This window comes from Exophiala aquamarina, assembly GCF_000709125.1.
Source record: "Exophiala aquamarina CBS 119918 chromosome Unknown aczIA-supercont1.8, whole genome shotgun sequence".
In the NCBI taxonomy this organism is placed as follows: Eukaryota; Fungi; Ascomycota; class Eurotiomycetes; order Chaetothyriales; family Herpotrichiellaceae; genus Exophiala; species Exophiala aquamarina.
Genome location: NW_013550580.1, coordinates 200,170 through 470,526, shown reverse-complemented (window position 1 = coordinate 470,526; position 270,357 = coordinate 200,170). Strand labels below are relative to the sequence as shown.

At 51.1% G+C, this 270,357-nt stretch overlaps 85 protein-coding genes across 85 annotated transcripts; 46 read left to right on the top strand and 39 right to left on the bottom strand.

The window, feature by feature from the left end:
- Nucleotides 1-908: 908 nt before the first annotated feature.
- On the top strand, nucleotides 909-2,762 carry A1O9_08737 (uncharacterized protein; the record flags this gene model as incomplete). The annotated part of the gene is made up of 3 exons (XM_013402220.1): nucleotides 909-1,037; nucleotides 1,096-1,230; nucleotides 1,284-2,762. The coding sequence occupies 3 exons, from the start codon at nucleotides 909-911 to the stop codon at nucleotides 2,760-2,762; spliced, it is 1,743 nt and encodes a 580-aa protein (XP_013257674.1).
- A 919-nt stretch (nucleotides 2,763-3,681) lies between these two features.
- On the bottom strand, nucleotides 3,682-5,811 carry A1O9_08736 (ATP-binding cassette, subfamily D (ALD), member 2; the record flags this gene model as incomplete). Its single annotated transcript, XM_013402219.1, has 1 exon — nucleotides 3,682-5,811. The coding sequence occupies one exon, from the start codon at nucleotides 5,809-5,811 to the stop codon at nucleotides 3,682-3,684; it is 2,130 nt and encodes a 709-aa protein (XP_013257673.1).
- A 403-nt stretch (nucleotides 5,812-6,214) lies between these two features.
- On the bottom strand, nucleotides 6,215-8,186 carry A1O9_08735 (uncharacterized protein; the record flags this gene model as incomplete). Its single annotated transcript, XM_013402218.1, has 2 exons — nucleotides 6,215-7,324; nucleotides 7,401-8,186. 2 exons carry the CDS (start codon nucleotides 8,184-8,186, stop codon nucleotides 6,215-6,217), a joined length of 1,896 nt encoding a protein of 631 aa, XP_013257672.1.
- An 813-nt stretch (nucleotides 8,187-8,999) lies between these two features.
- Nucleotides 9,000-10,727, bottom strand: A1O9_08734 (3-hydroxyphenylacetate 6-hydroxylase; the record flags this gene model as incomplete). Its single annotated transcript, XM_013402217.1, has 4 exons — nucleotides 9,000-9,313; nucleotides 9,376-9,494; nucleotides 9,553-10,307; nucleotides 10,374-10,727. The coding sequence occupies 4 exons, from the start codon at nucleotides 10,725-10,727 to the stop codon at nucleotides 9,000-9,002; spliced, it is 1,542 nt and encodes a 513-aa protein (XP_013257671.1).
- Nucleotides 10,728-11,435: 708 nt separating this feature from the next.
- A1O9_08733 (uncharacterized protein) lies at nucleotides 11,436-12,245 on the top strand (the record flags this gene model as incomplete). The annotated part of the gene is made up of 1 exon (XM_013402216.1): nucleotides 11,436-12,245. The coding sequence occupies one exon, from the start codon at nucleotides 11,436-11,438 to the stop codon at nucleotides 12,243-12,245; it is 810 nt and encodes a 269-aa protein (XP_013257670.1).
- A 382-nt stretch (nucleotides 12,246-12,627) lies between these two features.
- A1O9_08732 (fumarylacetoacetase) lies at nucleotides 12,628-13,947 on the top strand (the record flags this gene model as incomplete). Its single annotated transcript, XM_013402215.1, has 1 exon — nucleotides 12,628-13,947. The coding sequence occupies one exon, from the start codon at nucleotides 12,628-12,630 to the stop codon at nucleotides 13,945-13,947; it is 1,320 nt and encodes a 439-aa protein (XP_013257669.1).
- A 548-nt stretch (nucleotides 13,948-14,495) lies between these two features.
- A1O9_08731 (homogentisate 1,2-dioxygenase) lies at nucleotides 14,496-15,964 on the top strand (the record flags this gene model as incomplete). The annotated part of the gene is made up of 2 exons (XM_013402214.1): nucleotides 14,496-14,563; nucleotides 14,629-15,964. 2 exons carry the CDS (start codon nucleotides 14,496-14,498, stop codon nucleotides 15,962-15,964), a joined length of 1,404 nt encoding a protein of 467 aa, XP_013257668.1.
- Nucleotides 15,965-16,505: 541 nt separating this feature from the next.
- Nucleotides 16,506-18,404, bottom strand: A1O9_08730 (uncharacterized protein; the record flags this gene model as incomplete). Its single annotated transcript, XM_013402213.1, has 7 exons — nucleotides 16,506-16,763; nucleotides 16,827-17,211; nucleotides 17,264-17,459; nucleotides 17,508-17,662; nucleotides 17,709-17,937; nucleotides 18,082-18,152; nucleotides 18,202-18,404. 7 exons carry the CDS (start codon nucleotides 18,402-18,404, stop codon nucleotides 16,506-16,508), a joined length of 1,497 nt encoding a protein of 498 aa, XP_013257667.1.
- A 1,062-nt stretch (nucleotides 18,405-19,466) lies between these two features.
- Nucleotides 19,467-22,405, bottom strand: A1O9_08729 (uncharacterized protein; the record flags this gene model as incomplete). The annotated part of the gene is made up of 2 exons (XM_013402212.1): nucleotides 19,467-19,899; nucleotides 19,953-22,405. 2 exons carry the CDS (start codon nucleotides 22,403-22,405, stop codon nucleotides 19,467-19,469), a joined length of 2,886 nt encoding a protein of 961 aa, XP_013257666.1.
- Nucleotides 22,406-23,165: 760 nt separating this feature from the next.
- A1O9_08728 (uncharacterized protein) lies at nucleotides 23,166-23,971 on the top strand (the record flags this gene model as incomplete). Its single annotated transcript, XM_013402211.1, has 2 exons — nucleotides 23,166-23,212; nucleotides 23,293-23,971. 2 exons carry the CDS (start codon nucleotides 23,166-23,168, stop codon nucleotides 23,969-23,971), a joined length of 726 nt encoding a protein of 241 aa, XP_013257665.1.
- A 1,068-nt stretch (nucleotides 23,972-25,039) lies between these two features.
- Nucleotides 25,040-27,901, bottom strand: A1O9_08727 (uncharacterized protein; the record flags this gene model as incomplete). The annotated part of the gene is made up of 5 exons (XM_013402210.1): nucleotides 25,040-26,811; nucleotides 26,864-27,504; nucleotides 27,565-27,650; nucleotides 27,710-27,802; nucleotides 27,866-27,901. 5 exons carry the CDS (start codon nucleotides 27,899-27,901, stop codon nucleotides 25,040-25,042), a joined length of 2,628 nt encoding a protein of 875 aa, XP_013257664.1.
- Nucleotides 27,902-28,887: 986 nt separating this feature from the next.
- A1O9_08726 (CMGC/CDK protein kinase) lies at nucleotides 28,888-30,106 on the top strand (the record flags this gene model as incomplete). Its single annotated transcript, XM_013402209.1, has 2 exons — nucleotides 28,888-29,865; nucleotides 29,915-30,106. The coding sequence occupies 2 exons, from the start codon at nucleotides 28,888-28,890 to the stop codon at nucleotides 30,104-30,106; spliced, it is 1,170 nt and encodes a 389-aa protein (XP_013257663.1).
- A 2,351-nt stretch (nucleotides 30,107-32,457) lies between these two features.
- A1O9_08725 (uncharacterized protein) lies at nucleotides 32,458-34,350 on the top strand (the record flags this gene model as incomplete). Its single annotated transcript, XM_013402208.1, has 2 exons — nucleotides 32,458-33,684; nucleotides 33,745-34,350. The coding sequence occupies 2 exons, from the start codon at nucleotides 32,458-32,460 to the stop codon at nucleotides 34,348-34,350; spliced, it is 1,833 nt and encodes a 610-aa protein (XP_013257662.1).
- A 4,185-nt stretch (nucleotides 34,351-38,535) lies between these two features.
- Nucleotides 38,536-39,178, top strand: A1O9_08724 (cytosine deaminase; the record flags this gene model as incomplete). Its single annotated transcript, XM_013402207.1, has 3 exons — nucleotides 38,536-38,614; nucleotides 38,674-38,756; nucleotides 38,858-39,178. 3 exons carry the CDS (start codon nucleotides 38,536-38,538, stop codon nucleotides 39,176-39,178), a joined length of 483 nt encoding a protein of 160 aa, XP_013257661.1.
- Nucleotides 39,179-39,266: 88 nt separating this feature from the next.
- On the bottom strand, nucleotides 39,267-40,472 carry A1O9_08723 (uroporphyrinogen decarboxylase; the record flags this gene model as incomplete). The annotated part of the gene is made up of 3 exons (XM_013402206.1): nucleotides 39,267-40,261; nucleotides 40,325-40,366; nucleotides 40,421-40,472. The coding sequence occupies 3 exons, from the start codon at nucleotides 40,470-40,472 to the stop codon at nucleotides 39,267-39,269; spliced, it is 1,089 nt and encodes a 362-aa protein (XP_013257660.1).
- A 233-nt stretch (nucleotides 40,473-40,705) lies between these two features.
- Nucleotides 40,706-42,495, bottom strand: A1O9_08722 (uncharacterized protein; the record flags this gene model as incomplete). The annotated part of the gene is made up of 3 exons (XM_013402205.1): nucleotides 40,706-41,219; nucleotides 41,268-41,990; nucleotides 42,041-42,495. The coding sequence occupies 3 exons, from the start codon at nucleotides 42,493-42,495 to the stop codon at nucleotides 40,706-40,708; spliced, it is 1,692 nt and encodes a 563-aa protein (XP_013257659.1).
- A 417-nt stretch (nucleotides 42,496-42,912) lies between these two features.
- A1O9_08721 (large subunit ribosomal protein LP0) lies at nucleotides 42,913-44,017 on the top strand (the record flags this gene model as incomplete). Its single annotated transcript, XM_013402204.1, has 4 exons — nucleotides 42,913-43,022; nucleotides 43,052-43,209; nucleotides 43,265-43,942; nucleotides 43,995-44,017. The coding sequence occupies 4 exons, from the start codon at nucleotides 42,913-42,915 to the stop codon at nucleotides 44,015-44,017; spliced, it is 969 nt and encodes a 322-aa protein (XP_013257658.1).
- Nucleotides 44,018-44,813: 796 nt separating this feature from the next.
- Nucleotides 44,814-45,554, bottom strand: A1O9_08720 (uncharacterized protein; the record flags this gene model as incomplete). Its single annotated transcript, XM_013402203.1, has 1 exon — nucleotides 44,814-45,554. One exon carries the CDS (start codon nucleotides 45,552-45,554, stop codon nucleotides 44,814-44,816), a length of 741 nt encoding a protein of 246 aa, XP_013257657.1.
- Nucleotides 45,555-46,500: 946 nt separating this feature from the next.
- A1O9_08719 (uncharacterized protein) lies at nucleotides 46,501-49,422 on the top strand (the record flags this gene model as incomplete). The annotated part of the gene is made up of 1 exon (XM_013402202.1): nucleotides 46,501-49,422. One exon carries the CDS (start codon nucleotides 46,501-46,503, stop codon nucleotides 49,420-49,422), a length of 2,922 nt encoding a protein of 973 aa, XP_013257656.1.
- Nucleotides 49,423-52,562: 3,140 nt separating this feature from the next.
- A1O9_08718 (uncharacterized protein) lies at nucleotides 52,563-56,479 on the top strand (the record flags this gene model as incomplete). Its single annotated transcript, XM_013402201.1, has 5 exons — nucleotides 52,563-52,640; nucleotides 52,698-52,728; nucleotides 52,778-55,777; nucleotides 55,828-55,923; nucleotides 55,983-56,479. 5 exons carry the CDS (start codon nucleotides 52,563-52,565, stop codon nucleotides 56,477-56,479), a joined length of 3,702 nt encoding a protein of 1,233 aa, XP_013257655.1.
- An 823-nt stretch (nucleotides 56,480-57,302) lies between these two features.
- A1O9_08717 (uncharacterized protein) lies at nucleotides 57,303-61,808 on the top strand (the record flags this gene model as incomplete). The annotated part of the gene is made up of 1 exon (XM_013402200.1): nucleotides 57,303-61,808. One exon carries the CDS (start codon nucleotides 57,303-57,305, stop codon nucleotides 61,806-61,808), a length of 4,506 nt encoding a protein of 1,501 aa, XP_013257654.1.
- Nucleotides 61,809-63,366: 1,558 nt separating this feature from the next.
- A1O9_08716 (uncharacterized protein) lies at nucleotides 63,367-64,638 on the top strand (the record flags this gene model as incomplete). Its single annotated transcript, XM_013402199.1, has 2 exons — nucleotides 63,367-63,985; nucleotides 64,088-64,638. The coding sequence occupies 2 exons, from the start codon at nucleotides 63,367-63,369 to the stop codon at nucleotides 64,636-64,638; spliced, it is 1,170 nt and encodes a 389-aa protein (XP_013257653.1).
- A 1,088-nt stretch (nucleotides 64,639-65,726) lies between these two features.
- On the top strand, nucleotides 65,727-67,727 carry A1O9_08715 (uncharacterized protein; the record flags this gene model as incomplete). Its single annotated transcript, XM_013402198.1, has 1 exon — nucleotides 65,727-67,727. One exon carries the CDS (start codon nucleotides 65,727-65,729, stop codon nucleotides 67,725-67,727), a length of 2,001 nt encoding a protein of 666 aa, XP_013257652.1.
- A 1,127-nt stretch (nucleotides 67,728-68,854) lies between these two features.
- On the top strand, nucleotides 68,855-70,279 carry A1O9_08714 (aspartate aminotransferase; the record flags this gene model as incomplete). The annotated part of the gene is made up of 3 exons (XM_013402197.1): nucleotides 68,855-69,044; nucleotides 69,120-70,048; nucleotides 70,118-70,279. 3 exons carry the CDS (start codon nucleotides 68,855-68,857, stop codon nucleotides 70,277-70,279), a joined length of 1,281 nt encoding a protein of 426 aa, XP_013257651.1.
- Nucleotides 70,280-74,527: 4,248 nt separating this feature from the next.
- A1O9_08713 (osomolarity two-component system, phosphorelay intermediate protein YPD1) lies at nucleotides 74,528-74,932 on the top strand (the record flags this gene model as incomplete). The annotated part of the gene is made up of 2 exons (XM_013402196.1): nucleotides 74,528-74,622; nucleotides 74,680-74,932. The coding sequence occupies 2 exons, from the start codon at nucleotides 74,528-74,530 to the stop codon at nucleotides 74,930-74,932; spliced, it is 348 nt and encodes a 115-aa protein (XP_013257650.1).
- Nucleotides 74,933-80,398: 5,466 nt separating this feature from the next.
- On the bottom strand, nucleotides 80,399-81,974 carry A1O9_08712 (KRAB and SCAN domains-containing zinc finger protein; the record flags this gene model as incomplete). Its single annotated transcript, XM_013402195.1, has 3 exons — nucleotides 80,399-81,223; nucleotides 81,281-81,420; nucleotides 81,470-81,974. 3 exons carry the CDS (start codon nucleotides 81,972-81,974, stop codon nucleotides 80,399-80,401), a joined length of 1,470 nt encoding a protein of 489 aa, XP_013257649.1.
- Nucleotides 81,975-85,426: 3,452 nt separating this feature from the next.
- On the bottom strand, nucleotides 85,427-87,242 carry A1O9_08711 (uncharacterized protein; the record flags this gene model as incomplete). Its single annotated transcript, XM_013402194.1, has 2 exons — nucleotides 85,427-86,771; nucleotides 86,908-87,242. 2 exons carry the CDS (start codon nucleotides 87,240-87,242, stop codon nucleotides 85,427-85,429), a joined length of 1,680 nt encoding a protein of 559 aa, XP_013257648.1.
- A 485-nt stretch (nucleotides 87,243-87,727) lies between these two features.
- Nucleotides 87,728-88,753, bottom strand: A1O9_08710 (uncharacterized protein; the record flags this gene model as incomplete). Its single annotated transcript, XM_013402193.1, has 1 exon — nucleotides 87,728-88,753. One exon carries the CDS (start codon nucleotides 88,751-88,753, stop codon nucleotides 87,728-87,730), a length of 1,026 nt encoding a protein of 341 aa, XP_013257647.1.
- A 1,086-nt stretch (nucleotides 88,754-89,839) lies between these two features.
- A1O9_08709 (uncharacterized protein) lies at nucleotides 89,840-94,174 on the top strand (the record flags this gene model as incomplete). Its single annotated transcript, XM_013402192.1, has 1 exon — nucleotides 89,840-94,174. The coding sequence occupies one exon, from the start codon at nucleotides 89,840-89,842 to the stop codon at nucleotides 94,172-94,174; it is 4,335 nt and encodes a 1,444-aa protein (XP_013257646.1).
- A 1,544-nt stretch (nucleotides 94,175-95,718) lies between these two features.
- On the top strand, nucleotides 95,719-97,143 carry A1O9_08708 (DnaJ like subfamily A member 2; the record flags this gene model as incomplete). The annotated part of the gene is made up of 4 exons (XM_013402191.1): nucleotides 95,719-95,754; nucleotides 95,810-95,879; nucleotides 95,940-96,764; nucleotides 96,833-97,143. The coding sequence occupies 4 exons, from the start codon at nucleotides 95,719-95,721 to the stop codon at nucleotides 97,141-97,143; spliced, it is 1,242 nt and encodes a 413-aa protein (XP_013257645.1).
- A 3,394-nt stretch (nucleotides 97,144-100,537) lies between these two features.
- A1O9_08707 (SulP family sulfate permease) lies at nucleotides 100,538-103,057 on the top strand (the record flags this gene model as incomplete). Its single annotated transcript, XM_013402190.1, has 1 exon — nucleotides 100,538-103,057. The coding sequence occupies one exon, from the start codon at nucleotides 100,538-100,540 to the stop codon at nucleotides 103,055-103,057; it is 2,520 nt and encodes an 839-aa protein (XP_013257644.1).
- Nucleotides 103,058-104,342: 1,285 nt separating this feature from the next.
- A1O9_08706 (uncharacterized protein) lies at nucleotides 104,343-106,459 on the top strand (the record flags this gene model as incomplete). The annotated part of the gene is made up of 2 exons (XM_013402189.1): nucleotides 104,343-104,619; nucleotides 104,823-106,459. The coding sequence occupies 2 exons, from the start codon at nucleotides 104,343-104,345 to the stop codon at nucleotides 106,457-106,459; spliced, it is 1,914 nt and encodes a 637-aa protein (XP_013257643.1).
- A 257-nt stretch (nucleotides 106,460-106,716) lies between these two features.
- A1O9_08705 (uncharacterized protein) lies at nucleotides 106,717-109,003 on the bottom strand (the record flags this gene model as incomplete). Its single annotated transcript, XM_013402188.1, has 6 exons — nucleotides 106,717-107,445; nucleotides 107,592-107,745; nucleotides 107,830-108,019; nucleotides 108,107-108,372; nucleotides 108,458-108,626; nucleotides 108,718-109,003. 6 exons carry the CDS (start codon nucleotides 109,001-109,003, stop codon nucleotides 106,717-106,719), a joined length of 1,794 nt encoding a protein of 597 aa, XP_013257642.1.
- Nucleotides 109,004-109,675: 672 nt separating this feature from the next.
- On the bottom strand, nucleotides 109,676-110,902 carry A1O9_08704 (uncharacterized protein; the record flags this gene model as incomplete). The annotated part of the gene is made up of 1 exon (XM_013402187.1): nucleotides 109,676-110,902. The coding sequence occupies one exon, from the start codon at nucleotides 110,900-110,902 to the stop codon at nucleotides 109,676-109,678; it is 1,227 nt and encodes a 408-aa protein (XP_013257641.1).
- A 567-nt stretch (nucleotides 110,903-111,469) lies between these two features.
- On the bottom strand, nucleotides 111,470-113,319 carry A1O9_08703 (uncharacterized protein; the record flags this gene model as incomplete). Its single annotated transcript, XM_013402186.1, has 6 exons — nucleotides 111,470-111,496; nucleotides 111,551-111,759; nucleotides 111,810-112,525; nucleotides 112,575-112,705; nucleotides 112,755-112,947; nucleotides 113,072-113,319. The coding sequence occupies 6 exons, from the start codon at nucleotides 113,317-113,319 to the stop codon at nucleotides 111,470-111,472; spliced, it is 1,524 nt and encodes a 507-aa protein (XP_013257640.1).
- Nucleotides 113,320-114,035: 716 nt separating this feature from the next.
- On the top strand, nucleotides 114,036-115,623 carry A1O9_08702 (sterol carrier protein 2; the record flags this gene model as incomplete). Its single annotated transcript, XM_013402185.1, has 3 exons — nucleotides 114,036-114,114; nucleotides 114,279-115,235; nucleotides 115,289-115,623. The coding sequence occupies 3 exons, from the start codon at nucleotides 114,036-114,038 to the stop codon at nucleotides 115,621-115,623; spliced, it is 1,371 nt and encodes a 456-aa protein (XP_013257639.1).
- Nucleotides 115,624-116,448: 825 nt separating this feature from the next.
- A1O9_08701 (uncharacterized protein) lies at nucleotides 116,449-118,818 on the top strand (the record flags this gene model as incomplete). The annotated part of the gene is made up of 3 exons (XM_013402184.1): nucleotides 116,449-116,803; nucleotides 116,877-117,385; nucleotides 117,439-118,818. 3 exons carry the CDS (start codon nucleotides 116,449-116,451, stop codon nucleotides 118,816-118,818), a joined length of 2,244 nt encoding a protein of 747 aa, XP_013257638.1.
- Nucleotides 118,819-118,906: 88 nt separating this feature from the next.
- Nucleotides 118,907-120,973, bottom strand: A1O9_08700 (uncharacterized protein; the record flags this gene model as incomplete). Its single annotated transcript, XM_013402183.1, has 2 exons — nucleotides 118,907-120,882; nucleotides 120,961-120,973. 2 exons carry the CDS (start codon nucleotides 120,971-120,973, stop codon nucleotides 118,907-118,909), a joined length of 1,989 nt encoding a protein of 662 aa, XP_013257637.1.
- Nucleotides 120,974-122,096: 1,123 nt separating this feature from the next.
- Nucleotides 122,097-124,305, bottom strand: A1O9_08699 (uncharacterized protein; the record flags this gene model as incomplete). Its single annotated transcript, XM_013402182.1, has 2 exons — nucleotides 122,097-122,247; nucleotides 122,303-124,305. 2 exons carry the CDS (start codon nucleotides 124,303-124,305, stop codon nucleotides 122,097-122,099), a joined length of 2,154 nt encoding a protein of 717 aa, XP_013257636.1.
- Nucleotides 124,306-126,650: 2,345 nt separating this feature from the next.
- Nucleotides 126,651-127,534, top strand: A1O9_08698 (uncharacterized protein; the record flags this gene model as incomplete). Its single annotated transcript, XM_013402181.1, has 2 exons — nucleotides 126,651-127,100; nucleotides 127,157-127,534. 2 exons carry the CDS (start codon nucleotides 126,651-126,653, stop codon nucleotides 127,532-127,534), a joined length of 828 nt encoding a protein of 275 aa, XP_013257635.1.
- Nucleotides 127,535-127,797: 263 nt separating this feature from the next.
- Nucleotides 127,798-129,003, bottom strand: A1O9_08697 (uncharacterized protein; the record flags this gene model as incomplete). The annotated part of the gene is made up of 1 exon (XM_013402180.1): nucleotides 127,798-129,003. One exon carries the CDS (start codon nucleotides 129,001-129,003, stop codon nucleotides 127,798-127,800), a length of 1,206 nt encoding a protein of 401 aa, XP_013257634.1.
- Nucleotides 129,004-129,778: 775 nt separating this feature from the next.
- A1O9_08696 (uncharacterized protein) lies at nucleotides 129,779-131,326 on the top strand (the record flags this gene model as incomplete). The annotated part of the gene is made up of 1 exon (XM_013402179.1): nucleotides 129,779-131,326. The coding sequence occupies one exon, from the start codon at nucleotides 129,779-129,781 to the stop codon at nucleotides 131,324-131,326; it is 1,548 nt and encodes a 515-aa protein (XP_013257633.1).
- An 849-nt stretch (nucleotides 131,327-132,175) lies between these two features.
- On the bottom strand, nucleotides 132,176-133,417 carry A1O9_08695 (uncharacterized protein; the record flags this gene model as incomplete). The annotated part of the gene is made up of 1 exon (XM_013402178.1): nucleotides 132,176-133,417. One exon carries the CDS (start codon nucleotides 133,415-133,417, stop codon nucleotides 132,176-132,178), a length of 1,242 nt encoding a protein of 413 aa, XP_013257632.1.
- Nucleotides 133,418-135,199: 1,782 nt separating this feature from the next.
- Nucleotides 135,200-138,286, bottom strand: A1O9_08694 (uncharacterized protein; the record flags this gene model as incomplete). The annotated part of the gene is made up of 1 exon (XM_013402177.1): nucleotides 135,200-138,286. The coding sequence occupies one exon, from the start codon at nucleotides 138,284-138,286 to the stop codon at nucleotides 135,200-135,202; it is 3,087 nt and encodes a 1,028-aa protein (XP_013257631.1).
- A 724-nt stretch (nucleotides 138,287-139,010) lies between these two features.
- A1O9_08693 (alcohol dehydrogenase) lies at nucleotides 139,011-140,000 on the bottom strand (the record flags this gene model as incomplete). The annotated part of the gene is made up of 1 exon (XM_013402176.1): nucleotides 139,011-140,000. The coding sequence occupies one exon, from the start codon at nucleotides 139,998-140,000 to the stop codon at nucleotides 139,011-139,013; it is 990 nt and encodes a 329-aa protein (XP_013257630.1).
- Nucleotides 140,001-141,891: 1,891 nt separating this feature from the next.
- On the bottom strand, nucleotides 141,892-145,302 carry A1O9_08692 (uncharacterized protein; the record flags this gene model as incomplete). Its single annotated transcript, XM_013402175.1, has 4 exons — nucleotides 141,892-143,571; nucleotides 143,621-144,312; nucleotides 144,366-144,547; nucleotides 144,593-145,302. 4 exons carry the CDS (start codon nucleotides 145,300-145,302, stop codon nucleotides 141,892-141,894), a joined length of 3,264 nt encoding a protein of 1,087 aa, XP_013257629.1.
- Nucleotides 145,303-146,441: 1,139 nt separating this feature from the next.
- A1O9_08691 (uncharacterized protein) lies at nucleotides 146,442-147,724 on the bottom strand (the record flags this gene model as incomplete). The annotated part of the gene is made up of 2 exons (XM_013402174.1): nucleotides 146,442-146,711; nucleotides 146,762-147,724. The coding sequence occupies 2 exons, from the start codon at nucleotides 147,722-147,724 to the stop codon at nucleotides 146,442-146,444; spliced, it is 1,233 nt and encodes a 410-aa protein (XP_013257628.1).
- Nucleotides 147,725-149,137: 1,413 nt separating this feature from the next.
- Nucleotides 149,138-151,351, bottom strand: A1O9_08690 (uncharacterized protein; the record flags this gene model as incomplete). The annotated part of the gene is made up of 1 exon (XM_013402173.1): nucleotides 149,138-151,351. The coding sequence occupies one exon, from the start codon at nucleotides 151,349-151,351 to the stop codon at nucleotides 149,138-149,140; it is 2,214 nt and encodes a 737-aa protein (XP_013257627.1).
- Nucleotides 151,352-155,159: 3,808 nt separating this feature from the next.
- Nucleotides 155,160-155,805, bottom strand: A1O9_08689 (uncharacterized protein; the record flags this gene model as incomplete). Its single annotated transcript, XM_013402172.1, has 3 exons — nucleotides 155,160-155,247; nucleotides 155,295-155,521; nucleotides 155,572-155,805. Coding segments are annotated over 3 exons (549 nt in total), but the record flags the coding sequence as incomplete, so codon positions are not given.
- Nucleotides 155,806-157,383: 1,578 nt separating this feature from the next.
- A1O9_08688 (F-box and WD-40 domain-containing protein CDC4) lies at nucleotides 157,384-160,743 on the top strand (the record flags this gene model as incomplete). Its single annotated transcript, XM_013402171.1, has 3 exons — nucleotides 157,384-157,761; nucleotides 157,811-160,546; nucleotides 160,606-160,743. The coding sequence occupies 3 exons, from the start codon at nucleotides 157,384-157,386 to the stop codon at nucleotides 160,741-160,743; spliced, it is 3,252 nt and encodes a 1,083-aa protein (XP_013257625.1).
- Nucleotides 160,744-162,320: 1,577 nt separating this feature from the next.
- Nucleotides 162,321-164,036, bottom strand: A1O9_08687 (uncharacterized protein; the record flags this gene model as incomplete). Its single annotated transcript, XM_013402170.1, has 1 exon — nucleotides 162,321-164,036. The coding sequence occupies one exon, from the start codon at nucleotides 164,034-164,036 to the stop codon at nucleotides 162,321-162,323; it is 1,716 nt and encodes a 571-aa protein (XP_013257624.1).
- A 322-nt stretch (nucleotides 164,037-164,358) lies between these two features.
- Nucleotides 164,359-164,984, top strand: A1O9_08686 (uncharacterized protein; the record flags this gene model as incomplete). Its single annotated transcript, XM_013402169.1, has 2 exons — nucleotides 164,359-164,427; nucleotides 164,478-164,984. 2 exons carry the CDS (start codon nucleotides 164,359-164,361, stop codon nucleotides 164,982-164,984), a joined length of 576 nt encoding a protein of 191 aa, XP_013257623.1.
- Nucleotides 164,985-166,641: 1,657 nt separating this feature from the next.
- On the top strand, nucleotides 166,642-168,090 carry A1O9_08685 (uncharacterized protein; the record flags this gene model as incomplete). The annotated part of the gene is made up of 1 exon (XM_013402168.1): nucleotides 166,642-168,090. The coding sequence occupies one exon, from the start codon at nucleotides 166,642-166,644 to the stop codon at nucleotides 168,088-168,090; it is 1,449 nt and encodes a 482-aa protein (XP_013257622.1).
- A 480-nt stretch (nucleotides 168,091-168,570) lies between these two features.
- A1O9_08684 (uncharacterized protein) lies at nucleotides 168,571-171,303 on the bottom strand (the record flags this gene model as incomplete). Its single annotated transcript, XM_013402167.1, has 1 exon — nucleotides 168,571-171,303. One exon carries the CDS (start codon nucleotides 171,301-171,303, stop codon nucleotides 168,571-168,573), a length of 2,733 nt encoding a protein of 910 aa, XP_013257621.1.
- Nucleotides 171,304-172,671: 1,368 nt separating this feature from the next.
- A1O9_08683 (uncharacterized protein) lies at nucleotides 172,672-175,204 on the top strand (the record flags this gene model as incomplete). The annotated part of the gene is made up of 15 exons (XM_013402166.1): nucleotides 172,672-172,884; nucleotides 172,935-173,028; nucleotides 173,085-173,107; nucleotides 173,156-173,193; nucleotides 173,252-173,312; nucleotides 173,362-173,403; nucleotides 173,474-173,517; nucleotides 173,572-173,649; nucleotides 173,713-174,179; nucleotides 174,240-174,294; nucleotides 174,356-174,524; nucleotides 174,581-174,674; nucleotides 174,725-174,779; nucleotides 174,834-174,947; nucleotides 175,018-175,204. The coding sequence occupies 15 exons, from the start codon at nucleotides 172,672-172,674 to the stop codon at nucleotides 175,202-175,204; spliced, it is 1,734 nt and encodes a 577-aa protein (XP_013257620.1).
- A 1,432-nt stretch (nucleotides 175,205-176,636) lies between these two features.
- Nucleotides 176,637-177,974, top strand: A1O9_08682 (uncharacterized protein; the record flags this gene model as incomplete). The annotated part of the gene is made up of 1 exon (XM_013402165.1): nucleotides 176,637-177,974. One exon carries the CDS (start codon nucleotides 176,637-176,639, stop codon nucleotides 177,972-177,974), a length of 1,338 nt encoding a protein of 445 aa, XP_013257619.1.
- Nucleotides 177,975-179,251: 1,277 nt separating this feature from the next.
- On the top strand, nucleotides 179,252-180,950 carry A1O9_08681 (uncharacterized protein; the record flags this gene model as incomplete). The annotated part of the gene is made up of 2 exons (XM_013402164.1): nucleotides 179,252-180,777; nucleotides 180,833-180,950. 2 exons carry the CDS (start codon nucleotides 179,252-179,254, stop codon nucleotides 180,948-180,950), a joined length of 1,644 nt encoding a protein of 547 aa, XP_013257618.1.
- A 484-nt stretch (nucleotides 180,951-181,434) lies between these two features.
- A1O9_08680 (leucyl-tRNA synthetase) lies at nucleotides 181,435-184,935 on the top strand (the record flags this gene model as incomplete). Its single annotated transcript, XM_013402163.1, has 3 exons — nucleotides 181,435-181,497; nucleotides 181,551-184,075; nucleotides 184,152-184,935. The coding sequence occupies 3 exons, from the start codon at nucleotides 181,435-181,437 to the stop codon at nucleotides 184,933-184,935; spliced, it is 3,372 nt and encodes a 1,123-aa protein (XP_013257617.1).
- Nucleotides 184,936-186,056: 1,121 nt separating this feature from the next.
- On the bottom strand, nucleotides 186,057-187,489 carry A1O9_08679 (CMGC/CDK protein kinase; the record flags this gene model as incomplete). The annotated part of the gene is made up of 2 exons (XM_013402162.1): nucleotides 186,057-186,909; nucleotides 186,996-187,489. 2 exons carry the CDS (start codon nucleotides 187,487-187,489, stop codon nucleotides 186,057-186,059), a joined length of 1,347 nt encoding a protein of 448 aa, XP_013257616.1.
- A 559-nt stretch (nucleotides 187,490-188,048) lies between these two features.
- A1O9_08678 (uncharacterized protein) lies at nucleotides 188,049-188,865 on the top strand (the record flags this gene model as incomplete). Its single annotated transcript, XM_013402161.1, has 2 exons — nucleotides 188,049-188,151; nucleotides 188,225-188,865. 2 exons carry the CDS (start codon nucleotides 188,049-188,051, stop codon nucleotides 188,863-188,865), a joined length of 744 nt encoding a protein of 247 aa, XP_013257615.1.
- A 1,737-nt stretch (nucleotides 188,866-190,602) lies between these two features.
- A1O9_08677 (oxidoreductase) lies at nucleotides 190,603-192,506 on the top strand (the record flags this gene model as incomplete). Its single annotated transcript, XM_013402160.1, has 5 exons — nucleotides 190,603-190,617; nucleotides 190,681-190,830; nucleotides 190,888-191,223; nucleotides 191,273-191,292; nucleotides 191,354-192,506. The coding sequence occupies 5 exons, from the start codon at nucleotides 190,603-190,605 to the stop codon at nucleotides 192,504-192,506; spliced, it is 1,674 nt and encodes a 557-aa protein (XP_013257614.1).
- Nucleotides 192,507-193,595: 1,089 nt separating this feature from the next.
- On the top strand, nucleotides 193,596-194,520 carry A1O9_08676 (uncharacterized protein; the record flags this gene model as incomplete). The annotated part of the gene is made up of 2 exons (XM_013402159.1): nucleotides 193,596-194,305; nucleotides 194,367-194,520. The coding sequence occupies 2 exons, from the start codon at nucleotides 193,596-193,598 to the stop codon at nucleotides 194,518-194,520; spliced, it is 864 nt and encodes a 287-aa protein (XP_013257613.1).
- Nucleotides 194,521-196,388: 1,868 nt separating this feature from the next.
- On the top strand, nucleotides 196,389-196,586 carry A1O9_08675 (uncharacterized protein; the record flags this gene model as incomplete). Its single annotated transcript, XM_013402158.1, has 1 exon — nucleotides 196,389-196,586. One exon carries the CDS (start codon nucleotides 196,389-196,391, stop codon nucleotides 196,584-196,586), a length of 198 nt encoding a protein of 65 aa, XP_013257612.1.
- A 1,925-nt stretch (nucleotides 196,587-198,511) lies between these two features.
- A1O9_08674 (uncharacterized protein) lies at nucleotides 198,512-199,308 on the bottom strand (the record flags this gene model as incomplete). The annotated part of the gene is made up of 2 exons (XM_013402157.1): nucleotides 198,721-199,308; nucleotides 198,512-198,670 (listed from the first exon to the last, which is right to left on the bottom strand). Exons 1-2 carry the CDS (start codon nucleotides 199,114-199,116, stop codon nucleotides 198,512-198,514), a joined length of 555 nt encoding a protein of 184 aa, XP_013257611.1. The 5' UTR covers nucleotides 199,117-199,308.
- Nucleotides 199,309-203,599: 4,291 nt separating this feature from the next.
- On the top strand, nucleotides 203,600-204,829 carry A1O9_08673 (uncharacterized protein; the record flags this gene model as incomplete). The annotated part of the gene is made up of 1 exon (XM_013402156.1): nucleotides 203,600-204,829. One exon carries the CDS (start codon nucleotides 203,600-203,602, stop codon nucleotides 204,827-204,829), a length of 1,230 nt encoding a protein of 409 aa, XP_013257610.1.
- Nucleotides 204,830-209,854: 5,025 nt separating this feature from the next.
- Nucleotides 209,855-211,233, bottom strand: A1O9_08672 (aminoglycoside phosphotransferase; the record flags this gene model as incomplete). The annotated part of the gene is made up of 3 exons (XM_013402155.1): nucleotides 209,855-210,590; nucleotides 210,703-210,998; nucleotides 211,135-211,233. The coding sequence occupies 3 exons, from the start codon at nucleotides 211,231-211,233 to the stop codon at nucleotides 209,855-209,857; spliced, it is 1,131 nt and encodes a 376-aa protein (XP_013257609.1).
- A 763-nt stretch (nucleotides 211,234-211,996) lies between these two features.
- A1O9_08671 (deoxyuridine 5'-triphosphate nucleotidohydrolase) lies at nucleotides 211,997-212,482 on the top strand (the record flags this gene model as incomplete). The annotated part of the gene is made up of 1 exon (XM_013402154.1): nucleotides 211,997-212,482. The coding sequence occupies one exon, from the start codon at nucleotides 211,997-211,999 to the stop codon at nucleotides 212,480-212,482; it is 486 nt and encodes a 161-aa protein (XP_013257608.1).
- Nucleotides 212,483-212,714: 232 nt separating this feature from the next.
- On the bottom strand, nucleotides 212,715-213,897 carry A1O9_08670 (pyridoxine kinase; the record flags this gene model as incomplete). The annotated part of the gene is made up of 2 exons (XM_013402153.1): nucleotides 212,715-213,649; nucleotides 213,834-213,897. The coding sequence occupies 2 exons, from the start codon at nucleotides 213,895-213,897 to the stop codon at nucleotides 212,715-212,717; spliced, it is 999 nt and encodes a 332-aa protein (XP_013257607.1).
- A 746-nt stretch (nucleotides 213,898-214,643) lies between these two features.
- Nucleotides 214,644-215,411, bottom strand: A1O9_08669 (proliferating cell nuclear antigen; the record flags this gene model as incomplete). Its single annotated transcript, XM_013402152.1, has 3 exons — nucleotides 214,644-214,661; nucleotides 214,716-215,008; nucleotides 215,057-215,411. 3 exons carry the CDS (start codon nucleotides 215,409-215,411, stop codon nucleotides 214,644-214,646), a joined length of 666 nt encoding a protein of 221 aa, XP_013257606.1.
- A 4,978-nt stretch (nucleotides 215,412-220,389) lies between these two features.
- Nucleotides 220,390-222,205, bottom strand: A1O9_08668 (uncharacterized protein; the record flags this gene model as incomplete). The annotated part of the gene is made up of 2 exons (XM_013402151.1): nucleotides 220,390-221,530; nucleotides 221,577-222,205. 2 exons carry the CDS (start codon nucleotides 222,203-222,205, stop codon nucleotides 220,390-220,392), a joined length of 1,770 nt encoding a protein of 589 aa, XP_013257605.1.
- A 1,007-nt stretch (nucleotides 222,206-223,212) lies between these two features.
- Nucleotides 223,213-224,931, top strand: A1O9_08667 (uncharacterized protein; the record flags this gene model as incomplete). The annotated part of the gene is made up of 3 exons (XM_013402150.1): nucleotides 223,213-223,577; nucleotides 223,644-224,722; nucleotides 224,768-224,931. The coding sequence occupies exons 2-3, from the start codon at nucleotides 223,678-223,680 to the stop codon at nucleotides 224,929-224,931; spliced, it is 1,209 nt and encodes a 402-aa protein (XP_013257604.1). The 5' UTR covers nucleotides 223,213-223,577; nucleotides 223,644-223,677.
- Nucleotides 224,932-226,199: 1,268 nt separating this feature from the next.
- On the bottom strand, nucleotides 226,200-227,452 carry A1O9_08666 (uncharacterized protein; the record flags this gene model as incomplete). The annotated part of the gene is made up of 2 exons (XM_013402149.1): nucleotides 226,200-227,344; nucleotides 227,401-227,452. 2 exons carry the CDS (start codon nucleotides 227,450-227,452, stop codon nucleotides 226,200-226,202), a joined length of 1,197 nt encoding a protein of 398 aa, XP_013257603.1.
- A 2,125-nt stretch (nucleotides 227,453-229,577) lies between these two features.
- Nucleotides 229,578-230,256, bottom strand: A1O9_08665 (ADP-ribosylation factor 6; the record flags this gene model as incomplete). The annotated part of the gene is made up of 3 exons (XM_013402148.1): nucleotides 229,578-229,631; nucleotides 229,686-230,101; nucleotides 230,163-230,256. 3 exons carry the CDS (start codon nucleotides 230,254-230,256, stop codon nucleotides 229,578-229,580), a joined length of 564 nt encoding a protein of 187 aa, XP_013257602.1.
- Nucleotides 230,257-230,953: 697 nt separating this feature from the next.
- A1O9_08664 (uncharacterized protein) lies at nucleotides 230,954-232,867 on the bottom strand (the record flags this gene model as incomplete). Its single annotated transcript, XM_013402147.1, has 1 exon — nucleotides 230,954-232,867. The coding sequence occupies one exon, from the start codon at nucleotides 232,865-232,867 to the stop codon at nucleotides 230,954-230,956; it is 1,914 nt and encodes a 637-aa protein (XP_013257601.1).
- A 977-nt stretch (nucleotides 232,868-233,844) lies between these two features.
- A1O9_08663 (uncharacterized protein) lies at nucleotides 233,845-235,451 on the top strand (the record flags this gene model as incomplete). The annotated part of the gene is made up of 4 exons (XM_013402146.1): nucleotides 233,845-233,921; nucleotides 233,980-233,995; nucleotides 234,050-234,138; nucleotides 234,236-235,451. 4 exons carry the CDS (start codon nucleotides 233,845-233,847, stop codon nucleotides 235,449-235,451), a joined length of 1,398 nt encoding a protein of 465 aa, XP_013257600.1.
- A 3,251-nt stretch (nucleotides 235,452-238,702) lies between these two features.
- Nucleotides 238,703-240,147, top strand: A1O9_08661 (uncharacterized protein; the record flags this gene model as incomplete). Its single annotated transcript, XM_013402145.1, has 2 exons — nucleotides 238,703-239,121; nucleotides 239,178-240,147. The coding sequence occupies 2 exons, from the start codon at nucleotides 238,703-238,705 to the stop codon at nucleotides 240,145-240,147; spliced, it is 1,389 nt and encodes a 462-aa protein (XP_013257599.1).
- A 2,360-nt stretch (nucleotides 240,148-242,507) lies between these two features.
- On the top strand, nucleotides 242,508-245,170 carry A1O9_08660 (uncharacterized protein; the record flags this gene model as incomplete). The annotated part of the gene is made up of 3 exons (XM_013402144.1): nucleotides 242,508-242,679; nucleotides 242,763-242,918; nucleotides 242,979-245,170. 3 exons carry the CDS (start codon nucleotides 242,508-242,510, stop codon nucleotides 245,168-245,170), a joined length of 2,520 nt encoding a protein of 839 aa, XP_013257598.1.
- Nucleotides 245,171-245,913: 743 nt separating this feature from the next.
- Nucleotides 245,914-246,768, top strand: A1O9_08659 (H/ACA ribonucleoprotein complex subunit 2; the record flags this gene model as incomplete). The annotated part of the gene is made up of 2 exons (XM_013402143.1): nucleotides 245,914-246,298; nucleotides 246,392-246,768. 2 exons carry the CDS (start codon nucleotides 245,914-245,916, stop codon nucleotides 246,766-246,768), a joined length of 762 nt encoding a protein of 253 aa, XP_013257597.1.
- A 1,551-nt stretch (nucleotides 246,769-248,319) lies between these two features.
- A1O9_08658 (uncharacterized protein) lies at nucleotides 248,320-251,070 on the top strand (the record flags this gene model as incomplete). The annotated part of the gene is made up of 1 exon (XM_013402142.1): nucleotides 248,320-251,070. One exon carries the CDS (start codon nucleotides 248,320-248,322, stop codon nucleotides 251,068-251,070), a length of 2,751 nt encoding a protein of 916 aa, XP_013257596.1.
- Nucleotides 251,071-251,739: 669 nt separating this feature from the next.
- Nucleotides 251,740-252,909, bottom strand: A1O9_08657 (uncharacterized protein; the record flags this gene model as incomplete). Its single annotated transcript, XM_013402141.1, has 1 exon — nucleotides 251,740-252,909. The coding sequence occupies one exon, from the start codon at nucleotides 252,907-252,909 to the stop codon at nucleotides 251,740-251,742; it is 1,170 nt and encodes a 389-aa protein (XP_013257595.1).
- A 1,236-nt stretch (nucleotides 252,910-254,145) lies between these two features.
- A1O9_08656 (uncharacterized protein) lies at nucleotides 254,146-256,427 on the top strand (the record flags this gene model as incomplete). Its single annotated transcript, XM_013402140.1, has 3 exons — nucleotides 254,146-255,065; nucleotides 255,118-255,792; nucleotides 255,845-256,427. 3 exons carry the CDS (start codon nucleotides 254,146-254,148, stop codon nucleotides 256,425-256,427), a joined length of 2,178 nt encoding a protein of 725 aa, XP_013257594.1.
- A 262-nt stretch (nucleotides 256,428-256,689) lies between these two features.
- A1O9_08655 (uncharacterized protein) lies at nucleotides 256,690-257,623 on the bottom strand (the record flags this gene model as incomplete). The annotated part of the gene is made up of 2 exons (XM_013402139.1): nucleotides 256,690-257,121; nucleotides 257,225-257,623. 2 exons carry the CDS (start codon nucleotides 257,621-257,623, stop codon nucleotides 256,690-256,692), a joined length of 831 nt encoding a protein of 276 aa, XP_013257593.1.
- Nucleotides 257,624-260,874: 3,251 nt separating this feature from the next.
- A1O9_08654 (uncharacterized protein) lies at nucleotides 260,875-261,903 on the top strand (the record flags this gene model as incomplete). Its single annotated transcript, XM_013402138.1, has 1 exon — nucleotides 260,875-261,903. One exon carries the CDS (start codon nucleotides 260,875-260,877, stop codon nucleotides 261,901-261,903), a length of 1,029 nt encoding a protein of 342 aa, XP_013257592.1.
- A 1,295-nt stretch (nucleotides 261,904-263,198) lies between these two features.
- A1O9_08653 (uncharacterized protein) lies at nucleotides 263,199-265,360 on the bottom strand (the record flags this gene model as incomplete). The annotated part of the gene is made up of 3 exons (XM_013402137.1): nucleotides 263,199-264,091; nucleotides 264,147-264,880; nucleotides 265,005-265,360. The coding sequence occupies 3 exons, from the start codon at nucleotides 265,358-265,360 to the stop codon at nucleotides 263,199-263,201; spliced, it is 1,983 nt and encodes a 660-aa protein (XP_013257591.1).
- Nucleotides 265,361-266,024: 664 nt separating this feature from the next.
- On the top strand, nucleotides 266,025-266,741 carry A1O9_08652 (glutathione S-transferase; the record flags this gene model as incomplete). Its single annotated transcript, XM_013402136.1, has 1 exon — nucleotides 266,025-266,741. The coding sequence occupies one exon, from the start codon at nucleotides 266,025-266,027 to the stop codon at nucleotides 266,739-266,741; it is 717 nt and encodes a 238-aa protein (XP_013257590.1).
- Between the last annotated feature and the right edge of the window lie 3,616 nt (nucleotides 266,742-270,357).

Below are 270,357 nucleotides of genomic sequence, written 5' to 3'. Positions count from 1 at the left end.
CTGTACTCCGTAACCTTCATGCCCGCATCTCAGCGCGGAGCGCTTTGCATCGGACCGGCGATGATACTGGATTTAGACTTTCTTTGAGGATAAGGGAAGATCCGCTGCAACCTCAAGGTGCGTACTATTCCAGAGACGCTGTAGCAGGGCGGTGACAGGTATTTCTGAGAGGTTGAGAAGAACATCTACCTGCCTTTGTTGGTAGCCAAGGGCATAATGCCGAGCATCCAAGATATTGAAGTTACCAGGGACAAAACTTTTGCCTCTTGATCTGGAGAAGTCGCGGAGAAGTTGGCAATATGTTCTAAGCGGAATACTGACAAGTGAACTCGACTAGTGTGCATATCGCTTGGCGCATCTTGGCTTTTCGCCCTATCAAACCAGGAGCAACATTGAGGTTGCTTAGGGATATTTGTGATCTTCAGAACGCGCAAAGCCTGACTCAAGCGAGAAAAGGTTGAGATCCAAGTTGCTCGTCACATATTATAAAGGTACTTCGAGATTACTGTTTCAGGCGCTGCAAATTGAGGCCTTAAGGCCCTGCGGGTCCTTCTTGTGTGCCTCGGAAGTCAACAACGCCAAGGTGATCACCCTCTTTGCCTATGCTCTGCTATCTTCTCAGGTTTCATCGGCCAAGCATCTGCTGTAGTATTAGTCGTCATAAACCTGGTACCAAGCCTTGCTGCCTCCACCCAGATATCTGCACTGAGGAACTGCACATACGAGGATGCCTGAGATGCCGTACGGCAGATAGATCAAGGTGAGTAAAGATCATGTACTTAAATGGATCGGCCACTCTCTTTCGAAAAGACTGTCGTGTCATCTGCAGCCATTCGGGGAATCGCGAGGCAAGTATTTCATGCATTAAGTGTTCTTGCTTGTTGCGTTGACTTAGTTGACTCTCCACCATGGTTCATATCAGTTCTCTCGTCCCTCTCTGCTCAGCCTTGATAGGCATGAGCAGAGCAGCTGCTCTGGGGTCTGCCGAGCGATATGCTTCTGGCGAAGTCCACGCCTATATCATGGGCATAAAGATGGTAAACTCCCTAGATGTCCTGCCTTCCATCTTGGCACAAGGCTGACACGTCTTTGCAGGCACAATGGGACGCCGAGATCGCGGCCGGTCAAATGGACAGCTCTCAATATCCCGAGCTTGGTTATACCAAGTGTGAGAATGGATTTGCTGCGGCAATCCCTGGAGATAAGAATAACACCTTCAGGTGTAACAATGTAGGCTCTCCCTAAGGCAATGTGTCAATGACCGAAACAGCTGACATACCAAGATTGACCTCTATCACTTCTTGTCACACGCAGATCTGGGTAGCTCTGCTGCTCGAGGCTCATCCTCGTGGGGATGGACCTCTGATGACGGCAGAGAGTTTGTTGCCATTGGACAATACGACGGAACAGCTTTCGCGGAAATCAGTAGTGAGGGCAAGCTAGTGTATCTCGGTCGGGTGCCTCAATACGATCCCATTGGCTCAAACTGGAGAGAAATTCGAGTGCTCCGAGGGTATGCTGTTATCGGATCCGAGGCTATTAATCACGGTGTCCAGATCTTCGATATGCGCAAGCTCCTCGATCTCGACCCAGAGAACCCCACCAACTTTACCCAGGAAGATCTGACAGGCCATTGGGATGAGCTCCCCGTCGGACGAACGCACAATATCGTCATCAACGAGGAGCTCAACTATGCCATTGCTTCCGGCTCGGTTGGCGGCAACGAAACCATCAGAGTTAGAGGCGACCTTCCTTGTCGTGGTGGCTTGATCTTTATCGACATGACTGACCCATCCAATCCAACTAGCCCAGGCTGTGCAGCTGGTGACGGATATGTCCATGATGCACAGTGCTTAGTTTATCGTGGGCCAGACAAGAGATACGAGGGCCGCGATATCTGTTACGGCTACAACGAGGATACGCTCACGATCTACGACGTGACTAATAAAGTCGGCAACACTACAAGCATCATCTCGATTACTACCTTCCCTGGTGCGGAATACGTTCATCAAGGTGTTGTCAACGACGAGATGAACCAAGAATATATTATTCTTGATGATGAATTTGACGAGCGTGATGCAGAAGTCGGCCCCATGACTCGGGGTCTCCCGACAACGCATATCTTTGACATCCGTGACCTCGAGAATCCACACTATACCGGATACTACGCTGGCAAAACCCGTTCTATTGACCATAATCAATATGTCGTTGACGGCTACAGCTACCAGTCTAACTACGGCAATGGACTGAATGTCTTGGATATCCGCTCGTTGCCTGAAGACCCAAGTGGCGGCAGCATCTGCGAAGCTGGATTCTTTGATATCTATCCGGAAGACGACGAACTAGAGGGTGGCGGCACGGTCGCGTTCTTAGGGTCTTGGTCTTCATACGCTTATTTCAAGTCTGGATTCATCCTCGTACACACCATCGAGCGTGGAACCTTCGTCGTCAAGATGACCAGCAAGCAATGCCCCGTTCCCAAGACCTGTGAACCCAGTGAGTGTCTCACGTCGCTGCGCGCCAGTAGTATTGAGGGCCGCCTTGAAGAGGGCCAGGAGTTCTGCCATAATTTCACCATTCGACAGGTTGATGACCAGCGTGAGATTCCCAAATTCGCTGTTCAGGCTTGTGCGGGAGAAGGCGGGGAAGAGGCTCTAATTGCTCAAGTCAGCAGTGCCTGTGCCTGTGTCCCAACAATCGCGGTTCCCGAGCTTCCCAGGACAACCAGTCGGCCACCTGTGCTGACAGTGTTGCCACCTTAAGGAGTCCAAAGAGTGATCTCTGATGATGTGGCAAGGACGAAAATTGAATGAGTAGATGACAAATGGCCATTTAGCAGGCCATGCGGAAGTTGGTAGCAAGCATAAATGAACACCATTCATATCTTACAACTGTCATTTAAGTGAATAGACCACGACACACGCTGTAACTACTAGTAATGAAGACTGAGCGTTGAAATGCCGCGAGGCTTTATTGTCATGTGATGTTCCGATGACGGCCCAGAATAAGGGGTAATATCTGTTCTAACCTTGGGACACTGAGGCAGATCTTGGAGAGAACAACAATCATGAACCCTGGCAATTGATCTGGTAGATTTGGCTTGCTCATTTCTACGAGCATTTCGAACCTCATCCTCACCTATGTACTTCACAATACGTCTCCTTTGCACACGTTCGATAGCTATTCTTTTCAGTTGTTCTCTTCCGGCTTCTTTAGCTCCTAGTTTGTATTGCCCACTGACGCCGAGCCCATCATCATCAATATTCGTTACCATTTCATGTGAAACACACTAGCATTGCATAAATGGCCTCGATAATTCTGCTCGTTACTCCGCTCGTTCGAGCACCATAGTCAGCAGTAGTTCATTCCAAGAAATGCGACAACAGACCGCGCGAGAAGTTTACTGGTGTAGCTTTGAACCATAAGTCGACACATATAGCCGTCGCCATCTCGTGATCAAAGTATCTTCGACCGCAAGATATGCATGCAGGAACAAGTCGAGCCAAACGTGAAGAGTTGGCTTGACTTCGGTGGAGACACCGAGACCCCAGTAGATGTGACAGCAATAGCTGCTTGTATGTGTGTATGCTGCAAGCTGTTGTCGAATGGTCCGGCGTGAGAGCTAGTGAAGCATGCGCTCCGGTTTAGTGACTGGAGCTTCGGTATGATGCTAGATGGCGATCAACTCTCCAACTCCTTCAGTCTAGCTTCCCAGCCCTCCACACCACGCAGCATTGTTTCCAATTCTTCCTTCTCGTCCTCCAGCTTGATTCTCCGCTCGGCATCAAGCTCGCTGAAGACATAACCTCCCTGACCATCGAATTGAAGTATCACACTGTGGTACTTCCACAAGCTTCTGCGGTGGCTCACAGTCATGAGCGTGGTGCCCAGGCCTTTGGCTGTTTCATACATGGTCCTTTCCATCTCTAATGTAACCGAGCTTGTGCACTCGTCGAGAATGGCGTATTTCGGTTTGTGATAGAACAGTCTGGCCATGGCAATGCGTTGCTGTAGGCCACCGGAGAAGACATCCCTCCATTCTTCGATGGCGTCCCATCCATTGGGTCGGTCAATGATTGACTCAATTTCCAGGATGGTGAGGATTTCTCTTAGAAACTCTTCTGAGCCGTTCTTGGCTCGAAATTCGTACAGAGAATCCGGGTAGATAATTTGATCTCGCAAAGTACCTCTGCTAAGGTACGGTCGCTGGGGAATATAAAATATATCTTCAAAACTGGGCTTTTTGACACTCCCACCATACACGGGCCACAGTCCACCAAGGATCCTGAACAAGCTCGACTTGCCACATCCGTTGGGGCCAACAATTAGCAGGTGGTCTCCAGGCTTGATATGAAATGTCAACTTCTTCACGAGAACATCACCATTCGGACTGACGATGGGCACATCCGTGAATTCAATGTTCTCACATTCTTCGATTGTACCACGTCCCTGCAGAACAAGTGCATTTTCTTCGATGCTTGCTGAGCTCACGAGCTTTTTCTGGAATCGGCCAGCCGATACTTCATCCATGACGTCCAGGAGCCCAGAGACTCTAGAAGTATATCCCGCTAGCTCCGTGATCTCCTTATAAGAGAACATCAGGCGTCCAAAGGCATCTGAACTGCTAAGCAGCATTCTTCTGTTTGTGACAAAGCTTTCAGTGTGATCACCGGTGTTTTGCAACGATTGGCCAGGAATCTTGAAGAATACTGGAAGTGAGCATAAGAGCAGGCCAAGAGCGCCCCAGAAATATTTGATAACGAAATCCTCCATAAACCCATGGTAAAACCTCCTCCGAAGAATGCGATTGACGTGCTTGATCAGGGTAAAGTAGCCTTTGTCCAACCCATCCTTCTCAGCTTCGTGTCCCGCGTAAAGCGCAATCTCTTCGCTATAGTCGATAAGTCTGGTGTGCTGGAACCTGAATTCTCCTTCTAATCTGGCTTCATCGGCAACATATTTTCCAAAGGGAGGTGTAAGAGCTCGCATCACGTTTGCAGAAACCTGAACAAGCAATGCCATTGCAAACAGGCCTTCTCCGCCGACAGACTTGGATAGGGAGTAATTGTAGATTACCATGTCGAGTATTGGTTTTGCAAGGTTCGAGTACAATTCTGCCAGTGAATTGCTGAATCGTGAGACGTCCACAGTAATGAGCTGATCTGCATTCTTTATCCGGTCATCCAGTGCCGAGAGTGTATAGAAGGTCATGTTGTCCAGGTACTTCTCATGAACATGGTTGGTCAGGCGGGTGCGATAACAGAGAGCGAGTTTCGTCTGGTGGTACTGTAACATCGAATTGGTAAACGTCGCAGGCACTGCAACCAACATCCACCATACAAGGCCCAATATAAAATCCCGACCGCGGCCTTTGACCAAGGCAGAGACGACTTTGCCATCCAGCTCAGCAACATATAATGAGAGGAGTGTTCGCAGAACCAGGAACACGCTGTGGCTGATCAGGAGACGTAGTTCCTTACTCCGAAGACCCGGGATCACAATCTTGAGTAGGCGCAGAAGGCTGCGGAAGAATTCTCTGTTTATCTCCACCCTCTTCTTCTTGTGCTCTGTATTCGCGGCGTCCGCATCTCCAATAGTTGCGGTTTGGTGGGCTCGCAATTCGGCTTGCCTTCGAAGCGCGGCCTTCTGTTCGGAGATGGCATTATAGACTCGGTGAATGAGCGCGATGACCAAGGTTATGTAGACGGTTCGCGAAATCTTTGTTCGATGTTTTAGGTAGAGAGAGGTCATCTCAAAGATCAATTGCCTAACCGTCCGTGCCGGGGGTAGTAGCTTGGATTGCACCGCCATGATACACCGTCTCTGTGCAGTGTCAGAGATGAGATAGATATCTAGAGGATTATTAGGACGGCATTATCATTTGAGCCTGGAGGAAGCACATGTTGTTCGCACAGCAGTCAATCTGCAAGGACATGTCACGTTGTGTAGTGTGTTCAAGTTGCCTCGGATCAACCCATGTGAAAGTCAGAGCTCCGACGTCACCACAATATCTCCGACGAAGTCACGTGTATGAGGCTTGGCATTTTTGTCGAGCTAATGTTTAGGGCGCGTTGATGCGAACTACATAAGACCAGGGAAGTTGCAGCTCCCTTGGACACCCTGACAGCATTTCGGTTTCAGAGAACAGCTATCTCGAAGGTAGCCATTGTTGGAATTCTTAGATGGTCAATCAAACCCTATTGATATTACAGAGCTAAGGGAACTCGTAGAAATCCGCAAGGTTATACGATGGATCAAACAATCCAGCGAACTCGTCGCATATCTGCGAGTCGAACAGCATAAAGCTTTCGCCAATTTCCAAGTCCCCTAATTCGCAATTGTTGTCCAGACTGGCAGATTCCTCACTTGGTCTCACGCCCATCCCCGCAAAGTCATTCAAGTTCTGCTGTTGCGTCTCAGCCTTGCGTCGGCCTGTGTTCAAAATTTTGGCCTGCAAGTCCTCCAGCCCTTTGAGCCTGTCCCAAGCCCGCAGTATCGGACCAGATCTGGTGCTCAGTTTTCTCAAGAGCGTCGAAGCTGCGTGGAATGTGTCTTGTATCTCGGTCCAGTACTCGGTTGTGGCGTGCACCACAATCAGTAAGAGGTTTCCCAGACTCGAGACAATGAAGTGCTTGAAGAAGGTGGCGTGGATTTGTAGTAGGTTTGTGGTTGCATCGAGGTCGACAAATGCCTTGATAGATTCTTTGGCGATATGGAGGGCAGCGAGGCTGTGCTCTGGGTCGTTTTTGATACGGGATGCTGATTGTAGGAGGGGTCGGTAAATGACATTGCGGAGCTGGTTGGCGCGGACAAAGAGGGCAACGCTGAGATACAATCGTCGCAGGCCGTCAACCTCGCCGCTCGTCATTTGGGGAATTTCAGACGACCCGTAGCAATAGCGGAGCGAAGTTGGGATCTGTTTCTGCCATTGTAGAACTTGGTAATCGAGGTAGTCAATCTCTTCGCGAACCACGTCGGGTTCCTTGCTGGAAAATTCATTACTCATCTGCCAGGCTCTCCCAGAGATCTTCGCAAATGTGATCATGCTGCGCAAGTAAAGATGGTCAAACTCAAGGGAAGCTAAGGCCGGATCCACCAGAGTATCTTGAATGACAAACGGAACTCCCAGGCCGAGGCTGGATCGGCGATCGAGTGTAAACACTGACCAAAATATCCTCAAGGCCGCTTTACGCGCCTCTTCCACTGGATAGTGTTTCACAATTGTATCGCGACGATGAAGGCCCATTTCTAAGCATCGCCTTGACGCGAGGCAAGAGTACCGGCTAGCTCTGAGCTCTTCGTCCAGGTTGTAGTAGAACAGTGCCTTTGGGAAGGGGGATAGCAAAGTCAGACTTGCGGCGAAAGAAGGGGGTGCAAAAGTGGAATATGTAGGTACTTACGATCGAGACAAGAACTTGGACACCGTGAAGTCCCTCCAGATTCATCAGGGAGTCATCCGATGAGTCAATCACACTTTGCACAAGCTCCCTAGCAATGTCTGTCCCCGCTACGCCCAGCTCGGTAATCATTCCAATCGCAACCTGGATCTTTATAATCTCTGTGTCGACGCTGAACATCATCTCCACGAGGCTGCCAACTCCGTCGTTGTATCGTTGTGCTTTGGCAATATCCAAAGAGTCAAATAGGAGTTGTAGCTTAGAAGCAAGGCGGGGACCATCGGTAACAGGATACATTGCCCCTACTGTATTGTAGTACAGCTCGAGATATCTCAACGCATCTGATCGGGCAACCGTCCACAATGGGTTCCGGCCCAAAAGCCTTCGGACAAGTGTTTTATCCGCCGTAGGATTCTGGGGAATTCTAGGAATAGGAAAACATTCGACAGGCTGATTTGAATTGCTGGCTGTGCATCCAACCCTCAACTCAGTCAAGCTCTCATTTGCCACTTCGAATGTGAACTCTGAGCTAGTAGGCCCATGGTATTCTGGGACCATCGTCTCTGGCTCATGCATCGCACTGGGCTGCATCGACTGCTCGCGTGGCCTTGGGCTGGTCAGCTGTAGGGCATTTCCTGGCGAACACTGTTGGATCGCTCGCTCTTGGAGCACATTGACACCAGCGACGGACTGTTGAGCCTGCTGATATTGGCCGGGAGGGGATACCGAACTTAGTCGCTCGTTTAAGTTATCCACTTTCGCCATCACCGTCCGTAACTGTTCGGACATTTGACGCAATTCTCTATCCAGCACATTTTGTGTCTGCTCTGGAATTGAGAAACTATCTGTGGCAGGCGATTGCCCAGATCTACCGTCCTTATTTCGGGATGGACGTTGATAGCTGCACAGCGTCATGCTCTTCATACATCTCTGACAGGGTTTTTCTCCGTCACATTTAATTTTGCGCCGCTTGCACTCATTGCTAATGGAACGAAATTTAATGCCACTCTAATGGCAAGAGTGGTAAAACGCGGACTTACCAGGCGTTTGAGACATAGTGATGTCGTTTAGATCTGGGCGCATGCTCCGGGCTGTCTGGGGTTTTTCGTTTACGTCCAGATTGAGCGGCATCTTCAGGATCTGCATGGACTGTCATAATCATTATGAGGTGGCCATGCAGGCCATACACAGTGTCAGAGGACAGAAAGAGGGGAGGTAAAAAGTTGAGTTGCCTATGCACACGAATATTGGGTGGTGGGGGGGTGTAGCTAATAAAGGCGTGGATGGGATCTTCCTAGAAGTGCGGAGTCTCTGGCGGGGGGCCGCAGCGGGGCCCCTAGCGTCTAAACGCCTAGTCTATGGTAACGAGGGCTGGCCCGCCCTCGCCCTCGCTGCAAAGCTGTTAACCAGATCCCAACCAAGCGTCTCCGTATCGAGATACGCAGTACCTGAGCCTTACGCCCTATCAAAACCTTTAGATACGTACTTATGATGTTCTTCACCTAACTAGACACTGTATAAAATGCTCCATTTGCTATCTGCGTTAGCTCTCTCTTCCCCCCGTCTCAACCTTAGGCGCTGGGAGCCTGCTCATCCTTATGGCTAATGCTTCTGTTGCAAGGCTTTCTCCAAGAGTGGCAACTTGTGTGGAATGAAGCGAACCTTGTATTCCTTTGGTTGCGTTGTCAGGGATGCAGGGTTTGCGACCCCTTCAATCGGACGAGTCTCGATGAACCCGTCTGGAACAATCTTGAAACTGTTCAGGACTCGCAAGAAAAGAACATACAACTCTCGATATGCCAGCTGCATGCCCACACACATTCTAGATCCTGTACCGAATGTGAAAATGGGGCTCTCTGGCCGCTCTAGCCAACGGTCAGGACGGAAAACCTCCGGATCGTCCCAAAGCTTTGGATCTGTTGGGCGACAAATTGTTAGACAAGTTAACATGGGGAGACCTTAAGCATCAATATCTTACCCATGTTGCAAGCCCAGACATTCAAGAATATAACTGTCCCCTTTGGAACGACCTTGTTGTCATACACAAAATCCTGTATGGTACACCGGGGCAACGAGAGCCTCGTCACCGAGAAATATCTAGAGGTTAAAGCTCAGTATAACGGGGCATCTTGATGTAAGAAAGGATGTCTCTAACCTGAGGATCTCTTTGATGACTGCCACAAGATATGCGCAGCTTTGGTCGTCGGCCGCGTCACAAAGAGGGCTGTCAATAGGATAGGTCTCACGAATGGCTGCAAGTGCTCTATCCTGGATATCCTGTCGCTCTGCCAATTTAGCAATACCCCATGAGACAGCAGAATTCATGGTATCTAGGCCTGCAGCCAACAGCGTGAGATTCAGAGAACTCAACTCCAGTGCGTTAAGCCGTGCCACCTCGTCAACAAGCACATTCGCTCTGATGCATGGTTTATGAGTCCCAGCCTTAATGCGATTGTCCAGGTCCTGGTCCAGGTGCTGCATATACCTGTCTCGGCGGACTTTCATATCCTTGGCCATTGCGGACTGAGTATTCCAAGGATTCAGACGGACAAGCGGGATATAATCCTGCAAGTTACCCGTTGTACTTCGAAAGTTGCTGATCATATCTTCGACGTGGACAATCTCATGAAAGAGGTCGTTTTGCGACTCCATCCTGGTTCCCCAGTGGAGAGTGAGACCGATACTCATGTTCATGCGGAGGAACAACGGCATCGGATTGATGCCTGTCTTGCCACAGTTGCCGTCATTGAGCGCCTGTGAAAGGAACACCCGAGTCTCTCGATCAAGATGAGGAATATAAGTCGCCACAGCCGGTCGGTTGACGGCTGTTGCTATCGCCTTCCTTCTCCTCTTCGTAGACTCTGACCATGGGCTTGTGCCCAAGGTTGTCCCAGCCGTGTCTGAAATGATCTTGGCACGGTGTTAGTTATTCCGGCATAAACAGGTTCAGCGTTAAAGAGGAGGAACTAGGCTCACTTTGTGAAAGGTATAAAACTCTGGCCTCGAACTTGTCGCATGCGAGTTCTGATTGAAGATCGTCTTCGCTGAAGCTGCCGAATTGACAACGAGAACTGGAATATTTCCCAGCTGAATCTGGTATACAGGTCCGTATTTCTTAGCCCACTTCCGATATTGTTCTGGTGCGTCCTTCTGGCGAATCTGCCATAAGTTGCCTACAATCGGCCTGCCAGGTGGACCTTGAAAGCCAGGCAAGCGTGCCGATAGGCGCACGATCTCATAGACGGCAAACACGAGAACGGTCGCTGTGAGGAGGAGAATAGGTATGATCCGTCGATCCTCAGCGAGGCTGGCAACAGTTGACATCGCCATCTTCACGGGTAACGTTTTCAGATTCTACCAGCTGCCAATTCTCAAGTGAAAACAGATAGTGCCCTTGCTCACAAGATAACATGGATCTTTGCAATGATCACTCGTTATTGTACATACCTGGCATTCCGAATCCAATATATCAACCAATGGCATAATCAACAAATTGTCGACTGTGAAGCGTTCGATTTCATTGCGTTTTCATTGCGTGCTAATAGGGAAGGGCGGAGGATCCTCCGAGATTCCGCTTTCCTCGGTAGGGCTTTACAGGATTGATTCCGTCCCGGACCCTGCAGTCGCGGCTTCCATGCTATGATTTTAAGTCTCTTGTTGGGTTACCACACTTGAACTACACAGTAGACATATGTGGCGACTTGTGGAAACGATCATTCAACTTCAAGACACGCACATTCAATTGCACTCAGTTGAACGGAGCACCAGCGGATGGGAAGCCTACTAGATACTCAAGTACTCCGTACAAGGTTCTGTCAATGCCACAGCCTAGTCAACGCCGAGGGACATCACGGCCAACCCATGCCTATGTATAGATAGAGTACGTCTGTTTAGTTGGTCCTACCCTGTCCCTAAAAGACTACGCTCCAGGGACCACTTGGGAACCCCGCAGATCTACAAGCTCTCTGTGATAGACATTTTTTGAACCAATTACCTAGAGGTTGTCTTCGGCAATAGACCTTGACCAGGGATACAAGCATGGTCCGAGCCAGGAGATCTTTCACAGAGGTCGAGTCGACCCGTTCAGACTTTGACCATTCTGCCAATTTCACCTTATCGAAGACCGCACGACCTGATTGGAAATGGGGCGACGCTGCTAACGATCATGGCGCGGGCCTCGCGAAGAGACACGTCGAAATCAATCCCAATGCCGCTGGGCGATCAGCCATGAGCAACTACAAGTTACTGATCTCAGGCATAATCCCCCGACCGATCGGATTTCTGAGCACTCGAAATGAAGATGGAAACTCACAAAATCTGGCCCCATTCAGCTACACTCAAGTGGTAAATCATGATCCTCCTATATTTGTGGTCGGATTTGCCGGTTCGAATGACAAAGACACGCTGAAGAACTTGAAGGCTACTGGCGAGTGTGTAATAAACATCATCAGTGAGCATTTTATTGAGGCTGCCAACGCGGCTGCCATTGACGTCCCATATGGCATGAGCGAATGGCAGTTGACAGGATTGACCCCTGCGCGTTGCGGGCAAGTGAAGGTAGATCGAGTAGCAGAGAGCATTTTCAGCATAGAAGGAAACGTACTCGAGATCAAGGATTTTGAAAGCAAGTTTGAAAAAGGCGTCAAGTCCGGCTCCATGGCTATTATCGAAGGAGTTCGCTTCTGGGTCCGGGAAGACGCTCTCAGTGAAGACCAAGCGACCATTGATCCAGCTGTGCTGCGTCCGGTTGCGAGGCTGGGAGGAATAATGTACGGCCGAGTCACGCAGGCTTTCGAAATACCCAGGCCTAGATATGCGGACTGCAAAGAGCAGATATCAAAACGATAACATGTGATAGTGGAGAAATTCTGGCAGGCAGTACACTAGATGCGAGAACTCGAGGATACATCATATATCCAGTCTAAGCAACCCCATAGTTTTCAAGTCTTCCCAAATTCTGAGCTCGCTGCCATGTCATCGCGCTCTCAAATTAAATCTCAGAGGGCTCGAGGCTAGAGAAGCGGTCCATGTTCAAGCGGCAGCCTTTCCGAGACATTCGGAAGACCAGAATCCAAGTGCGGATACGTCCAGCTAAATGCAATGGAGCTGGTCAAGTAGATAACAATAGATCGTTCTTGATCTTTGAGCTTCTCAATACATACCTCAAGTATCGTTTGACAAGACAAATACTACTATAGACCAATCTGAAAAAGCAAGAGGAATTCACACAATGGCACCAGAATCATGGCTGGACATCGCACCTGATTCTCGATTTTCCCTCGCGAACATACCTTTTGGCATCGCTACTTTCCCAAGCTCAGACAAAGAGGCAATTGCCGTAGCCATAGGAGAGCATGCCCTTAATCTAGCAGTCTTCGCCTCAAACGATGGGTTCTCCAAGATGCCACTGATCCAAAAGCATATTCACGTCTTTCAACAACCAACGCTCAACGCCTTTGCAGCCCTGGGACGACCACTCTCCGGAGCAGTGCGCCGCTACTTGCAAGATATCCTCAAGGCGGAGACGCCGTACCCTCAGCTGCTCAAAGAAGATAAAGACCTACAAAACCAGTGTCTCGTCCCACTGAGTCAAATTCAAATGCATCTCCCGTTCGACATCGGAGGTTTCAGCGATTTCTATGGAGGTATCAACCACGCATACAATGCAGGAGCCCTCTTCAGGGGCCAGAATGGGGCACTACTACCAAACTACTTGCATCTCCCCATGGCGTACCATGGTAGATCATCTTCGATATTCGTGTCTGGAACCCCGGTACGAAGGCCATGGGGCCAGATAGTAGAAGATCTCACCGCGACCGAGAAGCGACCAATCTTTGTTCCATGTCGCACCATGGATTTCGAACTTGAACTCGGCTGCTTCGTATGTGGTGGTAACGCGCCGTTTGAGATCATCTCCATCGAAAACGCCGAAAACAACATATTCGGCTTTGTCTTGCTAAATGACTGGTCGGCGCGAGACGTACAGCGCTGGGAATATGTGCCCCTTGGTCCATTCAATGGCAAAAACTTTGCGACCACAATCAGTGCTTGGGTAGTATTGGCGGACGCTTTAGAACCCTTTCGGAAGGCCGGAGTAAAACATCCTGGGCCGCTGTTGCCATATCTACAGGAACAGCGCGAAGACTTCACCTATGATTTGAACCTAGAGGTGGAGCTTGTGAGTGGCAGCTCAAAGAGCACAACGAGGATTTGTTCGACGAATGCTTGCGACGGCCTCGTTTGGTCGTTTCCTCAGATGCTCGCCCATCATACGATTACGGGCTGTCTCATTAAGCCAGGTGATCTTCTCGGATCTGGGACGATTAGTGGTGAAACCACCTCTTCTCTAGGCTGTCTTCTAGAACAAACCCTTAATGGGAAGCAGCCGATCCACTTAGAAGGGGGCGAGAAACGATTCTGGCTGGAAGACGGCGATGAGGTGATCCTGAAGGCTTGGGCAGGAAATGAGCAAGACGGACTCGTGGGATTTGGCGATGCGGCTGGTGTGCTGCTTCCAGCTCACATACAGATTGGACTAGATACGCTTTAACATAGGTTTTACGACTAAATTCCTGTCGAGAGACCGATCTTGGAATCTTGACTCTATAACAACTGTGCCCTGCTCCACAAATCTTGGCATCATTCTGAAGTCTACAAGTTATATATTAAAAATTCCGAGTTCGTAAGTCTTGCCCTTTTGCAAAGTGTTCTCCAATGACACCTAGTCCATCGAAGGAAACACTCTCTGCGTTCACTCTTTGACTGGGAAATTGATCGTCCTCGGTAAGAGTCAAATTGTTGTATGGAAAGTGAGGGGGCGGGGTAACCCTCGGAGACGGAGAAGAAATAGGGGAAGCCAATGCTCGGAGGTCCTCGGAAATTTCCGAGCCTTGTCACAGAGGGTGCTGGCGGGAGAGCAATCTGCTATAGCATAAGGTGTAGTTGCCAATATTGAGAATTGGCCCATTCGATACCATAGTCTAGTGATATTAGATTTCCCGTTGAATGCCTGTAACGGTTAAAAGAACGCTCGCAGATGCGACCGGGTCATAGCATACCGCCCCCCTCAGAATCTCTCTAAATCCACTGACGAGGACAATGCCAGACTCAAAGTTCACAACACCTGAAAAGTACAGGTACAGCACAGGCATCGGATCTTACCAAGAGTAAGTAATTAGCTTTGTTGATTTCATAATCGAACGTTTCAAACTGATCTGAGAAACTATGAAAGGTCTGAAGCTATCGAGGGTGCTCTACCAATTGGGCAAAATACGCCACAACGTCCACCACTAGGCCTATATACAGAAAGAATCTCAGGTAGTGCTTTCCAAGCAGCCCGACCTGAAAACCAACAGACTTGGCTGTATCGCATCATCCCGTCAGCAGCGCATGAGCCGTTTGAACCAGAACCATTGAACGACGGTGAGCATGTCGCCAACTACAATGCCTATCACGATCTTGTACACATCCCGACCCAGGTCCGTTGGGACCCGTTCGATATCGATGAGAAGCTGGACTGGGTGCATTCAATGCGCCTGCTGTGTGCTGCCGGAGACGTATCGACCAAGTCCGGGATGGGTTATTTCATTTTCACAGCGGGACAGTCCATGGATCCTAAGTCCGCCTTCTCCTCCGCCGATGGAGAGCTTCTGATCATTCTCCAGACTGGTGTTCTCGACCTTAAGACCGAGCTGGGACATCTTCTGGTGAGACCTTTAGAGATTTGTGTTATTCCACGAGGCATCAAGTACCACGTCTCGCTGCCTGAAGGCCCTGTCCGGGGATACGCACTGGAGTTGCATCAAGGAGTTTTCACGCTCCCAAGTCTTGGACCGATTGGATCCTTTGGCTGTGCCAATACAAGGGACTTCAATATCCCCGTTGCGGCATATGAGCATAAAATAGAGACCGAACACCGGATCATCACCAAATTCAACGGCCGACTCTTCGAAGCGAAGCAGGACCATTCGCCCTTCGACGTCGTCGCATGGCACGGCACATATTTCCCATATAAATACGATCTTGGCCGCTTTATGACGGTTGGAAGCATCTCCTACGACCATCCAGACCCGTCGATTTTCACCCTGCTTGCTTCTTCCGAAGGTGTGGCGGAGATCGCCATCTTCCCGCCACGCTGGCTGGTCATGGAAAATACGTTTCGTCCTCCGTGGTATCACCGCAATACCATGAGCGAGTTCATGGGTCTAATTCATGGCGAGTACGACGCTAGAACGGACGGGGGGTTCCGTCCTGGCGGAGCCAGTCTCCACAATGTGATGGTTGGCCATGGCCCGGACAGCGCGACGCATGCCCGCGCGTCGGAGATGGAGCTTGTGCCGCAAAGGGTTGGCGAAGGCAGCATGGCGTTTGTGCTCGAATCGAATATGATTCTTGGTTTGAGTGACTGGGCCTGGTCGAAGTCGAGTAAGAAGCAATTGAACTATAATGCTGAGACGTGGTTGGGGCTTAAGAGTCATTTCAAGAAGCCGGAGGGCGCAATTGAGAACTTACCATTCCTGAACAGAGGCTCAGACTCGAATGGACATGCGAATGTGAATGGCCATTGATGCTTGAATAACATTCTCTCTGAACTACCAAGTCAAATGATGAAAACTTTTATCAGAACGTTAGTATCTTTCTCCTCTCGTTTTGAAAGTGATCATCTTCCGCGGGCATAGTAATTACGCGTAGAATACCGCGCTCATGAAATATGGCAATGGAGGCCGACATATCATTAATCGCGATTCGACGGCTTCACGGTATTTGACAACATTTTGATCACTACTTGGGACGACTGACCATGTCATATCACAATGGCGCTGCGGTGGTCCTCTGTTGCGATATCGGATGTCCAATTTGTTAGTCTAAACATTTCCTGTCTTGCTAGCCATTTTTACGTGTGTGGGTATCCTATACTACATCACATAAGGGGCAGATAACCGGGCCATCCAACTAATGACACCTTCGCGCTCTGACAAGCCTTTAGCTCTCGTGTATTAGACTCTGGGCTTTCTGAACTCCATAGTGACTCCAAATTTCCTTGCTCACAAAGAGTCAAAGACCCTTTGACTCCACAGCCGCCAGCTCTCTAACGAAGCTCTTCAGGTCCTACAGAATGAACCGGAATTTTGGGTCATCGTCGCCCAGGTTATCCAATTCATCGGCTGGCAGGGTATGTCTCCAGTCTCTCCTACCCGCGTCGCGCGCTGCGTTTTCCCTTCGAAGGTATATGAAGTAGCCCGTAGCCGCGAGGATTCCCGCAAATAGCATACCAAGACCGGTGCCAAATCCAGTGTGGTATGTGGGCGCTTCGGATTGGAGATAGATAAAGCTGGCAATGATGCCCGCGATGTTGCCGAATCCGATCTGAGACAGGAGTCAGACAAAAATTAAATCAATGATGGATGAACAGGGCAAAGGAGCCTTTACCTGCATTGCCACTCCTATTGCACGCTTATAATGACCTCCCATGTTATTACTCAGCCAGACGATGCTGATTGTTTGTGCGGCAAATCCACCCCCGGTCATAAGATATACAGCAAAGTATCTCGCACCTACTGGGACGCTGTGCATAGCGAAGAGAATCGCATAGCCGATTATTGTCAGGAGGCAACTCGCCATGAGTATCTCGTACCTCCTTTTCAGATGGTCGGAGAGCACAGCCGCGCTCAGCGTGAGAACAGCCGCCACTATAAAGACTGGGATCGACATGACCTGGGCCCGGATGGAGGTCCATCCTAGCTGTTTGAGAATCGTAGGCAAAAAGAAGACCAAGCTGTAGGTGGTGACCGTGATTCCGCCGAACATGATGATGCTTGAAGACCTATTAGCTACGATAATCAGAATATGAAGAGGATGGAACATACCCAAAATAGATCTTGGGATCACCGAACGATCGTTTGGCTGCCTTCTTGTCTAGCCTGTTCATTGTCACCCCTTCTACATCGGCACGAAGGCGGTTGGCTAGAAGAGTCCGTTCTTGGAAGCTTAGGAACTTGGCTGTGTTTGGCCAATCCGGTACAATGAAGACTCCCGCCAATGCAATGAGTACGGTGGCGGCCCCTAAAACTTTTCAGGAGTCGACTCTTCGGAGAAACAGGACGCACTAACCTTCGATAATGAATATCCATCTCCATCCACTGTATCCTGCGCGGCCATCGAGATGAGCGATGCTATACGCTAGCAGGCCTGAGAAAGCCCCGGCGAGAATAGATGCACAAAAGAAAAGATTGATCCTGAGCTGAAGCTCAAGTCGTCTGTAATACCTGTACAAGATCAGCTGTAAACGCCAATATCTTCTGGTCTACTCACATAGAAATTAAGTATGCACAGCCAGGAAAGAAGCCCGCTTCAAATATGCCCAGCAGGAAACGACAAGCGACGAGACCGCCAAAGGAGTGCGTCACCCCCATTCCGATGGTGCAGACACCCCATGCTGACATGATACCGGAGAGGTACCACGATGGCCGCATGTTTTTGAGTAGAAGGTTTGACGGCACCTCACACAGGATATAAGGTATAAAGAAGACGAACAAGGCGACTATGAACTGCATTAGTGATCGTGTGCCTGAACATTCGCTGTGCAAGCGTCTGGATAAGCAGAAGAAATCATGAAGACCCTCACTCCCGGAATCAAGGGAATCACTTTCAAGGTGACTTAATGGCAAGGGGGACGTAATCATACTATTGTAATCCTGGCCAGTCATGTTTAAATCTGCTTCAAGGCCCTGAATCCGCGCATTACCAATGTTAACTCTTCACGGCGTCAGCAAGAATCTCTGCAAACAGTGGTGTGAAAACATACCGGTCAATGAAAGCGCAGAGATAAAGTGTAAATAATATTGGAATCAAATGGAGATCGATCTTGCGGACCAATCGCTTCTCGACAGCAGGATCAAGCATCCCTGAGATGTCCTCAATGGTTTCAGTAAGATCTTTCACATCCCTGTGGTCTTCAGCTTTGGCATTCTCGAGTGCTGCCATGTCGAGCTCAATCTTGGTCGCCATTGCAAGAGGCTTTACAGATATGGTTTAGAAAATGCTTAGCTGAGAACAGCATGATACATCAAGTCGTGGCCGTGGCCGCAGGAGGCCCGGGGTGTAGATGAACTTCAGAAGCGGAATGTCGAGCGGAACCTTTACGGCGCTTGTTCTCCCTCGGATCTAGTTAGAGGCCTTGCCAGTACTTCAGGATTTGAGCCGGAGATGAGATGAGACGAGAAACTATTATTGCGTATTTGCAATGAGTCAAAGATAGAATCGATTGGGCTGAAGGAATTCACGTATCTCGCCGATCGATCTGGCGGTTGTCTAGACCTGGACACAGCGGGTATTGGAACTGGACCTCGATATTCCGTTATAGTCGACGATTCGACAACAAGCCTGCATTCATTGGCAAGGCCAAAATTTAGACAGCCTCGCAAATCTTTCCATGATCGCACCGATTCGCAAGACAAGCAGGTCCTCCGCCGAGGTCTTCGGCTGAGATTCGACGGAATGGCCTCCGAGCGCCAGATAGTCGGACCACGAGTAGTCATTCGTAAAATGCAATACATCCGGATGTACGGAGCACGGCACATTCGAAGTGCCTAGATAGTAAACTAGTCCAATGGTACAGATCCTCAAGTTGTTGCCTCATTTGTGTATTACGGCGGGATTGCTCCTCTACGACGTAGGCGAGACAGCTTTGGCTCAGGGGCCTCGATACGCAGATAGACCAAGTCCCTGGCCCAGATCGATTCGGACCAAGGTGGAAGGTATCCTTGGTGCATGAAGGCCTTAAACCAGGCTAGATTGTATGTGGTTGGGCGTCAAATCCAAGCCCCAGTACACTCAGGATAGGTTCTTGAATCTAATCCACTGAAGAAATACCTGCGGCGATGAATAATTTCTTTCCCCTCAGCTTTGGACATTCTGTGTTTGAACGAAAGTATCGGACTTGGCAATGTGAATCGTGGTAACATTGTCTTCCACATGAATCATTATCTACACTGTCGCCACGAACTACTCGTTGGGATCATGACTGCGCTCCATTGCCTCTCACCTTGGCCGTTGAGGTCGTTCGGCGTCTCATTGTGCAAAGCTATCAATAAGCTCCTTCAATGTGATCGGTTTCCTGACAGCATTTGAGAATCCCTCATGGAATGAAAGCCACACACGACCATTGTCCTCCTTTCTCGATGCGTTGACATTGGCAGTGTTCTTTCCAGAGGATGTTGGTCTAGCCTCATTAATGATACGACCAAAGAAATCGCGTTTCATACCAGCGTCTCTAGAGAATGAGGTTGCCGCTTTCTTGAGTGAGTCCGAATTCTCCTTATTCTCATCAGCGTCGAGATCTTTGAGGATCCCGGTGGACTTTCGAGCATGCCGCGCGAGGCTGTTCTGTAGCAGTCTCTCTTTTCTGGATTCCTGGTCGAGAACCTGACGAACTGCATATCGTATTGGTGCCACCGGGCGAGTCGATTTCTCAAGCCGAAGATTAAGCAAGTTATCCAGTGGACTGCTGCCTTATTAGTACAGTTCTGGTAGATCGAGGCAAGAGAGGTAACTTACGGTTCCATCCTGTATATATACCCGCCATTCGAATGCGCACCACCGCCTTCGATCTCCACTCTCACCTTTTCGAACGAGACGTCGAGAGCGAGCATTGTCTTGACAGCATTGCTAACGCATTGCTTTTCCGTCTCTTTTCTCACGCTTGCAACACTTGCAGACCCAGCAGAGCCGCCAATTACAACAGGCTTTACATCTGGAGCAAGCATTCTTCCGATGTTTGGAAGCAGCTCTGTCGCGATTGCGTCCACGGAGCTAAAGAGTCTCAACATCGAACCCGAAAATTTCGATTGGAGCTCTGTCAAGAGTGTTCGATTCTGTTTTTCGGCTTCATAGGCGGTAAAATCGGCCTTGAGCCCACTAAAGGGGTGCAAATCCTCTGATTCATCTTCCAGCTTGCTGTCTTCGTGCCACGCTTTATTGTCCTTATCCATTGCTGCGAACAAATGGTGGAATCCGCAAGCACTCGTGCTCAGATATGGAGTCAATTCCCACTCCTGTCCAGAGAAAACGCGACTTGAGAGACGATCATGGAAATGAAGCCATTCGTAGCTGGTATTAGGTTTCGAGAGTTGGACGTCATCTTGAAAGACTCGGGTCGGATATGTCGCGAAACAGTCAGTCATCAATCGGTCATGGTCTCCACAAGTATCGACCATTTCCCGCAGAGCAGCTATGGCGGCACGCTTGCGGAGGTCTGAGACACCTGTTGGGCTTGACTTGGACTCTGCGATAAGTCTTGCATCATCGGCTGAAACAGAGGTTGGGAGGTTCGGCAAACCAGCGCCTTCCACAAATATTCTTTCCACAACTTCGCGAACGCCACCCCGTCCAAGTCCTTTCTGCCCTTGCTGAGAATTGTCCAGATGAGCTTCAAGCCACTTTCGCGTTAGTTTGCCATTTTCTCCTCCCATTCGTAACTTATGTGCGATCCATTCTGCTTGAACAAGGACACCACGAATATCGCCTTCACCGGATCCTCGAGATCCCTGGCCTCTTTGCTTTCGCATTGCTAGGCCCCAGGCATTTTCACAAAGTCGGCGTGCAGCATCGTTGTCACACGCAATGCGTTCTTTTTCGAAAACAAATTTGATGCGAGAAATCACCTTGTCGATAGGAGCCTTTCGAACATGGACGATTTCAGCGATTGAGGATGTTCGCAACGGCCGTAGTGAAGGGGCGTACACATCATTGCAAACCAGGATCAAAGGCCTAAGCATCCGGAACTTGTCGCGATTTCTCTGCCCTCCTTTGCTATTCTGGGAATTTCCTTCCTTCGAGGAATTCCGCTGATCCAGTTGGACAAGATCAATCAATGCCTTCACGAACCCGCCTTCTCCGCCAGAGGAGCTGTTACCGGTTGTGACACCGTCGACTTCATCCACGACGACACAGACAGGCCGCCCAGCTTTTCGGGCTTTGCCCGGCTCCTTAATCCCGCGGACAGTTTCGGTACCAAGCACATCTTTTATCCTTCCTTTGACAACATCTCTGCTTCGATCATCACTCGCGTTGATTTCCAAGACTTCGTAGCCAGCTTGTTTGGCGCATACATGAGCTAGGGTTGTTTTACCAAGGCCCGGCGGCCCAGTAAGAAGAAGTATTTTCTTCTGTTGATTCTGGAATTGATCTTTCTCGTCATATACTTTGATGCGTTTCGTCCGACTACTCCCAGGAAATACCAAATCATCCCAGGACTTCAACCAGCGAAGGACAGATCTGTGAGTTCGTTCATCACCAACTAGTTCTGTGAACTTCTTCGCACGATATTTTTCGGTCCACATTTGGGTGTAAGTCGACTTTCCAGCAGACACTGGAGTCTCGTCTGCCACTTCCACAGTTGGCATCAGGTCAAGCTTTTGCTGTTCACTCTCCTTTGCAAATTTATCCAGTTGTCGTTGAGTCTCGGCATCATCCATAAGAGTGTGAATGTCAACTCCATAGTAGGCTTTCTTCGCGAGTCCCGGAGCAGTCATCGAGCGTTGAGCTATCAACTGCTCATACGATGAAGGAGCAGATTTCTGTCGGATCGGAATTTCTATCGCACCACCGCTGGCCAATTGCATACGGACTGTTTTTGCCGGCAGTTTTCTCAACAGTAGACGAGTGGGAGGCAGCGGCGGATTAGGGAATTCCACCTGGTGCCCATGTTTGGTCGGGGGTGCTTTATCGGGTTTCTGCAGGTCCTCCTGTCGTAGGTTATTGATTCGCCCATTTGTATGTAGTGTTTCAACAAAAAATGTTTCCGCGATAGGAGCATCCTCTTCATCATCATCATCATCATCATCCTCATCATCACTGTCTTGCAAGAAGCCTCCCACGATCTTTACTTTCTTCGGTAGAGGTTGAGGCGCTGTAGGGAATGGTTGGAATAGTCGGCGCTTCTTAGTAGGAGCAACTGCTGGTGGCGATGAACTTGCCGGGTACAGTACCGGAGAAGATGAGAACGTCATATCGGTAGAGAAATAATCGAGCTCTAGGTCGGTCAGACTAGAAGGGAGGTCGAGAGGGTCTTTCCTCGCTTGCTCGTTGTGTCTAAATTTGCTTTGGCATTGGACTCGTCGAGTTGATAGGCAGATTCAAGGTCGACGTCGTTAGATTCGGATAGAATGAATTATATATCTCCGTAGTTAGTCATCGATATCGTTCATGAATAAACGCAGTTGCAGCCTTGTCAAGCATGCACATCGAGATGGAAATCCGGCGCATGGAGGTGTATACGAGGTAGTGCTCCTTCCTGGTCAATCACTTAAGCAAAACGCGACGCGTATTCCCCACCTACGCGACCGCGTCAATCGAGCAATGGTCCACCGTTGTAGGTGGGTCGGCACACCTCCCTCGCTCGCTTGGGGGCTTGGAACGAATGACAGATGACGGGTTTGCCCCTCTTTGACGTTGCAGGAAGCATCAACAAGCAATGCAAGGTCACCAACCAACTACATAGTGCCAGCACCGAGGGTCGACCCGTATGGGACTGCAACTGCAGAAGCAAAGGTCAGCTTCGGATCAATGTGTCGAGGACCAGGTCGCATTTGAAAACATCCCCAGAAATGTCGCATGGGAAATGTCCTTGGCCTATGCAACTGCTCGCAGGCGAGAACAAAATCCAAAGGCAAGGAGCGCATTGATGCGAATGCGATATCCCTCCCACCCTCAGCTTCAACTTTAATCATCTCGTCCCTTACGCCGCTGCTCTGCTCCCCTCGAAGAGACATGCCCCGAGAGAACATCGGCGATTCATCTGCGAAGACCTTTGCGGAGTAAGTTTCCGCATTTCATCATCTACAAACCATTTCAATCTGGATTCGTGCGCGGGGTGCGCTGACAATGCGCCTGAAAGGTTACTCTCCGGCCCTCTGCTCGACATCTACGTCGGCGCCGACGGGCGCAAGTGGACTCTGCATCAAAACCTCCTCATTCACCATGCGCAATTCTTCGACGAGTCCTTCACGATCAACGGCGAGCAAAAGGGGATAAAAGACGGGAAACTCGAGCTGCGCAACGAGGATCCCGCTGCATTCGAGCTCCTCATCAAATGGCTGTACCAGGGCAAGATCGACGATGTGTCGTGGATGCCCAAGGATGTCAAGTGGGACTACGCCTTCACGTGCCAGAAGCTTTACATCCTGTGCGACACTCTGGGTCTACATGACCTGAAGAATCTCGCCATTGACCAATTCCGCCGCGGCTGCCACGAAGCCGGATTGGTGCCGGGCCCAGACGAGATGAAACCCATCTACGAGAAAACCCACATCAACTCGCCCTTTCGGAAGCTCGTGAGTAGGATCGCCGCAAGACAAATCATGGACCCCGGCTCGGAAAAGAACGCAACATCTTACAGGGAATGCTTCGCTGTTTCGCCCGATTTTGCCGTTGACGTGATCAACGCGATCAAGCAAGGCTCTGGAGGTTCACTGTTTGACGACCCGACCGAGGGCAACTCATGCAGGTACCACGAACATGCAGAGGGCGAGACATGCCAGAAGAAGACGGTCAAATTCAAGGACATCCCATCATGATCCTGGTCACGAATATAGTCACGCGCCACGGCATGGTCCTCAGATACATTAAATACGCCATCAGTTCCAATCCTTATTTACTATGTACTCCTCACCTATATCTTACACCTCCAACCACGCAACCACTCTCCAACTCATTAGCTCCCGCCGACCATTTCCACGCCAATACAACATCACATCCGATCTTTCTCCTTGGCTCTACGTTCCTCCTCCTGAATACTATACCCCACATGGTTCAACTACGTGCGACTACTCACCAGAGCAACACCCCTCCCCCACACGCACAATGCAATACCCTCCGGGCATGAAATAATGGGACAGAGGAGGATGCGACAATGACTGACTGCTTGCCTGCCGATGTCGACGAGGATGATATACGTGTACAAGTAATTCCATCTAGCTCAATCCGCCCGGGCCCCGTGTTCCGGTCTGGATCTCGGGTCTAGCTTTGGTTTTTGTTTGTTTTTGCTCATCTGGTTCATTTATTTGATGTACGCGGCTTTTGACGATGTGCTGCAGGATACTATAAATATCTCGGGGGTGCTATATTCCGATATTCCGACATTTCGATATTTCTGGCCCTCCAGCAAAAATATATAAACATTAATTGTATGTCTTCTCGTACAGGTATCTCACTGACTCGGTACCCACCTTGGTATCTGAGATCGTCTTGGTGGGCAAGCTGCCCAAGTCGCCGCACATCGTGCAATTGGTTCACCATGTCATTTTCCCGAGGTCATGTTTTCTCTCTTCGACTCAAAGAATACCTAGTATGTAAATTTCGCTGAAAGACAGGCTAAATAAGCAAATGATAATGGAATGTGGCAACGCCTGCCTAGTTGAACCCAGTAGTAAAAGGTTCAAGAATGACCAGTGCTCCCTATGTGCAACTCTCACCCTCCTCATCCTCTGCTACGCTTCCTACCAAAGACAAATAAATCAGGTCTTTTCTTTCTGTCTCACTTCCTTTTCCAAATATACCAAGTCTTAGATTAGCCAGCCACCATATTCCTTGCGACGACACATATCATGGTCAGCTTCATCGTGGGTATCAAGCAGAAATGATGCTCAGCTAGCGGTATAACGGCCACTGACAAGCCTTTTACGTGTGGAGAGCAACTCCCATCTCTTTTCATCAGCGCTACCTCGGGCGCTGCTGCCTTCACCTCCATCATCTGCGAAAGGGTCGGCTTCTCTCTCTTTACCATTTGGCGGGAGGATCTTCTCCACGCCAATTGATGAGGCGACCCGTCCCGGGATCTCGAATTTCATTTCGACAGTTCCCTTCTTGGCTAGACCGCCTTGGGTAACGAACCGTACTAGAAGTCGCTCTTGCTCGGCTTTGACAGTAAGGTCATTGAGTTTCCAAACCACTGCAGACGTTTTCCGTTTGAAAGTGGCACCAGCGGTTGGGGACATCATAGCTGAAACTGGCTTTCCAGTCCCTTCCCCCGAAATATCAAGGTTGACGCTTATGACAACGTTCTTGAGGTTCACTGAATCGCTGCCGAAGAGGGGGTTTAGACTATACAACACGATCACACTGACCTGACCCTCAACGATTTGCCATGCTGGAGTAATCAAGACTGGGCTGTATTGCGCCAGATTCGCATCTTCAAGGTGGAGTTGATACTTCAGTCCAACTAGAGGTGAAGATCGCCGAATGGGTGAGGTCGCAATTGTGTACGTCCCTGCTTGCTCCTCTGACAAGGCTGTGCCACCAGACTTTGCTTGTGTCAGGTATATAGGATTAGCAGCCACTTTGTCAAGCAGTTCAAAATGTTGCAGACGAATTGTTTCGTGTTCTGGGTCAGTGCTACCTGTAAGGTTGTATGCAAACGCGATTTCCCCAAGGACAAATGATTTGCTAACACCAGAATCTGTGAACCAAGAGTGGACTGTCTCAAGGATAGAGACGTTAAGACCAGGCTCGTGCAAATCTGCATGATTACTAGGCGCGCCCAAACTTCGGGAGGAATATATTGAAGTGGTGTCAGATCCAACGCCATGGTCCTCATGTAGAGCCGGCGCAACGGGGAGTCGTTGCATTGGTGATGCGAGAACATTCTCATTGGACATTGAGGCCGCAGGAATACTAGTGGCCAGGGCAGGTCCACCCTGCGGAATTGCAGGGATTGAGTCTAGCGCATCATTAGGAATGAACATAGTGTTTCGCACATCTCGTCGACCTCTCATGCTGCCCTGGACACGATTAATACCGGAGCTTTGTGCCTGAGTCCGTAATTGATTTGCGATGTTGCTCAAGGCAAGCTGAGCTTCACTTTCGTCTTCTTGAATTGGTTGATCACGGATCTGAAAATTGCGGGATGATTCATCCCCAGCCAGGGCTGCAGCAGCGGCATCTCGTTGCGCTTGAGTTATAGGATCCTTTGCAGGTGTTGCAGGAGCCGGAGGTTCTTGAAATGCAGGTTCTAATGGCGGAGGAAGGTGAGTTTCAGGTGGTGATTGCTGTGACGTCGCCATTTCCATCTGAGAGTCCTGTGTAGGTTGCGGCGGAGTAGTGCCGTTCGTGAGGGCAGCAGGTACAGGGTCCTCAGCTGGCACGTGTGCAGGTGGTTCGTACCTTCCCTCGGATGGTGCGACGGGATAGTCCTGAGAGGCGCTGGGTGTCAAATCCGGACCTGAAGCTTCCAGGTCCTGGAAACTACGGGACGAGTCTCCTCGCCTGAATGGTACGAACGACCGTGTCTTTCTCTTCTCCTCGTTGGAGGTCTGGTGCGGTACGGGCGGTGCTGTGCTCTTCCTTCTGCTCATGACGGTGCCGAGGCGCTTCAGTCCACCCAATTTACTTTTCTCTTTCTGTGGAGTAGCATCCGGTACTAACGTCCGAGGTCAGAGGCGCAAGATGTAGAGTGACGCCGCTACACTTACATGGAGTTAATCTATCCTGGCCAGCCGTTGAAATTGACCGCTGGCTTCTTCTGTCATCAGCATGACGAGGCGGCGGAGGTGTTGGTGGTGGACGTAAATGAGAGCTTGCAGGTCTTGCGCTCGGAGTGGCAGAACTGCGCCTTGTAGTTAGGCTGGGGCGCTGGGTGGTTGCCCTTTCCGCCCATGTCTTGATCTCGTCTGCTGTTTCGACATTGAGGAGAGCGTTCAGTATGGATTCGGCACTCGCGCGACTCTTCTCAATTGCGTCCAACTCATGGGTCTGGAATTGAGTGAGGACGTCCCGCAAGTGATTGACCCTCGTTTCGTCCAGGGCTTGAAGCTGCTCAAAGATGTAAGGAGCTTGTGCCTCCCATTGACGGGTCGTCTCTGCGACTACCGAGTTAGCACTTGCGGCATTTTTACCTCCTTTTGCGGCCTTTCTTTGAGCGTTGGCAATGTCCTTAGCAAGCAAAGCCAGGTTTCCCTGGGTCGAACTCAAAGCTTGTGAATCTCTGTTCCGGGTTGCGAAAGACCTGAGCGGGCTTTCGACGTCGGTTTCGAGCTTGTTGGCGAGAATCTCATGGGATGCGGCTAGATTCTCGGTTCCAGAAACAATGCGCTGCCAGGATGTCTGGAAAACTCTGAAGTAGAACTATGATTAGTGGAAAGGCAAGCAGCACAGTCAAGGTCCTAGAACATACCCGAGGATTGCCGATGCGTCCTGTTGAGGCTTTCGCGCAAGTTTCCGAAGCCCTGCGACGTATGCTTCCTCGACCTTTCTGCGCTCCTATACTACTGTTTAACATGGCTTTCCCAAGGAAAGGTAGGTTAGGTTGTTGGACTGACCTGCAACCAATCGGCTATGTCGTTGTTTATTTTAGCGATTAAGGAGACGCGGTCTTGAAGCAGTGTAATGGCCTGCTCGGGTTGGACCGAAGCCTGCGCGAGGGATAGTCAGTGATGGAGGTCGAGGCCAGCGGAGGGTTGGTGGTGGAAGTTTACCAGGAGAGTGGGATACTCAGTTCGCTGAGAGTCCATGTCGGGTTCCCGCAGGCTTCATTCGAATTCGGAGTATATGACGGTAGGACTTCAAGTGTAGGAGGATATGGGTGCGACGAGGAAGAGTGAGGTAGGCCAGCAGAGTCCAGTCGAGAGGAATTATACGTGTGGTGCAGAAAAGATTACTCGATATCCGTACACGATAACGACAAGCAGGCAATTAGTAGGAGACGGGTATTTAGAGCTCCAAACAAGTCGTAGACTCGTAGTACTGTAGTAGCCGCACTAGTATTGCGTCTGTACTGTGCTGGTATTACCCGGACCAGCAAGAAGCGGTCGCTGGGACATCCAAGCGGTTGGTCTCGGATCAAAATTACGCAGCATTTCTAGTTGGGTACGGAGTCGTTAGGAAAGTGCCCGTGGTGCTGCGGATTACGCGGTACATGGCTCGTACGCAGGGCTCCGTCTACTCGTGGCTATGTACTCCACACAGAAGTATGTACATACAGTATGTAATCGTATGTACAGATACATCTATACTCCATATTACTATCCGGTTACAATTCCAGAATCTTTGTCAGGGAAAAGAGCCTTTCCTTCGCCATCCCTTCCAAGCCTCCCGTTTGTTCCATGGGGCACACAAACCCCCGGTCATCCCCTCCTAAGCCGCTCGGGGGGCTAACTGCTACCGAGGATCCCTACCTCGAACGCTCAGATCCTCAGAATTGCTATCCACAACAGTGCTGCACAACACCACTTCAAATACTCTCAGCCTGTGGGCAGCCAAAGCCTGATATTGCTAACGCTCTTGGAAGAAATAAACACCAGCAACATATTACGCCATGTATTTGGATCCCAATCGGACGACTAATCTATCAGCCTCGTGTAATGCTGCAGAGAGTCTGACACAGATATGACTGCTTGATCGTCCAACGCCAACAATTCTCCTAACTCAACACACCAGCGACTATCTGACTAATTCCGTATCGGATGTTATTTAACGTTTTCATGCGTAAACGCTGAACATGCCTCTCGATGTCAGCTTCTCTACGAGGCTGACTAATATTTTGTGGTTTACAAACGCTTTCATCACAGCTGGAAAGGATGCAGTCGCGGCTCGAAATGCGGCCAAAGAGCTTGAAGAAGAGATCTTGCACAACGCTGGATCCCTGGATGAATATGAGGAAATATGCAGCTCCACACTTGCGGAGGTGGGCGTGTCTGGCTCACTACCTGAAGAGCCAGCAGATCATCCAGAAGAAGCGCAGATCTTGAATGTGGAGGGTCCAAGCTATGGCGGGTATCAGTATGCGACATATCATGCAGACGGGCAATTTTCAACCATCTTCAAGGCCCAGGCCAAGGACGAGAGCGCTGCCGTGCAGATAGTTGCTTTGAAGGTTACGCGGCCAGCGATGACAAGTCCTCCGCACAATCCTGAAAGGGAGGCACGACTTCTGACGGAGGCAAAACACCAACATGTCCTTCCGCTTATCGAAACAATCCGCGAATCTGGTGGTGTCTTTGTGCTCGTCTTACCGTTCCTCACTCAGGACCTGGAGAATTTGCTTCGATCGGGACGCTTGGACAAAGGTCAGGTGCGGATGGTATTCTTGGGCCTGTTCCGTGCTCTCACTCATATACACAGCCTGGGCATAATACATCGAGATGTAAAACCAGCAAATATCCTCCTCAAAACCATGAATGGACCAGTTTACCTAGCAGATTTTGGTATCGCTTGGTCGCCTCAAGACAGAGATTCTGAACCTGCCAATTTGAAAATCACTGATGTTGGTACGGCCTGCTACCGCCCACCAGAGCTATTATTCGGTCATAAGGCATATGACACATCCTTGGATATGTGGGCAGCAGGCTGCGTGGTCGCAGAACTACTCAAAGACGGTCACCATCCCTTGTTTGATGCCGGGCCTTTGGGGAGCGAGCTGAGCTTGATTAAATCAATATTCTCGACACTCGGGACACCGAATGATGATTCCTGGCCTGTGAGCGTGCTTCATCCTCTTTACTTGCGCCGCAGCTAATCCCTTTTAGTCAGCACACACGTATCCGGACTGGGGCAAGATGCGGTTCAAGGACTTCCCGCCGCAGCCATGGCAAGATCTGCTTCCTGGCGTCTCTGACGCAGGAATATCGTTTGTGGAAAGCACCGTCTGCTATGAGAGTAGTCACCGGTTGACGGCTGGAGAGGTACTGCATTCTAAGAAGCCTGTGAGAACATACTAACCAGTCACAGGCACTTGAACATGTCTTGGCTTCAGAGATCCAGTCATAATGCAAAGCCCAAGAATATGATATTTCCTTCAGTGTTCAAGGAAGAGAAATAGCGAGATCTGTCTTGGCGATATCTGCACTCGGCAAGTCCAGGCCGCACTTGCGAAACAAGATGCAACAATCGATAGAGTGGTACAGTACAGAGCAACGAAGGCAACACTGAAGATTGGAAAGGAAGCACCATACTGGGCGACTCCCCAGAGTGCCTCACAGACCGAGCAAGGGACGACGGCCACACCATTGAAACTATTGTACTATCAAACTCGTTCCTCGCTCTAGAGCTGGGAAGTTAAGATTGGTTCGCAAGCCTATGGTTAGACAAATCTAGTCCAACATCAGTCAAGCTCAGGGCAATCTTACGGTGGCAGCAGTGATATCTGATATCAAGGCAAGATACGCCTTGACGATATAGCCCTGCTACGAGTTCTCGACAAAATGCTTGTCCAAGTAATTAGTTGCAGGGGTCGGATTCAAGCGTCCGCTAAGCACAATTGTGACAGCTCGGTTTGACAGAGATTGGCAGTTGGCTAGCTGTGTTGTGTACTCGGTACGACCAGCACCCTGTCCTGTCAACTACGGTCATCATCACTGTTGGCATGCAGCCTCAGGGCAGGTAGGACAGAGGTCGGAGTAACCTGGTCAAGCCCGTGTGACATGCCAATTAAGGATGATATCATATCAACGGCGCTTTGCTAACAACTAATCTTGCATGGAGCCTCTATATGGAGAAATGGCGTCTGCCACCAGAACCCTACCAAGAGCAACGGTCCAAAGATCTAAAACGGCCGTGTGCTTCAGCCTTGGGTAGGATGATGGGCACACATAGATAGAGGTAGTTGGCGATTGAACAGTAGATCGGTTATGGGAGATAAGAATACGCGGCATGTAGAAACCATGTGGTTGGACATGTGAGCAATTGTTGCCTAACGAATCACCATGGCTTGTGGGCGGTGGTCTAAGAAGGGCAAATCAATAGCACAGATTGGCATCGTTCAAAGTGGGACATGTGAAAGAGGGTGGGCAGTGGGCACCGGAGCAAGTGATTTGTGCAGAGTACGCAGTAGCAGAGGCCAATTTGTTGGATGACAGCGAGACGGTTGTTTGATGGATCACGGAGTATCACGAGCAGACTGATCGAAGCATGACGACTTTGCAGCTGAAGGGTGCACGAGTATACGGATACTATGAGTACTTGTGCTCGTTCTTCAGGGTCATGGCACGCCGCCTGGAGATAGTCGGTGCAGCCCCTGAATGCTACCTGAGCCTGGTACCGCTGGCTTCTGGGGGGTTTCATGCAGCCCACTCGTTTAACAACAACGCCCCCAGCCATTTGAACTCCCCATCTGTACGAGTATTCCGCACTCCGTACTACTTCTCATCAATTCAACTGTTACACAGCCACGACACAGTGTGCATATGCCGTCCACGTCTCAATTACGAGTACAGTACAATTCTCCTCGTGCGACCCATCGGGCATAAAACCCAGGTTGTGCGGTGTGTGTGTCCAAAGCGTCATCTTATCAAGGCCTTGCTCTGGACTGCGTTTTTTCACTCATTGCAATCTCGCAGGTGGAGGCCCCGGCGCCGGTCAGGGTGATTAGGGCCAGTGGTGACCGCTGCAGGTACTTGTAGGCTAAACAACTTCTGGGGTTGGGCCCGTGTGGCGCCCCGGGTCTAAATTCAGGTACACCAATAACGGCGATCCTGGGCCTGCGCAACCCCTGCCATCAAAAGCCTAATCTTGCTCCACCGGACGCCCTCGACGTCCCCGATCGAGAAGAACAATCATCTATCCGCTCCACCTTCGATCCATCGATCCCATCATCCCATCATTCCATCTCTGCTCGTGCAGTCCACGCAGTCCATATTGGCGCTGCCCACAGCCTCAATCCCTACCCACAATTATCTCCCCGTTAACAGTAACCGCGTCAGTCCATCCTACAATCCTTTTCCTCACCTTCACCTGCTCTCGCAGCTTGTTGTTGACGCCTCTTTCCCAACCTTTGCTCGTCGACCGCGCGCCTCTCCTTACCTTCGTTTCTTCAACCCGATTTCGCCTGTTTCTACGTTCAAGAGTTGATTGTCGCCCTTCTTTTATCGACAATCACTCGATCACTCCTTTGACACCCACCAAGTCGCTCTTTTGGTCCCTTCCAGACTTAATCTACTCCCAAACCCGAACCCTGTTTAGTCGAGCGTGCTGGATTCCAGAAATCGCACATCGAAACTCCTCTCCTTAATACACCTGGTTGTGCAAAGTCCTATCTCACTACTCTTTGGCAAATTGATCCTCGACAGCCAGAATGGATCACTCACATCAACATTTCCATAACCAAATGGCCAACCTCGCCAAGCGTCAGGACGTCAGTACGGATGGAGGCACCGTCTACTCAGTCGTGTATGTGACTGCTGAACCGACCTTTACTGGCGTTATTGGCGGGTTTACTACTCTCACTGATGAGACCGCTGCCCCTACCGATACCCAGACCTCAGTACCCATCGATTTTACCACTGCCCCTACTGAAACCGTTGTCGGACCAGCAACTACGTCAACACCAGAACCAACTTTGTCCAGTCCCACGAATTTCTCCAATGCAAATACTAGTGTCGATACTTCTGTGGCCCCTGCTGCTGCTACGGGCGGTTCTTCTGCCAACTCTGCTGCTTCTTCGAGCTCCTCGAGTGAAGGCATGTCAACAGCGGCCAAAGCCGGCATTGCTATTGGTGTTATTGGTGTCGTGGGAGTAGTTGCAATCATCCTCCTATGGCTTCTCGGCAAGAAGAAGAAGCAGCGTCAAGCACTCGACAACAAAGACAATGAGAAATCTGGCTATGGTACTGGTGCCGCTGCTGGCACTCCTCCTACAGAGATGCTTAACAGGAGCCCAACCAATGCAACAGCCCCTCGCCTGAGTCTCCGCCCTGTTTCACGAATGCTCCCTGAATTCATGGCTCCTGCTAAAGGTCGATTGAGCAGTGGAAATATGCTCAACACCATTGGTGAGGGACCTGCTCAGAAGAGGAACCTGTCCCCATCGCCTCAGCCTCGTGATCCCAGTCCTTCTCACCAACGTCCTCGAGAGAATCCCTTTGCAGATCCTCAAAACCCCTTTGCGGATCCTGAGAAGCCGGTTCAAGCACCAACGCCTTTGTCCCTCTCTTCTGCTGTCACAAAACCCGCGCCACTTCTTCCCATGGCTGCCACCATTGTACCTGCTGCCACCGCGATTTCTTCGCCCGCTGCGGTCACCGCTTCTCCTCAAATGGCCCAAGTCGAGACTCCCACACCCCTTCGCTCTCAGGCTCCAGCTCCAGCTCCAGAACCCATTGCCATGCAATCTGCCGTCCCTGCTTCAATTCCTTCGACACCTGTTACTCCTGGTCCAGTAATTGCGACGGGTCCGGGTCCCGAATCCGCTCAAGGCAATGTATATCGCGTTATGATGGATTTCAAGCCTTCGATGGAAGACGAGCTCGAATTGGTTGTCGGACAATTGGTTCGTATGCTTCATGAGTATGATGATGGATGGGTAAGTTTAAAAGAACAAACTTCAGTCATTGAAAGAAACTCCTGTTGACACTGATCATAGGCTTTGTGCATTAAACTCGACCGATCTCAACAGGGCGTTGTTCCACGAACCTGTTTGGCTGCTAAGCCATCCAAACCCAAGCCAGCTCATTTGAATCAGTATGCTCGTGGTAACGGCGCCAATAGCCCTCAACCAAACCGTCCAATCCAAGGCCCTGGAAGTCCTATGTCTCGTCCCATGTCCCCTGCCAACGGTGGACCGCGTTCCGGTATGCCTCCATCACGCCCAATGAGTCCTGCAGGTCGTCCCGGTCAACGCCCAATGAGCCCCGCCGGTAGACCAGGCCAACGCCCCATGAGTCCGGCTGGCAGACCAGGTCAACGTTCCATGAGCCCAGCTGGAATGAACTCCCCGCGAGCCATGAGCCCCGGCCCCTACAACCAAGCACCTCGACCTCTTTCACCAGGGCCTCGACAGTCAAACCGAAGTATGTCACCGGGTCCATATGGAGGTCGTGGCGGTCCACCTCCAATGGGTGGGACCAACTCTCGACGACGAAGCAACTCCGCCAGCGCTGCGAACGTTAGAGACCGCCGAAACACTCCCCCAGGCCCTTCGAACCTGAGGCAGGGCACAAGCTCACAAGGACCAGGGATTGCGCTGTAAAGGCAAAGCATAATACAAATGTTTAAACCCGATGACAAATCTCCTGGAATGACCTGACAAACAATCTCTCTTAACAATGAAAACGATATCAGATGCTTCTTTTTCTCGCGGAAATGATTCCACGATCAATCAGTTCAAATTTCTAGCTTCAATCAATTGTGATACCTTTCGTGCTGCGTGCTTGGACCTTTGATGGTGTCTCTCGGAGACACTTGCTTGAGCTATCTCTGTTCCTTTTCGGCACGTCTCTCGGTGTATTCTGCAGACTGTCACACCAGTCGTAGATCCGCTGAGGTGTGGCACCGATATAGCGGGACGAGCTGAGCTTTTATTTGTAAGAACCTTTACTCTGCTAGGTTAGGATTTGACAGCAAGGGTCGGGGGTCAACCGAGAAACAAACCAGTTCAGGCATATGAATATGGGTATGGGTGTGTGTGTATGCCGAATAGATAGATAATGTCAGTCCATACCTTATTCATCCAATTTTCTGATCTGTGGCTGGGTGTGTCACGCTCGATCCGCCCCTAATACAGTACACTCCGCATACTATGGATCTTCCACATCTCGGGACCCGGACCCGGACCCCCGTTTATGTAACTTTCTGACGAGAATCTTGCCTCGCACCCAAGCTAAGTCACAACAGCACTTGGGGTCAACAACACTATCATTGTTATTGTCATTGTTTATCTTTGACGCACATCTTCCATTCCAGTTGGCGTTTCCAGTTTTCTTTGGGGTGTTGCTGGCTCGGCGCCTCCACTCACAGTGAAAGAGACATAAGGGAGGCTGGTAGATAGGGATACGGCGAACCAGAGAGAGGGGGATCGAGAGCGAGGCATCCTTTGTCTTTGTGCAAAGCCTGACGATGAAGGGATGGGATGGGATGAGGTCTCTCACATGAAGCAAAAAGAAAAGAAAAAGATTGACTATTCCGGCCTGTTGGTGGCTTCTTTGGTTTCAGTTCATGGCGTCGGTTTTGTTCGTGTGTCTGGCTCTGTTTCACATGCTCCCTCTGTGTATGTGTGTGTATGGCGAATTTTTCTGCTTTGCACTGCTGGCCCAGACTGCTGGGCTGGGACGGGTGAAGGATGCGAGGCAGTCCGTCGACCTGCGACTAACAACTGCCTTTCATTAGCGTACGGTAGAGGCAGGCAAGGTGAGTGAGTGCTGAAAGATAAATATCTCTGTGTGTGCTGGAGCCTTCAATGCAAGTGCGTTCTCTATCCTCTCGATCAACTGACCCTTGTTACTCTAGATCCCTATATCTCGCCATTTCAGGACGCTGACATAAACACCTAGCCTCGAATCAAGCAGACCAGGAGAGATACAAGAGCGCGATATCAAAAACCTATTTGTTCAACGAATGCGAAGATATAGCACCACCACATCTTCTCTCAACCAGAAACCAACTTAATGGCGACTGGCGGCGACTCAAACTCCGGCGGCGATTATTCAGGTTGGTCTCGATGGGGAGAGGACGATCCAGACTCCGGAAGCGATCATCATGAAGTGGCGCCTCCTCCACGAGAATGGGAAGCACCGCCGGCACATCTGGTAGGAAACAGGGCCCCGGTGCCTTTCTGGGATGAGATTCGAGAGTTCCTGGATTGGCCAACTGCGTTTGACGACAGTTACTTCTCATCGAAGGGTTTCCGTCGCCATACTGCTATCTGTGCGGGCAAGCCCTGGGAAACCCCTGGATCTCGACCTCGTGCAGTTTCCCTGGACAACTTCGGCTCCACACCAGCAGTCCATTTCCATCAGAAAATATCATAGAGTATGCAGTCGGCCCTGCTATCCTTGGAATAGCCGGCAAGAGTCGCCAACCAAAGACTGTCCCGAAGTCACAAACTGGCTCGGCTCCATCTGACATGGCTCAGGCATCCAAATTTGACTCGAACCCAGAAGAATATCATTCCAACATCTTGGGTGAGGCGGCGTGGATGAGCCAAGGCCATCAGGCTGTCTTGGGGCCTAGTCTCATACCAACAAATGAGAACGCCAAGTCAAATGCGCCGACCAGCCCCAAGGGCAAGAAGAACTGCAAACAGCAATTCGAACGACATCAAGCTCTCAAACAACCCATCGCGCAGCTCACGGTCAACGACCTGATTACGAACCTCTCCAAACACGATCTGCAGATCACAGGTCCCTCAGACTGCCCTTGTGAAGTTGATAGATGGCTTAGCCAGCGGAGCCACGAGAATGCCTGCTGCTGCCTGTGCCATCTAGGCGAAGGCGTCCGGGCTCCCCCCTCTTGGAAAAATCTTTCTTACACCCACTACTGTGAAGCCTATCTTGAATGGGTCGAGCTGCGTGACCGATATGACTCCATGCCTTGCAGATCTCTCTTTGTTGACGGTGAATATGTTGTTGACTTTGCAGGACATCATGGCAGTGATAAGGATACAGGAATGGGATGCTCATATGATTATATCTCTTTCGATGATGTTGTTTCATGGGTTGAATCCGAAAGTGTTGCAGAATCTCAAGACGATAATGATGATCATGAATTTGAGGGTGGTTCCAAAGCTAGCCTGTACGGCACTTCAGACTTGCCGAACCCATCCTCAGGAGATCGTCTGCGAGAGTCCACACTTACTAAAGATCACAGTGCAGAGAATATAGGAGTGGAAGCACTTCACCATACCGATCCTATCGTGACTCAAGCTGCAACACCCTCTGAGGTCGCAAACGGCAATGCAAACGAGTCCTCAACTTCCTCTGTTGTCTCCGCAGCTGTCACTCAGACCCAGGCTGAGACTCATGCTCACCAAGCCGATCAGAATACTCTCGTGAGTGGGAATATCTTCGGTCCCGTATCGGTCGCCTGGCACACCGTGGTAGCCACCAGTATGGATAAAGTTATTGCAGCAGCACGCCCAGGTTCGGTGGTGTCACTCTTTCGACGAATGATCAACTTTATCTTCTCCTGCCTGGTCGCTATGGCCGCTCAGCCTTCAATAATAGCGAAGAAGATCAACGGCTCGGTGCTTGAATTTGAAGTCCGGCTGCGACGGGAGTTGGTGGAATTGCGGCAATGGCAGAAAATATCCAAGCAAGCGGCAATCAAGGCAGCTGCTCTCGACAGAGCTATTATTCGCGGGTACTCCACCGTTGCCAATTTGCTTGAGCATTATCAAACATTCACAGATGCTGCCGATACTACTGATGGGGTCCGGGAGCTTTCCGATGTGGATGAATTCGTCCTCTGGTGTGTCCTGCTTCAGATCTATACGGTCTTGCTGTTTTCTTCCATCACCGTTGTCGAGGTTGTGTTAACATTCCTCGGGCTTGAGCTAATAGCTTCGTGGGAGGTCCTCATAGAGTGGCTCTGGATATTTGAACTTCTTCGTGCTATCCAGCATACCTAGGTAGCGGGAATGAGCACAAACAAAATGCGGGAGGAGCAGTTGTTGCGTTTGAGAGCGTTTGGGTGGGAACCGCCATCGATGATAGAAGGATGGTCTCTTAAAGGAAGGTTTTGGTTTCGCCCTCTGTCGAATGCAACCAGTTGCACCATCGCTGAGGAATCTATTGTGTGACATAGTTCTTTGACACTGTCCTTGGGATTGCCGGAATGGTCGGTTTGGACGGAGGCGTTTGAGGAGTCTGTTTTTTTTGGTTGTTGTTTTTCCGCCTTCGTTCAAAGGCAAGGTTTGGATACGCTCTCATGCAGCGTCCATTGAATCAAATACATCAAACGTAAACATCGCAAGCGAGACTTTCATTCGACGAGGTTGGTCATCGTGATTTGGGGTATTGATTGACGATGTAATGTGCCATAATGTGTCGAAGTCACTACCCAAAAGAATAACATCTTATCGTGGGTGAAATGAAGGGAGGTGCGGTGTACCACTACCCAGTACTGCTTCGACTTTGGTATATAAGCCAATCTCGGTGCATTGCTGTGTAGACTCCTTCAGTTTTCTTTGACACATGAGAAATTGACAACCGCGATGATAAGTAGCCGAATGTGATTTTAAATTTGATTATTTTATTTGGGCTTCAATCCGTGTCGGACATCAGCGGGTAGCGCTGCGGAGTACCCAGCTCAACATTTTATATTTGTTCTCCCACGAACCCAACTTGTACTGTAATGCTCTCTAGGTTGTGCAATCACTACTTCTATTCTTTAGGCCAACTATTTTAGAATCCCTGTGAAACCAGGAGACACAAGGACGATGTCAGAAACGGATCCGGGCTTCATAGCGGCCCTCGAAGAAGCGAAGAAAGGATACGCGGAGGGAGGTGTTCCTATCGGTTGATATGCCCACTCACGCCTAGAGCAAATGTTCGAAGTCTAAATTATAATCTGGTAGGAGCATGCCTGGTCAGCAAGGACGGGAAGATCCTAGGTCAAGGGCATAATATGCGGGTGCAGAAAGGCAGTGCGACTTTACATGTAAGTCGCAACGCCTCCAAAGGCGAATGAGGGGAGTTTATCAAGGCTGGTAAGACCGGATTGAGGAGAACATGCTAATTGACATGGAAAATTACTGGTAGGGAGAGATATCAGCACTGGAGAATTCAGGTCGGCTTCCAGCCTCGGCGTACAAGGGCGCAACGATGTATACTTCCCTCAGTCCATGTGATATGTGCACGGGAGCTTGCATTCTATATAAAGTTGAGCGGGTGGTGATAGCCGAGAATAAGACATTCTTGGGAGGTGAGGATCATCTCAGATCGAAGGGAATTGACGTTGTGGTGTTGGATAATGAAGAGTGCAAAGAACTGATGAGGAAGTTCATCGAGGAGAAGCCTCATATTTGGTACGTGTTATTTTCATTCCCCGGCTGGAGCAAGTGGCGCGAGTTGACTGAATGATATATTGTAGGAATGAGGACATTGGTGAGCCGTAAATACATCTATAGAACTTTTAGATACCTCTGTCTAGGGCATACACACACCTTGCTCAAGCGGTGAGTCTGTGAATTTCTTCGAAGAAGAATTTCAGATCATCAGGGTTGACTCCTGGTGTGATCCCATGCCCAAGATTGACGATCCAACGTTCTTTCCCTCCACCGAATCCTTGGACCATGCGTTCAGCGACCGCGGTGATAGACTCATGGCTGCCATAGAGCACCCCAGGATCGGCATTGCCTTGCAAGGTGACCCGTCCCCTTGCCGTCTTGACCGCCTCTTTCGGATCATGCAACCAGTCGAGACCGACCACATCGTAAGGAGTATCAGCCAATTCGTCCAGAGCATACCATGCTCCTTTGGCAAAGACAACCATAGGGACGACGTCTTCGCCCATCTCTTGAAGACGCTTGGGCAGTTGCTCGGCGATATATCGTAGCCACGGCAGGGCGAATTCCTTGAACGAGGACGGTGAAAGCTCACCGGCCCATGAATCGAAGACCTGGACAATCTGTGCTCCCGCGGCCACTTGCAACGCAAGATGTTCGATGCAGACTTCGGAGATCTTCTTCAACAGTATCTGACTCTCCTTGCCATGTTTGAAAACCCAGGTCTTCGCTTCCCTGAAAAGCTTCGTGCCTCCGCCTTCTACCATGTAGCAAAGTAAAGTCCACGGCGCTCCGCAGAACCCAAACAAAGGGACCCGACCGGCAAGTTTCGTTCTTGTCAACGTTATTGCTTTGTATACGTAGCCGAGCTCTTTAGCTACATCTACCTCACGCTTGACTATCTCTTCATACTGCGGATCCGAAGGTGAGCGCAGGGGGTTCGGGAATTTGGGACCAATCCCGTCCACCATCTTGACGTCCATTCCCAAAGCCTGTGGGATGACCAGAATGTCAGAAAAGATGATAGCGGCGTCTATAAGACCGGCGTATCGATCGATCGGTTGCAGGGTCAGAGTTGATGCGATCTCCGGAGACCGGCAGCATTCGAAGAAGTCATGTTTTCCTTTTGCTTCATGGTATTCCGGTAGATAGCGGCCAGCTGGTCGAGGTTAGAATGTGCTATCACAGACATACCGACAGTGAGGCACTGACCGCCGCATACCTTGTCGCATTACCCATATTGGTGGTCTGTCGACTTTCTCGCCTAGGTCATTTCAGTACGCTGCTGGACTGAGTCGGAGGTTAGATTTGAACGAACCACGAGCAGCTCGAAGGAGCCTGTCATTTTTGAGAGGTGCGAACTCCTTCATGTTGACCTCCAAGGGATATGGAGCAGATTGAACAGGGAGAAGTCGTAGGTTTGGAGGGGCTCGGGGAGGACATGCCCACATTGTGTCAGAAAATTAGTTGGAGGGGAATTCAGCGATATAACCGAGGATTATCCGTGTCACGAGGCTGGACTTTGGAGGGCAGTGTAGCCAACTGCGTAGAGACCTAGACGTACTGGGAACCCTTCTTTTGCTAATTACTATCGCATTACGTTTCATACATTAACTTGTTCAGGTTGTACGTGAGCTTCTGCTTCGACGATGGCTTCCTCTAGGGGCTCTTCTTCGTCAACGTTCGTCAACTCTTGCCACCGTTTCTTTCGCAAGTTCTCTAATCCATATAACATCTCTCCAAGCGCGCTGTATGTACCTGCGACCTCTGTAGCATGCTCGGCTGGGATCTCGGCTCTCTCAATCTTTGATGCTGCATCATTTAACTGCATCGCAAAGCTTGAAGACTCCCATTGCAATTCGACTTGATCTTTCAGCTGCGCAGTCGAGCCGGAAATATAGGGAAACTTAAAACTTTCGAACATTTTTAGCGCGGGAGTTTCCCGCGGAGCAAATGTCTTGAGAGAGCCAAGACAATGCACCGTGTCGAGACTGACGATGACCTCCCATTGAGCTGGCCGAATTCCTACATCCAAGACATTTCCTGATAGGGCCAAGGTTTGATGGTGCAGTAGCTTTCCACCATCATCAAGCATGTAACTCAGAAGTATTGGTAGACTAGAGAGTTCGTCAGAGTTGCACACCTCATTTGGAATAGAGACTTACCCTTCTAGAGCCACCAGGAGAATGTGTGGAGGCTGACTGGCACACGAAGAGTTTTGGATGACGTTATGGTGGATAGGCCAGATTCCAGAGACAACAAGGCGATTGATGGTACGCCCTTCATGATTGTGGGCCAACGCCGTGGTGATATCATCTTGGACGTCTCTTTGTAATAATCCATCATCCAACAACCGACCACTCTGCCAGTCGAAAACCTTCAAAGATGGCTCCCCACTGCCGGCCACCAACAATTTCGGATCCCAAGGCAATATGGACAAGCAACTGACAAAATCTTGGTGACCCAGGCAATAGCCTTCTATGATATAAGCCTGGGAGACGCCTCGGGAGACTCGAATATGCTCATCTCGGTCAGATGTTAATATGTATTGTTTTCGTCTCGGGCCGTCTTGTATCTCAGCGATTACAACATCCGTCAACAGAGAAACGTGGCCTAACAGGAGCTTATGTTCGAACTCAAGACCTTCTTTCTTCGGATTGTGAATTCGCTGCTCGCGTTGCTGTCGTAGCGCGTGAAGATTACCTTTAGTATGGACTGTGAGTTCCGTCGCGGATGGAGTCCACGTTGCCGGTTCCTCAGATTTTCGAGGTACCCAATCGGCTAGAGGATATAATGGCAATGTGTAGACATCTCCGAATTTATCTCCGACCAGAATGGTCTTCTCGTCAGGTGTTAAGACCACTGCACACATTCGTTTTGGCATACATCTGTAATTTGGATCAGCCTCGCGTAGCCTGATCAAAGAACCAGTACGAACCTCTTGGATTGTAATTTGAGGGTACCTTCAGACTGCACTTCGAATACATTGACCGACTTGTCCTCAGCCATCACGGCGATGACCGTAGTTCCATCGCTCGTGGCAAGCAGATGTGAAATATTGGGTTGCTGTGCACTTTCAACTTTCGGCTTTATCCGCGTTTCTTTCTTCCGCTCAGAGATGATCTCAATTGAATCTTCAGATGTCTGGCGAGACAGACAGGTCGAGTCCTCTGTGTCCAACTTCCGGCGTTTATTCAAGCGATTCCCGTCCCCTGTCGCTTCTTCAGAGCTCTCTTCTCGGGCTGTGCTGTCTTGGTTCGGCCACCGGCTTAAAACTGACCCATCTTTGAGATCAAAAGAGGAGATGAGTGGTCCTGATGCTGCAAACAAGAACGGCTGCGGATTATTGACTGGGTGTACACAGCATAACTTTTGAAACGGATAGCTAGGCATAATAGCAAGCTTTGATATGGTACTTTTGGCAGACTCATAAATTTGTGGATTACTGTACTTGCTGACTTGATGCTGCTTATGTCAACGTGAAATAACTAGCCTGGTTATAGCGCCTGTCTTCCAAGTCCAGAATTTCTGTGAGTCTTACCCCAATTCTTTAAACACTCATCTAAAACGAAGAGTAATTCACCAGAGAAATGCTTTTACTTACTACGGGAAGGGTCTACTTGCCCGACCCTAGTCTCGCGCGCCCGGCCAATGGGGTGGGTAGCGCCAAGGCCACACAGAGGTGGTTCTTGCTTGCTCCTCAATATCGTCAAGTTTTTGCCCGAAGTTCAATTGGTACAACAACAACCACCTTCAAATACAATTATTATCATTTGCCCTTAAACATCCTAACTTCATCCCTAAGAAGTCATGGGGGGCAAATCAGGCACAAAAGCAGTCTACTTCGACAAGCTCAAGGCCTTGCTCGACGAGTACAAGTCGATCTTCATCGCAAGTTCCCTTCCGAACCGAACCCTTTTGTGCAACTGCTAATTTTCCCGCAGGTCAGTGTCGATAATGTCTCCTCCCAGCAGATGCACGAAATTCGGTCCTCGCTACGAGGTGAAGCTGTTGTTCTGATGGGCAAGAACACCATGGTGCGCCGTGCTCTCAAGGGATTCATCACCGATAACCCAGAGTACGAACGCCTTCTTCCGCATGTGAAAGGTGAGACGCAGGACTCCAGAGATACAATAAGTAAAATCGTGCTGACTCGGCCTAGGAAATGTTGGTTTCATCTTCACCAACAGTGACCTCAAGACCATCCGTGACAAGATTCTTGACAACAAAGTCGCGGCCCCTGCGCGTGCTGGAGCTGTCGCACCTCTCGATGTCTATGTCCCTGCCGGAAACACTGGTATGGAACCTGGAAAGACCTCTTTCTTCCAGGCTCTCGGTGTCCCCACCAAGATTGCTCGTGGTACCATTGAAATCACAACTGATCTCAAATTGGTCGAGGCTGGCGCAAAGGTCGGTGCCTCCGAGGCTACTCTTCTCAACATGTTGAACATCTCTCCCTTCACATACGGCATGAAGGTTCAACAAGTCTATGAGGAGGGCAATACGTTCCACCCAAGTGTTTTGGACATTGAGGAGAGCCAATTGCTCAAGACATTGTCTTCTGCCATTACCACCATCACAACCATCTCCCTTGCCGCCAACTACCCAACTCTTCCTTCGGTCATTCACAGCTTGCTCAACGGCTACAAGAACGTCATTTCGGTTGCAATTGAGACAGACTACAGCTGGGACTCCATTGATGAGCTCAAGGACCGCATCGCCAACCCTGAGGCTTATGCTGCTGCGGCCCCCGCTGCGGCTGCCACTACCTCTGAGGCTGCCCCTGCAGCTGCCAAGGAAGAAGAAAAGGAAGAGGAGAAGGAAGAGAGTGATGATGAAGGTGAGATAGTGATGACATTTCCCCGAACAGACACATGCTAATATCGCCCTAGGATTCGGTGGCCTCTTTGACTAGGCACGATGATTGTTACAATGAAACAGATCTTCTTAATCCGTTTCTCGCCGCGAAATCAACTAGAGAGATAGTAGCCCAAACGGGTGCAATAACACGAAATTTTCAGCCTTTTTTCGGGGTTGCCCAAAATACTTGTGATCCCAACTTTTTGCGCCTTCGCCACGTCACTATTTTCTAACTACTGGTAAGTACCCAGCGTCTTCCTCCACTTTACCCTCGGCGTGATGAACAATTTTTAACACTTAGAACCCATGTTCTTTGAGGAAGAAAACTACGCAACAACACTCTAATTTTTTACTGACCCCTTATCTCCTCAAATATCTTTACTCGTCTCGACTTCTCGAACTCGTGCTGACCAGTGCCGAAGATATGATACAGATTCAAGTGATACTATTGCTGCCAAAGAGTTGCCCACCTTCCAATGTGCCAAACGCTCAAGCAGATACAGAAAGTCCCATTTTGCGGCGCACGCGGTGAGCAAAGTCTCCGAAGTTATTCCTTCTTTGAGACTTTGCGGGTTCTTTGCCTGTTGATTCATCGTCGCGTGTTTAAGCTTTGACGTTTTGTTTTCTTGTTGGAAGTTCCCGAGCCCCAAATTCGACCAAGGAAGATGAGATGCCCTGTCCAGGCATCTGTCCACAATTTCCCAAAACGAGCAGAGGTCCTCAACAAACTGCTTCCCACATCGAGAGCACAGCCAAATAATCCTGCATGGTTTTCCAAGGTGTTCCTTCTGAATGGCTCCATCACATTGATTCTGACCGGTTCGATCTACTTTCGAATAGTGTCTGAGCGATCATGAGGCTCGATTTACTTCACCTCCTGCTTTGCCACAGTCCCACTTGGGCTTCTGCTCTTCCCAAGTCTCCTTGTACTGACTCCATAGCTTCTCGACGGAGACGCCAACCAGGTTTTTCCAAAACTTCTCCTCGTCGTATTTCTCTGTCTTCAGTGTAGCATTTAGCCTGCTCACAGTGCCTGCACCTTTCTTGTCCTCCAGCCATTCCAGAAACCATGCTGTCTTCTGATATCCTTCGTCCCATCTCTCACCCCTTGTCTCTGGGGACTTTTTCCAATGTGGTGGTGCCAATCCGGCCTTTAGCCGAACAAAGTCTGCAACTCCTTCAATTAGCCCCCCCGGGCAAGTACCATGCCCATTGTGCTGGAAACAGTGAACCATCTCATGTGTAACGACTCCAGCGATTTCATGGCGGATCCCCGTTGAGTTTCGAGATTGAACAGCTTGAACATAGTCCAATGATAGATGGATCTCCTTATGGAGATCGTCTAGCGGCAAGCCAGTAGTATATGCCACTCCGCCCATTGATCGCAAGACAACAGTCACAGATCTAACCTTAGGTATTTCGCTCAATCCATGGGGTTTGTAGAGGTGGGTCAAAACATGGTCAATGGCTCGTGCAAGGTAGAGCCCTCCATCAAGAGAAGCGTTCGTGATTTGTGTTGCAGAGTGAGTAATGTCATCCAGATGAAGACGCAGAGTGGGTTTATGCTGGGTTGACGGAGGGATCGGAGACATGTTTTGAGAATGTTGTGCAGATCTTTGGTTGATGGAAGGGGCTTTCCAACAATTGCAAATTTGTTTGTAGGGACGTCTGGCGAGTTAGGCAGCAGTCGGGAAGTCCCAGGTGGATTGTGGCTGATCGTAAGCGTTATTACTTTGTAGGCCTCTCCGATCAGGCCAGGGTTATGGGACTTATAGAGTTGATAGTGTCTAACGTTAAGTCACGAGCGAGAAACAACAGAAGACGTTCAGCATAAGCCAATCACTGATGCAGCCAATGTGAGTCTGTTGCCAAGTCTAAATTCCACCTTTCCATTTTGGGTATAGTGGGCAGGGGGCAAAAACATCAACACCATGGTCCAACAACATCCTGTTCACAACAACTCCAAAGTTTCTTCTCTCTACGGCTTTAGAACCACTTTATGATCCTCTTTCAAGGCAACCGTTCTCTATCAAGAACAAAACAAAGCGAGTCTCTATTGAACAGGTACGATGACTTTTCGTCTATATAACTTGAGTTCGCCTGTGTCCTTCCCTTGTCTGCCTTCCACCTTTCGATTCATCTCTCCATCACGTGATAGCTTTACTCAGTTACCACCATTGATACTCTTTGTACCCATTCACACCATTCCTCTGTTATTTTTGCTTCAATGCTCTTTAGCATTGTTGTAAGACTCAGTCGGCGCGTGCTCCGCACCACTGCAAGTCTCAATTGGTGGTTGCTCTGCACCATTACGAGTCTCTACTGGTGCATGCTCAAAGCATCCTGCCGTGTTGTCATCAAGAAACCCTTGGAATTAACCTTGGCTATATTGTCCAACATGGAGTTGTGTATGAGATGCTACAAATTTCTCTACTCGTGCGATGCTGACGTTTTTCTTTTGCAGTCAAGACAATCGACAGCTATATTCCCGCTGCCGGAAAGTCTATCTACCTCACTATCATTGGTTTTAGAGCCAAGATGCTCGGCCATAGCTATGTAGATGTGCTCACGTTACTTCACAATGAACTCAATCAAACGGAAACCGAGGAGAATTGGAAGAAACGCCAAGATCTCCTCGCCAAGCTCTCCGACATCCTGGAGAAACGAAAAGAAGACAGTACTCTCCCAAGAGACTTTGTCGAAAAGTCCAAAACCGTTTTACCAGCAATCGTCAAGGCCACGGCTTCAGAGAGAACCACTCTGTCTGGACAAGCATGCCGTACCGCCAAAATTGTCATCGAAAATCTGAAAACAGAGGTTCAACCTCAACTCGACATTATCATGTCCGAGCTTATCACTCTCTGTGGCTCCACCAAAGGTGTCAACCAGAAGAATGCAAATGAAGCAATCCTCGCCATTTGCAAACATGCTGGGTACAATCACCGCCTCTTCTACCATGTCTGTGCTGCGTCTAGGGACAAACGTATCCCCCCTCGCACGTATGCACCTGAGTGGCTTTGTCTTCTCATCAAAACCTATCGTGGTCAGATGGATGACAACAAGGACGGCGATGCCGCCAGAAAGGCCATTTATGAAGGTCTCACGGATGGTCAAGTCAAAGTCAGAGAGAATTCACGTGCAACATTCTGGGAGTACCACAAATACGATGCCCAGGGAGCTCGTATGATCATGGGTGGTCTCAACACTTTCGCCGCAAATGCGTTGCGTGATGATCCAAACAACCCTGACAAACCCCAAAAGCCTACCAAGGCCCCAAGCAGACCAGGATCTGCCCTTGCTCAAATCAGAGCACAAAGCAAGCAACGTATACATCAGCAGCAGCAACATCGTGGCTTTACACCTGCTTCAGTCAAACCAGACGACTTTTTCTTTGGATCTCTTGAAGACGTCAACCCAGAGCCGCAAAAGACGTCCAAGAAACCGGCTGCAGATCCAACAAGAGAAAAGCACGAGAAGTCCCAGTCCAGTCATTATAGCGAGGCTTCCGCCTATTCACGTCATGGAGTATCAACCCAATCTCGTCCCACTCACCAAAAGGTACCTTCCAGAGACAACAAAGTTGACTCCAAAGATACCAAATCTGAAAGTTCACAAGTTGACGCTCGACCACTTCTATCTGCTCCAGTCCGCAGAGGTCGTATCGTTGCCACACCCATGGCACCCACCACCAGCCACCGTCCTGGCTCGCGAGGTGAACCCACCAAGAAGCCGACAGAAACCAAAGATAAGATCTCTGGCCGCCAAACACCAGTCCTTAATACCGAAAAGGACGCTCCTTCCTCTGTACCTAGCCATCACCGCAAGACAGCGAGTAGGCAGGAAGCGATCATAGCTCAAGAGAAAGGTACAACTGTTCAAACCCAGAACAGGAAGAATGGAAGACAGACACCAGCCAGTGCTGAAGACGAGCCCCAGGTTCCTCCATCAGCACAGAGCAGCAAGAAGAGTGGACGTCAGACTCCAGTCATTTTGGAAGACAGGTCAGCTTCTGCTCCGACGACATCCAAGACGGCAAAGGAATCAGACCTGACTTCAGAATATGTCGCACCCACCCAGTCGCTCCCTCTCCGCCCTGTGCGGCCGACTGCACAAGAGCAACAGAACGTTTCATCTGCTGAACGCCCAGTCGACAAGACCCGTCAACAAGTTGCTGAGGGCAAAGAGCACACCAGTACTGCAGGTCAACACGTTGCTGTGGGCAAAGAGAACACCAACGTCATGAGGCCGCGTAAGAAGAAATCACCAGCGCGATCACCTCAACACTCTCCCGATCGATCAGAGCAACGATCACCCCGCCGTCGAACTAGTATTTCGTCTGCCAAGAGGACACTTGGAATAACAATCGAGTCCCTCCGACATGGTACACTTGACGCACTGGGTTTTCGCAGGCTTAGAAAGCTAATTGAAAGTCATCCACATGTTCTCATCACTCGTCAAGTACAATTTGATGAGCTTTTCGAGTTACTCATAAAAAATCTGGGCTCTTTTGATGAGATCACCGAATCTCGAGACAAAAGACAAAATCTCAACCACCCTGCCTACAACCGACACACCATGCTGGTCGCTTTGATCGATCTCTTCCAGCAGTATCCACAGTGGCCTGAACCACAACCGGGTATGACTCTCTGTGCCCTTCTCATCGCCAGATGTAATCATAGCTCAGGCTACGTTGCAGTCTTGCAGGCGATTGACGATTCCGCGTACCTCCTCTGTACGCACTCCCAGAACCCCTTACCAACTATTGACGCAGTCCTAGACACTCTGGAACAAATCGAATACATTATTACCACCAATGACCCTATTGTTACACCTAAATCTACCACCACTGTGTTCCACAACAGCCTTCAGAGCTTTGTCTCTGATTTTGGGCCAGAACGACCTAAGTTTGCAACCCGACTACCTATTGTTATGTCCTTTGGACTGAAAGTCCTCAACGCTCTCCTACAACGCCTCAGCGTCTGTGGTCAGAGCCTCTACACAATTCAAGAGGACCGCCTGGCTTCATATGCTGAGCATCTCCTTGGAGCGTACACGTCCCTCATCAAAAGACAAGTGATGGAATACTGCACTGCACTGCATGCGGTTATCAAGCCAGAAAAAAGATTTTACAACTACTTCAGCAAGGAGTCGGACAAGAACCTCATCCACTACTACGTGGCTGGCGCGTCAGGTGGTCTCTATGGCTCCTTAGGAAACACAGGTCGAGTTGTCATGCCTGACACAGGCGTCGACTACATGGAACCAGAACCTTCCACCTTCGATCCAGGTTCGGAGGTTTCTGCCAATTGGAAAATGGTTGGAAGTGACAGCAAGCACAGTGATGTCACACCGGGATTTGAGCACTCGACCTCCAGTGCTCTCGACTCCATGGGCAGTGAGGTGGTCGCCTCGGAGGGCTCAAGCAATTGGCAAGTTCTCGGCACCACAGCAGATGTCTAGAGACAACACAACACAACACAACACAACACAACACAACACAACACAACACAACACAACACATTGATATTGAAATTGAAGTCGAGGAATTCAGCATTGTGTATTTTTATCGTTATCAACATGTTCGTCGGTGTGAAAGCTGGACCATGGTTCACGATGTGATGAAGACGTTTCTTTTCACAAGGACACCAGCACACTGCAGAGGGGAAATCGAGTTATTGTTTTTGTACTCACCCATTGGGAAACATTCATTTGGAAAGTGTCTTGATTGCAATTGGAAAGTTCTTTCGGACAAGAAGGGTATGGTAGAGATTGATTCTTCACAAGGCCAGTCCAAAAGGTTTATTGATTTTTATTGTTAGAGATTAGGGCCTACAGAACAGAGTCAATGAAGATTCATTTGAACAATTCTCTTCCCTCTTGCTTCTCGTGCAGTGACCGTGTTCCGGAACAAAGTGATAAGCGTGATCGACTACCGTGCAGTGTCGGTGTTCTATGCACCAGTTAGTGGTGGAGAAATCCAGATTATACTACGTTTCAAGAAGTCGGAAGAGTCGCGGGAGCCATTTCAATCCAGGCGGAGGATGGCGTGTTTCGGAAAATTGACAGGGGTTTTCTCTCATTCACGACTACTTTCTTCAAGTCAAGTCGACTCTTCAAGCACTATTGATCTACCGGGTACGGGGGTACAGGTTACATTCGGCTCATGGTAAACGAATTCTTATACTTCGTTATGGAGACTGGATAGTGCTCTGCGTCAGATTTAGTGGGTTGATTGTTGCTCAGGCTATCGGATAGGCACTACTACGATGGAGATTCCGTGGTCGTTGGCGTGGAGCTCGACCGCAGGCCATTGCTCACTTGGGCCTGTGCCAGGACCATTGCTGCGAGGTGCACTCTGGTGCTGAGTTTTGAATTCCGAAATCCCGATGAGTAACGTACTTTGATCTTTACGAGGAATTATCTAGACGTTCCGCTTCGCTTCGGGTCGCGGACTCAGGGATGGTCTCCCCTGCTCAGAGGTATTCAGCACATGGGCTGTACCTAATTAGAGCCACCACATTATTGCATGGGCATATCTGATGCGGTTAGCTAAAGTTGTGCTCCGCACTCGGTACCTCGTGTAAATGTTGACTACAACAGAGACGCAAGCACAGTGTCCGTGCTTGAAAGAGGAAATATGTGTTGATCCAAGGGGACAGATGAAACGACGAAAAGTGAACCTTCCTCAGGAAACCAACGTATGCAGACGCCCAGCTCCAATTTCTAACCTACGAGTTGAGTTCCGATTGAAGTCAAGTGATGGACCTTTAAAAGCTGTGCCCTCTTGTCCTCCAAATGATGGACGGACCACGTGGATTCGACATGGTGAGGCACAGCATGTGTACGAGGTACGTGTGACGTGTGACGAAAAGGGGAAGCCAGCAAAGTGTGGTGACACGCGGACAAGGGGACACGGCTGTCGGCAGACGTGCTTCAGATGTCCATCAAGTCCCACAACTGGCGGAAGATCATAACCAAGCCACAGGAGGAGTAGCAAACTGGTCCGGGAAACCTAGAAGCAGAAAAGCGATGGGTCGGGAAAACGTATTCCTGAGTGCAAACTACGCACTACCCATGCCGTTCAGCAATTTCCTGGAGGAGGAATCTTGCGTATGTTGCACGAACCAGCTCTGCACTCAAGGGCCTGGAGTAAAGACGGATTGGGTACCTGCTGCAGCCAAAATAAGGAGTCAACTCTCTGCAGCCAGGCCGAGGGGGCCCTAAGCCCGTCCGGGTAAAGTAGTAGCCCCTTAAAAATGCCCTTCTCCATCCTCTTAGGCTTGCGACACACGCTAGCATCGAGCAGCACAATTGCAAGGCGATGGGCGATGCGTGTGATTCGAGGCGAATAGGCGTGACTAGTTGACTAGAATGAACCAGGAAAGCCACTTCTCTACAACTAGAGCCGTCCCCTGTCCAAACCAGCACGTCAGCCAATCCACTGTGGAATGGGCTGCCCATTAACAAACACATCCAAGTGGGCGGTGGGCTGGACCCTAGAACTGGTCCCAAAAGCGACGACCAAGACTCACGCCTCCAAAACTCAGCGTCTTCGGTGGCATTTACGAGTAAGTGTCTGGAGACTCAAGAGTCGAGACTGACCACTGTCGATTTCAACGGAGCCCACCCCGGCTGCCCATACCTGGGAGAAATAGCTAGCCTAGCCGCACATGTCATTGGGGGTTAGCCTGAGCCTGTACTCCGTAGTGCCCTATATCTGTGCCCTAGACCCTCGCTGCTCTAAGCTTGGTTAGGGTTAGTTAGTACTGCTCGGGGGCAAGGGAGTTTAGGTGTCTCCTGCGGCTGCGGCTGCCAGTGCCACTGTATCTTTGTCCCCCAGTGGGTGCCGGTCCAACTCAAGTCCAAAGTCAATCAGGCTCTCAGCACAGAAACCCATCCATCACTAAACACTCGCTATTGCATACCACCACCACCAACACCACCAACACCACCAACACCACCAACACCACCACCATCTCCTTTACGTCTCTCTCTTCACCACCCTGCAAGAGCCACATTAACAACCCTCTCGCGCGCCTGCTTTTCTCTTGCACAATCGTTTGCACATTGTCTGTCTTTAGCCTTCTCACCATCCCCCGTTGACGCGATCACGAACCATTCGCTGTGCTGGGCCTGCGCTGCGCACTTCGTCTTTGAGACAACCCTCGAGACTCCATTTCACCACCAGCTGACAACCACGCGCTCTACACTTGTCCGGCCTCATATCACATAGAAGCACATATAGACAGTACCCCCGAACCTCTCTTAATTTATCTGGACTTCCCTCCGTTGGGGCTGACTATTCACCACCAAGTCCCACCCTTGACCGCAGCCATCGCCGCAGCTGAGGCCGCGCGACCGTCATTCTCACTCGATTACCAAACATATTGTGTATGCTGCAGGCCAGCACATTTTTGATCAAACCTGGAGTGATACATGTCCCAGATTCAACACATTTTCTCTCCTGCGAGATCCATTTATGAATTGGACGCCCATTGGTACAAACAGAGCCTGGGTGAGAAAAAATCTCGCATCAGCATTGCTTGAACTGGCAGGTCCACATCATACAGACAACACCAGGAAACAATATGGCAACCGCAATGGAATCTCCTATGGCATTTCCAGAGTCTCCCATGGATGGTGACGACATTGCCTATCCGTGCAAAGGTTGTGGACAGGTGAGTGACCCCAGTGGTCGCGCGACCGTTCACAATTGCTAACGATTTCGACGAAAGATCCTCGAGGAAGGAAAGGCTTTTGAACTAGGTATGTCGTCGTCGCTTCTGAATCAGGACTCTTCACTAACTCATCTCAGCCGGAAACAGATGGCACATCGACTGCTTCCGCTGCAATACCTGCGGCACTCTCCTTGACTCAGACGCCAACCTCCTTCTACTCGGCGATGGCTCCCTGATTTGCAACAACTGTACATACAGCTGCAGCAACTGTAACAACAAGATCGAAGATTTGGCAATCTTGACCGGAGACCAGGCTTTCTGTGCCAATTGCTTCAAATGCCGGAACTGCAAACGGAAAATTGAGAACTTGCGTTATGCGCGCACCTCACAAGGCATCTTTTGCATGGACTGCCATGAAGCTCTGATGGCTCGGAGGAGAAAGAAATCCAAAGCGTCGTCAAGATCTAAAGCTGCTGGGAACAGCGGTGTTCAACTCGACAAATCCTTACCTGCCATACCACCCCCTGAAGCTAGGAAGGCCGCCTATGGGCACGAACCTGATCCAGTGTACGAAGAGGTATACCACGAGTTGCCAACGCCTGATATCCCATCTGTTGGGAAAACTATGAGCGAATTGCAAAAAGATGTGGATTCGAGACCATCCTCTGCAGACCCCAATCCCCCTCGTGGTCAGCAACTTGACTCTCGCTCAATGGCTCGTCCACCGGCTGACACTTTGCCTACAGACATGCTCACTCTCCCTTCCACCACATATCGGAATAATAGACACTCTATGATGTCGCAGCGGTCAGATTTCTCGGGAGGTGGTGAAGAGTTCCTGATCCCCCTGGCCTTTGATCCTACACCTCAACCACAATCACAATCTCCTAGCATCTCGAGTCAGGCTACTCCGCGAGGGGTGGAAGAAAAAACGAAAGACTACTTTACAACACGACCGACACCACCTCAGGCTCAAGCACCAGCTCCCAAACCCCTCACTTCGAGCCCTCACATTGCCTATCAAGAGAAAGGTCGTCAAACCTCACGTGAAGTCATAGACTCCGTACGCAAGAGGGCAGACGGCAGCTCAGGTGGTGGCTCTGTAAATGCATCACCCTATTTACAATCCGAGCTTCCTCGCCGTTCTGAAGATTCCTCGCGCCCTGCGCAGACTTCACGTGGTAATAGTGATCTCCCGTCAAGTGAGAAGTTCCAACTACAAGAGGCGCCCAAGAGCAAGAAAACTGAACGCGCAACCACAAGTTTGCGGCCTGACCTCGCCTCCCCGCGGGGTGAACCTGTCGAACAATTCACAACAAGTACCAGGACGATATCTGTTACCGATAATGATACGCCTTCGGACAATGGGTTTTCAACACCAAAACTCTCGAATCATTCCAGTCCTGCTCAGAGCACCAATAATGATTCCCCCAAACCCAACAACCTTGCATCGCAATTACAAAGCTTGCCCAAACGAGGGGACTCATTAGATAGTGCAAAGCGGAATCAAACTATTGCAAGGAAAGAAGTCAATGCTTCAGCGAATATTCCATCAACCCTCAGCTCCGCTGTCAACGGCACCTCTTCGCCTCCCAAATCTTCTGCCACCACGCCTGCCAACTTGGCGAGGGCAAATGGAGGAAAGGTCATTTCCGGTCCCATCGGGTCGCCAAATTCGAAGAGTATCTTTGACACAGCAGACGACCCTCTAGAATCATCAGACAGTCTATCAGGCCAAAAGGGGCTCACCTCTTTCCAGGATCCTCGAGCACCGCCTCTACCACCATCGGACCATTCCCGGTCTCAGTCTGTTAGTACCTTGCAGCAGAAACACCCAGACGGAGAAAAATCACCCGGCCTCCCAAGGTATTCAACGGGCGGAGACTTTACCATGGACGAGGACATGGCGCGTATCATGGGTGCGGACGAAGCTATTGCACACGAGTCCTTCTTGAAGAGAGTCTCCAACTCTGTCCGGCATGGGAGGAGTTACAGTGACAAAACTGGAAGGCTCTCAAGAGATCGTTGGCCTCGTTCTCCCGCAGTGCCTCCCTCATCAATCGCACAAGAGATTAGTAGTCCGAGCACGGCCTCTCCAGAAAACCGTGATGAGTTAGCATGGTTCAAGAATGAACTTCGGCGAGAACGTCAAAAGACAATTGAGCGAGAAAAGAGAATAGCTGAGCTGCAATCTCAACTAGAGTCGACAGCCAGTATCAAGCAGGTTAACTCCGAGTTAAAAGAGAAACGATCTACCATGGTCGTGCTTGATACGCAGAAAGAGATTGTCGTCCGTGAACTTGAGATCCTGACTGAGCATCTTGCCGCCGCTAAACGCAGTGGTGAACCATTTGATGTCGGCAAAATGAGCAATACAGTTCTACGCGATTTTGCAGAAGCTTTGGAGAAGCTCAAGAACTCTTTTGCCCCGCAAATCGAGGATTCGATACAAAGGCGCAATGATCTTGTGGATGAAATTGCGAATCTAACACAAATGAAAGATAAGAGCTTTATGGAATTTGAGCAGCTTTCATCCAAGAATGCGCAATTGGCAGAGCTCAATAATCAACTTGTACATCAGATCCAAGGTTTGTACAAGGCCAATTCAGGAAGTGTGCAACCCGAACCGACCAAAGCTCCGGTTAATGGACTGGGAATCTACTCTCATCATAAGGATAAATCAAACGTCTCGTTTGAAGCCAAAGACATGCGAAGCTTTTCAGCAGACAACACCAATATTGACTCTTCGAGTACTTTGTTAGCTGGGGAGGCAGAGCCGGTGACGGTAATACAAGGACCACACGTTGTCAATATCAAGAAGGGCCAGGTCAAGAAGTTCGACTGGAGAAAAGGACAGAAGGTTGCTAAGGGCGTGACCAAGGGATTGAAAGGCGCATTCTCTTCCACACAACAGAGTTACAGCCGTGATCTACAGTTTGCTGAAACTGGTGCGTATGGCAATAGCCCGGTTGGTCAAGAGTATTCGAGTCTGCCCAAGAACAATCCGGAGCCGATTACCAATAAACAGAGTGGCTTTGGCTTCTTTGGTGGCAACCAGAAAACAACCACTAAAATGAATGGACTCTATGGTACGCAGAGCAACAACAGCAACCCATCGCTGGGCGTGGATGCATCTCGTAAGAATTTGATAATGCTGGGGCTCGAGATCGACGCTAACTGTTGATAGAAGTATTTGGATCGGACCTCGAGCAACGCACCGAGTACGAGAAAGCGCCCATTCCAACAATCGTGAGGAGATGTGTTGAGGAAGTTGAAACACGAGGTGAGTGGAGAACCGTTCGATGGCTTCTCGTGTGCCTTTGTCTAACCATTGGCTATTAGGAATGGATGTCGAGGGCATCTACCGAAAATCCGGAGGCAACTCACAGGTTCAGCAAGTCAAAGACTACTTCGAAAACCCGACAGGAGACTTCGACATATCCGATCCTGATCTGGATATTCATGCGGTGACGTCGGGGTTGAAGCAGTACTTCCGCCGGCTGCCTATGCCTCTGATCACGTATGATGTGTACGATCGACTCTTGGACACCACTACCATCCAAGATCGTGATGCACGTGTGGAGTCGATGGCGATAGCCCTGGAAACACTTCCTCGGGCCCACTACGAGGTTCTCGACTACTTAATTCAGCACCTGGCCCGAGTGGTTCTACAGGAGAAGGAAAATCTCATGACAAGTATGAACATTGCAGTGGTGTTTGCGCCAACCATTATGAGACCGGAGAGCTTGAACCGGGAATTGAGCGATACTAAAATGAAGAACGAGGTGGTGATGTGGATGGTGGAGAACTGTGAAACGATATTTCAAGTCGGAAGATGAACAAGGGACTTGGATAGCAATGTCTACTCAGGTCGGATAGGTGGGATTTGAATGAGTGAACCGGGCTGGGGGGTTGGCTGAAGGGGGCAAAAAGCATTGCTTCCATCTTCACGACCATGATAATACTTCGATGTAACTAATTTCAGCCAGGCGCCATGGGGATTAGGGGGAGAGCTAGCATGCAGGAATCTGGTCTCAGCCTGGGATTTATCTGAGCCCTGTGCATTGTTTTCTAGTTGGAGCTACTATTGTGTCTGAGTGAAAGCGAGACTGGAAGGCGGCGATCTAGTACCACCTTGCAGCGATTGTGTGCTTATCTGCGTTGGACATGGAAAGACAGTGTGTCCCAGCGATGTGTTAGTCACCTTGAAGACCAGGGGACTACTCCGTACCACTGCCGACATTATGCAGCGAGTTGACGGTCTCAAAACAAATTGTGATGTGAGAACAACTCCGCTACGCGTACGCAGTACGCAGTACGCAGTATGTACGAGTATCTCCTTTTCCAGGCTATGTGTCCATTCTGGGTTTAGATCCCCCCGTGACCCAACGGGACTACCGGTCGACGTCTCATCCCCCATTGGCCCTGCCTCCAGACAATTGACGGCCTCTCCCACTGCACTGCAAACTGGCACTGGCAGCCATTGACCGGGCTCGAGTCGGGACGATACACGATACCATTGCATGAACATACGCACGTTACTAGCTCATATCTCCTGTCAATGGTATAGCTATCCTGCACTTCATTCAGTCGAACCATGACTCGACCCACCTGATCATTTCTTGTAGAAGATGATGCCGTCTCCCGCTGTCTCCATCCAAGATGAATCAACAACCGTTGTATGCTGGCAATCGTCAGCCTGCGTCCTTCTCCAATGGCGAGCGCAACGGCTCGCTCAGCGTCCCCGGTGCACGACCTCCCGAACAACCTGAATCCATCCAGTCCCGTGCGGCGCGTTTCGAAGATGAGAAGAGACGGATCATCGAAAGTTGCTTCAACAAGAGAGACCCCGATGGCATGCAGCTCGAGTCTTATATTACCCATGTCAAGATCTACGAAGATGCTTCTTATCCCTCGTCGCCCCCTCCCCCCGACTCCCCTGCTGGAAATAAAAAGAGCAGAGTCATCCTCGTCGCCGTTCGTAGATCAGGCAAAGTAAGAGTCCACAAAGCTCGCGAGAATGCCAACGGTACATTCTCCATTGGCAAGACATGGCCCTTGGAAGACTTGACTCATATTCTGTCCTATGCCTCTCTCGTCCCCGCGACCCGACAGCAGGAGATGGAGAAACAGTGGGCCACGAACACCGGCTTCACCATCACTCTTGGGAAGCCTTATTTCTGGCAGGCACCCACTGCAAAAGAGAAGGATTTCTTTATAGCAAGCCTCATCAAGATCTTTCGGAAATACACTGGAGGGAAAATGCCCGAAATGTTGGGCTTCTCTGCACAAGAAGTCACCCAGCTGATCGGTGCCTCGTCGGCGCCTACTCCGACACCCATACAGAAAGCAACCTTCTCTCCAGTCGTACCACAAGACCGCACATCGCCTCCGCCTCAGCTCTCACCCCAGCCCCCGGTTCCTGCGATTAGTGCAGCCCGCCCACAATCACCATACGTTGCTCATCAACCCCCACCAAGCAGGGACGGTAACAGGTTTGTTTCTCAAGAACAAGATCGTGCAAACAGTGGCCAATATCGTCCATACCCTCGAGAGAGCCAGCGGCCACCATCCGCCGGCGTTCAGGACCAACCTCCACTCAGATCCGAGCGGGGAACACCTGTTCGCGAGAATCCTCGACCGCAACAACCTTATGGCGCTCATTTAGCTGCGAGAGACGATACCCGTACCCCATCATTATCCAGTATTCAGCAAACACCCAGACCCTCGCTCAGCCCTCAGCCCTCAGTAAACTCACTACGGCCTTCTGAACCAACCCCAGAGCCACCAAGTCACAAGCCCAATGGATATGGAGCACCCCGACCTCTCGGCCAGGGCTTGCCAGGGAAAAGACTCGGACCAGCCCCGAGCCAGGAATCATTCCGCAATGCTGGGGCCAGCGAGTCATTTGCAAGCTCACGCCCTAGCACGGCGAATACTGATCGTAGGACACCAGAACCGGCGCCCAGCCTTCCTGCCCTTAGCTTTGATCAGCCCTTACCCAACCGCAAGATTTCTGTACCCTCAGTAGACCTCAAACCACCGCAGGCAGCCACCACAAACAGCCAAAGCAACAGCACTTTCGTGACGCCATTGGGCACACCAACTGGATTGAATGAAGAGACCGAGAAGGTACCAGGCGCAGCCTATTTTCCTACAAATCCAAATGCTCAACCACTCAAACAGCAGACAAACGAGCAGGCTCTGCCCAAGGCCGTAGCTAGCGAGCCCCCTGTGCCACAGCAAACCGTACAACAAAGCATAACAAACGCACCAGTCACTGCCGAGCCATCGGAGACTGCATCTACAAAAACCGAGGAAGAGCACCGCCCTGGTCTCGGTCCAATGGTGAAGAAAAAGTCTTCAAAGGATATTGCAGGACAATTCCGAAGGGCTGCCCTCGCAGCAGCTGCATTCCAACCTCGACAGGGCGGAGCAGGTGCCAGATTAAAGGCTTTGCAAGATAAGAACTCCAATGAGCCTGATGGCATTACAAGCGTTGTTCCGGCACCATTGCTAAGAGGCATGAGCGGCGATAGTGCGCGAAGCGGAACTCCGGAGGTTGCGACGCCCACCACTGAGAAGGAACAACCTCTGACTCCCAAACCCACCCCTGCTGAGCCAGTCCCTCGTGTGCAGATTGAAAGGACTGCAACCACTGACAGCGTTACGCGGCCCAGTACTCCCGTAGCCGCTCCGGCGGCGCCGAAGCTGAAAGAGAAACGAGAAGAGTCTCCCGACAAGGCTCGGTCAGGCTCTCCCCAGAGAAAGCGTCGACAAAGGCTGGAGGCAGAAGTCGAGAAGCATTGTGCGGCATTGGGTATTGATCCGCGGATACTGGATGGTCGTGGAGCAGACTTCAACGAACTTTTGACCGAGTTTGGTTGGGATGGAAGACTGTCCAATCACAGAAAGGTCGAAGACTTCGAAACCGAAATTCGTAGAGAAATTGGCCGTGCACAAGCAAGCGGTTGGTTGGGGCATGTTGAACAACAAGAAAGCAAGGTGCAGGAGCTCGCCAAATCGTTTGATAAAGCCATTGCCGAGTGCGAAGAGCTTGATGGTTTGCTCACTCTCTATGCCCATGAATTGGACACTCTCCATGACGATATTGAGTACATTGAAGCTCAGGGACAGGGTCTCCAGGTGCAAACCGCGAATCAGAAGCTCCTTCAAAAGGAGATGGAGAGTCTTCTGACAACACTGACAATTTCCTCTGGCGATCTGCGTCCCCTTCAATCTGCTCCCATCGACAGTCATGATGGTGTTCAAGCAATCGAACAATCTCTGACTCTGCTATACCGAGCAATGTTAACAATCGATCCTGACATCCGTCAGAATAAAATTCGTCAAGCGTCTTCAGCGAACAGGAGTGGAGTGGGTGTCTATGCCGATACTGAGATCGGACAGATGCGCGCAGTTCGGCAAAAGAAAGAGGAGTACAAGGAAGAGTCACTGATGTTTATGAATCGGTACAACCAATTCATGAAGTCAATGTTCTCGAATGCGAAGCGACGCGTCAGTGAAGAAAATATCTCAACCAACAGCTCTGTATCGTTGGTGTCTATGAATCTCAAGGCGAATACTACTTCGAGGCAGGAGCTCTGGTCATACAATCCGATCATGTTATTCGTACGCGAAGTCAATCAGTATGAGTGGTCTTTATTGATCCGCAACTACGAAATTGTTTTCAAGGAAAATTATTCTGATCAATTCCGTGATTATGCAATGGCAATGCGGAAGAATGCCAGAAGGCCAGCGGGTGAAGAACAGGAGATTCTCTTTACTCATCAGGAGAAGGATAAAGCTGAAGAATCATTGACCTCTACAGCTGCACGCAAACTGACGGTCAAGCGAAACAGGACGGTCAAAACCAGTGCCTTGCGGCAATCCATTGGTGGTAAGCAGGATGGCAGACCTGAAGCATGGAATGTTTTCAATACTGTGCTTGAGCAACAAGCCGCTGCGATCTCGGAGGAACAGAACTTCATTGTGCAATTCTTCCACCTTGATTCACAGTCAAACGCAGATTTTGCTGAGGTTGTACAGTCTCGGTCTCCCAGTCAGAGAAAGCTGCCCAATCTGCAATCCAAGCAATCTTACGATCCGGATAGAGAGATGGCGAAGATTGTTCAAAATACCACCGAGGGAATTTATTCTTTCTGGCCCATGGAGATGCAGAGTCTGGTGGAATGGGTCCTGAAATTGGATCAAATGCAGGGGGTTGGTGTCCTTCTGGCACTCGAGCAATGTTTGACCAAGTATGAGGAAACCAATCAAGAGTTCATCAGTCGAACAGTGAGAACACTGCACGAGCGACTTACTGGACTGTTCCACAAGTTTGTGGAGGAGCAGGTTAAAGCAATCGAAGAGACGAAGGTCAAGGTCAAGAAGAGGAAAGGCCTGATTTCTTTCATGAGAGTCTTCCCTGAGTTCAGCGCAGCGGTTGAGGATATGCTCCCTCAAGAATCTGCGGGCCACCCTGCATCGATGGAAGTACGATTCATCGTTAATGACGCCTACATCAAGCTTCTCAAAGCTATGTGGGAGTCGCTCAATTTCATCGCAAAGGATAACCCAGCCAGCTCGGGAGGAGCGGTCCATTCAAGTGGGCCCTCAAGTGGTGATCCTGAGGACAAGGAGGCACTGAATTATCATATCCTTCTCATCGAGAATATGAATTATTTCGTGGAAGAAGTCAAAACACATCACAATGTTGTGCTTGAGGAGTGGAGCGAGAAAGCTAGCCATGATCAATTCATGCACTTGACACAGTATACTGATGCCGTCATGCGAAGACCACTGGGCAAATGGTTAGATTTCCTGGAAAGTACAGAAGCATTGATGAAGTCCACCGAGTCGTATGCCAGCATTGCCAGCAAGCCTAGTCACTCGAGAAGCTCAGCCAAGAAGGTGTTATCGGCTTATGATGCGAAGGAGATTCGCAAGGGTATCGAGACATTGAAAAAGAGAGTCGAGAAACACTTCACGGATGCCGATGATCCGTCCAACTCAAGCAAGACTCTCATCGCAAGGGTGTTGGAGGAGTGCAATACACGATATACACTTGCGTACGATCGGATGAAGGCGGTGGTTGAGAAAGTTTACGATTCGACACTGGAAATAGATTGGCGAAAGGAGGATGTCGCAGCTATGTTTAAGAGATGAACCACCCCATGATGACGCTCATGAAATCTTTGCTTTCTTGAATCGAGCCACCAAGCACCAGTGACATATTCATCATCGTTAAAGGGAGCATGCGGTTTTCAATGTCCGATTCCTTTTCATGTCACCGCGATCATGGCGCGTGTATGTATGTGGGTGATGATATCCACCACGATACGATGCACAGGACCTAGAAATCAATCAGTCACAGATGGAAATTTCGGTGCACAGGTGTTTCGATTTGGATTTTGCTGACGGACATGCGCTGCAAGAACTCGTTTTAGTTCGTGCGATTCGAGTCTGCGATGTGGAAACTAGCGAATTATGACGGTGAAAGCAAAGCGATTGGGGACGAAGACTCTGTACAAAACTACCTAAATTGTGTCGAAATGCATCTTTACGGACATTTACTTAACTTGCCCTATCTTAGTAGGACTGTATCCGTACGTTGTGATGTTGTATCTCACCAAACTGTTAGCCATCGATGGGGGAGTGACTACCACCATCAACCAAACCTGCATATGGAGGAATCTAACCTGGTGTCTCATAACCACGACAGCCAACAACCCACACTCAGAGGCGTCAGCAACATTAGTGGCTGGAGCCTTTGGCCAAATGATCCTGGGTAGGCACTTCGGAGGGATCCTCCTCTGCTCGCTCGTATCGAGTACAAGTTCATTCAACCTCGATCGCCGAAACGGCCGATAGGGCCGAGATCTAGCCTCGATTCGCATTTTCTTTGTTGACTGCTCAGCCTGGGTCGGAATAGGGAGACGCACGCACGCCAGGCAGCCAGATTTAAATAAATGGAATCTAGAATATCCTGCTACAAGTTCCTTTTCTTTTCGGGAGATTCTTGCCCTTTTCACGTTTTACTGTGTGTTCCTTACCTCGGGAGGAATTCGATATCTTCGTGCCCAGACGCTGCCCGCCACCCGACGCAAAGAAACTCAACAGGTGCCTTGAGGCATCGAGAACAAGACAACAAGAAGACCATTGTGGGACGAAGTACGGCCCTAACCGTTCTGGAGTCGACACCGCAGTTACTCCTCGTTAGTTACAGAGTACGACAAAGGCCTACCAGAGCCCGGGCTGCGTACAACTCGCTCTCCGGCCTCCCATTTGCAAATCATCGAGATTGGGCGGTGGAGGTTCCGCAATTGATTGATAAGATTATCGGCACCCTGGAGGAGTGATCCACGTTCCCGCCTAGCTTAGTCTACGCTCTCGATCCAACCATATCACCCCATCATTACCATTTGCCCCCTGTGGAGCACCTCACCCTGCGCCTGAGCTTGCCGTGCGCCTCGGAATACTCCAAAGAAACGAAGCCAAAAAATTCAAAGTACGGAGGCCTAGGAAATCAACGGTAGGAAGTGGGAAGGATAACTCCGGCCCGCTTTTGTTCCAAACAAATATGTCATTATCAACATCTGCTTCGCGCGATCATGATTCGAAATCCAAGAACTCTTCCAACCTCAACGGTCACCACCAAAACCAACACCACAGCAGCAGCAAACCGCCTAAACTACCCGGCCGGCCCAAAGCCATCACGGCGAGCATGTCACTGCTGCGGAGCGTCAGGACGTTCCTGACGCCCAGTGGATCCCAGGCGCAACTGGGCGGCGATCAAGGCTCGTTGGGGTTTCGCAAAGCGAAGATCGAGACGGATTTGTTCCCGGCGACGAACCCGGAAGTCGACGGCGAGGATTGCCTGCACGATTGCAACGACTGCACGGTGCACTATCCAGCAAAATTCAAGATCGACGAGCACGACACGCTCTACGGGCACGTTAAAGGCTGGGAAACACATTTGATTGTTGGAACGGGCAAGACCGATTGGGTGCGCGATGTCACGGATGAGAAGGCCTCTGTCATGCAGGCCGTCGGCAGGGTGGGTGTCGACAGGAGGAATGGCAAGGTCATGCTGAGTGCCAGTAACATGCCGGTTAGCAGTGAGGGCTGCGATGGGGTGGAGGATGGGGTGGAGGAAGGCGCGGATTGTCTCCTCCTGCCGGCGTGGACGCTCGTAGAGAATGTCAAGCCCAGTCAGGTTGACGTGTTGATGAAGGAGGTGGTGGAGACGAGTGTCACGAATTCGACGCCCCTCGGTGGGAAGACGAATGTGGTTGTTGGGAATGGCCAGGCCAATGGACGTGCGGCAACATCAGAAACCACGAGTGATCAAGACGATACGCCTGATGTCTCTGTCCTACAGATCGGAGGCGCCAATGTGGCAGAAGCGCCCTCGACACCATCAGAAGGTACTCAAACACCCCAAGGAGAACCACAACAGCAACAGCAACAGCAGCCGCAAGAAGGGGGAGCCGGCCCCCAAAACACCAAAACCCTCACATCGACGCCCCTTCCACCCTCAATATCCAACACATTCAAGACCCGCCCCATCCCACACTCCTATCTGATCCTCATGTGCAGCCACAAGACGCGCGATGCCCGCTGCGGGCAATCCGCGCCGCTCCTGCGCAAGGAGTTCGAACGCATTCTGCGCCCCATGGGCCTGTACCGCGATCTGCACGACGACCGGCCCGGCGGCGTGGGGCTTTATTTTATCAATCATGTGGGCGGGCATAAGTACTCGGCCAATGTTATGATCTATAGACGGGAGGGAAGTACGAGAACGAAGGACGGGCGGGAGGTCGATGGGCATGAGGCTCAGCATGGAGAGGCGGTACAGTTGATCTGGCTGGCGAGGGTCACGCCAGAGGATTGCGAGAATATCGTGCGGTTCACCATCCTGCAGGGCAAATTGGTCAAGCCGCAGAGGCAGTTGAGAGGTGGGTTTGATCGGCAGAGGGGCTTGTTGAGTTGGTGAGACTCTTCGAAAATGAAATATGCAATGTTGATGGAGAAATATCATGAGCGCGTAACTAAGCTTGCATTTCTACGGATAGAAACATAAACGGCAGAGCGACACTGCGCAGATGTCACCGGACTAGGTGGTTAGATTCAATAGAGAAAGAATGACTATGAGGCGAGATAAGATGATATGAATGAAGAGAGTGGTACAGTGCACATAGGTAGATGAATTCCGGCTGGGAAATTCGATTCGATTCGATTTGATTCGTCAGCCTTGACTTCCACAGTGCTGGTGAGTTCACGTTCCACATCTGAACTCAGCATTGCTCTGTACAATAAGGTGCATATGTTTGTTTGTTTTGTTCCCCGAGGCAAAAGAACGACAACGAAAAGAGAGCAGACATTGTAGGCATGGGATTACATAGAATGGGGGAGGAGGGTATGGGTCCTGGGATGAGTTCTCTGGAGAAGGAATGTAGACAATAGTCTTGGTTTTGCTCAATGATCATTCCTCGACGAGGATCAAACACCAAGCTTGGGAATAAGACGTCTCCCTACTTCAGCTCTTTCAGCCAGCCGAGCGCAAAGACAGAACAAACTGTCTGCGCTGCAGACCAGACCGGTCCTGTTTCCAAGACGCAAGAAGCCTTTTCGGGTTACTCTGAGTTCTGCTCGACCTAAGGGATAAACATTAATGGAGGCGCTTAATGTGCTTAATAAAGTTGTCGAGAGCGCCAGCTGCAAGATAACAACCGACCGAGAGAGATCTTCCGGAGAAGAAATCACTGGAAGGGATCAAGCGTGACTCAGAACTGGTTGGTAAAGAAGGAAAGGAAGAGGAAGAAGCAAGGGAGAAAGAAATTTGTTTGATGGTATTTGATGCCAAGCTTTATCTTGCACTAGAACAAAAGCGGCCTAGGATTGTTTTCACGTGTTGCTGGCGGGCGGGACGTTGTGCATGCAGGATACCTGCCTAGGTACAAGTGCGTGTTCCTCATTTTCTACAATTTGCAAAGAACCATTTTAGAGTCTGCTGCCAACAATTTCTCTCCCTTCCTCTTCGGCCAAGTCATAGTGTTCTTTTAAGCACTCACTAACGCCACGATGTCGGCCGCGGACATTGAACAGATGAACAAGCTCCGCAAGAGCCTGGGCTTACCATTATTGAACGTAAGTGGACAACCGCCACCTACATCTGAAGGGCCAACATTCAAATCACATTCTGCAAGCGATGGCGAGGGCGAGGACAACGATGATGGCGAACCTGCATCCACCCTAGAGACTCGTGAAGCTGCCGGCTTCGACAATTGGAAGGCCCTGCAAGAGGAAGAGAAGCGGAAGGCTTTGAGAGAACGGAGGAAGAAGGAAATCCAGAGAGCAAGAGATGTTGCGGCCAGGGCGGCCAAGCTTGAGGGGAAGGGCCTAGGAGAACTCGACGACGATGCCGGCGACCTCGACGCGAAGGCTTGGTTGAAGGGCCAGAAGAAGCGGCAGAACAAGATCGAACGAGAACGCGCGGAGCGCCTGGTTCGAGAGCTCGCTGAGCGAGAGGCCCAAGCTGCCATCGAATATTCCTCCAAAGACCTTGCTGGCGTCCAGGTCGCGCATGAGCTCGAGGATTTCGACAATGGAGAGTCGGAGCATATTCTCACGTTGAAGGATCAGGAAATCGGAAACGATGATGACAGCGACCAAGACGATATTCTTGAAAACAGTGAGATTTTGGCCAGAGAGAACTTGAAGGAGAAGCTCGATCTCAAGAAGCGGAAGGTGTACGACGTCAATGATGACTCTGAAAAGGGTCTGCTCTCGCAATACGATGATAAGAAGCGGAAAGCCTTCACACTGGATGGCCAAGGTGCTACGATGGAAGAGCGGGAAGCCAAGCGTCAACAGATTGGAGAAAAATTGAAGAACACATTCAGCCTGGACATTCTCAAGCCTGATGTGGTTTCGGACTATATGGAGATCAAAATTAAGAAGCCCAAAACGGAGAAGAAGAAATCCAAACGGCAGAAGGCCGAGGACGAAGACGAGATCTTTCCTGTACATCAAGCCTCTAATGGTGATGCTATGGAAATTGATTTCGGATCGGCTGCACCAGTTCGCCCTCCTGGGAAGCCTCGCTATTCAGAGGACAATTTTAATGACGACGATGACCTGGCGAATGCTCTGTCGAGAAGTAGGCGCGTGGCCCTGAAGAAGCAGAAGCGAAAACCAGAAGATATTATCAAGCAGTTGAAGGAAGAAGAAAGCCAAGCAACTCCAGATGTGGAAGCTGAAGCCGGCCTTGTTCTTGATGACACCAAAGTCTTCCTTGACAATCTCTCCTCACGGCCAAGGGAAGAATTCATTGAACGGTCGATACAGAAGTCTGTGGAACAACCAGAAGCGGAAAGTACCCCTGAAGTGAGAGTCGAGCAAGACCAGCAAATGGGCGAAGCGTACGGTGGTATTGAGAATGAAGAGGAGCTTTTGGATCGCTTACGTCGGGAACAATCAACGCATACTCCAGATGTTCCACATGCGGGTTTGGAGGAAGAGAAAACACTGGATCAAGGCATGGCAGCCGCTCTGACTCTGCTCAAACAGCGAGGACTTGTCAAGGAGAGTGACTCTGGTGACAGAAACAAATTGTACAAGGACCGTCAACAGTTCATTATCGAGGCACGGCTGCGCGAGAACGAGGCGGAACAGCGAGCTCGAATGCAGCGTGAGCGAGATCGACAGTCAGGTAAACATACAGGCATGTCCGTCAAGGAGCGGGAGGAACACGCTCGTTGGCAAAACACACAACGCGAACATCAAACGTCGATCCAAGCTGCGGCTGCTTTCAACCGCGAATACAAGCCGGACGTGAACCTCAAATACATCGATGATGATGGGCGCTCAATGAACCAAAAGGAGGCGTTCAAGCATCTAAGTCATCAGTTCCATGGCAAAGGTAGTGGGAAGATGAAGACGGAAAAGCATCTCAAGAAAATTGCGGATGAGAAGAAGAGAGAGGCCACGAGTGTTCTGGATAGTAGCAAAGCCACAGGTATGAGCAATGCTCAAGGCGCCATGGGGAAGAAGAACAAGGCAGCTGGTGTTCGACTGGGTTGAGGCTAGAAGACCTGTGACGGAGTGAGAATACTGCGAAGTGCGTACCCATTGCTCGTGACTGGGCAGTTCATATACAGAGTATGTACGGATACAATATGGAACTTTGAGGACACCGCCTTATGGATATTCGCGGTGCAAGGCTTCCGACCGAACCTGACAGACCACCTTAGCTCGTACCGTGCCGGGACTGAACCAGGGGCATACCAGGTATTTTGGCGAATCTATCCTAAAAATGAAACGTAGAAGGCGGTCGGAACGTCGAAGGAGGAGACAAGGCCATTGGGCGGCTGAACGGATCTGCAAGGGCCCTTCTGGGTGGGTGGAGGAAGGAAGGAAGGGCGGAAGGGCCCAAGTGCCCAGGACGTGGGTGGGCATGAGGCAAAGGCAGAGCCAGAGCCACAGGCAAAGGCACGGCTAGGCACAGGCACAACGCATGGACGTGGGCGTGTAGGGGTGATGGCGTGGGCGGGCCCAATTACGCTTGAAGGGAGATTCGAAGAAGCATGTTTAAGGAGGGAGGACAACTGGGTTGGGGGAGCTTGGATACGTATTGTATGTACGAGTACTACAGAGTAGCTGGGCGCTAAAACAGTCCGTCTCTCCCTAACGACAGTACAGAAGTCACTCCCGGTAGCGGCCGGTGGTCTTAGGCGGTATGTAAGGGTGTGGGCACAGGCGTGGGTGAACACTGAACAGGCGGTGTCGGAGTTGGCCACCCCTTGGACCCGTTCTCCCTTCCCTCCCTCCTTGGGCCCCTGGGCTCCCCTTCCACGGCTTGTGGCTGTTGCTGGGGAGCTGCCAGTGGTGTCATTCCGACCCATGAGTCAAAGTTGGAGAAGCAAAAAACCGTTTCGCCTATACTGCAGTTGGGGATCGCATCCCACGATCCTTGACAGCTCCAGCACCAAGAAAGGTCCCTCCCCAAGCTGGCGAGTGCGATGTGAAGTGGACAGCTTTGAAACCCGCATCTCTCAGCTCCTGTCCCATTACCATTGACAATAATTTTTTTTTTCATTGACTCACTGTTCTCCTAGTCATCATCTCTCTTGTGTCCTATTTCATCTCCATTGCGCACTCTTGCTTGCTCTCTCTTGTACACTATTTCCTCATCTAAGCCTTTCGTCATCATGCTCTCCACACTTCGTCCTGTCGCCCGGACTGCGATCCGTCAACAACAGGTCCTTCGCATTGCTAGTGTCAACGCGTCCACATGGGCCAGCGTTAAGGAGGGTCCTCCTGATGCCATCCTGGGTATCACCGAGGCTTTCAAGAAGGATAGCTTCAAGGAGAAGATCAACTTGGGCGTTGGTGCATACCGTAAGCGACTGACACCACCACTCAATTGTGTACCCATCTGAGTTTCTTGCCAGCTAACCCTCTGTCATCCTGCAGGCGACGACAAGGGTAAACCCTACGTCCTCCCCTCCGTGCGGACCGCCGAACAGAAGCTCGTGCAGCAAAACCTCGACCACGAATATGCCGGCATCACTGGTGTCCCCAGCTTCACCAAACATGCGGCCGTCCTCGCCTACGGGCCCAACAGCAAGCCTATCAAGGAAGACCGCGTCGCCATCACACAGTCCATTTCTGGCACGGGTGCCCTGAGAATAGGTGGCGCTTTCTTCGAGCGATTCTATCCGCACGCAAAGACCATCTATATCCCGACGCCGTCGTGGGCCAACCACAAGGCCGTCTTCAGTGACTCCGGCCTCGAGGTCAAGCAGTACAAGTACTATAACAAGGACACCATCGGCCTCGACTTCGACGGCTTGATCGCCGACCTCAAGGCAGCCCCAAACAACTCCCTCTTCCTCCTGCACGCCTGCGCCCACAACCCGACCGGAATCGACCCAACACAAGAGCAATGGCAACAAATCAGCAACGTCTTCAAGGAGAAGGAGCACTACCCGTTCTTCGATATGGCATACCAGGGCTTCGCCAGCGGTGACACCGATCGCGACGCCTACCCGGTCCGTCTGTTCATCGAGCAAGGGCATGGTCTCGCCCTCGCGCAGTCGTTCGCCAAGAACATGGGCCTGTACGGCGAGAGAGTCGGCGCCTTCAGCATCGTAGCAGACAGCGCCGAGGAGAAGAAACGCATCGACTCCCAGGTCAAGATCCTCGTCCGCCCACTGTACTCCAACCCGCCCGTCAACGGTGCCCGCATCGCGAGCGAGATCCTCGGTAGCCCGGAGCTGAACAAGCAGTGGCTGGGCGAGGTCAAGGGCATGGCCGACCGCATCATCGAGATGAGAGCCCTGTTGAAGCAGAATCTCAAGGACTTGGGTTCCAAGCATAACTGGGATCATATCACGAACCAGGTGAGTCTTGATGTATATTGGGGTTTTCGTTTCAGTCGTGCGGTCCATACTGACATTGGATCTTGACAGATCGGCATGTTCGCATACACCGGGCTGACCGCCGAGCAGATGGACAAGCTGGCCAAGGAGCACTCGGTCTACGCCACCAAGGACGGCCGGATCTCTGTCTCAGGCATCACCACCGGAAACGTCAAGAGGCTTGCTGAGGCTATCCACAAGGTCACCAGCTAGATTGCCCAGTCAAAGACGCGGTGCATGTAAGCAGGGAAGCTGAGCCGCCGCGGTCAATGTATCACAATTGGGAAAGCAGGTACCAACTCTGGGGACCTAGTTATGTGGGGGGAGCATTTTGTGATGAAATTCGAACCCTTTTTCTGCATCTCACATATCTGATACCCCTTGTTCTGGCGGATTAACTTGTTCGAGAAAGAAGAAAGAAGCAAAACAAAAGCAGTTACGAGGAGCTAGTGGCTGTCATTTTCTCATCCGGTCCTGCGATTTGCATAGAATGAACCCATAGATAAAATGGCGAGATTCTGTTCACTGGTCTACAAACACTTGCCCCGGGAGAAGAGCCTTGTCTGAAGAGCCTGCGCACATTCGGATTGGGTGTGATGCAGCGTTAGGTCGCATAGCTGAGCCCTAGATAAAGATGGCGTGTGGCGTGATGCTATCCATCTACTACGAAGTACATGCGCGAGCGGCTCGTGACGTTTGAGAGCTCGAATCTTACCACGTCTCATAGTTGGAGTTCACAGAGAGAGAGTGGGGGAGAGAGGCTGCTCATACAGAGAGGTCGATGTGCACAGGATGGGCGACAGGCGTTGCCATGTTGTAGGTGGTGTGCTGGGTGGCATGGCATCGCATGTGAAAGGAATGAGAGCTTGCGATGTAGTGGTACATACACGGACCAAAACGGCGGGCATATTTTGAGGGGTGGCCTTAGTATCGGATACCGTGAACGAGGCACTCCGTGCCCCAGACTCATCCCAGAACCGTGGTTCTCAGGTTCGAATCGCACTTGGCGTTTTGCTGCCTCCTGCTTTGTTGGGGGCGGAGTATCTCGTACAGGAGCTGCGGGCTAATTTGCATTGGCACGGGTGGTGCTGTACGGAGTACCAGGTGCAGTGTCTGGTAGTTCTACTTCGTACCAAGATGCCGATTCGCATGGGCCCCGCGTATTGAATCAGCATAGGTTGAGCGTACGATGTTAGGAGGAGGACTAAGGGAACTGGGCGTGTGCATCCGTGTTCCGTAGTCTGTCCTGCTGGCTGAAAAGATCCAAGTTAGGTAGGCAGCTAAGGCCAGGTCCCTGCCGGATAGGCTGTAGGCTGGAGTGAAACCATCTTTAGCCATCTGCAAGGGATCTCTGTATTCCCTTCCTGATTCATGGGTACGTGCTGGCATTCCCGATGGGTGCATATCGAGCAACGCAATATCTCCCTCTGATCAAACTCAAATCGTAGCTTTTGCTTATTTTCGCTCAAGCGTTAGGTTTAGCCGCCACGGATGACAGTTGCAGACGGAGGGCAGAAGACATTCGCAACCAGGGGTAGACATGCATTGGAGGTATAGCGTTTTTTTAATACCTGGAGCCACGCCCAAACATGTGGTTGTAAGGCAGTCTAGGGACTGGAATCCATCGTTACCGTTCAGGACGAACCACCTGCTGAGCAGCCTGCCACCCAGCCTGCTCTAAGTGTCTAGGGCTTTTAGTTTTGTGATACGGATTGAGACGTAGTGGCTTTGCCTTTCGGGGAACATCTCAGCTAAGCCTTCATTCAGCCAGAGTCCCTTTTCTTTTTATCGATTGCTCTGTTGCTGGTAGTCGGCAGGCGGTAGTCCGTCCTCCGTATGAAGTACTCAGCATCCGAGGCTCGAAAGAAGGGACCTTCAAGGGAAAGCTTAGACTAGTCAGGTGTTCGTCCCCAGGCTCGTAGTTCTCGGGTCATGTGCATTCATGTCTTCCTACCGTCGTCCGATCAAACCCGGTAACTACAGTCCTCGTGTCTGGGAAAGGTGGCAATCGGCTCTGTCGGCGAAACTGCGTGACTCGTAGGCAGACTGGGCCGCCAGCTTCTGGGTAAGGTGACAGCTGGGTGCGCTGGGGTGGGGAAGGCTCGGACGAAGATGGAGCTGGTGTCGCCATGCTCTCAGATCCCAGTCCCAACCCGTCAGGATTGGGCCTAGTGGTAGTGCGCAAACCAATGCTAGAGAGACGCCATCTGCTTGTTGACATCATCTCCCCTTCGCTTGTGTTGGTGCTTTGTGCTCTTTCGTGCACTCCCACGACCTGGTGCCTTTTACGAAGCACTCCATTCCCCGGTGATCTTGCTTCGAGGGTGGTCTGCTGGTCGAATACTCTTTTACATCGACACTTGGTTCGACATATCAGACCAGCAATCCTCCCTTCTCACTGATGGTAGACTATGAGCAACTCAATCAATCCTGTGTCCAGCGCCAAAGAATGTGACTTGCCCAACGACGTCATTCCGCAGGCCAAAGCCAGGCGAAAATTTGACGTCGACAAACAAAACTCAGGTGTCTCTGGCGGCTGAATTTGGCAGTTGTTGGCACCTCGCAGTTCTCTAAAATAGAGAGTCGCCCATTGAAAATTCGATGCCACGCGCAGTAGAAGATGCGTCCCGCGATGGAAGAATACAACATGTAGTGACTCGTGAGCTGGTGGTACAAGAATGCTGTCAGCCCCCCCATTCCCTGCAATTTTGATGGCGATTTGCCGTATTCCCTACCTTCTAAATCATTTCATGGAGGGGCAGGAATTTGCCGGCTAGCGATATGGAGGGGTAGGTTCATTTTCTCCTGCACATTCGTCAATCAGAGTACGAGAAATGCGGCTGTGCCAGGGTCAACTTGAAGTAGCAAAGAGATGGCAGTGCCTGGTCCATAATTCGGTATGGGTATGGGTACGGCCACAGAGGGCAATAATGAGCCCGCGTCCTCTGTGAACATGGCCCTGGGTGAGCCTGAGCCTGTATCCGTAAGCTTACCGACCAAGAAGGCTGATGTGATAGAGTTGACAACCCCGGTCAGCGGCCCCCAGCCATACCAAGACGGCCGTCCGTAATAATATCTTTCGTGGTACTCCGTACTTTTTACCACTTGTCGCACACATTTTTATCCCTTCTTTGCCATTAGCTGATCCGGTATCAGCGTCGATCGTCCACTTCAATTTCCCATCAGCCTGGTGCGTACAACGTTCGTCCCACGGCAGCATTGACGTGTTGAAAGACAAACCCACCCTTACTTTCCAGATCCCTGGGACTCTGGCTTTGTGTGTTGGGCACTCGCTCTCGTCTGTATTCTGAGCCCCGCCTCTCTCCGGGAGCCGACACTTTCCACCGGCTGCTGTCCTCTCGTCGCACTGCGAGCTCGAGTCTTGAGATTGGCCAAGAATCACCGCTGCTGGTCGTAAGGAAGCTGAAGACTTCTGGAGTCTGCCTGGGAAGCTGGTGCAGCCAGATCATCAGAGTAAGTGTGAGAACTGCCCCGCTCCGGAAAGATATCTGATACAGAGGGTGCAGCAATTCAGCCTCAAAGCCTCGGGTAGTCCTATATTCTTCTTAGGTACACAGTTTTTGTCTTGTCGCCAGTTGTCTTGAGCCAATTGAGGGGTCTTAGCGGTCAAGCTTCGACGATCAGCAAGCCAGCAGGTCGTGTTTCCTCTCCTTGGAAGTACTTGGACGTCCCCGTACGTCACTTCCTTGCTGAGCACCTCCGACTCGCACTCGCGACTGCCAGTTTGGCAAAACTCATCACTGGCAACTGCCATTTTGTCCACTCACTCACTCACTCACTCCTGCTGTCCTTTGCACCTGCCTTTTGCCGATACTTCCCTCGTGCTCCTTCCTACGCACTGTTCACCTTTTTTTTATTTGTCGCAGACACGACGCAGATACACAAGACTTCGACTCTTGCAACTTCCATCCCCATTATCCACCAGCACAATCTCTTTCGTTCCACTTTTCCCCTCCAAGGTGTGGCAATGTCTATGCTCTGTTGATCCGTCATATGGTAATGTCATTTCTTCTCTGTTGCTGACTCTCATTCTCAGGCCAAGTTCCGCTTTCCAACCATCACTCAACCAGTTTATCCTCCGGCACTTTCATACGCTCTGGCCTTCGTAACCGGCCGCTGAGATCGATCAACCTCACTCGTTTCTCCCCAGGAAAACTCTCTTCCTCCCAGTTACGCCCGGATTCGAAGAACTGACCTTCGATCAAGGCCTGGCACTCTGCTATCCTAATTAGCGAACTGGTTGTGCCTTAACTATGGCTGAAGAAGTGAGTGCAATCGTTGCCACAGAGCGCAGATTCCTTCCCACGGCTTGGGGTACATCTTGGGCCGGAGCAGGACCCGCCGTACAAGACTGAGATTGCTCACACTTTGATATCGCCACAGGCAGAGATCGACTTCGGCGACCATGTCGACAGAGCAGCATTCGAACAGATCCTCGATATGGATGAAGAAGACGATCGAGAATTTAGCAGATCGATAGTGTTCGGTTTCCTCGAACAGGCCGAACAAACCTTTATCAAGATGGAAACAGCCCTGTTAGCATGACCATTCATCCCCGCAAGCCTTCATACCCTAATATCTTTTTGTCACAGTAAAGAAGAGGACCTCCCAGAACTTGCCAGTCTAGGCCACTTCCTGAAAGGGTCATCCGCCACATTGGGCTTCACCTTGGTCAAAGATGAGTGCGAGAAAATTCAACATTATGGCCACCAAAAGAACGAAACCGGCGAGCTCGATGAGCCAGATAAAGACATATGCCTGCAACTCAGCAAAGAAAGCATTACCAAGGCCAAGGCCGCATATCTGGCAATCGAGGCCCTGATGAAGAAATATTATGCCGACTGACTTCTCATCTTGGACTTTTTTTGTTATGTTCCCACTAACCTCTATCGAAAAGTGTTTCGACCACGCGATTTTGATCTTGTTGCCGAACCTCTGCAAATCCAGCAAGCGACTGCGTCAATCAATGTGCTTTAAGCACCTCACGAATTTTAGCCAGACTGTGATGCATGTGTGCTCGTTGGGGTTGATAAGATTATCTATCACAAGAGAGGAGTCCCTTTCTTTCTGATATCTGTGCTTAGACTTTTGGGTCCGCTTGATATGGTGTTTCTGGACCCTCGGACCTGGGTTCATCAAGAGAAGCAGAGATTTTACGGTATGACGAGCCGCTCCTTAAATAATGGATGATGGGCTTACAGCACAGAAGAAAGGAAAGAGAAACTTTGATGCTTTAAGGACCAACAAATTTCGTCCATCTCTAATCCTACATCTTCTTTTGAGCTGCCTTTGAGTCGGTCGTCGCATAAGATCTGCCGCTCCGCGCCCCCAATCCAAAGGATCATCATCTGAATACAAGCTCCGCCCAGTGTCAACCAGTTTCCGCCAACGGAACAACCACTCTCCCCAATTAGCGTCCCCATGTTGAGACCCTCCCCTTCCCCTTTTTAGCTTCCAAACGGCTCCATTCTTCATTTCATGGTCCTCTGAATTAAGATTCTCCGGGTGAAATCTCTCACCCTGAAGCACCTCCCAATTGTCCTCATGTTCCCCAGGTTTCCCGGACTTTCCCTTGAGCGTGAAACCATTGCTAGGCCATCGAGCTCTGCATTGCATTGACCCTGTTGAGCACAAGGATGCCGCTGACTATTTCTGATCATCACAGTCGGAGACCCCGTCCTGTCCAGCAGACCGTTGATGGCGAGAACGGCCTTGTGGCGACGATCCCACTGTGGAAGGACGTACATTTGGATTCAAGTATTCAACAAGCGGCTGTTACTGCAACCGGGAGGTATTGTTTGGGAGCGATGTATGTCTGGGTTCACAGGTTGGCTTGGGCTGGAATTGGCATTGTTGGATCGCGATCGCCCTCGTCCCTCGTCACCAACGTTATGATAGCCAACCAGAGCGCCTTCTCTGGCGGTCGAAGGAAGGCGCGCCTGGTCCACAAGCGCTTGATTTGAGAATGGAGGCCTCTCTCCTACACCGCGTGGCTGTCGGTGAGGCTGGACAGCTGGAGGCGCCGTGGCAGCACGTACAACCGGCACGGCAGGCAAGGTCAGACTTAGAACCCGAGGCGGCGTTCTCGCTATGGGCTGTATAGCATAAGCATTGCTCCGAACCGGCTCCTGGGACGGGTTATCACTGACCCTACTTGTATGATTGTGGCGCACCTGCGACGGATGCACGTAGGCATGCCCGTGCCCGGCTTCCTGCCCGATCGCGCCGTACGGGTTGACGTAGAGACCTCTGGCTTCCAGCTCCTGCTGGCGTTCTCTCGAGCGACCGCCGGAGGCCGCGGTGGTAGTGTTGCTGCAGCCGCCATCATCACTGGCATTTCGGCGTCGCCGTCGCAATGCACAGCCCCAACCCCTCGTCTGCACGGGGCTGCTGCTCCGGTCTCGCTGGCTCGCCGTGAAGAGTGGTCTTGGTGACGTCGTTGACCGGCAGAAGGAGCCAAACCAGCGGTGGTCGTCACGGCTGGGACGAGAAGTCCCCGTTATGGATGCGGTTGTCGTTCTGGTGGTGATGCTGGTGCTGGTGCTAGTTTTGGTGTTCCGGGTTCCCCCTGAGCGACCTTGGTCTGGAGACGGAGTCGCCGGGACTGCTTGCTCATTGCTAGTAGACGAGATTTGGATTTGCCGTTGTATGGGTGATGGTGCATTTGAATGTGGCGGAGACAGTGGTCGTGGGGGAGGTAGCGGATAAAGTCCTTGCCGTCGAGGTTCACAGTCATTGCAATTTCCATTCCCATCTGCTTGAGCGCTGGTGCCGGCATCAGACCTCGAATCAGAGGGTTCGCTTCCTCCTCCACCACCTCCGCGGGGCCTGCTGCTACCATGCTCGGGGATGGCTCGCTGTTCAGATTGATCTGCCCACGTGTTGCCGCGGATTGGTTGGCCTGTTGTCGTCAATAATGGTGGCTGCTGTTGCTGTCTTGTCTGCGCCCCGGTCTGAATTTGACCCGGAAGGACAGGCCACTCCTCAGCGTTCAATGATGACGCTTGTGCTACGCAACTATACACCGGTGGTGCGTCTGAGCGAGTATAAGTTGGTGGCGGTCGAGGTGGAGCTGGAGGATCTCGCACGGGTGTGAATCGTTGACGTCGGCGCTGCTGTCCCCGGCCTGGTACTCTTATAGTTGTCAGTAAATCCCCAGACAGCAAAGTGGCTACTGGCGGGACTGGGGCGTTCGAGCGGGCTCCCTGATCCGAGGTCGAGGTCTCTGTTCTACGGACGCCGGGACTGGCATTGAGTCGGCGTGGCTGTTGCGGTTGCTGTTGTCGTCCTCTGCGTGATGCTTGGAATGTTGGGATGACAGTTCTGGATCGAGGGGCTGCTACCGCCACCGGTGCTAAAGATGAGCGGGCTCGGTCTCTAACATGCGAGGCTAGTGTCGATGTCTCTGCTCTGCGGGCGTTGGGAACTACATGCAGGTTATGATCACCGAGTCCAGATGCTACTTCGCTGGTGCTGGTGCAGGCACGCTGCTGCTCGGGTGGATTGTCTGCATTGGGGTTTGAGGATGCTGAATGATAGCTTGCCGAGGATGGGTTTGTTCTCGATGTAACGAATGTTCCTGTTGAGTCGTCGCTGTCGGATCCTGGCTGACGGCCTTCAGCAGTGTTTCCGTGTTCCCCGGATTCAGGGGTGATAGTTGTTCTTGTTGGTGGTGACCTGGTTTGTCATTGCCTTCTGCTGCCCTCGATTCAGTGCATGGCTGTTGTTGAATTGAGTTGTGGCTCTCCTCTCCATGAAGTCCTGTCACTGTTCTAGTGGTAGATTCTCCCCCCCTGGGCGTGGGATGTCAAGGGAAGTGACATGCTTTCTGGAACAGCAACAAGAAGTACTGTAATGCTAGCAAGACTTGGAAGAGAAGACAATACACGATGAGAGCGCCCGATCGGAAAGTCCGTTTTCAACCTTTCAACGAACGAGAGAAACGCTGGAGATGAACAGGGATCAGACTTACGATTATATGCCGATATGGAATATGCAGGAAGTAGCCGGTGGGGCAATCAGCCATGACGATATAGATGACCACAGTCCTAAGCGGAGGAGTTTATGCTGCGGTCGAACAACCCATCCAACGAGAACCCACGGAGGCTTATTGCTTGTCTAAAAGGGATTATGAGCAGGAGAGATATAGGTACAAAGCAGGAGCAGTTATAATACGGACGATGATGCGTAACGAGGAAGCAAGCAGTGCTGCGCGCGAAGGGGCGCTTTCATTGTTGGAAAACAAAAACACTTTCATGGTGCGAGGATGAAAACATGCGCGAGATGCCCCAGGGCAGAACGACAGAGAGCTTTCCTTCTTGATCTGCGCGACCACACTGTCTCACAGGCGGCCAGATAGGAACAGGGTTTAGGTGAAGCCATGAAAGAAAGGCTGGGCAAGACAATCTTGCTCGTGACGCTTGGGAAGGAGACGGGAAGGAGAAGACGCAAATCCATATTCCTTTGTACTGGAGCTCTGCAGAAAAATACCCCGGTTTGCGTGCGTGGTGCGTGGTGCGTGCATGTATGCATGCATAGTACCCACCACGACAAGGCTGGAACATGCAGGGGCGGACCAATAACAACCAGAATGGAGAAAAGGTTTGCCCCCTCAGGATGGTGCAGTGCAGTACAGTACAGTTGATGGCACCATGGCCCAGAATTTGGGTCTGGAGATGTTAAATATAGAAAGGTGTGGAATGCATATTGGCCTTCTGATGGATGGACAAGCTGAGTGCCAGGGAGAAAAGCGCCTTGATTGACTCAAGCTGAGACGGCGCCAGAGTCTTCTCAAGCGGATCGTGGAAGGAAAGGGGAGCGTGTGAAGTGCGTAAGTATATGCCGGCAATGAGTAGTGTCAAGGCTCTCGAGACTCAGTAAGTTGGTCTACAACGTTGCAGACTCCCGGATCTGCTTTCCCACAATACTGCGACTGAGCGGTGCAGCTGCGGCCGAGCAGGGTTGCTCTGGAAAGCGTCTGCTGCATGCGTATCCCCAGCAGAGGTGTGATCGAAATGAGGCCATGTCGAAGAAAGCAGATGTTCCGAGGCGTCTGGCTCAGGACCGAAACCGCATTTAGCAACTCAATAGTCATACATAAGAAAGAAAGCAAGAAGGCGACGAGGGTGACAAGACTTGGGGACCCTTAGCATAGCCTGCTCCTGCCTACCTGGAAACTCATGTGAGAGAAAGATTCAGCTGCCCGTTGCGATCCATCAGCCCAGGCTGCAATCGACCGCATCCATCGCCGCCACCAACCTCAGCTGAGCACCAAATCGTCACGGCTAGAGAGCCAGGAAAGGCTATTCTTGACATACCGTAATAGATTCGCCGAAGAGACCCGTCCAGTCAAAAAGAGCGTAGGGGTCGTTTGGGCGGGGGCGGTGATCCACCACACATCCCCATCCCCATCCATGTCCACGTCCACGTTGGGGGAGGAGCTCGCTAATTGTGACATGCATGCGGAAGTCTAGAATAGTTCGTAGGTATCGCATCTGGAGTGAATCGCATCTGGAGTGACCTGCAGTGTTCGGCTAGCATCTTCCGTGAGCGCTCCTGCAGATACGAATATCCGAATGCGAAGACAGCGTCCACCCCTCAAGCCCGCATCACGCCATCCGTAATAGAAACGAAGGATTCCTCTGCGGTCGCGAGGATCTTTTCGGATGGACAGGAGGGGACGACCAAGAGGGATGACCAGACCTGAACAAGGAATGGTAGAATTTGGATTGAGTGTGGCAAGCGATGGAAACTAGTAAAATGCGCTCGTGAGAAAGTCTCTGATTCGATAGTAATCCATTATCGCTATTAATGAAGAACCTATCATGTTAAACGATAAATCCACCTAGAACTCCAGGTCCTCATAGAAGCATTGTTTCCGTTCTGACCATCGACACGCCTTGACCACCAATGTGTCTGTGCGTCGTGCGCTAGCGGTTTACCATCCGTTATTCTCCCAGACACAAGTCTAGAAACCTTAAATGACTGTGACCGTCAGACCGCAGTTGTACAGACCTTTTCGCAACCAGGAAGGGCCCTTCCGTCCTTAGATTCTGGCACACCGGACTCGTGATCCTCATACAAGAGAGAAATTGAAGGTGTAACACAAATGCGAAAATTGAGGAAAATGACAATGTTAGACAGGGTATATAAGGAGTTTGCACCAATTGTTTGAGCACCTCGACTGCTCCCGGAGGCTTCTGTAGGGCCGGTCGTGGAAGAGCACCGGGGCCCCATAGGCTGAACTGCCAGGGTGTGGCAACTCTTTTCGATAAAGAAGAGAGTTTTGCCATTCTAGTCGACTAGAGTTTCTTACATGACATATCTCTCTTGCCGGTTATCCTGGACCGCCAATGGCATGTTCCAGTCGGCCGTGATGGGCACATGGTGGGCCATGTGTGGATGGCGAGATCGTATTCCATACTCCTCCGGCTCGGTGCTTTGAGGTCGACGAATGTTGCTACCAGAGTAGTACATAGGATGTCCACCATATGCAGGCTCGGGATAAGCAAAATTGTCCATGGACGACGATCCAGGCAGGTTGCCATTGCTTGGCGAAACCCATCCCAGAGCTCCCAAGTGAGGGGAAGCGTGCCCGCTGCCTGTTCCGGTCGTAGGAGGCTCTAAAGGCTGAGGTGGGCCAAAGCTAGGAGGATGAGATGTGGTTGGAGGCCTCTGCTGAGGCGCACTTGTGAAGTGCTGAAGCGAGTGGCCAGCCATGGATGGGGTGGCACGAGGGGCAGCCTGTGGATAGTCAGACCGCATGTGGGGCGGCAAAGAGTGGGTTTGAGGAATGTAGCCATAGTCAGAGCCTTGACGCTGCATTCCACTGGTCATGGGTGGTAGTTCGGAGTTGGGAGAGACAGATAGTGTTCTATCTGCGGGCGACGCCGTCGAGTTCCTTGACGATCCGGAGGTAGAGCCATAGATCGACTGAGACTGAGGCTGTGTGGTGGATAGTTTGGCGCTGGTTTCAGCGGCAGCTTGCTCGATGGTGCCCGTATGGTGATTTTGGTGTCTGGTCAATGTCGTGCGTCTTGTAAAAGTTTTCTGGCAGTTGGCGTAGGGACATTTATATGGTCGCTTGCCCGAATGAATCCGTCGGTGTCTCGCAAGCGAGCTGGAATCAGAAAAAGGCTGTAGACAGATTAGAAAACAGTAACGGGGCCATGTGTTCTCTGGCCCGAGGCTTACCTTGCCGCAACGCTCGCACATGTGTGGCTTTTCGCCTGTGTGAACTCTTGCATGTACCGTCAGTGCCGAACGCTGTATAAATTGCTTTCCACAACCAGGATGCTCGCATGCATGAGGTCTGATACCGCTGTGTATACGCTCTGTACACGAGTCAGTAGACTTCACCACTGGATTCCCAAAGTTTCCTACCGTGCCGGGCGAGGTCACTGCGTCGGGCAAAACCTTTGGAACAAGTGCTGCAAGCGAATGCTTTCGGCGCTCCGTCATTCTTGGGTCGCATAGCACCAAAATTGTCCTCAGCCATGGACTGGTGGCTGTCATGCCTGGGGATGAAATTGTTGCTGTACAGCTGAGCACTATGCTGAGCGTGGCCCATCGGAGGGTAGCCCAGGCTAGTAGCTTGGTGCAGTTGATGCTGCTGGTGATGAAGCATTGGCGGGCCTTGACCGTGACTCATTGCGTAGGCCACTCCTCCGTCCATTTGCATTGATTGCTGTAGTTGACGACGTAAGTGAGCGTCAGCAGCGGCAGCGTTTCTCGCGTTGAGAAGGCCTCCAATTTCCATTCCTACCTTGGTAGGGAATGCTGGAGTTGGTAGGGGCGGCGGTGGTGGTCTCACAGGTCGCTGATAGACAGCCACTCCTTGAGGCTCTTGTAATGGACTGTAGCCGTACCGGTAGTTTGGTGCCTGCATTTTTGGGCGTTAGCATGGGAGACGAGAATGAACAGCGATGGTGGTTGTGATGGTGACTGAAGAGACGGGAGTTGTGGTATTCTAAGCACTCTGGCCCGCCAGGGATCAGCGCCAAAAGTGGAGAGGGTCAACGCTCTCTCCCGCCGAGGGAAGTAGATCTCGTTGGCCCAGCCCCCATGGGACCTGATATGATCAAGCACAGTCCTTTATTGCTTGGAGAATATTGAAACTATACATACCTAGAAGTGGAAAGAAGGTGGATAGAAAGTGCGCAAAAGAAGTAGGAAGAGATGTGGCTAATGAAGTGAGGACATTCAAGGCCGGAATGTCAGAGGACAACAAGGGCGGGCGAGATCGAGACTGGTATGCTGATTCTTGGCAACGAACAGTCCCAATACCGCGAGGTTCCTGCGAAAGAATTGGAGATGGTGAGGATGACGCAGCGGGGGTTCAGCCGTTCAGGTTCAGGCCAGGATTGACTTGGTGAGCCGGATATGGTTTGCCAACGCTACTGAGTCGGGTAGATCTGGTGATCCCGTACTATTGAAAACGGGCAAATAAATCTCTGGACTTTTGTCGGCGTTGATTTCGTCTTGAACTCGATGTTGCTGGTATGAGTGAGACTAGTATCTTTGGCTGGTGATAGTCTCTCCCTGTGCACTCGATAGATGGATTGGCCGACTGCTATCGCCTATTGGTGCCACGCTTGCCCTCACGCGGACTACTGGCGCAGACTGAATTCAATGTAACGTGGTTTCTCCTGCTCGACGAAGCCCCTCGTTCCAAGGTTTGTCAGGTACAATTGCTCTCCGCCTGTGCAGCAGTAGAAGTCCCCCGTTTGGATCCGAGCGTGTGTCCGGTGGAGGAATGATGAAGGACAGAACGACACCAGAACACGGGCTCTAGGTGGTCTTTGTACTGAGTATCTGAGCGGCCGGTCCGTGGCGAGACTGGGAGACGGGCGAGGGGTGGGATGTTTTGCAATCTTGAATAGAAGGACGTCGCTGTGGTGGTTGACGGCAGTGACCGTGGTGATGGGTTGTGACGGCCACGTTGACGGCACTGCACCGTGTGTAGGGGCTCAGGCACAGACTCAGGCACAGGCACTATAGAGAGATTGAGATCCAGGTGGTCAAGGCAAAGGTAGGTTACCTGGCCTCCACCCCGTGCAGTCATGGAGACGGAGAGGAGTAGAGTCTTGAATCTTGACGGGCACTGGCACTGGCAGCCGCTCTTAGACTCGAGTCTGAGTGTGCACTGGCTTTGGCCTTGGGTCGATAGCGTTTAGGTATATGCATGGAGCATATTTGGAAAGGCGTGAGGTGTGTGAGGTGTGTCTAATGCGAATCGGCGTCCCTTGCACCTCCAGAGTCAGTCGTCACCGAGGGTGCATGAGGGTCAGTACTCAGTGAGGGTGAGGCCATTTTGGAACTGGAAGTGTACGGGGCTTTGCAAGCGACCGGGATGCAGGCACAGGCGGACGAATTGGAAGGTGCACTCGAAACGCAACTGAAGGCTTGGCACCGCTTAGGCGGGTCTACCAAACTAAACACCTTCAGGTTCATGCCCAGATAGCAGATACTGTACCACTGCGCCGTACACACGCTTTGGTTCCACGACCTTAACCCACCCCCTGGCTTCGTCGAGTTTCTGCCATATTCAGTGTGCAAGATGACACTCTCTCCTAACCACTTCAGGCATCGTCTACCTGTTTGGACGGTTCCATAACATCATCAGTCTAGTCTCTGCATCACCAGCGCCATCCCACTGCGGGCTCCCGAGTATCGCCATCCGCCATCGCTTCTACCACCAGAAACCCCATCATGCTTCAGAAACCCACCGTTCCCTCCGCCTTCCCTGTGTATCTAAATCTGGCTCGCTAATGAGCTTTGAGTTAATCGCGCAACAGCCCCCGTCTGCTCCGGAAGCCGCATCTTGATGTCAGATCCAAGAGAGTCCATCACCCCTGCACGAATTAGCACCTGTCAGTTCCAAACTAGGTAGGCAAGACACTATTCAACGGCCGTGACAGAACAAACGCTGTCGTTGCTGCTGTCGCCTTCATCTTTCGCTTCGCACTGACTCCTGATCGTTCTATCCATCCCACCCATTCTCGCCACTTTTGATTGCCCCAGCATCCTACTTGGGCCTGTCATTTTCATCTTGATCCATGGACTAGATCCTGTGAAGAAACCAAAGGGGGAAATCTCGCACCACCAAGGGGGAGAAATGCCGAGGAAGCCATCTCGAGATTCTCTCTCCAGCAGGATCCATGACCATCCCTTTCCTCGTCTAACTATCTCTGGCACATCCAGGGCAGATGCCGTGTGCCGGGTTTCGAAAGAGGGTACAACTGCCCAGCACATCTTATAGTATTCGGCACCTCTTTCCCACATGACTCGGCCGTGGTGCCGAGGCCTTCGCATGGCATTTATCGTTTCATGAATACACATAGGGGATCGGGGTCATTTTCGGGTGCGCTCTATAGGCTGTCAAGCAGCCCGGCTCGCCTCGATGTGAGTTCTCACAAAAGCAGTATCAGGTGCTATTTGGGACACTCCGAGCCTTATTCGAATTGTTCTATACTCTGGCATGGGTCGCGAAGTAACGCATGGACGGTGTCAACCCACACGACTCAACCCTATCTCGATATGCTCATATGTGCTTATTTACCAGACACACGTCTCTTTTGCCGCACTGGCCTCAGACCGAAGTGGCAATCTCTCCGTGCCTTGCTCCAGGTTGTGATGGCCAAATAAGGACACAAAGACTGATTTTCAAACAGATGAACCAATCTTCCTCGACAACCAGTGTACGCCGCCAGCAATCTGGGTGGCGGACTCAGCTGACATTGCCTGATTAGCCTGGCCAAGGGGGAGGGTAGAGTGGCGATGAGCACAAGATTGTACATTTGTTTACAAGTAAACAACGTGGCATGGACACTGAGTGAACGGTGCTGAAGCGATAGTCACTACTGATCGATGTTTACAGCCTGTGCGTCCTTTATTTGGTGTGAAGCATTTGCGGTTGTTGAACTAAATACGTCACTCTACGAGAGGACCGAAGCAACAAGCAGCATCGCTGCAGGAATGTTTGTTTGCATGGCATGGCCATTCTATTTGCAGGACAGCATCAGTAAACAAGTGGCGTCGTCCTTCAATACAGGAACCTGGCGTGTAACGCAAAGTAGGTCCTAGACGCTTCACATCTCCCAAGAAGGCGGCGGCGATAACGGTGAACTATTCCTGAAAAGATACCGGATCAATAGCACCAGCAAAGACATGAGTGTTACAGATGTACCTATGTCCTCATGTAGCTTTTATATCGTCTATCGTCCTTGACGTGCACGATCGAGTCGAGGGAGAGTCACAGGCACAGAGACATCACTTCATCATCTCCTGTTCTTCCTCCTCCTCCCACTCCTCTCCCACTCGTCCCCCTTCCCTCCATATTCACACCCTCACAAACCTCAACATGCAGCGATTCGCCCTGGGCCGCGTGGTATACGCATCAATCTCCTCGATGCCGTCATCATCGACGATCTCCGTGGTCCAGTTCGAATAAATCGCCGCGACCAGCAATTTGATCTCATGAGTCGCGAGATGACTCCCGATACACATGCGCCCGCCGGACCCGAACGCCCAGAACCAGCGGTGCATCTCCTTGAGCTGTTCCTCGTCGGTGTGACTGGGTAGCCAGCGGTGCGGGTTGAAGGCGTCCGGGTCCGGGAACACGTCGCGGTTGCGGTGCAGCGTGTATGGCATGCTGGAGACGCGCACGCCGCCCGGGATGTTCGCGTACGCGCCCAGTGTGTTCCCGCCGGCAGTGTGCGGTGAGATCCGCGGCTCGATGCCAGGGATGGGCGTGTGCACGCGTAGGGTTTCCATTACGATTGCGTTGAGGAGAGAGAGGGCGTCCAGCTGTTTCGGCTCCGGGAGGCGGAAGTCCTTCAGCCCTGTCCCTGGCGGGAGCGGCCAGTGGATCGGCGGGGTGAGCGTGAGCAGCTCGGTGCGCAGCGCCGCCGTTAGTTGTGGGCGCTTGCTCAGCTCCCAGTATAGGTATGTCAGCGCGATGGCCGACGTCTCGTGCCCCGCGCCCAGCTGGTCCAGCATGTCGCTGTAGATCTCCGCCTGGGTCGTGTCCTCGCGAGCAGCGGCACTGTCGTGCGGCTCGGCGTGTCGAGTCGTAGGTAAGATCAATCGTTCACTTGACAACTCTTTTCCCGCACTCCCGTCCTTCTCTCGTAGCTTCAACATCCCGGATTTGAACTGGCTGTACACGAGTGGCTCATCCCCAGCGAAAGGCGCTGCGAGGCCGTCCCGCACAGCTGCATACCCGTCTGCCTCGTCGCACATCTCAGCATTCCATTTCTCAAGTAAGTCGTTCGCTTCATCAACAAACCGCGGCACGACCGGGAAGCCGAGTTTCTTGGTCAGAGACTTGATCCAGGGCATCTCGGCGGAGAAGAACTCGAATTCGCGCCGGCAGTGGTACAGGTGCATGATCTCATTGCGCTTAGCCACGTCTTGCGTGAAGTTGGTAGATGAGCGGAGCCCGAACTGGAACGCGGACATAAAGTCCATGGCCATGGCGTTGTTCAAGTCGTGCACATCGACGGCTTGTGAAGTTGTGGCGAAGTGATCGAGTAAAGGGAGGAAGCGGGTAGATAATAGAGCTACGCTGTTGGCGGCAACTTGGGGTGATGAGGCTATATATGATTTGCTGTAGACGTGGGCGATGGTGCGCTTCTTCTGCGAGTGTGGTAGGTGGTGGATCGTGGAGAACATATTGATGACCCTTGATCATGAGAAGAGATAGTTAGCAGATGTTGAATCATGCATCTCTATACTGGTCGTGTCTTGCTGGTCACGTTGGCTTCGCGACACCATGCATGACCACAAGGGACAAGGCGGTTGCAAAGGGGAAGCCTTACCCGTAGCTCGCAAACCGCTGAGGATACCAGGCATGTTTCTCCCATCCTCCGGCATAGATGGTGCGGATGCCATTTTCCACGCAGTTCACGCTCAACTCATTGGCACCCATCCGGACAACGGTGCCATGCTTGAGATGTGCCGCGTAGGTGACCGCGTTATTGCGTTCCTTGTACCGCTGCCAGGTGATCCAGCTGTCACCAAAGATCGGGATAGACCAGTGAGCTGATGGTATGTGTCTGAGCGGGTGGAAGAGCAATGGTTGAAGGATGAACTTGTATACGATGAAGATCCCCAACCAGCCAGCCGCCAGCATGGAAAATGGTACGGCCGCCATGGCCTCGTTCAGTGCCTGGGGAGCTGGACCAGTTCTGTGCCTTCTGAACAGCCTTCTTTGTCGGCCGTCCCTGAATACCTGCTGCAACTAATCTTTGTGGTTGAGGTGCCTTCCTTCTCGTGCGAAGGAGAGGAAGGGCAGGGGGAGATGGAACAGGCGGACCCCAGCTATTTAAGAGTGAATTTCAACGTTTGGTGTTCGCACACTCTTCTGTCATCTTTTGACCCTTATGTTAAGTGTACTCGACGGCGATAGCTCCAGTCGCCTCCGCCTTCCCTTAGGAATCATGGACAAGCAAGCCACGCCGCTCAAATCCGTTTTGGAGACAGAACTTGTGATGGACGGTGGAGTAGTCCGAATGGCCGACCTCAATCAGCATTGTGCGCCTTGCATATAGCAATATTAGAAACCGAGAAACAAGGACAAGATCATATGCAAGGGCGCCAACTTAGGAAGTTTGTAGTATCTTCCTTTCATTTGTAAAGCTATCGCGTGCTGTCAACCTTTTGCTTGCCCTTACCTGCTAGTTGGGCAGAGGGCTCCTCATCTTCACTGCTGGACAAATCATCCTCATCGTCGTCAAAACCTGCGAATCTCCGGCGGAGTATTGGCTTCGCCTTAGGCAGGAGCTCCGATGGGATCTTAAGGCGGTTCTGAAGCACCCAAATCGCATCGGCATCTCCTGTCTCGGCTTCGCTTTTCAGTCTGGACATGCCATCTTCATCAAGCTCCATCAGATCATCTGCGTCGCTATCCTCGTCGCTAGGCGGTAAGGATCCTCCACTTCCACTACTCTCGCCTTGTTGTGGTGAGACCCTTTTGGCCTTGTCCTTGCCCATGTCCTCGTTTGCAAGCATAGCAAGCTTGACGGCGTTTCTGACGTTCTCACCTACCTCTTCCTTTTGATCGACCCACTCGTCACTGATGCCTTTACGACGACCATCTGCTGTCTTTCCGGACTTCATGTCTGCCTCTCTCTGCTCAGCCAATTCGATGACTTGTTCCCATCTCTTGCGTCTCTCTTCCTTCTCTTTCCTGTCCACTTCCGGCTTGGTAGCCAAATATGCTGCTAGATTCTTGGCCTCGGTAATGGTCCTGAGTCTTCTACCATCTAGGTTGCGGGCACTTCCTGTAGCAAGCTCGGCATTCTGACGCTTCTTGCGCGAGGACATACGACCACCTGCGGCCCTAAGTTGAGACCCAAAACCACCTTTGCCACCAACGAGCGGGGCAGATAGACGCAGGGGCAGGAACGAGCCTGTAGGAACGTCCTGACATGGCGCAAAACGGCATAATTCGGCTATCGTGGTGGATGGGGAGTCGTAGATAGGAGTGTTTGAGGTGGATGTTAGAATGAGCCGGGTGTTCGCCGGCAGGCTCGCCGGGAGCACATGTCGGATGGAAGAAAATAGGTCTGCAAGGGTCGCTGACGCAGGCAGAGGCATACACAGCGTTGGAGGGAGCGACAAGCCGGGGAAGGAGTCCAACAAGATATTGACCACGGGTTCCATGGTGCAACAGCCGGCGGATGGGCCACTCGATCTGTATCTGGCGCGAAGATCCCCAAGTAGTGCCCCGTAGTCGATGCTCAATGTGGACCGTCACTCACGGACAAGCACTCCGTCGAGCGAGGTTGAGGACGGTGCTCGGTGGTTGGAGAAGGGTTCAGGAATTTGCGTATGAAACAAAATATGAAGAGAGAATGTGTTTTGTGGCTTGACGAAGGCGACCTAGAACGGAGGGATGGGAGTGCCTGCAGATGATTGATATTGGGCTAGCCGAATAAGAATGAATGGCCAGGGTTCGTATTAGGTTAGGTAGGAGCGGATGGTATGAGTGACATTATTGAGCCTCTTTCCAAGTTCCAAGTTTCTAGGCTTGGCGAGTTAGTTAGCCTCTCGGGGGGTTAGGGGGTTCGTTAGGCAGTCTTCCAAGGAGCAGGGCAGGCCAGGAAGAAGCTTCAAGGGTCGCTTAGGCTAAATTAGCAGCAGGCCAAAGAACCCTTGGGCGTGGTTAGAACTTAATAGAGCGCCCCCGGTGCTTCGTCCAGGGCATTTTCGGAGCCCCCACGGGCCTGGGGCCCTGAGCCCTAAGTTCAGACAAGCTTGGGCCTCAGCCTAACCGCTTTAGGGTGTTAGCCGCTAGCCAAATCGAGCTAGAGCGCAATCGGCCAAGCGGCCTAGGGAGGTCGCAACCCGCGAGGTCGTCGGTCAGGTCGAACGGGGGGATTTTTGCTAATTCCATTAGGGAGTACGGAGTACGTCTGCATCGAAAATAACGCCCTTTCAAGGCACGCGTTACATGAATCACATCAAAATTCAAGGGACTTTCAATATCGGGTTCTGCAACAACCACGCATCGCTATCTCAACTTTGATCCCCAGTCTCATCCGCCCGCCCCTTCTCTATATCTCCAGTGGTCTCTTTCTCCCATAGCCCATGAAGTCAATGTGGATGATTGCCGCACAGGCCCCCGGACTCAATCCACCGTTCTGGTCAGGGCCAGTCTCGACACTCTGACCACATTTGCGACCCTTAACCACAAAATCACTAATAGACCGTTGAATATCATCAGGCTATCTTTGTCCAGCCTCTAATATGCCCTGGCAGCCGCTGCCTCTGTCGTATGCGGTGGCCATCTACCCCTTTCAACCTTCTTCCTCCCCAGCTGAACTCCCCCTTCAGATTGGTGATCAACTTTATGTCATTGAACAAGGTGGTAAAGATGGCTCTTGGTGTCGGGGCTATCTGGTTGCACCACCCACGTTACTGTCATCTCTAAACTCCGCTGGACGAACCGCTTCAGAGGCTCGTGTCTTTTCTGGCATTTTTCCAAAATGCTGTATCGAAATTCGAGAACAACTCGGCTCTGCCCCACCTTTTTTGAGGCAGCCTGATCAGCCAAAACCTCCAGCACCTGTTCCAATGTTGAAAATTGGTGACGAATCACCAACTTCATCAGCTGAGCCCCTGGTGGATGAAATCTCAAGCTGCCTCCGGGAATGGTATATTCTCCATCTTCCAGACCTGGTTCTGAGGCGAGAGTATCACACTTTGGACCAAATGTCGCAGATCACGACGCGCCTGGATTACGCCCGGCGCGAGCTTTTAAACGATGTTCTGACTACCCAAGAGAGGTTGGGTGTCCGCGAGCAAGCCGTCTGGGATCTGGTTCGCGGCAACAGAATGCTGAGCGGCGAGGTCATTGTGAGGGATCCCAGGCAACTTGGCAGATTGTTGACTTCGCAAGACTCGGCCATCGAAATGGCAAAGCTACAGTCTATAATGAGTGTTCTAGATGGCACTCCTGCGGAGAAGTCCAAAGCAACCTCATTACACCATTGCCTCTTGGAGGTTACGTCAGTCACCGGTTCGGACCTCGATCAGGCGACCCTTAGCCTGGCTCTCTATCAGAAAGATGTTGACGGGAACCTGAACTCGTTCTCGGAGACTTTTAGCTCCGTTGGCTCCGCCAAAATGAAGACGCTATTTTCAGATCTAAGCACCCGAGATATAAGCAGTGATGAGCGCTTATATCTCACTATCAAGGTCGTGGTGCCTGAGGCGCCTCGAAGAGGCAGAAAACACTTACCAGATCGTCCTCCGTCGAGGAATGGGACACTTCGGAGCCAAAGGCAGTTGTCTTTGACTCGTCGAAGATCAAGCCTAATGTTTGGGAAAAAGAAGAATGCTGAGAAACCCCAACCCGGCGGCGATGGCCGATCGACCCCTCAACGCAAAGAAAGATCTTCTACTCCCAGCATCCGAGAAGAGGAAGAAGAGGGTCCAAGCAAGACACCTGCGGCTCCCGTTCCTCGAACAATTGGCATTGGAGTGGTGGACGTCGCCAGAGTTATGAGAAATGGCCAGCCAAGCGAAGAAACCGTGACCATCTGGACAACGTCGCATCGAGAAGAGGAAAAGCTACGAGACGAGGATCACATCATATCCAAGCTGCTTGACCCCTCAGAGAAAGCACACGTCGTTTCAAACAGAGTGTCCAGCATCAGCTTGAGACTCACCCCATACATCGCTCTAGAGGCAGATACGCTGATCAAGAATAACCCAACCTCTATGCACTTAGTGTCCAAGACACAAAAGATGGGTTTTTCCGAGGCGCCTTCGAAAGCCCGGTTGGACATCTACTTGAGGCTCAATAAAGCCGTCATCACTCAGGGATGTCATCTGTCTCACCCGGAAGTGGGTTCTGCGCCAATCAAGGCCCTGGGTTTGCAAAACTTGCAACTGACTATGGAAGTTCGCGACTCCAACGGTCGGCGCGTCGAGCATTGCATATTCCCTTCTTCCAATGGGGCAGGCGTTACAGCATTTCGCACCAACGCTGTTGAGCATGACATCTGTTGGGATCAAACACTCTGTCTTCGAATACCCACTCAGAAGGTGCCCGACAGCCATCTAGTTCTAAGCATCGCTGACGCTCCTGAGTTCCCTTTTGCATTAGCATGGATGCCACTCTGGGATCGTCAAGCATTTGTCAGTGATGGAAAGCACTCTTTGATCTTGCATGCGTATGATAAAGTCACTTCAAGTATTGTCCAAGGTCGCGGGGCATACTTGTCATTACCATGGGACAATGTGACGAATCGCGCCCTGTATGATGGCGTGACAGCACCTATTGCTTCGTTGGAAGTCGAGACACTTCTCTCGAGCACCGAATTTTCGCAAGATCGGACTCTGGTCAGTCTCATCAATTGGAAGCACCAAACCTCTGTTCAACTACTGGACATCCTCCAGAAATTGACCTTCGTGCCGGAAATCGAAATTGTCAAGCAAGTCAAGGATGTCTTGGATGCGCTATTTGGTGTCTTGGTGCATAAATCCGGTGAATCCAAGTTCGAAGATTTGATATTCAACGATATCGTATTCGTCCTTGGTATTGTTCACGATCGACGCTATAATCTTGGTCCACTGGTTGACCAATACACTGAGAATCATTTTCGCTCTCCGTACGCGGCATCCTGCTTAATACGCAGCTTCACACGGTTGCTGCAAAGCGTTTCCGATCCGCAAAGTGCACGGGACATGAGAGCACTATTCAAAGTCGGAAGTCAATTCATGAAAATTGTCATTTCCTCGTATCAGCAGAGACGCTTCGGGTCACAAGCCAAAGAAAATGATGAGAAGCACTCCACCTTTAAGGAAGACATGCAGGCAATCCTCTTTGGTCTTCAGATGATGATGCGAAGCGAAACAGCTGCCTTAGTAGGTAGCAAAACTCTCCTGGTCCAAAAATTCCAGACCTGGCTTCCGGAATTGCTGCCAGCGTTTAGCGCAGAAGAGGTGATGAAAGTGGCAATCGATTTTATCGACTCGTGTGACGACGTGTCAGGCAAACTGGTTCTTTACAGACTCGTTTTGATTCTGAACTATACCAAGCTCGATCAGATCTGGGTTGAGGAGAAAGATAAGAAGCTATTGGTCAAGAGCTGCATTGGGTGGCTAGAGCCATATTGGACACCAAACAATCTCTCAGACGATTGGCATGACCAGGTGAGACTTTGCTGCTCAATTGTAGCAGAGCTGACTCGATTTTCCACACACTACCTGCACGAGTTCACACCCAAGCTGATTTCAGCCTATGGCACCATTGCAAATGAATCCGGGAGTAAGAGACGATCCTTATCCCTGCTTTTCTCGGAGCAGTATCCCTTTGTTGTCAAATCGGCGGAGAATAACGACCAGTACGATGAGAGTCTACTTGAACTCTCCTCGCTGATTTCAACCATTGCGAGGATGAAGCCACCCACAAGTCCAAAGCTCCATGGACAAGACTTGTCTGATTATATCTTATCTAGCCTGACGGTGCTACGCTCCTTGCTGAGAAATGATGCTTTCCCGGCCACGTGGCTCACGCTCCATATCTACCACCATTCGTCTGCGCTCACAATTCTCGATTACCTATCTTCCCTGCTCATCTCTTCTTATCTTCCCGCGCCTGAAGGTGCCGAGACATTCGACATGCAACTCTGGAAGTCCTTCCTTGACACTCTTCTCGCTCTAGTGTCCTCTCCTGCACTTACACTTGAGCTATTTCCGGAACAAAAACGTCGAGCTGTGTGGAAGATTTCTGGAGATGTGCGACAATCCGGAGCAGATCTATTGCGTAAAAGCTGGGAAAGCTTGGGCTGGGAAGCCGAAAATGACGACCAACGACGATACAATGTGCGCAAGCTTGGCGGCTTCCAAGTCCAGTACGTCCCTAGTTTGGTGGGCCCCATCATCAGCCTGTGTCTCAGCATGCATGAAGGTCTGCGCAAGGTTGCTGTAGAGATCCTTCAGACCATGATTGTCAGCGAATGGGCGCTCAGTGAAGATCTGGAGCTTATTGAGACAGAGATTATAGGTGCTCTGAATTCGTTACTGAAAGCCAAGCCTCTGAGTGGGAACGAAGCGATGAGCAGGAAGTTATTCATCACCGAATTGTTGGAGTTGTTCCATACAATTGCCAACCAACCGGATGATGCTCTATGGACAGCATTGGAAGAGCTCGTTGGCACCGTTGAGGAACTGGTGGACTTGCTCACCACCACAGATCCAGAGGATGAAATGAGCAGCCCGGTGGGTGGGCAGCACGGCAATGGATTATTAAGCAATGGGAATGGGCGTGGAAAGGACACGGATTCCCAGAATTCCGAGGCGAAAGAGCTTGACCGAGCGCGTCGAAGCATTGATGGACTCAGCCCCAGCTCACAGCAGCAAGGGCGTGAGAGAGAGTATGGGGTGCATGCGCTCGAGTGCTATAAGCAGCTTGCAGAGGAGTACGAAAGAAATGGTGACTATAAGCGTCTCGCAAAAACTCACCGAGCCATTGCGAGAATCCACGAAGCAAGAGCAACAAATCGATTTGCCGGCGCTAAGGACACGATCAATGGTCGAGGAAGGCTAGATGAGTACGCAGAGGACGATGAGTGATTGGCGAGGCAGGAATTTGGCAGTTGGAATTGACGGCTGACCGGCAGCGGCTTCAGGAAACCCAAGATACCCCCTCGGAGTCCAGGAAGAGCCTGGCGGCACCAAAGGAAGGACAGGGAGCAGCAAACATCGTACGTTGGAGGGAGAGACAAAACGTGGAAATTTATTTTCGGATTCTAGTCTACGTTTCCGTTGCGCACTTGGTCTTAGCTCTTGAGCGTTTTCGCGACGATTCTTAGGTGTCTAGAGCCTTGTTCACAGACGTGGAGCGATCCAGAAGAGAAAAATTCAACTTCAATTTCTTTTACAATGACAGGGATGAGTATAACCTAGATTGTTCCAGTGGATATTCCCCATGTTGATCCAGATAGACTGAGAGAGTACGTTGCCGAGCCAGGTGCAATGGAGGCAAACACGGTACCCGCTTTCATTGTGTGAACGCTGTTTTTCGACTCGTGTTTTCTAGAAGTTATATTCAGCGAAGAGGGTGTCGCAGGAGCACATGCACAAATTTGATATAGTTGCAGTAACACAGGTCCCTGATCTTGTCTCACCGCGTCATACAGGGACTCAGACTCGCCATCTTCTTCTGGACCTGGCTATGTAATCATCCGATTGTTTGTCAAGCAACAATGCACACCTACCAGGTCGCCTAAAGGATGAGATGAAGTGTGAATGATTGGGGTGCCACCGAGGGATCAGCCACGCGGCCTTGGCAGCTGCAGGTTTCTACAAAGCCATTTGGTCCTGCTACAAGGTACTGAGTGCTCTGTACGGAGTGAGGCAGGGCATTCACTTGGAGGCAGAACTGCAATTGCCGGATCCATGCCTTTGCTCGGAATACATTGCTTTCAACACACGTCCGAAAGTATCACCATCGGTATTATTCCAAAGAACCACCATGTGCATAAATGCATGCCTAGGGATATCTTGATTATCCTCCGTAAGGCGCTCTGTGCTTGAGTAAGTTACCCCCTGGGTGAGGCGGGGTCGGGGATCGGAGTAAACAATACTCCCCTAGAGGCAGGCAGTCGCAATGCAAAGAGTCGCAAAGAGTCGCAAAGAATCCCATCGAAATCGGGAGATGGCTTGGCATTTTCAGCCTCCTGGCCACACGCCAACCAGAAGGCCGCCTCAGGGCCTGACTACGGAGAATGTAAATTCTGACTGGCAAACTGCGGTCACTCTGAGTTCTAATCCATCCACCCACCACTCAGGCAAAGGCCCCATCTCATCAGAGATCCTTCCAACAAATGCGCCTGTTCTGGCCGAACACCGCATCTCCAGATTTCCAATTTTTAAGTCCGTTCGCCAATTCTCTCTTCTGCAACTCCCCAAGTCACACCCACTTCTGCATTCACGGTCCTAGGTCCTAATCACGACTGTCAATCCTTCTCACACGACTCTCCCCTCTCGTCCAGTCCCCTCCGGAAGCCGTCCCTGCAGGTCTTTCTACTTACACCCTCCGTCCTTTATCCGATAAGCCTTGTCACCCCGTACTCGTCCACTTTCGATACCGGCAACTGAGTGACCACTGTCTCAAGATGGTCAAAGACACCAAATACTACGAAATCCTAGGGGTGAGTTTCTCAATGTGTCTATTGTACTTCAACAGCTTCTCACACACGACCTTAGGTGGAGATTACTGCTACTGAGGCTCAACTAAAGACTGCGTACAAAAAGGGCGCTCTCAAACACCATCCTGGTAAGCGTCCTTGACAAGTGCCCAGCCCCTGGTCCTGTTCAGCTGTCTAACTCGCCCCAGACAAGAATGCACACAACCCCGATGCTGCTGAAAAATTCAAAGACCTCTCCAAAGCCTACGAAGTTCTTTCAGACCCTCAAAAAAGACAATTGTACGATCAATATGGCGAGGAGGGTCTAGAACAGGGCGGAATGGGGGGTGGTGGTATGGCCGCTGAAGACCTGTTTGCACAGTTCTTTGGTGGCGGCTCTGGCTTCGGTGGCATGTTCGGTGGCGGCGGCATGCGCGACCAAGGCCCCAAGAAAGCACGACTCATCCACCACGTCCACAAAGTCTCGCTTGAAGATATCTACCGCGGGAAAGTGTCCAAACTTGCCCTGCAAAAATCCGTCATCTGCTCTGCCTGCGAAGGCCGTGGAGGCAAAGAAGGTGCGGTCAAGACCTGCGCGGGCTGCAATGGTGCTGGTATGAAAACCATGATGCGTCAGATGGGTCCCATGATCCAGCGCTTCCAGACCATCTGTCCCGACTGCCAGGGTGAGGGAGAAAACATCCGGGACCGCGACAAGTGTAAACGATGCGCGGGCAAGAAGACCGTTGTTGAGCGCAAGGTCCTCCACGTACATGTTGACCGTGGCGTCAAGAGTGGGCACAAGATTGAATTCCGTGGAGAGGGTGACCAGGTCCCTGGAGTCCTTCCTGGTGACGTCGTGTTCGAGATTGAGCAGAAGCCGCACGCTCGATTTCAGCGCAAAGATGACGACCTGTTTTACCATGCGGAGATCGATCTCCTGACAGCTTTGGCCGGCGGACAGATATACATTGAACATCTTGATGAGAGGTGGTTGACGGTCAACATCTTCCCCGGCGAACCCATCACTCCTGGTAAGTCTTGCCCGAGTCGGGAGCCGAGACTCGAGAAACAGCTCAGATACTAATATCTCTCTCAACAGGTGCCATCAAAGTGATCAAGGGCCAGGGAATGCCCTCATTCCGACACCACGACTTTGGCAATCTCTATATTCAATTCGATGTCAAGTTCCCAGACAAGGCACAAATACAAAATGTTGAACTTCTAGAGCAGGTTCTTCCTCCACGAATGCAGCAAAAGCTGCCTCCTCAGGACGGAATGGTTGACGACTTTGATCTGGAAGATGTTGATCCTCGTCAGCATGCACGTGCGCGGGGTGCCACTGGAATGGATGAAGATGACGAAGATGGCATCCCGGCGGGTGCCGAGAGAGTTCAATGCGCATCGCAGTAAACCAGCAGTGACCGATGAGATTATGAGACCAGGCAGACGGATGATGATTCAAGCAAACGAAGAGAAGGTGGCGGGCACCAGTCGTGCTTGGCTTCGAGCATTAGCGAGCGTGGGGTTTCCAAAGCATCCGAAGTTCCGAACTTGTCGATCAAGCATTCGCATCTCGTTGGCGTCTGGATAAAGCAAGACCGCACAGGGATTCGAAATGGCGTTTTTCTACGGTGGGAGCCCATATTTCACACGGCCAGGCCAAGGCAATCCGGCTCATGCCGGGTGAGGTGCATGCCAGCTTTGGGTCTGCCAGGATGTGTCTCGAGGCGGTGTGTGGATGGTTAGATAGCCTTGCTTTCGCGCATCATAGACGGATATTCAGGATTATGCTATTGCAAAGGACAGAGGACGTTGTGCTGGACCCGGAAGGGTCACTGGACAGCCCCGGTTGTCTTTCGAGGAGAGACTCGAGTGGGAGATACTCAGCACTGGCACGACGAATACAAACCAAGATGGGATTGACGACCATCGCAGCATGCTTGTCCACTACGTACTGATTAACCACGAGATTTTGAGATGAATGACATCCATTGTGCACAAGACGTCACCGGAGGTTGAGGCTTGATCTGATAAGACCTCCCCCGTACAATCCCTTCAGCCTGTATTCCAGACCTTGGCTCCCAAGGCACCCAAGGTATCCTGTCAAGATCATGCAGTGTGAATCTGACACTTCGGGTCATTATTACTTTGGTGCTTGCGGAAGGCGTCTGCCAAGGATGCTTGATCTCCAAGTACTACAGTAGGAGCTCGGGATGGCCTACCAAGTGCCTGCCTACTCGTAACATTTCACCTTCAGCCATTACTCCGTCTGTGCCTGGCCAAGCAACAGAGTTGGACAAAGATCAAGGAGGTTTCCCGGCGCTATTGCATCAGTCCGAGATGTATCACGCTTCCAATCACAGCCTTTACGAGATATCTCATGTCCAAGGTCGAACTAATTACCTAGGTCGTGTCTCGAATATATGGGGCCCTCAGAAGCGTACAGGAGGAATACGAGGTAGGAACGGGGAGGAGGGCAGAGTGCAAAAGCAAATGGCTGTGGCTCTTTTGATGATGGCACCGTACTCGTAGGTGAGGTGAGATTCGGGCGGGCCTTTGTCGTGCCATCTGCCTACGAGGTGCTGATTAATTACAGGATTCAGTCGAACTGGAATGTGCTTGGCTGTTTGGGTCTTAGGCGGAATCACGTCAACAGCAACACCGAAGAGTGAGAGAGGGCAAGATGTCTGATTGGTAGGGAATCAAGGTGCAGAGAGAGGGGGGTGGCGGTGTTGTCACCGCCTTTGCCTTGCGGTTTGGCTGCATATGAGGTTGGGGTATGAGGTATGAGGTGTGTACGGTATGTATGAGGTGTGTACAGTATGTATGAAGTGTGAGGTGTGAGGTGTGTACAGTATGTATGAGGTATGAGGTATGGGCGGCGTCCACACACACGGAGTCTTTACCCTTGTTGGGCGCTGGGATGGAGCCACGCTGCGGCGGCACTGGCACTCAGCGGGTCCCCTGGCTCCAGACAAACTCACCGACCCAGGAGACGACACTTGTGACCCTGTAAGAATAATTATTTAACTGGAGCCGACCCCTCCCGACCTACGCATTGATTAAAAATACTACAAGAGCACGTCATATTGCTCCTGTGAGAACCTGGCTTCGTGAAACGCCTCGTGGTCTTTCAGCTTTCAAAAAGGGTGTGTTGCAAGTGGCAACCCATCCACTGCCACCGGGTGTCAGGTTCAAGTTGGGCTCACTACCGACCATCCCAGGTCTCCCCCGTATTGCTGAAGAGAGGTGTAGCGGTCTGGCGGTCTGGCGGTCTGGCGGCCCGGCTGTGCACAGTACTCTGGACGAAATGTGCTGATGCCCCTTGAGGCAGGGCGTGGGACCTGCGCCCATCCTTAATCGCCTAACCTCAGGTGGGCGTGTTTAGCGCACTGCATGTCCCTGGGACATGTAAGCACGGTGTATTCGGTAGTCAGTTACCTCAAAGCTACCTTAAAGGTACCCGAGACACTCCTGACGGGGTACAGCATTTTCCATGCCCCTAGAATGGCCACATGGCAAGCTTCAATTCTGGACCCGGTGCAAGATACAGATACATGCTCTTGGAAAGCAAACTCGCGCACGGTAGTGCTGTGCTTGTTTTTCGCAGCCTGGCATCTGGCATGTTGACTCTCAAGCTCCCAGCTCAACTTCCCCCCCCCCAGATTGCCTCCTTCCACTGCCAAGAATGGTGTCATACAATTTTACCCTAATACAAGGTTTCTTCCGAATCTGGATGCCTTAATTCCCACCCACAATCGCATCAGCCGCAATTGTGATGAGCAACGAGCATGGCTTTCTCCTACAGCTACTCGTACCTTCTCCCACGCGTGCTACCGGCGCCCGCATCTCCGACCTTGGAGCTTGATCGCTCAAGGCTAGTTAGTCGCATGTGCAGTCCCTACATTGATCTATCTCAAATCTCCCCCCGATTCGTCAAACAACCGATTGCACCATCGCCCTCGCCCTCGCCCTCGCCCTCGCCCTCGCCCCATCACCATCCCATCCTGCCCGTCTCAGTGCCTTTTCTTCATTTCGCTGGCGTCCGAAGTGCCTTGTAAGAGTCGTACTGCTTCCATGGACATGGAAAGTCTGTGAGATCCTTGGGCTTCACCTCGGCGGGGTCCAGATCTCGTATTTCGTCAATCAGCATCCTTCCGATATCCAGCCAAGTTGAGCATCTCGCTTGGCCCCAGGGATCTACAAGGTGTTGCCATCCTCACCCGGGGGCGAACATATAAACCTTAGACCCCTTCCAACAATCACATCATAACGAGGTCATCATCTCCATTCTTGCGAGGAAAACTCTGAGCCGACTATACCAGCACCTCTCAACCCCCGTGCTTTGGGATTCCCATCGCGTCGTCAGAGTACTACACCTTCATCACCCGTTTCCGAAGGACCAACGGGCTCCGATCAGCCTTTATCTACCCTAATCACAGTCTTACCGCTCGACAAGCTCTTCTCCGGACCTCGAGCTGCTTTTCACGTCTCGACTAGCTTGCTCCTTCAGGACTTTACACGGGCCTAAGGCGTACCCTGGTCCCATCCCGCCAATCCAATCCGCAGCCCTGCTGATTCCTCGCCTTGGCAATCACCACTTCTCCCTACACGGCAGCCACCGTACGGTACCACCAACCACGCTGCGAAGGCCCTAAATAACAACAAAGATCTGCCCTGTCAGCCCCCTTTCTTGTTATCATTCTTGAACTCGGTACCACCACTTGCAACCCAGACGCAAAGCTGCTGCTTGAGTGTTGAAGCACATATTCAGGTCTTTCTAGACCACCCGAGTCGACCAGCCATGGCCTCAACCTCAACCAAGGTTGGCCACTCTTTGGCCAGAGTGCTTGGTATTGATATCAACCAGAACCAAGAAAAGGACGATGCCATCACACGAGGCGAATCCACCTATTCCGTCAACACCGCCGATACCTATGTCGAGGAGGAACCTCATACCATTGACTGGCTGAAGGACCTTGTCCCTGACAGAAAACAAGTCGTCAGCTACATCTGGAGCCTGTTCCCTTTCACTCACTGGATCTTGCGGTACAATCTTCAATGGTTTTTCGGAGATCTGGTCGCCGGTATCACGGTCGGCTGCGTTGTTGTACCCCAGGGCATGGCTTATGCCAAGCTGGCCGAATTGCCTGTTGAGTTTGGACTGTACTCCTCCTTCATGGGTGTCCTCATCTATTGGTTTTTTGCGACGTCCAAGGATATCACGATCGGTCCCGTTGCCGTCATGTCGACCATTGTGGGCAATGTTGTCAACAAAGTTGCCATTGAGCACCCCGAAATCCCCGGCTACGTTGTGGCCTCTGCACTTGCCATTATCTGTGGTGCGATTGTCGCCTTCATTGGCCTGATTCGCGCGGGATGGATTGTTGACTTCATCCCCTTGACCGCCATTTCAGCCTTCATGACTGGCTCCGCCATCAGCATTGCTTCGGGTCAAGTCCCCACCATGATGGGTATCAAGGTCACAGGATTCAACACTCGCGACCATACTTATATGGTCATCATCAACACGTTGAAATATCTCGGACACACCAAGATTGATGCTGCTATGGGCTTAACCGCCTTGTTCCTCCTATATCTGATCCGATATGGCTGCGCATTTTTGGCCCGGAAGAACCCCAGCAGAGCAAAGACTTTCTTCTTCATCTCCACCCTCCGGACAGCTTTCGTCATCCTTCTCTATACCATGATCAGCTGGTTGGTCAACCGACACCATCGTGAGAAGCCTATTTTCGCAATCCTGGGCAAGGTGCCACGAGGTTTCCAACATGCAGCAGTGCCAACCGTTAATACAGAGATCATCAGCTACTTTGCTCGCGAACTTCCTGCCTCCGTCATTGTCTTGTTAATTGAACACATCGCTATCTCGAAGTCCTTCGGTCGAATCAACAATTATACCATCAATCCTTCCCAGGAACTTGTTGCTATTGGTGTCACCAACCTCTTGGGTCCTTTCCTTGGTGCCTACCCGGCGACAGGTTCTTTCTCCAGGACTGCTATCAAATCCAAAGCTGGCGTCAGAACTCCATTTGCTGGTGTCATTACTGCGGTTGTGGTTCTTTTGGCCATCTACGCTCTTCCCGCCGTTTTCTTCTACATACCGAGTGCCTCGCTGTCAGGCGTCATTATTCACGCTGTGCTTGACCTGATCACTCCACCCAAGACAGTCTACCAATTCTACCGCGTCAACCCTCTAGAGGTCATCGTGTTCTTCGCCGGAGTTTTCGTCACTATTTTCTCTTCCATCGAGAATGGTATTTACACTACTATTTGCGTCAGTGTGGCTATTTATCTCTTCCGCGTCGTCAAGGCTCGAGGACACTTTGTTGGTAAAGTCAAGATTCACTCCGTCATTGGTGACCATTTGTTGGAAGATAAATTCCACGATGGACGCCGAGCGTCGGATGAACGTGACGAGCGCAACATCTTCTTGCCACTGGACCATGGCGATGGCTCAAACCCAGACATCAATGTTGAATCGCCCTACCCTGGTATCTTTATCTATCGTTTCAGTGAAGGCCTCAACTATCCAAACGCAAACCACTACACAGACTACTTGGTCGAATACATCTTCAAGCATACCCGTCGAACGAACCCCGACTCCTGGCCACGTCCTGGTGATCGACCCTGGAATAATCCCGGCCCTCGCCGAGGTCAAGTGGAACAAGTCAATGACGGCCTTCCCACATTGAAGGCCATCATTCTAGATTTCTCCACCGTCAACAATGTTGACGTGACAAGTGTTCAGACCCTGATTGATGTCCGCAATCAACTTGATCGCTACACCACTCCAGACGTGGTTCAATGGCATCTTGCCTCCGTCAACAACCGCTGGACCAAGCGTGCACTTGCTTCAGCTGGCTTTGGCTATCCCACCCTTCCAACTGAGGAGTATGCCCGATGGAAACCGATTTTCAATATTACAGAAATCGGGGGTAGCAGTTCTGCTGCTGCTGCGGCAGAAGCGGAAACGAACAGAAGGCTGTCGCATGCGCGTGACGAGGAAATTGGCCGACCTTTGAGCAAGTCCGAGAATATCGCGGCCAGCAAGCTTCGTGATGACTCCAGCTCTGGCAGTAACCACGACATTCAACGGCAACTCAGCAATAGCAAGGCATATCACAGGACCAACGTGTCGAAGAAGGCCGTCGTTCACAGCCTCAACCGCCCTCTCTTCCATATTGACCTGACAAGTGCGCTGGAATCTGCCATCGCCAATGTCCAGGCACAGGAGAGAAGTCGAGGCGAGCAATTCCTGTCTAGGAACAGGGAAGTCGAAACTGACATCCCCATCGAAAAATAGAGTATTCGGCAGCGTGTATGGTGTTCGGTTTGACAGCATGATATCGGTCCTTTTCCGGATTTGACGACATTTGAGCCCCCCCTCCAAGAACTAGAACTTTTTTTACCGGATGGGATATGATTATTGGCGATACACCAAAGATGGTGCTACCATGAAAGCACTATAATACAGGAGGCGAGACATTCTTAGAAGAAACCCATTTGTGTGGGATATAGGAGACGAATTCTACGAATTGATCGTGGAGTGTCATTGGCTGTAGGACCCAGCTATATATGAACTGAGACAGCAACAATTCGTTGCATTATACCGTCTTACGAGATTAGACTCGTGGCAGTAAGAAATATTGACCACTGATGTACCGTATATGTCTTACAAGGTCACAGATAGGTGGGCCAGAATGAATGTGGCTTCAACCATTCTCTGACCTACCACGTGGGTGTCATTCTACTTTCCCATGTCGATCAACAATGTGGGTATTCATGCAGCATCGCATCGAGTACTGAGTTGTCCGTACTGGCACCCCTGGTGCCTGGTATGTACAAAATCACTGACTAATGCTCCATCCCACATACTGAGGTCACGTGTGTCGTACACTCCACTCCCTTTCTGCCTAACAAACAATCAGTTGATTAGTAGTTCATTAGCGTTTCCCCGTTCGGCAGGAGCCATCATCCCGTTATCAAGGCTTTTATCTTTCGACTTCATTCAATCTGTGCATCCCCACAAACCTCACCACTGAACCATTGTCTGCCACTAAAAGAAGGCAAGCGGCCTACTCTATCGGATAGCCCTGCTAGCGAGATACTATGACTCCTCGTTTTACATCATGGTGTCGCATGCGGCTCTCCATGCGTGGAGCTATCGCACAAGCGCCCCGGGAGACGGAGTCATTCTTAACGCGTACCTATGGACGTCAACCCTGGTTCAGCTTCTGCTCCACGCACTATCCATGCAAAGAAGCACCCACAGCTCGTTCTAACCAGGAGTTCCATGAGCTAGCCAGTATGAATTCTCTGCAATAGCACACTTGGAGATAAGAGATTCTCTGAATTGCCTAAACACAATCAGAGACATCAGTCACCATCATCCACCATGCTTCCGTGCTCGACCGAGTCTTTCGGCTTCGACGTCCATGTCCGCTCACCCTGCAGATCTGTTGTGTTACCCTGCCGTGATGGCTAGCATAAAGCTCCCCAGCTAGGGACATGGTTTCACCTTCCACTCCATGTTGATTTGATTCCCCCGGCCGAGACCTCCTTTCCTGTGTGTGATCGCCTCTACCAAGATGCTATTTAACGCCAGGTATCATTGGGCGGCTCTTGTCAGCCTGGTCACTCTTTGGTGGCTTTGCGCTGGAGGAGAAGCACAACTCGTCTCGACGGGCTTTTCGGTCTCCTTCAACGATGTCTACTATTATATCTCTCCATATTCTGTTGGCAATGTCTCGGTAGACCCTGCCGTGCTCAGTACTGCGTCTGCTGTACATGGCTTCTATCCTGTCACCGTAATCCAAGCGGATATTGGGGTTAGCGGAATCAGCTCGGTGGTCGAGAACTTTACGAGTATGGACGATGTGTTTCAGGAGGCATTCTTGCAAGGCAAGTGGACTCTTTCATGCGTTACACTCGATTCAAAACAGATACACATGATGTGTTCTGTGATAGCCTTGCCGAATACTCAGGAAGACAAGCATGGAGAAGCTTCAGATAATGCATCCCGCACATCCAGCTGACCCCTCCCTTAGCCGTACTACTACCAAATGCAGTGACAGGACAACTCACATCTCCAGAGAACATCACATTCAACATCTTAGCTCTTGATTCAACTACCATTCCGAGTGGACCGTATTTTCTAGAATCATCCACTGGGTCCCTTTACCCGACCTATCGACTGTACTCCGACTTTACGGGTTCATTCTCTGAGCCGTTGTTGCAGACTCCCGACGGCACATTCACAAGTCTCAGTGCACAGATCCCTGGTACGGCATCTGTGACCATTGGTGTTCCATCACGCCTCTACTACACTCGCACAGAGGATCAACCACTGGCTGGCGTTCGCATCGCCGTCAAGGATATCTTCGACCTCGCGGGTGTGAGGACATCCAATGGAAACCGAGCATGGTGGAGTCTCTACCCTCCTGCCAATGTTACAGCACCGTCGATGCAACGCCTGGTCGATGCGGGTGCCATCATCGTGGGAAAGCAGAAACCTTCACAGTTCGCAAATGGTGAGCAAGCCACGGCGGACTGGGTTGACTATCATTCCCCCTTCAACCCTCGAGGAGACGGATACCAGGATCCATCCTCCTCATCCTCTGGCGCTGGTGCTTCAATTGCCGCCTACGAATGGCTAGACATTGCTGTGGGCTCTGACACAGGAGGATCTATCCGTGGACCGGCGGCAGTTCAAGGACTCTTCGGGAATCGACCTTCGCATGGTCTGGTCGAACTGACGCATGTTATGCCCTTGTCGCCGACTCTTGACACCGCAGGCTTCCTCGTTCGAGATCCATACCTCTGGGACATTGCCCAAGCCGTCCTCTACGACACTAACTACACCTCCACTGACCTCGCGGTACCGATAGCGTGGCCTACCAAGATCTACACATGGAGCTATCCCAGCAACGCCTCCGAGTCCAACTCATCAGCGCTCCTTGTTTCATTCGCATCCAAACTCGCGACCTCCATCAACGCAACCATTTCACCAGTCAACATCACGAGCCTGTGGAGCAACTATACCCCTCCGACCATATCTAACATCGACATCCCCATCGCCGGCCCGCTCTCCTCCTTCCTCAACCTAACATACGCGATCCTCATCTCAAAGCAACAAACCGCACTCGTCCGCGACCACTTCTACGCCGACTATGCCGCACAGCACCAAGGACGCACGCCATTCGTCGATCCCGCCCCCCTAGCCCGCTGGGCCTTCGGGGACTCCTACCCGGCCAGCGCCGTGACAGACGCCATCGCCAATAAAACCGTGTTTATGGACTGGTTCAACTCCGAGATCCTACCACGTGGTGGCCCTAGCGGGCCATGCAGCGACGCAATCTTCCTATACGTAGGCAGCACGGGCGGCGATGAAGACGTCAACACTCGCAACGAATACATCAAGCCGCCGCGCCCGCCCGTTGGGTTCAGTGCAGGACGTCTTAGCGTCTTCTCCGAGGCGCCGGACAGCGTATTTCCGCTCGGCGAGACACCGTACTACTCGAACGTGACGCACCATGAGGAGTTCCTGCCTGTTGCGGTTGACGTTATGGTGGCGAAAGGCTGTGATGCGCTGCTGCCACGGTTGGCGCAGAAGTTGGTCCAAGAGGGGATTATTGAGGTACCGAAGACGGGCAGGTCGGGGGTTGATGGCGGGGAGGTCTTGTTGAAGAGGAGGGTTGGTGTCTAAGGGGGGTTAAAAACACTCCAGTTAAAGCAATAGTTAAGGCGGTTAGATCAAGATGATAGATGTCGACCTGGATGTGCTCATTGAATACTGTTCTCATACTGGCCGGATGGGCGATCAGGAAGTTCTAAGAAATCCTGGTGAAACAATTCGAGAAAAGCTAAATCACATGAAAGAACCAATCAATTGAGCAACAGGGCTCGAATGCCAAATCCCAAAGGCCTCTCGCAATCCAGCATTTTTAGATCCGCCAGAAGTTCTCAGATGTCAATCAAAGGAACAACCAAGGCACTGGGGGTGTCCGGCCCAAAGTGCAGAACATGCCTCCCTTTATTCTGGGACAACTCGGCTCCTCTCAGAGGCGGGAACTCGGCGAGCGTCATGGGATGCCCGCTGACCTTGAGGAGGAGCGACTCGCCGGGCTCGAATGCCATGCCCGTCTGCCACAGTCCGATGTCCAGCTCGACGATCTGGCCCGGCAAGATGGGGTCGCGGCGCGTGTAGTCGTGTTCGGGGAACTCGGGCGTGGATTCTGGTGCGGACAGGGCGCGGTGGCTTGCGCGCAACGCGCCGCTGGGGCCGAGGTAGCGCAGCGGGTTCACCACCGGGACCTCGGAGTCGGGGATGGGCGAGTCCTGTGCTGGGATGGTCAGTTGTTGGAGGACGGCGCCGGACCGGTCCACTTTGCGCAGCTGCAGCCAGATGTCCATGTCGTCGTGGCCTGAGTCGGGCGGCGTCGACATGAAGAGCTTGGCGCGCGCCGAGCCGACCAGGTACGCGGAGGAGGCGAATATGTGTTGGAAGCCGAGTTCTTCGTCGTCGTCGTCCATCTGTAGGAACGGCACGTCGGATTGGTAGGACAGTGTCGTGTCGGCGCTGCTGTCGCTCGGGAGTTGGTGTTGGAGGCTGCCGTCGGCACGCAGGTAGAGCGTCTTGTACTCGGTCGAGGGGATGGGCCAGTCTGGGACGATGTGGTTCAAGATGGGTTCCTAGGAACAAGTGAGGCGGTTACTATGTATATCTCTCATCATGATTCACCAGTCATTTGGCCGGATATGCAGGTGCAACCTAGACACGGCGCGGCGCCGTCTTCCAGGACAAAAGAGAAATTGAAGGGGATGTCTTCCTGACTGACCTTGTTATATCGGTAGATGGAAACTCGGACTTTGGGAGTTTCCTCCCATCCGTTATCGATGCCTTTGGTGTATCGATCGAGGAACTTCTGTAACTCGTCGTTGGTCTCTTTCTGGTAGAGATCGTGCCATTCTTGCGTCGCGTGGACTCGGAGCCTAAGCGACATGGCACGCGCGGTGCCCAGATTAATGTCTGTTCCTGACTAGGCACCAAGACGTATTGTCTTATGGCTGGCTTACCATTTGTGCTGACTCTGCGCTTCTGTGAAGCCCCGGAAGGAGCCGAACGTGTGGAGTCCCGTTGAGAAGGAGGCCAGAGCGTAGATGGGAACATTGATATTGCTGACATTGGCGCGTTTGTCGGCCCAGTAGTCGTTCATCGATGGGTACTTCTCAATCATCGACGCCACGTCCTCCTGAGTCCCATTACCTGATGCTTGTCAGTGAGGCGCTGACTACTTAACAGTATGTAGATGATACATGTCCATTGCTTCGAGTAAAGACTGGTGTTGAAAACACTCACCGAAAAGCATACTGCCAACAAACCTGAGAAATGCTTTGGATGGAACTCCTCCGCGACAGACAAGCTCACGATAGACGTCCGAAGCACCTTCAAACGGAGCGATGCATTTCAAGTGTGGAGGCCGCTCAGCCGCGATGAACCACTGTGCCATTCCAAGCCACGAGTTTCCCACAAACGCAATGCTTCCATTGCACCATTCCATCTTGGCCAACTCCTCCGTCACATCGTAGCCGTCTCTTCCCTCCTGGGTTCCCCACCAGCTGTTTGGACCCTCTAAGTCAGTCTTGTTGGATCTCTTGCTATGGGACACACTCAGTGTTTGAGTGACGGAGATCCAAAACGTACGGGAGACTGCCTCCTTCCGAGTCCCATGAGCCTCGCACGTCAACATTGACAATGGCGTAGCCGCGTGCTGTCCATTCCGCTGGATCGGGGGCTTCGAACTTTTCATACTTGGAAAGCTTGGACTGAGGAATGCCCACTCGTCCCGGCACGAGATCTAAGTGGAAGAATCCTACAGACGGCGCAAAAGGTCAATCGAGTTCAAACCCAATTCAGCTGTCATACAGTGGGGTTTCTTTGTTAGTGTAGAGCAGCGTTTGTACCTCTGCCAGACTTCCCATAGGGGCTCCACGCGACGAGAGCAGGGACTTTCTCGTCGGAATCAGCAGGGCGGAAGATATCTGCTCTGATTCGAGCCCCATCACGCAGAGAAATCTTCACATCTTTCTCGAAAATGGTGTTTGCTTGGAATGAAGCGTAGCCCGGGCCTTTACTATGGCCCTTGGGTAGCGTCGTCGTCCTCGAATCGGCATTGTCGTAGTTTGGATCCTCTGGACAGGGCCGAAGGCTGATTTGGATGACGTCGATTGACCCTACCTTTAGTGGCATTCTGGATGAGAGAGCGATGGTTTCGATGCTGCTACATAAGAGAGCGAGTATTTATTGCCCTTTTCCAAGGCAGAGCGCGTGTCGTCCTCCCCTCAACTTCTTATGTCCTGTCCCAAAGCTCAGGCGAGCTGCGGCGAGACGCATTGCATGGCGCCAGGAGTTTGTGGGGAAAGTGTTCACGTTGTGCGGGACCTAACTTGGACGACCTCAAGTGTCCGGGCCTGAGGGGTTGAGGGGCCGCGATTTCAGCGGGCGAACTCCCCCTCCCCCGGGAGAAGAACGATTACAAGTTTCAATCGGGCTGGCCTCTTGAGATGTCCGAGTATTATTGTTTGGCGCGGAAGTAGATTAAATGCCGAACACATTAAGGTTCGCGTTCAAACAAAGTGTTCCCCGCCTGCCCACCTGGTGGGACGTCCGAGGAAATCTGCTACGGTGTACCAACACTTGCACCAGTAATAGCATTGTGCGAAGCAAGAAGTCTGAAGGTGAAGGAACCTGATGGATGCGATGGGTCTCGAAACCTCGTCTATGTTCGACGATATCTAGCTATCGAAGACATGGACTATTAAAGGCAGCTAAGCAGACCGCGCACGTTTTTCTAGCCCCCTGTACATCTTCTCTCTCATGTTTCCTTACAGCTGGACCATGTCAATCTCATCTCGTTCGTTTTCACTTACTTGCAAGTAACAATGCACGAAGATCGATCTCCAACCAAGCAACCTTCCACTTGGGGACACCGCCCAGTTTCTCCATAACCCTGCGACTCCCGATATTAGACTGCGCTGAGTCCGCATGTCCATAGTAGACGCCTTGCTTGCTTTGTGAGATCATCCTGCCTCTACATAGTAGTCCCTTGCCTACCGCCACAGCTAGGTTCCTACCCCGGTGCTCCGCTTCTGTGTGGAGGCTGGAGATGCTGCCGTCCTTGGAGAGAAACCCCCAGCCGATTGGGGTAGGATTGTCCACAAAAAACAGGCCAAGGGACTCCATCTGATAGAGCAAGGCAAGTGTACGCGGGATCGGTGTCCGATCGAGCACCATCTGGAGATGCTCGCGCCGCATGTCCGCGAGATAGTACCCCTCGGGCAGGCTGACTTCGCGATTGATGGTCGCGTCTTGAGTATCCTGTGGTCCCAAAGTAGGGAGACTGAAAACATACTTGAGATAACTGGGATCGATCCTGGTTCTGGCAGTATTATCAAAATATCGCCATAGAACTTCGTGGACCGTTCCGAAGAGCACCTTGTCCCGTGAGTATGGGATAGAGAGGTATTTCCCCGTGCGTTGGAGTTCGAGCCAGTCTTCATTTGGAGTGGTTGGCTGGCAAGGAACGAGATCTGTGTATATGTAGCGGAAAAGTGTGTTAAACAACTCCTCATGAATTTGTGCGTGTGGATCGCCCTCACCATCGAGTGATGCAGCAGGTGCGATTGAGGACGTCTCTGAAACCGTGGCTGATGCTTCTTCTGACACGGAAGGTAGGTCTGTCACAGACGAAGAGAAATAGCCAACTCCGGGATGCTCCCAGCTTGCGTATACCCAGACTTGTGTTTGGCCTTGTGTGCTCAGGTCGATGTGCGCCGCAAGCCATGGCAAGGCTGTTCCTGGAGATGAATCTTCATGGAGCCACGAGTCAAGCCAACCACGGACATGAGCATCCTCCGCAGCAGACTCGGCGTCATTCAACGCGGCGGGTTCATGATTTTGCCCGGGAACAACGGCAGCAACGAAGATTCTTGATGTTTCCGAAAGCGGATGATTGAGGTGGAATTCTATCCTCCTTGCCAGTGGGAGAGTATAAGGAAGTTCTGCCACCAGTCTTGCTTGGAGGAGCACCACCTGAGACGGCGAGAGGGTGCTATGTCGGTTGATATCTGGGGAAAGCCGCCCAGTCATTGTGATTGAAGAGCACTACCAAAGTCCTCTGTAACAAGACAAGTTTGATTGGCGAACTCGCACTTAAGTTTGATCCCAGCAAATAAATACCTAGTTAGATACATCAAGCTCTACATCAACCAAACGCTCAAGCCAATCTGTTATTATTGAACAACATTACACCTAAAGTACCTTGGGGCACCGAGTGATATGTCGGAGATAGGATAATGGTATACGGAGTACTCCGTATAGTGTGATGGACTAAATTAAGGTTGGTAGCGAACGGGTTCTTGGCGAGGCTACTTAATCTAAACAACACATTATTGAGTTCTTTATTGCCATACAAATTTGTCCACACACCTTAGCGAGCTGGTCACCATCATGCAGCGCTCTCTTTATGGCTGGTTTCCAAAACTGAAGAAATGCTGAGGTATGACTGGACCTACGAGGACCTAGTGCTCACTCTATGCAAGGGGCCATCGAGTTTAGGCTTCCAAGTAGAGGCCATTTTCCAACACTGCCGTATCCGGCTCACCGTTGAGCTATCAAAGCCTTCCTCGCTTGCAGGTGGGCCTTTAGACGTGAATGCTAGTATACGTACCGGAATTGAGGATTCTATGAAGCGCTGTATCAGTGTTGAAACTCATCATGTTGATCTCGAGCTCGTACCTTTTTGTCAGTCACATCGTCATCGTAGGCATGCTCATATGCCTCGCTGATACCTGCTTCATCACGACGCTTATTTTCCCAGACGCAAATGGATCGGTACACTAGGGATAAAACTGCAGATGCAACTGCAGTACCCACGACAGCCTGAAAGCCAGGACCATATCGAGGCGCGTCTTTGTCTTTGTAGAGGAGAGGTCCAGTGAATTGGCCTAGAGAGAGTCAGAACCATTAAGTGAGCTTTTCCTGACGGCACGAATACCTAGGCAGTATCCCAAGTGGATTCCGGACGAGCTGATGACTCGCTTAGTATAACCAGCGGCATTGGCAATCGAAAGACCCATCAACAAACCCCATGCACAAGTGAAACCAGGCAGAATGTAGCAGGCAAAGAGAAGGCCGCCCAGGTTACTAGTTGGCAGCTTCCATAAAAGGCTTGCTGCTACAACTGTGACCAACTGAGCAACAAAAATTATGTAGCACCTCGCATTCTTCACCTTATAGGCCAAAAAGGTGGTACCAACGATGCAGATACCAATAAAGATTCCTCCAGGTGAAAGATAGAGGAGAGTCTTGAATACGCCAACTTGGAAACCGACAGCTACAATGAGAGGAACAAAGGCATTCACAGGGCCAGCGGCGATCATACTGAGGTAACCCATGGCCATGACAAGCCAAAACTTCTCATCTCTCACCAATTCTAGGGCATGTGCTTTCTTGAAATGAAGGTTTCGGACGCCTGCGTTATTGACTCGTAACCGTGCGACAGCGATATATCTTTCTCTGTCAGTCAAACCTTTGGCTCGGATTGGATCCGGTGGCATGAAAAAGAAGATGACGAACGCCCACGATATGGTCATGGCACCACCAACCAGGTACATGTATTTCCAGGGCTTGAGAGATCCATTGATATGGCCTAAGCCCCAGTTTATTGGGAAACCAATAAACGAGACGAAAGACGAGGCCGAAAACCAAATCCTAAACACCTTAGGTCCTGTTTAGACATGAAGTTAGTGGCAAGACTGACCCGATCTTGAGAGCTTGCTCGTCCTTCTTGTAAAATTGGCCGACGACAAGCATAAAAATTGGACTAATGCCAGCCTCGAGAGCACCCAAAAAAAATCGCTGAGCGTATAGGCCTTTATAGCTCGTGCATACCTAAAATGTCATCACAATCAATATTCTCTTCGGAGGTTTCTACTCATACTGGCGTGAGAATGAAACAGGTACCCCAGACGAAGACCAAGCCTCCGGCAACTCGCTCGACAGGATATCTCTGTGCCAATCGAGAAGCTGGGTATGCACCGGCGATAAACCCCAGGAAGAATATGGCGGCCGCAAATGAGTAGCGGTTTCCTGTCAACTGCAGGTCCTCACGGAGTCCGAAAATGGCCTGTTCACTTACACTGAGCCATGACTTTCGATATAGAAATTGCCCTGAACACTCACCGCCAAAGATATCATCGCTACCGTTGTGTTACTGGAAAGAAAACACCATCATGGATGACTGCGCATAGTATGGACCGACTCATACCTTTGTCATAGTACTGCATAGCGTATGTTACGCAGAGAATGGGCAGCAGACGCCTGTCGATCTTCCTCCGCAGCTTCTTCTCCTCCAGAGGCTCCCAAGTTGATGGACCACCATAAGCAGCGATAACTTTCAATGCTTCATCGTTGCGGACATTGTCGACCTCGAACTTCTCCGCCTCGGGAGTATTACTCGAAATCTGTTCCTCATGAACTTCCTCAGCCTTGTCAATATTCGCCATGATAGGGTGCAGGATTTGGGTACGTTTAGTAATCAACCTAAAGAAGCGGGTTTGACCTCTTCACCGGTGGAACCCATCACGATTTCTTTGAACAATCTTTTGAAGATGGATCGGCTTCTTGGCCGGCTATGCAAACGACCTCGGGGCGGAGTCTCCACTATTCCATACCACAGACCCCCGGAATCAAATTCGATAGACCCTTCACGAGGCTATGCCAGGAAAAGCGACCGCCAATCTATGTCGCTAGGCCTAGCCCAATATACTCCGCACTATGGTGGTTGTTCGTGGATCTAACCAAGCATAGCTAACTAGCAACTGGGTGGTAATATTCCGACATCCACCAAATCACCTTTCTTGTAGATCACGTTGTTGAACAGGTTGATGTGCATAAAGGTGGTAAGAGAGTTGCAAATGGAATGGAAGCCTCGGCCGCGCACGGCAATGCAAATTCATAACATTCTCGCCACGTTGAAAAGTGTGCGGTGATATGAAGCATGCAAGAAGCCGATGATGGCCGAGGGACGTAGTTCATTTGTGCCGATACAGAGCATGCGTGTTCATTATTATTTCCGCCTCAAATCGAGAGGTTGCATTTAGCAATCATTCAAAACCGCCAGTTCTCTCCAAATAGTATGAACCACTTGATCAGTCTCGTGTTCTCGGAAATCCCTGTCTCACTCTACCCTCAGAAAATTTAGTATTCAAGCGCCGCCACAATGGTCAAGAATCCGGGTCCAGTATACGTTCTCGGGGTGGGAATGACCAAGTTCATCAAGCCCAGGGGCAAGGTTGACTGTAAGTTCCTGATCTCGATGGCCAGGTTGGATCATTGCTAACTACCTATTCTGTCGACAGACACAGAAGGTAAATCTCCCGCAGCTGGCCACTAATGGTCTCGAGGGCCCATTGAAGTGCATGTGTCTTTGAATGCGTGGTCCTTTGCACTAACAACAATCCAGTTGGCTTTGAAGCCGGTATCAAGGCAATGCTTGATGCTCAAATCTCGTATGATGAGGTCGACCAGGGCATTGGCTGCTACGTATACGGCGACTCTACCTGTGGTCAGCGAGTCTTTTATCAATTCGGGATGACTCAAATACCTATCTACAATGTCAATAGCAACTGTTCCACGGGGAGTAGTGGTTTGAACATGGCTAGACAAAGCATCGCTTACGGTGCAGCTGATTGTATTCTTGTCGTTGGCTTCGAGAAAATGGCCCCCGGCAGTCTGAAGGGCCATTTCGAAGACCATGCGAGTCCTATGGAGACTACCCTTCACGTCGTGCAAGAGACAAAAGGTATTACAAATTCTCCTTTCGCCGCACAAATGTTCGGCAATGCGGCCCAAGAATATATCGAGAAATACGGCGCGGACGCGAAAGATTTCGCAGAAATCAGTCGTGTCAACCATGAACACAGTACACGAAATCCTTACGCACAATTCCAGCAAGAGTACACGCTAGATGAGGTCCTTAAGTCACCTATGATCCACCCACCCATGACAAAGCTTCAGTGCTGCCCGACTTCTGATGGTGGGGCAGCTGTCGTTCTCGTTTCCGAAGCTTTCTTGAATAAGAGACCCGGACTCAAGGCTCAAGCAGTTCAAATCATTGGCCAGCAGCTGGGTACAGACTCTCCCGAGCTATTTAGCAAATCTGCGATTGATCTTTGTGGATACCATATGACAGAATATGCTGCGAAGGAGGCTTTCGGGCAAGCTAAGATTACGCCAGACGATGTGAGCGTGGTTGAACTGCACGACTGCTTTAGTGCCAACGAGATGATTTTGCTCAACTCGCTCGGGTTGGCACCCAAGGGAAAAGCGCACGAGCTTGTCCGTGCGGGTGGAATTACGTACGGCGGTAAATACGTGGTTAATCCATCAGGAGGCTTGATCTCGAAGGGCCATCCTCTCGGTACATCTCTTTCTTCGTTACTACCGTGAACATGAGCTGACGAAGCATTTTAGGCGCGACTGGACTTGCCCAATGCGCGGAGCTGGTCTGGCAACTACGAGGCTGGGCTAACAACCGCCTTGTCAAGGACAAGGAGACCAGATACGCCCTCCAGCAGAACCTCGGACTAGGAGGTGCATCCATCGTCACAATCTACAAGCGTGCGGATAACAAAGCAGCTCGACCTGTCTCAGACTCAGAAGTGGCCAGGATCACGGGGCTTGGATATAACCCGGCCACACAGGCCAAAGGGTTCACGAAAGAACAGGTCGAACGCACAGTTTCGCAGAAGAAGTTCTCTAAATACGCCCTGATGGATATTGGAGAGAAGGTTCTAGCGAGGTTCTAGTCAAGGGAAAGGGACAGCTCTTATGGAAGGCGTATAGGCGTAGATAGTATCACACCTACTACCTGTATTGCAGGGGCTGCTTTATTCTGAATGCTTACAGACGCCTATCAGTGAGACCTGCTCAACAGTACATTACATCCTATGCTTTGATGGTTTAATACTATGTACTTTCGTGATCACGTAACTAATTACAGGTCTACAAAATGGTCTGTCTTGTGTAATTCTGCTTCTCCTCTCTTCTCTTTTCTTGTACCAGAGATTTAGTCTATCGGTGTCTGGAGTCATCTGATACCAGGAGACCATAGTATACAGGAACTGTCAGCCTAGCCAAACGGGGTATAAAAAAAGGCCAAGAAATAAAACATCCCCCGGGGCGGATAGGCTTGGGCTTGGGGGGCCGTCGGGCCCTGCGTTTAGCTACATTCGAGTAGGTAATGACTCCACTGCTAAGACACGGCGTTCACACTAACCTTAGGTTTCCAGGCTGCCATTCGTTCTCGAGGTGCGGTATACCGTTCTGGTTCGGCTACCAGCACCAGCCGGAGTGTTGCCACGGCCTACATACCTCGCTTCGATCTTCTGAGCTACCTTTTGGAAATGGAAAGACCAAATTCGACATGGCCTGGTCAGGCCTTGCGGGGAAGGCATTGTGACCGCGATGTGCATCTTGTCGAAACCTGGTTGGCGAGATGCCTGGACAAAGTATTGTATCTTCTTCTTTCTCGTTGCACTCAGTACGGTATGACACAACCTAGACGGGCAGAGGGAAGACTCCATCGTTCTTGCTGGTAGTCAAATCGCCATCGTATTTAGTTGGCAGCTTCGATGTCTCAGGAGCCTCCAACGAAAAGAGCCGGACGGGCTTGTTTGAGTTGCCGGTCAAGGAAGATTCGCTGTAACTTCGAAGAGTGTGGCCCGCCGTGCAGCAATTGTCTCACTGATGACATTGAATGCTTCACCGCGAAGTCCAGACGAGGCAAGAGGCCTTATCGACATCTCAGGAACAAGGCAAAGGCTTCGAAGGACAGGAATGCTACAGGTGCAAATAAAACATCTTCCAATCCCAACGTCAAGGGATGTGGAGCACCCGTCCTGTTGAGCAAAGTCTTTCCCACTCATACGGCAGGATGGCTTGATGACAATGTGGAGTCGCCTTTGCTGTCTCAACACGGTGTCGATGGTATGCAACCGCGGTCGCTCCTGAGTCCTGCACATCTATTATTCCTATTAAGACTGACACTTGCGCTTAACAGCACCCAAACATTGTGTTGCTCAGTTGGATGAACGCTTCTTGCACCAGGAATTAACTTACGCATCTCTTGTCGACAAAGGCGCCGTTCATACTTCGTTGTCTGCCGCCTTGACACCTCGAAGCTTGAGCGCCCCTCCTCCGCCTTGTATTTCAGAGAACTCCTTCAAGATAAGCCATGGTGGTCTTCCAACTTTTGTTAAGCCATTATCTCCCGACCTCACTCCAGACGATATTGACTATCTCCGTATGAAAGGCGCACTAGACGTACCGTCGCCGAAGTTTATGAAAGCTATCTTGACGGCCTATGCCCATTTTGTCCATCCAATGATGCCCACAATTGACCTTTCATGCTGTGTTGGGGTCCTGGCTGGCAAGAGCGCGAGCATCGGTATCCTGACATTGCAAGCTATTGCTTTCACCGCCATTCCTTTTGTAGATCTAAGTGATATACGCAAAGTGGGTTTCGATACACGGCGCGCCTGTCGAAAGGCATTCTATAATAAGACCCGGGTAGGTGCTACCCCTAAAACGCTGTAGGAGTTGAAAATTGACTATTGCTTCAGTTGCTCTACGATCATGATGTTGAGAGTGAGAAGATCTCCATAATCCAAGCTGTACTCCTCATGGCATATTGGAATGAGAAACCAGGCGATAACAGAGGCGCATGGTACTGGACGGGAATTGCTATTACTCTTGCACAAACCCTGGGTATGCACAGGCAGGCCGAATACAAGGTCAAGTCGCAAGAAACAAAGCTGTTCAAGCGAGTGTGGTGGTCTTGCTATACTCGAGATCGAATGTTAGGGATTGCGATGGGACGATATCTGCGAATCCGAGACGAGGAGTTTGACACGCCTCCGCTTACACTTGAAGATTTTGACTTCATCAACTATCCTGGTGAGGAAGACACAATCTTTCCGAGCATGGATGACCAGATATCGCTAGCAGAGATGTGCATAAATGCCACAGAGATATGCAAGCTGAGCGGCAAAATACTTGCACTTCATTTCTCCGTTCTTCAAGACGAATTCAGCACTTCGACAGCCAGGGGGGACAACGGGTCGACAGCAACCATGCTGTTTGCGAAAAGGAGCTCACCTGGGAAAGAACTGGTGCAAATCTACGATGACCAACTTCAAGCCCTTTACAGCCGTCTTTCCCCTTCTTGCTCTTACCGAATCCTAGCCAGTCAAGGGGTCACTAGTCGTTGCATTATGGCTAATGCAGCATCCTTGTATATCACCTTTTGGACGGCTGTATCAGCCCTACACCGACCTCAACTTCGAGAGCGTGACAAAACGGTCTCAGCCGCTCGAGTTGAAGAAGCTGCCATTGAAGTCTCGCGTGTTGATCGAGAAATGCACAAATCGGGTCTGGGCCGGTACCTCCCTGCCACTGCGTCCGTATCATTTCAAATAACCACGTTTATCACGCATACAAAGCGTCTCGAACGCCAAGAGACTGAAGACGTGGCGGAGGTACTTGAATCCCTTTTTTTCTGTATCAAACTAATTGAGACGGGTCGGGAGGCATTCCCTGGCGGCGACCAAGCATTCGACATGATGTCGTTCATCGCCCTTCTCGCTAATATCACCCTGCTGTTCGACTCAGAATCAAATCTTTGGGGAGTCGAGTACCACGGCGTTCACGTCTGTCCGGGAAGTCGTCAGCTCAACTTGGACGCGAGTACCGTATCTTCGAGTTTTAAGGATGTGTCTCCCTGTGAGAATGTCACGGATCTGCCCCTTACGCGCCATGACGAGATGCCATGCACTAAGAGAGATTTACAGAGCATTGATCCGCAAGCCCTCTCATTTGATCATATGGACGCGATTGACTGGGGAAGTCTTGCTGATTTTCTGCCTCTGTCCAACACCGACGATGAGCACTTTTTCGGTACGATTGCCAATTCGGACTGCCTGCAAAGTGTAAAAATGGGGTGAGCAGAGAGACCCGCTGGGCTTAAGGATATGTGGGACTGAGCATGGAATCAGCTCTCATTGTGAGGAAGTGATGTAAACAAATACGTGTCTACAACTTTACCCTTCCAGCCTGTAGCTCCTCCCATTCCTTGACCCCGAACACTTCGAATCTATCATTTTCCGGTCTCAGATAGAAGATTCTATCCCCAGCACTGACTCTAGCAGGATCCACTCCCTCGGCCCTCATGATATGCTTCTGTTGTTTATTATTCCCCGTTGCCTTGAGCTCTGTGACCAGCCTCAAAAACACAGGCACCGCATATTTCGGCAGCTCCTTCCTAGCGTGGTCTGCTAAGTCTTTCAACAAGCTCTGGTCAAGCACAAGCCCATCATTAGCTGTAGTTATACCATGGAGTAAAGTCGCTGCACATCCAGCTCTACCGTCGTGATTCGGGATCTCGACACCATAAACATTCGCTTCGATCACGGCAGGATGCCGACCTAACACCTCGGCGACTTCATTCGTGGAGACGTTCTCGCTGCGCCAGCGGAAAGTATCGCCGATTCTATCAGAGAACCACATTCTGCCTTCCTTGTCAAAGCGCACGACATCCCCTGATCGGAACCAGGCGTCCCCCTTTTTGAAGACATTCCTCCAGACCTTCGAGTCGCTCGCTTTCTGATTGCCGAAATATCCTTGATACGTGGATGCTACATCAGCGGCGTCGAGGGCATACAGCAACTCGCCGGGCTCGCCCCTAGGGACTTGAGTACAAAATCGCGTCTCGGGATCCCTTCGCGGCGCTTCGACCTCCCAGTCGATTTCGACGATCGCCTGCGTCTTAGAGTAATACAGATCGAAGAGCAATCCGACCTGGCCGATCGCTCCGGAGGAGAAAGAATTTCGATTCAGATTCCAACTCGCAGATACCGATTCCGTGGCGCCATAGAACTCGGCAATCGTCTCGATGCCGAAGCGCTCCTTGAAGTGGTCCCAGACATCAGGGCGCAGGCCATTACCTACCGCCAGGCGCACACGGTGCTTTGTGCTATCGTTCGGCCGAGGCGGCGCCGCGAGCAGGTACCGCAAGGTTTCACCGACATACGAGACCACAGTGGCATCTGAGGCGGCCACGTCGTCCCAGAACTTGGAGGCGGAGAATTTTCTGCCTATGACGAGTGTCGCTGTTGCTTCGAGGCAGAGACTGAAACCGAGGAGGAAGGCGGTGCCGTGGTACAGCGGCATGCACACATAGAGGCGGTCGGGTGATTTAGAGGTGACTGGCTTGACGCCCATCCAGCGGTGCATTATGCCTGAGCCCAGGACCATACGCTGCCAGGGGACGATGGCTGCCTTTGGGAGACCGGTCGTGCCTGACGTGAAGATGAGTATCGCCGGCGTGCGAGCAGTAGCGTTTGAACGCGCTGTGTCAGGAGCGCGGAAGGGTGGTTCATTCTCGTTCTCCACCTCAAGCGACGATTGCAGCTCCTCGGTGAGCACAACGATTTCCAGGGGCAGGGCATCATGCCCTCGAAACCCAGCTGCTTGAATGACCGACCGCGTCTCGTCGGTCAGGACTCGCGCCTCGACCTCAGGCTCCACCACCAACAGCCGTGCACGGCAGGTTCTCACACTATGAACAAAAGCCTCATTCACAAGGTTGTAGTTAACAGTCGCCGGCACAGCCCCCAGAGACCAAACGGCCAGAACGACAAACATGAACTGAGGGCTGTTCATGAAATCCAGCGCGACGATATCGCCGGGTTGGATTGCGTGCCGCACGTGCAGGTACCTTGCGTACCTGAGGATAATGCGATACGACTCGTGGAAACTCCATGACTGGCCTTGGTACACTAGGAACGGCTCATCCTTGATGGCGGCGGAGTGAGCGTACTCCTCCAGGCGGTAGAAGGAGTTGATTTGCTTGGTTCGCTCGAGTCGCTTCCACGCGAGGATTGCGCCGAGCATGGAGCGAGCCATGTGCAGGTCGAGCGAGACGCGCCATCGTGCGTTCAAGTAGGCGAGCCCGGCCAGCGCTGCGGGAGCGGCAGCAGCGAGCGTGGCTCCCGAAATGGAAGAAAGTGCTGTGTCATGAAACAAAGTGGTGGGTTAGTGAACAAAGGGAAGACCTGAGTAGGCGGTCGGTCGACGAGAGGACTTACCAGCAGAAGCCATCTCCTCTCTTACTTACTCCGACTAGCTAGCTGGGTAGTTGTGATGTCGAGCACACCTAGATATTGCTTGTCCCCCCCGGCGGAGGATCACATAGACTGCAATTAATGGTGGAAGTGGCCCAGGGCTCATGGCAATGCGCAGCCTAGCTAAGCCGAGGGTCGGGTGTGTACTGGCTATACAACGATGCGTGTTTCTGGAGCTCTGGAAGATCCCGAGCCATCATCTCACTACCTTGCCCAAGGCGTTCCAAACCTAAGCTGCTTTCGTTCGGTTATGTACGAGTAGTCAGTTGAAGCGATATGACAAGGTCACGTCCGGCCGTCCGACCGAGTCGGTTGACAATCAGTGCCCGCCGACACTAGGCTATGTCCCAGGGCTGATGGATGACATTCAAGGAAAAAATAAGGAGTGGGACGGGGACGGGGACGGGGACGGGTTTCTCAGCCTCGTACTGTAACAGCCTTATATTCCGACGAGATGCCAAGCCTTTACGGCGGAGCTGTGCTTTCCATCAGTGTTGAACGACTGCTGCAGTGATCGATCCCATAATGATGGATCAGGAGCCAGTCCCATCACGAGTCCCATCAGAGTATCCCTCGGCGTCTCTAGAGGCTACAAGTGTCTCTCCGAGAAGCACGGTGCTAATGAATATGGATTCTTTATGGCGCTAGTGTAGAAAAGTAACGTGCGGCATAGTATTGATGATGACCATGGCTCACACCAAAGCAGACCAATACAAAGGTCGCTAAAGCTACTATGGAGAAGACAAGCAATAGATAAGGTAACTAGGTATTCAATACCCTACTTCGATCCTCGACACTAGAGTCTCAGGCATCCTACTTTCTCGTGGCAGGCCAGGCAGAAAATGGTTAGTTGGTTAACTCCCCCACCCCGAGGGCAGAGAAGTAAGATGCATCTTCCACCGAAGCTTCATAATACATTTCGGTCGTCGGAAAAGATGTCCATTCCAGAACATGATAGCAAAGAATCGAAAACACATCCAAGGTTTCGCTGCCAGAGCGAGCGTCGTTAAAATTAGACAGTGGTTGAATAAGACAAATCAAAACAAAACAAATGCCGAAAGCAGTCTTTTCTCGAAGACTCCTATTGCATATCCAATCGTTCAAGTATGTGTTGACTTTTTGCGCCCGAAGATGCCTCGGGACTTCGATTTGGTGCGTGACTTCTCTAACGAAGTCTTGAATGGCGATCGGGATCGGTCGGCGATATCGTTGGGTCCATCATGGGTGTCATTATATTTCTCCTTATGGATCCTGTATGTCGGTGTTAGTCGCATGCCTCCATGGATTAAGATTGTTGTGAACCTACCAGCTGTTCCCAATCATACTAACACCTTTAGCTTCGGCCATTCGGTAAAATTTGGCAGCCTTCTTCATATCTTTCTTGCAGCCGATACCTTCGGCGTAGCAGAAGCCAGCTTCACTCAAAGCATCGCTGTCGCCCCAGCTCCCAGCGATTTCGAAGCATCTCAATGCCAGTGCCTTGTCCTGTTCAATACCCCAGCCGTTGAGATGTGACACTCCCAACTCATATATGCTGAGTGCGAACTGAGCTCGATGAGTTTTTTTGTCATTAAAGTCAGATGCTGGCTTTGAACCAGTGGGGTTTTCATCGTCCGCGACTTCTAACATTGCACAGTCGACAGCTTTTCGAAGCCATTGAATACCTTCTTTCTGATTGGCACGCATTCCCCAACCATGACGACAAGCAAGAGCATACAAAAGCATGCCTGTAGCATGGCCTTTGTTAGCAGCAATGCGGAGATGATAAGTCGATTCCTTGAGGTTGCCGTTCTCATGAAGCTCGATGGCTTTGGCTACATGATCGTCTGCTGAATGTGATTGATAGTTGCTGACGGATCGAGTAGTTGAGGGTCGGATGGTACTATTTGACCTTGAAGAATGTGACATCTCCTCCACGGGCGATAGCGGAGTAGGAGGTGGCTTCAAGCCAGTACCGGGCGAAAGTCCAGTCGTACGCTTGACGGGGCCCGAATCGTTGGAACGCAGCGACCCGGTTGGAGTGTGATATGTGGACGGCGAGGTATCCTCTGCCGTCATGCCTCGCTCAGTATCGAGATCGAAAGAAAATCCTGATCTTTGTGGTTCCTCTTGACTTGGTCGAGCTGATGGCATTGGGGAAGGTGCTGCCACCTCGTTACTCATTTTACCCTCCGACAGAGGTCCTTGGCCGCCAGAAGTGAGAGCATTGAGCCCTAGGAAAGGGTGGGAGATCCTTGCTGATACAAGTCGGCCTCTCGGGAGGCTGTAGGTCATGTGGGTGTAAGAAGATGCCTGACCAGCCATGAAGCCAGTGGGAATATCGGCACCATCGAAAGAACTGGTCTGTCTGAGATGACTGGCTCGCATGGCTAGCGGTGCTTTGCCTGGGCTCTTCTCACCTCGCAGGTTTTGCATACTAGCAGAACTCATGGGTCGTGAAAAATTGCGTGGAAAGCTACCTCTCGTTGGTGAGCCAATTGAGTTCCCAGAAGGAGTTCGGGCATGAGATTGCAAATATGGGGAGATGGGTGAGTGCGGGACTGATACTCCGCTACTCGAGGACAGTTTCCTCGATTGTGAGAAGGTTGACCCGGCATTTGAGCTCGTATAGTCATCATCCGAAGCGTCTTGATATGGACGTAATCTATGAGAGTGAGGCTGAGGTGGTGCTAGGTTCAAGGTCAGATCTGGCTGGGAGTTGGTAGAGATCTGTCGAAAGGGATCTGTCTGAGAGTTCAGTCTTGGATTGGCTCCCTGGATTGTTGAAAAGGATGCTTCGTCGTTTAGAGGTGGCGGAGACTCTACTCGAGGCGCTCCAAAATAATCCCTGACATCCTCAGTTGAATGCGAAGGCGTAGTGTTCGCAGTGCTTTCTTGCTCTTGAGCAGGCTTTAGGGCAACGCTCATTCGAGCATGTTGGGAAGCGGGGCGATTTGAAGGGTTAGCAACTCGAGGGAAATATCCAGGGCGATCGATATGAATTGGAATACTTGGCAGAGGGGGAAGAGTGTCGGTTCCCTCGGACAAGGCGCGAAAGATGGGGGGACGATTATTTTGATGTTCGGTCAAGGATTCCGTAACGACCTGAGGTGGAAGTCTGCTCATGCGTCGTTCGCCGGCCTTTCTAGTTTCTTCCAACTCTTTGGCTAATTTCCTGCTCCTCGCTGCAATGGCATCCAAGGGTGATAAGGTGGGGGGTACATCTCCATCAAAATGCTGGATACGGGGAGATGTCATGCCATTTTTTGATAGAGCGCTGGCGGAGCGCGAGTTAGATTCCGGTAATTCGATAAAGTTTGGACGATTCATGACGGGGGAGTAGGAGTGCAGGATTCAGAGGGCGTCTGCGATTCAGTGGACAGCCAGCTCTGGCAGCAGAAGGAATGGTGGGCTGATATGGCAGGAAAGGAGCGTTGGGCGACCACAGGAGTCGGCGAAGCAAATAGTGGCTGAGAAATCGGTAGGCCTATTCGAATAAGTTGTGTAGACAGGTAAACGAAGGGCTCGGGCGGGAGGGCTGTTGGTCATAGGCCTGGCCGAGAATCAGGGCGTGAGAGAGTGACGCTGACGGACCAAGGTATCAGAATACAACGATGGTGACAAGAATAACGAATGACGGAGACCAGGCCAGCGCCCATACGGGCCGAAAAGTGGGAGCTGGAGAAGACGAGGGAGCGTTGTGAGGGTGTCAGATAGATGAAATGGTAGGTGAGAGGAGAGGAGGATAGCAATGATGGTGGTCGATGGTGGTCGATGGTGGTCGAGGTGGCGGATGGAATGCTGACCTGACCTGTTCAGCCCGAGAATTTTCCAGGAAGCAGTTCCGAAGATGCAGGATCAGGCACAGAATTCAGGTGCAGGTTCAGTGCAGGCTCAGTCCAGCGTTCTTCTCTCGTCCCCCAAACGGTTGGAAAATACGAGGAGACCAAGAAGGAGCAGCAGCGGGGAGAAGTTGGCCATGCAGAATGACTCGAGAACCCCTGGCCATTCCTTGTTAGGCTTTAAGCCTCCCGGAAGTTAAAGAGGGTGCAAGCCTACAGGGCATCAGGGCCACTCGTGCCACGCAGAGCCACCGACCGTGCAGGACCTAAGGGCCAAGACCTACGACGGCTAAGCTAGTGTCTAGGTTAGTAGTGGCGGCGAACGCCCCTGGCTAGTCTTCCTTTAGTGGCCAGAAGGGGTGCATTGCCCGCAAAAAGCTAGAAATCAGGGGCTACCAGTGACAGGCTCAGGCCGAGGGCCCTTGAGTCAACCAGAGGCCCGGCTACAGGAACGGCGACAGGTACAGGTGACGGCGACACGGGCCACACGTCTCCAATGCAAGGCTTGACAAGGCAAGAAAAAGCCAGTTGGCTGGGCCAACAGCCGCGAGCAAAGACCATGGCGGAATCTAATTGGATACCACGGAGTGTGCACTCGGAAGTATTTCTTGGAATAGATCTGATGCTTGCACTCAGCAGGCCGATCTTGGTTCTTAGCCACATGTTGTGACCATGGATAGTCTGGCAGATGGCTGGAATGCGCTGATCATGCTGTGGTGCTCTCCAGTGCTCCAGTGCCCCATACCCGTTGGGCCACTTGAGAATCTTGTGACATTCTGCAGAGGGCTGCGACACAGAAATCCCCCGAAAAACTTGACCACAGTCTCACAATAGCAGGCATGTTCCCTGCTGGCCTTGTTCCTCGAGTGATTCCATCAGGCATCCTGGGGACCCGGTCTCCACTGGTGCCACCATATCGCATCCACTGGGCCTTCTGCCGCAAATGGACCAGACGAGGGCGTTGATGCATGCCGATTGCTGAATCATCCAGGTGTGACTCTGGGTCAATTGCTGGCTAGTTCTCCCAAGCAAAGTACTCCGTACTTCCCAAGTAGTACTGTAGTACGAGTAGTGAACTGCCTAGAAGTACCAGGAATCACCGCTCATCTGCATGCCACTTTAGTGGTTCATCTACCCCAAACAGGCTGGCGGCGACAATGACGCCGGGAGGCTGCAGCTTAAGCAACACGAGTACTCGTACTCCGTAATGAACTAATGTCGCTTCCATCTGTTGTTGTGTTCTTTCTGCTATAAGTATAATCATAATAAACAATCATCACAATCATCACAATCATCACAATCATCACAATCATCACAATCATCACTATCATCACAATCGACGCGTTATTGAATAGTAACCGAGAGTCGCGTCTACATCAATTCATCCACCAACACTGCCTAGTATGCTATATTCCTCAGGCTTATCACGACTCCTGGTACTGCTCTCTACTCGTAGTAACTCGTCCCTGCTGCAAGTACGGAGTGTTTCAATGACAATGGCTTTCCTCAATGCGGCTTCCACCTCCGAAATGCGCGCCTTCCACTGAATTCCTTCCCCGCGCGTGACCTGAGTTGGCCAACCTGGCAGGCGCCACCAAATCAGTTCTCCACCAATGCAAAGTAGATCTTCGTCTTGAGCCTCGCCACCACCCAAGCAACGACCAGCTGTTCAATCCAGCTTTCATGCTTCTCTCCCTGGGAGGTTTCTTGTTGGCCACACTGCACATTTACCCATTTCACGTTTGATTTCTTCATTTCCTTTTTCGACCACACTCAACATGCACAGCTTCTCGCTAGGAGCACCCCGTCAGTCTTGAACAAGACCAGTCCACGATGCAGCGAAAGCCACTTTCAACGCTGCTGGGTGTCCCACCCTCAGGCTTTGATCCCAACCACACCTTCACCACCTCCTGGCTTCTTCCACCCCTTCTGCTCTCGATCCTGCGCCTCTTGATCTTCACGTACTGTCTTGCCACTCAATTGACGCACTGGATATACGATGGCGTCCACTCGTCGCGCTTCCTCATCGGCCAGGAATTCAGCTACTTCACAGTGCTGACCTTTTGGGGAATTCTGTTCTACATGCTCGTCGCAGGCGTCCATACCCTCGTCTATGCCATCAAGGGTCGCTCGTGGCTGGATCGCTGGCCAAGATGGCTGCAGGCCTTGCATAGTTTCTACTACACCACCATCGTGACGTTTCCTATTCTTGTCACCATTGTCTACTGGGCCATTCTGTATGATGGTCCTTGGTTTCCATTGACTTTTAATGCCTGGTCTAATGTGCGCCAACTTCCCAATCTCTCCTGCTACTAGATGCTGACCTTTGCCTTTCCTAGATTTCCCGTCACGCGCTCAACACCTTTTTCTGCCTCCTGGAAATCTTCCTACCCGCCACAAATCCCCCGCCCTTCCTGCACGTAGTTGGCCTAATAGTGCTTCTCTTACTCTACCTCGGGCTCGCATACCTGACGCACGCGACCCAAGGGTTCTACGTCTATAATTTCCTCGATCCAGACACCGGCGCAGGCAAAGTGACGGGATATTGTTTTGGGATCTTCGCCGCGATCCTCATCATCTTTTTCGTAGTCTGGGGTTTGATATGGGTGAGAAGGAGGCTTGCGAGGCAAGGGAAGAGGAGTCGTAGGGATGTGCATAGGCATGTGTCAACAGACGGTGATGTTGAGCTGAGTGGGAGAGTGTCACAAGTCAAGTAGCCTTTGTTACCGGAGGACAATGGCCTTGTGACCTTGATGAAAGCGGGCCGCCTATATTATCAATAGTTCAACGTATCGCCAACATACAGGCATAGTTAATATGAAACACAGGCGAAAAGCTAATGACTGCTGTCCCGAATAACTTCAATATCTCAGTATCACGATACCTATTATACAGACATAAAAATGATTTCCACTTCAGCCGAACTCAAACCAAGGCTTGCTAAGCTCAACACTACAAGACCCGGGGAGGGGATAACAAGTCATTGCTCTTCCTCAGACTCCTCCTTTTTGACCGCTTGCACTTCCTCGTGCTTGACCTCTTGGCCAGCCTCGCCCTTGATCTTGCGCTCGCGAAACGCCTTCCTCAGCTCACAGGCACCGAGATTCTTTCCTCCAGCCTTACACTCCTCACAGCGCTTGCCATGGGTCACCAGCAGGATATGCAGGCCGTATTTATCCTCGTCCGGCACCATGACGTCCAGGTGCGCATAGGTCTCGTCCCTGGACGCCGACTTGGGCCGCCACCCCAACAGGCCCGTGATCCGCCACACATGCGTATCGACGGCAAAGCTCTCGCGCTGCAGACAGAAGAGCAAAACACAGCTCGCGGTCTTGGGGCCCACGCCCTGGAAAGAAATCATCTCGCGCATGGCGTCTTCGCTCGATGCCTGGTGCAGGTGGTCGAGCGAGTACTCGCCGTATTTCTCGTACGACTGGTTCAAGATGCTAATGATGACTTTGGATTTCACGGCGCTGAGCCCCCCACATTTAATGGCTTCCTGAAGCTTCGCCTGACCGCCCGCAACGATCGCGTCCCACTTGTCGCTCGCCCCGTAGACTTTGTCCATGGATTTCTTCGCCCGCGTCGAGTTCGCATCGCTGGTGTTTTGCGATAGGATCGTGCGGACCAGTGCATCGAGGACCGACGGGGAGTCGCCGCAGCCTGCTCTTGTGGTGGATGCGACAATTTCCTTTGGGCGAGTCCTTGGGCCGTGGAGAGATGCGAGGATTCGGTGTGCCAGCTTGCATTCTTCTGGCGTTGGATGGGGGAAGTCCGGGAAGGGCGATTTGCGAGCAAATTGCGCGTATGACTTTAATTTCCTGGATTGGAGGTCGCCCGGTGTCGTGCCGTTCTTCGACCTCGGTTTGGGCTTCGACGGAGATGTGTCTGTTGTTGGTGGAGAAGGCGGTGGTGATAAAGACGTGGACGATGGCAATGGGCTGCCCGCCAGCACAGAACCTTCTTCAGCCTTGACTTTCTTTTTTCGTTTTACGTCAGCGCCGGAAGTTGCAGCACCGCGTTTTCGTGAAGAAGGAGACTCCTGCTCTTGCTTGACTATTGAAATGCCAGCATTGGCGGTTTGCTTCTTCACAACTGGGGGCTTCTTCAATTCTTCACTTGTCCCAGTAGAGCTTCTCGTCACTCTCCTGGCGGTGGAAGTTGCCGCTCGAGTAGCCTTGGACATCTTCGGTTTCTCCTTCACTGTGTCGAGTATTTGTGAAGCTATCTACTTTCACAAAGGCGACAAGCCGGGGGCTGTGTGGCTGTTAAGAATCATAGAAGGGCAAAATGGTGATGTCATGCAACTGAGGATAGCGGGTGGTGGTCGTACCTGCATAAAAAAGGGGGATCCCAGGTCTTGGCATTTCCCGCTACCAGATCCTTGGAATGCGGTAAGGCTCCGGCTCCCGCCGTTCCCATCATCTTGCTACAGACGGCCTTGCTCGGTTCTTGGCATCAATGATATAGTAGCGACACGGCTATCAGTAGCTCACATTATCCCTCTTGGATACCACTAACACTATTAGACTGTCGTCCCGCCCTGCTCGCCCAAACAATAATACATGCATGGGCACCAGATCTCGGGACACATGGCATCAGCATACTCCCCCCCATTCGCAGTGACCATGTGTTGCGTGAATGTGCCTGGCGGCTTTCCAGGGCAGATGCAGTTCCACATTCACTGGCTATTGATCCCATCTGGAAACACTGCGCTTCAAGCCTTCCCATGAGTGAATTGAAGCTCCCACTATTGATCGCCAAGCCTTAACGCCCTGCGCACTTCGATCAAGGTTCTGCGCAAAGGGAAGCCGTCTTCTCCCACTTCCGTTCTCCCAGAGACATCGTCGTTCTTCGCACTTTGCAAGGTATTGCCTCCTCTCGTCCGTCTCGGTATGGGAGCCTCTTATTTCTCTTCCTCTCCTCCTTCTTCTGCTCCAGCACCAAATTCTTCCGAGATCATGGAGGTTGGACATCGTCCGTGTGCGCCCACCTTGGAAGGCATTCCATCCGAGCTTCGGCTTCGGATTCTCCAAGATGTCCTTGTGTCTGACGATCCCATCTCCATTACCTTCGATCCCCATGGCTACATCCGTCTCATACGCGGACAGCATGTGGAGCCCGTCGAGTCCTTGGGCCTGCTCACCACTTCCATTCAAATGTATGATGCAGCAGCTACCATCTTCTATGGCGAGAACAAATTCGTCCTACCATGGACCGCAGCACTAGCCTTTCTCGGTGTTTACCAATTTACGAGTGCCCAGCAGCTTCGTTGTTTGGAGATCAGATCCAGCCTTAAAAGTCCATTTTTCGGTTTCGCCCCTTTCATCAATGCCTTGGCCGACGGAGCACCTGATCAGCTTCGCGAGATCATCATCACCTTCCAAGATCCAGCCAAGGCGCTGGCTTGCGTGTTTGAGCTTACCAATGCTGTCGCTGCATGCACCTCCTTCGAGTCTCCCACCTTAGAGTTTGTCTTTGCTCCAATGAAGGATAGCTCCACCTTTCCCAGCGCCACATCAGCCAGCTTCGTGAGCCTTGCGAGTCGCATTTGCTCGACTTTGGCTGAACCCAACGGCAACTTCCATGATTTCCATCAATTCTCAGGCCCATATTGCAAGCAAGATCTCCTGAGCACCAATGCCAGTCCGAATCTCCAGAAAATCACGATAGTGGGTCCTATTCCACCAGCTCTTCTTCCTGAACTCGAGGCTCATACGTGCAAAGTTGGCCAATGTGGGATTGAAAAGCTTTCTTCCTACCGAGACCCAAAGCATTATGACAAAATGACCACGAGTGATCGTCACCATTACATTTGGAAGAAGAAAGATCATCCTGACGTCTTTCCTGGTGTGGACATGCGCCAATTCCACCCTCTGCTTCCCGAGAAGTATCGAGAGCAACTGGGTGAAGAATTCGACGTGTGGCCTTTGAGAAATGGCGGTTTTGCTGAACGTATTGACGATGATCTCCCTTTCCCATATGATGTCTTCGAGAATGAAGACGAAGAAGTTGAAGCACCACCTGCACCAGACCCGATCCCCAGGTTTGCTTTAGTAGGAGAATATCTTAGCTCGGTAAATGTGCAGCGCCGAGGATTCCTTGCTTCGAGACGCGAAGACCGAGCTCGTAGGTTGAATGATCTCATTGCTGGCTCGACAAAGACAATCAATCCTTTCCTTGTGGGTGACAATGCTATGGCTCGTGGATCAATGCATGACAGTGGAGATGCTGAGACCACCACTTCTGATACTACCATGGCTCCGCATGTTCAAGCACAAACCCACCAAGCCATGACCGACGCCATGACCAGCCACCAGGCTGACGCGACTCCCAGCCAAATTCCTACTGGAGGTCGATCCTCAAATTCAGGCCCTTCAGCTCTTCCACTAAGCGGCACCGCAGAAGATGCTGGTTCCATCATGTCGAATGGAAATTCAGCAAACAACATCCCCCACCATGGCCGTTCTGGACTAGATGTGATCGATTGGGTCAACAATTCAGACTGATTCATGCAAACCTCGTAGCCTAGAGTGAACATTTGGACACTGTAATTCAGAGATCCCGTTCCACGGTACCTTTTTCATAATGTTTCACCATATTTTGTTCCTGGTGACCGCTCACTCGCGATCGTGCCTTGCTCTGACGCGCCGAGACCGTCTGTTGCGCGACAGTGCGACGCCGAGATTTAGCATCTTTAACTCGCTGCAATAGGGTCTACACTGCACACGTTGGAGCTATCGCGCGCTGGTGTTGAGGGTGCGCACCAAGTGGAAAATCCTCTCTTCGCTGTGAATGACCTCGTCGCGTGCTACGCGACGGCGGTAGGATGTAGGTTCGCGGATTGCCCGGGGCAAGTGTTGGACATAGCAGCGCCTACCTATCCCAACGACCGGCAATGGTAGCGTCCGCCCATTAACAGATCGACTGTTATAGATAGCGTGTTCTGAGACGAGCACTCTTCTTTTCTTTATGTGTGTTGTTGTGGTATGTCATCCAACAGCGGAAGGCTGCGTTGCCACTAATTCACAGGCTCGCGTTAGACAGAACACCCCGCCCGATATCGGACACTGTCATCGACGGGTAAATACAGCGTGCTCTGCGATGCCATCCTTGCCTTTACAAGTATACTGAATTGTAGCCTGTCGGTTTCTCATCATAAGAGGTCTCTTCCCTGGTGGTTCAGCGCGGCGGAAGGCCATGGCAAGGGGGTTTGTTTGCAGCTGTCAACCTTGCCAAGACTGAACGAGGCTCGGCCCGCCAAGAGGCATTTGGTTGGGTTTGGCAAGGGGTTCCTTGTTCTGGGAGAACAAGACTATTCACATTCGTTTCATATCTGGGACTCACTGACTACATACCTACGCCAAACCTTTGTTCAATGTGGCGTTCTTGTCCATCTCCGCCTTGTCCTGCTCATGGAATTCAATGCCTAACTCCTCGAGCCCGTCGCCGTGGCCTGCACCGAGGACTTTCTTCATCATGCCGATGCTCCTCCTGACGCGAGATTTCCCGTCTTCGTTGCATGTCACTCCCTCGGCGTCTTTCATCTCTGCCTGGTGCTCCTTGCGCCAGCGGAGGAATGTCGATGACTTGCGTCCCTTTTTGATGTCCTGGGGTGCTGGCGCCGAAGGCGGAGGTGGCCAGTTTCCCTCGGCTTTCCAACCTTCCACGAGCGCGGGGATCATGTGTGTGAGTGGGATTGGAACATTCGGGGAAAGAGATTGGACGACGATTTTGGAGTAGATGGCGGTGTAGGCCGAAGGTTTGATGCGTAGCCGGATTGAGTCCTCCTCAGGTATCAGTGGCGGGTAGATCGGTAGCCATGGTCCTTCATGGGAGAAAAGATGGTTGGGTTCCGTTGTGGCAATGGGTGACTCGGCCATGGAATCGATCGACGAGGACTCGCCTGGCGCTGGTGATGAAGGTGAGAGAGGCCAGGAGCCCTCAGTTGACTGGGATGCATTGCGTTCATGTGTTATGGATTGTGACAGACGAGACCTGTGATACCGATGGTCTCTCTCATTGCTCTTAGACGAGGGGGACGGATGGCTCCGTGGTTTTTGCTTGACAGCACCAGTCCAGGCGTCCCGCCTCTCCGACCATGTACGCAAGCCCTCATTCCATTTTAATTCCTCTTCCAATAGACGCCGTCGTTTCCGCTTTCGTTCCGTGAGATGAGTACCTATTGAATCGGGATTCTCGAATTTATAGGGGTCATTCTTGGTGCGGCGCCTTGCAAAGACTTCTTCAGCTTCAAGGTCGGAGTATGATTCTTCTCGAAGGCGATAGCCAGTAGGCTCTCTCTGAGGGCCACCGGAGTCACTTGCGGGAACAGGAGGGTATTGCCAGTCATTTCGTACTTGTGACAAAAGAGCCCGTCTGGCAGCGCGAGTGGACTCGGTTTTGGTTATAGGGTCGTGAGGTAGGGAGGGATTCTCGCCAGTGGAGTGGGAGCTCGCATTAGAGCCTTTGCGTAGGCGGGAAGTGAGGTTGTGTAGGAATGGTGACGTCGGCTGGTGCGAGAAGTCTGAAGAGGGTCGCGGGGAGTGTTTCAAGAGACTCGGCTTGGTGGGGGAGCTGGGAGAAGAGTGCGTATTCATGTTTGAAGACGTAACAGTTGGGGAGGGAATACAGAGGAGGGACTCGCGAACACAACCTCAATGTAGGAGAAGTGAGAGGAACAAGATGAAGACGATGACGACAAGGCCCGAGCTGTGGTATATTGTGGTGCAGGAAGAATGAATGGACAGACCGCACACGAGCAGGGTGAAACGGGTTGTGGGCGACTATTATTATTGGAGAATGTATGGAGTCTCGGTTTGGAATGGAAGCACCTGACATTTCGATTGAAGCGAGGCAGCAGAGGCGAATGGGATAGCGGGATGACGGAATCCTTGGCGCAGATAGGCGGGGGTTAGAGCCGGTGATTGCCTCTAGGTGCGCCGCCATCCGGGGTCGCACGCCTAATTGCCTCAAGCTTTAACTGAAGATGTTCTCTTGCTGGCAATCGGACGGTTGATATTGGCTGTCCCCGGAACTGGATGGGAGACCTCTAGGGGCCTCGGCCCGCTAAAACCAAAATCCGGGGAAATGGTCATCATCACCACGGCCACATGTGTCAGTGGTTGTCAATCTGACTTCATGCCGCGTCCTCGTCCTCGATGACAACGTCCAGTTTCCTTGCATACAGTAAGGCATCCATACCACCAACCAGCTTTAAGCCATTTTATAGATCTCAACCATATCTCGCTCATCCTGTCGGCTGCTCAAGTCATTTATTACCCTTGCGCTCTCTGTGAGCCTCAATCTTCCGCCGCAATATCCTTCACAGCACTTTCCAAGTCCATAGTGAGTCGCGATCTGTATGCCGGGGGGCGAGTACTTCCCACTGAGCGTTACACGGGCAGCTCCTCGCTTGAGCTGAGAAAATATGCTCGCTCTGGCTCAGACATATTTATCGTTGGGGACGGTGCGTTGCTGGCTGGCTGGTCACATGGTTTGCACGTGCCTCGTTGATTATGGTTGACTCGCCAACAGCAGGCAGCTGAGCCTGCGATCATGGCTGTGACAATTCCTATACCGATCCAGAATCCGTAATAAGGGACATGTGGAGGGGCTATGCGAATCTGGCCCATTGGAGAGAGTTCCTTCTGGAATTGACGATGCCTGCATCTTTGTAAGTCAGCGGTGCTCGAGGGTAGATCAAAGGTAGCATGCTAGTCTTTACATTCGAGTTGAGAGCTCTCTAGAAAGCTAGCTTCAAACTATAGTCTGGAAAGAAATCATAGTCATTCATCATGGAAAACGGCTCTCTTCATTTGATGTTTTCTGAACTCTCACCCCTCTGACGCAACTCGTTTCTTTGGCCCGATGAAGTCCAATTTTAGGAAGCTCATCTGAGAATATCACTTCCAGGCATGAGGGGTACGTGGCTGCTATCATTTCAACCATGGGCTCAATGCCCAGTCCCAATTTTGTGATGTCGTTAATTTGTATTATGGTGCCCATTCTTTGGAACTGCTACTATGTACATCGACCTCCCACCGCGTAGCAGCCGGTCTAAAGGAACTCGGTAGCATCGTGATGCGTGTACATGTCCACGAACATCAACAGAATGACCCCTGGGCCTTTACTCCTAGTCCTCAAGGAAGCTGTCGTCCATCTCTTCATCTCATATAAATGTCTACAGTGAAGACATGGGTGCTCGCTTTACCATCTAGCCTCACAAGTAGCTGAAGCAAAAGCTCTACATTGCACAGAACACCCCTTCCAACACCAACACGCGGCTCCATATAAGGCTGATATCTCCAGCACCCTGTGACAGGGCATTGGACCTGTGCTCGTCGATCGGAATACTGCCTCAAATCTCCCGGGATAGAGCATCAGACAGACAACCGTCGTCTGTAAGTGGAAAAATGTAACACAACCAACCACAGGGCAATGATGTTTGCAATATAGTGGAGCCGATAGGCATAAGTCATACCGTACAAGGCCGCGTAGACTGCAAGGACGAAGAACAATAAGTTGGTTGCCCATCTGAAAGACCGCAGGGCCGGTACCATTACCCCACTTGAAAGGGTCTCAACCAACAGAATGAATGGCATAATAGACAAGACGTTATGGTGTGATGAGAATGGTGTCAGCCAGTGGACGGCCATGTTATGGATCCAGACAACCAGTACCGGCAAGTTGATGGGTAGAACCCAGAGCATTAAATTCAGTATCGAATATGTGTAATTGAAAAAGTTATGTGCAGGGCCGGATTTGGATTCTTTGGCGTGCCTCAAGGCACGTGTGCAGGTCGTCAACTGCACGACACAAGCCACCACATACGCAAACGGGTAGGGTATAATTGTTGCAACAAGAAATAGAAGAACGGCTGTGTTGATGGCCCTTCGCCGTGGTGTGCTAGCCACAAATGCAGAAGCAATACCTTTTTCGCTGTCATCGACTTTGACATAGCGCTGGGAAACGAGGCTGGAAACTATCACAAGGAGATGTAATAGACCCAAGACCAAATAATTCAACAGGACGCAAGCCCCAATGCTTAATAAACCAGCCAACGGGACGAGAAACCAGAAGAATGTATCCTGGGAACCAAGAAGCAGGTCATTCTGTGCGAAATCAATTGCTGTTCCGTTGTTACGCAAATGATGATTCGTGCCAATGTTGGTAGAGCTCGCTGTTGTGAAGGCAGTTGCAAAGAAAGTCATCGAGAGCAGAAGGATTGGTAGTGGGAGCCTGAGGCTCTGGTCGAGGCTCTCGGAGAAGGAAATGAAAGCTCCAGAATTGTCGTATACTCGGAATTGTTTGCGAAGCACCATGGCAACGACAAGAAGTGGGAACGCTGCGAAGACAGTTCGATACCTGACCACAAGCTTCCCAAAGCTTCCAGCAGGGTCTATACGCAAGCGAATTTCGAGTGATGAATTGCATGTTGGATCCGACCAAATCTGAAAGGCCACTCCAGCTTTGGTCTCCCGACCGTCCAGAGTCGGGGGCATAAATGGAGCGATGCCATGAAGGTTTACATCACCTTGCTTGAAATTGACAAAGAATTTTGATTCATAAGGACTGTCGATATGCTGGCGCAATAGGGGTGTGAATAATTCGGCATCTGCTCCACAGCCATGCTGACGTATCTGGAGGGTGTAAGCTAGCAAGCTTGAACGTAGTGATGGCACGCGGACCTCCGTGACTACAGGTCTACTAGAAGGAAGCTCGACATTCAAGCCACGAATCAAAAGCCTTGGCAGGCTGATGTGAGATTCAATGATGGAATCCGCCCCAGACACAATCTCAGCATGAACCCAACTAGGATTGATCTCTGTTGATTTGTCAACGATCGCTACAAACTGATGATCTTGAAGCGCTCTCAAATCGTAGGTGAGAAATGTAAAGGGGGATACAGGATCGAAAGCGTATTGGGAGGTTCTGGTGGATGCGGGTAGTTTTATAGCATCGCCACAAGGCCTTTTGCAAGCAAGTCGCGTTGCACTTGGGTCCCCTGGTGAGAGGTCGAATTGGATTGGAAGGGGCGTCGATGTTAAACCACCAGCGAGAGGGAAGGCACTGCAGAACAGGACTTCCAATTTTTCGAGGCTTCCATGGGCGTCCATTTGCTGATCTGTTAAAAATGAAAACTGCTTGAACGTCGAATTGTCCACGGACGGGATTGGCAACAACACCGCAGATACCTGGTTCTGCGTCCCCAGCTGACGAAAGGTCACGCTATCTTCTTTGGCAACAGATGACCTTGACCCATCTCCGAGGGTCAACAAGACCTCGTGTGGAGAATCCCGCAAATTCTTTGGAGAGCCGTCCTCGAGGCCGGTCAAAAACCACCTTCGAAATATCTTCATTCTCTCGGATCGAGGTTTCGTTTGTGCAGCACGACGGACATCGACCACTTCATAAAGTGATTTGATGATGACCTTCCGCATTTGATCTGCCCATGTGATAGCGAGATGATCCATTGATGTCCAGACATTCGGAATGGTGGAACTGAAGACGGTGAAGCCGTGGCTTTCTGGTGCGAGAGAGGCAATATTGGTATAGTCCGACGGCACAGTAGTGTCCCGACCACCCCCTGCGATTGAGATCAACGTGGTATGCCATAGCGGATTATTACTGGCCCATCTTTGTAGATATGACTCCCTCCAGTAATCATTGATTGACTGATACAAAGACACAATATCCACATCGAAAGTGACTGGCGGACGTGCATGAGGAGTCGACATGGTAATGATGGTGTTCACAGAGTTTGCTTGGTATTTCGGTGTCACAAGCACGGTGCGCGCAACTATTCCTCCCATAGAGTGCCCAATTAGTATGACCGAACTTGGATCCGGAAGTTGCGGATCCCTTCGCGATCGATTCGAGTCGTGATACAACGAAAGGATATAGGCGACAGCCTCATTGACATACTCTGCCTGGTCGTAGAGTGTTTGGCCATGGAATGCCGATAGATCCTCGTTGAAATCAAGCGTAAAGAAATCTAGGGACCGAACTCCTTCCTTGATCTTATTTGCGTCATGCCGCAGAACGCCTTGATAATAGCGGGAGGCTTCGGAGGACAGAGAGCGAACTTGCTTGTAACTGCCCGCGTTGCCTGGTATGAACAGCACGGGTGCACCTCGTAGCCCAATGTTATCGTTGGTATATTCGTCCACCCCCTCTTCACGATACAAGTACAGTGAATATTTGGTTGCAAAGCGAGAATGCTCAGTATCGAAGCCCGAGAGTTTGATGTATGTCGGGGTCATCATCGACATGACACATCCTTGAGGATCGACTTGTAGCTTGAGGGAGGATCGAAGGATAAGAGAGAGTAACAACAGAGCGACTGCCGTGGCAATTAGGGTGAGAGGTCGCCATGTCCAAGGACTCTGAGCTCGGATTTTACGAAGCCCACGAACGTCCGGTTCGTCCTGGCCGTCGCCCACATCCTCCTTGGGCTTCAGCAGCATTGTTGCTGCATGCACGTCTGGCCAGCGCCAGATTTCGAATTGAGAGCAATCTGGTAGGGAGGAATCAACGAAGCCACGAGGCTGGTCTGGGAGGTTTTCTGGGGTCGGGCTGGGAAATCTAATTTCCGGCTTGGCACTGGCAGATCATCCTTTGTTGAAGGCCTGTCAGTGCTCCGAGTCAGTTTTGACAACAGACAGCTCGAGCTGTTCTCATACATGCCTAAACCAGCTGTTGATACTTGGCTAGGATTCACTCGATCGGGTATTGTCCCAAAGACATAATTTCATTGCACATGAAGTGTTTTCACATTTGGACAGATAATGGAGGGATTTAATCTCCCTTCCATGCGTCTAAGCCACGCGACCCACCGCAATGCAGACACGTAGACTGTCTCATGCTCGACGCGTCACGATGATCTTACAGCCTTGCTCAGCAGTCCTGGGTCCTGGGTCCTCACGTCTCAGTAGTAACACCCACAATTCCGCCCCTACCTATGTAACATAAGGCCAAAGAAGAGAGGCCAGGAATGGGATCCTTGAGAGATCCGGAAACCTCCCGCAATATGAAGTCTTTTGATGGTACCATTGTCTATGCATTGCTATGAATTATTATGACGCTGAAACGCCCCCGTTGCCAAGCACAAAGCCCTCGTCCTCTCCTCTCGATGATGCCAACTCTAGTGGTGCAGGCTTTCGCCTAGTATCAATGACGTTCCCTCCTTCCTCACGCAACCAATACACCACGATACCTCATCTTCCCACTCTCCAGCGTCTCAAACGCCTCACTGATGCCCTCGACACTGAGCGGGAAAGTCTGAATCATGGGCCGGATATCATGCACAGCAGCAAAATTGAGCATCTCGCGATGAATTTGCCTGGCCGCGACCAGACTCCCCTGGACCTTCAGGCCGCGCTGGATGATAGGCATGTACGGCATGTGCAACTCGTCGTTGGAGACTGTCAATGGGTAGATCGTGCCCGAGGGCGCCATGACGGACAGGTACAGATCCCAGTCCGGCTGTTGCGAAGTGGTGACCAGCAGATGGTCAATCTTACCACCGATCTTGAATTCCTTCAGGCCTTTCGTGGCATGGAATTCCGTCGCACCGAGCTTCATGGCCTCTTCCTTCTTCGAGTCCGTGCCGGAGAAGACCACGACCTCACAGCCCATCTTGGCTGCGAACTGGATTGCGAGGTGCCCTAGGCCACCGACCCCGATGACACCCACACGATCCGTGCTCTTGACGCCGTGGAATTGCAATGCATTGAAGACGGTGGCGCCGCCACACATCAACGGCGCAGCATCCTCGGTCTTCATCTGCTCCGGGATGTGGAACAGGAAGCCCTCCTTCCAGACACCATGGCTAGCCATAGATCCTTGGTCGAGATTCGCCTCCGCATAGATCTTCCGGTCTGGGCAGAAGGTCTCCGCCCCGCGCAGGCATTGCTTGCAGTGGCCGCAGGCATCCTGCACGTAGCCCCAGCCTGCACGATCGCCCTTCTTGAACAGTGTGACCTTCTCCCCGATCTCCTCCACTATCCCAGCTCCTTCGTGGCCCAAGCCCATGTTTAGATGAGTGAAGTGCAGGTCTGTGCCGCAGAGGCCGCTGTGCGTCAAGCGGACGAGGACCTCATTCGGTCCGATGTTTCGACGCGTCGTGCTCTTAACAACTTTGTTGTCCTTGCTGCCTTTGTATACTGTGAATTCAACCATTTTGGTAAATTTCTCCACTCTTATTTATTTGAGAATACTTGTTGGTGGAAGTAGAGTCAGGACTAGTCGCTTTTGGAAGTGGAGTGACGGCTTGAGTCGCAGAATAGATCTTGCCTGTCTCGATGATGTTCTTGTTCGAATTGGTGTGATGTACTGAAGTGAGAAAAGAGTCTTCCTTTCAATAGAAACGAAGGGGGGGTTTCAATATATGCAACGCCCAAGCCACCCGACAGAGCCAGTTGCTCCCGCTTTGTCAACATTTTATCACTAAGATACCTACCTCTCTTTGGAAGAACTCTGTGGAAAGCGGCACCCTGACTCAAGGCAGGCATTGACATCATTCCCGACATCAACATCAACCCATGACGTGGAGGTGGAAACAGCGCTGAAGAACCGTCCTGCTCTGTCCTGGAGTAAATATCTTGGCTTCCCGGATAGATCTCTTGATTCCGTTAGATCTGGCGCATCCATACTTAATACATAGTATCTATCAGCAAAACAATAGCATTACCTGAGGTAAAAGTGAAAAGTCAGTCAAGGCAACGGTCCCGGAGGGGAGGGGGGGGGGGATTTGTGCCGGTGCACATCCCTTCGATAGATACTCCGCACACCTTTGGGCAAATGCCAGAGACTTGATCCACATGGCGGGATGGGAGTTCCTGTATACCAGGAACAGCAAGTGGCATTTTGCTCAAACGGGTTAGAAAGTCTTCGGGAAGAAAGGGGTTCTTTGACTTCGGAATCGTCAACCCAGCCACGAGTAGTATCGTGTGTTCCATTAAGCGAGCAAAGCGACGGCTCCCGGCGGCGGAAGGGTATTTAAAATGCTTGGCATATATATGACTCAGCTCAGCGGGAGACCGACTCGCCAATGTCGCTAAGCAAGGCATGGCTAACCACTTGGTAAATACAGGGTTATAGAATTCAATTGCCTCTTACATACCAGGGGACCTCGACAGGATTTTTCCGGCACAATTGTCGAGTTCTTGGAGAAAAAGACAGGACGAGACACATAATTGGTTTGAGAGCAAAAGTCTATGTGGTTTCATGCTTCAGCCCGACAATTCGCGATATCGAGTAGGTAGGTACATAGTATCTGATTAAAGTTTGCCCACAGTCCATATTTCAGCCCCCATGTTTGTAGACGTCATTCGATTTTCCACATTCCTTTAGGAACATCCTGTGAGATGTCTAACAAATGTGAGGATCTCAGAAAAGGTGTTGAGTGGTAAGTAGTACTGGTTCGCTCCCAAAGAGAACGTAGCGGCAGCTCGAAGTCCATTATTGCCTGTTTTGCGGTCGTTCAGATCAACTCCACGAAGTCATGGAACTCATCATAAATCCATTGGTCAATTCCTTCCCACTTTCTTTTCTGGTCTTCCTCATACGCTAGCTTCTTCCTTTCCTCGTCGCTCTCAGTTGAAGGGCCATTCGGGGATACCGCCAGCGCCGGGGTTTCAGACCGAGCGGCTCCTTCGTTAGTATGATGCCCTTGGGGGGCCTGTCCTGTTGATGGCCTATCAGCGGCTGCTGCTGTACTCTTGTCACCACTGGGGCCCACAATCAACGCCTCGTTAGATGCTCTATCTGCGGTAACTGGGGACCAATGAGGAGGCACCGTCCGGTTACCATCATCTATACCGATAAAGCTTGTTGGCTGGTTGTTCTCGTTCGTACGATACTGCACAGCAAACCTATTATCAGCCCTCTTGTGGACATCCGACAAGGACACATGCTCAAGGGGAGGCTCAATCCCACTCAAGTCCATGTCTGAAGTCAAAAAGTCAAAAATCACCGGAGAGACACGCTTGTCCGTCGTGTTGGGACGCATTTCTCCTTCGATACTAGCCGCCCTTGCTTCGATATCTATGGAGGGTCTCTCTTCGGATAACTAATCGCAGTCGAGGGCCGTCATATCGTCCATAGGAAAGTCGAGATCAGGCAGCGGAGGGCTGGTTTCGAATGAGGAATGCGAGTCCGGTCCTTTGTTCTGCTCTCCTCTCCGTATCGCAGAAGAAGCATCGAATGGTGTCGGTTCTTTTGGTTGGTATTTATCACGCCGAGCTTGTTGGATATCTCCTTTCTGGCCATTTGAGAATTTGGCTTTCTTGAGAGGTGGTTCATCCGGGGGCCTCTCGGCATCAGCAGTGCCTCTGAAAGTTTCGTCACCAAATACTGAGGTGTGCAAGCCGAGGCTCTTCGACTTTTGAGATGGCTGTCCAGTTCTGGTCTTGATGGTTGTCAGATCTGTTAACCTTCTTTGGCCGTTTTCCTCGCTCCTTGGGCCGCCTTCTAGTTTTGGCCGACGTTTCGGTTTTGCGACTCCTTCGCGACAGCATTTGTGCTTGCATTTTCTGCCCTTATTGTTACAATTGTGTTGACAAGTCCATCGGCCGTTCCTGAGTTTCATTGGCTCCTTGAAAGTGGCAACATCGGTGTCCTCGCTCCCCGAGTCATAATTTGACGGTTTCGACCCCTGCCGCTTTTGCTGTTTGGTTTCTTTCGCCAGAAGCTCATCGATATCTTCGACAACTTCAACCTGTTCCACATCCATTTCAAGTGACAATAGATCTTTGTCCTCAATGCCGCCATCATCAAATTCATCATCCAATATATCCTCGTGAACTCTGCCATGAGAATTGAGTACTCTGTTCCCTGTTTGATCATGGCAAGACTGTTGGGTGGGGTATATCGTATCTGATAAACCAACAAGATTCAGTTCCGCGTATCTACTTGTTCCGGCCACCTCATCACACATCACGAAACAACACAATTGAGGGGTTGGCTTCACAAGATCGACAGATAAAAAAATCTCCTCACCATTCTGCAGATGCTTAGCACTCATTCTCCGGAATTCGACGAGTCTGCCATCGGAGGTCTCAGCTAAGAAGCACACATAAACAGGCTTTTTGTTGAAGAACTGTGGCACAACATCATTGAGAAATCCAACTTCGGCTTTGAATCGGATGGTTGATCCTTCCCCGCGTTTGAGCTCTCTACCAGTCTCCTTGACAGAGACTCTGAGGTTGGGGAAGCTCTCGAGCTTTTTAAGTAATCCCAGTCCAAACGGAGGGTTCTTCCCAAGGACAAGTTCAATCTTGGAAGGTTCAGTATTGACCAAGCTGTCAATAGTTTTTATAGAAGCCGACGCCAATTTTCGGACTGCCACTTCCCCAAGACCATCAATTTGTCTCAACTGGCTCGCGGTGTTGTCCCATACATGGGCTGCAAGGCTGCGACAGAGCTCAAGTGCATGACGTGCAGACACAGAGTCACCAATGTGGATCTGGCAGTCAATAATGCATCGAACCAAGCGACTAGACTGTGCAAAAACAATCGTTTTGTCGACTCGATGTTGCGGCAGCTGCTTTTTATACTGGTCTCCATCGGGCAGGGTAATATTGCCCAACTCGGCCTGGATGAGGAGAGAGATTTTGTGGGCTTGAAGCGCGATGTCGACATTGATAGGAAACTTGATTTCTGGTGCCCTGTTGATCTCTTTGTAGAATGATTTCTCGCCTGCTAACAAGCGTACATCTTTGAACTCTCGAGCTTGAACCAGGACGGAGAGCTATGAGTTCACGTCAATTTGATTCGCTTCCTACGGAGACATAACTTACTATTTCAGATAGCGTGGCTTTTGGAGGCAGCCCCATGAACAACTTCATGGTGTCAAAGCTCACATAGTATTTAGCCATCGCATCTCCGAATGCAGTGGACCTGAGCCGAGTCGCCTTCGTAATCAGGTTCGCATCTTGCAAGGAACTAATATCCTTTTCACATAATTCATCTAACAAGTCTTCTTCACCAGAGTGTTTGCAGCCTTCTCTGAATTGGTAATGGGATGGGTTTCGCCGTACTCGAACGTAAAGGAAGGTGCTAGCCAGCCACTGTTTAGCCGTTGCTCGATCATACACAGTCCCCAGTCCAACTTCAGCGTTCAGATGTTCAATAAGATTCTGATGGAGGCAGCTTTCAAGTAGTTCTCCACCCGATACCATCAATTCGTAATGTTTGACTTTCTCCTTCCGAGTGAGGATGACTGCGCAGGCTGAATTTTCAAACTGGGGCCGGCCAGCTCTCCCAAGCATTTGCATTACCTCGAGATCGGCATATTCTTGCATGCCATTCTCGGTCCAACATGTAGTCCCTTTTAGTATGACCAAGTAACAGGGCAGGTTGACGCCGACAGCTAAAGTGGATGTGCTGCAGATGATATTGATCTGGCCTTGCAAATATCCGTCCTCAATTGCACGACGATCTGCAGGACTTAGGCCTCCATGATGGAATGCAACCCCTGCCGCCGTATAAGCTGTGACTCAATCAGCGGATTGCAAATGTACTACAACAATGCAAAACACACACCTTTGAGCTCTGGGCTCTGCAATGTCAATGGATGCCCATGTGCTTTCCACAGTTGCTGCGATGGTGAAGAAGCGAGCCAAAATTCGGCAAGGAACTTTGCCGTAGTCGTTGATGCTCTCCTTGTGGAGCAAAATATCATCACAGGCTTACCACGACCATAGCGAGAGATGATATCAGGAAGTCTGAGATATGTCAACGTTCGTTCTGAACATGTCCAGGTGCCTCACTGTTTCGTCAACATCGACTCAAATGCAAAATCATTGCCCTTTGACTCAAAGCCACAAACCTTTTTGCAAAGTTCGACAGGGCGAAACGACTCGCCAAAGACCTCTCTGAAAGCTGGCAGGTGTAAGGAGGAAGGATTTCTACCTAGCCAAGTTGCGATATCATCCGAGTTTGGGACCGTCGCAGATAGAGCGACAAACCTAATATTGGAGCCAACAGATTTCATACGTGAGACAACTGCTTCTAGCGTGGCGCCTCGGTACTCTTTGAGGATGTGAACTTCATCGACAAGAAAGAGTTTCACAAGCTTGATCAGCTTGGCATGATCTTTCCATTTCCGGGTGACGCTATCCCATTTCTCTGGCGTTGTTATGATTAAATGAGCACTTTGGACGTTACGTAGATGAGAGTAATCGGTGTCACCAGTGAGTTCTGCACAGTGCAAATCCAAAGCGCTGAATTTTGGCCGCCAATCCTTGTATCGTTCCGCACACAGCGACTTTGTGGGAGCAAGGTATACGACTTTGAAATCGGATGTGTGCGACTCCGCAAATAGCCGGCAAATAGCAAGTTCCATGATGACAGTTTTACCGCTCCCGGTTGGGGCGGATATCACTAGATTGTCGTCCGTTTGAAAGGCGGTTGAAAAACATTTAGACTGCACTGCATTGAAGATGTCATAGCTGAAGATGGCTCGCAACTGATCGGGCATGGTGGTAGTCGGGACCAGCTGGATCCCCTGCACGATGGGTAGTACATTGCCAAGTGGTCTTTGACAGTTTGGCTTGTGGGGTGGGCAAGGTCTTGTCCGCGTATCATCTTCTGCGTCATTCTCTCGGTTGGCCGATTGTTTTGGGAGATATTTCCCCGGACGGGACAAGAAGCTATTCTCCTGCGGTCGATTCTGGCGTATCATGGTTGTTGGGCTCGAAAGGAAGGGGTTTGGCGAGGAGCTAGAGTGCTTGCCTTGTGAAGGATGCTGTGAGAAGTCTGTAATCATCAGCACCTCTCTTACCCCAGAAAGAAACTTAAGAAACTTCACGACCCACCTGGTATTACTTGTTGGAATGGAGTTTGCAAAAGGAAATTTTTGGAAGACCCACAACGTTCAAGTCTCGCAGCTTTGCTTGTATCAAGATGGCTTGCTTCTTGTGAGTGTTCAGCGAGGAGGCCCTTGTCTGGAGGTGGTCAGATCCGAAGACAATCAGCGGCCTTTCGATCATACCGAAATCATCCAAGGACGGATCCACTTCCTGGGCCAGCCATGACTGTGTTCTCCTCTCGTTTAAGGTTTCTGCGGTGGGATTTTGGACAGAATGCCAGGGTGCTCCACGGAGAGAATTCGCATTGAAAGTGTGGCTAGGAGCGCGGAAGGGAGCGCATGCACGGGCACGGCCAGAGCGGAAGCTGTTCTCCATCGAGGGCTGGACTCACCTGCAGCGTGAGATGGTTGGTAGAAGTAGTAGGGATGGTGGGAAGAATGAGATGTGAGGGGAGACACCCACGAGCACTTTGGTTTTTGATCGAGGAAGGAACGGAAGTAACCTGAACGTTGCGGCAGGTACGACCACGATTGGCACTGTTGCACCTCGTACCTGCCTCCAAATGCTCCATTCACTCCTTCCGAAAGTACTACCTACAAGAGCTGAATGGACGGGAACAGGTCTATTGAGCGTCCGCGATCAAATATTGATACTTTCGACCAGAATTGATGTTGGAGAACCAGGCTTCGACTGGTCAGCGTTGTGTGCATGTTCTCAGCGGGCACATGGAATAGCTGGGGAAGTCATGATAATATACAGATAGGTATTGTTCATCGTCGATCATTAGGTAGAATCCAAGATCCCCACTTCAGCCGTGTTGTTTGGCGAAGTATCCTGCTGAATCCCCTTTCCGCTTTTTATGCGTTGGTGAACCCGGTCGCGAAGTAGCCAATGCCGACTCTTGGTGGCTCAGCGGGGTTTTGGGAATCTGGATTGACATATCGTTCATGTCTGGAGGGACTTCTGCAAGGCCCTTTTCGTTGCTTGGAAGCTGGATGGAGGGAATGCTCTGGGTACGGGCTTCTTCTGAATTGTATAGCCATGTCGCAACGAGTACGACTGAGGCGCCAATGAGAAACTGCGAGATTTTAGTAATTGGGTCCATTGTACATTATGGGGAAATCATACGTTGTTGGAAGCCGAAAAATCAAAGAAGACAAAGCTTGCAAGACTGCTCAATACCATGCTGATGCTAACAGCGAAATTCTTCGAGATATTGTCGGCGTAGAAAATGCAAAAGGCGGCCACAATACCGCCGAAGGTCTGAATTATAATGGACAGCACAACGATCCAGTTGTAGCCCGCGAAGAAGCCATATTTGCCAACGATCTCGCCGTCCAGAAAGATAATTCCAATGAAGAAGGCAGGGAAGAGCGAATACACCGACAGTTGCACATTTCGAACCCAGAGTGATGTGGTCTTAGGTGATTCCTTGACAACTTTCTCAAAGTATACGCCTGCAAGCCCAGAGCAAACGCACACACTTACAACCGCCAACAAGCCGGCTGACGCATCCATGCCTGGGGTGTCCAATGCCAGTTCGTCTTCTTCAATGCCTTCGTATGTGGCAGATCTCTTTGTCAAATGGGACCCGGGCTCAGCCATTCTAAAGTGGTCTCGTAGAGGATTGGTTGATCTTGGGACGTAAACTCGAGTATGGTGGCTCGAGGCCAGAGTCGCGTCGGAACCTTGGGGCAGCGAAACTATCGCGACGCCAACCATCAACAAGATCAGAGATAGCCACTGGCGACCACTAATGGATCTTCGCAGCAGGACCACACTGAGCACAGCCGTCACAAAGATCTTCAATTGATATGTTACATGGAAGGTGGCCGCGTCCAAGTTGGAAATCCCCACATACTGAAGACTGTTTGCCAGGGTGTAAAGGCTTGCAGGTATTGCCATTTTCCAGCTGTCGCCTGAGAAGATGGCATTGCCTAAGGCACTGAGGAGTGATGTGACGGGCATAGAGCGAGGGACAGTGAGAGAGATTTCATAGAGGGATATGGTCAGGCAGACGACCAGTTTTAGGACCTCGACGAGGAAGACAGCGGTGGAGGGGAGGTAGCGATGCCCATCTGGAGTAGGCATCACCCGAGAATAATGTAATAGCTAGATTTGAAGTCAGACAGTGTTCTGTAGATCTCGGTTTGGACCACTCGCCAGGATAAAGCCAGAGAATTGTATGGTCAACTACTCAGTAATGGTTAGCTGCTGCACCACTTTCGGCGTCTATATCTTGATCTCTCCTTACAGTAACCAAAGTGAGGCTCCGCAGCGAAGCTCCCATAAATCTGGGCATGATGCCCTTTCTTTCCAGTCCCATGATTGTGGATAATCCAAAACGTCGCGGTATGAGTGGACTAAAGAAGACTGGGTGAGGGGGACGGAAAGCCTGCACCGGGCAGTCCGAGTCCTCGGAGTAAGGTATGAAGTGGACAAAGGAGTGGCCAGGCTCTTTGAAGTGGCGGCTGGACGCGACGTATTTGAACAATGATAGATTGAACTGTGCAAGTAATGGTGTTGCAGCAGAGAGGTCACCTGGGCACGAATATATCGTATGTATGGTGCAGGTGCAGGCGCAGGCTCATATGGAGGCAGCCACAAGCACTGGCAGGCTGTGGCAGCCCTGGCGAATGATCGCTGATGGCTTGGGATGGGATAGCCACTGGCGTAGGGATGAATTGAATAAGTGGAATGGCGAGCGTGTTGTTCGCGCGTCATTGGTGAGTCCAACCTCAGTGGCCTTCACATTTGCAGTTTTTGCCTCTGCTGGAGCTTGGCTACTCTCACGGCCCGCAGTCTGGTGGGCCGTAAATGCGTCATGAAGTCCACAGTTGGGCCGGGCGGGCCGATTGCTCCAGGGCTGCTCCAGGGCTCATGCTCTTCTGGGCTTGTTTTGATCTATGAGGAGATTCAGGTCCACTGCAACCCGCACCCCTGACTTACCCGCTTGAAGCCTAACATGAGCCACCAGTGCACCACTGACCACCGATCCAGATTGCCGAAAAAACAACAATGCGATGGAGCCATTATGGATTTTGTACGGAGTATGTAATTTATGCGGGACAAGAATAGTGGTCTCTAATTCCAAGTGCTTGTTCTGCGTTGTTGCATTTTATTACGTTGATAATGGAATCAGTTCCGCGGAGTGCACGGATCGACCATCAACTTGTCTCATTTTAATTGACTGGAGGCTTCTTCCGGGTCATCCAGCCATTATCTCACAGCGTGGTTGTCGTATTCATGGTCCAAAATTCAAGTAACGAATTTCCTACTTAGGATGAATGGGTGTATATAGTACAAGTGCAGTGACAGGCACAACGTCTCAGTTCCTCATGTCATCATTATCAAATCCTGGACCCCATGCTCGGCTATTATACAATGGTCCAAATGGTCGAAAAGCGGCTTGTTGTCCCTCACTGGTCTCTCTCGTGACACTTGTTGACTCCAATCCAAACGGCCTCTGAAAAGGAAAGAAAATCAGGAAAGAGGCGACCTGTCTCAGTGCGCTGTGCCAAGCTTTGACGTTGCCTCCCAGCCTTGGTATGGCCAGTCAATGAAATCTTGTGACAAGACTTCATCTCGAGAAGGTACCTGTCTTAGTTTTTCCAGGGTTGTCAGATAGGCATTCTGCTTCAGACTATATGCCTGGTCCATGGAATCGTTGGTTCCACTCGACGACGAGAAGAACGTTGATCGACTGGTGCGGTTCCCATTATTATGGTATGCCGGGGATAGCATTGACATTTGAGACATGACCTCGGTTTCAGTCTCTACTGAAGCGTCGGTTTGATAGCTGGCAATCGAGAGACGCACGCTCGGATCCACGGAAGCTCCTGTCTGGAATGTTGTGCAGGATGCCTGGTCGAACGACTTCTCAGGGTAATTGCTGCGTGGGGGATCGAACCGCTTATTCTGCTGCGACATGCATACTTCCAGAGCTACAGGGCTTTTATAAGCCTGATAAGCCGGCCGCAATGGTCTTTCTTCACTTTTCATTGCTTGAACTCGGTGCCCGGCTGCCCTGGTGCTTGGCTGATTCAGGGCCGATCGTTTCGATCTCATCGCTGCTAACAACAACTCTTCCTGTCTGGTGACGCTCATAAGCCTCCGACTTTCGATGCTCGCCGTGTCCGATATCTGGAACGATGTGCGCTGCGATGCCACAGGCTCTGTGGGAGTGGCAGGGAACGAGGTGAGCAGGTCATTTTTGCCCACTAACCGTTCGGATGACTGATCGCTGAGGTAAGTTGGTGCTATGCTATGACGTTTCGAAGATGGTCTTGTTTTCCGCTTGGAATGAGCGTGAGCGCCGTTGACTCGTCGCAAGCTGGGAGTGGCTGTCATGGAGCAATTCTGTTTGGTATCAATTGCCTTGGCAGTCCCGACCTCAATTTCAGATTCATTGAGCACATCGATTGCAATACTATCACGCAGTCGGGGCAAGGAATTCTCGCGAGGATTGGATTGAGACCTGGGTTCTTCATCGTCGGAAGAGGAGAGGTCGAGAATACTGGTATGCTGCAAATCTGTCGACGCCAGTGATCCCGCCTTGGTCTTGGATTGGCTCCGCGCGGTTCCAGGTTGTGAGAGAGTCGATCTTGAGGACTTCGCGTTCAGGGTCGATACGCGGGGAGGAATCAACGGCGGCTTGCTCATGCTCCTAGGTTTCTGAGTCCTGTCGTTCTCGGCAGCCCCTTCTTTGACAAGCCGAGACCCATTATCCGTATGTATCGACCTCATTCCTATGCTGCCTGCTTCGAAAGCCATCTCCATTCCCGTGACAAAACTTTGATGGAATTCTGGCTCATGAACACTTCCCTCTTCACTACTGTCACCCTCGAGCCCATCGAACCAATGCTTCGCGCCAGCCCTAGGCCTCCTGATATTGACTTTGATATGCGGGACTTCGGCCTTCACTGGTGATGGTTTGAGTTGCTGGATTTCCTTGGCGGTGACCGACTGTCTTGAACTTAGCGGATAGAAGTGAACCCCCTTGACTGCTTTAGATGAAGCGTCAGGCATGCTGGTGTGCGAAGGAATGTCAGGAATGGCAGCATTTCGATTACGGGTTGAGCCGCATGATCGCTGACTTTTGGGTGTCAGTGGAAGGTATTGATCGGACGGTGGAGGACTCGACTTGGTAAGTTTTCTGGGTTCATGCCCTTCCCGGCTCTTCGATGACCTGAAGAAACGTAATGGAGAGCCTTTCTCAGTAGGAGGCTTGACGTTGACGACAACGGGCGATCCCTTTCTTAATGCAAAGTCTCGTCTTGAAGAATCCGAGGTCTGTTGTGAAATGGCAAGTGGGGTCTTCTGGGCATCGTAGTATGAGTTGAGCGTAGAGTTAGACCCGTATAGCCTGAGCGGTCTTGATCGAAGTGAGCTTGCAGTGTCTCCATTGATCTTGAACTCTTCGTGCAATAAAACGGATGATGCTTTCAGATTCAGCTCTGGTGTATCTTCATGCCTTTCTATTGGTGTAGCCGTTGATCCGAGTTCAGTAGCGGTGTCGGAAAATGTCAGTGCAGGGATCCTCGCGGTAGTAGAAGAACTAATGCTTTGGTTCCGGGCTGTGTTCAAGGCCGTTTCTGTGATGCCCAAGATATGCTGTGCTTTGAAATCTTTTCCTTCCAGTTGCCAATCTTGAGTGCGAACTGTAGATTTCCCCCTCCTCAGCGCAGTTGGCAGATGAAACCTTTGTCCGCTACCCATTGGAAATGGCTAAAATCAAGCCGTAGGTTCCAAACGTAACTGCTGTTGCATATCGGTATGCGGCGAACCTTCGCCGTCGTCTGCTTAAGTCGAGATATCGCTAACAGGTGTGGGCTTCTCTATAAGATTGTGTTGGACACCTCCAATGCGGGAGCGAAGATCAGCCTACTTGTGGGTAGGTGCCAAAGACGACTCGGATCAGGACTGGAAATTGACCGGTATTTCGAAGAGCCTTGTTGGGGAGGAGGTGCGTCGATTCAAATGATCAATTCAATTGTGAAAGATGGAGACTGTCAGCATTTTCAGAGCAAGGAGGTGCTTGTGAGAGGTTTCTTCTGTCACGGAGGGTAGAATAGCTCTCTAGATGGAAGAGGAGACGATCATCACCAAGGCCGATGGACGAGGAACAGCGGCAGTTAGAAGCACGATGAGCAGTGAAACTTCCAAGAACAGAACTGCCATCAGATGGACAGTGGGCCGAAGAAGCGTTTAGAGCATGTCAAGCGCAATGACGAGCGCATGGGACGGAGGGACGATGGGCAAAGTTTAGGACCCCCGAGGCAGAGAGTCATTCAGGATGGGCAAGGGATCCCCTGGAGCCTGCGTCTCAGTGGTGGTTACCAATGGTTAGTGGTACCTTGTACCTCGTTGTAGTAGCAATATGGAAAGGCTCTGCCTCTCCCCTTGTACCAGCGGTCAGGGACGCATGCCCACGTTGCACTTGCGTCGTGGTGGAAGTTGGGAGTGGCTTGAAGGTTTTGGTCACAGGGCATCTGTTCACGTCAAGGCCTTCATTTTTGGTTATGACAGTCAGCTTGGCTGCTGCATTGTCCCGAGTGTTTCTGAACCATTGACGCCTCTGCCGTCTTCCAGCAGAGCCAATGGGTTTAGTTAAGTCGAGACCTACGAAGTCTTGGTATGGAGTAACACCAACCAGGGGCCTGAAGCACTCTGGAGCAAACGGGAACATGGGAACGCACATTGACAGGGGCACGGGTGCTCTGTAAGGGTGTGGTGCTGGGTGTGGGCTTGGGCTTGGGCTTGGGGGCATGGGCGGAGGGTAGGTGGGTACAGTAGTTAGGTGCAGGTCCCAGGCTACTGTATGACACTCCACACTGAGAACACGCAGGCCCCCGTGGTCGACACGGCGGCCATGCGACTGAGAAAGAATTCTGGGGCTGCAGCTTCTAGTGCTGCCTTCGGGCGAGCTAGAAAGAAGTCCGGCGTCAAGCTAGTGTTCCTCCCCGATATTGCGACAGCAATCACTGGCTAGAAATGGGCGAGATAGGAATCCCTAGCACCCACGCCAGAAAACACCAAGGTCGCACTTACCACACCAACGCCTGTTAATCAATGGACACCGAGCACGGAGTACGGAATACGTATGTGTGCGTGTCTGTTACCTGTATTTCGGACCCCAGCGCAGGCTCAGGCGGAATACGGTCGGATAGCTCCTAAACCGAGAATCCTGCACAATACGGAGCTATCCGTATCGTAAAGGATTGAGTCCAACTACTGCTGATGCGGCCCGCATCAATGAGGCAATTTGATCTGACCAAAACGGTGCTGCACTCAACACGGCGTTTCCCCCTAAAGCAAAAATGGGCTTCATGCTTGGACGGTTTCGGACCGCTCTTAGCCTTACCAGGCCAGATACGGAGTACTTTACACGCCAACTTAATCTGCTTTTGTGGCTGCGAGGAGCTTTCCGAATGATCCGTAAACAGAGTGAGAAGGAGGAGCGAACGTTGCTATGCCGCCGCAGCCCCCGCTCAGAATGGAATATGATCCTAAAACAGGGATTCAAGATGGAAAGAAATTGATTCTTAAGAGCATATATTCTTTGGCCATGCATATTGCCGCAGGCTTTACTCCTTCAGCAGTTCAAAACGAAAGGTGTTCTACGTCATCTTTGCAAAGTGTCGGGTTCGTCGAAGCAGGCTGAGCTCTTCGTCATGGCTCCGAAGTTATATGAAAGTCTAATTTGCCATCAGCATGACCCCGTTACGAGCGACTTGCTGAACTTGTCAAGGGTTAAAAGTTCGTGGATCAGCCTTCCGAAGCAAGGCTTCGACCTTGCAAAACATGGAGACCTGCGTGCCGTCCACGGCTAACAGCGTAGGAGTGCGAGGGGCCAAGTAAACAATCATCTCAAAGAGCAATGCCTGACCCGGCCGCCGCCGCCACCTTCAGTCTCATGGCCATAGAGATCAAGTCAGAAATTCCTAGCCTGATAGCAATCCGACTCACAACATGTTGTAGGAAATCTCGGGCCTCGTACTCTCGTCAACTAGTTCCAGACCATTCTCTTGGTGACTGGAAGATATTGTCACCCTGTATCGGTGAAGATGGTATCAGTGGGCTAACTTTCCATGGAAATCACTACTTGCACGGTCCGTCGCCGACTCGCCGGAGACATGGATCGATCGATACTAATCAAGAAGCACGAGATGCTAGTCTTTCGACGGCGAGGTGGCTGTCGCGTGGCCGAGACTTCACAATCCCCTTGGTGACATTTCTCGCTTGCGTGCCGAGCCTTTCTGTTTCGAATAGTATCCCCAGCGCATGACTGGTTCGCCAAAAGAATCACTGCAGACGACCTTAAAACCGCCTTCCAATTTCGTATATTCTCGGCCACCAGCATACACATCAAGAACATCCTCAACGAGGTTCTGTCGCTTTGGCTATTCACAGGGCGTCATCTAGATTCGTAGAACCGTTCAATTGAGGCGAGAGGTTGGAAGTATTTGGACTTGCTCTTCTCGCCCAAGTGTCTGTCCATAGGTTGTACCTGCCAGGATCCTTCCATCTGCATCCGAAGGAGCCCTTCGTCGACGAAGCGACACAACGTCCAACGTTGTAATGTTTCAGTCGGACTCTGGCCCCAAGGGCTTCTCCAATCAGTTGGGGTGTCGTCAAAGCTGCTGATTCTGACTGATGGAGAAAATGAATTGCTAGTAGTCTCATTGGTGCATTTGAAGAAAGAGCGGTGTCTACACCACTTCCTTGGGGCAGAAACAGACAGTCATAGCAGAAATGATCGTCAAAGTGGTTGTATCTGAACTTGCCCCTGCTTCTACTGAGACGGTAGCATTTCCACTGCTGCTAACAGTCGCATATTCCGAGAAACAGCTACCACAGTTAGCTCCGTTAGATACACGGACACGGTCGAATCTACCATATCATAACCTGTGCGTAACTTCCACCTTTGCACTTCACCCGGAAAGAGCTTTGCCATCTATGTATGATCCCTTTGTTCAGTAAATCAACATAGAAGACCTCGTCGTTGACTGGGTTTTGCAAGGTGAATGCTTGCCCAAAGGGCTCTGCCAATTTAAACGGACTGATGGAGAATACATTCCTTTCCTTGATGAGGATTCCGGGCTCCTCATTCACATTGATTGGCTCACTATGATCCTGATTGCCTGCGACTTGTTACCCATCCTCTCCGGGTCTTGACTCTTTATCCGTTCCCTTAGGTGTATGTATACTGCCTTTGGAGCGCACGATTGAAGGTTCCATGTGCATAGCGGAACCAGACGAGCTAGATCCTAATTCTCCTATGGTAGAAGGGAGGTTGGTACTTCGATCGAAGAAGGGTTCTGAGTGGCACGCAACTGATTGCTTATCAATGCGTTAAATCAGTAGAAACCAAACCTGTGATGCTGTCTTGTGGCACAGAAATCAATATGGAATCATTGAGGGCCGTTTCAACTATCCCAGAGCGCTCGTTTGGACATTGCCAAAGTTATCCGTGGAGGGGTTGGCTCCCCTGACCTTGGAGGTCCTCTGCATCCACAAATCACGGAGGCTGATAGAGTGTGGGACGGTTCTCGTTGTAAGCCATGTTAATACCAAATTTTCTGCTTGTTGGTGCCGTGTCAACAACAAGATGGCTTAGTGGAAAGTGGCCGAACCTTGGAGACGAGGGATCTCTCTCAACAATCGCAAGGCAGCTAGGATGCCACTCTTGAAGCTTACACGAGGGTTCGCGAAGACGAAAGTATGATCAATGGGACTCAGCTGAATGCTACTGAGAGTTCCATGGTCGTACTCGAAAGCGAAGGAATAGGATTCGAGAAGTGTCTGACGACCATGCATGTTTTTGGTGACGAACATCTGGAGGACTTGGAGGTATCCGCACTGCAACTCCTGGAAAACTCCCATTTCCTGCAACAGTCAATAGATTTCCAACCTAAGGCAGAGGAGGCGTCCTTTACAAGCGTGTCAAGTATCTGACCTGCATGTTTGTGACCTTGAACCAGTACGCGAAACTCTTGGGAGGAGCGGGAGTTCTGACAATCTAGGCTGAAGAAGGATGTATATAGATCACTTGCACGGCTACTGGTCAGGATTATGATTTGGTCGATGTATCTGGTGGTGGAACACGGTGTCTGCCATGGAATCAGCTCTGTGGTATTTGAAAAGCGAGCGACCGAAGTATTAAGAAGGATCTAGACGCATGCCAGGCTTGGGCTTTGAGAAGGGGGGCATTGCTCCGGCATGACCGCCTTACTTATCGAGCATATCATCAAATGTGCAAGATAACCTGGGCAGAGTCAGAAACAGGCTGGCGAGAGCGAGAATGTTGAAATCAGTTGGCAATATCGCCGCTGCGGAAGGTACCCGTGATTGTAATTGCGATTTCCTCGCCAGAACGCGGCCATGCCTTTTCTTACTGGCTCCTGCCAATTCGATCATCACTGGCATCAATGAAAGCCAAGCATTTCCAGAGCTGCGAGTGCAAGTCAACGGCGAAAAGGAAAATCTTACTCTTGTAGCCAGTAGTTTATCATGTTAGGACCAGGACCACCGTCCTTCTCGGCTCTAGCAATATGTGGCACAAGCCAAGCATCAGTTGGACATCGCGTTGTAGATATGAGATTCATTCAGGCTCAGTCTTGCTCCGATATATGGCCCGTCTACAACGCTTTCAGAAAATGAAGAGCGTGGGTGGGAACACACGCCAAGAAGAGTTTGATCTTCCTATCCCATCGCACAGACACTTCTCATGGTTGAGAAGGCTTGTCCACTTCATGCGTCGGTCCTTATAGACTCATGAGGGGCGAACACCTGAAGAACCGCTAATGGAGGAAGGGCAGTAAGTAGATTCGGTAATCTCCAACATTACTTTGTTGAAGAACATGGGGCGGAATAAGGTCTGGGCCATGAGCCGAGGGTGAGTGTTGTTACGGGGGAGTATCTAGCGGCTTGACGCAGTGAACAAAAGTTCGTCTGACGAATGCAGCTTCGTGAAGATTGGGTGCCGCGGCCGTGAATATTCATCGTCTTACGAGTGCAGGTTGCTTACCTAACTAAGTCGTACCTATGGCTGCCTATGTACGGACGTACGTATACTCGTAAATTACTAACCATTGCCCGAAGACCGACCTGCAAATCTCGACCACTGGCGTAGTGGCACGGTTTGCCATCGGCGCTGCGCTCGGGCATCCCATCCCATTCCCATTCCATCCACTCCGGCCTACCACACACTACCGGTACTGTGCAGTCTCGTCCAGTAACCAGTCTTGACTCTTGTCCCGCATTCTCACTTCCATGCCACCCTTTGCCTCTGGCTCTGCTATACACATCACTCTTCCTGCCTCATACTTTCTTTCCCACAACCATTCTTGCCCTTACTGGCAACATCCCCTCCGTACGGGATCTTGTCTCCACGAGCTTAGGGCCCACCACTACCCGCCCACGCCATCAACTCCAAAAACACGCTGAATCGAACCGAAACTCCTCCCACTGGGCTTTTCACGACTCTCTGTCCCATCACCACCACTGAATCGCCCATTTCTGTTCAACTGAAGCCCACCCCCCTTCCTCGGTCGCGAGATTTACCAGACACGCGTGCGGCTCATCATTACCGGACAACCTCCTATCCAACAAAGTCATTCTCGAGGCCAGAAGACTTGTCTCTTCCACGTTGACACGACGCGCTCCTTCCTGCCGGCTACAGCCCAATAAAGCCAAATGCAATTGAAAGCAGTCCTCTCCCCCAGCTCGCAGTCATGACCATGGTTACGATGGAAGAGGAAGGAAATATGGTCTCGCCCACTCAAGACCTCCCACAGCCGAGATTCCGATCCCACAGTTCTGCACGACCACCCAACAGTCGAGAGATCCAACCCTATACTGCCGATACAGAGCAAAATGCTTTACTTGGCCAGTTCTCCTTTGCTCCAGCTACTCAAACAACCGTTGTTACCACCACTACCACCACGACAACGAAATTTCCTCCCTTCCTCATGCGACCACCTCGCCGAATGCATGAACTAGATCTCAAACACTACCCCCTAGCTGCAAGTCCGACGCCTGCTAGTCTAAGAAATATTCATTTTGAGATTGCTGGGAAAGCTACAGTGTTCCGGGAGGCAGAGGACACAACGCTGGCTTTGGAACAGGTAGGTAATCGTAACATTATGTGTTTGCAAACACTAATAGCTTGAGCAGTTGGAAGCAGAGAGACAATCACTCCGACATGCAAACGGCACACTCCAAACGATTCAAAGTTTCCTGCCTTGGGCATCCAACTCAGATGAAGCAATGCCAAATGCACCACCCCTGGAGAGCCGACCCCATAGACGACCCGCATCTCCTGAATCAATAACGGACAACGAAGAGCGTTTTCTACATCCAGATCCCTCAGCCACCTCACATTACCCTCCTACATCTGTCAGGTCAGACCCAAGACGGGATCAAGATCTCCGACGATCTCGTTTCCGCATGCAGGACACTCAGCCATCTAATCCCATAACCCCTGATAGCCTCCATAGGTCTTTGAGAGGAAATCGTCGAAGAACGGCCCGAGATGCATCCACTGCTCTAAGGAATGGCCTGGCGCTGCTTCCATCGCCGAGTACAGAGCAAACTGCTAATTTTCCATCTGCTCAAGCAACGACACCCAAATCAAACCAGCATCAAGCCCCAATGTTGGAGGAAATGCTTACTATCCCCACCGATGGCACAATTGGTAGTCGACCGAACCACCGGGAAACTTCTCAAGACACCATTGTACCCACGCCTCCGATCGATGATCTGCCTGAATCTTCGTCAGCTCGGTCAACGAGTTGGCGAGCCCTCTCTTCGGTTCCCGCTCGCCTTCACGTCGCTGAGAGCCCATCCATCAACGACGGAAGTCTACCAAGCCCGAGTCTGTCCCCAGTCACCGCAGCGGCAACACTTCAAAACCCTGGGTACTTCGCTGATGTTGACTCGAGTTCGGAAGGTGCTTCACAGCATGAAATGGCCTCTAGCCTAACTCCAGTCGAGCGCCGTTCTTCCAACTCCTTCTCAGCTCCTTCGACCCTCGAGGCAAGCCTTCTCCACCCGTCTCAGAGTCAACGACTGGCCTTTTCTCAAGCTTCAGTCACCGAGATTCCAGCAATGTTGGACTATTTTGAGGCAATTCCAGACGAACTCAAGAGCTATGTCATGCACCAGCTACTCCGCCGCTGCCCCAAACCAACCCTTCAAGTCATAGCGGATGCTGTCAATCCAGCTTTGAAATGTGATTTTCTGTCGGTTTTACCTGCAGAGCTGGCGCTCACAGTGCTTAAATACCTCGATGTTCGGAGCTTGACCAGAGCTGCACAAGTTTCAAAGAAATGGCGCCAAATGATCAACGGCGATGAGCGAGCATGGAAGGAGCTTTTCGACGCTGATGGATTCACTCTTCCAGATGGCGAATTGCAACAGGCCATTACAGAGGGTTGGGGCTGGCAGGACCCTTACGGAGTAGAAGGATTCGAGCGCAACCTGGGCAATCAAACTAATATTAAGTCGGAAACGGAAGCCAACTCTTCCTCACCATCCGCATCACAATCTAAAGGTATCACCGGGTTGCTACGTCGATCGAAACGCAAGGCGGCCACTATGCTGTCTGGTCGCAACAAACAAGCCAAACGGAAGGATTTCTCTCGGGAAGACTCAATTGATGTCATGTCGATCGATTGGATGAGCCAGATGTCTACAGCTGAAGGCCCGTACAATGCCGCCAATGCCGCTATTCTCGCAGTTCCGTATCCGAATATTGGATTCCCAAGTTTAAAGGGCTTGCATCTTTACAAATCTTTGTATCGTCGCCATCATTTAATCCGAAAGAATTGGATGGACGAGGACACGAAACCGCAGCATCTCGCTTTTCGAGCACACGATACGCATGTTGTGACTTGCCTCCAGTTTGACACTGACAAAATACTGACCGGAAGCGACGATAACAACATTAATGTATATGAGACCAAAACAGGAATTCTCAGGGCAATCTTGACTGGCCATGAAGGGGGCGTATGGGCCCTTCAATATGAGGGTAACACTCTAGTTTCCGGCTCGACGGACCGTTCAGTAAGGGTCTGGAACATTCAACAAGCTCGTGAAACGCAAGTTTTCCGGGGACATACATCGACGGTTCGGTGCCTGCAAATCGTATCACCGGTCAAAGTGGGCGAAACTGCAGAAGGGAAACCAATTATGGTTCCGAGACAACCACTGATCATCACTGGTTCACGGGACTCGACCCTTCGTGTGTGGAGGCTACCTAGACCGGAAGACCCGACGTTTATACAAGCTGAGAACGAAAGTGACGCGGATGATTGTCCATTTTTCGTTCGTACCCTGACAGGTCACCAGCATTCAGTACGGGCAATTGCCGCTTATGCCGACACCTTAGTCAGTGGTAGCTATGATTGTACAGTTCGAGTTTGGAAGATTTCCACAGGGGAGACAATTCACCGCTTGCAGGGTCACACACAAAAAGTCTACAGCGTGGTTCTCGATCACAAACGCAATCGTTGCATCAGCGGATCGATGGACAATATGGTGCGCATCTGGGATCTCAACACTGGTTCTCTGAAGTATACCCTGGAGGGCCATACTTCTCTGGTTGGCCTACTTGACCTCAACTGTGATAAACTTGTCTCGGCTGCTGCAGATTCTACCCTCAGAATCTGGGATCCAGAAAATGGGCAGTGCAAGGCCACGCTAACTGCTCACACTGGAGCAATTACGTGCTTCAAGCACGACGGACAAAAGGTCATTTCTGGCTCCGATAAAACCCTCAAGCTTTGGAACATTAGGACTGGCGAATGCACTAAGGACCTACTTTCAGACTTAAGTGGAGTCTGGCAGGTGAAGTTTAATGAACGTCGATGCGTTGCTGCCGTCCAACGGGACGGCTTAACGTATATTGAAGTGAGTCGAATTGAAAATCATTTGGGTTAATTATCACGGGACACTTACTATGAATTTAGGTTCTTGATTTTGGAGCGGCACGAGATGGAGTGCCTGAACATAACCGCGGCCGGCGGATTGTAGTCGATGCCGACGGCTGTGAAGCAAATAACGACGATGTCCGGTACCTTGATCTTGACGGCACTGCCGAAGGCTAGGCGATCTGACCTTTCACCACGAAATTCTATTCACGATGTTATATGAACGATCAACGAGGTTCTTTTCCTCTATTCCCCCAAAATGATACCCATCGCCAACGAACTGATCATCTTCAACTTTTGAACTCTGCATTGTGGGTGACTCTGGATGATCTTAACGACCTCTTTCAACACCCTTTGCGTCTGTGCGTTTGATTACATCCCAGCCTAGCATTTTCAGCTTGAGGTGTCGCTTGTTTTAACTGGTTGCAAAAATTCATTATCGGCATGAAATACATCAACTTACATAGTCCTCCTACGTATTGAAGACGGGAAGGTTTACCTACGTTACTAGACAGAAATTGAGCTCGGGAGTTCTGATACCTTGAGACAGATAGAGGAGAGTATGACAAGAGACCGCCCACACCAATTTAAGCCAAGGGTATCAGATACTCTTGAGACAACCAGACCGACCGACCGACCCTTCACCAATCACTAAATACGTCACGCTCCGTGCAGTGCTGGCAATGGCAGACTCTGACATAAGATATCACGCCTTCGAGCTCTCTTTCTTCTCTCATGTCCTCCCTGTACATAGCATTTATGAAATATACATGGCTCTTTCTTTTTCTAGCAAGGGTCACAGTGGACACCTATGAATGTCCTGTCAATTGACCTGGGTGAAATTGACGCAGGCACCAACCAATGGCACACGATCCTATGTCCCTCCCTACTGGACATACAGAAGTAGCCGATAACCGTACAGTGGAAGTCAAATGCATTAATGAAGAGCCTCGAGGACGGTAGCTAACTAGAAAGCTATCTCACGGCCGGTGAGGACGATGAGGACGATTGAAGACGACGGCATATAAACGCATGGCCCCTTTGATAGTGACCGAGTACCATATAGGAGAGACTGCGAACAGCTGGTTGAATGGTGCTCAAGTGACAACACCTACTCCTACAGGTCTTTGTTTGGGGTTTCTTCCTAAGGTCTCCAGAAAATCCCACAAAGCAACGGTTCTAGAAATGAAAGGGACGGGTTCGAGGATGTAGTAAGGCATAGGAGATTATAACAATATATCCCAAGTATGGATAGTAGCAGGGAGATTTTGTCTTTCGATTGATTTTTATGCAATACTTCTACAACACGGACCTTGGTTCCCACAGAGTCTCTCTATTTCTGTCTAGCAAGCTGAGTTAGGAAATGGAAATGGGTCGTTACATGGTGTTACAGGACCGGGGAGGATTGCATCCCATTACATCCTCCCCAGGACTTTGGTATTCTGGTCCCCGACTTTCATCCTTGGTGCCGGTCATTCTGGCACACGGATGGCAAGAACATTTGCAAAACACCGAGAAATAAGTCGTGATGATTCGGTCATGATCAATACCTTTCCAGGTTTTGCAGAGAGCGGAAAGTGAGCATTCCACGTTCTCAGCTATAGAATCCCCACAGAACGGCCGGTGGTAGTGATACAGCTCGTGAATGTATTAGAACATAATTAAATTCGATGGGTGCAGGTGGGTCCTGCGAAGAGCCCGCGAATTGGGCCGCGATTGACTTCCATTGTCAAGTGTATAATGCACTTTCATATTCAGTATCTGGTTCTCCTCTTCCTTCCACCACTGTGCTTCGATGGTTCGGGTGAGAACATAGACTCAAACGCGTCGAGGCCTCGAGTTACTCCTTTCCCTATGGAAACCGGTGCAGCGGGTGTCCGATCAGGACGGGGAGCAGCGGACCTGGCAGCTCTGGAGCCCTTGGACTTTTTCGATGCTGGGGCTTCGAACATCGATTCGAATGCTTCTAGGCCACGGCTAACGCCTTTGCCTTGTAGAGGTGCTGCACGATTTGAGCGCGTTGACGGAGTAGCTGACGATCTGGATATTGAGTTCGCCGACCTTGATGTGGATGGCTTTACCCCAGACATTGCTGAAAATGCGTCCGCACCGCGAAAAGTCTTTGTACCGATGGCTGGTGCGACCCGTGACGTAGAGACTGGTTTGCATGGGATGGGACTTGACTCTTGGGGTTTCCTTCTGCTAGCAGCGAGGAGGGCCATGAGTTTCTCGTCGACTGGATTCTTGGTGTTGGAGCGTTCCAAAGGAGACGGACTCGACTTAAGATCATCTGGCAACCATGGTGAACGATTGGAGCTTGAATCCGCCGGAGACTTCGAGAATTCCACGCCTTGCTGAGGGGACTTCTTGATAGGGTTTTTCACATTGAGAAGTTCGGCGAGAAAGTCCTGAAGACTAAGTTCAGGGTTTTGTGGGGGAGCAGTGGCTTGATTCGACAATTCCTCATGAGGCTTCAATGACGAAAGGCGCTGGCCACGGCTAGCCGCAAGAGTGTCACTGATCGTCCCGGCATTATATTTCCGTGCTTGGGAATGTCCGGCAGGTCCCGCAGACATAGCAAACTTATCCAAGCCAGCCGCCCGCAGAATTGACCACTGGAGGTTCTCAACACCGTAAGGTGTTGTCGAGGAGCCACTCTGAAGACCTCCCACGAGGATCAGCTCACCAAGGCCGGCATGTTTGCTACTTCCAAGCTCGGCTTCTGCGCGGATAGGCTCCAGTACAGACTCGACCGCCGTTTGTGAACCATGCCAGCCTGATTTGTCACATTTGCTGACGATCATCTGATATGGGACTGTGAGAGTCCGTAACACGTCCAAAATTTTGCGATCATGCTGAGTGATTCCCTGCAGAGCATCAACGATGACATATGCCCTCCGCAGCTCTTTGCGGTTTTTCATGTAGGTGATTATTTCATTGCCCCATTCCGCATCACTGCCATATCCATACCCTGGCAAATCGACAACGGTGAGTTTTGGTCTGCAATCGCCACCCCATCCTGGTATCGCACCACCATCTTGACGGCTCCTGGCTGCCAAAGACCAAGCCCACATGGTCTTCGTTGCGCCAGGAGTTTGACTGACACGGTTGAGGTGGTCATCATAGGTGACATGGTTGAGCAAGGAGGATTTGCCAACATTGGACCGACCAAGAAATATAACTTCCGGAACCAGGAGGCCTCCCGGGACAGAGGCTTTATGCCTGCGCCACGCGGTGCCGGTCCATTCTCGAAATGGGCGATGGGCCTTGAAGAATTTGGCTGCTGCAGCTAGATTCTCGTCTGTTGGAGGCTCTGTTTCCCAGTACCAAGACTTGGGTTGGAAGGGAGTGTTCTCATGCTTTGTAAGAGAAGTGTGAAGTCTTCGTCGGCTATCTTTCAGAACGAACAGACGGAAACGGAATCGGGACCGAGAGATGACCCGGCACGAAGTGCAGGTCACGCCTTGCATCTGAGAGGGAACTGATAATACGATGGGATGGCCAAGGGAATGGGAAGGCGAAATGTAGATGATGAAGGAACAAAATACGGAGTACGGAGTAGTTGATTTGCCCTTGGAAATCCTCATATACAAAATTGAGAAATTTGGGCGTAACAGATAGAATTCCTGCGCTAGCGCGCTTCGTGGATGGCGCTTAGCGGCTAGTGGCGCCTAGACTTCGACGTGGGCGATCTGGCTGAATTCAGAGATTCCAAGTATCTTGATAAAACATGAACTTTCAAGGTCACCATTATTGCTTTTATCAAGCCTGCGGTGCAGAGACCTGGTCATCATGATCAATGCGGTCCTGGTCTTCAATAACAATGGACAACCGAGACTGACTAAATTCTATACGCAGCTGGTGCGCAGTCTGGACAAGTTTCTCGTTTCATTGCGCTGATAGATCAACAGGACACGGTCACTCAGCAATCTCTACTGTCCCAGATCTTTGCCCTGGTATCTGCTCGACCAGCATCTGCTTGCAATTTTCTTCCTTTGCCTCCTTTATTAGCTCCCACAGGAACAAACACCTCTCCCGATGCTCCCACTCAGATCACATATCGACACTATGCGACCTTGTATTTCATCCTCATATCCACTGCCACTGAGTCCCCGCTTGCCTTGTTAGATTTTATTCAGGTCTTCGTCGAGGCCCTTGATCGGCTCTTCGAAAATGTCTGCGAGCTGGACCTTATTTTTGGCTTCGAAACACTCCACGCTGTTCTTGGTGAAATGGTCGTTGGTGGTGTTGTCGTTGAAACTGGTTTGGACAAGATCGTCGACGGTGTCAGGCTCAGTGAAGGCGCCAAAGGCAAACGCAAAGCGGTCAATTCCCGTGATTCCGGTGTTTCTTTGGGAAGAGGCAGCGGATTCGCAGGCTTGGGCTGGGCTACAGGAACAGGAAGCAGCTGGAGGTAGTACGTTGCGTTGCTTCAATCCTCCAGCAAATGGCATGTGAAGGCCTCTATTGCGCTAGGAAATATGAATGTCATACCCATCCATTCGAATGCTATCAGGTTGGGCAACACTCTGCGGGGCCCCTCAACATTGGCACTCAGCATCATGAAATGGGATCACTCGTGGTCTAGCAGGCGCCGAACGTTGGACATCTTCCCTAGGACTTTTACGTTATTCGTTGAAGGTGGTTCACCTCTGATGGTGGTTATGTTTTCTGAACAGTACACCGTCAGCACGTTACAAGCAGTATCCAATGTCCAAGGGCATTCGTGAGAAATCGAGTTTGTCCTGTACAGCGAATTCAGGATGTCACTCACACTAGGCTATGACTCGAGGGTAACGGCTAGGCATTGTCCACTTCAGATGGAACGATATGGCAAGTAATGAGCACCGGGCCTAGGAGGCGGCTCTCCTGCTTCAAATCCAGCTTGGCATTCCCTGCCCTGGCATTTGACAACGATGCAAGAAAGGTGCAGGCAGTGTATGTGAAATCTACGAATTGCGGGAATGTGTTGGCAGCGTCCCATAGAGGACGCTCACCAACGCTCGCAGGATGCGACGGTAGCAGCCGGCGCTGAACGCTGGGGATAGAGTATGAGTACTATCCAGCGTCTACCCGCAGAAGAGACAACCATCAGACAGGAGATAGGAAACGTGCAAGTGTTGTTTTCTCCTCCAAAGCGCACTGGCACTAAATGTTCGGGGAGACTAGGATTCAGAAAGCGGGCGACTGCAAGAGCAATGAAAAGCCAGAAAGGTGGTGAAGTCGCAAGTTTGTCCACAGAATGTCGTGCCAGACTCTTTATGAACGTGATATCAACAAGCCGATAGCATGGGACGAAAGGGTCAACGCACTCTGTCAGCCCGTTGTTCCTGAACTAAACTGTATCGGCAGGGAAAAAGTCTGAGAAGAATGGCCCAAAGTGTGACAGCACATATTCCAGCAATGACATTGGCTGGCCACGGCGAGGGACATTTCTGTCTGATGGAAACATCCCAATAGCAGGAAGCCCAGCCTCCTGATAATGAGAATGCGGCTTCTTGCAGGATCACCAGATCGAAGAGAAACCCAGAAACCAGGATGCTGGATTTAGTCTTGTGCAGGGATGGTCGCGACTCGAGACTCGAGACCCCGAGTGGGAGGGACAAGACCTGTGAAGCGAGGGGGACACTGAGGGCCGGTAGGTCTTATATTCGGCGGTTAGAATAGAGCTTTGTATGGACGAGGTCCCACCGCCTAGCCAGGTACCGTAGCCTAATTGGGGCACCCCGGCTGTATCCGCCTCTGGGTACGTCTTGAGAGGCTCGTTCGGCTGACGACCCGCCCGCTCGGCCCTTGGGCAGGAGTGGTCACAACCCCGCTCTCCCACCTCATTCGCTCCTTCCCGTGCTTCATGCAGCGGCCAGTCCCCTCTTCACAGCTTCCGCACCACCACTTCTGCCAATCATCACAATCAACGCCGTGGTCAACGTGGTGCTCACCCCTTCTGCAATCATGAAGAGCTACATCTACCGCCGTGATCGCTGTTTGCGTGCACCGACTTGCTTCATCGGCCAGGGGCTCAGCAGTTTCAGACACACAGCTTGGTCATATCAATGAACTGATCTGCCTACAAAGATGAGGAATTCCTCCACAGCTCTTGTCCTCCTCATCTTTGTCTTTCTCTGCTGTTCTGCCGACGCTCTCCCTGCAAGTATCTGGGACGTTGATATTTTGACAAGTCCGGCGCCCCCTCCAGATCAAGGTCCTCCCCTCTCAGCTGGTGCTTTGAGAGACGAGTCGAAGCTCAAGTACGAAATTGCTGGCATCGTTGGAGCCTACTTCTTCTGGGTCTGTGTCACTCTGCTACTTCTGCTGCTTGTTGGGAAGAGACTTCGCCACAAGGTCCAGACCTCGAATCAGACGTTAAGCATGGAAATCGTTAAGCCTGCTCCACTCAGCAGCCATCCCGGAATGAGCATGGATTCTCCGCTCAAGAGCCCGAGCAAGATGGGCAGTCTACGATCATGGGCTTCCGGTGGTAAATCTCACAGCCATAAACCTTCCAATATCAGCATGGCAACAACAATCGATGAAAAGATTGTCGAGGCAGACAAGGTGAAAAGCATGGATGAAATGGCCAAGCTCTATGCAGCAGTCATGATCCATGACGAGGAGAAGTCTCAAAAGGCGCTGAATAGTAGCCAGACATCCCCGAAAACTCCTTCTTTCCCTCTTACACCACGGTCGCCCTATCCACCTTCTCAAATGACCTTGCCCCCAACACCCCGATCACCATATTACCAGCCGCATCTGAGCGGTGGTCCCGCATCTCCACGATCTCCACGATATCCACCCGAGTTCCAACACCTTCGCAATCCGCCCTCTGAGGCCAAGGATCATGGAGTTCAGCCAGCAGCAATTACACTTATCCACCCACTTGCACCTACTCCAGCGGAGGACCCGTCCACCCGCACGTCATCGCAAACCAGCACTCGTAAAACCAAAGCATCGCCACTATCTCTGGCCTCTACTAGATCTGACTCGGCCACTCAAAACAAACGGCGGCCTAGCCAAATCTCGGTCCGCGGTCTACCAATCTCACAACCAATTGCATCCGCCAACCTGGCCGACTCGATGGTCCACCAGGATAGTGCAATTGAGTCTCCCCGAATCTACAATCCTGGCCCTCCACCGCCCACACCTGGGCAGAATAGCCTTGTGAGCTCGGTTCAGGACGAAAAACGAAGGCCTTCGGCCCCGTTATCCGTAACGAGCACTGCTGGGGCATCCAATACCTCCTTGCCATTCCGCCAATTCTATGCCGACACATTGAGGAGCGCACCACCTACCAAGACAACATTCTTAGAAAAGCGTGAAAGCATCCTAGGAGTTCATCCTAAGACAGGTGTGCCGCAGACTCCTTACAGCCCATATACTCCATTCACTCCCATGACGCCAATCACGCCGCGTCATTTGGTCACGAAGGAGGACAGAAGGAGAAACCGTAAGAAGGAAGGCCTGAAAGTGCTTAGTGAAGATGACATGGTCATGAGTGATGAAGACATGTGGGGAGAAATGAAATGAAATGGAAGAAGCACCGAGTGATGTGTCCCGTTTCCTTCCTCTACTACGGAGTCCTGGATTGACGGGCCTTTTTTGGTTTGTTCTTTTCTTCCAGGGCGATGTGCCGTGCTGTGTACATTTAGCGCCAGATTATAGCTTCCATATAGATACCCAAATCATACACAACATATCAATTGCCACATACAACTATCTTTCAAGTTGTTGAGGACGCGACTTCTAGAACTCCAAGAGTGCACGTGTTTGTCTCCGATTTTCGAAACCGAGGCACGAGTGGCGCGGTATTCCTGCCTCGGTAAGGTCGAGCAGAGCTCTTGGCAAGTGTTACCATGGTGGACAGCTAGGTTGGTTGTACAGTCTTGAGTAGCCAAACCGACTCACTAGCATCTTCTAAAAGACCCCAGCCTTCAGAGCATCTACGCTTCTTCTTCGGCTACTTCTCCGTCATCAGAAACCTGCCGGAGCTCTACAAAGAGTGCTTCTCTAAACCGGCATTCGAAACATGGAGCGCTTGAACTCAGCCTTTGGCGGCCACTCGGCCGGTTTATATGCGCACGAGAACTCATGCTTTCCAGACCCGACGGACGTGCTCTTCTCCTCTCCATCCTGGCCCACCTCTTTCCAATCACAGGGCAATATGACCTCGGCTTTTGCGTTTGGGGGGACGACAACCGTCATGCTGAAAGAGCCGTCCTCGGCCTTAAGCTTCCAGGCGCATTCGATGCGCCCGTACGGACTCTCGAATTCGACATTTGCGCTCGTGAGGGTTCCTCCAGGGACCGGGCGCACCTTAATCGTCTGCCATCCAGGGGTGACCGGGCCGATTCCCCCGACATTCTTATGCAGCCAATGCGCCACGGAACCCAGGGCGTAGTGGTTGAAGCTGGTCATCGACCCAGGATTGATGGACCCATCTGGGAGCATGCTGTCCCATCTCTCCCAGATCGTCGTCGCGCCCATCGTGATCGGATACAGCCAGGACGGGCACGCCTGCTCGAGAAGCATTTTATACGCCAGTTGGTAGTTGCCTGTGTTGGAGAGCGCATGCGTGATCAACGGTGTCCCCACGAATCCCGTCCCGATACGGTATTTGGCATCGTGGACTAGGTGGCTTAGGCGACCTGCGGCTTTTGTAAGATGGCTTCTCTCGTTGAACAGCCCGAAACAGATGCCCATGGCGTATGCTGTTTGGGTGTCTCCGGCGAGCAGGCCTGATGGGGTGATGTACTCTTTTGCAAAGGTTTTCCTCACGCTCAATGCCTCCTTGCCATAGCGTTCCACATCTGCCGACTCGCCGAGAAGTTGGCTGACTTTGGTGATGGTGTCCATCACTCGAACCAGATAGGCGTCAGCGACGAGAACGCAATCAGTCCGAGCCGCTCCTGGCTCGTCCGGTGGCGCAGCAGGATCCAGCCAGTCACCGAGCTGCCAGATGTTCTGGTCCCATAAGCCGTTAGGACCTCGACTTATGCCCTTGTCCACCCAAGCCTTCATGCTAGGATACTGCCTGCGAAGGATTTCCAAATCGCCTGAGCTCTGGTACATGTCCCACGGTGTCAAGACGGTAACATCATGCCACACACACTGTGGCCCTAGTAGAGGGCCAATCGCATCCGGCACGACGAGCCCCGGGATTCCAGTGTCTGTATCTTTCAACTGCTCGACTGAGACGTCGTTGAGCCAGTTTCCAAGGAATCCTTGCGTGTCGTAGATGAAGTTCGCCGAGGGAGCGAATACTTGGATATCGCCAGTCCAGCCGAGCCGCTCGTCGCGTTGGGGACAGTCGGTAGGAAGAGAAACAAAGTTTCCTTTCATGCTCCACAAGACGTTATCATGAAGTCTGTTGACGAGAGAGTCAGAGCATGAGAACCATCCAGTACGTTTCATGTCGCTGTGCAAAACAAGTGCTGTAAGATCATCCTTACTGGGCATTGCATCGTCAGTCGGCCAACCGTCGACTTGGACATAGCGAAAGCCGTGGAAGGTGAACTTCGGAGACCAAATTGGCGCCTGATTCTGAGATAGTATCACATTATCGATGGGTTTAGCGCCTCTGAGAGGCCGTGTACCAAGTTCGTCATGCTCAAGTACTTCTGCGTGGCTGAATGACACCTTGTGTCCGCCAGTTGCTGCTGGTAAGCGCACCTGCAGCTTTCCAACTAGATTCTGGCCGAAATCAACTAGTGTCTTGCCAGATTTTGACTTGAAAATCTTCACAGGGGAGACTTTTTCCACTGCGCGAATCGGCGGTATAGCCGAAGCCAAAACTTCTGCGGATGGGAATTCCAGCTCTTCGGTTGACGTCCAAGATTGATCGTCAGATGTGATATCTCTGTTCCAGCCGGCTTGCTCCTCACGCGTGTCATAGTCCTCCCCGTCATAGATTTCACTGCGGGTTGTAGCACTGAGGTGAGATTTCCACGAACTATCCGAGACCAACGTGTATTTATCACCGGACTCGTATAGGACTTCGAGTTGAGCTATGAATGCCAACCGGTCCCCGTACAAACACCGTTTCTGTTTTCCGAACCCGATGCGACCCGCGAACCAGCCCTCGCCAACTTCAACACCAACTATGTTAGGCTTCCCTGAAACAAGCGACGCAGTTACGTCGAAAGTCGAATATAGTAACCTGTGGCGATAACTGGTCCACCCAGGGGCCATTTCCTCTGTGCCAACCCGTTGTCCGTTGATGAACACTTCGTAAACGCCGTGGGCCGTAATATAAAGACGAGCTTTTGATATCGCTCCTGACTGCTCAGATAGAGGGAAGAGCTTTCGAAAGCGGATGGGTCGTCGCGGCTCCTCCTCGTTGTCTGTGAGCGTGGACGTCGTAAGCTTCGCTGTCCAGTCTCGCTTGTCAAGTAGCGCGGCTTCAACCAGTGTTGGGCTGGACCACTGGCTGTCGTTCTTCGAGGCCTTTCCAGTGGCATCTACAACCTGGCCATGTGATCGGATCCTGATCCAGACGGATTCTCGTGACTGAAGGGATTGATGCGGCCATGGCACCAGGACTGACTCCGAGCTTTCCACATGGTAGGTCTTTATCTCGACATCGTCCTTATCGACGACCTGGATCTCATAAGACTCTTGCGACCAATTCTTGATACCGTCATCAGCAGCGAAACGCCATGAGATTCGAGGACTTGTGTGTCCAATGCCGAATCCAGTGGAGTGATGTTCGAAGCTGACCGACGTGATACGGACTGAAGCCATAGCGAGTTTGACTTAGACTTGTCAATGTTGTAAACTTGCCACAGGGTTTCACCTCGAAAGCGCGAAGCGAACCTCTCGTATCCTAAAATCCAGATCTCATTCGGTCAACAATCACCCGATTCAGTCATATCACGCAGTCTCGGTACCATTTCTCGGTCGTGCGAGCCTCGAAAAGAGGGGTACCCATGTGGTGGAGGCTGTTCCTTCAGTCACGCGAGGCCAGCCACCTTGACCAGACACAGCGAGGTCAGGGGGAGCGTTCGGTGGCATATGCGCCGACAGACCATGCTAGGGATCGGGTTTTGTGCGACACGACTGGAAAGATGGCTAGTGTCACTGGTAGGCAAAGAAGCACTCGTAGTCGGTAAGCTTGTTATTGTGTTTCCCGTTCGCTAGAGGTGATCGACAGTTACTGTAATTCGCCCAAAGACAACTACCGAGGTATAAAAACCCCTGGGCTGTTAACTAGGCGCTTACCGAAGACTGGGCCATGCGGCGTGCGACTTGGCCCTCAAGGAGACGCATTCGCATAGGACTCGGCAGAAATGGACTTCTGGAATGATCACACTTGTGTTGTGCATCGACGGCAGGACTGATGTTCTTTGGTCAAAGATCAGCTTTCTTGCTTGGTAGCAAGAAACCGACTGGTCAAGGTCGACCTCATACGGTGTGCCGACAGTGTTTTGTAAGTCAAACTCAAAACACCATTTCGCTGTCGCCTTCAACTACGAAGGATCCACCCAGATGCATATTATACCCCAACCCAAACCGGTAGGCGTTTTTCTATGAAATGTTAATTACTACCTGTAATGGGTAAAGCCACGGATTTTCACATTGGACTCTGCGGGAAGCTTGAAGCCGCCGAGTGCTGGGGACATCCTGTGTATTACTTCTCTTACGTTTCTGTAGAAACATGATCCGGTGGTCATCTCTCATCCCAATTTGCCGGCATTCCGGTCTCGCTCAGATGCTATTTCAGCATAAACACGCCGGCATGGAGTCCCACAACAAGACATGGTCACACTTATCGCGGGGCCCCGGTTCAACCCCCCTTGATTTCCCGGGGACCCCGCCTGTCTCGGTCCATCTGTGAGCTGCGGGCTAGTCGAGGCCGAGAGAGCCTTTGAAAAAGTCACGCTATCGAGGTACCTACTACTCGGTACTCCAGTAACATTTCGATGAATTTCTAGGGTACCATGTGGAGTTGCTGTGCAATGTTCCAAGCCTGTGTGTAGCTCGCTTGGATCTCACATATAGGACTTGCGTCCCCGGGCTGCCTCCTGTCTATGTCATGTTCAATACCTGTCGCGATTTATTTATTCTATTTGTGCTACCATACAAGCAAGAATCGACACAACAGCAGCCCATATGTCTACCGCGGTGGAGAAGGCTGAGGCCCTCCACCTCTCAGGAATCGGAGCTGATGCTGTTGGCGTCACTGAGGTTGATGGGTACGAGAGCTACGGTCTTGTCAAGTCGAGGTTTGACGAGCTCTCTATCCCTCGCACGTTGTGGGTGTTCAGGCGCGTTGTCATCATCGTGCTCGCCGTCTACACCGGCTACGTTTGTGAAGGTTTCGAGGTATGCGATTGCGGGCTACTGCGAAAGTCATGGGGGCTGATGAAGAGCAGCTTGGTGCTGGAGGCAGTGTCATCGCAAATGCTGGTTTCATCAAACAGTTCGGTGACGGTAATTCAGGCGTGACGGCACTTAGCCCGACCTGGGGTATGGTATACCTTATTTCGACTGACCACCTGTCCAAGACTGACGGTAGTTGCTAGTATCTACGTGGAGTGCACTTCTGGTACGATCTGGATTCATTGAAAGCCATGAATTGTGCTGATCTGATCAGAATGTTGGTCAAATCGTCACCTTCACCCACATCTCTTGGTAAGAAATCTGTAGCATCTCCCTGGAGTACTGGTTCGGGTATTCTGACTTGCCATAGGTTTACCGACAAATATGGCCGCAAGACATCATTTTACCTTGCATGGACCTGGCTCGTTGTTGTAAGTGACACCTTCTAAAGCAAGGAATGAGATGAGCTGATGCTTCAAGGGGTGTATCTTCCTCAATACGGCCAAAAGTCCATCCGTTTGGGTAATTCACCATTGCTTTCCTTCTGATTGATGATAACTATCAAACTGGGCTCGTGCTGATGCCTTCGCAGGCCCTCGGCAAGCTCTGCAATGGTGCCGGAATCGGTGTACTCCAGTAAGCAATGCTCAGTCCTGACAGTCTTCCCTGCGCTCACCACGAACCCCACAGGATCACATGCCAGGTGTATGTCATGGAAATCTGCCCAAACAGAATCCGAGGTGGGATGGTCACCTTCCAAGCGGTCTGGTACGTTACTCGTGGCTCTCGGTCACCGAAATTTTATTGCAGATGCTGATGGCCCGAAAAAAGGAGCAATATCGGTGGTATTGTGGTCGCTGTGATGATGCAACAGCTCAATCAGAAGCATCCCGATAATTACTTGCTCGCAATGCGGATCCTTTGGGCACCGATCGGCCTGATGATCGTCTTCTGGGCCTTTGTCCCCGAATCGCCGTGGTTCCACGCTCGCCACGGGAATAAAGAGCAAGCACTTAAGGCCATGAAGCAACTTTATGGTGGTGTGAAGGGTTACGATTATGAAGAGGAGTACGGCATTATTGAGAGGACAATCGCACACGAGAGTAGCATGCTTCAGGGAAAGCCGACTATTATGGACATTTTCAAAGGGTTAAACCTAGTAGGCGGCGCTTTCACCTTGATCAAACATAAGGAGCAATACATAACTGACCTAACCCAGAAACGAACACTCACCGTGATGGTCCTCGCCGTCACTCAGCAACTCGCCGGCCTTGCTATCATCTCAACCTACTCAACTTGTATGTTGCCTTTCTGCGTCTTCCGTCTCCTCAAGGCTGTCTGCTAATTTGATGGCCCAGACTTCTTTTCTCTCGCTGGCTTGGAGGATCCCTTCTTAGGCTCAGTCATTCTCTCGTAAGTGGGACTACAGCTACTCGTGGCTAATGTCTCTTTTAACCAAATCTTTGCCTTATAGTTGCTGTAATTTATTGGCAGTCTTGCTCTGGTCTTTAAGCACCGACAAGCTTGGACGTCGTACGATCATCAACACATGCCAGACAGCCGTCTGCGTGATCCTCTTCATTGTTGGCGGTCTACATTGGTCAGGAGCGACGGGAAGCAACGCTGCGGCCGGCACTGCACTAGTTTGTCCAACTGTTCCTGTTCTATAAATGGCATAATTTGCTGACACAATTTCCAGTTGGTTATCTGCTGCTTCTGGACATTCTCATTCCAAGTCATCGCCATGTCATACTATGTTTTCTCTGCCGAGCTGCCCTCTGCTCTCCTTCGAAGTAAGTCGGCTATACACCACATGCTCTTCTCTCCAACTAACATGAGACAGTCAAAACCGGCCCTGTCACTTTCTTCACAAACTCGATCATGGGGATCGCCACGTGGTGCGTCATGACAAGCTCTTTCTTAGTCAAGAAGTGCCCAGCTAATTCCTGCAGCTATGCGACTCCTCCGATGCTTCTCGCTCTAAGTCTCAAGACAGGCTTCGTCTACGCCGCCTTTTCCGTGCCTATCTGCGTCATCCTCTGGATATATCTCCCTGAGACGAAGGGGTAAGTTTGTCACTTACCGCGTGCAATGTCTTCCTTTTACCTTTTAGTGTAATAATCTAACCTGCTCTAGCCGATCCGCCGCCGAAATCGACGAGCTATACGAGCGCAAGATTCCAGCGTGGAAATGGTCCAGGACTAGAACGGCTGCCGAAGGGCAAATGCATGCAGTGGTAGAAGTGAAAGGTAGCGTCAAGCATACTCAAACTTCGACTAACGATCAACGGACCACCACAGCTGGACAAGTATCCGCAGTATAGGCAGGGGAAAACGGGGAAGATGGGCGTAGTAAGTGGTTGTAGAGGGAGGCTTTCTCACAGGGAATGCTTCGCACATTTCATTCGTTGCCTTGTGTCTCGAGTTACTGAGGCTGTAGAAATTAGTACTTGGATCTCACTGGCATCTAGGCGAATGGCCCATATCCAGATGCTGGCAAGATACTTTCCCTATGCGATTAGCCGTTGTGTGACTTAACAATCAAGGACATGAGATCCCGAGCTAAGTCTGTTCAGCCAACAAAGCAGCGTTCGGGGGACCAGAGTTATGAAGCTCTAGGAATACCCTGGGCATGCTGGGCCCGAGTGGCCGGAGTCACGTTCTGGTTTGAGAGCAGCTGGTACCCACAGGCAATTGACATGACGAGACTTTGGAATGTGGCATCTCAGTAGCTCATACAAGGCTCAAGTCCAAGACCTGGTCGGTGCAGAAGAGAACGAGATCCAAGTTAGGCGAACCACGATGGTGCATAAACCAGGATAGAGCTATGGGCCGTCGGCAGATATGAAGGCGAGCTGCGGGATGGAGCGATACTAAACAAAAGATCGGAATCAGGGCCTTGACCCTGCAAATTTTGCCATGAAAAACAGGGGATAGGTGGATGAGGCTAACGGCCTGAACTATCTCTGTATTCGTGTCGAACCTCTGTGTAGGTGGGCGGGCTCTGTTCTTGTACTGGTGCTGTGACCCGAACGCCGCTCTGTTGCTGTCGTGTGCTAAGGTCTCGAACATTGGAAAATGACGCGCCAGGGTCCCAGAGACCGAAGTACAATAATGTAATTTCCCCGTTTCCATCCTCGTACACAGAACAGTTGTTGTTATCATGGATGCAACTTTGAAGATGTTAGCTTTTGGAGCCTTGTGAACTTGTTTCAAGGAAGGCGCGAGGTCCTAATTAATTTGTAGGGAAGGAAGGTGACCCGAACGGGAACTTCCGCCGTGACGCTTTTACTCGTAGGGAAAGAACTCGCAATTTAAGCAGTAGCAAAGCTATTACTTAATTGCGGAAGGCCCCCGGTGAATGGTGAGTCCTTGCCACTTGCTCAAGTCAAGGAATGCGACCAAACAGCTTAAATGCAGAAGCGACAAATCATTTGTTATCATGTGTGATGACAAAGGAACCGCGTCGCATCATACATTTTACCAAGGCTCACACATGTCTATTTCTACGTAGTCAATCCTTGGTGACGACGAGAGCTATGATCGGCAGCTTCCTCCATCCGAGGGTTGCAGCCTGTTCATCAAATTCTCTATCCCCGATATTTTGTGGTGCCCTGGACAAAACTTCAACGTACGGCTTTAAATGGTGATCTAAGACCGATCTCCCGAAACCTTGTTGCTGTATATCATTTTATCGCAAGGTCTTAGAAAATCCGAACCACATCACAGATTGATTTGATACAGATTACTTCAGCCATGCCTTTGACAGTCCTAACAGACGCAGAGGTGAAGTCTCTGCTTTTGACCTTAACGAAACAAGACATAGAGGATCTACAGGGAAGTCTTGCAGAGGCCTTACACTCATATTCCACAGGAGACACAAATTCGCCCTGTGCATCGTCCTACCAACCACAACGGACCGTAATCAAAAAGCGTGGCGTCACTACAATCTTTTCGCCAGCATCGACAGGCACTTCTGTGGGAATGAAAATTGTCTCACTTGAAAAATTGGAAAGACGCTCGAGCAAGAAATCCTCGATTTCGTCCCAAACAGGAAGTGTATCTGGCTCGTCCTCTCTGAGATCAACCACTAGCGATCTTGCATCGATGAGCCTGAGTCCTGCGCAGACCACTTCGTCCTCAGGCAGTAGAGACTCAATTGATGGTGCGAGTTTTCAGCCTCCAGCATCTATTTCTAGTAACCAAAGCACCACACCAAAAGGCTCGGTCACAATACTCGACTCTTCCGGGAATCCTATGGGCATAGTCAACGCTGAAGAACTGACGGCCTTCAGGACCGCCCTAGCTGCGACCATGCTGGTGAAAAAGCGGAATGTTGTGCACACCGTCACGGTTTTTGGAGCCGGAAAACAAGCCTATTGGCATATCCGACTAGCACTCCTTCTCCGGGGTGACGAAATTAAACATGTCAACATCATCAATCGCTCTTTTGAGCGCTCAATCAAATTGATGAAATCGTTTCAGGTCACCGACGACTCTTTCGATAAATGGCGCAAGGACATCAAGTTCTCAGCAATGAGTCCGGAGTTTGGGGAGTACGGGAGGCTTCTAAAAGAGGAAGTCAGAAAGGCAGATGTGATATTCTGTTGCACGCCTTCTATCGACCCACTGTTTCCGGCGGAGTTTTTGACATCCAGAGAAGGCCAAAGAAAGGGTCGGTATATATCTGCCATCGGCTCCTACGCGCCACACATGTGTGAGATCCACCCGGACGTGTTCAAAGCAGCTGTACAACCTGATCACGGACACCACCACCATAAGCATGCGAAACAGGGTGGAGTCATCGTCGTGGACAGCCTAGAATCGTCGCTGAAGGAGGCGGGGGAAATCATTCAGGCGAAATTGAAACCGGAGCATCTGGTTGAGATAGGGGAGCTCGTCATGATCAAGAAGGCGGCCACCAAAGAAATTGACGCTGGGGGGCCAGGAGAGCAAGGTCTATTGGATTGGCTGATCAGAGGGAATGTTATCTACAAGAGTGTGGGAATGGGGCTGATGGATTTGGTTGTTGGAGGCGACGTGATTAGACTGGCGAAAGAACGTGACATTGGAACGACAATTGAGGACTTCTAAGTAGTGGAACTCACCAGGTTAGGTAGACACTGGCGAGGCTGAATCTGGGTTGCGAAATACCCAGTGCCCTGGTTCAGGGAAGAAGGGTGTCTCGCATGCGGTACGGAGTAGATAGTAACTTAGAGGCCATATCAATTTGTTGGGCACACACTCCAGATCATCCTGTAACGAAGAAGCGCCCACCCGCAAGCGGAACCCCTACCTGAGTTGGTCATGCGCGTCTTAACGTTGCATTTGGCGAGTTTTTGCCTGCACAATAATTTCAGCGAGGCCTGGGACGGTGGAGGTAATGGCAACGTTGGTGCGCGCAATAAAGAAGGGCCGATTCATCTTCAGCCAGTCAATTTCTACGATATGTCAACGACGTTTATAACTTCAATCCACAGTTCTCATTCTGAGGGAGCTCAAGCCACGTGTCAGAGCTTGGGAGATTGTCCTCATTACATCAGTCAATACAGTTGGGCTTTCTCATAATCGCGTTTCAGGGACTCTTTATCAGTCTGCCAGAATTGTAGCATCTTTTCCCGAGCAACTTGATTGATGGGAAGGCCGTCATAAAGGCCAGTTCTCCCTCCATATCGACCTAGAACCCTCCAAGGACTTACAGTACGCCGTCAATCCACCGTTCCCCTTCCTCCCCTTCCTCACCCCTCCAAATCCCTCTTATCTAAGTCCGCCTTATCTCAATTGGAGGCAAAGCGGGGTAAAAAGTTCGATCGAGAACAGCAGCCACCAACACCAGCAGGCCCAGCAATCGAATTCTGGCACACCCCTACTTTCTGGGCTGTGTGACTGCTTGCCCACCTAAGCCTTGAGCCTAGTACGAAATCATCATCTGCGCAGTTTAATACTACTGGCGCACGCATCTCTGGGTGAATTGTGGAGGAACAGATTGGCTGTCTGGTAGACAGGGTCTTGTGCAAGAACTAGCACTGTGGTCTACCCGGGGGTAAAATCAATCCACCCACCAAGCTGGACCGGCCTGTCGTCAGAATCACCTATTTTTCAGAATCCGGGCTTCGACAGAAGTAAGCCATCCAGTCTCTCTGATACTATAGCCGTTTCTGTTTCCAGAGTGCCCATCAACCAACTGCCCCGTTCGCCCTGGACGGTGGGTACCAAGCGTCTACTCCAAGCTGGCTCTACGTCATTGCAGAACACAAGGATTGACGCTCGCCGATCCTTGAGATTCTAGATTTCCCCATCACACCACTTCGTCCCTCTATAACTCCGTTCCCATCTGTTCCATGTGATGCGTTGAACATCGAGACACAACAATGGTTCAGCAGGTTTATCTGCCCAACGGGCAGGTATACACAGTTACTCCAGTATTTGGTGGCTTCACCTTCAAGTCTGCCAACCTGGACTTGCATCATTCGGCAATGCCCCCGGGTTGGACTGTCGTACTGCAAACCGAGGACGAAGTAGAGACCGAACCGGAACGAAGGAAGAGTAGGATATCAATAAACCAGCGCTCTAACGACCAGGACGACACTCCTCTAAAGCAAGTGGTTGTGCACCGCTTCACCAGACCCACAGTTCAGAGCGATTCCCTCTTCATATCCTCAATATCGCAGCCAGCCAGTACGGATTTCAAAAGCAATGCTTCGCCAACTAGGCACATTGCGATGATGCTTTGGGCCACCCTATGTTGGTATTTCCACAAGGAGGCACCAAAACCCTATGCACTAACAGAAGCATCCGCCTTGACGCCGGAAAGCGGAAGACCAAAGCTCGAATGGCGCATCAAGATAAAAAGGGAAGGTATCTTCAAGGGGAAGAATACACTGCAAAAGCTGGAACGCATGGGATTGATCGCCAGTGAGGATTCTTGCGTTGGAACCGACACCGATGTTCGATTACCTACAGGATGGGGTGAGACATTTGTCAGCAGACGGTCCTTCTGGCAGATCGATGCGCGGATATTTCTGTTCACACTGGCGCCTCTGCAACATTCTCCATTTCCACAGGCATCGCCATTCCCCTCTCGCCCTTCCTCACCAGATCGAACCTCAGGGCTGGCCGAGAGACCGTCGCCACGGCCTTCGGACCATGTTGTAAATACAGCTGGTGTTATCTCCGAGTCTTTCGCTGCTGGAATATCCTCTCCAGGAGGACCGTTTAACTCGGGAAGTCACCTGCCGACATATTATCCCGCACCACCCACTCAATTCACATTTACCAATCATATCAGACATCCGATTCGTCCCAAGCCCCCACGGCAGGGTGAGACCTTCTATAGCAGATATATCCCTAGCCTCGATCAATATCTGTCTTTCCGTATACCATCACTCTCATCCAAACCATGTCCACACCCACACTTTGGGCCTACAGGAGGCTCAATGCCCGCCGTGTTACCAAGTCATACCCCAGGCATCTCTGTGGCTACGTTGCCAACCATGGCCAATTTTCTGGACCGCCCATCCGATCTAGAGCTTCTGCATAATTGGATGAACGATCCTCGAGTCAATCTCGCATGGGGCGTTGCTGGACCGACGGCCACGCAGAGGAAATTCCTCGAGGATGGGCTAGCCAGCCGGCATTCGTTCCCTATATATGGGTGTTTCGATGGCAAACCATTTGGCTATTTTGAAGTCTACTGGGTCAAGGAAGACAAGCTTGGAAGGCTTTTGGGTGGAGACGTGGGGAATTATACGCGAGGGATACACGTTCTTGTTGGTGAAAAGGAGTTTCGAGGACCCCATCGTGTGAAGGTCTGGTTGTCTGCCCTAATCCATTACTGCTTTCTGGCGGATTCGAGGACGGAAACTGTTATGCTGGAACCCAGGGTGGACAACACAAAGTAAGGCTATGGCCAGCGTCCCCGAACCGTCACGATCCAACTAACCCGTTTGCAGATTTATTGAATACCTCAAAAATGCTGGCTTCTACAAGCAGGGGGAAGTATCATTCCCGCATAAGCAATCAGCGGTCATGAAACTCGACAGAGAATCCTGGGAGGCGCCTGAGCTGTAGCAGCTACGAATTACTCGTTCTGAGAATTCTGAGAAGGGCTGGTAGCATGACGAAGTCTGTGGTCTTGCGGTCAAAGGTCTCACAGAACTCGACGCTTGTTGATGATATATCTGGCAAGGACCCTTGCCTATCAGTGGCCTGTCCCAAAATTGCCGAACGAGGGTGACTTGATGTATCGTGTAGTCAAGAACCGAAGCCAACCAACATGAATTCACGTTGCTAGAAGGATAATGCTACAAATCTAGTGCCAGAATGTTCTGCCCCAAAATGCTCCCTTGGATATGAGTGAGTCAGCATGTGCACGTGACTTTCGTTTTCGGAGTATTTCGTGACTCCGCAGTTATTGTGGGTTTCTGCTACAATTGACTGTACAGCCAGCATCCCACTTTGACCAAAAAAACGTGTTCAAGGTCCACGATACAGAATAATTCAACTGGAAAGCTGGTTGAGTGGTGTGCTGTTCTTAGACCCGAAACCCGCCACTATGGCGACCCAAATTCCCGTGGACCCTGCCCTCAGTTCGACCAAGACTCTCAAACTTGAGAATGTAAGTACAGACCGCATGAGGCTGGGGCAGGAGACCTAATATTGGCTTAATAGACACACAATCGAGATGTCTTGATCGCCATTGAAAAGAAATACCAGGAAGAATGGCAAAAGAGCAAAGTCTTCGAGTCGGATGCTCCTTCAACGGACGAAATCCCCTTCAATTCCATCCCCGCGGCCGAGATTCGAGAGAAGCACCCAAAATACTTTGGTACCTTTGCCTATCCTTACATGAACGGCTCTCTACATGCGGGACATAGCTTCACGGTTAGCAAGGTTGAGTTTACCGCAGGTTTTGCCCGTCTCACAGGAAAGAGAGTGCTATTCCCTCTCGGGTTTCACTGTACTGGTATGCCAATCAAAGCCTGTGCAGACAAGCTGGTCGACGATGTCAAGAAGTTCGGTCGGAATTTCGAGAACTACTCCGAGGATGAAGAGGATGAGGCAACCGAGACCAATGGTATACCAATTGCTCCAACTCAGAGTGTCAGTGTCAAGGATGACATTACGAAATTCAAGAGCAAGAAAGGCAAAGCCGCAGCAAAGACCGTAAAGGCGAACTACCAGTTCCAGACAATGTTGGCAATGGGTATACCAAAAGAGGAGATCCACAAATTCTCCGACGCAAACTACTGGCTTGAATACTTTCCTCCCATCGCACAACAGGATTTGATCGATTTTGGTGCGAGGATAGACTGGAGGAGACAGTTTGTAACCACCGATGCAAATCCATACTACGATGCTTTTGTCCGGTGGCAAATGAATCGTCTTCACGAATTGAACAAGATTCTTTACGGCAAGAGATATACCATTTACAGCCCAAAGGACGGACAGCCGTGTATGGACCACGACCGAGCCAAGGGTGAAGGTGTCGGACCTACAGAGTACACAGCGATCAAGTTGAGAGTCAAGGAGTGGTCCGAGCAAGTAGCAAAGGCAGTCGATACCAAGATTCCCAAGGACGCAAACGTCTACTTTGTCCCTGCATCTCTAAGGCCTGAAACCATGTACGGCCAAACATGCTGTTTCGTCGGTCCCAAGATTACTTATGGCATTTTCAAGGTATCCGAGAAGGAATACTATGTTGTCACAAAGCGAGCGGCCTGGAACATGGCTTTCCAGGGCACATTCTTCTCGGAGGATCACTTCCCCCGAGATCAAAGTGAACTGCAACCTATTGTCGAATTACCCGGCTCTGCCCTCGTTGGGACTTTGGTAATTGCGCCTCTTTCGGTTCACACAGGGGGCGTACGCATTCTACCCATGGAGACAGTCTCGGCCACAAAAGGCACCGGTGTTGTTACTTCAGTCCCATCTGACAGCCCCGATGACTTTGCTACAGTACGAGATCTAGCCAAGAAGGCAGAGTTCTATGGCATTAAGAAGGAATGGGCAGACCTTGAGATCATCCCCATTATTGATACACCCGCATATGGAAACCTGACCGCGAAATTTCTGGTTGAGTCCAAGAAGATCCAGTCTCCCAAGGATGCAACACTCTTGGCAGAAGCAAAAGACCAGGCCTACAAAGAGGGTTTCTATAACGGAACAATGTTGGTTGGAGATTTTAAGGGACAGAAAGTACAAGAGGCCAAAGACAAAGTACGCAATGCGTTAATCAAATCCGGTGATGCATTCCCATTTGCAGACCCTTCGGGAGAAGTCATCAGTCGAAGCGCAGATGAATGTGTGGTTGCTTTTGTCCCACAATGGTTCTTGAATTACGGAGAAAATGACAAGGAGTGGCAGCAAACCATTTTGGACTACGTCAAGGACAAAGATGGCCTTTGCACGTACGCCCCGGAGACCGAGAACCAATTCGTTGCGAACCTAGAATGGCTCAATCAATGGGCTTGTGCTAGAACATATGGGTTGGGATCCAAATTGCCATGGGATCCTCATTTCTTGGTTGAAAGTTTGAGTGACTCCACTATCTATATGTCCTACTACACAATCGCGCATCTTCTGCATGGAGACAAGTTTGGTAAGACTACAGGCTCGCTCAATATCAAACCTGAACAAGTCACCGATGAATTCTGGGACTACGTGTTCACTCGTACAAGTGACATTGAGTCTGTCTCCAAGTCTACGAAAATCCCCAAGGAAAGTCTCGCGACACTCCGTCGTTCCTTCGAATACTGGTACCCTCTCGACATGCGATCCTCGGGTAAAGATCTAATTCCTAATCATCTAACATTCTTCCTCTACATCCATTTGGCATTATTTCCTCGCGAGTACTGGCCCAAGTCAGTCCGCGCAAATGGTCATCTCTTGCTCAATGGCGAAAAAATGAGCAAGTCCACTGGCAACTTCCTCACCTTGAGTCAAGCAGTCAAGAAATTTGGCGCAGACGCAACGAGAATAGCACTTGCGGATGCAGGTGACGGGATGGAAGACGCCAATTTCGAAGAAAAGGGAGCCAATGCTGCTATCATGCGGATGTATACCCTAAAGGAATGGATTGAGGAGACTGTGAAGAACGGAGAGCTCCGGACAACGCAAGGAGATGTCCTCTGGGATAAATTATTTGAGGATGAGATGAACCTGTTGGTGCACGAATCGTACCGGCATTATTCTGAGTAAGTGAAATATCCCCGGCAAAAGCGCTTTTGTTCTAGGAGCCAAGAGAGGTAACACTGCTAACATATTCTACAGAACGGATTACAAACTGGCTCTCAAATCCTCACTCTACGACTTCCAATCGGCACGGGACTTCTACCGTGAAGCATGCCTTTCCTCCGGAATCCCAATGTCTCGACCTTTAATTCTCCGCTATGTCGAGCTTCAATCCCTCCTGATAGCCACCATCGCCCCTCACTGGGCTGAGTACATGTGGCGCGAAGTTCTACACAAGGAGACCTCAATCCAGAATGCCAGCTGGCCCGCGGTGCCGCAGTCGGACCCGGCCTTGACTGCGGAGCGGGAATACGTCAAATCAACGACTAGCAACATCACCAGCTCAGAGGCGCAGGCGGCGAAGAGGATGGCCAAGGGGAAGGCAGCTACCTTCGACCCTCGAAAACCTAAACGCATCACGATCTTCGCTGCAAGCGCATTCCCAGCCTGGCAAGAGAAGTACGTGGACCTCGTGCGCGACATGCTCGCAAAGGCGACGCTTGATGATGATAAGGCAGTCAACGGCGCAGTGGCCAAGCTGGGCAAGGGCCCGGAGATGAAGAAGGCAATGCCGTTCGTCCAGGCCCTAAAGAGGCGCATCATCGGCGGCGACGAGAAGCCCGAGGTTGTCTTCGAGCGCAAGTTGCTCTTCAACGAGGTCGACGTCCTCGACGAGATGAAAAAGGGTCTCATGAAAACCACCGGTTGCAGAGACGTTGTCATCCACCAAGTCACTGAGGAGAACAAGTCGTCCCTCCCACCGAACGCTGAGTCCGCCGTTCCCGGACACCCGAGTTTCTTGTTTGAGAACATCGATGGCTAAAGGATGGGGATGTGTGAGTGAGAATTATGGCAAAAGCAGAATAGTGAAGCGGACTATTCAGGTGTTCTGCTAAGTATTCAGGATCCACAGCCAATCTGGACGAGGCAGGGAGCCACTATGGTGTCACCGGAGAGGGATTGAAGAAACAGCCTCCCTATGCTGAACGTCAGTCTATGCGGCCATGAGGATGCAAGAACTGAGGAAGGGAGGAAGACAGGCAGAGAAAAGCCAAAGACCCGTGATGAATTAGCGCAGACAAAATGGGAAATGCGGAAAAGAGACGCGAAGAACAAAGAAGATGATGATGAAGAACTGTGGTAAGGCAATCGAGCACCTACACTTAGATGAAAAGAGTAAGAAAAAGGTCAAGAACAATATGCAATTGCGATTCTCTTGTAAGGAAGAACTGCGTCGTGAGTCAACGTGCATTCACATACGGCGGAAGAAAGCGAACAAGAAGCCTACTACTGCTTACGTAGTGAAGTACTCATCACGGTAGACCGGATACTCAGCGTGCTGCATGGCATGCGAATCACTCTCTCTTTGAGCTCTACTCGTAGGCTAGCTATTCGCTATCACTACTGACTGGTTCTGGTTGGATGACGGAGCGCTAAATAGTGCCACGATTTTACTCTTCGAATACCCAGCTCCTGTGGAAGACAGTGGGATCGGTTGGCACACGTGATCAGGCTGGGAGATGAGCCTCGACCAAGGGGCTCGGAGTTGCGGTCTCGAGGTGCACGATAAGGAAATTGCGCCGTTGGGGCCGAGGAACGGATTCCGCTCCGGCGCCCGGCTGATGATTGGTATCAAGACCATGCACATGCATAGCTCGAGTGTGCCTCGGGCTGTGCTGTTCCACGCGGTTGGTTATTAGGACCAGTGTTGCAGGATGGGTGCAGCAGGTATCCTGGAAACCCGTGGTGTTTCACCAGCTCCGAATCCATGCCCGCCTGCCTGGTCTGTGCGAACCGTATTAGGCGGCAACGAATATTCCTTGTGCAGGAGCATGGGATTACAGAGACGAGTTCCTTCTGTAGTAGTACGAGTAGAAGGACTTCGGTACTGAGTGGGTTGCTTCCCACTTCCTACTTCCCACTTTTGGTTCATAAGCCGAATTCTCAGCCAAGCCGTAGCGAGAAGCCCGCACCGTGCTCCTCATCAGCGCGTCCAGCGAAGATGCCGGCAAACTCCTGCTCGTCGAGCTTGGGAACGTCACCACGCCCTGGTGCCTGGGGAGTGATTCGCCTCCTTCGCTTCTCCTGTCCAGCTTTACTGGGGAATGTGGGAAACATCTCCTTCGCTTTGGGACGGGGGTCTTCCTTGAAGTACGGGTGTCTCAGGATCTGCGGGGCCGAGGGACGTCCGGCTGGGTTCATGGAAAGCATTGATGAGAGGAGGCGAAGGCCAGAGGTCGTGAGGTAGGGAAATTTCGAGGCGGTGAGGAATGACGGCGTCGTCGCTGATTTGGAGAGGACTGGGTGAAGGGCTTTGGCATTCGGAAGAGATCTGAAGCCAGGCCACGTTTCGTTGGTTGGGGTCCCCAAAAGGGCGAATATCTTGGAGAGCTGGTCGACTTCGTTTTTGCCTTGGAAGAGAGGGTCCTTGGTGAGCAGCTCGGCGAAAATACAGCCTAGACTCCAGACGTCGATTTCTGAATCGTATGCCTCTGTGCCGAGGAGTAGCTCGGGTGCCCTATACCACAATGTGACCACGAGCTGTGTCAACTTTGGCCGGGGGTTCCCCGTGTACCTGGCCATGCCGAAATCAGCCAGCTTGATTTCACCTCGGTTGTTGAGCAGTAAATTTGATGTCTTCAGATCGCGGTGCAGAATCCAGTTCTCATGTAGATAACTTGTCGCCGAGACGAGTTGGAGCATCAGAGTCTTTGTCTCGGAGGGCAGAAAGGGTTCGGCCATGTCTTCAAGAAGGGTCTTGAGATCATGTTCAAGGAAGTCCATGACGAGATAAACACTGTAAGAGGGATACAAGAAAGGTGGTTAACAACGTCTGGTATCGGCGCTTTTCAGGTTAGAAATGACATAGAGGAGCAGGCTTACTCTTTCAAGCTGTCGCCCATGACCACCTCGATCAGCTCCACCACATGAGGATGGCTGCATGCTTTGAGTGTTTGAATCTCTCGCAGCCCGGTAACCGGAAATCCGTCGTTGACGTAGTCCATTTTGAGGCGCTTCAATGCGACAATCTGGCCAGTTGCTTTCCTGCGCGCTCTCGAGACTAGACCGTAGGAGCCCTCTTCAATGTTGTTAAGCATCTCAAATTGCTCAACATGCGCGCAGGAACCAAATTGGCGCGCCGGGAACTGCAGCAGGTTCGCGCCTTCACCTGGAGTTTCATCACTGCCATCTTCTGATGTCCGTTGGCGTTTTGATGGTCTCTCTGCATTGGCGATTTGTGCAGCCGCAGCCTTGCGCGCCTTTTCCTCTTTTAACCTCCTCTTTTCTTCCTTTTCTTTTCTTCGCAAGGCGGCGGCTTCGGCTTCGGCTTCGTCGTCGTCGTTAGTGGACCATTTGGAGGTGGATTTCGAGCTCATGTTCCTGAGGAGCAAGTGGGATGACGAGGTGGTAACGTGTGGTGAGTATTTCCGGCCAACCAATTCCGAGCTGCCCCAAGTATTCCGTGCCCTGTACCTCGCTCGAGGACCTCTAGTCAACAGCAGTGAGCGAATGCCGGAGGCTTGGTGTTGCGACAGGGTTTTGGCCAGATCGAGTCAGAGCCACACAAAAGTTGACCAGGCCCAAGGGTTGGAGAGGTCAACGGTTGCGGCGACGGATCTTGTATTCCGTCCTCCGTCGTTCGCTGTGAAGGGTGTGGTTGTGAGTGTTGAGTGTGGTGGTGCAGGTGGGGTGTTTTCCGGAGCGTCAGACTCGAACTGACAGAATATCATCAAATATTATTACCAAGCAACTACACGTCCCACGTAGATAGCCAGCAATATATCACGACAAGTGCTCCAGTCTCCACTGTTCATTGTGCGCTTCTTGTCAAGTTCTACAAGCATAATTATCAAGAACACGCCATTCTAAGAATTTGAACAATATGGGAAGCGTGGGGATCCGGTCGTTTCAGGCAAGTACCTTGCGGTTCTTGTAATGGTCGCTGCTGACGAGAATTGTTTGCAGACGACGTTTGCAGTCCCACTTCACTGCGAGGATTGTGTAAAGGATGTTTCCGGCGCCTTGGGCAAACTTGACGGTAGGCGGTGGATCGTCTCAACAGGTCTTCTGGTCCCAGGGGCCGTAGCTAACTCGCAGATACTTGGTGATAGGCATTGACAAAATCGAGGCTAATCTCAAGGACCAACTTTTTTATATTGAAGGTACAGCCGCTCCGTCATCTATCGTCTCAGCCATCGAATCTACGGGACGAGATGCGATCTTGCGTGGAAGTGGAAAGTCCAATTCAGCCGGGGTCTGCATCCTAGAGACTCATGCAAAAGCCGTGTCAGATCCGGTCCGCGGATTGGCACGCTTGGTACAAATTTCTGATGAGCACACACTGGTCGACTTGACATTACGAGGGGTATCAGCAGGGACATATCATGCTACTGTACGGGAGACGGGAGACATCTCACGCGGGGCGGGATCAACAGGCGGGGTGTGGGAAGCAGTCAAGGCGTTGGCAGGGCTCAATCAGCCTCGTGGAGTGTTTGGCACGATCCAAGTTGGTAAGGACGGGCGTGGCAGTACATTTTTGGAGCAGCCTGTATCAGTTTGGGAAATTGTTGGTCGCAGCATGGTGGTGTCGAAACAACAAGAGTCGCCGTTTCAGCCTGAGGATCCCGACACCCTGGTAGGCGTGATCGCCCGAAGTGCAGGTGTCTGGGACAATGACAAGACCGTGTGCAGTTGTTCGGGGAAGACAGTGTGGGAAGAACGCAAGGAGCAGACGGGGAAAGGCATGTTGTGAGAGGCACCTCGTATGTAGAATGAATGCCATTGTCATTGTGATGATCGAGTCCCAAAGGGGGTAACGCTGTAGCCTGCCAGTTGATGACTACTGACCAGCGAACTGCATGCGAGGGGAATCAATACTGCGAGATTCGATGCACAATGATGCAAATTGGAACATACCCCTGCATGGAAGACCCGAGGTGTTGAGAGGGCGGACTCCGTAGTAGTGAGTGGTAGTGGCATCAAGGCTGGCTCGAAGCACTGGTTGGCCCGTCAGAAGTTCTCCTGAAACCAGTCATGGCCGTATCGGATAAGGCCCGGTGGAGGAGGCCAGGACAGTTGAAACCTTTTGGTAACATGATGATGGATCGAGGCGAAATCCACGTGTCGCAAAGCAAAGCAGATGATGATTGTTGATGATGATTGACAAGACACACTCAGCTGATAAACTCAGACCACTGACTGACGGTGGTGGGTGGTAAAGTCGTAGCGAATGAGTTCATGATGAAGTGGCTTGCTTGCATCACAATTCGGACAAGTCACGTCAGGCTTGAAACGCTGCCGAGGCAGATAGTCGATCTATTCACCATTAGCCAGGCGGGCGGCGGGTGGTGCCCGGGGACAGTTAAGGTTAGGCACCCTTAGGTAGGTGTAGAGCCTTCGTTTAGCTAAGAAATCGGCAGGTCGCTAACCGTACAAAGTCGCTTGCCTTTCTCTGTGAATACCTGCACGCGTAATGCATATGGCACAATTCTGCACCAATGCCGGTCCCGCCATCGCACCTCTGTCACAATCGACTTGGGGACAGAGTGCGTGCATCACGTTGTGGGCTTGAGCCCAGGGTTGGTGCCCCCGTGCATCACCCTACCCGCTTGAACTGCTCCAGCCTCGCTGTCACGCCTTCGAGCCTCTTCCGTTGTTCGATTGATGTTTCCAACTGTCCCGTGGTGCTGGTCCCTGGTGCTGTTCCATGGTGCTGGCAGCCCCTGAGACCCCTACCCTCGTCCCCTGCCCTTGGTCACCCCCCACCCCCCATGCCCACCGACATCCACGCTTTGCTCTCCCACTCGCCATTCTCGAGTACTCCGTACTGCACTGCGTATCCCTTCGCAAAAAAATGTCACACACATATCGGTCTGCCAGCACTTCCTGTTCCATCTCCATCTGCCTCTCCATCTCTCTCTCCCGTTCTCTTGTTCCATTCTTTCTTTCTCACCACCGCCTTCACCTTCATCTCTGGTCGCCACTCTTTTCTCAATCTCACCACCACCATTAACCTATTCCAGTTTTAATTAAACTACCAACTACCATTTACTTCGCTCGTCGTCACTAATTGCACGTCAGTTGACATACTTTTTCATTGGGCGTAGAGCCCTTGACGCATTGGCGCCCAGCACTTCGACCATACAAGGGCGCTTAATCCCTGGACATTGAGCACTCTGCGGCAGGGCCGGCCCTCGCTGCCTCATACGACTTCCACCAGCCTCGACCAGTGAACTCCCTCTCGGTCACTTCTCCCACTAGTCTGAGTCGTGCAAGCGAATCTTATCCACGAGCCCTTCACACCCTCTTTCCCATATTGTCTCAGGCACCGCCGCTCGCGTAGCAGATCTTCTTGCTACTTTGTACCTGCACCTGCACTTGCCTGCAACTGCAACTGCACCTCCCCGTCGCCACTCTGCATGGTTACTACCTAGTCCAGCAACAACAATAACGTTGCCCTTCAACTTCTGGCTGCCTTGGCCGCAACGCCATGTCGCTCAAGCAGGTGAGTCGTCATCGTCATCGTCATCGTCCTCTTCTGCGTTGGTCTCCCTCTCATTCACTCTAGGAAATCGAAACTTGGGTCGAAGCGCTTGGTCACTACGACAATCAAGAATTCGAGGAATCCTTAACCATCTTTGACAACATCGCCGATACCTCAAAGATCTTGTTCAATTGCGGCGTCATCCATGCCACCATCGGTGAACATGACCGAGCTGTACGTGCCAATCCCACTGGAACTCCGCAGCAAGGGAGTCAGAACTGACGGGAACAGGTCGAATGTTACCAGCGTGCAATCAAACTCGACCAGTATCTGGCCGTGGCATATTTCCAGCAGGGCGTCTCGAATTTCCTCGTCGGCGACTTCGAAGAGGCATTGGCCAATTTCAACGACACCCTACTGTACCTCAGAGGAAACACATACATCGATTATGAGCAATTGGGCTTGAAGTTCAAACTCTACTCATGCGAAGTCCTCTTTAACCGGGGTTTGTGTTACATGTACTTGCAACAGGAGGAAGCCGGTATGCAAGATTTCAGTTTTGCACAAAAGGAGAAGATGACTCCAGATCATGATGTGATTGATGATGCCATTAAAGAGAAGGCACAGGTACGCGAATCTTGCCCGCCTCACTCAACCATGTACTAACAGTCTCCAGGGATACGTGGTATTCAGCATGTAAGCCGGACATCTGACTCATCGATCACCAGAGAATGACCTCGCTGACCTTTCTATCTAGCCCCGTGGGATGTGTCTACAGACCCAATGAAGCAAAAGTCAAGAACCTGAAAGCAAAAGATTATCTCGGCAAGGCCCGTCTAATTGCTACTTCGAATCAGCAGAATACCGGAACTGGATTTTCCGGCATCGAAAGAAGACAGGTCCTCGCGACCGAGTTTGCGGCCAAAGATGACCGACCAGTCGAGAACATCAGCTACGCAGCAACAAACCTTGTCCAACGGAATTTGTCGAGCCGTGTTCCTAGGGATCAGAGTGCTCCACCTGTCATGGGCAGAAACGTTTTCCCACCTACACCACCACCAGAGAACGAAAAACCTCGTGGCAGTGGCAGTCCGTCCACCTCAAGTCTTCCCTTGCGCTCCACATCTATGCGGCAACCTCGAAATGCTTTTCCTCGACCAGATGTTGACCCTCCTCGGCCGGGTATGTTATCACGATCTAACACCTTTGCTGTCAACGATGCCGGAGGAATGGGAAGAATGCAACCTCCTGTTCGGGAGAACTCCTGGTCTGAAGAACCTGTAATGGTCGACCGCGCACAAATGGAGAGGTCTCGGTATGGAACTCAAAGAACAGCATCCGAACCCCGTGGTCCTGCCTCACGACAAGCACCACTGGGTCGCTCTATGTCGCAACGAGCACCGGCACCATTGTTCCGCGAACAATCTAGGTACGACGATCCAAACGACGCAGTGGACGACGTGTACCAGATGTACGCAGCAGCACCACCCAGGAGACGACAAACCACCCGCCGTCAGGAACAACCTGTATACTTTAACGAAGAAGACGAATACATAGACGAAGAGGGCGAAGACGAGGAGGACATGACTGGGTTCGAACCCGTACGACGTCCTACATCTGGACGAAGTAGTAAACGGGTCGAAATGCGCAAGGTCCGAGTCAAATGCCACTTCAACGAAGACACACGATACCTTATGATCGGCGCCGTGATAGATTTTGGGGATTTTGAAAGTAAAATTAGAGAGAAATTCGCCATCAAGGACCAACTCAAAATCAGAATGCAAGATGATGGTGACATGATCACCATGGGTGACCAAGATGACCTGGAGATGCTTCTCAGCAGCGTTCGCAACGCCGCGAGGAAGGAGAGAAATGAAATGGGCAAGATGGAGGTATGGATCTCGACATGACACACAAGAAGCCAGCCACCCCCTCTTCCCAAAACAAATGGGGTGAAGGGCTTGTCGATTCTCTATGCATAGTTGAAGAGAAGGAAGCGAACCGCAACATATCGTTGCGAGAATTTATTGGAAGCTAGACCTAGGATACCTTATACCCCACTTACGGTCTCGCCCGGCCTGGACCAGACGGCAGATGATGGATCATGGAACATCAATTGAGCGTGGAGTTGGAGTTTATCAGGCGCTGTTACCCGATGGATGACAGAGAATGTCTCTCAACATATCGCCGAAGGGATATGAGAGTTATCTATCCGATTTATGGACTGCACGTTGAATGTGGCAATCCTGCTGCTGCTTGCTTATGTACTGTGGCTGCCACCACTACAAGAGTGGTGTATCGGGTGATGGGGTAGAGATGTGTCAGATGATTTGTCGACATTTCTTCTTTCTTCACTTCTAAGCTTTATATCTCTACCTACCAAGTATAGGTACTTCTCAAAGTATATGATCTCCACCTGACATATTGCCCGCTTTCACATTGATCTCAATTAAAAGTGTGGAATAACTCTATGGATCCTTGATTCTCTGTTTCCCCCCTAACTGACTCGTTCACGACATGATGGTGACAACAACCTTTGTCGTACTTCTCGGACAGAGAGAGATCTTTGAGTCGTCCAAGGACTTGAGTCCAAAATAAGACAGCACTATTCCTAATGTAGTTTAGCCCCGGTGTGAGGAAGAGGCTGATGCCAGGAAGGCGCGCTTTGTTGTGGCCTCCAAAGGCCGGAATTGGTCGCCAGGGTGAGACACCGGCCAGCACGCGGAACTCCACCACCACAACCGAATTGTTGATTGCACCGAGAAGTTCCTCTCTCTCAACTTCATCCAGTTCGCCTGCGCTCGCTAGTATCCTTCCTTCTACATTCTACCTCACACAAGTCCTTTCCCTCTCTCGTTAATTCACATTGCCATAGTGCACCCTCTCGCTTTACTCCTGTTGTTACTTTCTCCTGACGGCGACTGTGGTTGCAAATTCGCACACGTCCTCGCCACCTTAGCAGCCTCCTTTTCCTGACAGCCACGTTTACAGATCTCATGATGAAAGGCTCCGGCCTCTTCTCCTGTCTCTCTCTCATCCTTCTCATATTGTTGTCCTCATCTTCAGCATGGCCCTGGCCTAAGTCGTTCGGCGATATCGGAGACACAGTCGACACGTTTCTAGCACGGCGTCAGAACAACGACAATAACAACGATGATAATCAGGATGCCGCATCCTCCTCTACAGCTGCATCGACGGACACAGCCGAAGCATCTGCCTCGGCGACGGACGATTCCGAGTCTTCAGGATCTGCCTCAGGGACAATTACAAAATCTGCCTCAGGCACAGGATCCGCCAACAGCACAAAGACTACAAGCACCAAAACAACCCCAATTGACCCTCGCTTACCCCCGGGCGGTATCTCGCTCATCACACCAGCTCCCATCGATGGAGTTCAATATTACAAAGTTGGGGATCTCGTGACATTCCAATGGAACTATACATCGCTTTCCGTCACCCCCAAAGCCATTGATGTACTGGCTTCTTGTTCCATAAATTCTGCAACTTACACAATCTCCGCCAACATGTCTGTCGAAGAGACTGGCGCGGTTACCTGGGATACTGGGGAGTTCCAGGCCACCGCCACGAATCCTTTCCCCGTGGCTAGTTATACCTTGATCGTTCACGATTCGTCAAAAGATATCACCGATGTCCCTTCAGCAGGCTATCTTGGTGCGTATGCTCAATATGTCTTTGGCATGTACACAGGGTGAGTTAGCGTCTCCGTGTCTGCAGGTTCGCCATGTGGTATCTTAACTAATCCAATCCAGGCAACCATACGTGCCATTGAACGAGTTCAAATGCGCAACCTGCAATGGTGCGCTATCCATCCACGAGAAACAAGCTCTAGGTGTTATATTAACGACTGCTGCGATCACGATCATGTCCTTCACATGGTTTGCAAATGGATTCGGGGTTTTCTAAGACCACGAAGACAATATACATATCATATACCTTATCTTCAGTATATTTAGCGACAACCAATCGGATGATATGCTCTGACGAGCCGAATTGTATACAGCATAGCGATCAAAGGAATGGATTCTGGAATTAGGGATGGGGATTTCTGAAGGGGGCTGATGTTGATGGGGTAATCGGTAACCTGCATCGCGGAAGGCCACTTGCATCCGATAGTGAGGATTTGAAATATCTCAAGACGATGAACGGCGTTCTAAAATAGGTGGTGAAGAAACCTTCCGGATACGGATCTCAGGTATAATCTCAGGAATGTAATTCTCTTCTCGGGGCAGAGTCTCAACAACACTGCCCTCCCTCTAATCATTCTCTTCAGTTGCCGCAAAAGTGATTGACATAGCCCCAGACGATCAACCAATCGCTCGGCGTATTGGTCGAGTCAATATCACCTGGGTACGACCATGAATCGGAACGCTCCTGCCTCGACTGGTAACCTTGGTGGCTTCAGTGCTGACCAAGGCAACATTTGTCAAAGACAATCAATCAATCACTCTGGAAGCACAACAAAAGCCTCCCGAGAGATTCATGTCGCCTAGACCGCCATGATACAGCAACCACAAATCCAATTGCATGCGAGCGTTTCAATTCTGTACCCTTCTGCACTTTTCCCAGTCTTCCCAAGAACCAAAGCGGCGCGCCCTTGGTCCCTTTGGAGGGCGACATGCATTGGCTATCCTTGCCATGCCCCTTCACCGACTTGTTCATTTGCCAGGTCAAGTCTACAATACCGAGCGGAACGGTGGTATTCTCATGCATTTTGGACTGTCAACCCGTACCGTCTTTGCTTGCCTTGCAGGCAGGAGGGGGGTTCTTGCTTCCGCTCGTCGTCCGTTTCCACCAGATCACGTACATCAAAAACACCCCCCCCCCCCCGGGAGCCACTTGATCGATGCAGAGAACCAAGCATCAGGGGAGTGTGTGGATATTTGCGTGTTGGCGCCGCCGCAGGGGGGGAGGAACAAAGGCAATGACATGAAGGAAAACAGCAAACGGACCTGGTGGGTTCAGGAGAAGTACAAAAACCCTGTCCTTGTGTGCCCTTGATCCTGTCAACAGTTGAGCATCAGCATTTCTTCTTCTTCTCTCTTCTCATCTACTGCTACTCGGTCTTGTTCACTCTCATATTCAAAGTCCTGCTTCCTTGTTTGACCCGAAAGAGTCCTGTCTTGTTTGTTGTACCAGCCTAAATCCTTGAAGGCAGTCTTATCTCCATCAGGGAGCGTTTTGCTATTTGACATATTGTCTTGCACGGACCAAAACAGCCGTCGTGGGTTTCCGTTGGCGGCACAAGAGTCTACCGGAAAAGGACAGTCCAGGTTTAACAGTCTGCTGAAGGGTCCTGAAATATCAACCGGCTCCAAAAAGCAGAGAAGTCTCGAGAAGCACACAGCCTTGTTGTTCAAAAGGACCAGGGACACAGTTGGAGTCGAAGGTATGAGAGCCTAACTTTCTTCCACGTTTGACGCCTCACCTGCCATCTTGCCCATACTGTGCCCGCTGGACATGACGTTTGTTGTATCACATGTCGTTGCGCCTTGCACATGAGTCGGGCGTTTCCCTCATTTGCTTGTCCAACCAAAACACATCGCTATCCGGAAAAAAGGGGGCTCCCGGATCCGACTGACAGAATATTAGTCTCCTCAGAGTTGGGCACATTTCTGAAAGGTATCACCACGTGTCACCATCACATCACCGACCCGAGTCATTTCGTTGTTGTCCAAACAACCGAACACAAACACCCTTGGGTGCGTGCGTACGGAAGCCAGAGAAGTACATCAAACGCCTATCCAACGGCGTCGGAACGGAAAATTGAGAACATGCCTTCCCCACCACCAGCATCAGGCTCAGGAGCTCCAACACGCCCGGCAAACTGGCAACCAGGCCACGACGCATTCGTCCGCCGCCTGGCCCGCAACGGCGAAGACGCAACCAGCGTTCTCATCCTCTTCGAGGCCGAATTTCCCGCGGTCAAGGTCTTTCGTGCCTGGATCGAGGCGAGGATGAAACTTAGTTAGCCAGCCCGCCGGTGTAGTCTGTGTCTCGAAGTTGCTGGCATGGGCGAGTCTTGCATGGTGTGCGAAGCTGAAGTATTTGCAATGATATGAAGCTCTGGGGGGAGAGGGGGGGACCAGATGAGAGGGATGTCATGGTGTCCATGGATGAATAATGGGCGCGAGATCGAAAGATTCAGGGGTCATTTTCTTTCCTTGTCCTTTTTATTTTCCAAAAACCCCAAAAAGAGGCAAAATTTTAAATTGTTTTCGTAAGGAGCTGTTCCGTTGCTTATTGGATTTGTTTCTTTACTTGAGAGAGAGAGGAGAAGAAGAAGAAAATGGGCCGGAGGGCAGAGGGAAAAAGGAAAAGGGACCGTGTTGGCTGGCTGGGTTACTCTTTTTCGGCGGATTGGATTTTTATAATAATAAGAAAACGGGAATTTCAGATGGTGTTACGTACCCGCTCGCTCGCTCACCCAATAGAGAGTTCCCGAGTACGACACCACAATCAGGAGATATGCGCCCTTCGAAAGGACGAAAGGAATGAGTTATGGAGTCCATAAAGACACAGTACTGTCTCTATTTAGGGACTCAACCAACATTCTTAACTTTGTATTTCCCACAGTAGGTCCCCTTTTCTGTGGGGTTTTTACGCTTTGCTAGAAAACGAGATCGGTGCGGCCAATCAGCGGATGACATCCTCTCGTAAGCTGTTCCAATCCAAGATGTCATCGCTCTCACAGTCTTCTCCCTGAAGAGACGGTAGTTTCCTGTTGTAGTCCATGTCTTGTCGCCGAGCTCGATGTCTTTGCTTGGGGGAGGTTCTCACGCAACGTTCGTGGTGATCCGCCTTGGAACCCTTGAAGCGTGGCGATTCTCCGCCTCAAACTGTCCACATCCCTGCGCAACTTGTCCTTGTCGTTCGACGTCCGTGAAGGGCTGCACTGGGTTTGTAACAGATATCTCAAGTTGGTCACTGACCATGTTGCTCCGTACTTGAGACTTCCGTCCGCTCTTCGTTTTTTCTGGTTCTGGTTCTGCGAATTGTGGATGTGTGTTGTTCTTTTGTCTTGTTGCAAGTTGTCTGTTTGGATGTTGAGATCCCCACATTCAGCTGTGATGTAGTCCAAGTACTCCGCCTGCGGATGGGCCCAGGCTTCTGCTGTTCGCGCGCTCCTAATAACCTGGTCCTTCTCCATCTCGATGTCAAGACGGGACTGCTCAGGGCGATCTGCAAAGACACGATTCAGGTCAGGAATGATCGAAGGCTGGAACAGTGGCAAAAAGGTCTTCAAACCAATGTGCCCGTTAGAGCAGAGGTCATGGAAGCCTTGACTGTGAATAGGTGCTCTCTAAGGACGGCCATGTCGTTATTGACAGCACATAGATTTGACCAAAAAACGTCTAATGAGAGCGGCGGAAGTGAAGGAATCTCCGGTCCCACCATGCGTCGGTTGAGGCAGTGCTGCCGTGAGTTTGTCGATGAATGCCAAGAGATGAGGCACCTCAAAGTGTTATGAATTTTTGACATGAATATTCTGTGACCAAGATGTACCACTTAATAGATTGAGTTTTGGTCCAATCTGACAGTCAAACGCTGTTTGACATTTGGATATGATGCAGTTCTTGCGAATATTAACCTGCTCCGGGGCGTGGCTGGGTGCGTGGGCTTTGCCATGAAGAGACGAAGACGGCATCATTGCTAAAACACTTCTGAATGTAAACCAGTCAGCCCAAGAGCCTCCTACCCGGATATATCCGAAGAAAATGGTCGACCAGTAGCACGACCTCATGCCTTGGTCGAATATTATGTCAATATTGACAGGTATCTGGTGCCACAATATTTGCGCATCTCGGCCTCTAGATGCTCTGCCGGAGATCAGCGAAGTGGAGGGGTAGAAGCCCCATGTACAATCATTGATAGATCAAGGTGACCCAATAAGGGCTCATATGCAGTCTCTATGGAGTGCAAGGAATTGCAGTGGCTGATCAGCGCCTGGTCCTGTTGGCTTCCTAACATATGGAAGCAAAAGCTTGTTGTCGACGACCTTTTTACATTTGTCGCACGGTCTTGATTTGATGTCGCTATATGCTGCGAGGTTTTCCTGGCTCTAGTTAGTGTCGGAAATATAGTAGGAGGCACACGACATCATACAAGGAGAGTAGTAAGAACAGAGTTCTCGCTAATATTTTGGAGAATGTTCTCCCGAATGGCTGTTGATTCGGTGTTAGGCCTAGCGACCACTTTATACCCAGTCCTGTCGGCAGACTCGTCCACCTGAAATTTCAGGTTGATGAGATTGATCGTGATGGTGATGTTGAGCGGGAGGCCCTTGGTTTCATCCAATACCTCGACGATCAGGCCAGGGTGCTTGGTTTTGAAGTTGTTGATGGACTCCAATGGGCTGGCACGAGTATTAGTGTCAGAGTTCTGGCCGGTACCACTGACCGCAGCAGGCTGATCTTCGATAGGATCCACGTTGTGAAGAAGACGGCCATAGTCTATCACCCAGGCATCGGTGCCTTGGGGTAACTCCGTCGTGTTGGCCATATTCAGGAGTTGCCGGATATCCTCACTGTGCCACTCCTTCTTAAATCGTTCAACGTCGCGACTGCCTGTCTGTGCCGCTGCGTGTAAATATGCTGCGAGTCTCTCAGGCTCATACCCACCGGGATTGTCCAAGGCGAATCGGGTCGGATTAATCAACTTCTCGGGTAAGAGCGTCCGAAGGCCGACAATCTGCACGAGACGTCAGCGTCGCATCGCTGTGATTGGTAAGATATATAGGCGCTGTTTCACGAAGTAGGCAATATAAATTTACCTGTTCGGATATTTGCTGCAATTTGGCCAATTTCTCAAGAATGTGACGATCTTCGGGTTCAACATCTTCTACTCTGGTATTGTGCAACATAATATCCATGCTAGATGAGCGGTAGCCGGAGGGTCAGTATCTGTGCGCGCGGGAGAAGGAATGTGTTTGTCTCGATGGATTATGACCGACAATGAAGAGATGAATTGCAAATCGAAAGACGATTCCACGGGATTGTGGCACCTGACTGAAGCAGGAAACGCCGAGAAACATCACGTGACTTACATTCCTGAATGCACGGTGCGCCGTAGTCCGCACTCCACCTCTCCAAGAAATTCCATTTCACGAGCGGTCTCTCAGGGCTTCATGAGGTGGTGCTCACAACTCTATATCAGCCAATCGCGACCACGAGGTCAGATAGCACCGGGAACTGCTCTATTCATTCCACGCTTCAAATCTCAGTGCGGCTAATCGAGGAAGCAGAGAGCGCAACAGATGCAACGCACGACTGGGTCAGTGCTGTCGAGGGATGGAGCTCTGGAGCAAACTGGGGAAATAACCCAGTAGTGACGATACACGATCGATGTTCATTCTTTTAGATCACATGTAGCTGTCGAATGGTAGACAGAAGCATCAAGAAAGTCGTTGCACTTTCTGGGTGCTCGGCTATCATGGCCCAACGTCATGAGGACACTGCGCAATCCTGGGAACAGTTGGAATGCAACCTGTGGTTATCAGTGTCATCGTACCCTGTGCATGTCAACGCAGAACCTTCAACCACTACTAGACGATGGAATAAGTTTTCGTGATTGGTGAGAAAAGTCAACAATGTGCAAAGGCAACGGTGAGTTCCGATTAATGTTGATGATAGTGGCTAGTCCAACGGAGCCTTTACGATTGCGGCATGACCGAATCGGACTCTGTTTTGGTTGCTCAATTTATTTACGAGGTACCGTTAGAAAGTTAAAGGGCAGGGTATGGCAATCTTCAGATGCAAAAGTCGATGATAGGCTTTGATGGCTGCTCGGGGTCCAAAATCTCACCTTGTTGCTTGTCAATTTCAAGTAAAAATCGCCGCCTTCCATGACGACTTTCAACCCGCAAGGTATTCTCGTTCGAATATTAGTGTCATGAATAACTCGTTCAGACTGGCCCTGAAAAGGAATTGCCCCAAAAGAGAAGGTCCACGGTCCACTATCGACGGGCGTTAAATCCTGATCCTCAATCTTGGTGTCGAGGTATGTGCTACAAGTGTGCCGAGCACGGAGCGCATCATTATACCTAAAGTTCGAAGACTCCGAAACTCTACAGGGTACGGTTGGTGGAGATAGTGTATGAAACGCCAATGATAAATCATCTTTCACCAGGGAATCACAGAAGACGGGTGGATGATCTGTAAGCTGGCGAAATGAGCACCCCCTCTGGCGACAGTAGCCTGGATACGTCGCTGGACACGGCAGACTTCCTGGTTCTGTGGCGAAGGGAGAATGCTGACCTGCTCGAAATCTATTTGCTGTAGTTGGTAGGACATTGAGATGAAAATGACGAGAAAAGTGGCCAGGCAGAACCATTGAAAGGTGGATCGACAAAATTGCAGGTAAACCAGGCAGTACGAGATACGGCAATGGCCGAAACCAGAAAAGCGAGGTTCGCTTTCTTGTGTTTGTATGGCCTATCGGGTTAACAAAAGCCCAGCTGCCCGACGGGATAGTGAGAAGTCATTCGGACTCGGGCTCGGATCTCAATTATTCCTTCACTCGATTTAGTGCAGAAACGAAAAGAGCACGTGCGTAAGGTTGTATGGCGTCCAGGGTTGCTTTCGAGACAAACATGAAGGCTGATGACCACTGCATAAAGTGTAACATGGCGTTGATCCCCTGCCCGTGCATTTAGATCGAATTCCAGCCAAATGCCTCGTTGGGTGATCTGATCGCCAGGTCTTGCTGACAAAACAGGAATCGAGGATACGAGGTTCTAATGATCAGGGGGCGATAGTAATTAAGTCCGCGGTTCGGGGATAAAGCGAGAGAGGTGCGAGCCATGGAGAGGAGATGGCTGAGAATGGCTGAACGGCGGAATAGAGGATCCGAAAGTGGAGGATGGTCATTGTCGCGGGTGGGACCTAGCTAGATATGCTCGCTCTATCCGAACACGAAATGAGGTGCGAGGCACTCGGTACAGGGTACCGAGTATGTGTGACAACTTTCCAAGTGAGAATTATGTTTCCGGCTCGGAGACTTTGGAAAGGGCCGCATCTGCACATTAAGACGCCGCCAAGTTCAGAGCCATGTTGCGCGCTCTCAAGCTGCCACAGGATCGAGACGAACTCGGTGTGAATGGCTTAGAATGGCATGGACGCGAATCTCCTGTTTCCGACAAAATCCCCAAATAGCAGATGGAGGCTTAGAGAGGAAGATCTGCAAGGGCCACGTTAAGACCAACGCTTAATTGCTGTAGTAGTAGTAGTACTCGTAGTAGTACTCGTAGTAGTAGGGTCGATAGCGACAGGTACAACACACTTGTCAGCAGGCCACAAGAGACAACCCAGGACTAAGTACTCGGTACTGGGTACCTGCTAAATATGTGCCTGGAGCGAAGCTGGCGAACCGCCATGCGAGCTGCGGCAGGGGTGGGAGCATGTTTTCCCCATACTCCGTACTGGCTCGCCCTCTGTGGGCTATAGACCGACCCTGGCGAGCGTAGCAATAGCACTGAGTACTGTAGTTGCGAGTACGCCGTACTCCTTGAGCGAATTGTGCAGCATGCCTCGTCGAGATGAGATGGGTCGTACGAGGTACTGCGTACCCTTCGTAAGGACAAGCCGGGCAATCACGCCAGAATGGAGCAAGTCGGCCGAAAAGTGGCTCGCACATCTATTCTGAAACGAAGACGGTGCAAATAGCTGGGTTGTCTAGAAATTCCAGATTCAAGCCGCTGCCGCTGCGACTACTACCTGTACTACTGCCTCGGTGCCTGTGCCTCTGAGGTTTGCGTGCATATTCAAGCCATTCGCACCCCTGGAGGAGCCTGGGAGGGGGTGCCTGGGGGCTCTGTTGCAAGCTCGCACAGGTGCACCAGTCAACTCTATTCCAGGATAGCGGACCCCTGTGGTGGGGGCAGAATGTGCCTTATCCGTTGTTTAGTGTTGGGCTAATGCCGCGGTAATACTGTACAGCCAGGAAGCACGGGAGGGTTGGTTGGGGCAGGACCGCCGGGGCAGCGTACGCAGTTCAGCGCTAGTAAACGAAAAGTTGAGCTTAGAAACGAAGTGATACTCAATTACCACAATCTCACCGCAATAGATCGCCCTGGGGACGACCCTGGTGGTTTGGATCTTGGTCTGCAGCCGTACCAGTCTTGCGTGTACCGCGCAAGGCCCAATCCCAGGCTGCCCTGCCCTAGAGCCGATCGCAAAAAGCAGCGACATGCGCTCCACCCTCTCAATCTCGCTGTGGGCGCTGCGGTGAGTCGCAAGCTCCCAACGTTAGGCTGGTACTGTTTTTGTATAGGCCGTTTGTTACCGCCCCTGTCCACAATGCCATGCCTGCCATGCTCCAAGGTTTCCATTTCCATGTCTCTCTTCTCTCTGATACACACTCGAATGATAATCTGGTGCTGGTGTTGATCGCAAATCACCAGTTCCCCGTTGTCCCCGTCTCCGTCTCCGTTTCCCTTTGCATTCCCATGCCCGCGCCCTTGCTGTTCCGTCCTCCGCTCTGCCCTGCCCTGCCCTGCCCTGCCTTGCCTTGCCCTGGCGCGCTTTGCTCTGCTTAGGTTATTCCGCCGCAAAGACGTCCCGTTTGGAACCAGTGCATGGGACAGCGATCGCCGCTCTCTTTGCTCTGGCTCGCCCTCTTGCTCTTGATGCTGTCAGCAACCCATACCAATATCCACTCCCCTCGTCGCATATCCACACCTCCTCACCAACGACTGGCGCAGGGGTTGTAGCCCTACGAGGTTATGAGGCCCACACCCTCGACGATGGTTGTCGTCGCAGCCACAGCCTCTTTAGCTCCTGTCGTTCGTCCTATTCATACATACATATCCCCTTGTCGCCCCATTCTTCTGTTTCTATGTTCATCGAACTATCTATTCTCTTGCTGTCTCATGGGATCTAACTAGTACACTCGGCGGAACCAACTCTCGCACTATACTGATCCCTATTGACCCCGATCTATATCAATCGCCTGGATCCCATCTCTAAATTAATCACACCGCAGCAACATGGCCGTGGACACTCGGGACGCTATCTTTTCCCTCACTCCCCCACCTAGTGACATTGATGAACGCGACAAAAGTGGTTTGCTGACTTGTTCACCCACATTGACCTCGCTTTGCTATCCATCTCCAGCCCCGTCTAATCGGGAACACACCTCCTCCATCTCGTCAGACTCACTCTTCCTACTGCCAGAGTTATCAATTTTAGATCATCAGACTCAGCACTTGCACGACATGGCTTACAACACCTCCTCGTCGGATTCTTCTTCATACTACGCCCTCCCAGCCGTCTCCGATCCGTCAATGTCTCATTATACTACCACTTCTGGAGGTTCCTATGCTATGTATGAGCACAATAATTGGTATCCCTATTCAACATACTCGCAACCTGCTCAAATGCTTCCATACGATCCTTCAAACTCGTCACAGTTCCCAGCCTTGGACCATCAAACAGTCCAACCGGCTTTGGCAAACATCATTCCGCCCACGCCTCAGGACATCCAACGATCCCCGTTCGACTTCAACTCCGCTCCAAGCACTCTACCGTCCAACCACCATTTGACCGCCTCGCCGTCTTTCTCCCAGGTGTCACGTCACAGCTCCCATAGTCATCGAAGCAGTATTTCTTCAATGTCGAGGTCGTGCTCTCCCAGCGCGACTTCCTACCAGCAACGAGCGAGAGCCCTTTCCGGAGACCACTTCGATCTCCGGGGATCGCTACGTTCCAACTCCACTTCATCCAACACTTCGCTGCATGCTTACGGCATCCCGGTGAATGAAGCCCCACTGCTACTACCCTCGACATCATTAAGTCCCCAGTCTGGCTCACAAGGCCAAGCCTGGAGGTGTGCCTATCCGGGTTGCACCTCACGCGCAACATTTACTCGTGGGTGTGACCTTCGAAAGCACTACAATCGCCACAGCAAACATTTGTTCTGCCGTGTGGAAGGTTGTCCCCAAAGTGAGGCAGCAGCCGCCGGCCGTGCAAAATCTTCTGATCAGCCACTCAGCGGTGGTTTCAGCAGCAAAAAGGACCGAGCGAGGCACGAGGCCAAGCATAACCCGGGGATCAAATGTGAATGGCGTGGTCCCGAGGGTGAGGAATGTGGTCGAGTCTTTTCTCGGATGGATAACATGAAAGATCACGTCAGACGGATACACAATAAAGGCCAATCTCAGCAACAGCAGCAAATAAGTCCGAGGCACAGTCATGGGCAAGGCCCAAGTCGCAAATAAAGACAGCTTCGATTCCCCCGGAGAAGCTCGGGGCCTTGAGAACTAATTCCTAGAGGGAAACACGATTATCTTCACGAGCCACGCATTGACGACTCTCCTAGCGTTTATTCAGGGGAAGACTGCATGGATACGGAGACTGGGTCAATTACAAAAATACCCTGGAAGTGGTTCAAACCTTGGAATTGCTGAAACTCCATCTATATCTTGCACGTCTGCAACAAGAACACATAGTGATGGCTTTGGACTGTCGGGGTTAGGCGCCAGCCGGGTAAATGATGTAGATTACAAGAGAGGGAAGACGGAGGGTATGGGTAGTCTCCCCGAGATTTAGCACGTACTGCAGCTAGCACTGTCGCCATGTCCATCAACATTGAATATATTTTACAAAGACTTGACCAAAAGAATTTCCAACAGTTTCGCGGGGGGAGCAGATGCATGCGTCAGAATCCGCTTCCAAGCACAAACGCACGGTGAAGCCGTGGCGCTGTAAACGCTGGAAGCGCAAATGGCCCCCACCAGAATCATACATAAAAAGTATACGAGGACTTGCGTACGGATATGTCGGTCGCGTTCAGGAACGGTAGGGCGCAAGACCCCGAGATTGGCCCTGATGAAACGGCTCGTTAACTAGGTACTCTGTGCTAGCAATCGAGTATTGCTAAACGGGATAGCGCATGTGTATGAGTTCCTTAAAACACAAGCTAAGAGACTGCGACCCAGCCATGGGAAGACGTAAATAACCCTAAGCGGTCCGTCTCTATCTCCTACATCCTTGCCAACAGGTGAACCTGCCCAAGTATAGCACACCCCCGCGGTGTTATAGCTCGCTAAGCAGGAACAAATTTATGCGCCGCACTAATGGCCGCCATTAGCTAGTCGTGCGAGAAGCGTGAGGTATTGCCTAGCCGGTGTGGCTGAGTTGTCCACGCATAATTATTAACTTGGATCAGGTGCTATTAATGCGCAGCACGTGGATCTGGTATTTGCATTTCCTCCTACCTGCAGCGAGCGTTGCCGCGGAGGACAGCACTTCCTCCTAGCATCATCTGACGACCGTCCTACGAGTCTACGGCCCGTCCAGTCTTAACTCCATCCTGTAAAGCACGTTGGGGTGTCTCCTTGGCGAGCTTCGTGACCGCTAGTCCCCTTCCGCAATTGATCCATTCTGTACGAGATTCTAAACTACTGTACTAGGGGTGGGGTGGGTTGACACTGAGGTAGTGGCGACTCTTCAAATGATCTGTCAATGCAACTTCGACCTTTACTACCAAGTAGTTGGTCCCACATTGTGTGCAATGATCACCCTTGTGGGAAATGTGAGAGAGAGAGAGAGAGAGAGACCCAGAGAAAGGGAAAGAAAAAGGCTGGCCAGCTTCCGACAGTCCGTGCTCGATTCAAGCTTCAACCGTGCTCGACCAAAATCCAAAGCCCATCAAGGGCGAACGCTACTGAGTGAATGGAATGGGACCACATGCGATTCGTTGGAGCCACAGAGTGCCAGCATTGTCATTGTACGGAGTGCCTCTTGATAAATGGGGGCCAAATGTATCGAATGCTAACACGAGCCGTCCAGAAGCAAAGGGCTTGGTCTTTGGTAAGCAGGACCATCACACTAACTTCTTTGGGTATTTTGTACGAGAGTGGCCATCGTAGGGATAGCCACTCAAGTTGCGGACTGTCTAACCTCGTCACTGCAGGTCAATCTGGCGGCTTCCCCGTTTCTGGAAATCCTTGCGGACCAGTCTGGATGATTCAATTGCGCTGTAATTAGACTCGGTATGGATTGCCTCAAGCTCTTGGATCTTCACGCCTAAAGAATGAAATTCCAGGATGGCGATTACTTATTGAAGACAGATTCTACGACCAATAACCGCGCCCAATCACAGGAGCAATGGAAGGTGTTAGGATAGCCGAGGACCGAGTACGGGCCACTTCGAGCCCCTTTTCCGGATGTGATAGTCTATTCTGCACAAACGATAGCAAACCAGAAGACGGAGATCCGATAGGAAAGTTACGTCTAAACACCTTGCACCGCGTTTCGGACGAAAGTGGCTTCAAAAGCCCGACGCTGCTCGGTCGCCAACCAAAACATGGGACCGATCATCACGACCAACACAGAGCAAACATGCCAATCCTGCGTGTTTTAGGTGAGCTCTCAAGCCATTTTCCATACGGGATAGCTGCTTTTGACGCCTGGCAAAAGTGGGCACGGCCAGAGGCGCCTCGCTGAACAATTTGGAAGCTGTTGCAGGCATGCACCCACTGGATGCAACGATATAAGGTTGATGCTCGTGCAATATCATCAACGGCGGGATCATTGTCAACCCTAAACTCTGGAGTCACTACTCCGTACCGAGACCTCGTAGTGAGTCACTGGGAAGCTCCAGGACTGTTCATGGTAGCTCAGGATGCATTTCTTTGGGACACAACCCCACCTCGCCGGGAGACTTTAATGTCCGGCGCGCTAGGCTGGTTCTAAAGGCACCATGGTTAAGCCTCCAGCCATGATCTCTCGCATCGACGTGTGAACTGAAAATATGGGGATCTTCTACCGTCCGACCTGTCAGATCGCCATTTTCCCGCTGTGGGTCGAGCCACGAACGGCATAGACCGCAAGAAGTCATAGGGCAGTCGATACCCGTTGCAAAAGGACAAGCGTGGTCCATACCCTTGGGGTTACATCGCATAGTCGGCTTTGATCGAAGAGTGGCTTCATTGGCATTGGCATTGGCATTGGCGTTGGCATGCTGCGACCTCCGGTTCGTTTGTTTCATTGCTGACTGTCTCCTTACGTCCACACTCTGATCATAAGGCAGATGTTCCCCCCTGTCACTAACGAGGGACCAGCAGAATCGACCAGGATTCATGCATAGTAGCTGGGGTGATATCTGGATGACTGCGTGGGAAGGTGAAGCATACATCCCCAGGGAACTTTTGGTCCACTGCAGGGTGGTGAGTCTGACGATGGTCCATCTCTCAACGTGGCTTTCTGGAATACCTCCTGGCCTGGCCTATGATCGAAGGATAAGCTGTGGTTGGGATCCACCGCGATCAACTTGAAATCGACCTTTCCCAGTCTCGCAACCGTCGATGCAAGCAACCAAGTTTCATGTCCGACCACACCAACGGTATGCCCGGCAAGAATACGGCGCTGGAGCGCGTTGGGAGAAACTCCTGCGATTGGCCTCGGCTCACGGAAACCAATTGTTGGCGTTCTGGATAGTGTGCCAAGCCTTGGTCCATCGCCCCCAATTTTTGTAACATCTAACCGCAACTGGCTCCGACGAATGAGGATCCCTTGTTAACCAAAATTACTCGGAGCCGATGCCAACAACTGTATCCGACCTGTATCCCAGTCACGGGCGAAAGCGAGTCCGATTGCGACAACCCGCCGCTTTTATCACCAAGCCCTAACTCACTGCTGGCGCTAGTTAGAGCCAGGGGGCGGCCGTAGTTTGGTCAACTTGAGCGAGGGTCCTTATCAATTACTTCCAATCTCCCCTGCACGGTTCTAGAAACTCTCCCCGTGTTGCTTTTCATGCATATTTGACACCACGTCTCGATTCTCCCTCAGTTGACCTTCGCTGGGAATAAAACTGCCAGCCGCTCAATCTCACCAGAAGTGGATCTGCTTCCCTGGCACGCCTACGAGGTATGTACTCGTACGAGGTAGGTTTTCAGCACTCACCCTGATAGAGGGAGAAGCAGTCATCCTTGAAAGTGCTCACAGACTATGGGACAACTCTCCAAGATCACCGTTACCGAGTTTTGGCTTGTCCCAACTGATACCCCTCAAACGATCAAGAGAACATCCATCCTTGATTTTGAAATGATCAATATTCGGTAGCTCCCTTCCGCTTCCGCTTTCGGACGGTGAGGAACCCACCTCGAACGTGCATATGGTAAACAAATCATCGCTCTCCTCGCCTAAACATCCCTGGTCAGCATGGCCTCTTGAGCCTTGACTGGAAGACAAAAGGACATTTGGCTGATCAAGGGAGGACCGGCTGACAAATAAACCTGCAGCAAATCGGGATTCTGGGTTGCATATCTAGGGACAGCCTCAAATCTGTGGACTTGTTTCTTGGCTGAACACGTCGACGCTTACTCGTATGTCTTGAGGCTTGACTCTTTGCTCGGCCAGCCTTCTAAGGCTGAGTGGGGAGGAGGAAGAACCCGGCCGGCCTGGAGGCCCCCCTGCCAGCCAGACGTGCCATGGAAACTAACTAGTATGTGATAAGTGCGATCTTAGCATTCACGGGTCAGTTTTCGCTGCATGGCGTACCAAGTACATCGTACATGGCATCAGTGTCGCTGTCGCTACTATGCTGACAGTTGCCACTGGTATGATATGGGCCCTGGCACAGCACTAGATGCGTTGTCTGGTGGCGGCCAAGCGAGCATCCCAAGTACTTTCTTCACCGTGAATCTCCAAGTGCGTCGTGTCTTAGATGACATCGAACGGCCGAATTTATGGAACCGCAAACACGAGATTTCAAACGTTACGATGCTCTATCATGCCCCCGGGGGCCTAGCCAACACCTCGTTAGTACCCCCTATTATAGGCTTGAGGCTTACCAACGACCACTCTATAACCATCCCCGGCGGTCCAAAACAATTGTGTCTCCCCTTCACCGCTGGTGAATCATGCTATATGAAGACCAGGGGTCCTGCAAATGTCGCTTGCGCGCCCTATAGTACCTACCCAAGGGACAAATCACAGGCGCCACAAATGCCCAAGATGTCAGCACGAAGGTTTGAGAACCATGAGAATAAACTGGGCCTAAACCATCCACCCCTCTTGGGTGGCCTGAACACGAAATCTAGACGAACTGTTGTGACGAGAACGTTGCAAGAGAGAGTCTGCAGCCCTGTGGGTCCCCCGAAATACGGTTTGATTACTATCTAATTGGCCTCTCTCGTTGACCTTTTAGATGTCGGAAGGATATTTACAACCGCTATTGGCACTATATGCTATTGTATCGAGGAGGCTCCGCGCGTCCCTTTCCCTTTCGCCCTATCCTTCTATAGCTTGGCCTTTCCACTTCCTTTCGAGGTCTCCCTAAGCTTCTCTACCAGGCTGTTGGCCCACTCGCCATAGGGACCCATTTGGGCTGCATAGTTTGCGGCCGTGGTGCCACTGGCCTGTCTCCGTGCATATCGTGCTGCAATCCCTTGCATGATTATGGCCCCTCTGAAGGCACCGAAGGCGTTGCCCCAGTCCAGTTCCAGCTTGGGCTCATATCCAGATGCCTCTGCATACCACTGCACAGCCTGTTCTAAAGTAGGAAGACCGGGAGTGACGCCGACGGCGAAGGGCTCAACCATCGATCTGCCTGTCGAATGCGCAGAGCCGATGTTCTTGTTGCCCACCCAGATCCAGGGACTGGTGAGATTCACCAGATCTGACAGCGGGTGTCCAATGGTCGCCATCTCCCAGTCCAAGATCCCAATCACACGCGGCTCGGTTTTATGGAACACCAGGTTGTCTATCTTATAGTCACCGTGGATGAGCGTGGTGCGGTCTTTGGGCTGTGTGGATTTCTGCTTGAAGAAGTCCACCATCTCGTGGAAGTGCGGGATGTCTCCTACGGGGGTTTTGCTGTCTACGTCCACCGCTTCGGCCTGTGCTTTGGACAATGTCCCAAATGTCTTGAGCTGCCGGTCATAGAATCCCCCGTGGCGCCCGAAATCCGAGAGCCCGACTTTCTTGAAATCCACCTTGTGGAATTTCGCCAGCGTTCGCAAGGCATCGTGCCACCTGTGTACGTGTACATCTAGCGTTAACTTCCACTTTTGCTCTTCACATACATATCGCTGTTGAGGTACTTTTATCCATGGGGGAAGGGGGGGTAAGGCAAAGATGTGCTTACATTTCCTCTCGTTCCTGCGACCCAATACCTGGGAAATGCGGCTCGGTGACCATACGCCCATCAAGAAATTCCATGATATAGAAATCGGTCCCGACAACACTGGGATCTTGACACAAGCAATACGCCTTGGGTACGGGCACATCCGTCTGGCCCAGCGCCTTGATGATCTTGTACTCTCTGTCGACCTGATGAGCGGTCTTGGACAGCAGTTTTCCCGGGGGCTTCTTTCGCATCACGTATCTCGTGCCTGTGGCGTCCGTGAGCTGGTACGTAGGGTTCGATTGGCCGAAGCCGAACTATTTGTTTGATTCAATCGAGTCAGTATGATAACATTACGTAGTAACTGTCTCTTTCGTGGGCTTTGAGAGCTGTGCTGTTCAGACGGTGCAAAGGGAAATGCATGTTGATGTAGATGAAGATGTATAGACATACCTGCTTAAGCTGCAGAGGCGTCTTGATCTGCGGCACATTGCTGTCGATGTAGCGCTCGAGCGACGCCAGATCGATCGGTTGTCGTACAGGGCCTGCCATTGATGATGGTGATGGTGACGATGTCTCTTCGCTTCGTTTCGTCCCACCGAGTTCAGTTACCTAGGCGGTATTGAGACATGCAGAATGAACGAGAGAAATCTCGGACTCAAAACCAGCTCAGACTGCCAGCTGCAAGGAAGGGAAGAAAACCTCGTGCATAATGGTTTCCGGTTGACTCTCGGCTGGCTTTGCCCGAGGGAAAGCAACGGCTGCCCACCGCCGCCGACACACGAAGTTTCCGAATCGGTCTTGTTGGACCTCGGGATCTTTCGATCTTCTTCGGGGTAGGACGATTTCCCGATTGGGGTCATACAGGAAAGTTTCGTGCAACGGCGAAAGTTTGAGGTTACACAAACGGGCGCAATTTGATACAGTACTCCACCGTATCTAGAGTACATTATCTCGCTCGTTGCTTTTCCGTAGATTGGTTCGCGAGAAACGCGTACCCCACTTTACGCGTGCTCGTGTTGCTGAGGGGCACGCGTGAAGCGGTCAAGTCACCCTCAGTTAGTTAATCTGCATACCAAGCTGGTTAAAACGGCCATCTAACATTACACCTTCTTCGGCGGAAATTTTAATGGAAAGAAACACATTCGCTGTCTGAACGAGCATGACAAGTTCGTCTACACCGCCTCCTCCCCCTCCTCCCGTCGCACATCCAGCTCCCCACAATCCAAGCAGCAACGACCACCTCCCACCCTCACTACCAAACTCACCACTACCCAAACGACACAAACCAGCCACCACCACGACGCCCTCGAACATGGCATCTGTCAACGACACTCCGTCCATCCCAAAACTAACAAGCAACTCTCAGCCCCCGCTACTGGTCAAAAAACTCTCACCGGACGCGACCATCCCGACCCGGGGCTCCGCCTTCGCCGCCGGTTACGACCTGTACGCCAGCAAACCCACCACGATCCCTGCGCGGGGGAAAGCGCTCGTCTCAACCGACCTATCCATCGCAACCCCCGAGGGAACCTACGGCCGTGTCGCGCCCCGGTCCGGTCTCGCGTCGAAGAACTTCATCGACACGGGCGCGGGAGTCATTGATGCGGATTACAGAGGAGAGGTTAAGGTGTTGTTGTTTAACCATGGAGAGGGGGCTTTTGAGGTCAAGAAGGGGGATAGAGTTGCGCAGTTGGTGCTGGAGAGGATTTATACCCCGGAGGTGATGGAGGTTGCGGAGTTGGAGGAGAGTGTGCGTGGCGCCGGCGGGTTTGGGAGTACTGGTGTTTCAAGTACTTGAAACTTGACCCGCTGGCGGTTGGGGGTGAGGGTGGCATGGCAATGGCAATGGCATGGGGTCGGGATAGATGCTAAATTCAGATGATGGGATGGGAAACGGCAGGTCTGTCTATCTATCGACCTTCCAGTGCTGAGCTGCTGGGCAACCAAGATGGCCAGTCCCAATGCGCGGGGACACGATTTCCGGGTTTCGGGTATCAGTTCAACAACACAGACCTCTACTTTGCTCAGAATCAAACTTCCAACGCTTCGGCCTTGTACCTGTTCTGTGGATCCTGCAAGTCCCTCGCATGCCTGACCACCCTGACCTCCGCGGCCTTGGTCTCGGCCAGGTACCTCCTCTGACTCTCGCTGTCTCCACCGTCTTCGCCTTCCACACCACCAACACTTGCGCCAGGGCTGGCACCGAAGGCTTTCATCTCTGCATCCCTGGCCGCCAGCGTTTTTTCCAGCACAATCTGCATGCTGCTGAGGACCTTCTCAGTCGCCTTAGCCAGCGGCAGATCGACGGCCTCCACGTCGTCGTCGGGTGCCCAGCTAGCCCTCGAGAGTAGATCCGCATGGGCACTGGCCTCCCTCAATCTGGCCGCCATCAGTCCAGCAAGCATGTCGCCTGTGCCGCTGAAGAAGCAGTCCAATTTAGGAACCTCGATTTTAAACAGACGTGCCGTGCCGTCCGCCTTCTTCGTGCTACCCACCACCGTCAGGTGATCTCCATTGTCTTCTCCCACTTGTATACTTGTCACGATGATGTGTCTCGTACCGAAAGACGTGTGCATCGTCCTCACCGCATTCGCCACCCCACTGAGACTGCTAATGCTGACCCCACTCAGCAGCTCGGCCTCGAACTGATTCGGTAGGATGAGATCGGCTTCGCGGACGAGCTGTTTATAAGCCGGCACAATCTCCTCCGCAACATAGAGCCGGCCTTGATCGCCCATGACGGGATCCAGGATCCAGAAAAACCCACCAGGTTTCACCGTCGAGCGGTACCGTAGATCTCGTGCGATGAAGCCAACTGCCTCGACTACCTCCGCGCTCGGCGCGTAGCCTGAAACCAACATTTCGAAATCGGTCAGGTAGGATTTCCGTAGGCCCTCGTAGAGCTCGCGGATCTCAGAGGCCGGGGTCCGTCGCCCTTTGAATTGTCGGTAGCCGGTGTGATTGCCTGTCCAGTGAGGAATATATGATCAGCAAGGCGAATTCGGCGACAGAGTGATGACTGTTGGCTCATTGAGCTCTAGAGTGACGAGTCAGGAGTCGCAAAGGCTCTCCCAGACCCGGGAACGCAGGTCGAGGATTTCAAACCAATAATCCCAGAAGCCACCAAGGTGATTGTGCTGTCAACTTACTGAAATTGACAGTGTTGATGGCCGCAACATCACAACCGAGCGCCTGCAGTGCAAACGTTGCCATCTTGTTCCCGACATATCTGTTCCGTAGAGAGGAATCAGAAAAATGGTCAATCTTGGAATCCCATGTCCGAAGATAGAACGTGCGATTTCCATCCTTCGGGATTGTGCGCGATTAAACTACAGAAGAACAGAGACTTACCCGTAAACGACCTTTGAAAGTCGAGGAGTCAGCTATCTGGTCGTCTCAAAGTAAAGTCTGCACGTGTAGGAAGGAGGGGGAAAATTCAGATGCGAGTTGCTAATTACACGACGCATACATGACTGGCGATGGCGAGCACCTTGGTCTCTGGCCATGAATGCTCAGAGGTAGCCATCAGGGGAGGAGCACGCTCGAGAGACAATCACTATGAAGAAGAAAGACGGTGGCAGAGTGTGTTGTTCTCGTAGAAAAATATTTCCTGTGTTGGGAGTCGCGAGCCGTCTCTCAGCAGGGACAAATTTACGTGCGAGTCGCCAGTGACGTACTGCTCCACGATAAGAAGGAGCAGCCGCTGGTCGATAAGCTGCTCCCTCCGTTCCCCCACGCGCCCTTCAGTCCACATCACCGCCACTCTCATAGCCTCAAGTCGAGAACAATCTACCCTTGATCACAACGAACTTGAGCACAATGGCAATACATTCTCATTCTTGCATAAAGCTAATCCCGTGATACTTATGGATCTCGCCGACGCTGGCAGGCTACTTTCGCTGGACAATTTCTCGCATCACGCGATCATGACCATATGGACTGTTACTGGTTCGCCGCATCTATTCGTCGTCGCCGATCTGAAAGAGCTGTTAAATTACGAGGTCAATGTATGTAGAAGTCGCATGACTTACCTTGGGAGCCAAGTAGAACCGTAGGAAACTACTGCCCGATAGACTATATTCCACCAACAATGGGACCTCCGACGACAGGCAGAGCTTGACACGGCCGGAGAGCCCACTGGCCTTGCAGAAGTTGACCAGATATTTGAGGGAAAATGTGAGAGACACAGGTTCCGTTAGGTTGATTGTCACGCTCTGATCTTCCTTGTCGACATTGGTATGGGATCGTACAGTGACACTTCCACTACCGATGTCACCTTGACAAGCAAAGCGTACACCGTCCTTATTTGCCTCGATAGACACTACTGATATCAGCACGAATGATCAAGGGTCGGGAAGCCCGGGGTTCATACCAGATTCAGACATGGCAATCAAGTCTCGGCAGATGCGTTGGAACTCCGCGCTGGGCATCTCGATGGTTGCAGCATACTCAGTGTCCGGAATGCCCAGATGCTCCTGATCAATGTCCATCAACTTTATGTCATACTCGCTGATTCTGTCCGACTCGGCACTTTCAAACACCAAGTTGACAACATCAGGAGCGTCTTCTGCCTTCAGAGTGAGAATGTCTTCATTTTGTGCCGCGCGCAGGACCTTCGTCAAAGAGTTGAGATTGATGCCAAGTGCAATGTTGCGGTCGCATCGGAAGGGTGAGAACATCTCGGCCTTGAGCATCATGGATACTAGAGCAACGTGCGAGTTGTCCATGGCCTGGAGGGCAATGCCGGAGTCATTGCAGTCGAAATTGCAATCCTGGACCAGGTCCTTGATGGCATCCACCACCTGCGGAGCATCAGATTGGTATTCTTGGGTAGGGACTCTATCAGGATGCGAACCTTCTTCAATTGAGCTGCTTGTTCAAGGCGTGCTTCCAACACTACATAGAAATCATTAACACAATGCCTCATGCAACAAGATGCAACAAGATGGGATTACATGGTCACGTACTCTCTGCGAATTGACAGGCAACTTAGACGCTGTCTAGTTTGAGGACGGTAGAATATCAGATGGAAGGACCGGAGTGTGCATAGAAGCGCAGGATTATGGTTGTTGTTTGGGACGTGGGAATTTTGGATTTGGATACTTCGGAACGCGGTGTCTGTTGAGTTGCAGGCGCGGCTCGCGTTGACGCTAGCCCGATGAGGGCTTGATTGGTTTTGCTTGGCAGTCTCGGCGTACTTGCTTTCTTGAGACTTGTTCGCTTTCGAGTTGTTCCCTTTCAACTTTTGCCCGACTACGTCATTACTAATTATTCGTCTCAGAGAATTCACTTCGAGAGGGATTTCGTTTCCACTTCGAATCTCATCTCGGTCAGTCGGAAACTCAGCGCCCATTTTCTACATTCGGATGCCCTTATAGCCATTGGTGACCGGCCCGGGTGTTAGCACATTAATAATGTCTGAATTCTTGGGCGTGCCATCGTTTCTAGGGCAGACTCTTATGTCCGAATAGGCAAGTACCACGGCCGATTCCCCCGTACCGCTCTGTGGTGGATTTAGAATTTTGGCCCCCACCCCAGCGAGAATTCGGGGAGCGATACAGGCAACAGTGGATTTCCCCTGGCGGCGCATAGCCTCGTTGGTTATGGCCCAATTTCGTTCCAAGGCCAGCATTACTACTTTGTGTGATGTTCGCCACCCCAGACCTGGCTTTTGTCCATTGTTGACAGACAGGCCTCTCTTCTGCCGTGGCGTCAATAATGAGAAAGTCGTACCGAGAGTAGTACGCTCTTATGTATCGCCACCATGGAATCATTCCCACAAATACGTCGATGAGAATATCCCCTTTGCCTCCTTCATGCATGATGGACTTCTCCCCTTTCTACGCTCTTTCTGGCTCTGCTGGCGCTTTGACATGCCATTGGTAATGGAGTCCAGCCACAATGCGACAGCATTGTAAGCCCTATGCCCGTATTGTCTGCAGGCCCCCATTGGCTTTTGGCCATCTGGCCATATCGTCCTTGGTGGCAAGTTGTCAAAGTTATTCAAACCATGTTCAGCTAGGCGCGCAAGTGTCGGCTCTATTGGGAGAATCTTTTCGATGTCAGTGGATAGTGTACTTCTGCTACGTTACGATCACCGACTCAAGACTTCACGTCGGTTCCGAATAGATATCTCATACTACATAGCAGGGGGAGGAACTGATTTGCCGGATTTTCATTGGCTTTATTTTTCTTAGGAGTTGTGTGGTACAGGTGTTGCTTTTACTTCTGTCGAAAAGATAGCTAGCCAGCCTACCAGAAGCTGCAACTCTGCCAAGTATCGTACAAGAAATGAAATGCTATGCTATGCGATGGTTGCCTGCAACGCATTACCAAGATCCCTAGAGCATGTAGTGAACAACGTGTCTTCCACAATCGATCAATCCACCAGACGACCATAGTCGTCGAGATATCTAAGGAAGTAGAGGTCAATTGCGGGTCGCTGGGGTAGTGGAAGACAATACTAACCCTTGCAGATATACAGATAAGCGATAGCCTGGGAGCTGAGAAGCACGGCGTAGATATCGAATTGCTCTGTGAAAATGTTGCTCGTTCGAATGAGAGTAAGAAACATTGCCAAGACTCATGGACGCTTCCGCAGCCTGAGACGACTCAGTCAATTGTTGTAAGAGCGACATGGCCGCAGAGTATACCTACCTCTGACAGAAGGTCGCCATCAAGTCTTCCATCTCTTTCGGCAGCTGCAACTGCCCTCGAAAAGTAGTCAACTGCCGGAATGAGCCTCCCTCTCGCTTCCACATAATCTGCTGTATGCGCCATGGCATCCGCTTCTGCTACTGCGCGACCAGCGTCTCTGGCTTCCTCTGATGAAGAGTATGGGGGAATTTCTCCCAAGCTATGCGGCCGGCCACTACTACCACTGGAAGTGCTTCCTTCCAAACGATGTATTCGTGCAAGAAGGCTTTGAGATCGAGCTAACCAAGCCTGTCCCAACCCTGCCCTTATGTAAGTCAGTGACATAGATTGGTAAGCCAAGAACAAACCTCTGAGGATGCTCAGGCTTTCTCCTTCTCTCTGTAGCAATTGTAGCCATTGATTCATACACCAGTCTGCTATATCTCTTACTCCTTCGCTGTCGGGCTCATGGTAGGCAAGTCTTTGCAGAGTGTTGATAACAAAGATGTGTTCTCGGGAGTAATTTGGGAGTGAGGCAAAGCCTGTGCCATCAAGAGTCCTGATAGCAGTCCTGGCGATGTGTAGACGTTGGTCTAATGTGTCTGGCATGGGCAAATGCCATTCTGCTATGCGCCTCACCTCACTGACGGCGGCCTGGAATCGGTCTTCGCTCGACGGGTGAGTTGTATTTCTCGAACCCAAGGTTTGTTTCGACATGTTTCGACCGAGCTGGACAGGCACGATATACTGGTGAATGTTGAACAAAGTATCTTCTCTCAATGTTTGCGCAAAGGATAAGGAAGATATATATGGCAAACGGGGCTCATAACATCTGTGAGCTATTGGAGATCCTGTTTACGATTCAATTTAAAACAAAACATGGCCCAGCCACATGGATCCCCACCCACCTATGCATGCCACGAGGTTTTTTCCCACTGCAGATGCCCAACATCAAAGAGTGATTCGCCCACGAGTCGACAAATGAAAGGATACAACAAAAATGCGACAAGCTGACTGCAATCATGCGACTCTCATCATGCGCAAGTCTGTCGACCTACGTTTCAGCCACATGAGGCCTTTGGGGGCCTATATGTCAAAAAGACCGAACGGTGAGGCAGGGGCGTGGCAAATGTCATGATGATGGTAGACTGAGTACTCGGTGTGGTCGGAACCGGAAGGGAGGACAAAAGATACAGTGACCACAGCGAACAGCGGTCAAGAAGGACCATATGGTGATCGTCAAGGATGAGTAGAGTGAGGAAGGGGCAACCTACTGGTTCAATGCCTGGACCTTACCTGCAGGGACGATGCAACGCCGCAGGAGGCTTGTCTGGATGCTGTGGCGACATGAATCTTACTAAAGGAGCTAAGAGCGTCCGATAGAAGAGAAATGATGAGTCAAAAGAGGTCGCCAGGTCCCCAAGGTTGAAGCGTTTCGCGATGCGGTAGATGGAGCCGCGGACGGATACGAATGAGAACCAGTCAGGTCTTGTCCATGTCGGTGTTGGTCCTCACATTGCTGTGATGAGAGAGCCATAGACTTATCGAAGGTCCCGCAATTCACAACTCGAGGATCGACAGGTATCATCGCGACAGAGTCGACGGGGGTGAAAGGCTAGATTCGCCCACCGGATATCCAGGAAACCAAATAATCTGACGGGGCCGGGAACCAAGAGGACGGTAAATTTGGACGGTTTGCAACCCGAGTAGTGAGGCCTTTTCAGACAAGTCTTGGAAGAATTAGAATTTCGGAAGGGAATGAATCACACAGGCACCCATGAATCGCAAAGAAGGTCAAAGAGGGCCGAGATTGTGGCTGTTGAGGAAGAAATGCTAGAAGGAGGAGCCGCATCTGTCAGTGCAGTACATGTATAGGTATCCGGCGCATACGAAACGTATCTCGTAGTGGACTTTGGGTGGAACGGCCTCAGCCCTGTGGCACTGGCACTGGCACAGGCTCCACCCAGGGACGAGGCCTTACGAAGCGACTCGGCCGATGTACTGCTAGGCACGAACGGACTACGGCCCAAGGGCTCAGACGCGGTACCGTGACGCCCCGAGATGATGACTATCTGATACCCGGCAAGAGGAACCCAGGCTTAGCCGGATCGGAGAAATTAGGCCGCCGACGAGGCACAAGGGCAGCCACGCTGAGTCTCGGGAAACCTGGAAGGACTTCGCTCCTCTCGCCTTTTGACTTTCCGTGGCAAACTTACCAAATGCCTGGTCCGGATAGCTCGTAGGATTAAATGAACATGGCATTGTCGAGACTCGTAAGCCACAATCAGTTGGCCAACCCGGCGATCGTTGGATCCTCACTCTTTCACTCGTCCTCCTTACTCGTCCGAGACGCCACGGATGAGGTACCTCAGTTTGATAACGTGACCATGTGTACACCGAGATCGGCGTCGAAGCCACCCTGATTATTTATTCACGATTGCTCGTCGAGAATCTACCCGGGACGTAGCTCAGACTGCATGAAATTTCTAGATTCTTCCGGAAACCCCGTCTGGAAATGCTCGGTTGTCTTTGGGGTGGTGGACGACCATCTTCTGTATGACTTATCGAGCGGTCTTAAATCATGTCAATCGTCTCTGAGAGTGGCTCGGTTTGCAGCAGCCTTGTCCTATCAGCCTTTCACCAAGCGCAGTCCTCGATTCTTCTTGCTTCTACTAATGCTACAGCAACTTTACTGGCAAAACAGTGAGTTTTATCCCTTCAAAGCCAAGCCCATTATGGGTAATGCCAACAAGACCGAGAGCTTTCGCGAGTCCTCTGATTACCTAGGTTACCGAAACCAAAATGTGATTACTCGCTAATATCCCCAAAAAATACACCTCGGTCGTCATTCCAAATCCATCTCTGCAAGAACGCTTCAACTCTTTTATGATTATCTAGCGCCGCTATTTTGCATTCGTCCAGCCTGTAATGATTAATTTACTCCTTGCTGCATGTCATTCAAGTCGTGTTGTGTATGTTCGAAAGTCGTGTTGCAGTGGCAGGCACCAGATGAAGTCCAGGCCTTCCTAGATGATGTGTACGGGCAAGCTGCTCGATCTTGATCAGTCATCAAATAGAGGTGATTCGCGAGGCCGTCCGTGCTTGCGGCCGATGTTTGATCACCATTTGCAGCTCTCGCAACATATTTGTAGTGTTGTCTGCTTGCTCTTGCATGGTCGCACGCTTCCTTCTCTCTTCTTGCAGTTTGCTGAGCTTCTCTTCCCGGCTCATTGGAGCCCAAGACATCCTTTTGCGCGGCAAAGCGACAGCTTCGAAGACTTCTTCATCGGGTCCGACTCCATCGGACGTGCTTCTTTCGTCGCCACTCAGCAACTTGAATGCCTCTGCAGGCCCTCCATCCACAACGGTCATTCCACCGAGGCTGCTCGGAGACGGTGATGCAGGTGAACGAATGCTAGACGTTCTCGATAGCCTGTTCTCGGAGTCGAGTCCAACGTTGAGGAACATTGTATTTCGTCCCTTTTCCCATTCAACTAAAGCGTTTCGTATCTCACCACCAAGATGCTCATAGTGGCGGGCCAAGGTAGCACCGAATATGGCTTCATCACCTCTCATCACCGGAGCACTAATGTCATCCTTCAGTAGCCGAACCTTGGCGTTGAGGGAGTGTATGGCATTTGCCACGGCTTCGAATCTACGCAGTTGTGCTTTGGTATGTAGCCTCTGAGGGGTTCTTGTCTCTGTGTCTTGGTTTAATGATTGGTCTGTGTCTTCCGAGGCGATTGGAGTATCATCGATGAGTGCTTCATTGGCCACCGCAGAGCGAAGGCTTTCCACAATCTGCGAAAACGCAGCGTCTAAATCCTGCAAGACTTGCAGGGTTCTTCGCCACTGAAGGATATTCTGCCATGTAGATCCTGAATGGAGTGCAAGCAAGTCGCACAAAAAGACCTTCCGAGCAATGAAGTGCAGGCGAAACAGAAACCGGAGCTCCTTTAGAGAATCCCGGGTTTCCTCAGTAGTTTTATTTGCAAATGCAATGGCGTCGGCATACTCTTGAATCGAGACATCGTATATGTCATGGTACCTCTGCAAGTCAGTCTCTCTGACAAAGACTTGCATAGCATTGTGAGCCCTAACACAGTGGCTGATGCTGTTAGTCAAAACAGTTGCTATGGTCATTCGTAGTTCTCGGCAACGTCCAACAGGGCGCTTGTCTTCGAGACGACTGATGGGCGCTAGCGGTTGGCTTCTGGAATAAGTATCAGCATAGGACATGACGGATGATTTGAGACAGGACTTGCATTTCATAGCCACGAGCGACGATTTCCACCTCTTGTGCAAACCGCAGCCCTTCGGCTGCAGTATTATCAATATGATGAGAGTTTGAAACAAGATTTCCTAAGGCTGCTCCAGCAGACTGGCGAACAAACTCAAGGTATTGTCGCCGGGCGAAGTAGATGAATATTATGCAGCCTCCGACCAAGACCAGGCCATAGGTGACGAGCTGTGACAAAGGAAAGGTAACTTGACCACGCTGTCGGCGGCGGAGAGTATGTAGAAACCAAGCGATTGAGAAAGAGAGTACGGCGGTTATAAGAGCACCTTTGATGGAGAAGCGGGGCGGATCGATCGTCTGTTCATTCTGCCGTTGGCGTCGGGGTTTTGGATCATTCGAGAGCAATTGGGAAGCAACAATAAGGTAGCGGAATCGCTCCAGGAATTCCTCGTTGGCAACATCTGTGGCAGAGGCCGCAGTGCGACGTATCGTCCGTAAGCGCTCTCGTAGCTTTGGTAGGCCCTGAGGAGCGAATGTTTTGATTAGAGGCGAGAGTGGAGGCGATGAGTCGGCGGTATCGAAAGGAATGGCGTCTGCTTCTAGATATTCAGCAAGAGGAGTATCATTATAGATTAGAGCTTCCATGACATGGTCGTCAAGGTGTAAGGTGTAGCAGACGCAGGCGAGGACGTGCAGAAATGGCGAAACAATGTGAGTCTGGGTTGCTCGGTCTCGAGTAGTTAGCTGCGTGCACGACTCGGTTCGAGAAGAAAAGCGCGTGCGTTTGCGTCGAAGTGATCAGCCACACAGGCACAAAGGGGGAAATGATGTGCCAAGGGTCTGCAAGGGCCAGCAGGGACCAGTCTGACGCTGTCAAATTGGATTGTGGAGTGGATGGTTCACGCGGAACAGGGGAGGCTGAGAAGGCTGAGGATGGAAGCCGACAAGTCTGGGGTTGTTGGCACCCAGAAGGCGCACCTACCGTTCGTGCCGCAAATTCCGGCCGCCCTAACCCCAAATCGGATGTGTTACCCTGTGGCTTGATCTCGCTGCTTAATTCCAGCACTCCGTTTTCTGCTACTAATAGTAGTAATGCGGCTGGAGGCTGACATGTCGACATCCGGAAGGATCAGTGAGTGGTAGGTGCTCCTTAAGATACGGAGTATGACATTTCACGCCCCAATCTCCTCCAAGCCGATTGCGGCCTCCAGAAATGATCCCATGAGATCGAAAACAAACGCAGCGGAGGGTGTTATGTTCAGTCTCTCTGTGCAGACGAGTGTGAAAGTTGGCCAGGTGAACGTGAATACCATGGACTGCTTCACTTGGTCTTGTCACAGGTTTGATGCCGGATGATGCACGCGACAGGTTGGTGATGGCGCTCTTCATCCATTCACCGACTCTAGCTAGATGTGAATGTGATCACAGCTGATTGATTATTCACAATCTTCCCAGGCAGTCTTGTTTGGCAAGGTAGCATTGTCTTGGTAATACCCTTCCTCTGGCTTGTGTTTTTTGATTCTCGGGGTCTAGAGGCGCACACATCTTGATCACATCGACCAATATTCCATACGCCAGCCATGGCTTCACAATCTAGAGGAAACCAGATGCCCAAGCTGAGTCTCCAACAGGTGGCTAGCGCTGTGGCTGATCTCCAGGACCTGAGCGATGTCAGTGGCAATGATTTACGCAAGTTCAGCCACGCAGAGTACGATCGTAGGGAACAATATGGTGCTCTTTACGGAGACTTCTATCGACAGCTTCAAATCTCCCCTGACCATCATTTCAAGTTCTGGGATGGTGTTCTTCGTTTGATCCGCAGAAAGCACCTTGAAGATCTCAAACGAGGGACCCCGGCCAGTATCAGAAACCTGACTGATCTTGTACTGCGTGGTTTTGGCTACATCATCTGGGCAGAGACGTCCGTCTGGCTGTTACCGTTCCACCAACTGGACGACGAAGAGCAGCCTTTGGATTATACGAGGGAAAGAGGTTCAGAGGGTCTCGCGAATGCCAGGTATGGACTCTAGAAACACCAACACAAGTCAACTTCTGAGCTTTTATTTTCTCACGTTACTTCTAGGCTATCTTTGATATTGAATCAACTCTGGCCACGAATGCGCAATCTGATCTTCGAACGCAAACCACCACCAAAGAAGCGAGGACGACATGCAAGAGCGGTCAGCCCAGCACTCACAGTTGACACGGAATCGGACATTGCATATCAAGGAGACACGGACACACATCCCCTGCCATCGCCCGCACTGACCTACTATCCGAAGGACGCCGACCTGAGGGCGCGAGTAATGTCAACCAGACTAAGTCACGAGACTCAAGGCCGCCGCAAGATGTTGACCATGCGGCAAGCGGACGACGCGATACTCGATCTCATTGACCGGCTGGCCGAGATCCGAGCACACACTAACCCACGCGTGTTCGAAGAGTGCTGGGATCGCCGCATCGGACGGCTTAAGGAGCTGGACAGTTTTTTCAACACACGAGAAGGGAATCAAGAGACTAAGAACCAGACAATGGAAATCCCCGAGCAGAGAACATCGGCTCACAATGCGCCAGCACCACCCCAGGCCCTCTCAAGCCAGCCGTTCGTCTCCACAGGGAGCCCAGTCCAACCTCAGATGCCTCATTCGTGCTTGGTCCCTCCAACACCTCCAACACATATGTCGATCTGGATTAGCACGTGTGGGATCATCTCCGCAGCCAGCCTATTCGGTGTGCCCCTTACCACTGCATCGGCCATCTACTCAGCCCACAGCCCTGACGGGCCAACCTCCTCTGTATCATCGGCGGCATACCACTGGCCAAATGCTCCAGTGCTAAACTCAGACATCGCGCCGTTCTTCCAAGGTATGAGTTCACGCGTTGACCCTCCTACTTCTACTATCCTAGGCTGGGTCCTCAGCTACGGCTGGAACGACCGCTGTCGGTTCATATCGAGTGGATTGACTGAGCTTTGCAACAATACTAATGACACTGCGAGTGACCAAAACTCTCAGTGTGGCGATAATACACCCGCATCGACGTCACCTGCCGCCCAAGAAGCAAATGCCGAACTCGGATCAGAAATGGACATCGACAGCACACCATCCGCAAACTACAAGACAAACCTGCCAACACAAGCAGCATTGTTGTCGCCAGGCTCAAGTTCAAGCTTTACTCGCTCGGACCCCACTCTCATCACCCCAGCAGAAATGGCAACAGCCCTCGCCAAGCAAACCGATGATTTCGACGAAGAACAGTGGGCGAGCATCAAACTAGGATGGCGCGGCTTCCAAGACGACCTGCGCGAGGCTGCACGCATGGGCGTTAAGGTCTGGCGGATGAAGGTCTGCGTTTTGAATCTGACACAGTGAGGGAGAATTTCTAGGCGACATCGGGAAACGGTTGAAAGAATTTGATATGGGACACCCGGTGGCTGGCTAGTTTTGCAGCTTGTAACGTGACTACTAGTCCTTGGAATCTGGATATCGGGGGATCCTAGGTTCCTTCTCCTTGCGGCACGTGCCGAATGCAACGAGGCTTTCGGGGAAGAAAGGGAAAGTGCCTGTGCAAGTTCCTCGAACCGAACCGAACCGAAAATGTATGCGTATGGAGGGAAGGCAGTTTAGCAGTGAGATGAACACTGCTACGAAAGTGTGCTGGTCGACGTGATGTTGGCTGCGGCTTGACAGTCAGTCTGCCGAGGAAAGGAAAGACCCTCTTGGACTAACTCGACTGCGAATCAATCATGGTATGTTGGCAGTACCTTAGATAGCAAGTGATGAAACCATTCATGAACTTGCGGTTCCAAGCACAAAACGGGGTGACGAGATATGACGACTCTCATTGACTCAGAAATGCACTTAAAAGTCCTTTCTCATTTCCACGTGATACTGCCACTGGCCTATGTACTATACTACTGTAGTTCATTAATAATAAGAAAGAAGGGGCCTAATCTAAAGGAATTGCAGATGGACTGAGTGACGTTCATGCTTGTTTCGAAATATTCTCAGGCTTGGGGCATAAAGCAAGGCCGATCCTCTTCTCTACCCCTTAGCTTCTAGCCAGTGCCTTCAAACGAATGTTTCCGGTAGTCTTGTTCCTTCTTAAGGCACCACCTCATACTATAATCTGGTCCTCCCAAGCATTGCCAACACCAGTAAAATGGACTCTCGTACCCCTTTCCAGCATCCTTTGCGTGCACGTCGTGGTCGTGGTGGGCGGGGGAGTGTTTGATGAAAAGGGTCGGGGTTTCTTGGGAAGCAAGCCAGTGTGCTGAGGGCACACATGTTGGCGTGACTCATGTCGCAGGAAATGCACATTGGCATTGGCCCGGGGGCCCCGCGGGGGGGGGGGTTCTGTGAGCGGATGACATTGGCTACCTCATCATCATCATCATCATCATCGCTATTAAATCTCATTCATAACGCTGACTGTTAAATTTGTAATCGTCGAGCCCAATCTGCAGCTTTTGTCAACTTCGTATGGGCAGATGCAAGCTGGTAGGTCGCAACTTTGCCCGAAATGCTGCATACCGTGTGCCCAACACCTTTTGTTCTAGGTGTATGTACAGCCCTATCAGTTGTCGAGAATAGCAGTGCAAGGAACCAAGGTAGCGGGCAGCTAGGTAGCGGTATGCTAACTAGGGCCACCAACCCATCTTCTCGTAGCTCACAATCATCTGCTTGACGCGCTCGACAGTCAGTCCGGAGTCGTGCTCGTAGTTGAAGCCGAGGACTTTCTCAAAGAGACTTCCATCGAGGCACAAATCGGCATCTTTGAGCAGCTCCTTCTCGAGAAAAGGGCTCAGTGGGCCTGGCTGGGTGATTCCTTTTCGTTCCAGCAGGTCGGCCCAATCTTGCAGGCAGTCCTCATTGACCTCGTCGACCACGCGCTCGAGATTGAATCTGGCAAATTGAGATATCAGAGAGCCTTGGAATCCGGTCTTGATGCCGAAAACTTGCGAGATGACGCTTGCGAGCTTGCCCTGGCTCGTGTCGCCATGATCTACGATATTGAAAATGGGCACATTTCCGCTTGGAGGGTCTTCTCCTTTGGAACCCAGTGTTGCTCTCCGGCTCGAGGTGGGGGAGAGGGGCGGAATGGTGTCGTTCTTAGTCCTCCACTCTGCTACAGCCCAAAAGGCTCGCACAGCATCTTCCACATGGACAGTGTTGATTCGAAGATCCTCGGTCCATAGAAATTTGAGCTCTTCTCCGGTCTCTTGGTGCACCCTTGAAAGACACAAGGCTTTCGCAACAAACTTGGAGTCATAGTCGCCGTAGACACAGGCGAGGCGAAGAATGGCAAGATTCAAGTCGGGTATTTTGGCCAACTCTTGCTCGGTCTCTAACTTGACCTTGGATATCTTGAGGCCGGGCTTCAACTTGTCTTGCTCCGTGCGCGGAGTCCGGTTGGGAGCATACACCGTGCCAGTGCTCGCCTCGATGAACGCCTTGACTCCACGCTTGGCCGCCTCTTTGGCCAACGTCACACTTAGTTGCAGTGAGCGCAGCCGGTATATTTCAGGTGTCTGGGACCACATGGTCTCGCCTGCTAAATTGAAAACATAATCCCACTTCGCATCAGCCCCGTCTGGGTGCTCGAATATTCGGGACATGGAGGTTTCGCGGGAGGCATCGGCCTGGATGCAGATCTGGGGTGAGCATGCTTCTGCGAACTCGGGTGCTAGATGAGCCAGTTGGGGGAGAACTTTATCAACCACTCGCACCGTGGATGCGAGTTTCTGTTCATGTATGTACTTTGCCAAAAACCGACCAATGTATCCTAAGTCAATCAGTACATGTGGTGAGAGTCGATAAACATAGATAAAGGGCACAAACCGAGGCCGCCCACAATCAAGACCGAGGGTTTCGTTGTACCGTTGGTAGCCATGATCAGATGAAGGCCTTAGTTGACAGGTACGGAGTACTCGGTATGCCAGTGACAGATTGAAAGATGCAGCAGGCAAAGACACCAAACACAGGTCACCCGGGTTGAGGAGGGTAGGAGGTTGAGGAGGGGGGAAATTGGAAATTAGTGGTGCCCTTCCCACAATAATGCAATCGCGAATAGATTGAGGGGAGAAGTGGTCCTGGTTGTTTGATCTGATCAGAGTGTTAGGCTGGCCCGGGCCGAAGTGCCAGATGCCAGATGGCGTGGAGCGGGACTCTCAACTCTCGACTCGTCGAGAAAACTGGGCAGGCTGGTGGTCAGTGCACGTCCTGTTTTTCCGTGCGCAACTCTCCAAAGAGGGATCACGTTCAAAGACAAGGGCAGCCCAACACGTGGCCGAGAAGAAATGTTGTGGACAGCATTACGGAGTCGGGATGAGTGAGGAAGGGGGAGGAGGAGGAGACGTTGGATATTAAAGAAGTCACAGAAGAATCGGCGATGATGAATTGAGGATACAGGAGTATGAGGTGACAAGCAGGGTGCTCATTCTCGTCAGTCAATTAACTATACTAGCCACGAAGAGCCTCCGCAGCGATGGCAAATACCAGGACGGAATATTACTATCTCGCCTGTGTCTCCCTTGCCCTTGCATGCAGCCTAAGGCAGCAACCGCTCTCTGGTTTTGGTTCAGGGGTTCGCAGATGGATACCGTGCCTGATGACTAGTTTGCAGCCTGCAGGACTAGGCATGTTGGATTGGTGGTCCGCACCACAGCTACGGAGGGTGGACTGCAGACATGCATGTGCGTTGCAGTTGGGGAAGGGGAAGTTACCATGCAGCATCGGGTGCCACTGACAGCTTAGAAGTGGAGGAGACACCTGCAGGACAATGGCACCTCGTATTACATAGTGGCTGTGTGAATGGGAATGGGATGAGAATATCAAAAGGGGAGGGTCAACGAGAAAAAGAGGGTTTCAGACCAGAAAGCAGCTGTGGTACGGAGTACTCCGTACTAACGAAGGTTAATCAATCATTGGGGGGGGGAAACTTGTATCAATATCAATATCCCAAACCACTAGTTTCTGCTAGTACACCGTCGAATCTGTGATGTCAATTGATACGAGAACCAAGTACGGTGTAGAGAGTGGAAGAGAGGTCATATGGTTCGATTTGCAATAGGGACCAAAGTTGAAACTCGAAATTAACCCTCCATCAACAGAAAAGCGCAGGGGCAGAAGATGGCTGGAAACTGATACCAGTTATGTAGCAAAACGCCGATCAGGCATCGAGTCATCGTGGAGGAATTACGTTGTTCCGGAACATCCATATTCAATATTCTACAGGTAAATCGTAATTAAGAGGCACAGCTCGACGGATAGTAATATCGAGTTTTGAATTAGGCGAGAATAGAGAGTTTGGCCCGTCAACTCGCTAGCCGATAAGAATCCATGTGTTTCTCTTCTCTCCAGGATCATCTGATGGCTTCTAATTTCAAGGAGATCCCCCCTGGAGTTTGCTTAGCACAACGGTTCTGAACAGGATCATACAGGTACTGAATCTTGAGTACCCGTGCAGTAAGTTTCCTCCTTTACGCTCACGAATCCCGGTGTAGTGCGCATGGAAAGACAACTCGCTATTTGCAGTTCCATGGCATAGTACTGTACTGTATCATTATCCTGTTCATTGGCTTCTCATTGATTAAATGCCACTCCTTCGCCAGGCCGCTCGTCGCTCCTTTTCGCTGCATATTGCCACCAAGCTCGGCAGAAGTCAGACCCCTTCTAAACATTGAATGCATGCTGTTGCTCGTGATTCCCGAATATCATACACGGCACCTGGAAACTGACTCTCTCAATTGCCTTGAAGTGCAAAAACTCGACCCAATGCGTCAACAGTCACACTGCAGTGACTGTACCATGAAGCAATTGCTGAAAGACAAGTGTTGGTGGTTCCAAAGCGATAATGCAAGCACATCGATCCCCCTAGTTGTTACTCCATGCTTGCTGGAAAACGCTCACAAATAGGTATCAAGATTGTCGACGAATGCTCATTTCAAACTTCAGCGTTCCTCATCAAACAAACATTTGTTGTTCCCCAGCTGGCCTCAGCAGGCTTTCGTAGCTCATCATTTCGCGGGGGCTGGTCGAGGTTGTTGCTTGACATTGGTAGAAAGCCAGCTCTGAGGGAGTCCATCAGCACGATCCAGATACAACAAGTCGAGTTGATCACTTACCAATCCTTCGAGTAAACCTTCGCCTGTGGTAGCGCAACTAGGCACAACGTACCAAGTGCGCTCTTTGAGTTGTCCCAGCCGAAGCTTTTCTGTCACTTCCGTGGGTGTCATCGAGCCAGGAATGTCTTGCTTGTTTGCAAAAACGAGAAGCAGCGCCTCCTTCATCTCTCGGTCTAGAATGATTCGGTGAAGTTCCTGTCGAGCCTCGTCGATCCGCGCTCGGTCGTTGGAGTCAATCACAAATATGAGACCTTGTGTGCCAGAGAAGTAGTGTCGCCACAAAGGACGAATTTTATCCTGACCGCCCACATCCCACACGTTGAACTTGACATTCTTGTATGTTACCGTTTCGACGTTGAAGCCGACAGTAGGAATCGTGGTCACGTCTTGATTGAGTTTGAGTTTGTACAGAATTGCTACTCTTGGTCAGATCGTGATCGCAGCACCGTCGGAGAGAACATGTCCTATGCTACTTACTTGTTTTGCCTGCTGCATCAAGACCTAGCATGAGCAGTCGCATCTCTCGCGATCCAAAGATCTTCCCCATCATCTTCGATATTTGGTTTCCCATTCTGTCCGAGTCACTACGCGGGCAGCTTTGTAAGTGCTAGTTGAAAATATAACCACTGAGAAGGGGACGTCGGGTCCTTAATGGGTCTTCTTCCCTTTGGACTGCGACAATGTGCAGGATCTGCGCCCTGTGGAGAAAAGTGTGTGCTGAATGCTGGGGAGGCGAAGCCGCGTGTGTAGAGTACGGAATACGGAGTACAACAGATGGGAGGTTGTCCTGCAGGCTGGAGGCTGAGGCTGGGGAGGTTCCTGAACCACAGAAAGGCTGGATACAAATTTTGTGAGCACCAGGGGACCTTCAGGGGATGGGGGTGTTGATACTGTACACACAGCGTTCAAATTATGAAAGATTGGCTGCGCAATCAAGGCACACCACAAGGTAATGCAGGCTTGACGCGGGTCGGAATCTGGAAAGGGGCTCGCGAACTGCAGGCACTAGCGGCGTGGTATGTAGTAGAGTTGTTCTACACAAATTGCCAGATCCCCAGGCAGAATAATTAGGGTTCTTTGGCTACAGGTAAGTTCCCAGTAGGGGCTAGGCTGGTTTACCATTGGGTGACCGTTGGGTGCCATCTTGAGCTAGTCTATTGAGTTAGCCACTTTTACTAACCGAGTTAATTAAATCATGGGAGGCGACCTCCTCGTCATATGGTGGTTGCATCGACGACTTCTCAAAGGCTCAACGCGAATTGCTGTTGTTAAAGCACTGGTGGTGTTCTTGCATCTGCCTCAAATCCCCCAGGCCCTTTCAATGCTCCCCCAACAAACTTCCAACCTTCGTGAAGTAATGTTGTCCACAAGTCCCGGGTTTTCTGCCGGACTAGATCTCCTGTAGCAATAGCATCCTCGCTGGAGTCGTGCCCTGCCTCGCCTCCAGTCTGGATTCCTCTCGATAGGTACTTCTGCGCAAGCACTTTGAGACTGAACCGAATGGGAAGGCCACGAGGATGTGGGTACAAAAGGACCGTGTCTACAACAAAGGGATGGATAATTCGGCAAACATTCAGATCATTCTCGATAGCATGACCCAGAAGTGGGGTATCGGGACTGAGTCGATCGAATAGAAGTTGACGTGCGACTGCTGGTGAACCAACCTTCCGTATATCCCCTGGTTGCAGCTCGGTCCCAGGTTCATATTCCACAGCATTTGCATATGCTTCTCTTGTCACACCAGAAAACCTTGTGTTGAGATCTAGAATCTCCCCAAATGGTCGGACAAGAACATCGACAACCACGCGACCCTCTGGCCAAGTCACTGCAGTCAGACGGATGACCTCCATGCCCAAGGTTGTGTAACCCATTTCGCAGTCGAATGATAGTGGTATTCCTGGAGATTCAACGTCTGACTGTGGCGTACGCATAAATTGAAGAATGCTTGCCAGCCTGGGTGGATGTTTGACGTTGAAAACATGCGTGCTCGCCTCGGTGCAGCCCTCGCTGCCTTCCAGCTGATTGCAACAAGGAAAACTCGCCTCTGATCGGCCAACAATCTTGTCGGACTTTGAGCTCGCAGCACGATTTGCTCTTGCCCAATGATACCGACAAGTTCCATGGCTGGTGAGGCGCCCTTGTTCGTCTCTTCCTGGGAAGACCTGGAATCGGGTGCCACAGCGATCACATTTCTCAAAGCCAGCTGCACTGGCCACTGCCACCTCTGCTGCAGTGATCTCAGAGGCGGTGGGCTCTTTTGTGACATAACCATAATTTTCCAACCCCTCCAAAGGAGTACGAAGTCTTTGGAGAAGGGTAATTTCCTCGCTCATAGAGAGTTGCCTGGCAGACGGCGCGGGCGAACCATTTTTGTTTGCAGCAGGGGTGTTCTGGTCTTGCTCGGGATCAACGCCTGACCAAGTCTTTACCATCTTTACCCACTCTTCCGTTGTCATCTTTTTGATGCGGAGTACTTTCTGAGCCATTGCATTTCGATAGATAGAATCTCCGAGCTTGGTTGCCGCTTCCTCTTCATCAAGAGAAAATCGAATCAGCTCTTGATCGTCAAGAACAAAGGCCTTCCATTTGTTGTCCGCGACCGCTAGTTTCCGATTCTGGTCCTGCACTTGTTTGTGCACCGCCTGAAGGACCGCAAGTCTCGTCTTCAGCATAGCAGGGGCTTTTGCGACATTGCGAGGCGTCAGAGACTCAATTTTGAATTCTTTTTTGACTGGCGGGAGGGAAGGTCTGCTCCTTTTCGTCGGCGGTGGAGAGACCTCTCTCTTCGCAGAGCTCGGAGTTACCTTTGATTGCTGTGCTGAGACTGTAGAAAGTGACTTCCTAGAAGGGTAGACATCACTCCTGGATGATCCTTTTATGCCGTCGTTAGGAGAAGTAGGGTGCTGTGATGGTTTTTGAAGTGCTGCTCCATCATTTGGAACGGCATGTGGAGCATATTTGGGCTCAACCTGTCTCCCAGGTGATGCTATCCTTCTTCTCTTTGGGGCCGGAGGGGAGCTCTGTGGTGAAATTTGACCCGCACTGAACGGATCATACTCCTGGGTTGTTCCTGCAGCATCTTCATCTTCTGGCACAAGATGGGAAAAGATGCAGTTGGGGAGGCTGCAGTCTTCTAGCCGAGGACAAGGGGTATTTTTGAAGAGCCCAAGAGCAGAGAACATGCTGGTAGAAAGCACTAGTTACTACTGGACTACCTGGTCAGATCAGCATCAAGAACGCTGATGGTGGGAAACCCTCCAGCCAGATTGCGGAGAAGGCCGGGCAGAATACAGATCGCAGCTGGAGAAGGTGGGCGTTTGTGGCATCGGAGGCACCGACAAGGGCTGGGCCTTCCCTAAGGTCTCCTTGTCCGAGGAAGCAGTCTGGACTCTGATGTAATTAATAATAATAGTTCGAAGCCTTGCATGGAGCGATAAGGAGGCTCAACCCCTGAGATGTCCAGTCGGATTGGTTTCGTTGGTGCCGAGCCTCTACCCACGCTCGAGCGCCCCAGTAGCCACGCCTACCTTATCGCCCACGATTTACCCAACTCCTGGAACTCTGGCGATAGCAATCCTGTTCTGTACGGGTAGGTGAACCTGGAGGCCAGCCAGATAGATAAGAGAAGTCCGCCAGTGGTGAGGCAGCAACGTCCGACCAAGAACAGCGGCTCATCCCACGCACTTCTTGTGAGATATAAGGTGAAGGTTTCGCTCAACGTGGGACAACAAAATGTGAAATTGTAGTGCAACAGGCCACTTGCCTTTAATATCTTCACCCTCGCATAAAATTTCAGTATCATATCACTAAGAACCCCGAATTGAGCAATAACACTTCCTGGAATCTATATACTCATCCTTGGCGAATATTTGACGCACAGTGACGAGAACAATCCCCAACACCACAGGCTTATTGGTGACGTCGAGCCTTAACGCCGTTCCTACGGGCCGCTTGCCTCCGTTTCGGGCTTCTGGCTGACCGTCTGCCTGGACACTCGGATCTTAGGATTTCCAGGCTGGTGCTGCATGCAGTGCGCTAGCACGAACGGCATCCCTGGTCGCCGACGCGAGAATTGTACATAATGCCGTCACTGCCCGCGCTCCCTTTCGACCTGCGCTCCATCAACAAACAATCGCTCTTTCTCCCAGACGACTCCCACATGGCCAGCATTCCAAAGTTATCAGGACAGTCCACACCAACAAACAAAGCTAATCACACTGTCTTCCTTGTGCATGGGTTAGCTACAGCTTCGGGAATACTTGCTCAGGAATCAGCGTCACTAACATTTCCACAGGCTCTGGGGCAATGCGGTATAGTTCGCAGAAGACTCAAGAAATCCGAACGAATGCTGATCATATACCTAGACTCATCTTAGCTTTGTCGCGCAAGCTTTGCAGGACAAATACAGCGAAGAGGAGTTGATCGTTGTTGCCTGTCGCAGCAATCCTGGATCGTAAGTCGCGGGCTTGCGGACAGCCAACCTTTTATCCCCAACTCGGGCACATTTCCTGGCAAAATGGAATGACTGACCCAGGGCGCGACTCCCACAGGTTAACGTACGATGGCATCGAGGTTGGTGCTGAACGTGTTGCTCGCGAGATCGAGGAGAAACTCGATGAATTAAACCGCCATGGATATAAAATCACAAGATTTTCGATAGTAGGTTACTCACTTGGAGGACTTGTTGCACGATACGCCATTGGTCTACTGTACCACAAGGGATATTTTGACAAACTCACCCCTGTCAACTTCACAACCTTCGTTACACCTCATCTTGGTGTAAGAACACCCTTGATAGGGTATTCGAACCATTTATGGAATGTGCTGGGCGCCAGAACTCTCTCAACATCAGGACGACAGCTCTTCACGATTGACAGCTTTAGAAGCACCGGTCGACCTCTGTTGAGCGTCTTAGCGGACCCTCAGAGCGTATTTATATCAGCTCTCGCCAAGTTCGAACATCGCTCACTTTACACAAACATAGTCAATGATCTTTCGGCTGTTTTCTACACAACAGGAATCTCCAGATGCGACCCATTCACCAATCTCAGTAAAGTGGACCTCCGCTATGTCAAAGGCTATGAGCCAGTGATTCTAGATCCCGACAATCCTGTCGAGAGGAAGTCGCAGAACAAGCTGCCAAGTTTCTACGAGCGCTTTCGAGACCGTGGCCGAACATTTCTGGGACGGATTCCTATTTACCTTGCACTCCTGGTCATAGTTCCTATTGCCACGGTGGCTTTCCTCATCAATTCTGGAATTCAGACGTTTCGCAGTCGTCGTCGGATTCAATTGCATGAAACTGACCCTGAAGGAGCTGGATTCGGTGTTTACCGGATACCTTATATGGTCCGAGAGATGCGAGTCGGGCTTGAAGACGCCTTTGAAAACATGAACTCCGCTCAAGAGCAGGAGTATCTTCCTGAAGGGTCCCAGGAGCTAGCGTCAACTAGCGACTCGATATCGTCTTCTCCATATCTCTCCAGGTTGGACGACTTGCTGGAGCGAGAGAAGTCTGACGCAGGCATGTTAAAGAAGGAGCCCCTGACTTCTGAGCGGCCGCTAGACTTTCCCACACTAGCGTTGACTAGCGACCAGTTCGCCATGATTAAGTCACTGAATGATGTTGGATTTCGAAAATATCCGGTCCACATCACGAAATCTTCTCACTCCCATGCCGCCATCATTGTCCGCACACCAAGGTCTGCGTTCGAGGAGGGCAAAGTGGTGGTCAAACATTGGCTCGAGAACGAATTCCACATCTAAGTTGTTTGGGAGGATGGCCATCCTGTGTTAGTAACTACTGTGAGGGTTAGGCCATGTCGACACTTGCTTTGTTTTTCATTTAGCGACGGTGCTTGGTTATATAGATGGTGCTGAACTTTGGATTCGACACTTCAACATTTGCACATACTTACTATCAGACGTCATTAGACAAGATATACTGAGATACGTCATGGTAGGCTTGCTGAGACGCATAGATAGACCGATATTCAGATCCTCGTTGACGGTCCTGACTCAGGACTTCAAGGACTAGGTTATCGCTTATACTTAATTCTACGGAATACTTGTAATATCACTATTACTCGAGGACGAAAACCCTAATTATACAGCATTTACAATTTGATCCCAAAGGCTGAACTAAGGCCGCGTTAACCTGAGCTTCAACTGTGGATTGGCTGAGCGCTTCTAAGCGTTCCCCAGTGCGTCCCTGAACTGTGCTCATCCTTCTATTGGTGTTTAGAAGTATGGTGATCTATTTGCCCCACTGCATCATATCGTCTTCAGTCTCACCGGGTGTGGAGAGTCTAAACAGACGATAACCACCACAATAATACTCCTATCAGGAATCAGTACCATCGAGGACAATCCACAGGTATGGTCTGAACTTTTAGTGGAAAAATCGTGATGTCACCATCTAGAACTGGGTTTTTCCCGCTCGTTGCTTAGGAAGGTTTACGAAAAGGTATACTTTTGAGAGAAAAAGTTGCTTGGCACCGGGTTTCCGCGCCAAGCAGTGCGTGCACTATATAATCAGTCGAACTTATCTGGGACAATTTCAAAAACACAAAAAGTTGATAATTTCGTAATTGAACCCAGCCCGATTTGAACGGACAACCTTTCGATCTGGAGTCGAACGCTGTTGAAATTCATTTAGTGTTGATCGTTGAAGAACGTACAATGTGAACATACCGCTACCGTTGCGCCATGGATCCCAGTTTCAATGCATAATTGATGTGAAATTTGGCAACTTAAAGCTATAAAACCAACATTAAAATGACCAGCATTGAGTTCAAAGAGAGGGTAGATCATTACTCAATGTGGTGAATGTCGTCCTAGTGCACACTGGCAATCACCTTGTTTATAAACTACTAGATTATTATGTAGGTAAAGTCCTGCTTGCGGATGAGACTGAGTTGCAGACTGTCGGCCGACCGATTGAAGAAGTCGATGGCTGTCAGGGGGATAATCTGACTGGCACGCGCTCTCTTTGGTGCCCTTGTCCCGGTTGAGCGCACTCGACGGGAGGGCACCAATACCGCATAGTCAACCACTTTCTATCCGTTCATCTGAACTGCATTTGGCAGGGCGCCGAAACAGGATGCGAATAATGTTGCTATCACCATCCGAATTGACTAGAGCGCCACAGAATGAACTGCTATACTGGTACCCCGCCCCAATTTTGCCACTCCGAATGCAAACAAACTTCTATCTCAGACGTCTCAGCGAGCAGAGGGCATATGAACTATGCCTCTCTCCGAAACCATTTCGAAAAGTGCATTAAGCAGAAGTCCAAGAGTTCCCCAGCCCCGTCAAAGCTAGAACTTGGTTCGTAAAATCTCAGCGAGGCCCGTCAGCCAGAGATGCCGCTTCCTGATGACTCCGACTATAAAGGAAAATATGCTGGAGGCAGTTCATAGTACCTGAGCAAGGATCGCTGGAACTGTCGTTTGAAACAGATCCGTCGTGCATTAGAATTACCGCTGAAAGAAATTGAAGTTCGCGGCGACAAAACCTGCAGCGGCTTCTCATACGGCCAACGCTATTTGTTCTGCGCTGACAGGATGCTCTTGAGTCTCAATATGGCAATGGTGATTTTGTACCGTCGGCTATGCGGTTCACGGTAGCACCTACCGGTGAATACTGCATTCATGTCATGTCGCTAATCTCAAGGAGCGTTGCAGCTATACCGGTACCGTTTATTTTGGGCGGAATCTTGGCCTCAACAGTCGCGAGCGAGAAAGATTAGGGTTATCGATCATGACCATGCCTCATTCCCAGAAGCCCTTAAGGAGAAGTAGCTGGGGCTTTCACCTAAGACCCAATAAGATACAGAAAGAAAGCACTCAACCCTTGAGGGTCTTTACCATGTCGATTTCGAGACTGTGAGGCGTACAGTTCGGGACTTACCTTTGCGTCCTATCGAAAATCGCGGTTCGTGATGGGAACAATAAGGTTATGGTTGAGTGCCTAATCAATGAGGGCGTTACCAAACGACGGACATTCGGGTTTTCCGCCTGAGAGTACTCCGTACCTTGGTAGTCACAGGGTATAGCCGTACACATGAGAGAAAAGAACGCAGAGCGGTGGGCTGGGACTATAACCCAGCCGCCAAGCAGCCTGATCAACTCTACAATTGAAGGTCTATAGCAGGACAGCCACCGAGCAGTATCAATGAACAGAGAAAATCCCGGGGTCGCTTTGATACTAGTGCTGGGTAGTCATGAAACGGAGTGTAACCGAGTTCCTGCTGGGTCCTTAATCTTCACGTAATTATTATATATGGGGCCCACAACTCCGAATCGGGTTCCCCCCTGAGATTGTTCTGCATTCCTGCGTTCGCTGGCACCCTCGAGCATGGGTGCATTATTCGGAAGACTGACGTCATCGAGCATGGCATGGGTCGCCGATAAGAAACCGTCGAAAATCGTGCACATGGAGTGGATATTTTGTTTCGGTGAACGACACCAGTGCCTTTTGGAATGAATCAGTATAAGATCGACAAAATCACTGCAGTGTTGGGACCCAACTCCACTGGAAAAACGTTGATTGGAATTTTCTTCAAAGGATGAGGATCGTACATATCAGGCGTTGCTTCTATCATGGGAGACGAATTTTCATTTGCCGCTTTGGCTGAGTGTCTCCATCATACAGACGTCATTTGCAACATCTCAAGAGCCACATGGCAGGGACTTCCCATTTTTTTCTTACTCCAGCAAACAACGAGCTTGACTCAGTCGTCGTTTTCGTGATATCCACAAGTCTGGTAGCCATTGTTTGAAACGTTGTCCACTTTCTTACCCACGTGCTTAGCTTCTTTTGTCGACGCGAGCCGTATTAAAGGAGAGGCGTCCGGGCTCCGGGTTTCCCCAGAACTTGTACCTGGGACAAGTATCAAGTGTCAGATATCACCTTTCACCCCGTATTCTCTTCTTCCAGACCGAGCAACTGGCTTTTCTCTGTACCAGGTAGTCCTACTAGGCTCATAGGGAAAAAACCAGATCATCTCCTTCAAGATGCCAAGCAGTGTAGCATCTGACATGGACAACAATCTCTTGTCGCCTACTACGACGAGGCGGAGCGGATCTAGGGCAAGCACAACACGACGACTTTCCAGTCAGAGTGCCACCAGGGCGGATTTGTTCGGAGGACCGACCGTGGTTGCCCCTCCTCAGCATTTGGAAAGCTGCAGCAATGCTCACGAGACTGCTCATGCCATGGAATTGGCCAAACATCACCTGGCAGAGGGCTCAGGAGAAAGCACTCCAACGGACTCCGGGCCTTCCACTCCAGATGAATCTGGCCTTGCCACCACCGACAAGTACGCCTTCGCCTTTGACATCGATGGTGTGCTCATCAAGGGGGGCGAGGTCATTCCCGAGGCTATCGAGGCTATGAAGGCCCTCAATGGCCAAAATGAGTATGGGATTAAAGTGTCAGTACCATCACATTTGCTCTAGCGAGTATGAGAGTGACTAACATGAACACAAGACCTTATATCTTTGTCACAAATGGAGGGGGCAAGACCGAAGAAGATCGGTGCATCCAACTCTCTAATCAGCTCCAAATGGAGGTGTCTCCTGGACAGTTTATCTGTGGCCATACTCCTATGAGGGAGCTGGCACAGAAGTATGGCACTGTTCTCGTCGTCGGGGGCGAAGGTGAAAAGTGCAGAGAAGTTGCGCTGGGCTATGGCTTCAAGGATGTCATCACTCCTGGAGACATCATCAAGGATAACAAAGACACAACACCATTCAGACAGTTAACAGAGGAAGAACTCACGAACTCAAAACTTCGAAATTACGGGGAGGTCGATATCGAAGCAGTATTTGTGTTTGCCGACAGCAGAGACTGGGCTGGTGATTCACAGATCATCCTGGATCTATGCATGAGCAAGAATGGTCGCCTTGGGACCCGTTCAGAAACTTATGACGAGGGTCCACCAGTTTTCTTTTCTCACAACGACGTCGTGTGGGCGACCTCGCATAGCTATTCGCGTATTGGCATGGGGGCTTTGCGAGCGTCGCTTGAAGCCATGTTTCGAGCCATCACTGGAAAAGAAATGAAGACTGTTGCCTTTGGTAAGCCTCAATTGGGCACGTTCCAGTTTGCAACCAGACTACTGCAGCAGTGGCGCAAAGACACACACGGCATCAACAAACCTTTGGATACGGTATACTTTGTTGGTGACACACCTGAGTCAGACATTCGAGGTACCAACGAATTTGACGAGTCCGGTAAGGCTGAGACTAATTGGTATTCGATTCTGGTTCGGACTGGAGTGTTCAAGGAAGGCACCCGCCCTGCCTACATGCCCAAGATGACTGTGGATAATGTGCTCGAAGCCGTCAAGCATGGCATGCAGCGGGAATTCGACAAAGCTCTCAAAGATCTCAGCATTGGCGGCAAGGCACCTCAGCTGACCAGCGCGATTGCGGAGGATGTCTCAGAGGAGTCTTGAAACAGGATTAGATATGAAAGATTGACGAATGCATCATAGAAAGGCGTTCATTACGTACGTTGTGGCTTGGGATCGAACATCCAAATCGGATGATATCATGTGCATGTGCCTTACAACGGCGCACAATGAATTAAGTGGAAAATTGAAGCATTTACTAGGGTACTCTACAGGGCGATGTTCCATATTGTTCTGGCTTCTCTTGCCGACATAGCTAGCTGTGAGGTCGGGATTGAAATGATCAAACAAATTACTCAGTTCTCCGTACTCCGTACCTATGTACGAGGGTTTTCAGTCATCTTTGGGGACTAATGCTGTTGGTAAGAGTTGGCAGTTACGGAGCAAGGATCGGTTTTGAATGCACCGTGCTGGGTCGGATAGGTCAGTGCCAACATATGATACTACGTCTGAAATGAAAGATATTGACAGGATGGAAGATGCTCGGGTCGCTAATGAAGATCCCCAGACCTGATCAAGTATCCTCCAGGTCCAAGACACTCAACACGCGATCTGCAGGAAAAGAGCACTAGGTGCCTTGTACAGAGAACCTTTTCAGGCACCGGTGTTGAAGGCGCTTGATGCGGAAGTTCGAACTTCTGGCTGAGTGGCGTGGATCGCTTGTGACCTGACTTGGCAATAGTTGGGCGATTTGTTGTTCCAGGTTCCTACACTGCCTACCAGCTGATACAGAGTACTGAGTACGGAGTAGGTGCATCATGGATCATGTTGGATGCTTGACGAGTGATCGATAGGTGCTCATTCTACGGATAGAGTCCGTGAGCAAGAACTAAGCCGATCAATTAGACTGCAAGGACAACTTGAGTGGATAGTCATTCGATTTATAAAATGGGTGAACCCGGATGAACAACTGGTAAGAGAACCGCTCTGACAAAGGCTGTCATCAAATGGTCCAATTTTTGGAAGTCTCCTACTTACTATACTGCCATCGTGCAGAAATGCAGCTTCGAACCTTGGAAGGCAAACTTGTGTAGCATCAGCATGACATCGTTTCTGGCTGAACTCCACCTCCAGGAACAGTGGCTACAATTCTGCAGCCTATCACGGATAGATTTTCTCTGCCAGGTGATAGATAAAAAAAGATGACCTGAGCGATGAAGGATGGTAGATCGCCCAGGTGACACGTATAAAAAAAGCCACGACGACCAGGACAATACAGACTCCATCCGTTTGCGAAGGTTGCAAAGGACAGAAACAGGTGTTGCGTTGGGGCTAACGAGACAGCCTAGTCAGTTACTACTGCGAGACAGCGGTTCCAAGCTGCAGGCTCCTATCCGGACCTCGGACTGCTCGCGGAGGGTCAGAATAGTTAAGACTTTTCCCAGGTTGGGCGAGCAATAGGCAGCCGCCACAGCCCGTATTGGTGGCCGAGGGGCGTTCTTGGTGGTCCGCTTTCTTCAAAGGAGTCTAATCTTAAGCCCCCAAGTCGACTAGGGTCTGTCCAAGCAGAGTCTGGATTTGGGCTTGGGTGCTTGGGTGCTTGGGTGCTTGAATCCTACTGTAGAAGAAGAAACCTGTCCAAAGTGCTCCCACTGCCACTGCCACTGCCACTGCCACCACCCGCCATTCCAAGTCCCAGTTGCACGCCCGCCTGCAGGTCTGCACCCTAGGTATGAGTACCTCCCACACCTGCGTCTGCAACTTTGTCTGTAGCCCGCACCCGCTTCCCGCACCACATGAGCACCCCTGCCCAAGAGGCCCCCATTTGCCATGCTTATTATTCCTACAGCTGGTGCTAACCGCCTCCCGACCTACCTTGGTAATTGACTAGACCTTAGGGTAAAGATAGGTTGTAATAATAGGCTCCTGGAGACACAACCTGACACAGCATCAACGTCCAGCCGTTCAGTCCAACCCTTTCTTCATCTTTGACAGAAGCCTTGATCGCGTTTTCCTCAACCCTGATTATTCTCTTTTCACTCTCTCCTGTCTCCATCATCCTTTCCTGCAACCTATTTGCAAAGTCGTTGGCAGCCAGTCCCCTCCCCACCGAGTGCCCGCGCGGCATCCTCGTGTCGAACTGAGATCGACACTTGGGGCCTTCTCCTTGGTCAGCCTCTCCTTCAGCTGATCCCTCAGTCCACAGACCTTTTCATTTCTGCCTATCCTCTCATTTTCTAGGCCTCAGCAACTTCACCTCGTTCGCCCCCCATCGTAGAAGTCAATCATTTCAGTCATCAGCACCGCGCGATTATCAAAACCTGCTGCTGTAAGGTTTTGCGACCGCGACGGCCTCCCGAACGAGCCGCTGTCCCGTCACAAGCACGCGCTGTCAGCTCCAAGACATCGATCAAGACGAGTTTTCTGGAGTTGAGTGAAGACCGCGAGGCGCCTGTAGCCTCATAATGGCCACGAGAGGCACAGGCACCGCGGCGTCCGCTCAGCCCATCGTTCAACCTGTCCAACGCAACGTCCCTGCACCGTCCCCTCTATCTACCGTCTCTCCCCCCTCTAAAAGGGAATTGGCATCATGGTGGAAGAAATTTCGCAAGACAACTGAAAAAACCGATGAAAAAGGTAATGTTTTCACGGCACAATAAGTGGCACAGTTCAAGGCTGAGGCTGCGCCAACTTGACGCTGACCGCTGACTTATTCACAGTCGAAATACAGCCTGGTATTTTCGGTGTCCCTCTAGCCGATAGCATCAGATATGCGAATGTCGCCATCTCACTCCAGAATGAGAGTGGCGAAAGCTTTATATATGGATATGTCCCCATCGTCGTTGCGAAATGCGGTGTCTTCCTGAAAGAGAAAGGTACATAAGCCTCACACCGCGAACCAATTCCACAAGAATATCCAGCTAACGCTGTTCTAGCAACCGATGTGGAGGGCATTTTCAGATTGAATGGATCAGCTAAACGGATAAAAGATCTACAGACAATCTTCAATTCTCCTGACAGATATGGCAAAGGCCTGGACTGGACTGGATACACGGTACACGATGCAGCCAACATCCTTCGCCGCTACCTAAATCAACTACCCGAACCGATTGTGCCCCTCGATTTTTATGATCGATTTCGCGAACCTTTGCGCAGGACGCAACGCCCACCTCAGACCGACGGTGAAGCGCAACCTGTTGATTTCAGCCTTGATGAGCACAATGCGGCAGTGTCGGCCTACCAGAAACTTATCACAGAGCTTCCACCCTTGAATCGTCAGCTCTTACTGTATATCCTAGATCTGCTGGCTGTTTTCGCATCCAAGTCCGACCTTAACCGAATGACCGCTGCAAATTTGGCGGCTATCTTTCAGCCTGGTATCATCTCACATCCCACGCATGATATGGCTCCTCGGGAATATCGTCTCAGCCAGGATGTACTTATTTTCCTCATTGAGAACCAGGACAATTTCCTTATTGGTATGTCAGGCACAGCTGTGGACGAGAAAACTCAAAAGGATGTTGAGAGTGGTGCGCCATCCCTGAAGTCACCAAAAGCTGTGGTTCGTTCTGCCTCGAATGCTAGTGCAGGTGCTGAGAGTATGCGAAAATTTGGTGTAAGACGCAACGTCTCAGTGTCCTCTCGAGGTTCACGGGATCGCGGAAGTCCTGGTGTCTCGAGCCCAGGCACTCCTTCCGGGCTTGGGACCTTCCCAGACGGCACAGCGGGTGCCAAAATTGCTCGCAGTAATACTGTCCCATCCAAAAGATCGCCGGCCATCGCTCCAAGTCGATTTCAAAGATTAAATGATGCAACGGACTCCACGCCACCTGCACAGAGCCCGGCAACTATTACTCCTAGTACACCAAATGCAAATGGAGATGCTACAGAATCTAAATCCTCGCGCTCTGGTTCCATCGGGCCAGACGAAGCTTTCAGCAGTCAGGGAGCAACGGGACAACTTATTGAGCAAATCCCAGGGCAACCTGCTCTGCCACAGCCAGCGACCCAGCCACAACAGCCTAACGTCGCGTCGTTTCCACCAGTACAAGTCAACCAATCTGTGGGACCTGCACACTCTGTTACACCAACACCAATCACTACTCGAGAAAGGAAAATCTCCAACCTCTTTCCCAAATCCCCCATCTTTGGACCCTCCGAACCTCAGCAGCAGAGACAGCCTAGAAAGCTTCAAAAGAAACCGAAAATTCCAGGTAGCGCGAATGAGAGTGCACAGAGCTCCGTGAACTCCCTCCACGCAGATGACGCTGCACCTTTCAAAACGCCACTGGCATCGCCTGATCTGAATAGCGCCTCGCGGCTTGATCCTTTGGCTGCACCCACAGGGCCTGCTCTGACCAACACGGCGCCCACCCCTGTCAATGAAGCGCCCACGAGAGATTTCTCGACTCCAGGCTCGCAGACTGCCAACACGCCACAGAATAACACAACCGGATTGAAACCCCGCAAATCTCCCACAACGTCAACAAAGTCGAGGTCGTCGTTCACTGATCATTCGGAGGCCGATGCACTTGATGAGAACAAGGTCGCACCAGAAGACAAGGAGAAGCGACGTCACAGGTGGCGATTTTCTTCATCGGCCAAAAAGGCTGAGAATTCACCGCTGGCACCACCTCCCGCAATAGGTCATAACGCAGGAGCTCGAGGAAGCAATAGCTCCCTAGGGAGTTCGCATCGGCCTCGAAAGAGTTTCACAGGAGATTCTCAACAAACACAATCCGCGTCCCTCTATGGAGAGATGATTCCTGGTCAACAGTCCTTGGTTGGCCCATCGAGTAATGAGTCCGGGGAGGGATGGAAAGAAAACGCAGACACAGAGAAGAAGGGAATTTTTGGGAAGTGGAAGGCGAAAATGTCTCAGACAAAGGAGGAAAGGCAAGCCGAGAAAGAAAGGGCCCGGAGCCCTCCAGCAACGGACCACGGAGCGTCCCGAAACAGTCTCTCAGCTTTTGCTCAAGAGCATCTATCTCCTCGAGGGCGGTCTTTCGACAGGTCGAGGGACGAGGGTTTACCAGGGTTACAAGAACGACAAGCAAGCGAGTCCCAGAATCAGGTCAGGAAGGCGTCATTCGATTTGAGGCGTGGAGAGGGCAAACAATCGCCATGAAAGTGATATCCATTTTTGATATTGGATAATTCCACCTTAAGAGGTGCGACGGATAGAAATAGCTAAAAATTGAGTCGTTCAACCCAAGGCAATTCAGTCTTGGATGATGTTTTAATTCATGGTAGGTAGCAGGTGGAGAGTCGGTCAGATCACGCGTGAGAGATATTTTCTGGTGATCCCTCTGACATTCAAGGAACTGCCAGTAGAGGAGCTTGGGAGCGTAGTTGGACTAATTGTTCGAGCATTGAAATTAATGTTGCTCACATGGATGAGAAACTTGTTTCTCTTGGTACTACTACAGTAAGTACGGAGTACTTCGTACTGTGAATTGATAGAAGCGGGCTGGTGGCGGGCACTAGCTAAAATGGGTTAGTCAGGGCTAACCCAAAGCTCCGCCAAAATTTTGAGCTGGATTGGCGGACTACAGGCATTTTCTCGTGTGCGGAGAGGACTGGTAGATTGATTTTCCAGCCTGCGAACTTTTTGTGTAATTATCACTGCCGACAGAATCCTTATCCATACCGGCCTACTGTAAATTTGTGGTGGTCTACACAGTACTTAGTCTATCGACGATTTCCGGGCTTTACTCACGCGGCCAACCCAGGGCTGCATCGGAGAAGTGGACAAACCCAAGAGGTCCCATTTGAGCCAGACCATCCATCGACACGACACGACACGACACGACACGACACGCCGTGTATAGGCAAGCTTTAACATTGGAACGTAACCTCAACTGAAGGAAAATGGCAAAAGATAAAGACACACCTCTCTCGAAAGAAGAGCGCAAGGCGGCACGCAAAGCCGAGAAGAAGAGCACTAAGGAAAAGCTGGTCGAAGATGCCGGTGTGAAGAAGGTCAAATCTGATAAAAAGGAAAAGAAAGAGAAGCGGAAGGCCCTTACCGAGAAGGTGGTTAATGAGGTCGAGGGAAAGAAGGACAAGAAGCAGAAAAAGGAAGAGAGTGAAGACGAGGACGATGAGGCGGCGTCGGATGTTGATGTCAAGGATATAGACTCAAAAGAGGCAGAGACGGCGACCCTGAGCAGACCTATCGGCGCGTTGGTTCCTTTTGCCAACCCGCTTGCTGACGAGAAGGTCTCAAAGAAGGTGTTCAAGAGCGTCAAGAAAGGTATGTGTGTCTTGCTCAGCTTGCCTTGCCTTCCCTTCCACCCTTGCTTCATCTTGAAATGAGGATTGCTAACACGTTTCTGTTGCACTACAGCCGCTGCTAAACGAACGCTCAAACGCGGCGTGAAAGAAGTGGTCAAAGCCCTTCGCAAGTCTCCCACCGGCAGCTCGTCGGACCCTTCACCCATTGGCGTGGTCATTCTCGCAGCCGACATCTCGCCCATGGACGTGATCAGCCACATTCCTGTCCTGGCTGAAGATCATTCAATCCCTTACATCTACGTGACCTCACGGGCCGAGCTTGGCATGGCCGGCCAAACGAAGCGGCCCACTTCCGTGGTCATGGTGAGTCGGGACCTGGGAAAGAAGAAGGGCGACGCTACAGAGAAAGACGATGGAGAGAGTTGGGACGAGACCTATAAGAGTCTTGTCAAGGTCATCCAGAGGGAAGGCAGCCGTGTGAAGATCTAGTGACGATGCTCCTCCAGTTTGGACATGGGCCGGGTCTAGCTGAGTTTCATGGTAACAAACACAACACCTTGTCGTACTGCCCCTGGTCGGCGTTTGAACCCAGGAATGACCTGACAACGCCCCTTTTCTCACGAAGATACGATCCTCCACCTTGCCGTGTCTTCGACTCATCTTGGGAGGCGTTTGGGACGGTTGCGAGTATGATGTTCTAGTGGAAGGGGCATACATGCGGGTTTTCAATATGGGAGAGGCGAACTGAGCGGACAAGTCGACGGACGAGGAGCTGCGAGCCATGGAGAGCGATCGAGGGCCGAATACTTGACCCTGCCACATGTGAAGTGCAGTGATAGTGCTTCCGATGTGTGTCCGAGGCCGATATGCATATTTTTTTCTAAACATCAGCTCTCCAGGACCCATCCATTATCATGATTGGTGTTTCAGCAGGATTTATTTTTCGCCATCCAGGGCTTTTCCGTGCTTATTGAGGACCTATCTCGTGATATGTAGAGATGCCAGGCGTTTCCAAGAAATGTTGCATTATGGCTATTTGCGCGTTGATGCCTCACTGGCGTACAGTAGACACAAAACAATGCCAAAAAAAAGATGTGGTTTCTTGCCACTACCAATTCTCCCGGAGTCTAGACAAAGGTATATATGATCCTTCGAGATTAAGTGCAGAATTGGCTTGAAAAGCAAAGCTTTAAATGGAGCCAGCAAACCTAGGCGTCCCACATCTTTCTGCACATCTGACATTGGGGGGTTTCTTACCACAAGGAGAAGGCGAAAGACAAGAACTTCGAGACCGGATTTTGCTCTGTTGGGCTAGGAGTTCCAAAGGGCTCACCGACAAAATGCAACAAAGGCTTGTTGATCAACAAACTGGCTTGCATCGGGAGGTTGCCGATTGCGTGCATCCGCGACGGAGTTTAAGAAACCAGGCCCGTTGGAAGCCAACCAACTAACTGATTTAGCCTCAGGACGGCTCGCTTGGTTGCGACGGTCCATCCGGTGAGTCAATGTTCCCTCTCGTGATGATGCTGGCGGGTCACTAGTGGTCAGTCTGGCTCTTCGGAGCATCTCGCATTGCTCGTGACTTCGGTGGGTGACTCCAGGCCTCGTTCTGTTGCCTCTTTTTTCTGAGGCTGGATACGACGACGCCCTTGATACAATAGTCCTAGTATTGCTGAACTGGCGCACCGAGGTCGGGCGCAAGGCTAGAAGCGAACATAAGAACCAAATCGAAGAAGGGCCAGCCATCTGACTTTGTCATTAGTTGCGTCGCTTCACTACTACAGTGCGAGGGTATTCCTCATCTTAGCTCTCCAGCTGATGCCGATCCACACTCTTGCATCTGTGACAAAACTCCGTGTCCAAGAACGCCCGCCTTGTTTGACCACTGGCTTTTGGCCCCAGAATATGTGCGCGTGGGTGGACTGTTACCTGTACCGACCAATTATTCAAGCAAGCGGCTAGGACAGTCCGGCCTCTCAGCTGCAGCATGGTGTCAATCGCTACTTTTCCAGCCTCGCCTCCGTTCCTAGTCTTATAATGATGCCTGATCCCTCCTTCCAATCTAAGGGTTCTGCTTCACGCTTTGTCGATGGCTATTTCCCTCCTCTACCACCGCCTCAGATGGCTGTCGACAATGAAACCATCGTCCAGCTGATCCGACAACTCGAAGCGGACAGGGCTGCTTACCTCGCTACATTTGAAAAGATCAATGAGACCCTCTCTCAGGCTCTCGCTTCTTCTCAGCCGAGTTTTCCTGAAATCCGACCCGGCATTGTAAATCGCCCAACAGTTTCCTCAACCGGGTCTTTGATAGCAACGGCCGTTGATCAGACGCCAGCTTCCCCGAAACTTGCAGCAAGTACCTCCAGTCGTCGAACTAACCCCAGTAGCCGGCTTTTGGACAAAGACGGCCAGCAAAAGGACTCCATTTGGACCGCCGAAGACAGTTCTGACAGCGACGACGATGAGTCGTATTTTGCACAAGAAACCCTCCCCTCGAGGGAGTTTACCGAGGATGACTTGATTGAGCACCTGATGACCCACGATTGGGACAAGTACAGCAAGTTTATCCTACAGGACCTCCTCCGAAATCTCGATCTGCTTGGAAATGGAATCTTTCACAAAGACAGGCATATGCATCAGCTGGATGCCAACCACGAGCATGCAGATATCTATCATGTGGGAATAGATGGCGCCCCACTTCGATACAGCCGGGGTGACTCGGACGATGGACCGCTTGCAACCTGGGACGCTTTGAGGTCCATCAATGTGGACGAGGCACGAAAGCAAGCCGTCGGCCGCATCATCACCATGAGAGAACCGCCATCGAGCTTATTAGCCGCTCTCCATCTCACGATGAAGGAGCATTTTGATATGGACTCAATCTATCGCTTGCTAATCAACGACGACACCCCGACAAAAATGATCACGAAAGGTTATTTGAAGAAGGACCACCGCCGACAACGGTCCGTTGTGTTTGTGTTTAAATATCACACAGTAGTTGGGGATGGTCGCAAACCCTTACCGTGGCAAAGTCATGACGACGCGTTGTCAGAACCAAAGGAGGGTCATATACCTCTCGCAACGTGCTCTGCTGTGGTGGCCTTATCCTTAAGTGGACGCCCGAGTCATACCCTGCGACGAAATTCTCGGAAAACAAAATCGATCGTCGGCCATATATACGATCCCTTTGCCCCATGGCATGTCCTCTCAATCCAAGCTTTTCCAGACTGGAACTCTAGCGTTGACGCTCACAACACCTCTCACCACTATGTGAATGGCCCCGACGCCTTCCTTGCGACCGTCCTGGCAGAATATCGAGATGCCATCAAGAGGTTCAAAGAAGTGCATAGGCAGATCGTCCAATTAGCCACGCCACCAAATAAATCAATATTCGATAGTGCCTTGAGAGACGAGTTGTTATTCGAAAATGATAAATTTTCGTATTCTCGACGATACTTTTGGGCATCTCAAGCGTTGGGTGTGCTTGTAAACGAGATCAAGGCAATGGTCCTGGCGTACACAGAAACCTTCAACGACGATTTTTGGAGCGGTGAGCACAAAACCCTTTTCCCTGGGACCAAAGATCAGTCTTCCCGCTATAGCAACTGGCGCAAGAAATTGCAACATACCCGTAAGCTTTTCGAGAAGGAAATTGCGCAGCTGCATGAGGTGCTGCACATGTTTCAACACCAACAGAAGGAAATCAAAGGCCTTCGAGAATGGCTCTTCAGCGGAACATCCGTCCTGGAAAGTCGGGAAGCAGTTAACCAAGCGAAGATAACCGTAGAGCAGGGTTACAACATCCGACTTCTGACCTTTGTGACCATGTTTTTCCTGCCTCTCACGTTTGTAACGTCGATTTTTGGCATGACGAACATGCCACCAGAAGACTCCTTCCTCCCGTTCGCATTGACTTCGGTGGGGATTTGTGTCCCGACGTACTTTATCATCCTGGTCGTCAACAACGTGGACCAACTCAAACGATGGATCACCAATACGGAATTGTTCTTCACCAAGATCATATCGTGCGCCGTGCCGGATAAAGCAGAGAAGATGAAGAAGAACCTCCACCGACAACGAGAAAGGCAAGCCTTGCAACATGGCCACTCGCAACGACGGCCAATGATCCGCAAAGCCGCCACACACGCCAGCCTCGAGCCACGACTGACCTCCGAGCTGACCTTGGAGCCCATCCGCCACGCCACACACAGCATCCTGGGAGCGACAACGCGCCGCGTGTCTCAGAGCCTGAGTCACCACCTACCCGGGAGTGGATATGGGCATCGGTCCCATGGTGTGCCATCCACGCCCCTCCACCTGCCCACTCTGCCGAGTTACTCGGAGGAGAAAGCCGCCAACGACGTCAACGACGACACCACTAGCCCACTACCCCGACAGGAGCGAGCCAACACCGCCGTTACATTCGAAGAACCTATCTACAGCCCAAGCATGCTACGCACCCTGGACATGGAAGGCACAGTTTTCAGGGATATGGAGAAGACGTCCACCCTCTCCCCGATCTCCAGGGGCACAACGCTCGTGTCACATCCGTCGCATGGAAATTCAGTTGGTCGTGGTGGTGGTGTGACCGGATCAACCTCGTCGGCTACAATGGTCGACGACCTGCCCACCCCGCCGTCGCCCATGCAGAGTGCGCTGCAGCAGCGCAGCCTGACTGTTCCCGTGAACCAATCGATATTCCGCCGCTGGAGCGCCAGGTTATCGCCCATGCAGAACTCCCCGCGCACGCCGGACTCCGGGCAGATGAGTCCTACGGAGACGGTCTAACGCAAAGGCCCCCAATGCGGGGAGTCGGCTCCGGACTTGGGCGTGCGCTTGATCTGGCGAAGCGATAGCTATGACTTGATGGGGAAAAAAAGAAAAGGGGCTTGGGGAAGACAAAAAGGGCTCAGAAGAGCGAAAGGACACTGTCCGTTTGGTTTTTCGCGAATGATGTGATTGATATACAAGACTTTATGACGTGACGTGTATGAAGGCAATGAACTTGATGAATGAATGACCTTGTTATATCTAAGAAAAGGAAAATTACAGGCCAGCAGTGAATTTCTTTCCGCTGCTACCCTCTGCTTTCTCCTCGTTGCAGTGTTTCGACGCACAGCAGTGGGATGTGTTTCTTTCTTAATTGATTATAGATATATCTGTCTGTATCTTTCGACCCCTTCGAGAGACCTACCAGGGAGATGTGCACTCCTTGCCACTCACGCGTCGGCAGGTAGAATGAGCCGACGAATGAGTCCACGAAATTGATACAGAAAATGCATTGTCTCCAATTTTATACAAAAACAAAGGACTCTATAATTTCGTCTAACGATGGAAATTCCAGATTTCGATCTAATCCAAGTGGCCCGCCCAAGCAGGCCTTTCATGACATCTCTACTTGCTGTCTAGGATTTACCTCCCCCCCACAATGAGGATATCTGTTTGCGTTAAAAATCACTATCTTTTCTGCTGATGCAGGCTGATGTTAGCCGTGACCAGTGGATCGTCGCCGTCTCCTACTCCGAATACGTCTTCGTCATCCGTGGGTTCGTCATGATAGCGTGGCTCCGACCTCTCCTCGCCAGGGGAGACGTCGAAATAGTCGGGTGCGTCATCGTCGTCACGCGCGATTGTCTCGGCGGCAGCTTGGGCTTCCGGGTCGTCGCTGAAGCGGCGTGGGATATGACCTGTGCGGCGGGTGGAGTCATGGATACTGCCGGCTTCCTCGGCTTCAAGCTCTTTCGCGCGCGCCATTGTCTTTTGATAGATATACCAGCCAGTGAAGGCTCCGACGACAGCTCCAATTGCGATGCTGGAGTAGTTCACAACACGGTCCTGGAGTGTCATCTTCTCACTAGTGCGAGCAATCACGGCGAGACGGCTGCCGATGAAGGCTGGGATGAAGAGCTTGGGGGTGACGATGGCGGTAGCTAAGGCGTAGCTGGCTGGGTGAACGGTGGGAAAGGTGGACATGGCGCCGTTACTGAGAGAATACGGAAGAGGACACAGGCGGATCATACACAATAGTTTGATCCCGTCGTGCTTGAGAATGAGGGTGAAAGCGGCAAAGCGTTTGTCGTTGGCGATCAAGCGCTCAACCCATTTCCGCAAAACTGTTCTCGAAAGCACGAAGGAACAAAATGAGCCTGCGACAGTGGCAGTAGCAAGGATGAGCCAACCCTCCCACACTCCATAGACGAAACCTGCGATGGTGGCACAGGTGGAATAACCAATAAGAGGTGGAAAGGCGGTTGTAAAGGTGATAGCCCACAGGATGGTCCACCCTCCAGTGGTGTGTTTCCAGCGTTCAGCGTAGGGCTCGAGCCAGCCGAAGATCTTTTCATTGAAAACGAGAAACAGTATAAAGACAACATTCAGGATGACCAGTGCTGTGACCGCTAATACACGTTGTAAGGGGGTCAACTTGGACCAGATCTTTAGAAAGCGACGCTGAAATTTCTCAGCGGTGTTTATTGCTTCGTCTCGCCATGCCGCCGACCGACTGGGTACATAAGGAGAGCTTCGGCCGGTGGATAGGGAAGAGCGCGGAGGGCGCCAGGGGCTTAGCAGGCCAGCACGAGGTGATTCTTCATCGGATTCTGGTAGGGCAAGCTCAGGGGCGGGCATAATTTAGTGATGTAAGTTGAGGAGGGAATAGGAGGAGTTGGTAAAAGCGGTTCTAGTGGAGTGGTCAAGGAGCGGGAACGGAAGTCGGGAGGAGCAACCCAGAAAGTTAGTCGCAACAAGAGAAGGTCGTGGGCATTTTTACAGTAGGAGGAGACTATATCTTCTTATGCTGATAGAAGGGAAGTCAGGAAGACTAGGCAGGCAGACAGGAAATGTTTGAGCCAACACGCGGAAGATATGTAGTAGTATGATTGAATGGTGGATAGCGTCAGCCCCAGTACCCGAGGAGCTTAGCCAGTGGGATGATACGTCATATCCGCATTTGAAGAAGGAGATTTAAGCGGCGTTGAGAGAGGCGCAGGGGTGATGAGTAGCTGAAGAACAATAGTGTCAGTAGTTAAGGATCAGTGCAAGGTAGTAGCAGCACTTACATGATAAATACTAGGCCCACTGGTACATATGTTCTATGTGGCTACCTAGTTAGGTCCTTAGATACTCCGTCTTGAGCAAGCCCGGAGCATTATTGACAGGGCACTGACACTGATGAAGCATTTAGTCTGAAGCAGAGGGAATACAGTTCTGACTAGTACATGCCCCTAAAGGGCTAGTGCGTTGTTAAAACACCAGCTGAGGGGCTCGAGGAGCCTGAGTTAAAGGCGGCGGCTGTCAAGACTCCAAATAGTCAAGACTGTAGGTTCTCCGCCCCAGATTGTCACTCGTTCCTACCCTTCTGCTATTGCGGGATGGGCCTTGCACTTGCCCTCTTGTCCCAAGTCACTTCGTACCAGTGCCACCACTCCCACCTCACCGTCACCACCCACCACCACCACTTACAAACACCCTGCCTATACTACAACAACAACACACATTTCCATCTTATCGTCAACTCACACTCCCTAGCTTTCCCTCCCTTCCCCTCTATCCTCCCGTCTGCCAAATCTTCTAAACACCCCTCGGACTCTTTCGTACTTGCTCCATTCACCACTACTCCGCATTGGACCACCCTCACCCTTGCCTGCGACTCCCCTCAGCCCTCCTTAAAGCTACAATCCGTCAACTGCGGAACTATGATCATTCGAATATCTTGATCACCTGTCTAGCATTTCGATCTTGCGCTTGTCGCTCGTTCTATGCCCCTTCCATAGACGTTCATGTCAACTGCCTCCGCGTCCATCAGATAAAACCCTCCCGTCCCGCTCACCTCACCATCACTTTGGTTCAACGTTAACGACCGCCATGATTTCTGACGAACATTACGACCTTTGTCGCCCTATATTAGACGACTCCACCATAGAAGAAGAAGACAAGATCGAACGCCTCGAGGGCATCCTTCGCAAAGACACCTCCTTAATTGGCGTTGCTCTCGAGAATGCTATTCTCGATGCATTGTGGAAGCACCGTAATGCTGCTCGTGGCGAATCTACTGAAACCCCTTTACGACACAATGTCATCCGCAAATCTTCTCCTGCTCCCTGGCAATTAAATCGGGCCCCAACTCCCTTGGGTTCTCCTCCTCCCCTGTCTTCTAGCCCTGCTCTTTCAGTTGGCTTCCCAGCCTCACGGCCCAGTTTCTCTCGCCAAAAGTCTGTCCAATCTCCCTTTGCCTCCCCACGTCCTTCACCTCGTCTGGCTTTGGCGCAGCCTATTCCTCACAGCCCTAGCCTCAACGCATATGAGTTCTCAGACGCCAGTCCCGCCCCAGACATCTACGGCGACTACGGCCATGAAAATGTTGACTGGCTTTTGGCCGATGAGAATACCAGTAATGCATCTTTCAATGCTGCTGGTGCTCTGAGTGCAGCTGCTCCCGAATGGCTCCCCCAGCCGGACATGAGCCCCTATGATATTCTGCGCTCGGTTCTGGGTGACAGAAAGACGGATGACGAAATCGAGGACGCCCTCAACAAGAACTCGTATGATCTGGGAGCTACCATAGCTTCTCTACTGGGGACAGATACGGCTGATGCTCAATACACCGCAGTTGCCAATCCCGATGCTGGTATTCTTGTTGGCAAGTCCATGGCCATGAACCAAGTCCGCCCTTCTACCCCAGGTAATGCCAAGAGCCCTATAGTTTGCAAGTACTGGCTCGCTTCAGGCTCTTGTCTTCGTGCAGACTGTCGCTTTGCCCATGACACTAGTGGTTATCTTTGCAAGTATGTAATTCTTTCCCTTGCCCGCTTGCCCTTATTGACCTCTTTGACCTAGGTATTGGACGAATGGAAATTGCCTAGCTGGTGATGCTTGTCAGTTTTCTCATGACCCGGCTCTCCTAATCAACCATTTGAGTGTTGGGGAGAATGTTCAGTCGCACCCATTTCAGCTCCAGGACCAGCAAGATCAATATCCTAGTTTATCCGGCTCAAACAACGTCCGAAGTGCGCTTCAAGCTGGACTAGCCGCTGGAAATAATTTTGTACCTTCCAATCAGAGAAATCGAAGTGCCTTTGGTAATATTGGTCCGAACTCTCGGCCACAATCGAGGCCCAATTCTCGACATCAGAATCGTCCTGAAACACCCTCTTCTCTATCTATGGATGATCCCGAAGCCTTTCCATCCCTCGGCTCACTTAGTGGGAAGCGTGGGTCTAAACATCACGGTCATCGATCCAGGCATCACGGAAATTTTGAAAAAGAAGCGCCCTCCCTCCTAGCGGACGTAGTACGCATGTCACCGTCACCGGCTCCTGGACAGCAGCGAAGGAACGAGGCCGGTCGCAGAATAAGAACGTATGGTGGTTCCGAAAGTGCAGCAGCCAGGAAAATCCCAGAACCCCAGCATATTCCTTGGCTGGAGACTGGCGCCCGAGCCAATCAACAATATTTGAAATTCAGACAAGAAGCCATCAAACATGGAAGCATCCGTAATAAGTTTTTACAAAGGTGAGCGCCGCGAATGCACAGAAGCGTTCCTCGTACTGACATGTGAGTATAGTGCGGCTCAAGCTTGGAATCGTAATGATGCTCGGGCTGCCAAAGCTCTTTCTCTTCGAGGGCAGGCAGAGAATGACGCAATGAGGAAGGCACATCGAGAAGCTGCACAAGCTCTGTATGACGAGCGAAATAAACATCTTTCTACCATGCCGGCCGATGACGACGAAGAATTATACATTGATCTCCATGGTCTACACCCAGAAGAAGCGATCGAATATCTCGAGGCTATCCTACTGACACATGCCAAACGCGGACGCAGGATTATTTATGCAATCACTGGGACTGGACATCATAGCAAAAATGGGAAGGACAAGGTAGGTAAAGGTGTGCGTAATTGGCTGAATGAATGGGGTTACACTTTCCGAGAGTTTAGTGTCCCTGGAGAACGAGGTGGATACATTGGTGGAGTGTTGGGAATTGACATCACAAGTCATCGTCGACAGCCTCTTTCTAACGAGAGTAGCTCAAGTGTCAAAGGTTACGAGGAGGAGAGCGAGACCTCACCCACACCTGCACCTGCTATCACCGTGGGTAACCTGGGTGGGAAGATTCAGGTTCTCAAGCGCGAGGAGGTACCTGCATAGGCAAAACCGGGAGAACACCTAGATGCTCGGACGGTTCAGCCATGTGGTACCTCTCGAGGCTGAACTGGCGGAGCCGATCCTCCAGTCGTGCATAGTAGATCAAATCCAAACTCCCTTCACCAGTCCTTAATAGACCCAGGAGCTCGCTTGTCTACGTTCTCAGCCCGGGATCTCTCGTGATCTCACTGTCTCCTGGTAGGTGTGCTGATGACAAGGATCGACTTGGGCATTTTATATTCCGCATATGTCTCTTTCCCGGAAGTTATCTCCATTGCACGCCAAACATTTTTGAGGCCTTGCCCTTGATGCCCCTCTCTGCAGCTTTATTCTCAAGAAACACGGTCTCATGGCCCTTGACGTTCAGACTCAACAGCTCATACTCCAGCCCACCATCCCCATCCTTGGGCCGTGTCATCTGGACATTGACCACACCCACTCCGCTGGGACCCTCGACATTGAAATGCATGTGGAAATGCGTGGTGCCAAACTTGTCGACATGGTTACTGTAGGCCAAGGGTCTCGCGCGGGCCCATTTGTTCGACGTAGGCTCCCCATATGCCTTGATCTGGCGCGACGGCCCCAGCAGCGCGCGGCACTCTGGGCTCGCCTTGATGCGCGACACCGCCGCGTTGAATTGGATCGTCGAGCTGTCCCGTGCGAAGAGTTCGGTATATAGCAGGTAGAAGACTGTGATCTATTTGTGGAGAAGCAGGCAAGGGTTTCGGTTAGCACATATATATATATAACAGGGTGACTTTCGTTGAGGGGAATTGGGGAGGTCTCTAGTTTCTACTTACAGTGAGAACGGCGCCGCCGGAGACGAGCAGGAAATTGAAAGTCTGCTGTGTCGAGCGCGCCGCTTTCTCCCCGCGGCTCAGCTCTGACCAGTCGTACCGCCCGTCGTCGCTGGTCACCGTGATGGCCCTTCGGCTCTGCCCTTGCGGAGGGGAGGTGCTGGCGTGGCGCAGTTGGGATTGTGGAAGCGCATTCCGTCGAGAGGGAGCTTGTCGACGCGCGTTTTCTTGTGATGGGGGAATGGTGCCTTTTGTAGTAGCGGTGGTTGAGATTGCTCGCGTGCTATTCGGTAGGATTTGGTGCTGGTGGAAGTGAGTCGTGCGCAACAGCTGTCGTCCACCTGTGTGGGTGCGATTTTGGAGGCGGCAGGCTTGCTGGAATGCTTGAGCTTTGCTCGCCATGGTGGACTTGGGATGGGCGATGGAATTCAAGGTGTTGGCGATACTGCGGGTCATCGACACCGGAATAGTGACGATGATGCAGTCAAGCAGGACGCAACTCAAGCAATTCAACATGCAAAAACGCTAAGCTAACGGCGTATCTCGTGTGGAGTTTGGTGGTCAGTGGTCAGTGGTCAGTGGCCACTAGTTGCCCGCCCCTCGGTCCCCCTCGGCTGCTTCCCGAGGTTGAGGAGGTGACATCACTTGCGTGCTCAACGAACAGCTATCCGTAGCCAGCGAGGCGAGCGAGGCTCCATAAGGAAGGGGTGCTTATAGAAGATTGGGATTTATTATGGGGGAAATTGACTTATTCGGGTGGTCTGCTATGACCTGCCCGAGGCTTTCGACACTGTTGTGAGTGGCATTAATTTTTGAAGACAGTTAACCTCCAGTCGTCCTCGAGCACATCCATTCATCACAGGGCCAATGCAGGAGTATTCTCCTTGATTCCAGCTCGATCGACACCGGAGAGTATTCTGCTCCAGGACTGAAATGCTGGCCATAAGATGTCGGGCCATGTGTAAATTCATCGTGTCCTATCGCGGCCATCTCGTCACTTCAAGTTTCTTTCCAGAAGGTCCGGCCTAACCCTAGCCACCATCCGATACACTCTTGCCCTGGACTCATCTATGCATGACTCGATCCGATCTTGACCTGCAGTCATCTCCAAGTCGCGGTGTAACATTCTGGTCGTGAACATCGCGTTTTGTTTTTGGAAGAGAAGCCATGATCCTGGAAACTTCAAAATTAGCCGGCACACGTGCGATTTCCGGCGTAATCCAGGTCATAGGTTACTGAGAATTTCCGAGCTTCAGTTCATCTTCATCTTCATGTACAGCAAAGGTGAGGCGAAAACAACCTGGCTGTTCCGTCATGAGTGCTTCGCCCGTTGCAATACAGACTTTGCTTCCGATCATTCTCCATGCGAGCTCCCGTTCAGCTTCTATGGTCGGAGATGTCAGATGCCTCCTCAGATCGAGCCAGACGCACGGCCCCGCGTAGCTACTTGTGGCGTGTCTTTAATCTAGACGTTGTCTGCTCGAAGAGGGGGGGGGGGGGGGGAAACAGAGAAGAAGCCCCGGAATGGTTCACTCATCATGCCACATAGTGTATTCTGTGCCACCGAAGGAGGGCTGTACAGTGCTGGTATGCTTTAGACAGCCACTTTCGAAGGCCATAAAAATATGCTTCCAAAACTTCAGAGCCGGTGAGAATAAGGGCCATGCAATCTGCGCCATCGAAGACAGCCGTGCGAACTTCCTGCCAAAGTGTAAACACTATCCTTAATCTGCGCAGAAAGTGAGGAGGAAACTTCAAGAGGCTTCGGGACTCACTCATATGAGATAGGTCATAGCTGTTTGTAGACGAGGATTCGACTGCGAGATAAGCACACCGAGTTTGGTATCATGGCAGCAAAAATCCTGCTGTGCTGGGTTTCGTAAAAGGCAGATTTCTCGCATACCTGAGGTAGCAGATTTGCGTTGGCTTCATAGACCTGGCTCATGCCGTACAGGCAATGAGCGAGCGCCGGGTCAATATAATGCTTCACATCAAGCGCTAAGACGGAGGTGATCCGAGGCGGCGAAGGGAAATCAGCGAAATGGGAAAAATAGATGATCAAGGCGCTCTTCGCAGTGAGACAACCCATATGCGATCCTCAATACAGTGTCCTCGATACAGTAGATAGCGCCGGCGTTACCTACGATATGAAATGTATATCATACTCGAAATAGAGGCTGAGATAAGCCTTGAATACTTTAGCGTGATAGAAAAACCCAGAGGGTTAAGGGTGAGACAGCAACAACGCTCGCCCTGGAGTGCCATTGAGATAAGCAACATTCAGTGCGTTCTCATACCATCTGACCGCCTCCATCGACATCGGGTGAACGGCAACGGGAGCCCTCCCTGGTGCCGCATCACTCGTCAAAGCTGACCAAGACCGGCTTCACTCGGCACTCAACGTCTGCTGTTACTGTGAGTGTCCATGGAATGAAGCCCAGGCATTCTGCATGGACCCTCGTGGTACCAAGGTCGACGTTGGTGCAGCACAGCATGTCTGGACCAAGAGGGTGCTACACGGTATGGAACCACCACGCAGTGCGCAAGTATGTGAGGAGTAGCTGGTCCCAGGACAGTTGTGAAGACCACAATTCACAGACCGGACCAAGGTAAGCAACCTGTAAGGGAGAATTGCCGTTTTAGCCATGAGGAAGATGAGAGACGTAGTCGGGCCATCTTTCGACTTCCACGGACAGGCAAATTCAGGTACGAAGATGGGGGCATGATTGATCATCATTCCTCCCAACGCACCCTTTAGAACTCCAGGAAAGTGTAATACTAGTACAGTATACAGTGCTCAAAACCTTTCCCTTTGAGAGCGTATGTACCGGCTGTGAGTGTGCGTGTGCACACAACCATGCCAGCTATATTCAGTTGGGTAACTTGATCAGCGCTGATGCCGCCAGAGTCCGAGACACTCGATCTCGACGGAGTCCATACTCCATTAGGATTGGGATAAGTGATCAATTCATACAACAGCATAATGTCACCGGAAAATGTGTAAAACGTAAATGGTAGCCAAGCTTGAGGGGATGGACGAGTAGGGAAGTGCAAGTTCTAGCAAGAAGTCGGAGAGCCTTCAACAACAAGAATGGCAACTATGCCGAAGAGCCAACTCTTGGCTCCTGGCTCCCGGCTTGTCGCCGCGGCTCTACCTCGGTCGTCTGTATTAGATAATCCTAGTTGCCAAGGCTCTATACCGAACTCGGCACCCATCCGATTGACGGGCGAAATCTAATTAATTAAGCCGTATCGGCCGAATCCAGGGACTCGTGGGATTCTTGAAGCCTAAATCATTCAACGTCGAACGTGTGGTTGATTCTCTAAGCTCTCTAGACCTGGTGAAGGATGATCAAGCAGTGCTTCTGCCTGAATGCTTGGTGCCTCCACCATAATTGGTAGAAATATCGCTAGCTGCCTAGGTGTTTTTTCCACGCAAAGTGTTGATAGCATAGATACCAAACAAGTCCAAGGCGTGCGATACTTAGCCTTCCAAGGTTAGAGCGTACAACGACCTCGTTTTCCTGTTCCAGCCTCCATGCACAGACCAACTAAATAAAGTGAAGAATAACCCCGTCAAGTCCCCACCACTCAATCATCATCCTTTGCTTTGTTGTACCTCGCATCCGTTGAAAGCAAGAAAGCAAGAGAGCATGTCCGAAGAGTTCGTCATCAACCCGCCCTATGGTGCCATCATCCGTCAATTCTTCCATTCACAATTCTTCGGAACGCCGACGTATCCCACAAAGTCCTTCGCCAACCAGACCGTCGTCGTCACTGGCTCCAACGTTGGACTCGGTCTTGAGGCAGCTCGCCATGTCTACCGCCTGGATGCCGCCAAAGTGATCCTGGCAGTCCGCACAGTCAAGAAAGGTGAAGCCGCCAAAGAAAACATCGTGGGAACCGTCAAGCACCGTTCGGACGGATCAGGAGCCGTCGAAGTCTGGCCCTTGGATCTCACGAGCACAGCTTCGACCCTCGCCTTCGCAGAGAAAGCCAAGTCGCTCCCGCGACTCGACGTTGTGATTGAAAACGCGGGCGTCGTCATCAACGGCTTCAGAACATCCGAGGGTTTCGAGGAGGTCATCCAGGTCAATGTTCTCAACACCTTGCTCCTTGCAATGGCGCTCCTGCCAAAGCTGAAGGAGACCAAACACAAGTTTCCCGAGTCACTTCCACATCTCGAGATCGTCTCGTCCGACGTCCACTATCTCACCAAAATGCGAGAACTCAATGCACCGGATCTTTACGCGAAATTGAACGACAAGAGTACATTTGACCAGAACGACAGGTACAACATCAGCAAGGCACTGGAGGTCCTTTTCATACGTGAGCTGGTGTCCCGCTTGGGCGACGACAAGTCGGTGGTCATTGACCTCGTCAATCCTGGTCTCTGCTGGTCTGAGCTTGATCGGAACAATCCTCTTCCACTCCGAGTGATCCTGTTCTTGTTCCGTTCCGCATTCGCGAGAAGCACAGAGGTTGGGTCCCGAACGCTGGTGCACGGCGCCATCGCTGGTCAATCAAGCCATGGTGAGTTCATGTGCGACGGCCACAACCAGCCTGTGGCCGCCTGGATCCCCACCGACATGGGAAAGAAGGCCCAGGTTAAAGTCTTTGAGCAAACCATGAAGATTCTCGAGGCCAGGAAACCCGGCATTGGCAAAGAGGCTGGTTTGTGAGAGGGGTGGAAAAGTCTTCTTCCTAACTATCATCCTGATATCACTCCACAGATGAGAAAGGTGTTAACGACGGAACTCGGACGTTTGCCGAGTCCAACCCTTTGAGTCCCCACATCTTACAGCCTTAGTGAAGGTGCAGAATTACGAAGGTCGGGTCCCGGCAAGCACTACCGCGCAACGATGGATGAGGCCAGTGGATATCTCAGTATACTTCGACAGGCACGGGGCCCCCCCCCCCCCCCGCTTGACTTCAAGCCTTGGAGTCACCAAGAGCGTACGTAGCTGAACGGGATACGAAACGTCATTCTCGCCAGTGGCGATCCTGGTGTTAATCAAACACCATTGTTTCCGACAGATCTACTGGTTCTTCCTTGTCATTTTGCTGCGATGGGGCTGCGAGAGCTCGCACAACCTAAGCAGGAGTGTCCCTCTGACTGAGTTTCAGACATCATATTTATCAGAGCCATGGAACCAAAATAGCTCACTCTCAGAAACAGACAATCGTATATTTCTTCTTCTCTCGTTGGGCTTTTTTGGTATGCTGATTTCGACCGAAATGTCGTCCCGATTGACTGCGGGCAACATTGAGTTGTCCTTCTTTGCTCAGCACATTGGAGAAGAACATGTATAAGATAAATATCGGGGGTCCTTCACCTCCTTGTATATTGGTACCCAGGGGCCACACCCCAGGCCTCTTCTAATGATTATATGTGTATGGCACATCGTGTACCGCGGCCCCGATTTTCCCTAGCCCCAAGAAATTCTGCAGAAGAGATCACGCAAACCACATCGATCAATGGATCAATCCCCAACCAAAATCGACCATTCAAACCACGTGTCATACCATATGCCAACACGTATGCTGCACTCTGCGTGTGAGTATGTCGAAATTCAGATCCTACTCCGCCGGCAGCCCTGGTTCGTCTTTCTAATTAGAGGCCCCTCTGATTCCCATTAATTTGTGAGAGTTGGGGCGTGAAGAATTGAACTGCAGTAGTTAAGTAGTCCTGCATCGAACATCAGTAAATGATCTGGCCAGTGGCCCTTCTATTCTTTGCCGTTAGGCTTTCCGTTGTTCTGTCATTTCCTGCTGGATCGTATGTGTGGACACATTCGAGTGGTAGAGTGGTACCCTGTCGTATGCCATGAATGTGCCCTCGCCACCAGATCGCGTTGCACAAATCCGTATATGGCCCTCACGGAGAAGTTGAGGGTGTCCTAGCCTACGTTATCCATAAAACCACATGTTGATTGCGAAATGGTTTCTAATGCAGCCGGTGTATCAGCAACGGACTTCACTCGCGTCTGTTCAACGAAGTGCGACTTCTCCTGCGCATTCCCGTCTCCGGCCTCTGTAACTCGCTGTGGCTGATCCTCCTTGAAAGGACGACACCTGCGGCGTCGTGTTTGCTATGGAGCTCATAGCTCTCGCCTCTCTCCAGGGTGTCCTCGACCACGGCGGCTTCGTCCGGCGTGCTTGGATCCGGGGTACTGGATCCGCTCTCACCGTAGGCGCCGCCGACGCTCTCCATCACAAAGGGGCCGGCGGTGGGTGCGTCGAGGGCTCTCAATTCCTCATCGCGGAACCATTTGGGCATCAGCCAGGTGCGGAGCGGGATGAGAAGGAAAATGATGACGGGAAACCCGATGGCGGCGATGGTCTGGGAGATTGCAAACGTCGCGCCAAACCCTATCAGCTCCAGGCCCACAAATGCCCAGATCGAAGACCTGCGTTCTAGCCGCGCTAAAGGGTCCAGTGCGTCTGTGAGTTCACGGTCGCGGGCGAGGAAGAGCATCTTCTGAGTGACACCGTTGCCTACGAGTGCTTGCATGCCCATGACGAAGAAGAGTCCGGCGAGGACGCCTTGTGGAATTAGATGGAGGACCACCAGAAGTGGGCCTGTCATGGTAACGACGAAGAGGAGGCCTTGCGCCAGATTGCTAACTCGCTGTTCCACTACGTGGTCAGTGACCCGGATGACGCCGCCTTTCGCTTTCTCGTCGGCGACCTGCCGGGTCACGCAAAGCGAATTTGTGTGGAATGGTGCTTGGGGAATCAGGCCATTGGGGAAAGGGATGCCCAGAAGACCAGCAATACCGGTGGTCAATCCGAGAAGAAAGATGTCCCAGTGAAAGCCTGGTGGCTTACGAAGAGGAAACTCGGATCCTTGAGCGATGAGGGACGAGACTGGGCATGTCAGCAAACAAGACGAGCACCCTCTCGATGATCGGATAGATCTTACCATTGTGGTCGAACCAGAACAGAATGGTCAATAGTACGGCAAATGGAATGGCGAGGAAAATATCACCCACTCCAATGTCCCAAAAATGGACAAACCAGCCCCGGTCAGCGGTCGGGAAGAATGCCTTACTGGTTGGGAGCGTCTCAACATGTACATCTTTCATGTGCCCGAAATGAACAAATCCGGTGAAAAATACGATTGTCAATGGGGTGCCGTAATCCTCGATGAACTTTCTCACATGTCGTTGGAGAAGGTTGCTTTCGCCCAGAATGCCACAACCATAAGCAAACCCTAGCACTAGCAAACTGACCATAACAGAGAGATATGCGCTTTCACTTCCGGCCAACTCCCATTGCCGCGTCAAAACTTGGATCCCCTTTTGCAAGTAAATGAAGGCCACGTAGAATCCAAATGTGTCACAGCTGAACCTCGTGACGTAGGTCAGGCTATTGCAACTATTGGTGATGGCAAGGAGCCAATGCATGATCAGAGACCATATGCCGACCCAAGCCATGAAAGCGAAGTAGTTGGTTCCCTTTGGGACGACAATGTCATATACAGTGTATGAGAAAACTGTGATTGGTCCGGTGACACCAACTATGACAAGCGGCTGTGCTGCAAGGAGCGAAAATACCACGCAGCCTAGAACAGAAGCTAGGAGGACCTCGTTAACACCGAAGGAGTTGTGTGTTTTGGTGAACATATCAAGCGAGAAGGCCAGGGCAGGGAGGATGCTATCGAACGAGTCAGAACTGTGTGTTTGATGGAGGGGTCACGAACCGCGCCCAGCGCATTGGCGGCTATTGAGAGGGAGTTGTGTGTTTCATTCTTAGGTTGAAACAATATGGAATGGCATACTTTGCGAAATACATATATACTGTTGCTGGAACTACCCTATAATCCCAGGCATCTCGCCAATCGCTCCAGTAGAAGGGTGCTCGTCTCTTAACATCATCAATCATCCCTTTGAACCAACGAATCTTGTACCATTTCGGAACACGTTTATGTGACGATAGCGTTGTTTGATGGCTGACTTGATGCGACAGGTGCTGGATTTCTTCTGGCGTCGGCCGAGAATGACTCGAGTGGAAGGATGGTCGTCCGGAATGCTGCCATGGCTTCTTCTGAGTAGAGTGAGAGGACGACCGGCGTCTTGTCGCTGCAGCAGGGGCGCGGGAGGAAGAGGGAGTGATACTCTCAATATTCGCAGCCATGTCTCTCGCTTAACTTTTTAAGATGGGAGGGAGGAAAGCGAGGTTTTACACATGCATGTCTCTTGAGATCAAGGATTTGCTGATCAGGCTTCTTCGAAAAGCTCGAGGATGATGTTCCCACGTAAGAGCCCAAAGGCTTCGTTGATGCGGTCAGCAGGAACTTCAGCGGCTAAGATCGTTCCCGACCACATCAAAAGGTTTCTTTGGCGGTGACGGCAACCCGGCACTTTCTCCTGTTTGAACCACGTGATAGATACTAGCCGTAATCACGTGCCAGAGGACTTCTGTCGTGTACATGGTTACTATTTTCGATACGTCGGGGAAGTTCGTATTGAGGCTACAGTTCTTGGTTAGTGTCATTGAGAGAGGTGTTATGTCCAAGTAAACTTAGGTGTTGCCTGCTGCTGAAGTCGACAATTTCAATTTCTAAGTCCAGAGTAAGAGCAGGGTTGGTATGACGTTGATTAAATCTTCAACTCCGTACCTTCCTGTTCGGGAGATCCGGTGGGTATGATGTAACGACAAGTGAGAGGTACTCCCAGCAATGTTTTCTCCCAGTAGCATGATCATACTCCTGGTATGAACGGCAGTTGCGAGACGAAGTGTCCATCACATATCCAACCGTCTCACCCAGCAGGTACAGCATCTCAGTACTACCTCAAAGATGTCCAATTCACAGCGTCCCAACATCACTCTCTACACTGACGCGACTCCAAATGGCATTAAAATCTCCATTGCTCTTGAAGAATTAGGGATACCGTACACGGCTGAGCACATAGACATATCGACCGGCAAACAAAAAGAACAGTGGTTTCTCGACATTAACCCCAATGGCCGCATTCCGGCCATCACCGACACGTTCTCCGATGGAAAAACTATTCGCCTTTTTGAATCTGGCAGTATTTTTCAATATCTGGTCGAGCAGTATGACCCTGAGCACAAGATCAGCTACCCTCAAGGCTCGAGGGAGCATTATGAAGTCAATAACTGGCTGTTTTTTCAGAACGCTGGCTTGGGACCAATGCAAGGGCAGGCCAATCATTTTGTCCGTTATGCCCCAGAGAGGATCAAATATGGCATGGACAGATATGTGAACGAGACGAGACGGCTTTACGGTGTCCTGGATAAACATCTCCAGTCCTCCAAGTCTGGGTTCATCGTCGGTGACCACATCTCAACTGCTGACATCACCACCATTGGCTGGGTCATATGGGCCGGTTGGGCGGGTATTGACATTGATGAGTTTCCAACATTGAAGAAGTGGGAGGAAATGATGTATTCCCGACCCGGGGTCAAGAAAGGTGCTGATGTCCCCAAACCTCTGGACATCAAAGCCAAACTTAAGGAGAAGGACAAGCTTGACGAATACGCAAAGCAGTAAGTATCCGTCCTCCCAAGCTCTGTTGATTCGAAATGATAGGACAATACACTGATAGGGCGGGAAACCAGTCACACCAAATGGATCATGGCCGGAATGGAAGAAGACAAAAGGAAGTAAGCGATCACAATACTGGTCAAGAAGTAAAGCAGAGGTTAGCCTCGCCATGTATGATGTGTGTTGGATCGAGTGTGATAGCAAGCTAGGTTTCAAGACAGCAACTGTCCCTTCCCGAAAAGCTCGAGGCTCCTGCTGCTTTGATCTTGAGCCTCGTCAAGTTTTCGTCGCCATTGAAAGGTCTTCGCAAGTAATTTAGAAAATTCGTTTTGACTGACACAAATTTTGAATATTCGTACAATTACAATCGTCGGAGCCTCCCCTTGATATTCGGCAGAGGAACATTGGCCGATGGTTGCTCCACAGCCTCTATGAGGATTTCGTGGTACCGATCGACCGCTATGTTGATCTCAGACACTTCCAAGCATCGAAGCCTGCAGGATTGGCCCTGGAAGAGGATTGGTTGTCTCATTAGTGGCAGAGATAGATACCTAGTGCATCTGTAGTGGTGATGCAAGTGACATTCGGCGAGGATTCTCGCAGTGGGTCGGATTACTGTGTGTCGAGCAACAGTGTCATCGAAGGTCCACAGCTTCCATGATACCTTCTATTGCCTACCAAGCGAGTCGAGGTGACATTCCGGTTGTTCTCATGCAGCGACGGGTCGTTGTGGTGGTGCGCCGCCTTCGAAGTCTTTGGCGGCTGATTTCGACGCCTAGAGTACTCGGTCAGGCGAATTCCCCAAGATATTCGGCTGATTGTAGGCTGAAAGGCGTTGAGGCGGTGGGGCGGTTTCTTTAACACCCAATTTGCTCAACTAAACTTCGGCATAGAGGCCTGTTGCATACGGGCCTCGGAAATGGGACGCTAGCATCTCTGTAGACGATCCCAATCTAGAAGATAGGACATGGCCTTGGGTGGGGGGAGGCTACCGTGGTATCAGTGTATCACACCTAGTGATGACGATGGGTTGGTACATACATGAATGCACACGAATGACGTTGTTCAGATTCCTCGCTTGAGCAGGGCTGCAGCCTTGTCTTGTCTGTGGGTGGATAGATTTTGATGAGAAGAACATGCCGTAAGGTCGAGCTAGCAGGATTAGCGAAGAAAGCCAGAAAGCCCCCCACAACCCTGTTTCAGTCAACTTCACATTGCACATGCGGAGTCTACAGCTTGTCCAAATGGATACTGAGACTGCTTAGTGGGTTCTTTGAAGTCATGTGGATATAATTCCTGGTGAACAAAGGGATCATGAGGTTGTGCAAACGAGTCTGGCAAGATCAGTGAAGATCAACTCAGTCATCCGAGCAAGTGCAATTGCTGAATGGAGAAAGCCGCCTAGAAAGCAGGCAGTTCCACAAAAGGAATAGCGGCCATGCAGCACAACTTGGGTTGTGCATCACATCATCAAACCAGTCCCTTGATATTGATGTACCACGTAAGCAGTTGCAGGATGATTGCAATCCAATCAAGTTCCCTGGAACCCGCTGAGTCACTCAGAGAAAGACGCCCAGGACCCCGGAATTCAAGTAGAGACCACAGCCAATATCGCAGAGGGCTCCTGCATGCAACTGTAGCCAGCAGCCTCAGCATGTGGAAGTTACCACATGTGGACCTCGAAGAAGTAACCGGTTTTGTAAAGCCCCCCTATCGCTAGGATTGGAACACATCCCCAGCGAAGAAAATCAAAATCGCTTAACATTAAGCAAGTCCTGCATGACATGGATCATCAAGGGCATCGGGAAGAAGCGATGGAAACCGAAAAGCAGGCGGCGGCCCATCCGAGGACGTTGGGACTGGAAAAATTCACAGCAACAGTGTCCCACGCCCATGCCGTGTACCTGAACCAGCTAGACAGATTGTGCCGGGTTCCTCAAACGCAGCGGTCGATAGGAGCAGAGAACGTGTGATTAGTTTGAATGCCAGTCAATGGATCACAGCAGAAGGCTTCGAGGTCGAATTGAGGAGGCGGGAGAATAGACCCGACGGGCAGATATTAGATACAGTACATACAGCACATCGGGCCACCATCAACACACCAATCTATCAGATTAGATTCAGGTAACACGGCCACTGGGCCAACGATGCAGTGTGCCATACAATTTGAGCTGGACATGCGAGCAGCGGATTCGGGCTTGGACTTTCCGGCTCGAGTCTCACTCAGAATCCTTTTCCATGTTGCCGATACCCACGAATGCGTGAAAGTGTATGTAGCTAGCTCGTAGGGTAGAGTCACGACTCACGACTCACGACTCACGACTCGCGACTCACGGGGTCCTTATGATTTTGATTTGCGCCGGACGGGTCTTATGAAAGACACTTTGTACAGTACGGAGTACGAAGCACTTGTGGAAGCAATCAGCTAATGAACCGAGAATTTAACGACATGAAACAACATGTTAGCCGAGATCGACCAAAGCGGAAACGTAAGCGGAAACACTTGTGCGACAGTCTTGATTTCCTGTCAAACAGTCATTGGTACTACAGTTACCAAGAGCAACCCAGGGGAGCAGGACAGGAATGCCTCGAACGAAAACCCGAAGTCCATTGCTCCATGCCACCTGGCATCCTTTTCAGATGCAGGGGGTGTGGGTTGCGAATTTCCCAAGCAATTATTATGATGAGACCAGTGGTTCCAAATCGGCCTGAATGCTCCGTCTAGAGGCGAAGGGCATGAAATTACAAGCTGGTGAGTCTGATGCAAAGTTTAATTGCATAGCAATCGATGGAATCTCACAGAAATGTATTTTGTGGATGCACTGGTAATCCAGAATCAGGTGTTTAGAAATACGGAGTACACTGTGCAAGGAGGTCGCTGGGGCTTACCAAAGCGAGCGGAGTTGCCGCGGAGCAGGGTGGACGAATTTGTGCTTGGTGGAGGCACGTGCAGCGCAGGTGCAATCAATAATCTAAGCGAACGAAGCCTTGTCCAGTTGCACGGATACGAGGTCCAAAGGCAAGCCATCATGGAACAGTCCAGACTGAACCGATATGTATGCATTTGGATAAAAACCATGAACCGAAGGAGCTGGGGTCGTGTTACTGACTGCAGCGGGAGGCGAGGATACCACCAGGTCGGAGGTGGGCAAATTTGTCCATTTCGCGCCGGATCGGAATCAGGTTTGCTATTAATTCATTGGCATCCGTCCGAGGATGTATGGGGTGGTAACCATTGTGTTCGAGGGCAACGGCGACGACACGCCTCGTGACTGTGGCCTTGTTCACGACAAAGGAACGGGCGGAATCAATAATGAACGCACAGAGGAGGGGTTCTCCAGCACCAGCAACAATAAGCAGCTCGTACTCCGTACAGTTAATGCTGGCCCTTCCACACCCGGATGTATTAACTGTGTCCAGGCGGATTTAAGGCAACAATAAACCATGACGCCGCTAAGGCCTAAAAGGAACATGGAAAGACATGGGACGGAGGGCGGATGAACGAGGGACTCGTTCGGCCGTAGAACTTCGCGAGTCCGAAACCCCGTTGTCCAGCGTGCAGCGGGTTGGATAACTCATAGAGTCATCGCACCCGCTTTACCCTTTAAGGCCACACACTTGT